Source organism: Xenopus tropicalis, chromosome 7 (genome assembly GCF_000004195.4).
Source record: "Xenopus tropicalis strain Nigerian chromosome 7, UCB_Xtro_10.0, whole genome shotgun sequence".
Lineage (NCBI taxonomy): Eukaryota > Metazoa > Chordata > Amphibia > Anura > Pipidae > Xenopus > Xenopus tropicalis.
The window spans coordinates 102,952,204-103,237,617 of record NC_030683.2 but is presented as its reverse complement, the minus strand read 5'-3'; the positions used below and the strand labels follow the sequence as shown (position 1 = coordinate 103,237,617).

Sequence of the window (285,414 nt, the reverse complement as noted above, 5' to 3'; positions counted from 1 at the left end):
GATTTTCTGCCAATAATGTCAATATAAAAAGTGTTTTAATACATAAGCAAAATGTAAAAAAAATGTTAATGATCATTGTGAAAAGAAGCAAAAATATTTGTCCATAAATGCAGCCTAGGACTTAAAATATGCCAACTACCTATACATGTTATTTGACTTAAATTGTTGATTTCTTGATAGAGACGCACCTAGGAGTACTTGTAGATAATAAGACATTAGGTTTAGGGGTATATTTATCAAAGTATGAATAATGAGCTGGCCACAGTCCTCTATAGGGAAGTTTAATGGAAATGTTCCATAACTGGCACAAGGCTTTGGAGTGTTTGTAACTTGAGATCATTCAAGATCTGTGCAATATGTCTGTAAGTCCTAGATGATACCTTAGAGTGTAAGCTTCACTGGGGCATGGAAATCTTTATGAATATGTACAGGTAAATGTGTTGATGATAAATAAATAACAGATAATAAAAACTCTAATAGTAAAAGGTACAGAAGTGACCTAGTGGAGAACTATATACATAAATAATTAGATCTAATGACTAAGAGTTGTAGTAACTGTATAAAGGGCTTATTCCACAATCCAACATGCAGTTTCCAATAGGTACTTGGACTGGATTACAGTTGCACTGGGACATAAGGGGCTCTAGCTACATCCCTGATTAGAGGTTTAACAAAAAGGAAAGCAGAACCTATGATGGGAGCCCAAAAGAGTCTTCTTCAAAAGATTTTGTTTGCAGCTCAGTAACTTTTATTTATGCCTGAACCTGATAAAGAACATATACTGGGTGATACTTGTTGGTTATTTTCAGTATATAAATCATAGGTGCCCTCTCTGTTGCCTTCCAACTGTTGTTGCCCTGCAATAGATGAATGCTGGAGGGCTGCAGGTTGGATATCTCTGATGTATGTATTGAATATCTCTGATTTATGGTAACGGGCAAGTTAAAAGATTTAGTCGGATCAGGGACCGCATCGGCTCGTTGATGCGGTTCCCGAACTGACTGCGCCCATTGCCGGCGTTATAATTTGATCGTTTGGCCCCAGGGCCAAATCATCGAATTAGCCTGCATTTGCCCGATATCGCCCACCCGTAGATGGGGATATCGGGAGAAGATCGCCAAGCGAGCGGATCTTAACGTGTATGGCCACCTTAACTCTGGCCCTGCTTTCACTGTCAAATGGCAAGAGCTTGTAATAAGTTATTATACCTACAAATGCCATCTGTAGCTTTATTCCACACTATATCCTGTAACAGGGGCCTTACTATCTCTTATGTGTGTTTTTTTTTACCAGTGAATGGCACTGCACTGGGAATGGCTGCTGATTTTCATCCTTATTGTCTTGACTACTAAGTGATTTCAGCTGCAAATTACGTTCAGAAAATCTGCAGGTTTATGAAAAAGATGGAGATATTGGGAGAATGCAAGTCAAAATTTAAAAAGCATACTGCCCAATAGTCCTCCTATTGTTTAGTAAAAACACCACACTTTTGGCTCACCTAATCATATATTTACTCAGTCACACTTACTTCACATTTTCTAGAACAGGCAGCCATCTCTAAAAAGGTATTCCCCCTTCCTTTCCCTCCTTGCTTCATACTGCACATATGTTTCATTACCTCCCCCCCTCCCCTCTGCCAGATCCGCTTCTGATTGGCTGGTGGGCATGTGTAGCTCAGAACAGGAGACAGGATCAAGTTACACATATGCTCAGAGAATAGGAAGGCTGCCACTGGCACCTACAGGAAGGGGAGAGAGATTTCAGTGATGTCACTGTAGGCTTCACACTGCTGTAGGCTGCCAGCACCATATCTCAGAGAAGCAAGCAGGGACCTTGGAATTTAGATATGCAGTAAGTACTTAAAAAGAATGCCTTTAGACTTACTTTTAATTTATATTAACCTTTCATTGTCCTTTAAGGCCACTGAGAGTAACATCCAAAGGGTTGGGGATCACTGCTCTAGATCATTAAAATATAATGTAGACAAGCAAAGTCTGAGTTCAATAATAAGAAAGAAATTTAAAGAGCATGCGATTCTGTAAACCCAGAGCAATCAATCAAATAGTCACTTTCATTGTTAAAATAGCTCTAAATAAAAAAAAATAGAAAACTGTGCCAAAATTTGTCCTTAACATATACTTAGTGCAAGGTATAATGGTAAAATCTGTAAAGCTAGATATTTAGCTATCTTTATCTTAGGAGAACTCCTCTTACTTGTAGATTATTCAGTGGGTGGCTCACACTTTGTATTTATTTTTTCAGATTCCACAAGTTGTATCAAATGCCCTGAAGATATGTGGGCAAATGAAATGCATGATGGCTGCAGGGATAAAACATTAGAGTTTCTCTCATTTGAAGGGGCCTTAGGTGGCATTTTGGCTGCTCTTTCAATAACGGGATCTCTCCTTCCCCTGAGCATCCTGTTTATATTTTTAAAGAATGCTGATACTCCAGTTGTGAAAGCGAATAACCGGAATCTCAGTTACACCCTTTTGGTTTCCCTGTGTTTCTGCTATCTCTGTGCTTTAATGTTCATTGGGCGTCCCATTACTATAACCTGTATTCTCAGGCAATTTATATTTGGGATCAGTTTTGTGATGTGCATTTCATGTGTGTTGGGAAAGACAATGATGGTGGTGATCGCCTTCAACCTCACCCAGCCAAGGAGCAGCAGGAGAATGTGGTTGAATTCTCGAGTAACGAACACCCTGGTGCTTGTGTGCACAGCTATACAAGTGATTATATGTGCTGGGTGGCTTGCACACTCTCCCCCTTTTCAATACACTGACAATAAATCCAAGGCAGGCACCATTATTGTGGAATGTAACAAGGGATCACCTGTAGCTTATTCATGCACAATGGGATATATGGGGTTTTTAGCTTCTTTGTGTTTTGCCATAGCTTATTTGTCAAGAAAGTTGCCGGGCAGTTTCAATGAGGCCAAACTGATCACCTTTAGTATGCTGATATTTGGAGCTGTTTGGATCTCCTTCATCCCAGCCTACCTCAGCACCACAGGGAAGTACATGGTGGCAGTGGAAGTGTTTGCCATTTTGTCTTCAAGCAGTGGATTAGTGGCATGTATATTTTTGCCAAAAGTCTACATCATTATTCTGAGACCTGAGATGAACAAGATTGGAAGAAAAATAATAAAAGAATAATGACCAAATTGTATAATTATATTATTTATCCAGTCATGTATGATCCATTATTCTTTATGGAATTACTTTTATGATATTGTGTGTAGAATTCATATGTTCAGTGACATAAATTTTATAAGGAACTTGCCATTTCTTCCTTGTTGGTGACCTGGGGAATAACGTCTGAAGGAAATACCTGATTCTGTCTGATCACTTACAGATGCTTCCTAAGCTTTGTGCAGTTTTGTTTCTCAAATATTCTTATTAGCTTGTCCAAAAGGATTAGAGGGATCATTTACGATGGTAAGGGTGAAAGTACTGGAGCGCTGAGGGCCACAAAATTGTGTCCTCGGAGCCCATACAAGAAGCACTTGTACATTGTTGAAAATCCAGTTCAAGATGCAGAATGCAGTATTCACAGCCACAGGGTGTAAAGGGGAACTATAGAGAAAATAACAAATTATAATAAGCTTTATCATACTAATATAAGAAACGTTCTTAATATAATCAGTTAAACATTCTCCATTATTTCTGAAACAATTAAGTTATTCGTCATTATCACCCCTCTTAGCAATCTGAACCAAAACCTGGAATGATGGCCTAGGTAGTTTATATAATTATATGAGGTGCAGTTGCCATAAGTTGCTGGATCACAAAGTAAAATCATTTTAGGGTCCAAGCTGTTATATTACTGTTTTAACAGCCCCTCCATCATTCAAGATTCATCTGCTGTGGCCACCACAAAGTAGAATTTATAGGCTACCACGGGATCCCCTAAAACATTTCTTGCAGTACTAACCTCATCCTAGAACATTTTCCTGGTTTCAATCATTGACCACTTCTCATAAATATGTATGATTAGTGGCTTTATCTCATTATTGTCTATCACAACCATTGCTGCCTTTGGTTGAAATGGCAAGTGGCGCTGGTTTCAAAAGATTTTGGGCTGTTGACATTCAGATAAATAGTAGGCAACACAGACAGTGCCAGGTATTTTTGTCACTGCCGGGCAATAAAGAGCACCTGATCTTTTATTGAGTGATACTTAAATTAAATGGGGGAGGGAGATTTAGAGCATTTTATCCTGTACACATAGAGCTACAAGACACTGTTGTGAGAAAACACAAGTCTAGAATCACATCACTGGAATAGAACATGATGGCTCATACAAAGTAGCACTTTATTTTTTGGTGGTACTAGAAGTATATGAAAAGTCATGTCAATGTCATCCCCAGGAACCAATAATATGAGGAGATGATAGACTTGTGAAAGATCTCTCCATGGTTGAAGGGTTGCAGAGGGTTGAAGAGATTGCAAAGGAGTAGCAGGGCAAGTAGGAATATGAGTGATCATAAATGAATATAGACAATATGTACTATGCTAATATGTATCTCAGACAAGTGCACTTGATGGATATGAACATTTTTAACCTCATGACCAAAGAAATTTTGGATGGACAGCTTTAAATAGGCCCATGTTTCTGGCCCAAGTTAACTGAAACACATTGTGGCTGAACCCAAGATGGAGCTTACCTATGATGTAGTCTGCAACCCCTCAAAAAGATGCAGAGCTTGGCAAATGTCAGTGTTCGGAACACCCTCTTGGCATTCTGCAATGACCCTTACAAACATGCAGTTTAAGAAAAGCAGCTTCGAGAGATAATGAAGAAATAACACAAAAGTAAACCAGGAGCCTAGGTAGACATACAGGAAATATGTAGAGAACAGGATGTGTAGTCAGTCTCAGGCTAAATGTCAAAGCATGTACTTTGGCTTTTTTCAGGGCAGGCAGCAAGTATCGAAATCTATTGGTCAAACATACGAAGACCTCTTGTCAGGGTACTCACCCGCAGCCCGGTCCGGTGTCGCGCTCCTGTGTGCGTGCGCGCGCACGTCCTGCTCTGCGTGGGCCGTTGCGCGCGTGCGCCCAGGTGCGCGCACAGCAGAGCACTCGCGCGCGTCATAACGCGCACGCACGTCAAAGCGTGCGCGCGCGACAGCGTGCACGCACGTCGGTGGCGCGCTGACGTCACAGGATTCGGCGCATGCGCGGTGGGTATTTAAAGACGCCAAACACCCCCCTCCTATGCTAAGTTGTCTGCGGCCTTGCCTGTTAGCCTGCTAAGCCTGTTTGCTATTTCCTGTGGATTCTCTGTTGCCGACCTTTCACCTGTTTGGATCCGTTTGCTCCTCGCTGCCTGCCCACGACCTCTCGCCTGTTCCTGACCACGTCTCCGCTCGCTGCCTGCCCACGACTTCTCGCCTGTTCCTGACCACGTCTCCGCTCGCTGCCTGCCCATGACCTCTCGCCTGTTTCCGACTACGAGCCTGCCTAAACATTTACGGCCTTCCTGCCTTTTCTCCTAACCCTCTCCTGTACCCATTTTCAGGAGTTCGGGTAGTGGAAGCTGTGGGAAAGAGTCATTTCTCCACAAGATATTCTCCGCTTCGGTTTCGTGACAGTACAACTTAGCCAACATGGAGAATGCCGGAGAAGAGTCTCCCCTTGACTTGATTTCTCAACAGCTCACAGCTTTAACTCAGGCCGTCCAAGAACTGCAGACAGGTTACCAGCAACTTCAAACCCAGATTCTAGCCAATCCGGTAGCCCCTCCTCCAGGAGATGCTCCTCCGGGTCAGGATGGGGCAACTGCCGCTGCTTCTTCAAACGTCCGTGCCTCGGGGGGCTCAAGTGTCGTGAGTGCCCCTGAACCTAAGGTTCCTATGCCTGATTTCTTCTCTGGGGACAGAAGCCAATATCGCTCCTTCATGAATGGTTGTCGTCTGTTATTTTCTCTCAAGCCCCAGACCTACTCAAATGAACAAGTTAAAGTGGGAGTTGTAATTTCCCTCCTTCGGGGTGAACCTCAAGCTTGGGCTCATCGCCACCTAGAACAACAAAGTGTTATTCTTAATGACTGTAACACCTTTTTCCATACCATGTCTACTCTTTATGATGACCCTAAACGCCAATCTACGGCTGAATCTGCCCTTCGTTCCCTGCGGCAGGGAAGACGTCCGGTGGAAGATTACATCGCAGAATTTAGGCGCTGGGCCATAGACACACAATGGAATGATGTAGCTTTGAAACATCAGCTACGTCTGGGCCTGTCGGAATCTTTGAAAGATGAGCTAGCCCGTGTTGGTATTCCGGACCCCTTAGATGACCTCATATCTTTGGTCATTCAAATTGATAGACGTTTGAGAGAGCGACGTCAAGAGAGGGCCGGACTTTCTCCTCCTGTCTGGGTGATGCCCAAAGCCCCTTCTCCTACGGCTGGTTTGGAGGAGGCTGAACCCATGCAAGTTGGTCTTCTGCGTTCCTCTCTGACTGCTGAGGAACGGATCAGGAGACGTCGCCTCAACCTCTGTCTCTATTGTGGTGAGGCCGGTCACCTTCTACGTTCGTGTCCTACTCGTCCTGAGGGTAAGAAATCTCTTTCTGCACTCCAGACATCCAGTCTCTTAAAGAAGGATATGTATTTAACCCTCTCCTTGTCTCTGCAGTTCCACGAAAAAAAGACTAATGTAACAGCTATCATTGACTCTGGAGCATGCAGCTGCTTCATTGATAAGGACTTTATTAAAGGTCTTCTGATACCTCTTCGATCCAAGTCCCAACCCTGGTCGATCAAACTGGCCGATGGATCCACTTCTACTTCTGGCCCTGTTACTTGTGAGACTGTTCCTTTAAAAGTTATTTCTGCCAGCGGTCATGCTGAATACATTGTTTTTGACGTTATTAGTTCTCCTTTGTTTCCTGTTATCCTGGGTCTTTCTTGGTTGTCAAAGCATAATCCAGAAATAAATTGGACTTCTGGAAAGATTTTGTGCAATTCCAGTTTTTGCTCTAATAACTGTTTTTCGTTTCCAAACGAGGCCAAGGCCATCCTTTCCTTGACTCCTCATCCATCCTGCAGTTCAACCGTTCTACCCTCTGCATATCAAGCTTTCCATGATGTCTTCGATGAAAAAGGAATTGACTTCTTACCTCCTCATCGGGTGTATGACTGCCCTGTAGACTTGCTTTCTGGGGCTTCTATTCCTTTTGGGAGGATTTATCCCTTATCTGAACCTGAACTAAGGGTGTTGAAGGACTACATTGAAGAGAACCTTAGAAAAGGCTTCATTAGACCTTCTACTTCTCCTGCAGGAGCTGGAATTTTCTTCGTTGAAAAAAAGGATGGCTCCCTCAGACCTTGCATTGACTACAGAGAACTAAACAAGGTTACAGTTAAGAACCGGTATCCTTTGCCTCTCATCCCGGAATTATTTCAAAATTTACGCACAGCTAAGGTCTTTTCCAAGCTCGACCTTAGAGGAGCCTATAATTTGGTGAGAATTAGAGAGGGAGACGAGTGGAAGACAGCTTTCCGTACACGATATGGACATTTTGAATATTTAGTTATGCCTTTTGGATTATGTAACGCCCCGGCGACGTTTCAACACTTCGTTAATGATATTTTCCGAGATTTTCTTGACATTTTTGTTATTGTTTATTTAGATGATATCCTGATCTTCTCTAATTCCTTGGATGAACATCGTTCACATATGCGTAAGGTTCTTTCCAGACTTCGTACTCACCAGCTTTTCGCTAAAATCGAAAAATGCGAGTTTGAAAGAGAGGAGATTGACTTCTTAGGATTTAAGATCTCAAATAAGGGTATCCTTATGGATCCGAAGAAAGTTGAGACTATCATCAATTGGCCAGTCCCTGATAACCGAAAGGCGGTTCAAAGATTTATTGGGTTTTCTAATTTTTACCGAAAGTTTATTAAGAATTTTTCACAAGTCATCCGGCCTCTTACAAATTTAACTAGCTCCAAGAGTAATTTTTTTTGGTCTCCTGAAGCCCAAGAATCTTTTGATGAACTTAAATTCCGTTTCACCTCTGCTCCTATTTTACTTCATCCAGATCCATCTCTGCCCTTCTTCCTGGAAGTAGATGCCTCTGATTCTGCAGTTGGAGCAATTCTGTCACAGAGAAAAGATCCTAAGAATCCCCTTCATCCAGTAGCCTTTTTTTCGAGAAAGTTGACCCCTGCTGAAATCAACTATGATGTGGGTGACAGGGAGCTGTTATCCATTAAACTAGCTTTGGAGGAGTGGAGACATTTTTTAGAAGGCGCCAATCATCCCTTTATTATATTTTCCGACCATAGGAACCTTGAATATCTCAGTTCTGCTAAAAGACTGAATCCCAGACAAGCACGTTGGGCTTTATTTTTTTCTAGATTTAATTTCCATATTACTTACCGCCCTGGGTCCAAGAATGGAAAGGCTGACGCTCTTTCAAGGATTTTCCCAAACAACAGTCCCAAGACCAAGCCGGAGGATACTATACTACAATCAAACAATTTTCTTCTCATTCAAAGCGATTTTATTTCTCAGTTGAAATCATGTTCCAACCTGGCTACGTCTGAATTTCCTTCTCAGTTTTCGGCCTCTGTAAAGGAGGGTTTGGTCTTCAAGGACAATCAAATTTTTGTTCCCACATCTCTTCGTTTTTTGGCTCTTAAATTGGTTCATGATCAACTTTTGGCTGGCCATAACGGGATTCATAAAACTGTTGACTTAGCTCAGAGACTTTTTTGGTGGCCAGGTATCGTTCGAGATTGTAAGCTTTTCGTCTCTTCTTGTGAAATCTGTGCACGCTCCAAGGTACCTCATACCCTTCCTGTTGGACTTCTACATCCTCTCCAAATCCCTGAGCGCCCATGGAGTTCAGTTTCTCTTGATTTTATCGGGGAGTTACCAAAGTCTTCTGGATATAATACAATTCTTGTTGTGGTGGACAGACTCACTAAGATGGCACACTTTATTCCTCTGGTAAAACTACCTTCCGCAGCACAAACGGCCGATATATTCTTAAAAGAAATTGTTAGATTACATGGGGTACCTCAAGAGATTGTTTCAGATCGAGGCCCCCAGTTTACCTCTAGGTTTTGGAAATCCCTCTGCTCTGCCCTAGGAATAAAGTTAGCTCTTTCTACGGCTTTTCATCCCCAAACTAATGGTCAAACTGAACGTACCAACCAAGCCTTGGAACAATATTTACGTTGCTTTTCCTCATTCCTCCAGGATAATTGGGCCTCTCTACTTCCTATGGCGGAATTTTCTTTTAATAACTCAAAGCATTCATCCACGAACCAGTCTCCATTTTTTGCAAATTTTGGTTTCCATCCTGCCTTGCTTCCGGATCTTCCTATTGATAACTCGTTTCCTGCACTTGAACAAAGACTGAAATTTCTGGCCAGCAACATTCCTATTCTCCAAGAATCCATTAAGAAAGCTCAACATAACTTTAAATTTTATGCAGATAAACGCCGTAGAAAGGACCCAGAATTCAAGATTGGGGATAAAGTATGGCTATCTACACTCCATCTCAATTTACCAGTACCTACTAAGAAATTAGGCATGAAATTTGTGGGACCTTTTTCTATTATACAAAGAATTAATGAAGTGACTTTTAAACTAGAACTTCCCTCTTCATACAAGATTCATCCTGTGTTTCATGCGGCTCTACTTAGACCAGTTGTGCCTAATCCTTTCCCGGGACGGGAGGTTAGGGCTCCATTACCTATTACAGTGGATGGGAATGAGGAATTCGAGGTTGAAGATATTTTGGACTCTCGCTATAGGAGAGGTTGTGTTCAGTACCTTATACGGTGGAAGGGGTTTGGACCTGAAGAGGATTCTTGGGAACCAGCTGGTAACATCCATGCCTCTAGATTGTTGCATAATTTTCACAGGCGTCATCCTGAAAAGCCTTTTTACGTCCGGAGGACGTTCCTTGGGAGGGGGCACTGTCAGGGTACTCACCCGCAGCCCGGTCCGGTGTCGCGCTCCTGTGTGCGTGCGCGCGCACGTCCTGCTCTGCGTGGGCCGTTGCGCGCGTGCGCCCAGGTGCGCGCACAGCAGAGCACTCGCGCGCGTCATAACGCGCACGCACGTCAAAGCGTGCGCGCGCGACAGCGTGCACGCACGTCGGTGGCGCGCTGACGTCACAGGATTCGGCGCATGCGCGGTGGGTATTTAAAGACGCCAAACACCCCCCTCCTATGCTAAGTTGTCTGCGGCCTTGCCTGTTAGCCTGCTAAGCCTGTTTGCTATTTCCTGTGGATTCTCTGTTGCCGACCTTTCACCTGTTTGGATCCGTTTGCTCCTCGCTGCCTGCCCACGACCTCTCGCCTGTTCCTGACCACGTCTCCGCTCGCTGCCTGCCCACGACTTCTCGCCTGTTCCTGACCACGTCTCCGCTCGCTGCCTGCCCATGACCTCTCGCCTGTTTCCGACTACGAGCCTGCCTAAACATTTACGGCCTTCCTGCCTTTTCTCCTAACCCTCTCCTGTACCCATTTTCAGGAGTTCGGGTAGTGGAAGCTGTGGGAAAGAGTCATTTCTCCACAAGATATTCTCCGCTTCGGTTTCGTGACACCTCTGTTCTAGAATAACAAATCACAAAGGCATAAAGGGCTCTAGAATGTTCTGGAACACAAAAGGCACCAGTGTGTCCCATGGTCAGGGAGGAGAGCAGGTTTTAAGGGGGTATTTGGTACCATATTGACTGACTGTATGCTAAGACCAGACGTACAGAGGCCCCACAGTTTGAACCTGTGGTAGAATGTGTCTGGATCCTGTAATGGCCTGGCTGAGACTCATGTCATTCCGTGGGCAGACATGAAAGGTGCCTAACTGGATTTGCCTCAGAGACAGCTAGTAATGATAGAATCATTGGACAGATAGATATAAATGTATGTATATTGGTTGTAGCTGCAGAAAATGCATAAAAAGCAACTCAAAGATCAAAAACAATAGAAACAAATGACTGTATATACTTCTTTAAAGCCTGACCTAACCATGGGGATAAAAAAGCAGAAGATTTACTTTTTGTGGATTGGTCACTGCAAGGGTGCTTATTAATATAAGTTTTAATATAAAAGCAATAAGTAGTTATTTAATTCATGGTACAAGGCGCTCAAAACTGTACGTACCATCCCTGCGGTATCAGATATATAAATTATTGTACACATATCAGAACATATATGATTTCAGTATGTTTGTTTGTAAGAATGTTAACATATTAAGAGCACCAACAGTCATTGAAAATCATATACATATACATATACCCAGCAAATTATATTACTCTTGGGGGGAAAGTTTATTTATCTGGTACAATTATCAGCTGATTTTCATTTTGTTACTATGACAGTATATTACAGTGATTCAAAGTATTAATATCACTTTCTCATTTTATTACTATTGTTATTACATGGGTTGAAACATTTTACCATGTAACATGGCATTTGTCTGGTGCGATAATTCTACTTTATTGAATGAAATCTGTTATTTGTCATTTAAAAATCATCAGTTCTAGTTAGGAAGCAGGACCAGAACTAGAGGTAGGGGTCGCTGGGCACATACAGTACCTCTTTGCCTACCCCTAGCTCAGCCTACTGAAATTGCCTCACTGCCTGTTGAGGTGCAATGGCTGTGATGTGCTCCTCACCATAGTGCATTGATTCCACTCATAACAACCAATTAACAGGTAGCAGGTTACTAGATGGTTTACTAGATGTGGGCGGACCTTGTGTCTTTTATTACATTACCCCATAAGACTTAATACCAATGTTAATCATCCTGTAACCTTTATCTTTTGGTAACCCCAGCCACCACAAAAGCCCTGCTTGCCTACTGTATATTCCTACCCTACACTGGGCCAGATTCTATTTAATGAGAAAAATGTATCTCATGGTTTATCACATGAAAATTCATGGATGAGATTCCATTCAAGGAAAAAACTTTTCTCCAAAATCAGTTCCAGTTTTTTTTTCCCATAAACTACACTAGAGTTTTCATGTGATAAACCATAATTTGCATTCCAAATTGAATTTCGCCCATAAGTTTTCACGTGATAAACCTTGTCCTCACCAAATTGAATCTGGTCCTATCTTGGGAAAAGGGAATTTGCACACTAGTAAGAACACAAAAGGGTTCTAACTGTCCTGTTTTTCCATACAGGTATTTGTCTAAATTTGAAGCTGATTCACTTCAATATTCAGGATGCAGGCAGAAATAAAATTCACCTAAGGTGCAGATTTGCTAATTAGTTCGGGTCATCATAAACATGGGTTTTTGCCAAATTTTACCACCCCCAGTCAATAGCAAATGTAAAGCTGACCTCACACAAACAGATAATATGTATGTGCATAGTAGCCACCAATGCCAATACAAATTTGATAAAACAGTTGGTGCTTCAGCAGAAGAGAAAGTAAAGAGGTGCCATAGCGCGCCATATGTGGCACCTTGTATGTTCTCCATTGGTTTAGGAATTTGGTCCATGTATAACTGACTTATAGCATAGGTCTCCCTCATCCCTCATTATGTTATACCCTGTACACAAAGGCAAAGTAAGTTTCTTGGAATCAGGCACTGGAAGTGATGGGGCACAATTGCTTTGTGTAGTGTTCTGTTGACTTATAGTAAATGAGGCTTCTTCTGTTCACTGAAAAAACTGTCATTTGTACATATGCAAAATAATGGCCTCTATCCAAACACTAGTATAGCACTTAGTATAGCACTTTTTTTCAAACTGCCTTATATTAAGGACTGAACTTTTAGGTCCAAATAGCTGGAGTTCTAGGGAAAATTCAGCATTTTCCACAAACATACTGTAAATACTCGAGTATAAACCTAGTTTTTCAGCACCCGAAATGTGCTGAAAAAGTCACCCTCGGCTTATACTCGAGTCGGGTGCCATGGGTCCCTCCAGACTAGCACCCTCTGTCCTTTGTGTGCAAATTAGGCCACCCGCAACCAGACCCTCCAGTGCCCTGGCACGCACCCAAATTCACCTTTATCTACCATCCTCACCTGCCCCATTCTGCACTAGGCATGGCACTTTATATTCTATATAAACTATATACAGTTTTGAAGGATTGAGCTAAGGGGTGTAGTACTCTTAAGTTATCATTGTTGATACCATATTGTTTTTGTTGACCCTCTTCTCCACTTACAGAGCTAGTTTACTGTTTTTCTTTGAAATAAATATTTAAAAACATATAGCCCACTGATGCCTCAATTAATGTAATTTTATTGGTATTTAATAGTAGCAGCTGCATTTTCCACCCTAGGCTTATACTCAAGTCAATACGTTTTTCCAGTTTTCTTAGGTAAAATTAGGTACCTCAGCTTATATTCGGATCGGCTTATACTCTGTAAATAGACTACACTTACATTTACTGTGTCAAGCCCAGGACTGAACATGCTTAGGATTGCACTTTTTTCAGTCTTCTGAACTCCTAGGTCCAAGTTACAAGGGAGCACACAGCAGCCAGATTTAGCAAAGCATGCTTTAGTAAGTGAGGTTAGGATTTCAGGCTGCTGCATTATATTTTAAAAACTACAGTATCCCTTTAAAAGTTTTAAGGTGTTACCCCATTTTCTGTATATTTGCAACAACCACCATTGCATTCATCCTGCTTCTTTCACTGTATGATCTGCAAGTGCATCCACTGATGAATAGGAACCTTTACGCTACAGCTACCCTGAACATGGCGGTTATTTCAGGGTTCCCACAGTGGCTGTATCAATAGGTACAACAGACTAGCGCTCAAAGTATCACATGAAAATATCACTGAGAGCTGGAAGGGACACCATCCTGACTCTAAAAAATGTTAGCCACAATTTCTGATTTTGAAGGTATAGAACTTAACCACCTGCTACAGAAAAATAAAGCAATAAAGCATGTGAGTTATTTAGCCAAGTTGACAATTATCTTGTATAAACTCTTATTATACCTTTTGTATATTTGGTACCAATGTATGTATGTATGTATGTATGTATGTATATCTTTATTTATATAGTTCTACTCATGCAGTGCTGTACAATAGAACAATAAATAAATACAACAAACAAGGGGTAAATACGAGGTATATTAATAAATACAAATAAATAAAAGAATGATTTGTGCCCTTATTTTGCACATTGCACTACACATTAACCTACATATTTGTCATGCACATATTCTGACTAAAGAATAAAATTAAGGTAGATATTACTTTGGGGAGTGTGGACAATCTGAACCTTACCATAAAGCACATTATTCTATTCTGTCAAGTGTGACAGTCTTTAACCTGCACCTCTAGGGAAAAGTCAAAATGCATCCAGTACAATTAGCAGTTTATTTTCATTGTGCTGCTATCAATACATTACAGTATAAATACCATTTTCTAATTCTTATAATCACTTAAGAAAAAAAAATCTTCCTTGTAACATAGTATTTGACTGGTAGGAATATTTTACTTGCTTTTATAAAAAAATAATTTTATAAAACTGCTTTGTCATCAAATATTCTCTTTTGGGGGGATGACATTTTTCATAAATACTGTAAATCCATTAATCCTGTAATCTGTTTTGATTGATTGAAATTATACAAAGAAGAGACCCCTTACAATGAATATATAGGGTGCCAGAAGTGTGGAGGGTATTAGATAAAGTAAATCAGGGGGTCAGTAAGCATTTCAGTTTTTACTACTGATGCCACAATGGCAAACTTATACCACAGACTATTTCACTGATGCCACAATGGCAATTTATACCACGGACTATGCAAAGCCAATAACTTGGGAATCTCACATAAATTATGGATGTTTTCAAAAGTTTCCAAAATCTTTTCCTGTTTTTTTTTATATCTGACCAAGGCTTTGAAATAGATCCCTCCACCCTATAGTGACCTCTGTCTCATTGCATTAATGCCATTCAATTTTTTTTTTAATTGCCAGCTGTTATAGAAAATACTTGCAAAGGAAGTGTTTGTTTGGCAATCATGAATGTGTAAGGGACATGTATACATTTATATATGTATATTTATTATTTATATTTATTTATTATTAAATACATTTATTTAACAAACTTAATCCATGATTCCCCAATGTGTGTTACCTTTTCTACATAGTAACATAGTGGGCATGGCACTTTGACACACTGACAGATACCCTGTGGCCACTACCTTTTCATGATATTTTGTAGCAATTTGCATTGCATGACAGGCAGTGTGTGCCCCCAGCATTTTATGAAAGGTACAGTGTCTGTGGCCCACAGCATTTCATGACAGGCACAGTGCATATATAAAAAGCAATATTTCCATTCTAGCTTTGAAGCATCCAGATCCCAATTTACCATTCTTTATTGAAGTAGATGCCTCTGATATAATTGTAGGAGCTATTCCCTCCCAAAAGCAGGTGGTGAATAGCATATTCCATCATTGTACCTACTTCTCCAAAATGTTTTCTCGCAGAGGCAGATTACCATCAGGGCAATCCTAGGGACTACAGTTTCCAGGGGATGGGGTGGAGTGAAGCTGGGGCTAGTGGTGTGGGGAGGGGATGGGGTGGAGTGAAGCTGGGGCTAGTGGTGTGGGGAGGGGATGGGGTGGAGTGAAGCTGAGGCTCGTGGTGTGGAGAGGTGATGGGGTGGAGTGAAGCTGAGGCTCGTGGTGTGGAGAGGTGATGGTGTGGAGTGAAGCTGAGGCTAGTGGTGTGGAGAGGTGATGGGATGGAGTGAAGCTGAGGCTCGTGGTGTGGAGAGGTGATGGGGTGGAGTGAAGCTGAGGCTAGTGGTGTGGAGAGGTGATGGGGTGGAGTGAAGCTGAGGCTAGTGGTGTGGAGAGGTGATGGGGTGGAGTGAAGCTGAGGCTAGTGGTGTGGAGAGGTGATGGGGTGGAGTGAAGCTGAGGCTAGTGGTGTGGAGAGGTGATGGGATGGAGTGAAGCTGAGGCTAGTGGTGTGGAGAGGTGATGGGGTGGAGTGAAGCTGAGGCTAGTGGTGTGGAGAGGTGATGGGGTGGAGTGAAGCTGAGGCTAGTGGTGTGGAGAGGTGATGGGGTGGAGTGAAGCTGAGGCTAGTGGTGTGGAGAGGTGATGGGGTGGAGTGAAGCTGAGGCTCGTGGTGTGGAGAGGTGATGGGGTGGAGTGAAGCTGAGGCTAGTGGTGTGGAGAGGTGATGGGGTGGAGTGAAGCTGAGGCTAGTGGTATGGAGAGGTGATGGGGTGGAGTGAAGCTGAGGCTAGTGGTGTGGAGAGGTGATGGGATGGGGTGGAGTGAAGCTGGGGCTAGTGGTGTGGGGAGGGGATGGGGTGGAGTGAAGCTGAGGCTAGTGGTGTGGAGAGGGGATGGGGTGGAGTGAAGCTGGGGCTAGTGGTGTGGAGAGGTGATGGGGTGGAGTGAAGCTGAGGCTCGTGGTGTGGAGAGGTGATGGGGTGGAGTGAAGCTGAGGCTAGTGGTGTGGAGAGGTGATGGGGTGGAGTGAAGCTGAGGCTAGTGGTATGGAGAGGTGATGGGGTGGAGTGAAGCTGAGGCTAGTGGTGTGGAGAGGTGATGGGGTGGAGTGAAGCTGGGGCTAGTGGTGTGGGGAGGGGATGGGGTAGAGTGAAGCTGAGGCTAGTGGTGTGGAGAGGGGATGGGGTGGAGTGAAGCTGGGGCTAGTGGTATGGAGAGGGGATGGGGTGGAGTGAAGCTGAGGCTAGTGGTATGGAGAGGTGATGGGGTGGAGTGAAGCTGAGGCTAGTGGTGTGGAGAGGGGATGGGGTGGAGTGAAGCTGGGGCTAGTGGTATGGAGAGGTGATGGGGTGGAGTGAAGCTGAGGCTAGTGGTGTGGAGAGGTGATGGGATGGGGTGGAGTGAAGCTGGGGCTAGTGGTGTGGAGAGGTGATGGGGTGGAGTGAAGCTGGGGCTAGTGGTGTGGAGAGGGGATGGGGTGGAGTGAAGCTGGGGTGGATGAAAAGACCTACTGTGCCCCAAATCGCAAGTGTACCTGCGAGTCCATGCAATTGCCAATCAAGTCAATAAGGAATTATTCCATGTGACACAAATGTCCAAAACTGCAGACTAAGTGGTGAGTAGAAGCAAATGCAATTCTACCTTTTCTTTATTCTGTGTCTATAACCATTTTCTGAGGCATTACTTTTCTTAGCGCTAGACTATGAAGAGCCAAGAGGTCATGGTAAAGAGGATGAAACAGTCAATAGATACCCACTGTGCAACAAACCTGGGAATGACTTGCGCACACTCACCCATTATCAGTGTAAACAGAACGGAGGTCCTCAAACATAAGAAATAAACTAGCATTAGCATGAGGACCTTTACTTGGTTTATAAATGTATAGAATACTATTATTCTTTGCGACATGTATTAAATGCAAAGGTGTTACAGAGACTGACACACTGCCCATCATGTCCGACCCTTCTGTTTTGCCTATTAATCCTACTGATTAATTTAACGCTTAAATGTATTGCTTTTAGAAATGTCTTTCCTGGGTTACCATACTTTGCTATGTGACCATGTGTAATCCAGGAAATGATCAGTATAGATACCATCTTTATACTGTTTACAGTTAGAACATTGAATCCACAGTAATCCTACCCCCATCCAGCCATATGGTAGCATTGCTGGTAGTTATAACCTATCTCTAGTTCTGCTGTATGAACATAAATAGTTATTTTCACGTTTGCACATTTATGCTAGTTTATAACTCATTGGGCCCGATTCACTAAAGTCCGAAATAAGGAGTGCTATTTATAGCATGCGTTAAAAATCTTATCACTTCTTATTTTTCGCTCGATTCACTAAAAGGACACTTGTCATAATTAAGAAGCGATGTTCTTGGCGTTATTTATCTTGCGACGACATATTTTCAAGCAATATATTACGCAGCGCACAACATATTACGCAGCACGTTGCTTGAAAATATGTCGTCGCAAGATAAATAACGCCAAGAACATCGCTTCTTAATTATGACAAGTGTCCTTTTAGTGAATCGAGCGAAAAATAAGAAGTGATAAGATTTTTAACGCATGCTATAAATAGCACTCCTTATTTCGGACTTTAGTGAATCAGGCCCATTATGTACTGCTATTATGTACTGGCAAAACAATCCTTTTGGGTTTAATTACTGTTTATATACCGTATTTTTCGCCGTACAAGATGCACTTTTTCTTCCCCAAAACTGGGGGGGAAAAGTTGGTGCGTCTTATACGACAAACTGCATCTTCCTCTTTGTGCTCTCTGCTGCATCCTTGCTTTTATAAGGTTGCGCCCGTACGTACTGACGTCACGACACGCACAGGGCACAACCTTATAAAAGCACAGAAGCAGCTGGGAGCCGCGGCACAGAGAGGAAGACATCACGGGAGCCGGAGGCCAGTGGGGGTAGGTTAGGGGGGAAACGGAAGGTGCTTGGGGGCCCTGGGGGAAGCTGAAGAATGCTGGGGGTGCCGTGGGGGAGCTGGAGGATGCTTGGAGGCCCTGGGGGACGCTGAAGGATACTTGGGCGGGGCCCTGGGGAAGCTGAAGGATACTTGGGGGGCCCTGGGGGAAGCTGAAGGATACTTGGGGGGGGCCTGGGGGAAGCTGAAGGATACTTGGGGGGGCCCTGGGGGAAGCTGAAGGATGCTTGGGGGGGGGGCTGGGGGAAGCCTCATTATGTGCGAGCCCAGAGACAATTAACTTTATACAGTTGATATAAAATATTTTACTACAGTATTTGGTTCAGAATCTTTTTTTTCTAGATTTTCCTCCTTTAAAATTGGGTGCGTCTTATATTCCGGAGCGTCTTATAGGGCGAAAAATACGGTTAGCAAACATAAGGTAGGAGATCCAAATTACAGAAAGATCCCTTATCTGGAAAGCCCCAGGTCCCAAGCAATCTGGATAACAGGTCCCATACCTGTATTTGCTATTCTAGTGTACGCTGTATAGTAAGCAATGTAATTTTTCTATTTCCCATTTCCCCTTCCCTTTGTTAATAAAACTCAAGCATACTATTCTAGTCTCTATTATTCTAGTCTCTACTATTCTAGTGAATTGATGAAGGAAGGAGTCAAGCCAAACACTACCCCAGGCTAATATATAATGAGGACAGAACACCTTCACTAACATAATTTTTATTCATTTTTATTCATCTAAAAGTCCTCCCATTAAAATAACTATTCCAAAAGCACTATCAAATGTTGTATGGTCTTCCACCACTGCAATATTTTTACCTTTAGGTCTCTTTAGACAGAGTTAACGTTAATAGTCCAAACCTATTATTATTTATGTGAAGTTAGTCATCTTATATGAAATGGGTCTGCAGAGAGTATCAAAAATAAGACATTTACAACAGAAACCAGATTATAAAAGCCCACACATTATTCCATTGCCTGTTTATGATGCAGCGCTGTACAACTGGCTATGCAGTCTGTAGTTTGCAAAATATGCTCATTCACATAATATTCAGGTCTAACCTGGGTAAACCTGAGGGCAAATGACTAGTATTTTTCTATCAATCATAAAAAGCGAACCGATAACAATAATATGATTGTCTTCCATGACATGAATTATTTTTTTATGTCTTGTTTGTTATGTTAATGCTTTAGCTTTAGGTTTGTTTGGTTCTTTTCATGTTTTATCTATGAACCTCAAAATGCTTGAATCGAATTACATGATGCCGTTCAGAACTGAGTAACACTGAGGTGAAACTACTACTACTATTTTATTGTTTTTCTGCTGACAACTTCATTGTATTTGGCTGGTGTCAAAGGGAACATAGAAATGTGCCTGCTGGAAGGCACAGAGCTGCAAAGCTCCTTCAGAGATGGTGATGTTATTTTGGGAGCAGTAATGTCGCTGTATAATTTTCCTAAAGCAAAAAATCATAACTTCAAAGAAAAACCTCTTCCGTGCATATGTACTGGGTAAGCAGCTTTATAATCATGTTAATAATCATGGTGAGAATTTTCCTGTTACTTAGTTTTTGAGTTATTTATATATATATATATATATATAAATTAGAATAGAGGTGAAAACTAATTTCTTATTTCTCAGTAAGAATTAGTAAATACAGTATGTATATGTATGTATATATATCTTTATTTATAAAGAGCTACTTATGTACGCAGCACTGTACAGTAGAATACATTAATACAAACAGGGGGTTAAAGATAATAATAGATAAATACAAAGTATAACAATAAACACAAATAAATACAAGATACACTTGCAATAAGTTAAGAGTCAAAGACACAAGAGGATGGAGGTCCCTGCCCCGTAGAGCTTACAATCTATATGGGAGGGTAACTTACAGACACAAATAGGCAAATATAACAGAATGCCAAGACAAATTACTGCAAAAATTTAATCAAGGTCCCATTGATACAATAAATCTGGAAACATTAGCTGGACCGAAAACACATGAGACCAGTATCACACAATATCAGACAAAAGCTCAGTATCATAAACTTAGATGTCAGATTTTCCGAAAGACTTGAGTCAAATAAACACTAGCAATTGCCCCTATTCAAAGTGATTGTGAATAACCACTATACGCCAGTTTAGGTTAAATAATAGAATCTACTTTTTCATAAAATAAACATAATTTAGTAAATTTCATTGAAATACCTTTATATTTAAGAAAGTAATTAATACATCTCTAATGGAATCCACAGGTGAAGAAATGTATAGGTGCTGAAATGTACTTTACATTATTGTTATTGGACGTATCATACAAAGTGATTTATAATGGTCACAGAACTGCAAGGTAGATATTAACACCCTTGTATTCTGATTTATAAAGTACAGGTATAGGATCCCTTATCCGGAAACCCATTATCCAGAAAGTTCCGAATTACAGAAAGTCCATCTGCCATAGACTCCATTATAAGCAAATAATTCTAATTTTTACTGTAAAAATGATTTCCTAAAGATTTCCTTTTTCTCTTTAATAATAAAACAGTACCTCTACTTGATCCCAACTAAGATATAATTACTCCTTATTAGCGGCAAAACAACCCTATTGGGTTTAAATGATGTTTAAATGATTTTTTAGTATACTTAAGGTATGAAGATCCAAATTACGGAAAGATCCCTTATCTGAAAAGCCCCAGGTCCCGAGCATTCTGGATAACAGGTCCTATACCTGAACACTGTCTTTTATAGTAGACACGGGCTTTTGCTACGGGGTGTGCTGTGTGAATGTGTGAGAGGAGGGGGTACACAGTGACGTACCGATTAATCAAAGGTGGAAAGAATCTTAACTCTGTCCATCAATGTATAGTCTTTATGATGGGCCCCAACCACTGCATGTGTTACTCATGCAGAACTATTTACCTGGAGAAATCCTGAATATCCTTATATTGTTTACTCTCTATATTCAAGGCGATGTCTCCATGTAGTACATATACAATATTTTGCCTATGTTTGAGGAAGTTTGCTCTAGGTTCTTGGGTCCCCTCTCACACTCCAAAAACAAGCAGGTTAATTGCCTCCTGAAGAAACTGACTCTATTGCTAGTAATGTGTGCATACAGCAGGGACTAATATGAATACATATTCTCTCAAAAACACTGCAGAGAAAAAAATATTTTCATCAACTTGTAACAGACATAAAATAATTGATGTGTGAGAACCTATTTATTCATTTTATTTTATTTTAGAGCATTTGTGAGATACTTCAGACACGTCCTTGTAATTATCTTTGCGGTAGAGGAAATTAACAGGAATCCTTTGCTTCTCCCTAATGTTACTTTGGGCTATGAGATCTATGACTCGTGTGACTATGTCTCTAAAGCAGTGGAAGCCACTTTGAAATTGTTCTCTGGGAGACAGGATCATGTTCCAGGCTACAGATGCACAACTAAAGGTCCCCTGGCTGCATTTATTGGGCTGCCATACAGCATGGCCGAACTTACACAGATCTATAGATACCCACATGTAAGTACAGACATAATATGACAATTGAGAATACAAACAGAATGTACTAATATCAATGTATGTACAGTGTACAGTAAAGAAACTTTGCTGTATGAATTTTCTAAAATTCAGTAGTGTAACTTATCAGATGCACAGCTAGTAGAGAACTGAGACTGCTGCTATTGACATCACTAGGAGTAGATTAAATGGAGTATTACATTTTTGCATGTATGTATTTAGTGGTTGTCAGGGAAGGTGCTTAAGGCCCAGTAGCTCCAGTCTGAAATTTTGTACAGGCCCACCCCTTTTCAGCATAGAATGTATATTTTCCTACTCATACCCATTGATCCACCCATATCTTTCTACACTGTCTATGGGATCTGAACTTCATGCAACAGTTTTTTTTATTTCTTATATGTTACCATATGAGCCCTAAAGTCGGATATTGTTGTGGAAGGATAGTCTTAGGAGGAGCTGAAAGAAAATCAAAGAGTGCTCCATCTGTACATTGTGCCATGAGCTAGGTAAAGCAAGGCTGTCCAGTGCTTAATGATTGTCCTCATCATAGATATGATTGCTCCATCGATCTTCTTCCTGGAACCATTCCCCCTAGAGGCCATACTTATCCATGTCTCCAGTTGAAACCCAAGCAATGAAAGAGTACATTCAAGATTCTACTTCTCCCGCCGGGGCATAGTTATTTTTCATGGAAAAGAAAAATGATGTTCTTCAGCCTCTCAACAAGAGACCGTTATCCTCTACCCTGCATCTCACAACTGTTTAATCAATTGAAAAGAGCTAATGTTTTTACAAAACTATATATTAGCAGGGCCTACAATCTGATTTGCATAAGTTAAGGGGATGAGCAGAAGACAGCCAGAGATGGATATTATGAATATCAATAAATGCCCTTTGTGTTCTGTAATGCTTCTGCTGTCTTTCCAAAATTTGCTGACAATATCTTTAGAGATCTTCTTGGAGTATCCATGGCCATCTACTTAAATGACATTCTAGTTTTCTCTAAAGATTTGATCAGCCAAAGAGTGCAGGCGTGAGAAGTAATTTCCCTTCTGAGGAAACATTCTCTTTATGCCAAACTGGAGAAATGTGTCTTTGAAGTTTCCAAGATTCCCTTCCTTGGCTATATTAGCTCTTAGGAAGGATTTGAAATGGATCCTGCAAAGGTCTCTGGGATCAGCACAAAGTCCATACAGAGAGTTATTGTCTCTGTGATCCATGATTGGCCTCTTCTGATCAGCACAAAGGCCATACAGAGAGTTATTGTCTCTGTGATCCATGATTGGCCTCTTCTGATCAGCACAAAGGCCATACAGAGAGTTATTGTCTCTGTGATCCATGACTGGCCTCTTCTGATCAGCACAAAGGCCATACTGAGAGTTATTGGCTTTGGCAATTATTACAGGCAATTTATTATGGGATTTTCTTTTCATATTGCTCCCATCCTTGCTCTCATCCTCAAGAGTGGAAGACCTAATGCTTGGCCCTTGCAGGCTTTTAGCTTCTGCTCCTGTTCATAGGCATCCTGATCCTCTTCAACCTTTCTTCCTTGAAGTGGACTCATCTATTATTGGTGCAGGATCTATTTTGTCTCAGAGGCAAATATATGATGGGAAGTTACATCATGTGCCTACTTTTCCAAGAATTTTCCCCTATAGAACAGAATTATGACAATGATAATCAGGAGTTACTTGCCAAGCTTGCATTAGAAGAATGGCAATATCTACTTGAAGTAGCTCCTCTTCTTATTACTATCTTCACTGACTATAAGATTTTGGATCCAGTCCACTTAAGTCACTCATGAGATTGAATCCTAGGCAGGCACATTGGCACTCTTCTTTTCTTTATTTTCTTTCTCTTCTTTTCTTCTTTGGTTCAATTTAAATGTTATTTGGATCAATTTTATTATTACCTATCATACTGGTCCATAGCTATTGCTAATCACAATAGCAATAAAACTAATTTTTCAGGCTAAAAACCTCACCTAAAAGCCCACAATCACTTTACTTCTCAAATTCAGTCTGCTCAATCTACCCACTCCTCTGAATACTCCTATTGGTTTTGCCTACATCTTTGCTGAACTTCGTCTTTCTATTTTTCAGCAAACTTGTTGTTCCAAACAAGCGGGCCACCCTGAAACTGAAAAATACTTTGGATCTGTTAAATCATCTAGTGTGGTGGCCATATATGCAGAAAGATGTCTTAATTGCTTCAAGTTCAACTTTTAAGCTTAGTCACTCCCTATTCACTCCCTACCATGTGGTCTTCTGCAACCCCCTCCTGTCCCCTCTTAGCCATGGACTTTATTGTGGAATTTCCACCTTTCAAAGGCAACACAGTCGTATGGGTGGTAATGACCACTTCAACAAAATGGCACATTTCATTTCTCTACGCAAACTTCCATGATCTGTGAAACTCTTTCATGTTTTTTACCTAGATCTTTTCCAGCAGAAATTGTGTCTGACTGTGGTTCTCAATTTAAAGCCAAATTTTGGTGATCTTGAAGATTCTGGACTCAAGATTCTCTACAGGCTCTATACAATGTATCATCTAATGGAAAGGTTTTGGGCCTAAGGGACATTTTTGAGGCAAAATGGTTTGTAACTACCCCACTTAATTACCAAGAGCACAAAAGGTTCATTTAAGAATGCAGAAGATTGTGCAAAAGTACAGTTTTGGAATGCTAATTGGCAGTTTTTTCCCTACAAAGCAGAATTTTTTCTCAGAATTCCAGAATTACAGTGAGTGATGCTTCAATACACAGCCTAATTCTTCCATGAAGTACATTCAGGTTGCGGCTATCATTTCCAGAGTGGGGATGATCATTAATAATGACATTACCAAGTGATTTTGAAATTAACCCTGGTGCCTGTCATGTCCAGGCTGGCAGTAATTTCAGGGTTCCCTAGTCTCAATGTATGCACTTGTACAAAATTTATCAGAGAAGGATGGGCTGGTGCATTGGTGATCCCCACTGGTAAGTGCTAGAAGTGTCTGTGGGCTTAAATACCTGTTATGATTGTCTTAAATGCATGCACAATTTTGTATCCATATTATCATGCCGAAATGTGTCTTTCTTTGTGTAATTTTCTACTGCTAAATAAAGTTTGTAGATGCGTCCAGGGAATAAAACATCAGCATTACTTTGCACAGGCCTTCTCTCAGTCTGCATATAGAGTGCTCCAAATAAAAGACAATGACTGACCAGTTGGTTATTGTTTATGGTAAGTTCCTGTCTTTATTGAAGGGCCATAAGTACAAATAACTTATATGACATTTCGGGTCAAGCTCAGCCCTTCCTCGTATGAGTACCACATAACTAATAACCAACTCCTGCAAGTGTCTTTTATTCAGAGCCTCATTTATAGCTAGAACACATGTGAATTTTAGCCTCTAACCATCTTTTGTGTCCCTAGATTAGTTATGGAGACCGAAATCCAGTTTTAGATGATAAAACATTATTCCCATCTTTCTTTCGGATTGTACCTAATGATCATTCTCAGTATGATGGCTTTGTACAGCTCCTCCATTACTTTGGCTGGACATGGGTCGGACTTGTTGCATCGGATGAGGAGCATCATTTGAGAACAAGTCAGGAGCTAAGGGCAGTGTTGCATAAAAGTGGAATATGTATTGCTTACTTTGAAGTAGTTTCAACTCAATATGTTTTCAGCTATTTACATGTCTTTAATGTCATAGAGAAATCCAGAGCCAATGTGGTTATACCATTTTGTAGCCATTTCATTTTTTTAAATTTGATTTACTCAGCTGCTCAAAATGCACAACATAGGAGAGTCTGGATTATACCAGCATCATTTTCACTTTTCACAGACACATTATTATTATCAGTTTTGAGTGTTCTTGATGGTTCCCTGCAGTTTTCAATGCACAGAGAGGAAATTCCTGGGTTCCAAGACTTTATTTACAGCATCAACCCAACTACATTTTCCAGTTTTCTTACCGCTGATTTTTGGAATGATTTATTTCTGTGTCTCCCCCCAAACAAAAATACACATAGGAGATTTGTTGATCCAAAAAATTGCACTGGAAATGAGTCATTAAAAAGCTTTGATACTATTTCTGAAATAAAGACTTTCAGAGTAACGTACGCCGTTTACAGAGCTGTGTATTCATTTGCTATTGCATTGCATAAAATGCTGTCATCCATGCAACTTTCTGGTCATCAGTTAAATCTAAGGAACGATTTTCAGCCTACAAAGGTAAATCAATAATTGATTACTGGTCGATGTATACATATACTGTACATCAGGTTCCTATTTTTTGGCACTTGGGATGGCACAGAAGAAGGCAGACGAAAAGACTTCTGTGGGTGTTAGGAAAATAAATTGCTGACTTCCCCATGATAATAATCCCTTTGTTTTATATTGTTGTCTATAAATTAAAACTCACTTACATGGTAAAATCTAATCAATGATGTTGAGAGGTAAAATTAAAATTCCTTCTAATATAGTTGCCCTAGGCCCAATGCAAGTTCATTGATTGTTAGTAGTGATGAGCAAATCTGTCCCATTTTGCTTTGGTGAAAAATGAGCAAAACAGTAGGAAAATTTGTGAAACGCATTTGTTGCGCAAAATTTTTGTGGCACGTGTCTTTTTTTTGTCACAGGCATCTTCTTTTGCCACGACTGCGCCTATTTTTTATGTGACCGCGCCCATTTTTACGCATCCTCACCTAATGTGACGCAACCACAACTTTTTTTGCCGCGCACTGATTTTTTGCCGGTGGATTTTCGCTGAAAGTTCTCAAAACAATTCACCAATGGCGAAATGCGGAAATTCGCTGCAAATCCATGCCTGGTGAAAAAATTGATCATCACTAATTGTTAGTTTGTTAGCAGAATGATTCTAAAAAAAAAACCATCAGAAAAAACAACTCAGATTTTCAGCATTTCACAGCTACTTCAGAGGGAATTCTGGATCACTCTTGAAATTTCCATTAGCATGGAATACCCTTGAGACTGAGCCTCACCCACTTGGTTTTAAGAAGGATCTTGGACTTTCATCCCCAAATTCCTTCTGCTTAGCATACAAATGAGGACTAAACTGCTTTCTAGTACAGCTACCTCAAGTAACAATAGACTGAATGTGGGAAATTATCACTTGGTGCCAGACCAATCAATTCTCTTTATCCCTCTTACCATTTGTGATGGTGCATGCTAGCAAGCAACAAAGGAGTCTCTCTATTATATGCCTAAAGACTCATCTGCTGAGGTCACTGAGACTCCACTCAGCTTTAAAGTGATAATTAATCTATGGGTAGTGGCTATATACTAGGCCCCCTGCTGTTAAGGGTCGTCTCCATGATCTACGTTCTATAACATACAGTATTAATGAAAATGAGGTGCATAATAAATGCTTAGATGCACCTCAAAAATAATTAGCAGGTTGTGACAATCATTCCCATCATGAATCTGGCTTAAAGTTAAGAACTGAATACAAGCAATCTGTATATATGTAAAGGTATGAGGAAGTTTTCACATGGAGAATTCCATCTTCAGCTGTTTTCAACAGCCATCACTGGATGTCATTCTACTACATTTCATTAGCCAGTATGCAACCTCACCTCCATAATTTAGGTAAGGGAATTATTACACTATAAGTGAACAGATAACAGCAGAAAATGCAAAGTAAACAACTGCAAGTTGAAATAATAACATGTAATAAAACACACAACGTTTGCCCAGGAGCAGACGCTCATGGCAACCAATAAGATGCTTGCTTATAAACAGGTGGCCAATAAATGCTATCTGCTGATAGGCTGCTGTATGTGATAAAAAGTGTAGCAAACTTTGTTCCTGGTAGTACACAATTCCTGCCATGAGCACGCCAGCCGGCAGCCCCATATCTTCTACATTTACAGATTTCTGATGTTTATGCTGAAGACAGTGTGCTGTATGTCAACAAGTAATCCTGCTGGCTTTTAATATGGGGGTATTTAAGAAAGGTGTAGACAATAATTAACACCTCTTACATCCCACTCTAAATCTCTAAAACAATTGTTTCCATGAAACAATTCCATGAAATTGTTTGCCCATGGTCCACACTTTAGTCACAATGAAAGCATTAATCCATTACATGAAAGTATTTGTACGTTAACCATATTTTATTCCCATTTTTAACTTTGTAGCTGAGTCAATATTTCAAAAATGTTCATCTGCAAACAAAACCCAGAAAAAAATTGTATTCTGCAAATGAAGGACCCATAGGACAATATGACATTATGAACTGGGTGACATCCAAAGGAACAATTTCCCTTAATCAAATTGGCAGCTTCTTCCCATTTGTTCCTCCAGGGCAACAACTGATAATCAACAAAAGTGATATCAAATGGAATCACAAATTTAAACAGGTAACATGTAATGAATAGAAGGGGAAGCTGAATAATGTCTCTTTAAAACCACAGTTGCTAAACAGTAGAGCACTGTGACACTGCAACCCTTTCTCTGAGCTAAACCTTTGCTGCAAGTGTGTGGAGAAAAATTCTTGATAAAGAATGGAAGAAATGGATGTGAGCTTTCCTTAACCATGGACTGAATGTTTCTTAAACAGACAAAAAGTAGTTTCTTTGTACAATAACAACTGATGCAAGAGAGGCTGTATAGGATGGAACACCACAGTGAAACTGATCCCCTTCAGTGGAAGCCTTAGTCCCCATTTCCAGCTGGGGTCCCTACCCTGAGACAGGCATCGCCTTGGGAAAACTAACACCACACTATTTCTTCTTTGCGGTGCATAGGGGCAGTGACACATGGTGTTATTGCCAGAAAACTCCCTGCCATAGACAATACTGAGAATTGTCGAAACACTCAGATCATGCAATCGCTCATAAATGCCTTTTTTGTGAAAAGTTAATTCTTAGTATTGTCTATGGCAGGTTTTTTTTTTGGCCTTTTGTAGCTGCAAAAAAACACAAGTGACAAATAGCACCGTGTATTGCCCTTTGATTGCTCCTACACACTATCCCTAACTAACATTCCCCCCCCCCCCCGGATGTACTATCCCAGATTGAGAGGCTTAAGCCTTGGTACTGTTATAAAGATACTTTCCTAAATCTGTAATTATTGCTACAGGGGGTTCAGTTTTTCTGCAGCTTTGTACCCTGCTGCCCCTTATTAAATGCCCCCAAGCAGTGTTAATATTTAGACACATACTCAACCTAAAATGCTCATGGCAAAAGTGTAATTCTTCACTGGAAGTTTTCTCATTTCGGGCTACAATTTGCCTGTACCAGTGGTGTTAGGCAGGTTTTCATTATAGTCAGTGGGGCTTTTTTATAAACCCTGTACAAAACTGCACTTCACAATAACTCATAGAAACAATCAGTGATTAACATTTTTCAGACACTTAGGGCAAATACAAATGGGGCGATTAGTCACCGTGGCTTTTAAAAAGCCAACTAATCTCGCACAGGTTTTTGATACACAGATTAGTTGCTGTTACTTTTTCAAAAGTCGCAGCTACTAATCACCGGGTGTGTCTTTGACCTTACAAGTAGAACAATAAAAGTAAACATTTCATTGGTTGCCATAGGTTACTGCCCAGGTACTGCCCCGATGACTAGTACAAGAGGGGTCTCTTCTCTGCTGGCAATGAAAAGTCATGTGTGCAATGAGCCTTACATCTATAAGCAAATAACAATAAAAAAGGCACAGGAAGAATGCCTTTTATTTTAATTATTGTTTGAGTACTGCTCTCTTGTTATACCATATATCCCCTAATACTAAAGCATTCTAATTATCTAGAAATTCTATGGATTTAATTATAAATGGTATAATATTGGAATTGGAAATAGTTCTATCAAAAGATTATATTTATTTTCTTTTAGGCACCAGAATCCATATGCAGTGAGAGCTGCCCCCCAGGATACAGAAAGGCCCCACAGAAGGGACAGCCTGCCTGCTGCTTTGACTGTATCTTGTGCTCAGAAGGGGAGTTTAGCAATGAAACAGGTAAGTACAATGGAACATACCTGCATTTGGTTTTCATAGTTTACTTTAACTCACTGACACATAAGGGGCCATTAGCCCCAAATGTAACGAAACTGGTGTTAATTTATTCCACTACCTATGGTCTTGTCCGAAGATTGGCAACTTCTGGAACATGGTGGAAAGATTCTTAAACCACAGGTTGAATTTAAATATAAAGTTATCTCCTAGTTTCGCTCTATTACACATTAAAAAAGAGGAGGTGTTATCAAGCATTTTACCAGTCTCCTTAGCACAAAAAATTGATAAATTATTATTTTTGTTTATGGCTGCCTCTAAAAAAGCATTATTTTATTATTGGTTAAAAGAGGAAACCCCTCCTATAACAGAAATGATTTCTTATCTTAATCAGCTGAGCCGGCAAGGGGCCATCAAAGCAAAAACAAGTGAACCTAAATCCAGGATTTCTTTTAAAAATACATGGTCATTTTTCTTTAATGCTATAGATATAAGTAATAAGGATCAGATTTATAAAATGCTGCATATATAGATTTATTTCAATAATTCACAAACTTATAAGCAAAATTATCCTTGATTTTGCTCTCTAGAAAACTTTTCTTTTCTTTTTATAGTTTATCCACTGGGCAAAGTTAGTTAATTTGTTTTTGTTTTGTTTTTCTCTATTTTAATTACTTATTTTGTTTCTCTGTAAGTATTCTATTTTCTTCATTTCTTATCTTTTTGAAGGACAAACTGTCGAATGTGACTATTGTTGTACAACCTATATTTAAATAATTTGTCATTTTTCATCCTACATGTTTATTGCAAAACTTCTATAAAATGTTTAAAAAAAAAAAAGGGGTCATTAATATCTGAAAGTGCAATCAGCATCAAAATTAATATCGCTGGCACTTTGCTCGAAATCAAACGCAATCACGCTAAAACTTTTCAAAATCCGAATAGTATAATTTCCAGTGATACTTTTGATGCAAGTGTGCTAAGCCTCTGTGGGTACTTAGGGAACCCTAGAACTACTGCCTCTGCATCAATAAGTACAACTGCACTCAGTTAGTAATAGGAGGCAGGAAAGACTGAGCGCAGTTGTACTAATCTTGCACCGTACTCTAATGGGATTGAGGTAAAAGGAGAAATGTGCATCCGAGTTATATCTGAGATAACACAATGATAAAAGAGTAGAGGCTCCAAAACAGAACTCAGTTCAATTGCACTATCACTCCAACTGTCAATTGAGATGACCCAGGATCAATCCCACTAGAATATGGTGCAAGATTTCCTATCTCTGTTATCTCTTTTAAAAGACTGAACGGCACTATGTGCAACTATACAAATAGCCCATTTTGGGGCAAGTACTTTTAATGAATAGGGTTTTATGTGCAACTGACTGAGGGGAAATTAGTGCAATCACAAGAGCTCTTGCTTATGTAAATGACCCCTATAATCTATTTTATACACAAACATACATGGCCTTGTAACCTCACATAATCACGATCAAGATCAGCTGTGCTTAAACCTTATTCGCTACAGGGTATAAAAAGGAAATTCAGAAAGCTGGATGATACTCAGTTACACTAAATATTATTGTTTACTGGCAACTTCCTTCTAATTGTAGATTGCATTGGGTTCAATAATTTGATCATACTCTGTTTCATTTTCTTAGATTCCACAAGTTGTATGAAATGCCCTGAAGATATGTGGGCAAAGGAAATGCATGATGGCTGCAGGAATAAAACACTGGAGTTTCTGTCATTTGAAGAGATCTTAGGTGGCACTTTGGCTGCTCTTTCAATTACAGGCTCTCTTCTTCCCCTGAGCATCCTGTTTATCTTCTTAAAGAATGCTAATACTCGAATTGTGAAAGCGAATAATCGGAATCTCAGTTACACCCTTTTGGTTTCCCTGTTCTTCTGTTTTCTCTGTGCTTTAATGTTCATTGGGCGTCCCATTACTATAACCTGTATCCTCAGGCAATTTATATTTGGGATCAGTTTTGTGATGTGCATTTCATGTGTGTTGGGAAAGACAATGATGGTGGTGATCGCCTTCAACCTCACCCAGCCAAGGAGCAGCAGGAGAATGTGGTTGAATTCTCGAGTAACGAACACCCTGGTGCTTGTGTGCACAGCTATACAAGTGATTATATGTGCTGGGTGGCTTGCACACTCTCCCCCTTTTCAATACACTGACAATAAATCTAAGATGGGCACCATTATTGTGGAATGTAACAAGGGATCGCCAATTGCTTATTCATGCACAATGGGATATATGGGGTTTTTAGCTTCTTTGTGCTTTGTAGTTGCTTATTTGGCAAGAAAGTTGCCGGGCAGTTTCAATGAGGCCAAACTGATCACCTTTAGTATGCTGATATTTGGAGCTGTTTGGATCTCCTTCATCCCAGCCTACCTCAGCACCACAGGGAAGTACATGGTGGCAGTGGAAGTGTTTGCCATCTTGTCTTCAAGCAGTGGATTAGTGGCATGTATATTTTTACCAAAGGCCTACATTATCATTCTGAGACCAGAGATGAATAATATAGAAATGAAAAGAACATAACGAGCAGTCTTAAATATTATACTGCATTCTACTGTTACTTATATTGTCTATTAGAAATCATTTTGTATGAATGATCCATTATTTCAAAATGTAATATCAAGCGTGCAATGTATTTGTTTGGTAATGTAAATTAAATAAGGCTTTCACTGTCTCTTCCTAGGTTGTGATTTGGGGCATCAAATTACTATAAAACTGGTTAGGGTGCTTTTCTAAGCACTTCTGCAATTTACCTTAATTATTAATTTTTTCAGTTTCAGAGCTATTTACGTTCTTATTAACTGCTAATATAATGCATTTTGTAACAACAGCTCCACCTACTCCACCTGCTGGTCACTTCTTGTCAAGGTACAGTCAGAGAGATAGAGATATAAGTTCAGATAGAAAAAAAGAGAACTGAAGAAGAATTCAGGCCTATAAAAGCCAGGACTAGATCATGATTTGTTTACAGCTCTGCAAGGCGAATGTACTGACATGTAAATTTATGCAGCAGCATTTTAAAAAGCTTCTATTTTTCTTCTCAAAGGAGACCATGTTATGATCACTAGTGCATAAATGCTCACCTATGAAAATGCTAGAGCTGAATTTGGTAGTAGTCATTACCTGATCCAAAAACAAGTCTTTCTTCATAGGTTCCTGAAATAAAAAGTTGATAGTAAGCATATTTACCACCTTTACATAAGCTGCTAGCTTTTTCTGCCTTGGCCACCCTATAAGTCCAGTCAACGTCTGGATAATTAAAGTTACAAGTTTTTAAATATAGAGAAGAGCAACATTTCAGTTCAAGTCAGTCTGTCTGTATAACTATAACAAATGCATTAGGAGAATTGTAGGGAACAACACTTCATTTACCATGGATATGGAGGAATTTAAAGGAACAGTAACACCAAAAAATGAAATTGTATAAAAGTAACTAAAATATAATGTGCTGCTGCCCTGCACTGGTAAAAGTTGTGTGTTTACTTCAGAAAGTCTAATATAATTTATATAAATAAGCTGCTATGTAGCCATGGAGGCAGCCATTCAAAGAAGAAAAGGCACAGGCACATAGCAGATAACAGATAAAACACTATTGTATTCTACAGAACTTATCTGTTATCTGCTATGTAACCTGTGCCTTTTCTCCTTTTTTCCAGCTTGAATGGCTGCCCCCATGGCTACACAGCAGCTTATTATATAAATTATAGTAGTGTTACTGTAGCAAACACACCAGTTTTACCAGTGCAGGGCAACAGTGCATTATATTTTTATTACTTTAAAGCTCTTTCATTTTTTTAGTGTTACTGTTCCTTTAAGGAACAACAAAAGACTGACTGAACCAATCTTACTGTGCAGAATGTGTAAGGTTGTATGTTATAGATTACAGTGTCCAAAAATATTTAAACTTTGGAATTAATCTGTAGAGACCTCATAACTGAAACAAATATATAATTTGAATTAAACTTCAGACTGTCTACATATGTGTACCTTGTGGAATGAATTAGCTGTAGCAGCAGCAGCAAAAGAAATGGTTATTCTACATTGGCTGCTCAGTGCAAAGGGGGCTATTTCATTTGTATTTTCTTCCCCTAGTAATTGTCTTTGAAATAATAAGGAACTAAAATATTCCTGCACGGAATCTTTCCAATATCTTGTTTCATAACTGTTTTTCATGATTTGTAAGCTTCACTCTTAGTTCTGCTAGACGACGGCTGGGATTGTCAAGTATCGTCTCTGGTATCTTTCCCTCTGAGTACCATGTTGCAAATAAATCAACAAATCAGTTTTAAAATGAGGAAGCCATTTGGGTGAAATGTCTTCAGGAAAAACACAGCAAGTCCAGCTGATTACTTGATTTGACTTATAAATACAGACATAACATGACCTGGATGAATCAGAACCTTTACAGACAAATCAATAATTACATTTTTGAAAAACTGCAAAATGATAACGGGGTGCACAATGCAAAGCCTAAATGTAATGTTACATGTTACATAAATACCCCACAACAAACATGTCTCAGAACAGATATTATTACAGTACCCTAATTAATTAAAATGTTAAAGGACAAGGAAAGTCATTTCGGCTTTTTACTGCCAATAGATTTGCGACATTAGTGCCACCTAGAACACTATATTTATTCAGCAGAAAGCATTACTATACCTAAGTAAAGTGCCGATAGCGGCTGCCATTTTAAGCTTGATCTTGGTAGCTTCCTGCTGCAGTTATAGCCGTTGGAAGCTCAGATCACAGATTCCTAAGGGTGGGGTAAGGGAGTTCTTATGCATTCTTATGGGAAGGGGAGAGAACTGAGCAGACTCAAACCTGAAGGAGCCCTAAAAGAGAGGAAGTCTGATACCGAAGAACATGTTCTCAAAAAAGGAGACAAGAAATCCTGTGTTTCTCTTGATAGAGGACTCGGTGCAGCTTTTCTGTGAGTGCTTATGGCTGTATTTACATAGACCTTTCTGATAAAGCTTACTTAGTTTTTACCTTTCCTTCTTCTTTAAAAACATGAAAAAATTATACACAAATATCCCAACATTGGATTTGCCCTAGAAGCCAATTAAGATGAACAAGTCATTAAAAACCATGCACTGCCAAACAATCTAGATATCACTTACCAAGGGAATAAATATTTATGGTGGACAAATACATTTTTATCATCTATTGAATTTGAAGGAGCTGTTTATTAGGAAAGGCCTTTTGAGCAATAGAAGAAATAGGGGCCAATTCACTTAAGGTCGAAAAAACAAGTGCTATTTATAGCAAGTGTTAAAAATATTATCACTTCTTATTTTTTGCAAGTTACTGATCGATTCACTATAAGGACAATTGTCTGAATTAAGAAGCGATGTAGCACGTAGCAGTTACTTTCTGAAAACTACTGTTCTGAAAATGACCATTTCCCTGAAAACTGGAAGATGCACCAATCTAGGGCCAACACATACTTGAAAAAATCCAACTGCAAACTCCATCTTGTCACCACAGCAAATCACCAGCTGCAATTTTGTTCAGTAACGCCTACTCCTGGGAGGCGTTAAGTTTCACAGTAATTATCGCCACATTTTACGCGTTCAACTCTTCATATGTGTTTGTGAATCATGTGTTAGTATTATTCCTATGCGATAATTACCGCAATGTGTTAGAAATAATGCATTGCGATAATTTTTTACGCATGCAATATGAGCGATAACGCATGTGAAATGACTTTGATGAATCGGTACTTATTTATCGTGTGCTTTTTAATGTTAAAAACTATGCAATAAGCGTTAACGACCTTTAGTGAATCGGCCCCTTAAAGTGATACTGACACGAAAAAAACTTTTTAAATTATGAATCTACCTTAAATGTTCCCTATAGGACATGTTGATCATTTTTCCCTGATAGAGCTGCTTTTGTAAGTAATTGTTAGTGGAACTTCCTAAACATGTTTTGCCAACCTGACTGTCCATTCTCAACCTGGCAGTTATAGCTTCTAATGCTATCAGACAATTATTCTAATTGCTTCTAATGCTATTGGCAATTATAAGTAACAATTATCAGACGCTAATGTCTACAAAAAGGTCAATACAGACCCTCTAACATCTATCCAACAATGGATAATGGTTAAGGTCTTTACAGCTTTTAAAGAAGGGGTTCTCATTAAGGGTAATATCCCACGGCGAATCAATGGTGGAAAGGCCTATGAAAGGCCCGGAGGAAACAGTTATTGTGGCAGGATAATGTGTGGGTTTTATCTGATTTCTGTTGCAAATGTCTTATTGATGAAACTCTCTGTAGACCCATTTTACCCACTTTTTCTCAATTTGTAAATTAAAACAACTTTGAAATAAATAATATTATTCTTCAGAAACCAAATTATAAAAACCCACATATTATTCCATTGCCTGTACAGTCTGTAGTTTACAAAATGTGCTCTTTATGAATATTTCTAGGTCTCATCTGGGCAAAATAGAAGGCCAATGACAAACTTTTATTTTCTGGTATTTTTATTCACAATGAAAAGCTGAAACTGATAATCGTTGGCTTCCGTGAGTACAATATCAGGCAAGGGGATCATATGGAAATATGTTCTGCAAACCTTATTGTAAAATCTTTAGCAAAAAGTCCAATGAAAATATATTTATGACACACGTATGTAAATGCTTTCAGCTTTGTCTGATACTTTTTATGACTTATCTGAACCTGACAACAAATTCTATGATGCGGGTTAGAATTCTGTCCATTACAGGTCAGTTTACTCTTCTTTTACTGGTGGCCATGTCAATACGTTTAATTTGCGCCAAAGGAGACAAAGAAATGGAATCAAAGGCCATGTGTTTGCTGGAAGGCACAGAGCTGCAAAGCTCCTTCAGAGACGGTGATGTTATTTTGGGAGCAGTAATGTCACTGTATAATTTTCCCACGCACACAAAATATACCTTCAAAGAGAAACCCCTTCCGCAACGATGTTCTGGGTAAGCAGCTTTCTACAGTAGACTGGGAGGGGCAGCATTTTCCTATAGATGAACAGTTTCCTGTTGCTTTGTTTTTAGAGTCCTTTAATGCTTTTAGTTTAAAAAAATGCGAGAAGCAGAGCAATGTCAGGTTAGAAAGCAAAGTTTCGTTTCTTATAATTGGTTGCTAGATTTCCTCAAAGACTTTACGTGTGTTTTCAGAATAAACATTTACCTCGTTCAGTCTGACCCAGCATTTATTTTGTGTATAGAGTCACTTTGACATTAAACAAAATCAGAAGTAAACCTTGGCCTAGGCAGGACAATAGGGGCTCTAATCTCACAAAAGGGGCTCTAACCTCTGGCAGTGCTAGCAACTATAACAATATGCAAAAGTGCAAACAGTGATTTTGCATCTAACGACAGCACAGACCTTTGAAATAATACTGCAAACATTTCACTGAAATATATCATACTGAGCAAATAATTTTAATTTTAAAAATAAAACATCAATTATATTTGAGTGAGTAATAAATGCATCTCTTATGCCAGAATCCTAAATATGCCCTTGTTGCCCCAGTTTATTCTGGCTTGAAATGCTGTGCTCTGTTTGATTCTCCTGCAACTTCAGAGACTGCACTGACTGACAAAGCAGTAAGAGCATTTGTAAGTTTGTAAGAGCATTTTAATAGTTGTACTGCATCGTATTGCTCATTGCATATGTCTTTTGGAATGTGGTTTGTGCATATATTATGTTATTATTGTATTGTATTTATATAGCACCACTTATGTGTTCTACAAGGCAACAGGGGTGCAGTTATAAATTAGGTTCTAGGTGTTTCAAAGAGCTTACAGTCCATTGTATGGAATCCAAATACAATTCAGGGCAAAGGAATTGTATATAAGTCATACTGTACGCCTTTATATAAGGGTATTACACATACAAGATTTATGAGACTACAGGTCAAGTGCCTTTATATTTTCACATAACTATAAGGTGACTTTTGACATTCTTATATAAAGCACATTATCTTTAATATTACATAAGGGTTTTTGGTATAGGGATGTGCAGGGGGACTGTGTGAGGAAGGAACACAGAGGACTAAAACTGTGAGAATTCAAAGGGCTGACTATGGAACATGGTGGTGCTACAAGCAATCAATGGTGAGTATAAAGTTGGTGCAAGCCATGCATATTTACTGGAATGATCAGGGCAGAGAAAAACTGTCCACCAGTTAATACCAGAGGGATATTTATACAGAGCTGGTATGTGGAGCAAATGGGTATCAGGTGGGTACATATGGCAGAACTACCTATAGAGAAAATAAATATTGTGATTTTTTTCAATATTTGTTGCATTCTGTCAGCATATCTTTAATTGTATGTTCAAAATGTATTTCCTTACAGAGTGTATCTGCGATATTACAAACATATCCTCGCCATTATGTTTGCTGTAGAGGAAATTAACAGGAATCCTTTGCTTCTCCCTAATGTTACTTTGGGCTATGAGATCTATGACTCGTGTGACTATGTCTCTAAAGCAGTGGAAGCCACTTTGAAATTGTTCTCTGGGAGACAGGATCATGTTCCAGGCTACAGATGCACAACTAAAGGTCCCCTGGCTGCATTTATTGGGCTGCCATACAGCATGGCCGAACTTACACAGATCTATAGATACCCACATGTAAGTACAGAACAGAATTTAAACCCCCCAATTTATATACAATAAATACAAAAAAATATATATTAGATTCAAATACCAGCTTGAGCTAATACTATTTATTGGGGGAGACAAAGGACTCCATTAAACATGCCCTAATTTTAATATTGTAACTAATCATGAGCAAAATTTTTTGCCAGGCATGGATTCGGTGTGAATTTCCGAGTTTTGCCATTGGCGGATTTTTTAGCAAACCTGGCATTTGGTATGAATATTTAATAGGCCACTTAATATGATTTCAGATATCTACTGGTTAAGTATTTAGTCTGGTGGTATAGGTTTTCTCTCTAACTGTGGGAGAATGCCTCCTTTTGGTTAAGCCAGATGGCCACAAGTAATTGGTTTTACTTGCACTCTGATCTTAATGTTTCTCAATGGAAAGTCTTTTTCGGGAGATTTGCCGCCCACGGTGGCAAAGATTTAACTACCTCTCCTTGTGTGCCTATGTGACTTTTCCTAAACTTGTATCTGAATGTCACCTTAATAAAATGTTTCCTGCCAACTTCCTTTAATTAAGGATGATGGGGTTTTTTTTGTTGTTTTTTGCACTAAGCAGGGCAAAATCTGAAAAAGGATGTTCAACACAAGCCCAATTCATTGAACCCATATTGAGAAAGAGCATATGAGCCTCTTTAAGATGAATGCAGCAAACTACTAGATTTTCAGGAGTCGTTTTTGATGCAGTTTGCTTAGATGAAAATAAAAACTTTTGAGAAATACAGCAACCCATTTGGACAGCTTAGTTTTATGTCCCTCTGTTTTATCCTTTCTGTGGTGGGTATGGTAAGAAAAGTATACTTTATTTATAACTGTGTGTTGGATTATTTTTGTTGTGTTTGATGAACTTTTGCAGCATTTGTACAATGCAACAATTTTTGGTCCACTTTAACTCTGCTGAAAAACTGAAAGGGCTAAACTCCACTGGAGATTTTGATCAGATTTGTGGGTCAGATTTTATCTGATCCTGTCATGCAACACCATGAGATTTTGTAGGACCCTACAAAATCTGATGAAAGCGCAGCATGCAGCGTTCCCTTCCCACAGGTGTCGGAGGGCAATCCTTTCATGTTGTATCAGTCCCATTATATTTTGACCAATGCTACTACATCTGACTTGTAGGATACGTTCTGTAGGATACACCGTCCTACAAAATCTCCCATGGAGTTTCGACCTAAAGGTTTGGGGTTTATTTTTATTGCCATTTAACTGTTACATAACATGAACAAATGCTTTAATTTCTGTAGAATATTACCCATGCCATCCCTTTTTATCTTACCTAGATACATTAAATTTAAAGTTTTTTTGCTATAACCCCGATTATTACATTGCTCCTTATTTTAGCCACTATCTTTTGTGTCCCCAGGTTACTTATGGAACCCAAGATCCAGTTTTAGATGATAAAATATTATTCCCATCTTTCTTCCGGATTGTACCTAATGACCGTTCCCTGTATGACGGCTATGTACAGCTCCTCCATTACTTCGGCTGGACATGGGTCGGACTTGTTGCATCTGACGAGGAGCATCATTTGAGAACAAGTCAGGAGCTACGGGCAGTGTTGATCAAAAGTGGAATATGTATTGCTTACTTTGCAGTTTTTCCAACCCAAAGTGTTTTTAAGTTTCGAAGTGTTTTTGAAGTCATAGAGAAGTCAAATGCCAATGTGGTTATTACTCTGTGTAGCCAGTTCAGCTTTATGGAAATTATTTACGCAGTTGCTATACGTGGAGAGCTTGGGAGAGTCTGGATTACTTCAACATCACTTTCATTTTTCACACACAACTTAATTGGTACTTATCTTAGTGTTGTCAGTGGCACCCTGCAGTTTTCAGTACACAGAGAGGAAATACATGGGTTCAAAGACTTTCTATACAGCACCAACCCAAGCACATTTCCCAATTTTTTTACTGTTGTTTTTTGGAATGAATTATTTCATTGTCTCCCCCCAAACAAAACCACATACAGGAAAATAATTAATCCGCTGCATAATTGCACAGGAGAGGAGTCATTAAAAAACATTCACGCTTATTTTGACATAAAAACTCTCAGAGTAACTTATGCAGTTTACAGAGCTGTGTATTCCATTGCTATCGCTTTGCATGAAATGCTGTCATCCATGCAAATTTGTGGTCAGAAATTAAATCCAATAAAGAATTTTCGGCCATTAATGGTAAAATAGTATTTTAATGTTAATGACTGATAGACATAGTTAGATTGTTGGCTTCAACAGATGTTGGTTATGGCATTTACAGACTTACTGACATAGCTTTCAAGTTTCTCTATGCAAAGGTATATAAGCAAAATAAACCTGGATAACTTTATCTCTTATTTCCAATTGGGTGCAGCTTCTTATTGGACATAGGTCATTATACGCCATTCCCTTATCCAGTAGGCCATGCATCCATTCCCTTATCCAGTAGGCCATGCACCCATTCCCTTATCCTGTAAGCCATGCACCCATTCCCTTATCCAGTAGGCCATGCACCCATTCCCTTATCCTGTAAGCCATGCACCCATTCCCTTATCCTGTAGGCCATGCACCCATTCCCTTATCCAGTAGGCCATGCACCCAATCCCTTATCCAGTAGGTCATGCACCCATTCCCTTATCCAGTAGGCCATGCACCCATTCCCTTATCCTGTAGGCCATGCACCCATTCTCTTATCCTGTACGCCATGCACCCATTCCCTTATCCAGTAGGCCATGCACCCATTTCCTTATCCTGTAGGCCATGCACCCATTCCCTTATCCTTTAGGCCATGCACCCATTCCCTTATCCAGTAGGTCATGCACCAATGTCCTTATCCAGTAGGTCATGCACCCATTCCCTTATCCAGTAGGCCATGCACCCATTCCCTTATCCAGTAGGCCATGCACCCATTCCCTTATCCAGTAGGTCATGCACCCATTCCCTTATCCAGTAGGTCATGCACCCATTCCCTTATCCAGTAGGACATGCACCCATTCCCTTATCCAGTAGGTCATGCACCCATTCCCTTATCCAGTAGGTCATGCACCCATTCCCTTATCCAGTAGGCCATGCACCCATTCCCTTATCCAGTAGGCCATGCTCCCATTCCCTTATCCAGTAGGCCTTGCACCCATTCCCTTATCCAGTAGGCCATGCACCCATTCCCTTATCCAGTAGGCCATACTCCCATTCCCTTATCCAGTAGGCCTTGCACCCATTCCCTTATCCAGTAGGCCATGCACCCATTCCCTTATCCAGTAGGCCTTGCACCCATTCCCTTATCCAGTAGGCCATACTCCCATTCCTTTATCCAGTAGGCCATTCACCCATTCCCTTATCCAGTAGGCCATGCACCCATTCCCTTATCCAGTAGGCCATGCACCCATTCCCTTATCCAGTAGGCCATGCACCCATTCCCTTATCTAGTAGGCCTTGCACCCATTCCCTTATCCAGTAGGCCTTGCACCCATTCCTTTATCCAGTAGGCCATACTCCCATTCCTTTATCCAGTAGGCCATGCACCCATTCCCTTATCCAGTAGGCCATGCACCCATTCCCTTATACAGTAGGCCATGCACCCATTCCCTTATGCAGTAGGCCATGCACCCATTCCCTTATCCAGAAGGCCATGCTCATATTCCCTTATCCAGTAGGCCATGCTCCCATTCCCTTATCCAGTAGGCCTTGCACCCATTCCCTTATCCAGTAGGCCTTGCACCCATTCCCTTATCCAGTAGGCCTTGCACGCATTCCCTTATCCAGTAGGCCATGCACCCATTCCCTTATGCAGTAGGCCATGCTCCCATTCCCTTATCCAGAAGGCCATGCTCATATTCCCTTATCCAGTAGGCCATGCACCCATTCCCTTATGCAGTAGGCCATGCTCCCATTCCCTTATCCAGAAGGCCATGCTCATATTCCCTTATCCAGAAGGCCATGCTCCCATTCCCTTATCCAGTAGGCCTTGCACCCATTCCCTTATCCAGTAGGCCTTGCACCCATTCCCTTATCCAGTAGGCCTTGCACCCATTCCCTTATCCAGTAGGCCTTGCACCCATTCCCCTATCCAGTAGACCTTGCACCCGTTTCCTTATACAGTAGGCCATGCTCCCATTCCCTTATCCAGTAGGCCATGCACCCATTCCCTTATCCAGAAGGCCATGCTCATATTCCCTTATCCAGTAGGTCATGCACCAATTCCCTTATCCTGTAGGCCATGCACCCATTCCCTTATCCAGTAGGCCTTGCGCCCATTCCCCTATCCAGTAGGCCATGCACCCATTCCCTTATCCAGTAGGCCATGCTCCCATTCCCTTATCCAGTAGGATAACAATGTACTTTCAACTTTGCAAAATATTAATATCTGTTTATATTTTCCTAGCTAAGCCAATACATAAAAACCCTTCATTTTCCAACAAAATCTGGAAAAGTATTTTATTCTGCAAATGAAGGACCCATAGGACAATATGACATTATGAACTGGGTGACATCCAAAGGAACTGTGACCTTTATTGAGATTGGCAGCTTCCTAACATTTGCTCCTCCAGGGCAACAACTGATAATCAACAAAAGTGATATCAAATGCAATCGTAAATTTAATGAGGTAACACTCATCCACAATGAGTCCAAATAGTCCAATGACACACTTTTCTAATTCTTGTAAATGTGAATATATATACCTTGTCTCAGGCGGCAGTGAAGGTAGTGGGGGTGGTAAAAGCCATTTCTGGTAACTATAAGAGCTGAATTTCTGTATTTTTTAAATGCGATGTTCCCCCCCTTGACTCGTTCTAACACTAAAGAGGTAAGCACGGAACGTTTGAGGGGGGACATAATTCAGATGTAATACAGATCTGTACAATCCTAAACATTCACAAGATGCGGCCAGTTATTGATCATTGTTCGCACCCAGTTTGATGCAACTGCGCCCATTTTTATGTGACATGCCCAATTTGACGTGACCGCAACTTTTTTTTGACGTACAACGAAGTTTCGCGAAACAATTCGCCAATGGCGAAATGCAGAAATTCTCTGCGAATCCATGCCTGCTGAAAAAATTCACTCATCCCTAGTCTTGAGGACAAACAATTTACAACAAGAGAACATACAATAAATTGCTGCAAGGCATTCTTTTCGTAATGAACACATGCTTTATTCACACAATTGCGTAATTGAATGGCAAAATCCTAATTCCATTATGGTAACCCAAGGCTTTGAATTTAATGGGGCATGCAATATTCAGAGACAGTTCCCCTGAAGTGTAAGTCTCAGGGCTGCTATCAGAAATCTTGGGGCCCCATACAACAAAATGGTCATAGCATGCCATGATCAGCACAGTTGGCCAAGTGTAAGTACTAATGGGGACAAGATATACCTTATGTGCCCAGAAGTGCTCATGAGATCCTTGCAGCTATTTGGCAGATGCTTAGCCAGAGCACAACCTGAGACCAGTGCCCTAATATTGCTACATGCCCCTAGGCAGCCTCATCTATGCTCTGTGACGAAACGTATGTTAGAAAAATATTCTGTAATGAATATGGAATAATTCATGACAGATTTTGATAGCAAGAATGTTTTTTTGTAAATATAAATCATTTATTCAATTAATCTTTTTATATCATCTCAGACACCACTTTCACTGTGCACCAATTACTGCCCAGCAGGATTCAGGAAAGCTGCCAGGAAGGCAGAGCCCATCTGTTGCTATGACTGCATTGTCTGTTCAGAAGGGGACATAACCAACAGCACTGGTGGGTCACACAACAGCCTCATTTTAACCATGATGATGTTCTTTAAGTTTTAATAGTTTTGTAGCCTAAAGAAAAGCCTTTCTTGTTTATATCTACAAGAAAAGAAGGCCTCTCCTAGGGTTTGCGGATTGATTAGCTAAAAGTGTAATAGCTGTGAATTCTTTTTCTTGATAATTTATCCAAACCGATCACTTTTTATTACTTTTCTACTGGTCTGCATTCTAGAACCTCTTCATTATTTGCCCCACATGTTGCCAGGTCACCACCTATTTAAGAGAGACATATATTTCCAATAGTTCTCTATTATTGTCTGTGTTGCTTCTTGGCGCATTATATATGTCACTAATTATTTAAACTACTTTCAACTTTTTTTTTAGCCTAATAAGAAGTTACGAATTATCATCCTTTGTTTATACAGAACCTAAAAAATGATGTGTTATCAAATAATAATCTATTATAATAAAAGATGTTTGATAAATGTTTTTGTTCCCTGGCACTTTTTTCATAGATGTGTAAATAACCAATTACAACCCTTTTTGGCACTTTTTCATGCTTGTGTTGCTCCCCGATCTTTTTACATTTTATAGAGGCTCACAGGAACCCCTGGTCTAACCCTTTTAAACCGACACCCCCAGTGTCCTTGCAGTTTGTTTCACTGAAATTACAAAAATATAGTCTTAGCTTTTCACCAAGCACCAGAGCTCAGAGAAGAATGACTTATAGTGTTGAGTGAAGAGTCAGGGTTGTATTTTTAGGCTGCTGAAACTTTGAATGTCTGAATTTGTTGATGTATGGAGAGATTGTAACTATTCTGACTCCAATTGCTGTGATAATGGCTGAGTTTCTCCTGAGACCCCTCTCCCTGGGCCTGTATGGAGCTGGGTACAACCACCGTGGGCAATCATTGCCAGATAGCAGAACTCACCAGACACTTGGAATCCACAAAGGTTGTATATTTGTTGTGGGTTAACTAACGTTAGGATGGATGGACAAATGCTGGAGGTCAAAAGAAATATGCTTTCCCAACCCCTGGAGTAGCTCCTCACACATAGAAAGCAGAAACATGAATGGCATGATGGGAGGAACTAACGTCACACATAAGGAAGGGGATGGGAGGGTATACAGACTTAGAAGTAAACAAGTTGTAATGCTACCTTGGTCACTAGGTGGCAGCGTAACAATGAAAATACATATAACCCATTAACTTTAAAACATAATATACAGTATTAACTGCTGGGGCAGCACAGTAACACTTATTTACTGACAGCATCGCAGGATACAGTGAGCAAAAAAAATGGCGCAAGCCTCCAAGTTTTACACACTTTGCATCCAACCTGGAATTAATACCCACAGGTGCAAGTGGACCTGGGCTTTCTCATGAATAAAGCACTGCCTTTGATCCACTGTGCTGTGCTCATGAAGAGTGACCTTGAGGAGCCACGTAGTTGTCTATGGTTTTTATAAGCAACTTAAAAAATGGCAGCTTAACTGAACTGATTGCTACTAAATGTGTCTCATTACAGTCATGTTATTTTATTTAGATATGGAAGACTGTATGGGCTGTGCTGAAGATCAGTGGTCAGACGAGAAGAGGACTATGTGTATCTCAAGAACTATCGATTTCCTCTCCTTTTCAGATGTACTGGGCATAACTTTAGCTTCTGTTGCCATTTTCCTTTGCCTTATCTCCTTAGGAGTTCTGGTAATCTTTCTAAAATATAGGAACACGCCCATAGTGAAAGCCAATAACAGGGAACTAAGTTATATTTCGCTTTTATCACTAATTATGTGTTTTCTGTGCTGCTTGTTATTTATTGGACGTCCAAGGGTCACAACATGCTTCTTCCGTCAAGCAGCCTTCGGAATCATTTTTGCAGTTGCTGTATCAGCAATTTTGACTAAAACCCTTATGGTTGTTATTGCATTCAATGCTACCAAACCTGGGAGCCAAGCACTAAAATGGGTAGGATCCAACATTTCTGCATATCTAGTGAGCCTGGGTGCATTTGGAGAAGCAGTGATTGGCCTTGTATGGTTTCTCTGCTCACCGCCATTTCCAGACTTTGATGCAACGGAAAAATCTACAAAGATGACTCTAAAGTGTAATGAGGGGTCAGAAATTGCTTTCTACTGTGTAGTGGGATATGTGGGACTTTTGGCAGACAGAAATGGTTCCAGTCTACAGTAAAGGCAGGCAGAAGTCGGGTCAGTGAGTAGGCAAGCGGAGAAGAGTTCAGACAAGGGTAACAATAGAAGGCAATTATATCAGGCTCACAAGAAAGAGAACTTGATAACCAAGCACCAAAGTTAGGTGCTGATGGCCTTAAATGCTGGGAGCAAAAGTACGCAGTATCAAGACACATGCAATGTAAATAAAGAAGTTACTATAAACAATACAGCTCTTGTGCAATTGGAAAGCCGATTCAGATTCATGGGCAAACTCACATGTCAGTTATAATAGAAATGACCAAAAAGCAAACGTACAAGAGCAATCAGATACTATGCCAGTAAGACACAGGTTATATTAGTACCACTTATAATTCTAATTATTATTATTCTTTATCCATATAGCATGGACATATTCAGCAGCACTTTCCAGAGATGATACTGTGTAAATCATTCAACTCGGGCCCGGCCCAGAATAACGTACACACAAAGATCCATACATCAGCACACAGTTCAATAATGACTCCCAGCAAAGACAGATATTCAGTTTGCACAAACAGCAGCCCTAGGCATAAATCAACTATGGGGAGTTTTTTGTAAGAGAAGTCAAAGTCATAATGGCGAGTGACTTGTGTGTATATATTTATATACATATATTAAATATATATGTATTTAAACCTTTAGGATAACCCTCCTCCCACCAAAAAAAACAAATTTACACTATTCAAACCAATAGAGAGCTGTGGAGTCCCCTTCAGATGAACGAAACAAACTTTATTTTTACCTTTTGATAAATACTCTCACTAATATAGTCTCTAATTTTCTTTGAAAGAATAATATTAATCAGCTTAGGTTTCTCAAATTTGAGCTTTTAGATTCTGCCAAAAAAGAAGTCACAGAAGCTCCCCATCTTGGATTTATTTAGGTGTGTCAGTGACACTGCACATGCTCAGTGGGCTCTGAGCAGCTGTTAAAGTGATACTGACGCCTAAAACTAAATCCTTTTTTAAATATATTATAATATTGTCTTTGCATGAGCTTTATAATTTTGCCATTTAACTATTTGCCTGATGCTTTTACATTACCTGTCTGATCCCCCATGTTCCCCTATAAGGGGGCTGCCATATTTGTGCAGCAGGAGGCCATTAGCATTAGAGGCTATAACTGACAGTCTGAGAAGGGACAGTCAGGTTGGCAAAACAGTCAGGTTTAGCGACTTCAGGTAGCAATTAGTTACAAAAGCAGCCCTATCAGCGAAAAATGATTAACATGACCTATAGGGAACTTTTTATGTACATTCATAATTTGAAAAGTATTTTTTGTGTCAGTATCACTTTAAGAAGCTAAACTTAGGGGGCCCAAATTATCAATTATTATTCAAGCAGAAAATCTTCCCTGGTAAAGGGCTGTGGTTGCCCAAAACATAATGTACAACATTTCTAGCCTACTTCTTTAGTTAGGCTTTAGTATTCCTTTAGGAAAAATCTTGATTGCCTTACTCTCAAACATGACAAAAAACACAATCATGATGGTTAGGAAAAAAATTGATCTTCAATACTGAAGATACAGTACACACCCTGTTAACTTTAATATCACTGTGTATTTTATAGTAAGTTAAACTGAAAAAAGACACATGCACATCAATTTAGCCTTTCCATCTATATGACACCTGACTAACTGCTAGTTGATCTAGGCAGCACCCCTACCTACCGAGGCCTTTATAATTTAGCTTAGAGGGGGAAAAATCCTTCCTTATTCCAAAATCGACCAGGCCCTGGATCAGTTTAGCACTAAGAGCTATTTTCAGTAACCCTATAGTTCCTCACTTGCTAAAAAAAACTCCAAACTCTAAAGGGAGCTATCTAATGTATCTGTCAGTACGATTGACAACTTTACAGCTCTCACTGTGCTCTACTTACTGGTAAATAAACCATTAGAGAAATGATTACAGTCTTTGAAATACCTGGGTGCAGTCCTATAAATCATCAATAAAAAATTTTTTGGCAGGAACAGCTTACACAGGACTTAGGTGTAGTGATGAGCGAATCTGTCCCGTTTCGCTTTGCCATTAAATTTGCGAAATGCATTTGTCGCGCAATTTTTTTTTTTGTCGGCAGAGTCTCTTTTGACGCTTGCGGCTATTTTTTTGTCGCCCGCGGCTATATATATTCCGCAGCGAATTTTCACGGAAGTTTTGTGAAACAATTCGCCAATGGCAAAATGCGAATTCACTGCGAATCCATGCCTGCTGAAAAAATTCGCTCATCGCTACTTAGGTGCAAATTTTAGATTGTTTTATTGTAGTCTAAAGAACTGACATTTTGGCTGGTATACCAGCTTTCTCAAAGTCAGCGCCGGATTTCAAGTCCGGGTGCCCCGAGGCTGCCCCTCATTCGAGCCCCCCCCAAGCGCATGCGAAGGCAATTAAACTCCCATACGGCCTAGTGGGGAGAGGTCCCCATTGCTCCGTATGGGAGTAGAATTTCAAATTTTCATAATTTTCGCTGCTCGAAAATTTGTGCTGCCCTAAGCCCAGGCCTTTGTGGCCTCACCACAAATCCGGGCCTGCTCAAAGTTACACAATAAAGTAAACCAACCCCTGATATAATGTGTTTGGTGGGAAACACAGGTAAGTGATGTAATGATGTGCATGACATAACAAAGGAAAGTGACATAGAGACCCCAACCACTTTATACCACACCCCAGAAAACGTAATACAATGAATGTGGAAAGAGAATAACAAAACATAAAATTAGAGCAACACAGTTGCCAATAAGTATGTTAAATTGAATGCCTAATGTATTGAAAAAGGCTGGGATACCAGCTAAAATGTCATTTCTTTAGCCTACAAAAAATAGAGTCTAAATTTTGCACCTTAGTCCTGTTTGAGAAGTTCTTCACAATGTATTTGTATATTTATATCATATCACTTGGTCACTCATTCCTCATAACTGAGACTTTCCATACCCTTTACCAGCTTAGTTGCCCTTCTTTGGACTCTGTCTAATTCAACAATATCCTATTTAAGCACTGCACACGGCATATTCTACCAGCACTCTGTAAAGGGAAAGAATCACCCCCTCCTCACATGGATCTATGTCCTTTTTAATACAAGAATTACTTCAAAATTATAACCATGTATATTAATAGATCTGCCCCTAAGTCTCCCAAATGCCTTGCATCACCTGGAGTCCCCTACCTTGATCATTCTAACAGTGGTTTAAGGAAAGCCCATGAGCCCACTTCCAGACCCTGTTTGCATCCTAAAAGTGCAAAGATGTATGTCTTGTGGTACAATCTGGAATGGGGAATGATGCAAAGTTAAAAAAAAAGTGTGCTTTTGTGCCCATTTTTTGCACTTTGATCCATTTTTGTAAATAAGGCCTGTTGGCTGAAATGTCTTTGTATAGCTGGCATGACATTTTGCTCTCTAGAGGATGTATTTTTATGATTGCTACCCTTATAATATGAATATATAATTATACATAACAGAAATACACAAAGTCGGAGCACCAGCTGTCAAAAGCTCTGACACTTCTGACCCTTGCTGACTAATGTGTTTATACTTATCTCTCAAGGTGACGGTGTGGATACAGCTAAACCATCATTATTTCTTACACACTAGTTATTCTATTCGGGGAGGGTCTACAGAGAATTTGAAAAATTATAGTAGTAGTTGAAAAAATTGTAGTAGTTGGCATTTATGAAATATATAAAAGCCCTTGGATTCTTTCATGCTTTTATTTATGGTGCTGTGTTGGATTAAGGGCCACGCAGTTTCCATCCAGAACTATGAACTAATTTGGAGACTTTTATCCACCTTTTTATTATTGTACATGTGTACAACTTTTAAAACAACAGTTGTTTATCAATTTTACAATTTTTTTGCATTAAACGTGTGACCATTTCGTACTTCATTGCAACACAAAATAAGCATTAGATCCAAAATGATTCTTATATATTTTTAGTGGAAGAAACCACATTTATTTTGATAATAGCTGGATTTTTTAAAGATTCAAGAACAGTTACGTTAAACTTCATATATATTTTATGATGCCAATGAGAACTCCAAACATTCAAGATGAAATCTCTATTTTTGTATCAATATTATTAATGACAGTTTTCCTCCCTGCTCCTGGTGTTCAAGGGAACAGCACTATGGAATCAAACAAGACTTGTGTACTGAACAGCACATTATTAGAAAACTCTGCCAGTGATGGTGACATTATTCTGGGTGCAGTTATGCCATTGTTTAACTCTCCCTTCCCAAATCGGATTACCTTTCGCCAAAAACCACTTCCAAACACCTGCTATGGGTAAGTATTGTGCCAGTATTTTGTCCTATTTTGGATCAGTCCTACAGTCAGAATACTGGTTTGTATTTGTGATTTTCAAAGCAATTCATAATACTTGATCATTTGTGAGGGACCAGCTTTTTTTTTGACAATGTATTTGTCTCTCAAAAAGGAGTAAATTAAAGTGCAAGAAATAAGTGCTTAAAACCTAGTGCTACACAGTACTACACAGGGCAAAAACATCAATCAAAGCAGGTTTATTTGCTATAGTGGGTAAATATATTAAACAGAAAAATTTTGGGTTATAGTTCAGCACAAATAATCAGAAGTATACGGCTGCAGATTCCAGGTGTCTGTGAGTCACCCCGACAGTATATCATATGATCAAAAGGCAAAAAGGAATCAAACAGCTCCAGGCAGCATTTAAAAACTGCATTCAGTGTCAGCACACTACATGTTTCCCTTTCTCACTTGAGTAACGTCACTGCCCGAAACATGTAGTGTGCTGACACTGAATGCAGTTTTTAAATGCTGCCTGGAGCTGTTTGATTCCTTTTTGCCTTTTGATCTTATGTAAATATATTAAACAATGACATTAATTTTTGTTAACAAACACAGTGGATTACTTTTGTAGCTAAATGAAATGTTTCTATTTTTTTATTTTATACATGAAATAAAATGAAAGTAAGAAGAGTATTATTTATTGTTTATAGAAATCAAATTTGTCTTTTATTTGACATCCTTTTTCATCCGTGCACCTGAATTTTCTCTGATATGCTTGGAATTTATTCTGGAGAAAATTAAACAAAAGAAATGGAGAGTGTAAATTATTTCTGCATCACTATTAAGTTAATACAGATCGACTTCATTCGAATTCAATAGATTGTACCCTTTAATGGCATCTGTTTCAGTGCATGATCAATGCTTATTATGTATGCCAATATCTGATATGTTCTATATTTATTTGTTACTGAAAATGCCACTCCTACAGTAGAGCCTGCAGTTTTGGAATGTTACTTTTTTAGATATAGTCTAAAAGCTTTCTCCTTGAAACATTCTCTGCATTATTTTGCAAAATGGTTTCAAGAGAACTGCTGGTGTCTAAAGTAAGTGACATACATGCACTTTGTTTTCTTATTTTTCTGAGATTTTTCAGCACATATGGAGGATGTGGTTATTGCAAGACGTCCTCTATGTAGGGATGGAACTGGTATAAGCCTGGTGGCTTTGTTTGGAGATTCTTGGTATTCCCCATTTGTGGTCTGTATCTTAGGATCCTGTTTTGAGAAAAGAATGCAGCGAGGAAGGACCAGTTTGTTTATTGACTAAATGCACTGGGCAAAGCAATGCAAAGTCACATTTATCACAGGCCAATTTCATAGAACTTTACTCCCAGTACTTGCTCAGCTCTAATTTCTAATGGCCTATTTACTAGCATAACCCTATCTTAGCTAACAAAGGCCAAATCCAGCTAGTTGACAGAGAACACAGGTTAGACCTTTGCTAGATGGAACAGTAATAGGAAAATAGTGTTGTAACTACACCTCTTCACTGCCAGATAATAGTAAATATAATGTAAGTAAAAATAAGGATGCCAGAGGGCCTTTTGCAAAACAAAACTAAATAGAATTTTTGTTTGTCCAAGACAAATCCACACAGCACTTGAGGTAGTGGCATGTAATAAGTACCAGATACATTCACAAACAGAGCACAGATCTGTGGCACCACTGTGAAGACAGGTTAGGGGGTTTAAGGTTTATTCCTAGGGTTTCGGGGCTGGATCCCATACAGCAGCAATGGATCAGGGATTTAATATGAAGCCTGATTCTTCAGTACTGCGGTCCCTTCACTTCAATCCTGCATCAATGAGAATCATGGTACCATTGTGACTGGATCATACCTTCTTACACCTGTCAGTTTTAGCCAACACCTAACTGAATAAGTTCAATGGAACCATTATCATTGCATGTCTGTGACTGTACTACCCTGAAGGGTTTAAATTCCAGGGTATTCCCTACCAGTCAAAAAAACAAAAAAAAATTCCAGTTGTTTTAGAAATAATTCTACTAGCTACTGAATATGATGACCTGGATGAATGCCAATCTTCATAGACAATATTATATATATATATTTGTTTATTAAGGTTTATTGCCCTTTGTATCCACCCATTTACTTTATGTACATGATACAGTATATGAATTTGTTGTACAGTAAAGGTATGGGACCCATTATCCAGAATACATGGGACCTGGATTTTTTGGATAAGGGATCTTTCTGTAATTTGGATCTCCATACCTTAGTTCTACTAAAAAATAATTTAAACATTAAATAAAGCCAATAGGATTGTTTTGCCTCAAATAAGGATTAATCATATCTTTGTTGGGATCAAGTACAAGGTACTGTTTTATTATTACAGAGAAAAAGGAAATTTTTAAAAATCTCTATGGAAGATGGCCTTCCTGTAATTCTGAGCTTTCTGAATAACTGATCCCAAGCCTGTACTGTGTTATTCCTCTTATAAAGAATAATGATAATATACAATCTGCCATGTTTTAGATAAAATACTATTGCTGTAGTCCTACTTTTCATATTAAATGGGACAAATCATTTTTATTTAAAGAATAATAATAATAATAATTTAAGAATTCTTATTTTTCAGATTGTCTCTTCGATACTATAGACACATCCTTGCTGTCTTCTTTGCTATTAATGAAATCAATGAAAATCCCAAACTTCTCCCCAACATTACCTTGGGGTATGAGATTTATGATTCTTGTTCTTATGAAACGAAAGCGTTGGAAGGAACATTTAAACTAATATCAAGGAGACAGGGTGCTATTCCAAGCTACCAATGTAGTGCCAAAGGCATCATCGCTGGGGTCATTGGGGATATTTCATCTTCTTCGACATACAACATGGCACAGCTTACTGGGATTTACATGTACCCCCAAGTGAGTGCTATTATTTTTACCTTTATTATACTTTACATTATATTTTTCAGTTACTAAATATGTTACATCATCAAAAGGACACTGACACATATGATTCATTAGGGTTTAGTGTATCCCCAGGACCTGTGCTCTTTTGAATGTAGCCTGTTTGTGTTCTAAAAATGCCTCTGTAGAATGGTATTGTTACTAGAGGTTTCAACCTTTGCCTGCCTTCATTCCTGACACTGGGAATGGCTGAGCTGAAGCAGGATGATGCCTGTAACAGCATCTTTATGGCTGTTTAGAGAATGGGGAGCAGGACACAGTTGCCTTTCAGTGCGGAGGTCAGTGGGGGAATTTATATGGTTTCTGTAGTCCTATTTATCATGGCCATTTGCTTATGACTGTGGCAGTGGATATTATTACACAAAACACTAGGGGGGAAAATTTACTAAATGTCATGATTTTTTTTCCGATATGGATTTTTAGCGCAAAAATTTCACGTGGACTTTTTCAGTTCAGACTATTTTAGTAAATGTAAGACATTTGTGGAACAGAGTTTATTCAAATTTTAAATTAAAAAAAATTAGAAATGTTAGCGTTTTGGTAAAGCTGCCCCTAGGTGACCAGTTGCCAAAGCCTTTTTAAGTATAGAAGCATCAATGCTTTGTAAATTTCTGAAGATTATTCACTAAGGGACTTAGCAACAAACATTTCTTTACTGAACAGAACTTTTGTTTCCATCTTTACCTTAAGCTTTTCATTTGCAAAGATGTTTGTGTCTCAATGGGAGAAAGCTGCCTGTGCGGGAGCAAGAGATACTGATCCTATGAGCAGCAGTCTTAGTAGGAACAGCATGAGTCTTGGATAGAGAAAATATGTATACCTTTTGCAGATTAGTGGGCACATTTAAGAACATTAAAAATATATACCATTATTATTATCCCTAATAAAAGGTTAGGTATTCTGACAAACATACTTTTTGCCTGTTGTTTAGATAATTAGCACAATGGACTTTTGATAAACAGTCACAACAATGGTCATAGTAGGAGGTTGTATGCTGGCAATCAAGTCACCTTGCAAGTACCAAACATACAGGAGCTTCAGTTCTCTTGTTTATCTCAAGAAATGACAAAAGCTGTTGATTTTTAAGGATTAAAACAATATGCAAAAAGTATATTCTGCACAAACCCCTATTTATGGAACTTATTTTGGAAAAAAGGTTTAGTGCCCCTTTGTAAACTGCTGGCAGGGTGGTTGTTAGTCTAGAAGGCTTGCTTGAATTAAATGAATAGGACTTTGTGTGTTTAATACACTAGGATGGTTTATGCATAACCCATAATAAGCAAGGGCTGTACTTATCATCATTGAAAAGCTTTCTTAATGTCTTGCTTAATGTGCAGACCATATAAAGAACTATTATTTCTCAGTACTATAACACTGACTTAAATAATAGCCCATTAAATTAATTATATATAACCTACTCATTACAGATTAGTTATGGAGCGCAAGATCCAGTTTTAGATGCAAAATCATTATTTCCATCCTTTTTCCGCATGCTGCCTAATGACAAAACTCAGTATGACGCTTTTGTACAACTGTGCCTTCAGTTCGGCTGGACTTGGGTTGGTCTTGTGGCAACGGACGATGAACGCAATGTGCAAAGCTGTGAGGAAATCAGAACGGAGCTTCTAAAAAATGGAATCTGCATTGCTTACTTTGAGATTATTACACTGACGCTTCTAGGCAGCTATAAAACAACTGTTAATAACATGATGCAGTCAACTGCCAATGTAGTTATTGTGTATTGTAGCTCTGTCAATTTCTTTGAGTTTATTTACTCTGCACAGATCTTAGGGATGTCTGGGAAAGTCTTTATTATTCCAACGGTACTTTCAGTTGCTGCTGACTCTATATTCAGTTCCTTCTTGAGTGTATTAAATGGCTCACTACTGTTTTCAATACATAAGGGAGAGATTCCTGGACTGAAAGACTTTCTTTACAGTGTCAGTCCATATACACTTCCCAATGAATACTTCACTGCAGCAACATGGAACTACGCACTGAATTGTTTGCCTGCAAATGCTACAGAATTTAGGATTAAATTTGGTCCAATGCATAACTGTACCGGGAAGGAGTCACTAAAAGTGTTTGACTTAGCATATGATGTCAACACCTTCAGAATAACCTACGCTGCCTACAGAGCTGTATATGCATTTGCGTCTGCACTACATGACATGATTTCCTCCATGCAAAATAAATATGAGTTTATTTTAAATATGAAAAAGACCTTCCATCCTTCAGTGGTAAACAAATATGAATAACGCTTCACTAAACACATACTGCATATACATATGTATGTTGGCTGTTCATAGGGCAATTACAGAAGAACCTATGTGTATGGTGGGCAGTGTGCAGGCAGAGGCTAGACTGTCTATCTATTCCAACCATGCCAGACAGAAAATCTTTCTTAGTTTCATATGTACAGAAATCACTAGCTCCTCTTCTCAGTCTCCCTTCTGACTGGCTCGTAACACAGTGGCAGCTACTGGAGCAGTTTGGATGGCCAATGATATTCATATTTATATGTGTAATTTGCCTCTATAGTTTCCTTTTTTAATATTGTGGTCAGCTTTATTTGATAAAATCCTTTTTCATTTGCCCTATAGTAAGCCACTAAAGGTGTTACATTTATGCCACTGTATTTAACAATTCTTTTTAATGTTTATTTGATACTTGCATCATTGAAATAATAGGCTTTATTTAAATTTAAAATAATTCAGACACTTTTATCTTTTTGACTTGCCAACTGGCTGCATCTTACCAAAAGTTAATATTTAAGAAGCCCTGATCAGAAATTGTTTCAGGAGGCTGACATAATGTGCTTGTACATGGCCAACAAGCTGCCAGTTTGGTCAGGGACAGCCAAGTCAGCATTCAATGTTGGTCTGCATAGCAACTTAGCAGTAAAGAAAACTCTCTAGAATTAAAGTACCTTGGAGCAGATTTCCTCTATAGACTTCCTAAAGGAAACTACAGTATAGCAGGAGCATGAAGATAAGAGAGATCAAGCTGCTGTGTTTCCATACACTTCCATAGGTTACAGTGTAGGCAAGGCCATTCCACTCTCAGGGCTGATGATAAATGAGATTCTTCTTATAATTTTCAAATGCATTTTCTGTTGACAGTTGAACAAATACCTGAGAAACATCCATTTTCAAACAAAATCTGGTGAGGAATTTTACTTTGTGGATGGAACCCCCGCAGGGCAATATGATATTATAAACTGGGTCATTGCTCCCAACAGTTCTGTTATCAATACTCAGGTTGGCAGCTTTCACTATTCTGCACCAAAGGGGCAACAATTTGTTATCAACAAAAATGAGATCATGTGGAATCCAACATTTAACCAGGTAACTATAATTGCTTTACATTTCACTTTAGATACAAATATACAAAAAGGGCAGTAAGGGGAAATGCTGTGAAATGCTATAAAACATAGAATGTTGTTTTTTTTGTTTTTCCTTGTTTCTGTATCCATAAATAGTATGACTTTATTATTGTGAAGTATCATAGGATGTGATGTACAACCCTGATGTACCTAATTCCTCCTCAGACTCCACGGTCAGTGTGCAGCGAGAGTTGTCCCCCCGGGTACAGGAAAGCTGCTCGGAAGTCAGAGCCCATTTGTTGCTATGACTGTGTTGCCTGCTCAGAAGGGGAGATATCCAATAGCACTGGTGGGTCCCCTCTACGGGTAATAATGTCAGTGCTGGTATTTTGTGTATGTTGAGCCCCATGTTTCCTCCTTTTTAGATTAAAAAGAAAAATGTTTTTGGACAGGCTGCAGCATATAGAAAGCAAAATCCACTTAAACAGTTAAAAGGTGTTAGTTTCTTAAAAGGAAAAGGTCTTTATTAAAGCATAATATTACAGTTTAAATTTTCCTAATTTGCAGTTTAGAACCCCATTCATACAGGGATGGGATCCCTTATCCGGAAACCCATTATCCAGACAGCTCCGAATTTTGGAAAGCTTGTCTCCCATAGATTCCATATTAATCAAATAATTCAGATTTTTAAAATTGATTTACTTTTTCTCTGTAAAAATAAAACAGTACCTTGTAATTGATCCCAACTAAGATATAAGTAATCCTTATTGGAGGAAAAACAATCCTATTGGGTTTAAGGAATGTTTTATTGTTTTTTTAGTAGACTTAAGGTATGAAGATCCAAATTACGGAAAGACCCCTTATCCGAAACACGCTTTGTCCCGAGCATTCTGGATAATGAGTCTTATACCTGTACTGGGGTTTCTTCTGCACCTGTGCTTATTTACACATAATATCCCTCCGGATTTTAGCAATATCACTGTAAAACTATCTATGCTGTGTGTTTTCATTATCCAAAATATTCTTATCCAACATTGTCTCTTGTTAGATATGGAAAACTGTATTACGTGCGCTGAAGATCAGTGGTCTAATGAAAACAGAACTATGTGCATCTCCAAAACCATAGATTTCCTTTCTTATGAGGATGCTCTGGGCATAGCCCTGTCAGTCACTGCTATTTTTCTTTCCATTGTCCCACTGGGGGTTTTGGGAATTTTCCTGAAACACAGTGAGACAGCCATAGTGAAAGCCAATAACAGGGAGCTAAGCTATATTTTGCTTCTTTCTCTGTCAATGTGCTCGCTGTGCTCCTTGTTATTCATTGGACGCCCTGTGGCCCTATCCTGCTTCTTCCGACAAGCAGCCTTCGGAATCATTTTTACAGTCGCCGTATCATCAATTCTGTCGAAAACCATTACGGTTGTTATTGCATTCAATGCTACCAAACCTGGGAGCCAAGCAAGAAAATGGGTAGGATCCCGAGTATCCACATATCTAGTAAGCCTGGGTGCATTTGGAGAAGCAGTGATTTGCCTTGTATGGTTTCTCTGCTCACCGCCATTTCCAGACTTTGATACAAGTGAGAATTCCGCAAAGATGACACTAAAGTGTAACGAGGGGTCAGAAATTGCTTTCTACTGTGTAACGGGATATGTGGGACTTTTGGCTGCTTTAAGCTTTGTTGTGGCATTTCTAGCAAGGAATTTGCCAGACAATTTCAATGAAGCAACATATATAACTTTCAGTATGTTGGTTTTTTTCAGTGTCTGGGTTTCTTTTATTCCAGCATATCTGAGCACCAAAGGGAAATACATGGTGGCTGTTGAAATATTTGCCATCCTGGCCTCTACCGCTGGGCTTGTAAGTTGCATTTTTGCCCCTAAATGCTACATTATAGTGATCAGGCCAGAGCTAAATACCAAAGAACACCTGATTGGTAAAAAGGTTAACCGATATATTGTAGAACCAGCCTGAACTAGATTTATAGGCTCACAACTTGTTCATCACTCTCTTCTGAAATCCCTGGGATCCAGTCACGATATTTTTATATAGTATATAGTATATTTCTTTTAACAGGTGTCAGTATTATTTCATCTCCTGAATAGTAGACAAATAATCATGTTTCTTTTTTCATACTTAATGATTTATTTCTCAACTTAACTTTTTTCTCTAGCTGCAACCAACACACACATGCAGGAATCACAACCAACAAAGAGGATTGTTGGGTTTCTTGCAGTAAAAAAACATATATTCGATTGAATGGGCGGTGGGGTGGCATGCCGTCCCCAGATTTGTGCCGCCCTAGGCCCAGGCCTTTGTGGCCTTTCCACAAATCCGGGCCTGGGAGTGTGCTATAGTAAACCACCTTTTTATGGCTATTAGATGTGGTTTTATATGGAGTGCTCTTTATGTTGAGGTATAGCAATAACCAGTCTTCAGGAAAGGAATGTTCTGTTTTCACAGTATGTTATGTACTGTAACTAATAAATGTTGAATATTTTCCATAGCTTCCAGAGCTTTAAAAGCTGTAAAATAAATCCCTTTTGTTTCTTATATACATACTCTTTCCTTTATGTTATAAATGTACTGTGGTATGAAAATGTATTAATAAAATCTTTTTAATTCAATATCTGAAAACAATTGTGAGGCTCTTCTAAATCACTTCTAAATACTAATTAGATATATACATTTTACATTCTACCCAAAACTTTATTTTTCTTACATTTTCTGACCAATTTGGGATTAAAGATGTAGTAACACATACAGTATTATTCCTGATTAGCTCCTTACCCGGTCCCTTACTTGGCTCCTTACCCAACTCCTTACCCAGCTCTTTACCCAGCTCCTTACCCGGCTTCTTACTTGGCTCCTTACCCAGCTCCTTACCCAGCTCCTCACACTGCCCCTTACACTGCTCCTTACCCGGCTCCTTACACTGCTCCTTTCCCGGCTCCTAACCCAGCTCCTTACTCGGCTCCTTACACTGCTCCTTACCCGGCTCCTTACTCGGCTCCTTACACTGCTCCTTACCTGGCTCCTTACCCGGCTCCTTACTTGGCTCCTTACACTGCTCCTTACCTGGCTCCTTACTCGGCTCCTTACACTGCTCCTTACCTGGCTCCTTACTCGGCTCCTTACCTGGCTCCTTACTCGGCTCCTTACCTGGCTCCTTTCCCGGCTCCTTACCCAGCTCCTTACACTGCTCCTTACCCGGCTCCTTACCCAGCTCCTTACATTGCTCCTTACCCGGCTCCTTACCCGGCTCCTTACACTGCTCCTTACACTGCTCCTTACCCGGCTCCTTACACTGCTCCTTACCTTGCTCCTTACCCGGCTCCTTACACTGCTCCTTACCTGGCTCCTTACCCGGCTCCTTACACTGCTCCTTACCCGGCTCCTTACACTGCTCCTTACACTGCTCCTTACCCGGCTCCTTACACTGCTCCTTACCTTGCTCCTTACCCGGCTCCTTACACTGCTCCTTACCTGGCTCCTTACCCAGCTCCTTACACTGCTCCTTACCCGGCTCCTTACTCGGCTCCTTACACAGCTCCTTACCCAGCTTCTTACCAGCTCTTTACCCTGCTCCTTAACCACCTTAACTAGCTTTTTCTCCTGAGTAGTACAACTTAATGTAGGGGCCGATAGGGTTAAATGGCCTCTATGGCTTTAAATCCTTACAGGTTCAGTTAGTTGCTGGGCAGAAGGGAATGTATCTAAGTGAGTTCATTAACATATGTGTGCTATTGGTTAGCAGCTAAAGTGACCACATCCTGCCTCACTGGTATAGTGCTGGGAAAGGAGTGGCATCTTCCTGTTTGCTTCCACCTGAGGAACAGGGTGGATGTGTGCTGAGAGCTCAGGGCATGGACCCAGGCCCAGTTAATGTCATACAAATAGGTTGTATGAGATTTTTTCCACCAGGACAGTTTGGTAGAACCAACACATCACAGGTTTTCACTGGCAGACATTATGCGGTTTATTGCATGAACATAGCAGATTATATAGGGAATGAAGTAGCCCCAATTGTAAAATATAAAGATATCATAAGACTCCATGCAGTTCCATGACCATATAAAAGCATGAGGCCAGGTCATTGTACTCCAAAATGACTTTTAATATCCTTATATTTTACAATTACTTATTATAATACACATATTTGAGTGAGTCATGTAACAGAAATTACATTATTAAGCACCAATTATAACAGATAAAATCACCAAGCACCATTAATAAGGATATAATTTACTCAATATTCATGTGTATTATGTATTATTTATATATTATCCTATCCCTTTACCCTACAAATGCCTCATTCTTCCCTTTTCTCACTGTAGGTTTCTTCTCTATCTTCCCTCGTGTTGCCTAACTTCATCAAATATTTCATTTTCCACTCTCTCTTTCTCCATTACTCCCCCATGTTATGGTTGGTCAATGACACTTACGTTGCAAAATATCCCAAAATATTACCTTAACCCTCAGTGTTTTTTTCTATTAATCAGCCTTCACTCTTTTGATACATGGATCACCCTAATAAAATGAAAGGATGCTCTCATGGCAAATCTTTTAACGTTTCAAAGAATCAATTGTCACAGTGCAACGAATCACCAGATAGCGTTGATCTGTGCACTGCCAATAAAAGAAAAAAAATGAACCTCTTATTGGTGGTTACGGGCTACTGCACTGTCACATAATTGCCCAATGTTTGTAAATTAGCAAAAATTATATAAACCTTACATTCAAGATCAGTTTTGGGGTAGGGCATCTTTTTGCAAAAATGTGTGTGGGGGGGGCGGATCCATGAGAGGTGGCTGTGACATAAATAGGAGGAGCCTTGATGTAGCAGGATTGAGTCAGGCCATCAGTGTTGAATTGGGAGGAAATTTGGTGACTATTTATTTAATACATATTTACTAGTAAGTACATTACCGGAAAATATGTAATATCGGTCTTGGGGTTGGTTGGTATTTAACTGGTTAGGTCAGTAAAATACCATCCATGTGGCAACCCTAGGTTGTATAAGTAGTAAATGAGAGTACCAGTGTGCATATAGGGAAGAACCAGAAATGTCTGCACTTTCGAAAAAAAAAATGTGGTGATTAGGGTAGACCTAACAGGGATCCTGTAGGGTGTTATCTCTGCAGCATAGTACCTTATGGTTCTTAGGGAGAAGTATGAATCATTTATTGTGGAGGGAGCAAGAGGTTTATTTGAGGGTAAAGGGAGGGGAAGGATGGGGCAGCCAGAGTGTGGGCCTGTCAGAGAAGAGCAAGGGGAGTTTGCAAAATTTAGACCTGGCCATGGTTGTGGAGATGCGATCAGCAGTACTAAATCAATGGAATCAGTGGGCTCTGGGCAAATTCTCCTATTGCCCATTTATTAAAGTGACCATGATAATTTGTATTTTTTTTTAGTGACAAAATTCAGACAAGAACCTCTTTCCTCTATAATAAATGAGCAGGGCAAAAGGGCCTATAAATAATAGAAGTATTCCAAAAGGAGCATCAAGCGTTGCATGTTCATCTCCACTGCAATATTTTTACCCTTAGGTCACTTTAGACAGAAAGAATGTGAATAAGCTAAACCTGCTATTATTTATTTGAAGTTAGTCATCTTATTTGAAATGGATCTACAGAGACTTTCCAAAATAACACATTTGTAATGGAAACCAGATTATAAAAACCCATGCATTGATTCATTGCCGGGACAAGCACTGTACAACGGCCTGTACGCTCCTAAACAGGCCGTTCCCAAAATATGCTGATTGCCACAATATTCAGGTCTCATCTGGGAAAAAGTGAAGGCAAATGAAAAACTACAATTTTGTGATTTTGCATTAATCATGAAAAGCAAACTGATAACAATATGATTGTCTTTCATGGCATGGAAATAGTTTCTACAAAACCTACAGTAAACTGTTTGTAAAAAGTACATTGAAAACATATTTAATGGTAGCATATTATGTTAATGCATTTAGCTGCTGATAAAAGGTTTGTTCAGTTCTTTATGTGCGTATGAACCTCAAAATGCTTGAATCAGTTTACATGATGCAGTTAAAAACTCAGTCCATTACAGGTGAAACTACTGTTATTTCATTGGTTTTACTGCTGGCAAGTTCATTGTATTTGGCTGGTGTCAAAGGGAACAAAGAAATGTGTTTGCTGGAAGGCACAGAGCTGCAAAGCTCCTTCAGAGACGGTGATGTCATTTTGGGAGCAGTAATGTCTCTGTATAATTTTCCCACCAACACAAGCTATACCTTCAAAGAAAAACCTCTTCCATCCATATGTTCTGGGTAAGCAGTTTTGTACAGCAGATTGGAAGGGTTTATAATTACAGTGAGATTTTTTCAATACAGGGGTAAACTATCTGAATGTGTAAATGGAACTTTTATCATGGAACACAAAGGTGCACCAGCCAATCAAATGTAATTTGGTGAAAGAATGTTATCCAATATATTTCCCTATATAGTTGTGATGATGGGCCCCAACCAATAAAAGTGAAGAATATGGGTGTCAGTAGGGTACACATGGCAAAATGTGTAGAGATGCAGAAACATCAGTGATATCCAGTATATCCATATATTTTGAACTGCTATGTGCAGGCCACTGTCTGCACTTAGTTTGTATGTGCTGCCCATGTTTTAATAGTTTCCTCTGGGTACTTGGGTTCCCTCTCACACTTCAAAAGTATAGAAGCACATTAAATGGCTCCTGATGGAAATGATTGTATGACTGTATTGTGTGAATATTCTCTCTCAAAAAAAAAAGTATGGGATCTAAAAAAATGTATTCATTTAAAATGGACTCTATGGGTAATGACCTTCATGTAATTGTGAGCTTCCTGAATAACAGAGCTCTGGATACAATAAAGGGTCTTGGAAGCTGCCATCCTATTCTCGAATTAGTTCTCAGTGATGAGCAGTTCCGTGTAACAGAAAAACATAGTTTTCAGCAAATTGTTATGGACACATTATATAAAATGATGTGTGGGAACCTATTTATATATTTTAATTTATTTTAGAGCATCTGTAAGATACTACAGACAAGTCCTTGTAATTATATTTGCCATAGAGGAAATTAACAGGAATCCTTTGCTTCTCCCTAATGTTACTTTGGGCTATGAGATCTATGACTCGTGTGACTATGTCTCTAAAGCAGTGGAAGCCACTTTAAAATTGTTCTCTGGGAGACAGGATCATGTTCCAGGCTACAGATGCACAACTAAAGGTCCCCTGGCTGCATTTATTGGGCTGCCATACAGCATGGCCGAACTTACACAGATCTATAGATACCCACATGTAAGTACAGAAAAGAATTTAAACAGAATTCAGAATTAAAGCAGAATGTAAAAACTATGATGTATTACTTTTCTAAAATTCAGTAGTATAATTCATCATATATGCATAGCTAGTTGATTAAAGAACTGAGACTGCTGCTATTGACATGACTAAGAATAGAGTCAATAGATTATTACATTTATCATGCATGTATACAGTGGTTGACAGGCTCCAGTCCAACATTTTGTACAGAATCACCCCTTTTCTGCTTAGAATGTCTATTTTCCTACTCATACCCTTTTATCTTTCAATGTTCTCCTACACCTGCCTATGGGATCTGAAATTATTTCCTTCATACACCAGTTTTTTTTAATCCTTCTATGTGACTATATGAGCCCTAAGGAGCCAGGACCCTGTTTTGACTGATCACCAGCAACCCCATCAATATTTACTCTATCACTTAGTTATTAAATTACAGCAAAGGACCCCATTAAACATAGTCTAAGGTTAATAGTTCTAGGCGACATAATACCTATGGAGCTTCACAGAGGAAGGCGCTCAATACCATAAGACTATTTAAAGAAGCCATTTTAAATAAGGATTTAAACACATTTTAGAATGTCTAGTATAAATAAATTTAAAGCAACTGGACTTGTTTGGTAATCATTGAAGACGTTTCACTACTCATCCGAGCAGCTTCTTCAGTTCAACTGACTGGTATGGGAAGTCCTCAGCATATATACTCTTCCACTAATCCAATCACAATGGCACTTTGTAGCTCTTCAGAAAGGTGACATCTGAAACTCACAGAGGTGTGAATGCTGTGGAGTTACTTTGAAAGGATTACCAAAGTATCATGCAACTCTTCAAAACAGGTGTTACTTGTTAGAGGTGCATTAATGGATGTGTGAAGAGTTCTGAAACTGCCGGGGTACAGATGTTAGAACAGCATTGTATGTAGCAGGCAGATGGTGTCGAAGTCCCCTGCCTCTGTTTAGGGATGGTTTCTCCACTTTTACATGAATGGCCTCTTTTACACCTCTTTCAAACCAGCGGTCTTCTTTGTCCAAAATTTGGATGTTGCTATTTTCAAAGGAGTGTCCCTTGTCTTTTAGGTGTAGAAATACAGCAGAGTCCTGGCCTGTAGTGTTCGCCCTCCTATGCTGAGCCATTCGCTTGGAGAGCAGTTGCTTTGTCTCACCAATGTACAGGTCTGTGCACTCCTCGCTACACTGGACTGCGTAAACAACATTGCTTTGTTTTTCCTTTGGTGTTGGATTCTTTGGGTGTACAAGTTTTTGTCTCAGTGTGTTGCTAGGTTTGAAAAACACAGGGATGTGGTGTTTGTTGAAAATTCTCCTGAGTTCTCCGACACTCCTGCTACATATGGGATGACTATATTGCACCTTCTCTCTGCCTCAGGACGGTTATTCCTTTTGGTGTTCCTGTTGGGCTTAGTTGCTCTTGTTTTGACAAAGACCCAGTCTGGGTAGCCACAAGCTTTCAGTGCTCCTCTGAGATGTTTACATTCCTTGTCCTTGGACTCAGTGTCCTTGTATCAGTTGTGACACTTTCCGCCCTGTGGTGTAGGGTTGTAATGACACCCAGTTTGTGTTCCAGCGGATGGTGGGAATCAAACAACAGATATTGATCCGTGTGAGTGGGTTTCCTGTATACTTCTGTTTTCAAGATACCCCCCTCTTGAATGGATATCAAACAGTCCAAAAAAGCAAGTCCAGTTGCTTTAAATTTATTTATACTAGATATACCATGACCTGGATGAATGGAAATCTTCATAGACACATTTTAGAATGGAAATAAAAGATATATTGTTGCAGATGTATGTAAGAAGAAAGTCAAATGTGTAAGGGGTATATAAAATATACCACACTACAAAAGTATCCTTGAGTATCCTTCAATATAGTAATTGTGATGTAAAAGCATAACTAGAAAATGTTAATGCAATGGACAACCACAGGTGTCACAGGGCATATTGAAATGTGTAAAGTCACCACTAGCCTGTTCTGCTTAGTTAAACAAAAAAGTCCCTGATTCACATTTCACATTTAGATTTTCACAATAAAGTTTATTGACAACTATTTTCGTTTTTCTCATTAAACTGAATCAGACCAAAAAAATGGTTTGTACCGTGCTCCATTCCCAAGAGCACATATTGTTGATTTAGGAATGCAGAAAATTGTGCAAAAGTGCATATCTCACTGAGCTCACTGATTCTACTTGTGCGATTGTGCGTGATGCTCCAATACACAACTTCATTTTTTCAGTATCTACAGGAAAGTTACAGCTAACATTTCTTGAGTGGGGATAATATCACCGTTAATAAGATCATTACCGTGTCATTTGCTTGGCTCAAGACAGCAGTGACTCATGACACTATGCTCTTGTGGAACCCTGGTCCAGCTTGGCAGTAATTCCATATTTCCCTAGCCTTGTGCACAATTCATCAGAGCAGGATGGGCTGGTGTACTGGTGCTCCCCACAAGCTAGCACACACAACAAATTCTGGTGCGCACAAAAATTTTGCACAAACTTTTTAATAATGTGTTTACAAGTTTAAAATGCGCACACAAAATTATTTTTGGCTCAGGTAGCCAAGAAGCGAAGGTAACATTATTATTATTATTGTTAGGAGTGTGTATAGGCTCACACACCATGATTGCCATCAATGGACACTTAATTTTGCATACATTTTAGCATGCCACTAATGTGATTTCTATGTAAATGAGTCCTTCGTATACATCTTTTGGTTCCCATTTTAGCCAGTAACTATCTTTTATGTCCCTAGATTAGTTATGGAACCCAAGATCCAGGTTTAGATGATAAAACATTATTTCCATCTTTTTTCCGGATTTTGCCTAATGACCGTTCCCAGTATAATGGCTATGTACAGCTCCTCCATTACTTCGGCTGGACATGGGTCGGACTTGTTGCATCGGATGAGGAGCACAATATGAGAACAAGTCAGGAGCTAAGGGCAGTCTTGTATGAAAGTGGAATATGTATTGCTTACTTTGCTGTTGTCTCTGCCCATTATGCTACAAGCTACGAACATGTCTTTAAAGTCATAGAGGAATCTAAAGCCAATGTGGTTATACCATTTTGTAGCAATTTCATTTTTTTACAGTTGATTTACTCAGCAAAACCTAGTAGAGTCTGGATTATACCAGCATCACTTTCATTTTTTGCAGACACATTTGTATTATCAGTTTTGAGTGCTCTCAGTGGTTCCCTGCACTTTTCAGTACACAGAGGGGAAATTCCTGGGTTCCAAGACTTTCTTTACAGCATCAACCCAATTGCATTTCCCAGTTTTTTTATGGATGGTTTTTGGAATGATTTATTTCTGTGCCTATCCCCAAACAATGCCACATATAAGAAATTTGATGATTCAGAGAATTGCACTGGAAATGAGTCACTAAAAAGATTTGATAATATTTTTGAAATAAAGACATTCAGACTAACGTATGCTATTTACAGAGCTGTGTATTCATTTGCTATGGCTTTGCATAAAATGCTGTCATCCATGCAACTTTCTGGTTATCAGTTAAATCTAATGAAAGATTTTCAGCCTACAATGGTAAATCTCTATTGATTACTGGTAGATGTAGATACATAGAAATAGATAAATAAACATCTATGAAGTTCAATTTCATTTAGTAACTTCATATCTAATGTAGGAGCACTATGCCAATTAAAGTAAATTTATGGTTGATTGTAATTTGTTACAGAACTGATAAAAAAGGGCACACTTTCCCACTAATGTAAAACAGGTGCCATGTGAAAGCAGAAATGTTGAGATAAAATGATTCTGCAACCATCAAAATTCTCTGAATTTCAGCATATCAAAGCTACTTTGAGTAATAGTAGTCTAGATCAGCGTTTTTCAACCACTGTTGCCTGGTGTGCCGTAGGCAGGGCACCAATGTACTAGGGGGGCACTGCTCTTGGCACCAATGTACTAGGGGGGCACTGCTGCTGGGCACCAATGTACTAGGGGGGCACTGCTCTTGGCACCAATGTACTAGGGGGGCACTGCTGCTGGGCACCAATGTACTAGGGGGGCACTGCTGCTGGGCACAGAGTTAAATTTTTTAACATTTTCTAATGGTGGTGTGCCTCATGATTTTTTTCATGAAACAAGTGTGCCTTTGCCCAAAAAAGGTTGAAAAACACTGGTCTAGATGTCTGTCTGGGAATCATCACTTGGTATCAGACTTCAATAGAGTCTCTTTACCCCTGTTACCATTTGTGATTGCATGCTAGCAGGTAACAGGGAGACTTGCAGTATCTAGTATAGAGCTTTGTTTTAATGGTTACACACAGGAATGTGAGGGTGAGATATTAAAGCCTCTAGATTGTCTTTATTGGGTCTCTTTATTATATCTAAGGAAGCCTATAGTGCTACATTTCTATTAACTGATTACTTGTAAATGGAAATATGTAAAAATAAATGGCAACAGAGAGACTTGTAGTCTGGAACAGAAAACTTTAATTTAATGGTTACACACAGGAGTGTGAGATCACCATACACATACAGGCCCCTAGACTTAGTGGGTCTCTATATTATATGCCCGATGACTTATCTCCTTAAATGCAAGTGGAGTTAGCCTGTATGTGTTTAATCAAACGTAGCATTTCTGGGACATGCCACTGGTTTTTATTTTTTAGCTTGAGTACATTCAGATTCCAAGGGACCAAAAATGGATGAAAAATTCACTCTGGAGAACAAGGTCAGTCATCCAGTCATATGTTTATTGTGTACTGCACACCATGTTTGGATCCAACTGTCCCTTCATCAGGTGTATAATCCTTCTGAAGGATCATTTGGATCTCCGGAGTTAATTTTTCATTGATTTGTCTGGAACATTTGACGTGCCTACACTCTGTTTGAAGAGCCCTAAAAAAAATTCACTATTGGGAAGACATCAACTTAATTTGTATGAATGACTAAAAATGGGCCCACCCTGCTATTTAGAATGGGTCTCCATGATCTACCTCCTACAACAGACAGTTGGAATTAAAATAAGGTGCATCGTTTATTTTAAACAAATCAGCAAGTTGTGACAATTTTTCCTGCATAATTCTGGGTCCCTTTTGAAAAAGCTTAAGAACCCCTGCTGGTTATGCCATACAATTACACATTTTTCTACAGAGCTGAATACAAGAAATCTACTGATATTTTATAGTATCTCTATGCAAGGGTATAAGGAAGCTTACCATGGAGAATTTCATCTCCAGCTATTTTCTATTGGACATGCCATCATTAGACAAAATACTCTTACATCATACTTTGAAACAATTTTTTCCATGAGAATACATTTCCCATGGTCAAATATTGAAAGTATTAATCCATCACAAGAAAGTATGAATGTCATATTAGTCCTTTCATTGTGCACATTCAGGTGTGTGTGCACTGTAACAATGTTTTATATATGTGTGTAATTTCCTAGCTGAACCAGTACCTTAAAAATGTTCATCTCCAAACAAAATCCAAAGAAGATTTTTATGCTGCAAATGGTGGACCTGTAGGACAATATGACATTATGAACTGGGTGACATCCAAAGGAACTGTGACCTTTACTGAGATTGGCAGCTTCTTCCCATTTGCTCCTCAAGGGCAACAACTAATAATAAAAAAAGATTATATCAAATGGAATCACAAATTTAAACAGGTAATGTTTATGGGTAGAAAAGGGTTTCAAATGATTTCCCTACAAAAACACAGCTGCTGATCAGATCACTGTGACATTGCGACCCTCTTTCTTAGCCGTCCCCTTGTTAGGTGGGTTCTGGAGAATAAGGGGCCCATTCATGAAAGCATGATTTTTTGTTTCAGAAAAAAATCGTATTTTTTCTAATTTTTACAACTTTTCGTAATGACCACGATAATATTGTTAAAATTACATGACTTTTTTGCGGTTTTCGTTAATTTGCACAAAAAAGTCATATTTTTCACAAACACTACAACCATTTCGGAATTCATTTGGTATCATGACTATCTTTTGGCCAGGTTGGAGCTGCACAGTGCCATTGAGTCCTATGGAAGGCTTCCAAAATCATGCATTGAAGTTTCAAAGCCAGAAAGGTTTTTGTGTCGTTTATGATCGTTCAGATCCGAAAATGTTGTGACTTTCGCATTGCAACCACAATATTTTCGTACGCCTAAGAAAAGAATTTTCGCAAAATTTTCAGAAATCAGAATTTTCAGAATCAGAAATTATCGTGGTTATTCCGAATTTTTTCCAATTGTGCTTTTTAGTAGCGAAAATTCGTGCTTTAATGAATGGGCCCCTAAGTGTTGTTACTAAACTGTAACTTTAGGGGCTATAACAGTATAAGTAAATAGGTGCCACTGAACTAAAGGTTTATTTAACAGACAAAAGTACTTGCTTTATACAAAATTTACTGAGAAAGTAGATCTGTGAGTGTAGAGACAGAATGTACTCATGGATTCAGCCAGGTTATGGATCAACCCCACTTCAGGGGAAGCCTGAGTCCTATTTGCAGTTGTAGTCTCAACACTAAGGCAGGTGTCGCCTAGGAAAAACTAACACCAAACTATTCCTCCTTAGTGGAACCTAAAACTGCTCTTGAACTCTCTAGCTATTTCACACCCCTGCAGTGTAATTTCACAGATAAAGATCCATATGTTACCTTGGTACTGCTATGAAGATAAAAGGGCTCATGTATGCCCATAAGTAGAGTTGTGGTCCAAACACTTTCCCTGCAGTCATTTGCACATAAAACCATATTCATTAAAGGTACTCACATCAAAATGTGTTCCATGCAGCTATTGTTGTTCTTGGCACCACTCAGTCCTTCCTGCCTTCCATTCCTAATTGAAGTGCTGTGCTTATTGGCCCTGGAGGTACCAACCAGACCAGGCAGTAGCTCCAGGGTTCTCACAGTACCCTGAATCAATCACTGTATTTCAGTTGCACCGAAAAACATGGGTGCACATGGTCAATCACATGCTGAACATCTGAAAGGCAGTCTATGAAAATATTCAGCATAACTGTACTTTATTTGCAATGATGCGCACAGTTGTTGCATAAATTTTGGTGAATCGGACACAATTGCAGTAGGTGCACTGCCTTTGCATCATGAGCATTACCTCTTTGCCACCTCAGGGAGACTGGATTTCTGGCAAAAAAATCCACATGATGATTGCGATAGAAGTTTCAATTTACACACTTCACTTGCAGATGTAAAGTATATGTGCGCTACTTTGTTTGACCATATTTCCCTGCATCTGTGCTTATTTTTAAAGGGGGTCTGTTTCCATTTTTTTATTAATAAATGAGGGGTGTTCTAATTATTTGGGAATTCTATGAATGTATGTAAAATTGGTATAATATTACAATTTATCTTAATCAAAAGATTCTATTAATTTTCTTCTAGGCACCAGAATCCATATGCAGTGAGAGCTGCCCCCCAGGATACAGAAAAGCCCCACAGAAGGGACAGCCTGCCTGCTGCTTCGACTGTATCTTGTGCTCAAAAGGGGAGTTTAGCAATGAAACCGGTGAGAACAATATAACATACCACTGTAACCCTTTCTTGGCTGTAACAAGCCAACAGCACGGCTAGATAGGCCTTGAGCATGGAGTACACGTGACTCAATCCTTCAGGATGGGCCTTCGCTATGTGGAAGTAACCAAACGGAGCTATGGTGTAGTGCAACTACAACCCACTGTAGCTGTGTGCAGTGCAGAATAACAAATGGGCGCCAGAAGGTTCTTGCAGTTTAACAGTAGAACTGGTTTATTTTCAGCAACAAGCAACTTGCAGGGTTTTGCAATATACTCACACATCAGTTAGCATAGCTTTCTCTGAGGACAGCACAGAGAGGGTGCTCACCCGCTCCTCCCAACTCCCCTTGAGCCCGGGCAGGATCAGTGCCACCGGTTCAGTTGCTCACTCTGTGGAACAGCTAGCTGGATACCACACTCCTCAGGCCCCACGGCAACTTTGGATCAGGGTTCAATCTACCTGCCTCCTAGGTCTAAACCGTGGCCCTACACTAAGGCACAGTGCCTGTCTGGAAGGGTACTCCCACAGCTACTTTCCTCTGAGCCAAACTGCTTGTGCTCTCTTCCCTCACTATCTCACTTTCCTAGAAAGTGCTCCACAAAACTTGCTGTCTAACTGGTCCTCATTCACGGGGTCCCTGTCCCCGACTTCACCAGAGTGGCTGACACACTCTGGGGCACATGGCTTTACTGGAGGCCTAGTTCCTTTGCCTCCAGCACAGTGCTCCTTCCCCTGTGAACACAGGCAGCCAAAGAGGCAGACCCACCCCCCTGCTAAACACTATATCAGAGTGCCAAGGGAGTGGTCTCCCTGTGAACCAATAATCACACATCTGAACTCAAAACTGATACAGGGGTCTTTGCCCAGTAACAGCACAAAACCAGGAAGCTGCAGGGTTTAAAGCCATAGGGACTAGTTAACCCTATGGATCCCTACATTCACCCGGGGGAAAACCCATTCCGTCCCGGCAATGGTTCAAACACACATTTCAATCATAATATACAGTGCAACACACAGTACCAAACATCCTCTTCAGGTATCCTCTCCTGAGGCATACCAGGTACAATGGTTCCTGTGGAAAAAAAACATGTTACCATTTCTCAACCACTTACAACCCCATCTTGTGCTTGGCTGTAAAGGAGAAAAAGTCAGTGGGTGCATGCAACTGTTAAAAACACACCCCACCCAACATCAACTTTATTTAGTCCACTTCTGTCCCACCTTTATGGGCAACAGACATGGTCATCCCCCCTAAGTGTCTCTGTCCTTGGGAGTCCATAGGGGTGACCAACCAGTGGGAAATCCGGACATAACCTCGCACCTTAGATTTCTCCCACCCTCCCAGTCTTTATCCGCCATCTCTTAGGACGATAAAGCAGGGTCTATGGGAAAGTCACTACAGTTGGGGTGTTCCGCCGCCGCAGTAACACCCGGGGGAAATGGCTTGCTTACCCCCCTTCTCACAGCAATCCAGTCCGCAGCCGCGGTCATCTGGAACTTATCCGGTTGCAGTCCTCAGTGGTAGCAGCCGCTTACAACTCCCAATCAGGCAGCATGTCTCGCTTGCATCTGGGTCTGAGGTCTGTCACAAAATGGCCGACGCTCCGCGAAGTCTCGTCAACAAGCATGACTTCCCGCGGGATCTCACAGAAGCGCGCCAAATCCCACAGCGATTGATTGACGGCTTCAACAGCCAATGGGTACTCTCGGGGGAACCTTCAAGCCCGAACCCACGGCCAAATACAACATAGAATTCACGATCAGCATCCACAGGTACCTTTTTCCTATCGAGTCCGGCAGCCTGTCAGCAAAATTTAAAGTTACATGCACACCAGCTCAGCACCCTCAGGATAATGCTCCACCCTGTTCAAGGATGGCTCCGCCCTACGTTGGGCGCCATAAATGTAACCCTTTCTTGGCTGTAACAAGCCAACAGCACGGCTAGATAGGCCTTGAGCATGGGGTACACGTGACTCAATCCTTCAGGATGGGCCTTCGCTATGTGGAAGTAACCAAACGGAGCTATGGTGTAGTGCAACTACAACCCACTGTAGCTGTGTGCAGTGCAGAATAACAAATGGGCGCCAGAAGGTTCTTGCAGTTTAACTGTAGAACTGGTTTATTTTCAGCAACAAGCAACTTGCAGGGTTTTGCAATATACTCACACATCAGTTAGCATAGCTTTCTCTGAGGACAGCACAGAGAGGGTGCTCACCCGCTCCTCCCAACTCCCCTTGAGCCCGGGCAGGATCAGTGCCACCGGTTCAGTTGCTCACTCTGTGGAACAGCTAGCTGGATACCACACTCCTCAGGCCCCACGGCAACTTTGGATCAGGGTTCAATCTACCTGCCTCCTAGGTCTAAACCGTGGCCCTACACTAAGGCACAGTGCCTGTCTGGAAGGGTACTCCCACAGCTACTTTCCTCTGAGCCAAACTGCTCGTGCTCTCTTCCCTCACTATCTCACTTTGCTAGAAAGTGCTCCACAAAACTTGCTATCTAACTGGTCCTCATTCACGGGGTCCCTGTCCCCGACTTCACCAGAGTGGCTGACACACTCTGGGGCACATGGCTTTACTGGAGGCCTAGTTCCTTTGCCTCCAGCACAGTGCTCCTTCCCCTGTAAACACAGGCAGCCAAAGAGGCAGACCCACCCCCCGGCTAAACACTATATCAGAGTGCCAAGGGAGTGGTCTCCCTGTGAACCAATAATCACACATCTGAACTCAAAACTGATACAGGGGTCTTTGCCCAGTAACAGCACAAAACCAGGAAGCTGCAGGGTTTAAAGCCATAGGGACTAGTTAACCCTATGGATCCCTACACCACATTTGGTTTTCATTATTTACTCATTGACATATACTGTAATCACAAACAAACATGGTCTTGTAATCCTAAGTAATCAAGACTTTTACTTTCATTATTAAAACCACGCTAGATCAGCTACACTTGAACCATAAGAAAATCAAAAAAGCTGACTGATAGTAACACCCAATATCATAATTTATTGGCAGCTTCCTTTTAATTGTAGATTACATTGAGAGAGATTTATCAACGACTTGAGTTTTTTAGTGCACAATTTGAGTTATGGTTCAAAAACCTGAATGTCTGGTATGTGCAAAAAAGCTTGTGAGTTTCTATAGAAGTCATTGGGAGTTGTCCTAGGCAAAATCAAGTCATATTTTCAATTTGAAGTGTTAGAGTTTTTGAGTTTTATTCGCATTCGATATACAAGTTTATTCGATTTAGAAAGACAAACTCAAATTCACAAACTCAAAAATTGATAAATAAGCCCGATTGTGTTCTATGAGTTGTTCATGCTTTGTTTTATTTTCTCAGATTCCACAAGCTGTACAGAATGCCCTGAAGATATGTGGGCAAATGAAATGCATGATGGCTGCAGGGATAAAACACTGGAGTTTTTGTCATTTGAAGAGATCTTAGGTGGCACTTTGGCTGCTTTTTCAATTGTGGGATCTCTCCTTCCCCTGAGCATCCTGTTTATCTTCTTAAAGAATGCTGATACTCCAGTTGTGAAAGCGAATAACCGGAATCTCAGTTACACCCTTTTGGTTTCCCTATTTTTCTGCTATCTCTGTGCTTTAATGTTCATTGGCCGTCCCATTACTATAACCTGTATCCTCAGGCAATTTATATTTGGGATCAGTTTTGTGATGTGCATTTCATGTGTGTTGGGAAAGACAATGATGGTGGTGATCGCCTTCAACCTCACCCAGCCAAGGAGCAGCAGGAGAATGTGGTTGAATTCTCGAGTAACGAACACCCTGGTGCTTGTGTGCACAGCTATACAAGTGATTATATGTGCTGGGTGGCTTGCACACTCTAGCCCTTTTCAATACACTGACAATAAATCTAAGTCAGGCACCATTATTGTGGAATGTAACAAGGGATCATCAATTGCTTATTCATGCACAATGGGATATATGGGATCTTTAGCTGCTTTGTGCTTTGTAGTTGCCTATTTGTCAAGAAAGTTGCCGGGCAGTTTCAATGAGGCCAAACTGATCACCTTTAGTATGCTGATATTTGGAGCTGTTTGGATCTCTTTCATCCCAGCCTACCTCAGCACCACAGGGAAGTACATGGTGGCAGTAGAAGTGTTTGCCATATTGTCTTCAAGCAGTGGATTATTGGCATGTATATTTTTGCCAAAGGTTTATATTATTATTCTGAGCCCAGAGATGAATAAGACAAAAATAAAAACAACAAATAAGTTATGACCAGTCTTAATTATTTTACTGTATTCTGCTATTAATTATATTGTCTATCAAAAATACTTCTGTATAAATAATCCATTATTTCAAAAATAAATATTAACATGTATAATTAATAATCTAAATGTATTTGCTTGGTCATATCAATATTATGAGACATTCACTGGCTCGTAACTGGGACATTACCTTTAAAAGGGACACATGATTCTGCCCCATAACATAAAAGTGTGGTGCAAGTTCAATTGTTGGGGAAAATGGGGATTTATGGCAATCTTTTGCACTTTGCACCTCCCAGAATTTAGTAATTGGGCCTAAATTTAACTTTCTACAAACCCATTTGTATATATAACAGTCTCTCTGAGACTACAAAAGTTTTTTTTTGTTTTTTTAAATAGGTGGCCCTGTATAAACTGGGCCAGTGAGACAGCTACTATTGTGTTTCCTTTTGTGTTTCCTTCCCCTCGGTTTTCATTAAAACTCACCATAAGAAATATTTCAATATTATACTCTGCTAGTTAATGTTAATACTTCCTAGCATTCACTTAAAAAAAGGACTAAATTCTACACTGCCAAGGTTTTTTATAAGACTCAAGGGCTCATTTACAAGGTAGTAACTGAACGCCACTATGGTGGTGCAAAAATGGACACAACCTTTATACACATTGACACCATCCATTAAATGTGCTTTAATCTAAACACACACATTACACTTGTGAATCTTTGTGCCAAGCAAAGTTGTGCCCAGCAGTCTGTATAATAAATCACACACACATTAGAGCTCTTGAGCTACCACCATTCATGAAGATTCCTGGGTTCCCACTGCAGAATGCATTGATATGTGTAGCACAATTGCAATTTTGCTAGAATTGTGGGATAAAGCCCTGCATAGTGAGCTTCTTCATAAGCCCTTTGATAAAGCACAAGCAAGTTGTGTCTAAAACAATGCAACTTTTTATTATGCATTTTTCCAGAACGAGTGTAATTAAAGGAAATAATTGCAAGTTGCAACATATTGAACAGCTACATTTCAGTTCAGTGCAGTCGGTCTATCTAATGGTAACAAACTTGGATATGGAGGAATGTATCAGACAACAACAGACTGACTGAACCAATATTACTGCCCAATATGGAGAAGGTTTTTTGTTATATATGACAGTGTCAAAAAATTTTGAACTCTGGAATGAGTTTGGATAAACTTTACAACTAAAACAAATACATGATCTGAATTATACTCCCAACTGACTATACATTTGTAAATTTGACCAAGTAAAATTAATTGGCTCTAGCAGCAAAAGAATTGGCCGGCTGCATCAAAGTTTGTCCTTAAAGAGTGGGCAGAAAGACTTGGTTATTGTCTGTGGGCTGGGCTGCCAAAAGGGGCTATTTAATTTGAATTTTTATTCCCTGGTAATATGCTTTGAGAAAAATAACCCTCCTCTGTATCTCTCCAATATCCTGTTACACAATAGATTTTTTTCATAGTTCCTCTGGGTTTATTTATCAATTTTCAAATTCGTGAATTCCAGAGTGTTTTTTTAAAAAAAAATTGAATGCTTGCTTGTTTATTAATATGGAAAATGCATTTGAATAAAGAAACTTGAATACCTTGAATCTGTGAGTTTACAAACTCAAAAAACCCCCTCAAACATCTGGCTGTTTTTTGCACTTAATAAATATCAGACATTTGAGTTATTGAACCATAGTTTGAATTTTGCGAGTTTTAGTGCAAAACAAACTTGAATCATGAACAAACATTCAAATTCGGACATTGATAAATTACCCCCATCTATTTACTCTGATTTGAGCTAAACATTTGCCGGAATACATTTGAGTAGGTTTCAAATCCTCTCTGGCATCTTTCACTCTAAATACAATGTTGCAAATGAATAAATAATTGCATTTTTTTACAATTCAAAGTATGATAAAGTGGCACACAATGCACAGTCGGGGAGGCTTATTTATTAGATTTGTCAATTTTAGAGGTTTTTTTTTCAATTCAAATAAACTCAAAACTTTAACAAACATGAATGTTTGCTTATTTATTAAAACATTTGAATGTAAAAAAACTTGAGCAAATGAAACCATGAAAAAACGTGAACACATTGAATTCACATTCTACTTATCATTTTCAATCGTTCTACAAACTCTCAAAAAAACTTGAAAAATTCAAAAAACTGGAAAACCTTGACTTGAAAACATTGTTACATGATCTTGCAAGCTTTAAGATGCCAAAGTTTTACATTTTTTCAAATAGTAAAAAATCAAATCATTACAGTTTTGGAAACCATAACTTGAATCTGGGACTGGGAGTTTCTGTGCAATTATTTCAATTGCGGAATGTAAGATTGCAGGGCACATAAATACCCCACAACAAACATGTCTCAGAACAGATATTATTACATTATTTTAGTGAATTAGAATTTCAAAACCATGAGAACAATAATACATAAATATGGCAGCACTGGATTTGCCCTAGTAACCTGTATTAAGAGAAGTAGCAGTCATCAAAAACCACATATGGGCAAGCAAATAATCTGCATATCAGATAATAAGGAAAAAGACAAATTTTATCACCTATTGAATATGAAAGAGCTGTTTATTGGGGAAGACTTTGTCCTTGGTAGCAAGCCAAATGGCTGACATTTGAGTAAGGTAATCATTAGCAATATCAACATATGAGATAAGAAAAGGTGGTGTAAACAACACTGGGTAATGGGGATTTTTACACAATTATCAGACACTGATGTCTACAAAATGCTCACTGCAGACCCTCGAACATATATCCATATAACATATATCCAACGGCAGATAATGGATTTACAGCTTTTGATAAAGGGGTTCTCATTAAAATGCACCCAATTACACAAGTATTTTAACGTCCCTGGATGGCCTATTGTAGCAGGCAGTGAATCTATCCTAAGCCATTTACTTATATTTCTGGAAAAGATTTTACAGCCTTTGACACAATCTACAAAATCCTTTAAAGGGGACCTGTCCCCCTAAGAAATAATTCCAATTTCTTTTTTACTGTGTTTGTTAAGCAAAATTAACTGCACATACTATATAAATTATATAAATCTTGTTTCCTTCAGTCTTGGGAATATACATTGACAGCCAGCAGGCAGTGCCAGAATGGGGGACATGATTGCCTTTGCTCACGCACTGGTTACACTATTAGATGGTGAGATGGTAGGGAGAATGTGAGTGCTGAATAGAAATTTTAAGTAGTTGTCTGCCCCGCCTCTATGACATCGAGGCGGGGCAGGCAGTATATGATGGACCGCTGGGATTTTTAAATGTTTTTATAATGGATTTGAATGTGTTAATATAAAAATTAATTGTGGCTTCATGTTTAATTTGAAAAGGACTTTTATTATACAGCTTTTCATGTCTGGGTGACAGGTCCACTTTAAGAAGGATCTTTGTCAGAATGGTTTGTTAAACTGATTGTGAGAACTACTTTCTAACAATACAAAGGCTTGACACATACTGTGAACTACAGAGACTTAAGCAGAGGTGTAAAGGAATAGACAGAAAAACAAGTCCAGGTTCAGGAACACAACCTAGGCATGAAGCAGGCACAAGGCCAGGGTGGGAGGCAGACATATAGAAATCCAATAACAGACCAGGGGTCAGAATCCAGGGAGTCAAGGGCATTAACTCAGATGACTTGGACAAGTAGGAGGGCTAATAATCCAGGAGATTGTTGGAAGAGGAAGGTTTAAATTGGCCCATAATTGGGTAATTGCCTAAAGCTGGATCATAGGTGCTTACTGGATCAGTTACAACTGTGTAAATTAGTCAGCACTCACCACTCTTCTGAAATTCATAAACTGGTGCCCATTACATGTTGTCCACATATCAACTGCATCAGAAACTGGTAGTAGACATCACAGCACCATCCAAAGTGAAACATTTAAAAAGCCTTAATTAGAAATTCATGGCTAAGATCTCCGAAAACAAGCAATATTTCAGGCCCTGACATGGCCCTTTTTCAAGCTATTAAGTTACAGGTAACCACTTAACTTACCTGCAACTCAGTAGTTTAAAAAAGGGCCATGTCAGGGCCTGAAATGTTGCTTGTTTTTGGAGATCTTAGCCATGAATTTCCAATTAAGGCTTATTAAATGTTTCACTTTGGATGGTGCTGTGATGTCTACTGCCACTTACTGGATCAGTTACCAGGGAACTCTGACTGGGGGAAAAGTCACTGAAATAACCTGGCTGGTTACAAACATAATTCCTCCTGTGGCTCAACCCAAATGAGCATCCAGTATGCACCATATCTCTGGTTTTAAACCATTGTGTTCCTGATAATACTGCACATTTTCTTAACAAAAGCCACAAAAAGTAACATTTCTTAAATAAGCTCCAGCACCCTTGAATCCACCATCTTGGTAATTCATTGCTTCCCAAGTCCCAAAGTTCTTAGTTCTTCCTGCAAGATACCTGAGACAGACGGGGCACTGGAAATGCAGTGACGTTGCTCTATTTCACAGCAACACAATAGATTGAGGAACACAGTGTGTCCTGCACAGTGAGTTATTATGGAACAATCAACAGAGACTAGAAATATTTTGGCTGCTTGTAATCTAGCTTTCCTTGTCTTTTACTGTCTGATTATAATGCCAGACCACGGAGGGGGGTTAGTAAGTTTTAAATGTAAAATACCTTTATATATCCATTATGCATAAATCTGGACTAAGGGACAACTTAACCCTCTTTTTAGCGTCAGTTTGTTCAGCTGGGTTTAGTAGAAAAGGGGCTAATGTGCTGTGTAACCACTTGTATGGGTCGTCCAAGGACAACCCATACAAGAGAACAGTAATTATTAAGGGAGTGCCACCATTAATCAACAAGCCAGGTGTGCATGGTCAAAAATATAGAAATCTATTCACCAACTGCAAAACAAAAAAGTATGCCTAATGTTTTGCACCTCCCCTTCCTGAACATCTGAGATCTAGTCCCTAAATTAAAATATAACTTTTATTTCAATATCAGAAAAACTAAAAAAGTGCTTATCAGAACAAAATAAAAATAATGAAAACTACCAGTAAAGGCAGGACTACCTCACTGATATTACCTATATCATGAGAGGGTGAATTAACATTATCTGAAAAAACCACAACTCCACCAGTTGGTCACTATTAACCAATTAATTAACTAAATCTGGTTAGAGTAAGGTGAGGTGGTGGGATGGTATGAATAATGGAAATGGGGAGGTCATTGAGGGTAATAGACCCATCAGGAATCGATATTTTGAAGGCAGAATAAATCCACCTAATTGTCACAAATTCCCCCGAAATCCACCCAATTTCGCCCAGTTCCACCTTACCTCAGCAATGTAACCCCTCTCTCAGGTGAGCATCAACCAGTCCTGCCTAACCACTCCTAAAATGTGCTTGGCGTGTGTTTTGTCAAAGGCAAGTGCGTTGCTCGTTTAACACCTTTTTTTATAGCCAATCAAATATATGAACATTCAAATGAACCAATAAGAAAGTACAGTAACACCTCAAAAAAGGGGCAGTCTCTGGACAAGAGAACATGCTCAGTATAACTTGCATAACTAGGAATAAATTGATAAACAGCCCATACAAGCACTGTTATGACAGCAATATTTACTGGAGGGAAACCAGCATATCCACATCAGCATACAAGCATTGTATCCACTCAAATGGTGACAGAAAACATTTTCAAAAATCATATTTGTCAAGGCCACCATTATTTCCTATTGTTTCAGATAGCCTGACTTTATAACCATCATGTAAAATGCTCACATAGTGTTCAAAGTATCTCATCTGGCACAGCCTTCATTATCTATGTAGATGCTCAACAGGAAACATTAAAAGTGATTCCCTCTTTCTCTAAAAGTATTTTTTACAATGTATAAGGTAAATTTGTGTGCATCCTGGGGGTTTGATTACCCCATGATGCTACATAACCTTTGCCTAAATGTCAACTCTGGCTGGGTGTTTGGGGGTCCTAGAAAGTTAAACATAAGCTTTTTAGAGCACACATGCAGTTATTGTGGCAGAACCTTTTCTTGATTTGTAAATAAAAACAACATTGTAACTAATACTATTATTCTTCAACTTATGAATTAAATAAAATGAGGGTATGGAGATGGGAAAAACAGTCTATCAAGTTCAATCCTTCACTCACATATATGTTTATAGCTGACCAGATCGAGGCAAGGACTAGTGACAATGATCTAATAAATGGACTGGACCAAGAGGCTTTTAATTAATAGAAAGGTTCACAGTTCACAAGTATTCTATTAGTAGCACCAAATGGCTCATCTGCTGCCACCATTGATTCCAGCTGTATTTTTGCCTTTCAGTCCCTTTAGACAGCACAAACATGAATCCATCAAACCCATTATTACTTGTTCCAAGTTAGTCACCTTATTTAAATTGGGTCTACAGAGAGTTTCAAAAATAAGACATTTGCAAAAGAAACCAGATTATAAAAACCTACGCTTTGTTCCATTGCCTGTTTATGACCTGGGCTGTACAACTGGTTCTACAGTCTGTCGTGGGCAACATATGCACTTTAAGAGAATTTCCAGGTCTCATCTGGGCAAACTGAAAGACAAATAACAAACTTTTATTTTCTGTACTTTGCATCCACAGTGAAAAACCGATAATAGTAAATAGTATTGTCTTCCGTGAGTACAATATCAGGCATGGGGATCATATGGAAATATTTTCTACAAACCCTATTGTAAAATCTTTTGGAAAAAGTACAATGAAAATGTATTAATTTCCTATTTACATTTTCTAGTGTAAATGTTTTCAGCAGCTGATAAAAGGTTTGCCTGAGACGTTTTATGACTTATCTGAACCTGACAACAAATTCTATGATGCGGGTTAGAATTCTGTCCATTGCAGGTCAGTTTACTCTTCTTTTACTGGTGGCCATGTCAATACATGTAACTGGCGTCAAAGGAGACAAAGAAATGAAATCAAAGGCCATGTGTTTGCTGGAAGGCACAGAGCTGCAAAGCTCCTTCAGAGACGGTGATGTTATTTTGGGAGCAGTAATGTCACTGTATAATTTTCCCACGCACACAAAATATACCTTCAAAGAGAAACCCCTTCCGCAACAATGTTCTGGGTAAGCAGCTTTATACACCAGACTGGGAGGGGGAAGCATTTCCCTGCTGGGTGAGCATTTACCTGTTTGCTTATAAGTTTAAAAAAATTTGCTTTTTTAATAAAGACAATTTTTGCTTATAAAAAAAGAAGAAAAAAAAAAACCAATACATAATACGAATTATGATGCGTGAAATATAGTTATTGTAAGGGTCAAAAATATATATAAGATATTTAATTAGGGCCTTATCAAAATAAACAAAGAGCAGAGCAATGTCAGGTAGGAAGTAAAGCTCAGTATCTTATAAATGGGATTTCTAAACTCTGGCAGTGCTAGCAACTACAGGTTTGGTACCTAATAACAAGAATGCTCAGTACCTGGGATAAGGGATCTTTCTTTAATTTGTATCTCCATGCTTTAAATCTTCTAAATAATCATTTAAACGTTGAATAAACCTAATAGGATTGTTTTGCCTTCAATAAGGGTTAATTATATCTGAGTTGGGATAAAGTACAAGGTCCTGTTTTATTATTACAGAGAAAAGAATCATTTAAAAAAAATTTAATTATTTGATTATAATGAAAAATATGGTTATTCTGAGGTTTCTGGATAACAGGTTTCCAAATAATGAACCATACCCTGCCTGTATAACTAATACTGAAAAAAGAAAACAGTGATTTTGCATGTAACTGCAGCAGAGACCACTGAAATAATACTGCATATAATAATACATACATTATATTTGGATATATATAGGAATAAATGCATCTCTTATGCCAGAATTCTAAATATGCCCTTGTTGCCCCAGTTTATTCTGGCTTGAAATGCTGTGCTCTGTTTAGTTCTTCTGCAGCTTCAGAGACTGCACTGACTGACAAAGCCCAATTCAGATGGAACTCACACAACTGTACCATTTACTGAGATCTGGCAATAAACCATATATTCTTACATAAGAGCATTTGCTGGGATCTTAGTGAATTTGTATAGTTTTTGTATATTGCTGGAGTCTTTTGTATTGTAATAATATAGCATGGCAAATGTACACTGTGTTCTGTAATGGAAACACAAAGAGGGGTGCAGTTATTATAAATTAGACAGTGAAAATAAATACTTAAGTTCTAATAAATAGTTGGAATGAGGTCCCTGCCAAAAAATGCTTACAATGAAACTTAGGAATCCAAATATTATTTCGATATAAGCCAAATGTACAGTATATAAGCCTTTATATAAGGATATTACATACAGGTTTTTAGAGACAGGTCAAATGGGAGGAGGGAACACAGAGCACTAAAACTGTGAGAATCCAGAGGGCTGACTATGGAACATGGTGGTGCTACAAGCAATCAATGCTGTGTATAAAGTTGGTGCAAGCCATGCATATACAGTATAGTAGAATGAGCAGGGCAGAGAGAAACTTAATAGTAGAGGGATATTTATACAGAGCTGGTATGTAGAGCATATCAGTTTATCAGTTGGGTAAACATAGCAGATCTGCCTGGGGAATGAATAAATATCATCATTTATTTTTTTTATATTTTTTATATTTAACTGTATATTCAAAATGTATTTCCTTATAGAATGTATCTGCGATATTACAAACATATCCTCGCCATTATGTTTGCCGTAGAGGAAATTAACAGGAATCCTTTGCTTCTCCCTAATGTTACTTTGGGCTATGAGATCTATGACTCGTGTGACTATGTCTCGAAAGCAGTGGAAGCCACTTTGAAATTGTTCTCTGGGAGACAGGATCATGTTCCAGGCTACAGATGCACAACTAAAGGTCCCCTGGCTGCATTTATTGGGCTGCCATACAGCATGGCCGAACTTACACAGATCTATAGATACCCACATGTAAGTACAGGCATAGTGTTCAAACCAACCAATTTATGTACTTATAATAATTACAAAAAAAATATTTTACATACATTTTAAATACATTGGTATCATTCTTCAGCTGCTATTGATATAACTAGTAGCAGATAAAGTTAAGGGTACTTTACATTGTTCATGCATGGATATAGTGGTTAGTAGGGGAGGAGCTGGAGGCCTTAATTTTGTGCACCTCAGTGACTGCCAGTTTTGTACATCTGCTTCTTGTAACTATCCATATACCCCTATACCCTTAACTATAGGACTGGAAATGTGCATCTTCATACAATAGATTTTTTTGCTTCTTTGGTGAAAACATTTTATGCCAAACACGCATAATGTATCAGGCTGCTTAAAACGCATCAGGCGGTTTTAATGTTTGATTTAGTAAAAAGGATTTTAACTATTGTCCAGTGTGCAAGCTATCTATGAATTAAATACGCAAACCTTGTATACCCTGTAGCTATATCAGTAACTACCTGATGATTATACTTAGGGTAACTGCCAGGATCTAAAGTATTAAAATTGATTTTTTTAAATTGTATTTTCATTGCCCTTAAAAATGGAAGGCAAAGTGATGTTGTAACAAAAGTAATTATCATAATTAGGGAAATTACATAAGGAGCTCTTTTGGATGCCTAAAGGGATTGTTCATCTTTGAGTTCAATTTTAGTATGATGTTGAACGTAATATTCTGAGACAATTTAAAATTGGTTTTATTTTTTTTATTACTGGTAGGTTTTCAATTATTTTAATTTTTGTCCAGCAGCTCTCCAGCTTGGAATTGCAGCAGCTATTTGGTTGCTAGGTTTCATATTACCTTAGCAACTAGAGAGAAGATTTGAATGAGAAATTTGAATGAGAAATTGATATATGAATAGGAGAGGGGCTGGAGCCACAGATTGAAAGCTGGAAAGGAGAAGTTCCAAAACTATAAAATATAAAAAAAATAAAGACCAAATGAAAAGTTGCTTAGAAATGGCCATTCTATAACATATTCAAAGTTAATTAAAGGTGAACTAGCCCTTTAAGTAGCCCAAAAACACAGTGCTGAAGCGCCCACAGTAGTACCTATAGACTTTAAATGCCTGGCATTTAAAAGCAACTGTTGCCTGCTAATTGATTGTCAGACAACTGCAATGTACGTCTGTCTGCCACTTTTTGGGGCTACCTAAAATATGGTGCTTAAAGAGCCCAAAGCAGCCCTACATACAATTATCCTAAGTGCTAAAACTAGACAAAAGGAAACTTTAGTAATACTGACAGGTAATTCAGATTGGGAATAGAGAACATGTACACACTGTCTAAAAATGCAGATTTAACTAGTAAGACACATTTATTCACTAGTATTGCAAATGATAAGACTGGTGCATCAATACGTAGCATCAAACAGAATTTTTAAATTAAATGGGCAGTCATGAGTGTTGCTTGAGCTATTCAGGACATATAGTATTATGTGACATTGCATCCAATACAATAATATGGCAATAATCACAATGTTAAATATGTAATGAACCAAACATGGGCCGTGCTAGAGATGCTACTAGTGACATTATTTTGGTGTGAATGCAGTCATGCTTTGGTAATAGGGATAATGGTGTTACTTTACATGACTAAGGAACCAGTTCTTACGCCTTGTTTCCTTTATACAGTATGCCCAAGCACCTTAATCCTTGGTCTCTAGTTTTATGGTGCTAACTATTTTCCCCATGCTGTTGCCACTGTGACATTGGTTTGAAGTATGACTGCAGGAATGGTGTGAGGCATAGTTGGAGTGCTGACAGGCATTTTTAAAAATTCACATGCAGAAACTAAAAAGGCAGCTAAAATTTGCCTAAGCAGCTTCTACTATTTGTAATAACCTACCCACAGAGGTCCTTTAGCTGCTGGTGACATCCAGCTCCCACCTGGAGAGACTCTGGTTGTCTCTAGCTCCTATGTAACCTACAGTTTGTCTATCAAATGGCAAATTAATGTATGACAAAATAAGAGTGGAGAACAAATGATTGTGCATGGTGCTTAATAAAGCCACTTGATATATGTTGTTTGCCAGTTAATTATTACATAATATGCACAAATGCATTGATTCCATTACCCAGTCCACATGAACAACAGCGCATTCGTAATGAAACCATAGAAAGCAGACCAACATATAACTGCCTATTAGTAATCTTGCACCAAAAATAAATGCATAAGGATCAATTTGTTTGAATGTGTTTGTAAAGTAAAAAAACCTCTATAATATCATTTTATATTAACAGAAATAAAGCTAGTGGGTATTCCCCTATAATCTTATCTAGATGCATTACATTTTCAATCTTTTATTTTTTTTTTTTTTGCTATAACACTGCATATTATTTTGTTTCTTAGTTTATCCACTATCTTTTATGTCTCCAGATTAGTTATGGAACCCAAGATCCCGTTTTAGAAGACAAAAGATTATTCCCATCTTTCTTTCGGATTGTACCTAATGACCGTGCTATGTATGATGGATTTGTACAGCTCCTCCATTACTTCGGCTGGACATGGGTCGGACTTGTTGCATCTGACGAGGAGCACCATTTGAAAATAAGTCAGGAGCTACGGGCAGTGTTGCTCAAAAGTGGAATATGTATTGCTTACTTTGCAGTTTTTCCAACCGAAGGTCTTTTTAACTTTATACCTGTCTTTGAAATCATAGAGAAGTCAAATGCCAATGTGGTTATTACTCTGTGTAGCCAGTTCAGTTTTCTGGATATTATTTACACAGTCGCTATACGTGGAGAGCTTGGGAGAGTCTGGATCACACCATCATCACTTACATTTTTCACACACAACTTAATTGGTACTTATCTTGGTGTTGTCAATGGTTCCCTACAGTTTTCAGTACACAAAGAGGAAATTCCTGAGTTTAAAAACTTTCTATACAGCACCAACCCAACCACATTTCACAATTTTTTTACTGCTGCTTTTTGGAATGAATTATTTCATTGTCTCCCCCCAAACAAAACCACATACTGGAAAATAGTTAATCCACTGCATAATTGCACTGGAGAGGAGTCATTAAATAATGTTGATGCTAATCTTGATGTAAAGACTCTCAGAGTAACGTACACTGTTTACAGAGCTGTATATTCATTTGCTAGCGCATTGCATGAAATGCTGTCATCCACGCAATATTCTGGTCAGAAATTAAATCTAATGAAAAATTTTCAGCCTTCACAGGTAAATAGCATTTTACTGTTAATGACTGATATACATAGATTGTTGGTTTTAACAGACAGATAGATAGATATAGATAGATAGATAGATAGATAGATAGATAGATAGATAGATAGATAGATAGATAAGTCAAATACCTTTAATGTGTATTGGTGTCCAGAAGTAAATCCCAGTTTCAAGTTGAGGCCTAACATGAAATTTACAAAGAAGCAAAATCATAGGGGCCGATTCACTAAAGGTCGATAACGCTTACCGCATGCTTTTTTTGCATTAAAAAGTATGCGATAATTAAGTAACGATTCATCAAAGTAATTTTGCATGCGTTAAGATGCATATCACATGCACAAAAAAACGCACTATCGCAATACGTTATTTACCTCGCATTGCGTTAATTAGCGAATAGAAATAGTACCAACACATGATTTACAAACACATATGAAGCGTTAAACACGCTAAATATCACATTAGTCTGTGCGTGTTAATACACCTACTTGGGGCAGGCGGTACTTAAAGAAAATTGTGGTTTGTGAGCTTTTGGCAACACAACATGGACTTTGCAGTGGGATTTTTTTCAAGTATGTGTTGGCCCAAGAGTAATGCATCCTCCAGTTTTCAGGGAAATGGTAATTTTCAGAACAGTAGTTTTCAGAAAGTAATGGTTATGTGCGTAATATCGTGCGCTAATATAGCACGCGGCGAAATATATCGCACGCAGCGCAAAATAACGCATGCAACGGGAAACAACGCAAGAAAAACGCTCATTGCAAGTTAAATAGTGCAAAGAACATCACTTCTTAATTATGACGCGTGTCCTTTTAGTGAATCGAGTGTTAAGTCGCAAAAAATAAGAAGTGATAAAAATGTTAACACGTGCTATAAATAGCGCTTGTTTTATCGCCCTTTAGTGAATTGGCCCCATAATCTCATCTCTTAACTAATCCCATTCCCTTATCCGGTACGCCACGCACCCTACTGTTTTGTTTTGTAAAGGGATTATAACAAAATCTGGTCACTATGGAAGGTTAATAAGGAAAGTTGTTAGCAGAATTATGAGACAATGAAAGTATAGGCAAAGCAAAAACTGTAACAAGAAGTAAGCCCTTTAAAGTAGGTTGAAGGGGGAATAATTATAGATTTAGCTCTTAATCTTTCATATTGGATATATACCAGTGATGAAGATATAATAACCAGTTACTTTCTTTACATCCTGCATTGAATCTCTTATTAATTATTTATGGTCCACACATTTTTAAGTGTATTGCTCAATGATTTTAAGGTATGAATGCCATGTAAGTACTTTTTCAACAATGCACTTTCTAAACTTTCTAAAATATCTATATCCGTTTATATATTCCTAGCTGAGCCAATACCTCAAAAACTTAGATTTTCAAACAAAAGATTTTCATTCCGCAAATCAAGGACAAATAGGACACTATGATATTATCAACTGGGTGACATCTAATAGAACTATTACCTTTAGTCAAGTTGGCAGCTTCCTCCCATTTGCTCCTCCAGGGCAACAACTGATAATCAACAAAAGTGATATCAAATGGAATCGTAAATTTAATGAGGTAACACTCATCCACAACAATATGCTATATGTAACCTATGCATAAACCTATATTAGAAATGTATTTTGTAAAGCATATGAAACTGAAGACAAATTTTGATAGCAAGAATGTCAATATAAATCATCTATTCAATAAATCTTTTCATATCATCTCAGACTCCACTTTCATTGTGCACCAATCACTGCCCACCAGGATTCAGGAAAGCTGCCAGGAAGGCAGAGCCCATCTGTTGCTATGACTGCATTGCCTGTTCAGAAGGGGACATAACCAACAGCACTGGTGGGTCACACAACAGCCTCATTTTAACCATGATGATGTTCTGTATGTGTTAATAGTGTTGGACCCTAAAAGAAACCTTATTGCATAAAACAGTTTATATCTAAAAGGAAACAAGGTCTCTAGTGTTGGTTAGCTTAAAGTGTAATAGCTGTCAGTTATTTTTCTTGATAATTTAACCAAACCAGTCACTTTGTATTGTTTAATTGTTCATGCAAGCGCCTTGTCCCCCATGTTGCCACATTACCACCTATTTAATAAGGATTGTAAAATATGTTTTCACAGTTGTTCTTTATTATTGTTTGCATTGCTTTTTTAGACTTTAGAAACCAGCTGATTTTTTTTTTTTGATCTACTGATTTTTTTTCTTGTTAGAAAATGACCTGTACGGGGTTGGGGTTCATTCAGTTTTTATCTAACATAGACCTCTATACTCTTGGAGAGGTACATTAAGGGGCTGATTTACTAAGACACGAATTCGAATCCGAATTGGAAAAATTCAGATTGGAAAATGAACATTTTGCGACTTTTTCGTATTTTTTGCGATTTTTTCGGCGTCTTTACGATTTTTGCGAAAAAACGCGAGTTTTTCGTAGCCATTACGAAAGTTGCGCAAAGTCGCGATTTTTTCGTAGCGTTAACACTTGCGCGAAAAGTCGCGCCTTTTTCGTAGCGTTAAAACTTAAAAGGCGCGACGTTTCGCGCAAGTTTTAACGCTACGGAAAAATCGCGACTTTGCGCAACTTTCGGAATGGCAAAAATCGTATTGGTAACGAAAAAGTCGCGATAATTTCCGAAAAAATCGCAAAATACCGATCATTACGAAAAAAATGCAATCGGACGCATTCGGCCCGTTCGTGGGTTAGTAAATGTGCCCCTAAATGTCACTACTTATCTAAATATATCTTATCTCAACTTCACATTTTTAGCCTTTAATTTTTATCCTAATATATTGTTATGAATTATTATCCTTTGTGTATACAAAGAAAAAAAATATATTATAATATATTATAATAAAGATGTTTAATAAATGTTTTTGTTTTCCTGGCACTTTCTTTTATCCATAGATTTAGATCTGTATTACTATTGTAGATCTTTTAAATCCCTCACTGGGTCAGATTCCCTGCTCTCACATAGTGCAAATATTCTGCTTCCCAAACAGTCCTGTTGACCCAGGTGCTTCTGCCCCGAGTCCGTAGCCAGGGGGAGACACATCTGTCAGAAAGCCACAATTTAAATCATTTTCGTACTGAATTGAATCTCATCCCTTATTTGTCAGCTTGTCATATTATATTTAATGGATCCTAAAATGGTTTAAAGAATCACTTGTTATGTCTCATTACTTTTATGTTATATTTATTTAGATATGGAAGAATGTATGGCCTGTTCTGAAGATCACTGGTCAGATGAGAAGAGGACTATGTGTATCTCAAGAACTATCGATTTCCTGTCCTTTTCAGATGTACTGGGCATAACTTTAGCTTTTGTTGCTATTTTCCTTTGCCTTATCTCCTTGGGAGTTCTGTCAATCTTCCTAAAATATAGGAATACAGCCATAGTGAAAGCCAATAACAGGGAGCTAAGTTATATTTTGCTTTTATCACTAATTATGTGCTTTCTGTGCTGCTTTTTATTTATTGGACGTCCAGAGGCCTCAACATGCTTCTTCCGTCAAGCAGCCTTCGGAATCATTTTTGCAGTCGCTGTATCAGCAATTTTAGCTAAAACCATTACGGTTGTTATTGCATTCAATGCTACCAAACCTGGGAGCCGAGCAAGAAAATGGGTAGGATCCAATATTTCTGCATATCTAGTGAGCCTGGGTGCATTTGGAGAAGCAGTGATTTGCCTTGTATGGTTTCTCTGCTCACCGCCATTTCCAGACTTTGATACAACAGAAAAATCTGCAAAGATGACTCTTAAGTGTAATGAGGGGTCAGAAGTTGCTTTCTACTGTGTAGTGGGATATGTGGGACTTTTGGCTGCTTTAAGCTTTGTTGTAGCATTTTTAGCAAGGAAATTGCCTGACACTTTTAATGAGGCGACACATATAACTTTCAGCATGTTGGTTTTCTGCATTGTCTGGGTTTCATTTATTCCTGCTCATGTGAGCGCCAAAGGGAAATACACAGTGGCTGTTGAAATATTTGCCATCCTTGCTTCCACTGCTGGACTTTTAGGTTGTATATTTATCCCTAAATGCCACATTATTGTGATCAGACCTGACCTAAATACCAAGGAACATCTAATTGGAAGAAAGGTAAAAAGATGTATAGTAGTAAATTAATACTGGCAAATACATGTTCTATTACAATGTTACAGTAGAGGTATGGATCCATGGTACATAATGCTCTTAAATAACTGATGCTATTTCCCATAGTGTCTTATTAAACTAATGGCCACAGTTCAGTCCTGCAGAGAGCATCTGCTATCTGGGTAGTTTACCTATAAGTTACCCTTTAGTATGACATAGACATTAATATTCTGAGACAATTTGCAATTGGTTTTCATTTTTTAATTTTTGGTGTTTTTTCAGTTATTTTCTTTTTGTTTTGCAGCTGGCCAGTCTGAAATTTTAGCAGCTGTCTGGTTGCTAGGGTCCTATTTACTTCAGCAACCATGCAGTGGTTTGAATGAGAGACTGAGGGATACAAGAGGGACTGAATATAAAGATAAGAAATAAAATGTAACAATAAAAGTAAAATTGTAAGCTCACAGGGCAAAAGTTTTTTGGTTGCCGGGGTCAGCAACCCCCATTTGAAAACTGGAAAGATGTAGAAGGGGCGGTAGTAGTCAAGTAATTGAAAAAATACAAAAAAAAATTTTAGAAGACCAATTGCAAAGCTGAGCAAAGAATAGGACATTCTATAACATACTAAAGGTTAACTTAAAGGTGACCCACTTAATTGATTACAGGACTCCTCTGCTTTGTGGCCTCTGGTGCTCTGTAGCTTGGGCTTTTGAATGACGCATAAGCTAAGGGGTGTTCTAGGGTATGCCCATCAGGCCTGTATGAATATAGCTTTGCTGAATAAAGGCAGTTCTGTTCTGTACAAGGCACAACACGTTAAACTCCTTTGTAAGAGTACACAGATCTGTGTTTCTAGGAATAACTTTAAAGGTGAGGTGAAAAGTGCACAAAAACACGGTTGCCCCTGTTTTCTAAAACTTTTCACCTTGCCCAAACTTTTCTAAATTTTCCATGTCATCAAGAATTGTTGCACAGACTGACTAGTTTTGTAATGGCTTTATTACTGTCTATATTATCCTTATGTGCAGCAATTTGAGCTCTGGTTATCTACAGGCTGATTAAGTAATGCTCCACAATAAAAGAGGAGTAATGAGTATATATCACACAGTGTTCATTGTCAATAAAGTATATTTATAACTCGAGAGAGATGTCCTTACTGTGTTCCCCAACGCTGTTATAATACAGGTATGGGACCCATTATCCAGAATGCTCGGCACCTGGGGATTTCCGGATAAGGGTTCTTTCCGTAATTCGGATCTGCTACCTTAAGTCTGCTAAAAAAATTATCTAAAAGTAATTAAGCCCAATAGGATTGTTTTGGCTCCAGTAAGGGTATATCTTGGTTGGAATCAAGTACAAGATACTGCTTTATTATTACAGAGAAAAAGGAAACCATTATTAAAAATGTGAATTATTTAATTAAAATGGAGTCTATGGGAGATGGCCTTTCCGTAATTCATAACTTTCTGGATAATGGGTTTCCGGATAAGGGGTCCAATACCTGTAGTAATATAGCTAGTACACTAAATATTTACAGGTATAGGTTACATGAAAGCCTAAGATCTCACATTCAGTAAGCCTTCTACGGTTTTCTACGTTGTCAGTTGTGCAGTGTGCTTATGTGTCATCTCATGGGGATATTTGCACTCTTGAGCAGCAGAATGTACACCGAGAATCTAATTTTACATTCAAATATATGAAAAGATTTACAATTATCCTTTTCTGAGAGCTGACAATAGCCTAGTGTGCACTAAGAGGAGAGGGGAACTCCACAATGCTCTGCTTGTATGTATACAGGTATAAATAATAATGCATACAATGCAGCCCATACATGGAGTGCAAGGCACAGAACACAAGTTACTAAGATGCAAGGGAGCCCTGCAGACATTAAGGGGATTGATTTATCAAAATGTGAGTTTAGAGTTTAATACATAAAAACTCACCCATGTTCTATTTATCCCTATGGATTTTAAGATGTGTATTTATTTAATGGTTGAAAAATTAGAAATCACCCATTGATAAATACACTTCTTAAAATCCCACAGGAATTAAAAGAATGTAGGTGAGTTTTTCTGTAATAAGCACTAAACTCAGATTTTTAAAAATCTGTTCCTTAGGGCAGATTTATTCATTTTTGCACTATAGTGAGAAAATTATGCATAATCATGGCTAAATATGACTACTTTTTATCATGTTTTTTCCAATACAATATTCATATTTAAGAAAAATCTTGATTGCTTTACTCTCAAAAATGACCAAAAACAACAATTAGTTGGAATATTGAAGATTCAGCACACTTTCTATTAACTTCAATGTTAGTTTTAGGTGGTGAGACTCTTAACTAGCTGCTTATTAACACCTTATAGCTAAAATCATGCTGATACACACCTTACCTTCAAGAGATCCCTGATCCCATTCTGGTTATGATAAACAGATTATGCTAATTGGAGCAACATTCCAGGGTATTTATTCCAGGTAGATCTTTGTACAAGTCATTCTGAATTGAGAAGCCAGTCGGATGACTAGCGACATGTATTAAAGAAAAACACAGCAAGTCCAGTTGATTTGACTTATTAATACAGATATACCATGACTTGGATGAAGGAGAACCTTCAAAGAAAATGACTTACTAGTCTTATTTTATAACTGCTTGTATTTAACACAGCAGACTTATTTAACTTTTGTTGCTAAATGAAATGTGTTTTTATTTCTATTTTATACATGGAATAAAATGAAGGAAAGAACTGTTTGTTATTTATTATTTATAGAATTCCAATTATTCCTTTACATCCTGACATCCTTTTTCATCTGTTCACCTATTTTTATTCAAATAAAATAGATATTTAATCTTGTGGAAACTGGACAAAAGTAAATTATGTGTGCATTATTAAGGGGCAGATTTATCAAAATGTGAATTAAGAGCTTAATACAAAACTTACCCACGTTCTGTTCATTCCTATGGGATTTGTAAGAAGTGTATCTATCAAATGGCGAGTTCTAACTTTCACCCATTGATAAATATGCTTCTAAAAAAGCTATCAAATGTTACTAAGCCAAGTTGTGAAGTATTGCTTGCAATGTACATTGTTCAGCAAAATGGTTTTGAATGCACCCCTGGTTACCAAAGCAAGTTACATACAGTACGTGCACTGGGAACATCTTTCTCTTCCTCATTTTATAGCAGTTTTTTCTGAGATTTTCCTGCTCAGATGGAAAATGTGGCTGTCGCAAGGTGTCTCTGTAATACAGGGATTTTCCCTATATGGGGAATGAACTGGTAAAAGCCTGGTGGCTTTGTTTGAACATGGTATTCCCCATTTGTGGTCTGTATCCTAGGTTCCTGTTTTGAGAAAAGAATGCAGCGAGGAAGGACCAATGTGTTCTTTGACTAAATGCACTGGGTAAAGCAATGCAAAGTCACACTTATTACAGGCCAGTTTCAGAGAACATTTGTGTTCTAACCTACATACTTCTGCACAGTACTTGCAAAGATGCTTAGTTCTAATTTCTAACAGCCTATTTACTAGTTACCGCCAATTTTCCCTGTTCCATGTTGAACCAAGTAATTATTTACTGGGACACATAGGGGATGATTTACTAAAATTCATTTGTTTCTGGCCTTGAAAGTCTTATAAACTCGACATGGTATAAATTCAAATTAAACTCGATCTTTGCTGTAATTATCTTTGCTTTAATCATTTGTACAAAAACTTCAAGTTGACATTTCAGAATTCACTAATTTTTCAAGCTGAAAGTATCAAAAAAAGTTTTTCTAAGCAAATAAATTGTGAACTTTTTCTCAAAATTGCTTAGTATATGTGCCCCATAGTCCAACAATTTTAGTTTTTAGTTATACTCATATTTCCTTTATTTTACTCAAATCAGTAAGTTTGCCAGGCAAATTTTTAATTATTGGACAGCCTGTTTACAGTCAGATTTACACTGATGTACGCTTTTGGCTCATAGGAGCAAATATTTTAGGATAAGTACAGTGATATAATCTATATATAGCAATAGTCTAATTTTGTCACATTGATAGATTAGGAAGCAATCAGACTGATTCTAAAACCCCTTTCTCAATAACACTTTGATTTTCACTGCATAAAAACATGGTGACCAAATAGCTCTGTAACCACCTTGGGTTACAGCATGGGGTACATTTGACCCTCTTTCAAAGGGCCTTAGCTAAGTGGAAAAGTTTATATGGATGGTGTTGTTCAAATATACCTTCCACTGCCAAATGGAAAACTGAAAAGAAGGACACCAGGAGTTCTTTTGCAGCAAACTGGAAATAATACCTTTTATTGTCCAAGACAATAGCAATTCAGGGTTATCAATACTCACAAGTGCAGACAGAATGGCCCCTACAGCTCCAAAAAGGAGTTATTTTACACTAGTGCTACCAGAGTTTCTTTATCCCACTCACCCATCACTGTCATTCTCTGCCTGCCCTATGCTGCCTGTGTGTGCCCTACTCTGCTTGCCCTTAACTGCCTGTGTGTGCCATACTCTGCCTGCCCTATGCTGCCTGTGTGTGCCCTACTCTGCTTGCCCTTAACTGCCTGTGTGTGCCATACTCTGCCTGCCCTATGCTGCCTGTGTGTGCTTTAATCTACCTGCCCTACCCTGCCTGTGTGTGCCATACTCTGCCTGCCCTACCCTGCCTGTGTGTGCCATACTCTGCCTGCCCTATGCTACCTGTGTGTGCCATACTCTGCCTGCCCTATGCTGTCTGTGTGTGCCATACTCTGTCTGCCCTATGCTGCCTGTGTCTGTGTCATACACACAGGCAGCGTAGGTCAGGCAGTAGATACAGTGGCACAATGCTGGCACTGCTCCTACAGTCTTCTGAGGTGTGAACAGGTGAACAATACAGGGGGATTACAGCCTGAATCTGAGGTGTGAGCAATGCAGGGGCCAGTTAATCTACATAGTAACATAGTAACATAGTAAGTTGGGTTGAAAAAAGACATACGTCCATCAAATTCAACCATAATGCCTATATATAACCTGCCTAACTACTAGTTGATCCAGAGGAAGGCAAAAAACCCCATCTGAAGCCTCTCTAATTTGCTGCAGAGGGGAAAAAATTCCTTCCTGACTCCAAGATGATACCATTTAAAGTTTACACAAAGGTAAGCCGCTAGACAGGTGGGGGCCACACAATGGGGGGTCCGCCAGTTGGACAGCACTGCTCTAAGTCATAATAGGCGATTGGTAGCTATCCAGCCACTGCAAAATTCCATTCATTAAAGTTTTTGCTCAAGTAACCTACAAATGTTCTTTTGTCAGCTTCAAGTCTCAAAATAAAATGACCACTGTTTTAGGCATGAAACAGCAGCTGTATCTGGTATTTTGCAAGCCTGGGGAAGTGCTACATCAGACAAATAATGTTCTGCAGGAACTGTACAGTGGTAAGGAAAATGGCATTACTTATCAAGTTCACAAAGTAGCCCTCTTCTCCTCATTATGTTGAAGTATATCAGTAAAATAAATGGTAACTAATTGAAACACCCCAAGCTTGTGTTATCATTGGAACCATTGTGTATCAGAATCATAGGAACTCCCTAGGTCTGCAAATTATGAAACTAAAGTAGATCAGCAAATACAATACTAAAACAACTTGCGATTCTGTTGTGATTTTAGGAGCTGGCACCTGCGTGCTATATAAGGCAGACAATGTTATACAGACTTGTAAGCACATGAAGGTTAAACCCAACACAACTTGATACCCTTTACAATTGTTTGGGAATGTGAAGAATTTGTGACAAGAGAAGGCCACTAATAAAATGGTCTTCTTATTTAAGGAGGTATAGTACCTTCTCATATTCTCCATAGGTTACTATAACCGGTGGAAAATCAGCGCATTGTACTACATTACTATTTTCTGTTTATGCTTGATATGCTCTGAAGAATGTAAAAGAGGGCATAAGAAAAACTTAGTCTGTCAAGTGTTTCCTTATCAAGTTTCATGGATTCTCTTAACAGCTCTTAAAGCAGTTTTTATTGATGTTTCTATCCATCCATGAGGATAAGCCACATGTTCTCCTGCAAAATAAATCCTTCCCTCATTATAAGAAAGCTCTGCTGCATAATCTGACATTTGATAAGGAGTGAAAGCTGCAAAGGCCCCAAGACTGTATGGGTCAGTGCTCCATTTCTTCACAATCCCAGATCCATCCCAGTGTTGAAAAACGTGATCACCATGGATCCTAGCAAGACCATTTAAAGCTGCCTTCATGCACTCTTCATCACTTAAACCAACAAATAGCATGGCTTCATCTGACCAAGTGTAAGAAGCCAAGATCACTCCACCAGTCATATTTTCAAACTCATGGCTGAGGTAGTAGATGAATCGAGAGGGGTTATCTGTTATTGACTTGCCTCCAAAAATTCCTTCTTGCTCCCAAAAACGAACACGGAAACTTAAATATATCTTTGTAGAACCAGAATAATGAATGTTCTTGATAGCTTCAAACTTATTTGTTGATAGTGGTGGTTGGAACTCAACCATCTGGAGAGCTTTGGCAGTTGGAGTGAGGAGTGTGTAGTCAGCACTGATATTACGCTGTTTATGTTGATGCCAAAAAAATACAGACACCCCATCTTCACTTTGTGACACTTTCTCCACCCTTGAATCCAAATAAAGAGGGCTAAAAAGCTGTTGGGAGAATGCTCTTGGGAGATGGTCAAACCCTCCAACAATCTCGTTGTACCTATATAAAAGTTTACATTAGTATTGTAAATATATGTATGCATTAATACTGTATGTATGTGTGTATGAAGTTTAAAAATATTTTAATAAAGTCCAGGACAATTTGGCAGTGGCAAACACATCCCAGGTTTTCACTGGCAGACATTAGGCAGTTAATTGCATTAACTTTCACCTATATCCCTCACTTTTCCCTTTTCTCACTGTAAGTTTCTCCCCACCTTCTCTACAAACAATTTAAAGACTTTGCTTAACCTCACCATATTTTTCATCATCTATTCTCTTTTTAACCACTACTTCCCCCGCCCCCTTTATTATGGTGGTTGATGACACACAGTTAAATATCCCAAAAGATTAGTTTAACCCTCATTGTTTTTTAACATTTAGCAACATCAGCCTTCACTCTTTTAATAAACAGAACACCTTAAACCAAATAAAAGGAGGCTATCATGACCATAGTCATTGAATACACCTCTATGATATGCAATATATGTAAAATGCACAAAAGAACATTAGAAAGTAGGTCATTTGTATGTATTGCTATTTAACATTTCTGAGAATCAACTGTCACAGTGCAACAAATCGGCAAATAACTTTGATCTGTGTACTGAAATGATAAAATGAAGAAAATAAATCTTGTATTGGTGGTTTATGGACTACTGTCCCAAAATTAATCAATGTTGGTAAATTAGTCTGAGTAATTTTCATTATATATACATATATTTTTATATATAAATGTAACCTTACAGTAGTAAAAAGGACAGATTAAACAGAGTAGACATTGTTGAACATATTTTAGATTGCAAGCTATTATGGGAAGGGCCACTTCACCACTTGTATTGGTTGTATTTTTGCATGTAAACTGTATGTTTAGGGTATACACCCATTTATTTCCAGCATTGCAAAATATGTTGGCACTTTATAAACACATGTTAATAATATTAATTAAATCTATGAGAGATCTCCAACCTGTAGCCCTCCAGCTTTTGTTGAGATTATTGTAATGCCAGGGGGCCCTGATAACTATTTCATTTTTAATTTTCTTTACTTTATATGAGCAGGTATAAGTTGATTAGCCATTACTTACAATTAGCTTTACCTAAAGCATGTGTTTATGCAGGTTACTAAATTTTGGCCCACCCTATGGAAGGCGGTATATCAGTTAACAAGGTAAAATTTTTGCTGCTTACTTGACAATGTCACTGATGTCATATTGAATTTGCAGCATTTCAGGGAATGACAGAAACATAAAGCTGTGCATGTTCAGCAAATCTCCAATCATTCTGACAGCTTCACTGCTCAGATTAGATTTCTTAAGGAAGTATTCCTGTGTGATAAGAACAAGTTAATTATGGAGGCCCATAAACAAAAACTACAAATGAGTTAAAGAGATATATGAAAATATACTTTTATAACATTTTATTAATTGCTGTAAAATGTAGCATTATATTAATATACATGTGTAAAGTGTTCTTGAAAGCATTTTGAAATGTCTTCAATGAGCAACGTTTTCATGCAGCTTAATATTGAATATTCCACACACCACAGTCCACACAAAACAATTTGATGATTAGGGTAGTCCTAAGAGGGATCCTGTAGGGTGTCATTAGTTTCAACAAAATGTGCCATAACACGATTTAATACCTTAAGGCAGTGCTGTCCAACTTTTGTGGTACCGAGAGGGTGGAGGGATGATAATGGAAGCCAGTTTTGACCACTCCCTTTTTTTCAAACCACACCCATGTTATCACAAGAGCTTTTAAGACTATATCCACCTTAATGGTAGTAGCACACAAAAAAAATACGAATAACTGGTGCTCGCTACAGGGATATCACCCTTCACTCACAGCTAAAAGAAGTTTATTATGTCATATTAAGATATATCCATAAATCCATATGGCTCCTCCTCCACTGTGGATAGCACAGCAACCCTCAACATATAATTAAACACGTTAGAGACCCCCAAACAACTATTTCCAAATGCTAATAAACTCCCAGAACAAACCTATGTCACATTCACCTCCAACAGGTAGCATAGGACAGGCAGAGTATGGCACACACAGGCAGCATAGGGCAGGCAGAGTATGACACACACAGGCAGCATAGGGCAGGCAGAGTATGGCACACACAGGCAGTATAGAGCAGGCAGAGTATGGAACACACATATTGCATAGGGCAGGCAGAGTATGGCACATGCAGGCAGTATAGGGCAGGCAGAGTATGGCACACACAGGTAGCATACAGCAGGTAGAGTATGGCACACACAGGCAGCATAGGACAGGCAGAGTATGGCACACACAGGTAGCATAGGGCAGGCAGAGTATGGCACACACAGGCAGCATAGGGCAGGCAGAGTATGGCACACACAGGCAGCATAGGGCAGGCAGAGTATGGCACACACAGGAAGCATAGGACAGGTAGAGTATGGCACACGCAGGCAGTATAGGGCAGGCAGAGCATGGCACACACAGGTAGCATAGGGCAGGCAGAGTATGGCACACACAGGCAGCATAAAAATAAAAGCACTTTTTTTGCAGAAATTTTGCATTTTGTCTCGTGCTCCCCCCTAAATATATTTTTTCAATTGGACATTGGCTGAGAGTGCGGCTCTATTGCTGGGGGTTTTGATGCATGAGGTCTGGAAGGCTGGGCGCACAGGACCTATCTAGTCTAGTACACTCAGGCAGCATAGGGAAGGCAGAGTATGGCACACACAGGCAGCATAGGTCAGGCAGTAGGAAAAGAGACAGGGAAACCATATCATAACTATGTAAGTAACTGATTATGATCACTCCAACATGAACAGTTTGTTCTGTACTGTGTACTATGCGGAGTGACACAATGCCGGCACTGCTCCTACAGTCTGTCTGTGGTGTCAACAGATGAACAATGCAGGTGCCTTCAGTATGAGATCTTACAGGTGTGAAACAATGCAGGGTCTTACAGCCTGGATCTAATGTGTGAATAATGCAAGGGCCAGTTAATCCCACTACTGATACCATTTAAAGCTTAGACAAAGGTAAGCAGTCACAGCAGACAGACAGATGGTGGGGCACACAAGGGGGACTGGATGCGGCCCGTGGGCTATCAATTGGACAGCACTGCCTTAAGGTATCAACCCTGAATTACCAAAATGTAATTCAAACTTGCTGATATTAATTCACTATTAATTCCATTTTCCAAACTGCCTACTCGGGCCTTCAAGACAGCTCCTCTTTGGATCTCATGCTCTTCCCCACCTCACTGCCCACTCACATATGTGTATTCATAGTAGGGTTGCTAGGGAATCATGAGAGTGAAAAGGAGCAGGCTCACAGGCAAAGATAAGCAATTTAAGCACACTGAATAAAATGTGAAGGTGTTTATTTATGCCAAAGACCAGGCAATGTTTCAGTCATCAGCCCTTACTCAAGTCTGTTCTGGCACAAATAAACACCTTCACATTTAGTCTGAATGCTGCAGCATGATTACTTTGGATCATAAAATGGTTACCTTGGTAGTAGGGGTAACCAGCTTGTATTCAACACTACAAAAAGCAGTTGGTATAGTTGAGCAGTTTATCCTTCATTTTTGCAAAGTGCAATTTTGAGCACAAGCACCATATATTAAAACACAATGCAGCATTTTTTGCCATGATTTCAGAGTACGGGATGTATTTATTAACAATGGAGACAAACATCACAAGTAATGTTGCTCATAGCAATGTTAATAAATAAGCCTCTAATTTGGGTAACCTAGGAGAAGGTACGGCTGATGCAACTGTAACTGATGCATCAAAATTAACAAAGTTGCGCTTGCACAATGGAACTGAAAGTGCTTGGTATAATTTCCAGCATTATATGTAAAGAGTGATGTATGTGCCCTATTCTTTTGAACAACTGTGTTGTGAACATTATCTCAGGTTGCTGTTGGAACCCTGGTGCTACCACCTGGTTTGGAGGTTGCAGTAGCTCAACCGTGCAAAATTTGGAACAAGCAGAGGGAGGATTGTCATCAAGCACAACTGTACAGAAGTTTAAGGAGCACATGCTGATGCAAGAACCTTTAATAAATGGCATTTTTTATGCAAATGACCCCCTAGATCTTTGTACAGTGCCAACCACAAGGTTACTTTGGAATACTTTGGTTGGATTGTTCTGTTGAATGTGATCGAGAGCCCAAAGGGATAGTCCTGTCTGTGAAGTTAAAGGACACAGCACTAGGTTGTTAATGATGTGCACTTTTGAAACATTTTTATGTTATGAAACCTGATGATATCTATATGTGTATACTGGTGACTAATGGTGTGTAATGGTGACACCTATAAACTTTGATCTGCACACCAAAAAAATGCACTTGAAATGAGCAAAGAGCAGGGTTAATACAGGTATTTTACTTCTTCTGGACAATAGTGACATTTTACATAAACAGAGTTAAAGATTTTAGGAGTCCCAAACCACATGATAAATGCAAGATAACAATACAGTGGAATGACTGACTGCAAGAAACTAGGAGCAAGAGTGAGAAATAATACACAATGTAAATTACCTTGACAGTGTAGGAATCATACATGTTCATTACTTTCTTGCAGCTGTAGTTGCTAGCCTTGAAGTCATCTAAAACCTATAAGACATTCAGTCACAAAGTGAAAGAGACTTAACATTTGCAGCTTTGAAAAGGAATAAATAGCTACAGTATTGTGTTTGGCTCATCTCCTGTACATAGTTAAGCCCATAGGAATTACTGTACCTATATCCCATCCAAAAGTTATAGGAAAATAAAAGCATGCACATCCTGGCTTTAAGTAGATTTTTTTTTATTTATTAACAAGTTTCTACAACTGTAAAGGCTGCATTATTTATTTGCAATACTGGTTTGACTGTGTGCTTCCAGAGCTGGCTTATTTATAGTGTGTATCAGTGCCTACAAAAGAGACTTGATCCATCTCTTTTTGGGCCAATTTTCTAATGCAGGGTTCTAATGCAAGGTTCTGAATTGCACCAAAAAAAAAATTTCAGCAATTCGATTTTAATAAGTTAACTTCAAGTTTGAAACTGGAAGCTTGTTAGTAGATCATCCCCAGTAACCCTCTACCAACTTCTCATAAGGCTTGGTAGATTGGTAGCTGCTGCTTTTTATGCGCCTATATGGAACAATAAAAAATATCAAGTTATATGTAGCAGCTACCTGTTTCACTGTGTGACATTAGCTTTAGGAGAAGGACTGTCTATTTGAGTGTTTGCTAAATTTATAAATCATCTGAGAAAGTGATTGCTAAAAGCAAATGTAATAAAACACTGGCCAAAACATAAATGGGTTCAGGTGGATAAACTCAAGCTCATCAATTTTCTAGTCATAAAAACCAGGGCCTGCTTCTATTTTACTTGATATGGTAGTCTGAACTTTATAAGCTTTTGACAGCCAGTGTAGCCACAAGCAGGATGCATAAACAGGCAGCAAGAAAGATATAAAGAAAGATATAAATATATATAGATATACTGTATATACAATGTACCTCCTGTTATAAAATATAAGGATATAAAGGAGCGAAGCTGAAGTGTGCTTTTATACAGGTCGTTGAACTCCAAGGTGCCTTCTGATATCGTATTTTACAACAGTGGGTACATTATTTATATTACACAGTTATTTGACAGGCATCACTAAGCTCCATTTATACAGATATAATATATTATATATTAAGATATTCATAGGTCTTGTGTGTACATATTTTTTCCCATTCGGATTTTTATCGCTAAAAGTTGAGGGGGAAAAACAAGTTGCAACTTTTTCGAGATATAGAATATATCTTCGAGTATAGAATTGAATGGCAGATGTCCCTTCCCTTTTTCTGGAAGAAGACAAGTTGAAAAACATGGAGTCTTGTGGACTTTTCTTGCACAGACTTTTTCATTTCAGACTTTTTAGTAAATGTAAGACATTCATAGAAACAAGTATTTGAATTTTTAAAAATAAAAAAATGAGAAATGTTAGACTTTTAGTAAATGTGCCCTATGTGTGTCATCCAGAAAAAAAAGAGGAGTTCTGGTGTAATGGGAACTAAAAGGGAAAAAAGAAACAAGGCTGATCATATTTATGGGAAGATGATTACCTGAGCCAAACTTTCTTGAAAAAGCTCATCAGGGGATTTTCCTTTTTCAGAGTCTTTCACCTTGTAAGCCAACAGGTCAGGATTGTCTCTTACAGCGTAGGTTCTCTTTACAATGTTATTTACAGCAAACCATGTATTTGCATTGTACTCAACAAACTCAGAGACGGAAAGGTTGAACTTCTTTATGTATGTCATGACAATCCTAGGAAATATTTAGTAATTTTGATTGTTTTATAAATGTATTATAAAGGCTAACATAAATACGTTATGACCAGAGATCTTTCAATATATCTAAATGAAATCAATGAATATGGCTCAAACAACTATAGTCATTCAATATACATAACATAATAGTGCAAAACTACTGCAGCAGTCAAAAACACTACACCAGCTTGCTTTCCTTCCATTTTAATGCCTATGGCAAACACTAGCACTAGCATTCACTCCAGTCCAGTGCTCCCAAGAGCAATTACCTGGCTAGTTGTACCTACCTGGATTAAATGTTTTAATACCTTATAACTCTAGGAATATGCCACAGCTCCATACCTAACACCACTGCCTCTATTTTTAAATAATTATATTACAAATCTAAAGACTTTCCTGCTCTGCTGCTACCACTACACACTTTCACTTGAATGAGACTTACTGATGATAAGTAGGAATCCTCATTGCTCCTAATTCTGCATACCATCCAGCTTCTTTATTCCTATAAGTAAGTATTCGTCCTCCTATACGGCTACTGGCTTCCAGTAATATGACCTGTTCCGCAAAACATAAGAGAAAAGATATTTTTGTTCAGACTGTATTGTTCTGCTTTACTTGCTGCCTGCCTGAAATGTACTATAAAGCATTATTTTTTAGGATGTTCCTAAGTAAAAAAAGATTGTGTCCTAAGCAAGACTTTGCTATAAATGGCCATTATATAAAGTTATTTAGGTAAATAAACTCTCAAGGAAAATTGTAAAATGCTTGTAGTAAATTGCAGTACTCACACTTTCTAAGCTATAATGACACTTTAAAAAAAATACATATTTTATTGTAAGACAATTTGCAATCAGTCATTTTATTTTATTCAAACTTTGAGTTAACATTTTGTGCTGCAACATTTTAGTTTGGTACTTCAACTGTTATTTGGTTGTTATGGTCCCAACTGCCTTTCATACTAGACAGGAAATACTAATAATGATAACAATAATAATAATATGTCAGCCTCACAGTGAATCTGCTTTCATTTTGTCAATTGCTGGTCACCCTAGAACCATGCAGAGAGATGCAGCATACAAAGGCAATTCAACCAATTTAAAGTTGAATGCATAGTATGCTGGTGGCTTGTACATTTACAGGAATAAAGTGGAAGGAAAAACAAAGGCATTTTAACACAGTGTTTTCTCCGCTATTAACACATTTGCTTTAATGATTCTTGTCCACTTTTAAAATAGAGTACACAATGGTGTTGCTGCCTGGTATATATTCATTAACGATTTGGTTTTTTTTCCATTAATAAAAAATAGTTGTATATTCAAACATATATTTATTACAATTTATTAATTAAATGAAATAAACTGTGTTTTGGAAAATGGGCTAGGATAGTCTAGATCAACTCTACACCATTAGTTACAATCTTACCTTGTGCCCTGCATCTTCTAAAACCTTTGCTGCAGTTAACCCAGCAATTCCGGCTCCAACAATCACTACACGTTTAGGGTTTGAAGTCTTCTTGAGACCTCGCTTTGCTATTTTTAGCAAACTGTTGTAGTCTTTATCTTGGAAACATTTTGCCAGGGGATTATCTCTTGGAAATGCAGTCACCCAAAGAAAGTAAGTTGCAATCAGTACTAGAAAAATGAAAAGATATCTTTAGTTTATGTTTTTAAATTAAAGGACACCTATCAACCAAAATTTGTTTCTTTTACCAGCGCTGCAGGTTATTACAGCCTACACTCCAGTTAGGGGAAAATTGTTCTTTTTCAAAAGAAATACACATACATTTTATACCATGAGAAGTAGTGCTACCAGAGATACCTTAGTTTTCCACAAATTGCATATTTTAAAAATGTTGAGGAAATGTATCTTAGTTATTCTGCTAAATAGTCTTCCTAAGCACATGAAATCAAACATTTTAACAATCATTTTAACAATAAAATAGTAGGGGTTATTTACTTTTCTCCGGGCACAAGTGCTGGCACTCTATGGAAAGCAAAATGACATAAAGAATATTTATTATAGTGTTTAAGCCAACCCGACATCACCGGTGATGTTGTCCATAGCAACCAATTAGCATATAAATTTGTATGCATGTGGCTATAAGGCATCGGTCACAATTCAGTGAGGTGCTATTACAATTCTGAGTCACTTGACACAGGTCACAGTTGGAACCTTCCATGGGGACCAACAAAGTGAACATGTGAAAAAATAGTTTCTATAAATGAAGCCATATAGAAGCTAGTAGTCATGGTACTTTATTGTCAACAACCTCCCACAAACCAGAAAGTAAAAAGTGAGTGTGAGATTGGGACTTTTTGTCTGCTTACAAACAACCTTGTAGATGTGAGTTGCCCATTACACTGGGTTCAATATCCTTTAGTGGAGTGGTCATCATTATTGTTTTTACTTTACTCTCTGCCTTACCCCTCAATATGTGTCCTGTTTCCACATGGTGTCATAATTCTAGTTACAATGGATTGGTGCTATATATGGTTGTGTAATGCCAATACAGGTTGCCTAAACTATAGGGCTAGTCCCCTCTTGACTACACAGTCTACGAACCACCATAATTCTGTGGTCTCAGCAGGCACTCTATTGTGCTACTTTGTACTTTTATTGCTATGTACATATCATTCTGTTTGTTCGTGCAGCATACTCGTGAGTAGCGACTAGCACGTTTGCAAGCGTAGTCCCTTTTGCATACAGCACTTATTTATATAACACTGATCTAATTTCCTAAATATTTAAATATACAGTTTAGCCATTTTAATGTCTTTAGCAGAGTTGGACTGGGTACCCGGGGACCCCCAGGTACCTGACTCAAGGTCCCACCACCGCTCCCCGCTCGGCCCCCTCCATTGGCGCTCCTGTGCTGCTTACTGTTAAAAAAACGGTGCTTGTTCATTCCACTTTCGAACACACATCCATCTTTATTTTTTTACAGCAAGTAAGCAGTGAAGTGGGGTGCAGACAGTTGGCAGGTCCCACCAGGTTTTTTCTCTGTAGCCCGGTGGGCCAGTCCAACCCTGGTCTTTAGGGTTTATGGTAAATATTATGTCTTATTACTTTCATAGTTACATAGTTACATAGGGTTGAAAAAAGACCAGAGTCCATCAAGTTCAACCCATCCAAGTAAACCCAGCACACACAACCCACACCTACCAATCTATACACTCACATACATACACTATATATACAACCACTAATACTAACTGTAGATATTAGTATCACAATAGCCTTGGATATTCTGATTGTTCAAGAACTCATCCAGGCCCCTCTTATAGGCATTAACAGAATCTGCCATTACCACATCACTAGGAAGGGCATTCCCCAACCTCACTGCCCTCACCATGAAAAACCACCTACGCTGCTTCAAATGGAAGCTCCGTTCCTCTAATCTAAAGGGGTGGCCTCTGGTGCATTCAGCAATTGAGTCACGCTGTTTTTCAAACACATGCAGTCTTATACCTTTGTACAGTCATGTTTTACTTCCTGGGTCATGTGAGGTTGTTAACACTGGTTAACATGAATACAAGCCTCTGTCTGGCACTTTTTTTGTACTTTGTGTAATTAAGGATAAGGTCACTTGCAGCTTTTTCAAACAAAAAGGCCACTTCAGATTTAAATCGTGACTAACAGTAAAGAGAAAAATACTTATTAATGGACTCTTACATAGTGTTTTCATCTTCAGATGTTCTTCTGCTCTTTTTTGGAATACAGGTTGAATTTAAACTGCCACCTTTAAAAGACAAGAAAATAAGATATCAGTAAGCGAAGATTGTACTTTGAATGAAGAATGTACTTTGATTCTAAAAAAATGTTCTTATGTCTTTTCCATAGGTGTGGGGGGTTCTTAACTCCTCTCTGAAGCCTGCCACTCAAACAGGGCAACAGTAAGTGCCCAAAGTCCCCATAATTGTATAATTGTGTTTAAAACACCACTATCTGCAAATTCTGTGTCCCTGCCCTTATAGCACTGCACACTTCTCTGCCTGGCTGTAGCCTGAAACTTGTTACATGTATCTTTTCTGAGCCTCAGTCAGTCACATGATGTGTGTATATGTGTATGAGTAAGAAGAGCTGTTTTAGAAAATGGCTTCTTCAGATTGAGGGGTGGCTAAATGTGCTTGTTTCTATGTATAATTGTGTTTGTGTTAGTGAGAAAGACTGAGTGTGAGTCTGCTTGCATTCCTGTGTGTGCATTACTGTGTAGTAGTAGGGGGCCAGGGGCGGAATGGCTACCTGTGGCTGCTGCACCAAGGAAACCCATCATATCCCAGTCTGAGCCCCTCTGTATTTATCCTGTTAGGAGAAGGTATGTTTTATTGTTTGTATATCACTCTTCATAATGTCTCTATCAATTCTGCTCTGAAGAAATCCCAGTACTCCTCCCATTATAAATCATTTAATAATTATATATATATATTTATATATTTAATTATAAAAGAGTAGCAGTATAAAATAGTAGCAGTGACTGTTTGCTTTTGGGCAAATGTTTTTAAAATAGATTTATTTAAGGCGCTGACATTTTAAAAAACAAAATTTACCTCGCTATTATGTGTTATTTTAAAAAGTGATTGTTGTAGTTTAACTGCAGCCAGGGCACAGTGTATTGGATGATTTGAGGGCCATCTCTCTGTGTAACTGAATCAAGCTGTTCAGTACAGTTAAGTTTATATTTCGATTTTACCCTAAAGCTGGTGCTTTGTGAGAACAGCTGAGGCATGGGTGCAGGCAATGTAATGTGAACATAATGTGCCCACATACTATCACATATTATTTTGTTATGTATAGTGCAACACATTCTCATGATTTAAACCCCCTATTAAACAGCCCCCCTAATTACACAGATATTTAAATGAGAACTATACCTCCGGGCTATAAAAGCCCCTTAAATAGCACTGCCTTGACCCCCCTCACCTCTCCCTTATCGCATAGTTTCTAACTTTTAAAACTGTCCCTATCGCTAACCCCAAGCTAAAAGAGCAAAGTAGCGCAGCTGAGTACCTGGCCGACATATATTTCCTGCAAGTGAACAGTCTTTGGGTCTCTCCGCCGATACGGACCCTGCTTGCGCAGTTGGAGGTAGCGGGAAATCTGCTTAAACTGCTCATGCGCAAGCAGGGTCCGTATCAGCTGTGAGACCCAAAAACTGTTCAGTTGCAAAGAAGATGTCGGCCAGGTACACAGCTGCGCTACGCTGCTCTTTTAGCTTGGGGTTAGCAATAGTTAGACAAGTTAGAAACTATGCGATAAGGGAGAGGTGAGAGGGGTCAAGGCAGTGCTAGTTACGGGGGCTTTTATACCCGGGGGGTATAGTTCTCTTTTAAGCTGTGAGCAACTTTCTGGGCTTTGCAAGTAGATTAATTTCCTACAAACCTGCCATTCCCTTAGCACTGTAAAAAAGAGATTGCTTTTGGTTAATGATTTTGGCCCCCTCCCTAAATGCATGTGCTCCTTTTCCCCTTTTCTCAGCCCCCCCCCCCCCCTTTTTTTTAGTCGTTACTGTGCTTTTGTCCTTTTTTTCTTACACTGCTCTATTTTTACCACTTTTTTTTCAGGAAATTGTGAAAAGGAACAGAAGGGCTAATGCTTAAATGACATTTCCTCTATTGCCCTAGTGTTGATACCACTAAGTAAAATATTACCTATACTTTCCTATATTAATTTTATTTACTGTAATGATTTGTTCCACAATGTTATATATAGTTTTATCATTACAACAAAATGCCCAGTCTGTAAACTATTACTATACTATATTATGTGTGAAAATGGATGCACCAGAGTTTAGGCACTCTCTAAAGGGTAAGTTCACCTTCAAATTAACTCTAAGTATTTGATAGACTGAGACGATTCTTTGCAACTTTTCAATTTTTTTTTTGTTTTTGGATTATTTTCCTTTATCTTCTGACTTTTTCCAGCTTTCAAATTGTGGTCACTGACCCCAGAAGGCAAAAATCTATTGCTCTGAGAGGCTACAATTGTATTGTTATTGTTACTTTTTATTATTTATTTATGTATTCAGGCCCACTCCTACTAATATACCAGTCTCTCTTTCAAACTACTGTCTCGTTGCTAGGTTAAATTGCACCCTACCAATCAGATAGCTGTTGACATTCCAAAATAGTAAGCTGCTGAGCAAAAAGCTAAATAGGTAAAAAAAAAAACATAAATAATAAGACATGGAGATCAGTTGCAACTTGTCTCAGAATATCACTCTCTACTTCATAATAAAAGTTAATTTAAAGATGAACCGTCTTTTTAAGGGTGAAGACAGATAGAGTTACTAGTAGCAGCTACTTGTTATGGCTACTAAAATAGACAATGCTGATCATTTACTGATAATTGTCCCAATATGCGTTTTAGCAGAGGCAATAGCTGTGACAAGTAGCTGCTACTAAGTAGCTCTGTGTGTCTTCACCCTAAGGGCTCTGGCACACGGGGGAGATTAGTCGCCCGCGATTAACTCCCTGTTCGCGGGCGACTAATCTCCCCGAGTTGCCTACCCCTGCCATCCCACCGGCGAACATGTAAGTCGCCGGCGGGATGGCAGACGCGACGGCGCGATTTCGCGCAAATCGCCGAAAAAGACTCGCGAGTCTTACTTACATGTTCGCCGGTGGGATGGCAGAGGTAGGCAACTCGGGGAGATTAGTCGCCCGCGAACAGGGAGTTTTATCGCGGGCGACTAATCTCCCCCGTGTGCCAGAGCCCTTAGGGTGAAGACACACAGAGCTACTTAACCTAAATCTAGTTTCTTCACCAAGTATTAATTGTTAAAAAAAAACAAACACAAAATTCTGTATAAGCTAATGACTTTAAAACATGTAATATAACTTACCACCTTCTCTCAGTCTTGGGACAAAATGACTGAGTGGTGTTCTCTAAAAGATCTCAGACTTCTCTGCTCTAGGCTCAAAGGAGTGCAAGAGATTTTATACCTTAGGTTTTGGTGATTTTCAGACTTTCGTTTCCTTCTAAAAGTGAAACTGGGCTTTCTTCTAACTGATATATTTGGTTTGATAATTCATTATTGTTAAAGGGATCCTAGCACATTTTTATGGTTTGCATGATCATATAATTCTGCCCTGCTTCTAGATGCACTGTGTGTGTGTGTGTGTGTGGCAATGGACGTGACACCAATAATAAAATCAGTCAAAGAAAATGTTACTAGCACCAATTAAAGGAAATGGTACACAGCATTTTGAATGGATGCCAGAAGTTCTTGCAAACCAATATTTAACTGTTTATTGTCCAAGACAAGTAGTAGTAGTGCATGGAAATAGCAATAACACATCTGAGGATAGAAGAGGGAGTCTGGGCAGGGTAAGACACCTGTCAGCTCGTCACCACTATGGAGGGCAGCCTGGATAGATACCTGTTAGCTCACAGGTAGTGCTCTAAAATGTGCCCAAGATTGTAATGGTTTGTAACCCCTATTTGGCTGATAAAGGCAAATATGTCCAGCTAGTGAATAGAGCATGGGGTACATGCGACTCACAGGATGGGCCTTTGCTAGATGGAAGGTGCTTATGGAGGATGGTGTATAACTATACCTCCCACTGCCACTGTGTAGTGCAAAGCTTAAATAAATGATGGAATGGATGCCAGAAGTTCTTGCAAACCAATATTTAACTGTTTATTGTCCAAGACAAGTAGTAGTGCAGGGAAATCAATACTCACACAGAGGATATAGCAATAACACATCTGAGGATAGATGAGGAGTCTGGGCAAGGTAAGACACCTGTCAGCTCATCACCACTATGGAGGGCAGCCTGGATAGATACCTTAATCCTCAGGCTGAATACCTTTAGCTTTAAAGAGTCCTACAGCCGACTGTGGATCAGGGTTAGGTACTGGCCTATATCCTGCGTCTTAACCGTGGCATTATGCTAAGGCAACAGTGCCTGTATGGAAGGGTACTTCCAGCTAACCTCCTGGTTGGAGCCATAAACTGCTCTTACTATCCGTAGCTAACTATCTCACTCTCCTAGAGGGTGCTTAATTAAAGTGTTCTTCTATGCTTGCTATTCCTCATTCAGGGGGTCCCTATCCCCGACTTCTCTAGAGATAAGATGGATTCTCTAGGGTAGGCTGGCTTTACTGGGGCCCTGTTGATCCCAGGCTCAGAGGAACTTCCACCTGGGTCAACAGATTCAGCCAAAGAGGAAGACCCACCCCTTTGCTAAACACTATATTGGATTGCAAAGGGTGGAGTCAACCTGTAAATCAATAAGGCAAATATGCAAAACTATAAACTGGATACATGGATCTTTGCCCAGTAACAGCATAAACTAGGAATTTGCAGGGTTTAAAGCTATAGGGGCATATTAACCCTATGGGTCCCTACAGGTTTTTGCCTCCTTGGAGCTGCAAGAGGAAATATATCCAATAATAGCTGCTTCTTTGCAGTTTATATCTACTGACTTCACAGGGGTATTTATGCCCCGGGAGGCGCTAGTAAGGCTTGCCCCTTAGTGCTCATTTGCTAAGCACTTGTGGCCCTCCACCTGCTGCCTATTGTAGGCAGCACTTGGTCCAAGGCACAGTCTGCAGGTCACCCAAAGGCCTGGGGCTTTTTTCCTAATGCTAAACGCAATGTGTAGTTATAAAGATGTCTCATTCTAAAGTAGAACTCTTGCAAACTTTTTTGTTAAACTGCAATGCATGAAACCCCTGTATTTGTGCCTATAAACTTGACACATGGCTTTCAATATTTCATTTGTGCATACCATGTGTACATTTGCTCCATTTTTCTCTGTAAAATCATGCAAAATGACAAATATGCTAGTTTGGCCAGCGACATATAATCAGACAACTAAAAATTCTACATCTCTGCATTATATGGTATTCTGTAGTTATCAATGGAAGTTAAACGGTTAAGCCTAGCTATTAACTGAGTTGTGATTTGCTGGGGTTTTGCCCTAAAATGGGTGTTCAAAGGTAATTCTAACTACATCCAAAGGCACTTCAGAAATACCCAGGCCTGGACTGGGATTCCAAATAGGCTTGGCATTTCAAGTACATAGATGTCCAAACAGCTTCCCATCAGTATAATAAATAATAAATATTAATTTTAATAAATAATAATAAATTGTCAGTCTTGGCCTGGAAATACCCAACACTGGGTTATCTAGCCACGTGTGCTGAAAAGGGTTAAAATTATATTTAGTTATGGTGACAGTTCCTCCACCCCTCATTAAGTCCATCTTGATCAAGCAATAATTTATTTTGTGGTTTTTGGAGCCACATTCCTTTCTGCTGAAGTTATATCCCTTATTTTAAAAGAAATGAAACTAAAAATAAGGGAACTCCAAATTCAATTCTGTGTAATTCATGCTAATGGAAAACACACAATTTAGCAAGACATCAGTCATCAGCCATAATATTTTTAAAGGTTATATGATGTCACTGATTGTGACTACTAATTATATCAGAGAGGAAGCTCTGAAGACTAGAAAATAAAACATAAGGTTATTTCCCCGTTTATGGAACTTTCATGGTTGAGATATAAATGTCTAAAAATCACATGAAAGTGAACATGTGCCTATTACGTGAAGTAAAATTCTATCAAAAAGTTTTTGATTACACGTCATGCACGTTTACATAAAGTTTATCTACATCTGCATGAGCAGATATTATGTATAGTCATTTATTTTTCTGCTTTCACCAGTAACGTCCTAATTAAAAACCTTTATTTTAATGAACAAGTAGTTGGTAAGCATCCATCGTTTTGCATCTGGGTCAGAATACATTTATACAACAATATAGATCAATGGAGGGCACACTGATAAGCAAAAAATAGAAAATAAAAAATAAAGTAAGGTGCAAAAAAGCCCAAATATGCCCCCATATAGGTACATAAAGCTACAATTAAATAAAAAATAAGGGTTTGCAATCAATTCATACATGTGGTATTATCAAAAAGAAATATCTTTAAAATATCTTTATAAAGCTTATTTTCCCCTTGATAAAGGCTTTTTGCCACACCCTTACTGTTTTATTCGTGTTACACTCATCTAGTGGTATGTATTATATGCGAGTAATTGTATCGTAATGTAGTTGCAATATTGCGCTGTGTTGTGATACCTTTAAAAATACGCTTTATAAAGATATTTCTTTTTTTGATACTACCACCTGTGTCAATTGCTTTATTTGAGCAATGAATTAAGGACTAGAAGGAACAGTGCATAGATCACTCACAACTCATGTCTATGAGTTAAGGCATGTAGATGTATACCTGAATTGGAATAACGGTGGTGTCTGACATTATATAATGTCAGACACCACTGAAATAATGGTATGATATGGCAATTTAAAATTGTTTTTTTTTTTTTTGTCTGTCTTTTAAATGACTTTTGGCTTATTATAAAACACTTTTACCAGCATAAGTGTGCCTTGAGGGATTAATTTATACAAGTGTGCAGTGTCAGTACTGAGCTTTATATAGGTTCATGTTTAGCAAAGTATAAAAGTGGAGTTATCAGTGATTACAGATTTATGAACAAGAGGCTAACATCATCATTTAAAAATATGCCACTGATATCAGCCCATTTTGGATTATGTGTCTCTCCCACCGGCCCTGGAGCATTTGCATTCCTATAAGCTTACTTCTTGCATATTCCTCATCCTTTTTAGATGCCAGATAGATCTCCAGTCCCGGCCATGAACTAATCTCACATGCGTGGGGGGTCAGCAGTGGGAATAAAGGGGTAGTTCACTTTTAAACTAACTTTTAGAATGATTTAGACAGTGATATTCTCAGACATTTTGCAATTGGTCTCTAGTTTTTAAATTAATTAGCTTTTTATTTAGTATCTCTATAGTTTGGCACTTCACCAGCAGCGGCCTGTTTACTAGGGTCCAATTTACCCTAGCAACTAGGGATGCACCAAATCCAGGATTTGCTTCAGGATTCAGCCAACGTTTGGCCTTTTTCAGCAGGATTTTTGTCACATAAACATGGAAGTTGAAAATGTTTTGCTTCTTAACCCTTCCATATCCTAATTTACATATGCAAATCCAGGAAGTGGTGTGAATGAGAGGCTGGAAAATGAACAGACGAGGTTATCAATGGAAAGTAAAGCAGTAAAAAGAAAAAATAACAATAAACATTGTAGCCTAACCAAGCAATAGTGACCCCTATTGAAAAATGGAATGAGGCAGAAGAAGGCGGCAAATAATTAAAAACAATATAAGAAATAGCAAATGAAGACCACTTGAAAAGTTGCTAAGAATAGGGTATTATATCACATACTACTAGTCAACTACCCCTTTAAAGTGATACTGACATGAAAAAAAAGTCTTTTTTTAAAATAAAAAAGTTGTACTTCAAAAGTTAGCTATAGCTCATGCTGATTGTTTTTTGTTTAAACTTTTGCGTGTAATTGTTACCTTAGAATTACCAAGCCGACTGTTTTGCAACCCCACAGCCACTTCTCATCCTCTCTGTCGCATATCACTTGACATGGGCGGATCTATTCTATATAGTTCTTCCCTTACTTCTAGATAACTCCAGTCTCTGCATCTCCTTACCACGTGGACATGTATTTCTCCTCACATCTAGAAATCTGCACTAGGAGGGCTGCGTGAGTTTGCTGTCTGTTAATCTTATTTATGCTGCCTAATATGTTTGGTATTAGTCAGCTGTAACAAAATTATCCGTTTGTGCTTGTGTGATAAATGAACAGCATAAATGTGTCCTGCTATTTTTCTGTTTAGAAGATCTCCCCCGCTCTTGATGCCAGATACAGATGAAAATGGCTCTTTCCTGCGCTCTACTTGAATAGACTCCAGCCTCCAACCCTTTGCTGTTAGTCAGAGTTTACATTTGTGATCTGCTGTAGACATCTGCCTGCATAAATATTGCTTCCTCGCAAAATCCGAAATGGAATATTTCTAGCTGACGCTCCTATGAAAAGTTATAGTTCAGCAGAGAAGTAATAGTATCAGAATCATGTGTGGTAAATAGATCTGTAAAGAAATCCTGTTTGGCTACATTTTAATACAGATTTATTTACCACAAGTAGGACACTTGTCAATGCTCTTATGCAAATAACATTATATTGATACTCTTACTACACAGTTATCTATTCACAGCATTGTTAGGATACTCCACGTTGATACAGGTATGGGACCTATTATCCAGAATGCTCAGGACCTGGGGTTTTCCAGATAAGGGATCTTTCCGTAATTTGGATCTCCATACCTTAAGTCTGCTAAAAATCATTTAAATATTGAATAACCCCAATGGGCTTGTTTTGCCTCCAATAAGGATTAATTATATCTTAGTTGTGATCAAGTATAATGTACTGTTTTATTATTACAGGGAAAAAGGAAATCATTTTAAAAAATTAGAATTATTTTCTTATAATGGAGTCTATAGGAGATGGCCTTTCCGTAATTCAGAACTTTCTGGATAATGGGTTTCCGGATAATGGATCCCATACCTGTACTGTGAATTAGATGTCATCGCCTTAGGCTAATGCCACACTTAAGTGGAGATTCACTAAGACTCGAACGCTTGGAGTGTTCATACGAACGCTCCGAGCGTATTCTTGCTGATTTTTTCCCACGAAAAATCCGGAATGGCTCTGCCGCTGTTTCCAATGGTCAGTACAAAAATTTCGTGACTTTCGGATCACCAATACGATATTATCGTGAGTAATACGATTTTTTCGTAAGCATTTTTGGGATATTTGCGATCTTCAGAAATTTTTCGTTTCCAATCCGAATTTTTCCCATTCGTGATTCGTATTTGTGGATTAGTAAATCTGCCCCTTAGTGTATGGCGTATATTTTAGGCAAGCCGAAAAACGCTTGCCGATAAGAGCTCCATATCCTCCTACCTGTGCCTACACCCGAATTAATGAAATATGCTCGGGTGCAGGCACATGTAGCAGATATCCACCGAAAATATGAAGTCTTGTGTTTTTTGGCGGATATCGGCTACATGTTCCTGCACCCGAGAGTATTTTATTAATTCGGGTGCAGGCACAAGGTAGGCTAAATTTACAGTAGCGGGGCGTATTCTCGGCAAGTGTTTTTCGGCTTGGCGAGAATATGCCCATGTGGCATCAGCCTTAGGTTGAAGCTAGAAAGGGCACTAGAGCAGGAAAAGCAGCATGGTTGTGATTGGCTGCATATATATATATATATATATTATGGTTCATTTTATTGTAGCAGTTCACTGGAAAACACTGAGGTCTTTCTTAGGAGAATAAGATAGGTGGGGTAGTTCACTTTTTTTGTATGGTTTATATAGTTAATGGTTAATATAAAGGTAAACACAAGGTTATCACAAGGAAAGGATCACAGTCATGGTTATTTAGGATGGTGCCAAAGACCAACAATGTGTAAACTGTAATTATAACATAGTTGTAACATAGCAAATTAGGTTGAAAAAAGACATAAGTCCATCAAGTTCAATCATAATGACTATATATATAACCTGCCTAACTGCTAGTTGAGCCAGAGGAAGGCAAAAAACCCCATCTGAAGCCTCTTTAATTTGTGCAGAGGGGAAAAATTCCTTCCTGACTTCAAGATGGCCTTAAATCGGACTGGCCTGTTCATCTATTAACTTTACTTAAAGGGGTAGTTCACTTTTGAATTAACTTTTAGTAAAAGCAACCAGGGACTTGCTAGGGTAGGGTTGCAAAGAGAGATTGGAATATGAATAGGAGAGGGTCTGAATAGAAAGATAAGTAATACAAAGTAACAATAACATTTTAGCCTCACAGAACAAAAGTTTTTTGGTGAAGAAGAAGGCAAATAAATAATAATAAAGACCAATTGAAAAGTTGCTTAGAATTGGCCATTCTAAAACTTACTAAAAGTTAACTTAAAGGTGAAGCACCCCTTTAAAGACCAGTAGTGTATTTTGAATCATAGTACTTGAATGGCCATTTTTATACATGAAACTGGGAGAGATCTTATAATAGAAGCCAAGTGAAGATGGTCGCTGTAACCAAAAAGCTAAGGCAGCTATATTAGTGTACGTCATGATGCTTTTACCCTTAAAACTTGCTCTTTCAAAACTAATCTTTCTTAAGTGGCAAATTCAAAATGAAAATGAGAATAATAATCTGTAATAGTAATTAATTGCATCAGTTATTTAAAACATTGAATAATCTTTGTCCACAATCTTTGCCCCAGATTCCCATGATCTCATCATCCCATTTATCCAACACGCACTTTACAGAACCTGGGTAACGTGATAACCACATTTGATGAGGATATTTATGTATGGAATATTCCCGACATTCCTCTATGCCTGGGTTGATACTTGTGATGAAGGCATTGAAGATGCATAGTGAGATTTTTTCAGAGTATAAAAGAAAAGAGTCCTTATCAGGGTATTACAGCATAGTCTGTCCTGGCCCTTGTTACCAGCATCAAAATTTACTGTTATACCCAGGGCCGCCATTAGGGGGGTACAGGGGGTACAACTGTACCGGGCCCCATAAAAAAATCTTCTTTCATAGGGGGCCCCAGTCTCGCCCCAGTCTCGTCAGGAAGGTTACGCAATTTGCATAAGTTACGCCGGAACTTACGCAAAAACTGCTTAGAAATCTACGTAACATGCATAGGACTTAAGTAACTTGCATATGAAGCAAAAGACAATGCAGAGAGGCTTTACAGGGACAAACTCCACTGACCAACAATGAATTATTGAACTTAAGGTAAATCCCACAGCCCTCAATGAACTAACTGAATTATTAGCACTATATTATTCATTTTAACTATTTATATGAACTGCTTATTATAGTAAAACATCAACTGTTTGTATTGGGATCTATTTACTGAATTTTATAAGTGTCTCCTACATGAACTATCCAGCAGGGGAATGACTGGTTATTGGGCCCCACAGCAATAGCATTGGGCCCCTACGCTTACACAATTTACTTAACTTATGCAAAAACTTACGTTACTTTCAAAGAAACTTACGTTTCTTACTTATAAACTCCACTGACCCTCCCCATATAAAATACTGACTTATTAGCACATTAATTGTTTTTACTATTTTCATTAACTACTACTGACTAGTTATTGGGCCCCACAGCAAGATCATTGGGCCCTTAAACTTATGCAGTTTACGTAACTTATTCAAAAACTTACGTAACTTCCATATCAAGCAATGACAGCACAGAGCAGGGGCAGGTTTGTTACCACTTATACACTGACTGAATTATTAGCAGACTAATCAGTGGAACTCTTTATATGAACTGCTTATTATAGAGCAACATCAGCTGTGTATATTGCACACATAAGGGGCATGGTCACTATTTTGGTACTGTGGCTTGTGTTCATGGGGGGCCCCATATAAATGACTTGTGCAGTGACCTAAAGTTTCTGATGGTGGCCCTGGTTATACCTGTATAGTGAAGACACATGTAGGAGTCATTTATAAACACTGGGCAAAATTGCCCCTGGGCAGTAACTCATAGCAAATCAGATGATTGCTTTCAGTGTTCAACCTGCAGCTGGATAAAAAATCTAACCACTGATTTTTTGCTATGGATTACTGCCGAGGTGTAAATTTGCCCAGTGTTTATAAATAAGCCCTACAGACTTATAGCACTAGAAAGGGTACATTTTCATGCCTGTCAGTGTAATTTGTCAAATATAACCCATCCATTAGTGGTGTAACTACCTTACAGTGGGGGGGGGGGGCGGAGAGGGGGACCCAGGTGGTCACTGGATCTACTGTATAGTTCATGCTCTGCTGGGCGCTGACACTGTTCTTATTCCACCTGCCACTGCCACCCTCCCATTACGTGGTTGGGGTGGTTGGGAAGGGGGACACGAAAATTGATTTTAGTTGTGGGGTTGGTTCCCTATAGTAACACTACTGCCAGTCGCAATACTCTTTATGGCATGAGAGCAAGTTCAGAAAACACGTGCAAACTTGTATCAAATGGTGCTTGAAACTGTATATCTTCAAAAGACGCGGGAAGATTTGTGTGTTGCAAGGTGTATAGCATTTCAGCACATTCACATACAGGATTTCCTGCTTTTCTCCTTTTGCACGTGTATCTATTGTAGATATATATTTCCCAGCACCATTTGATACCGGGTGCAGCTATTGCTGATATATATTTCCCAGCACCATTTGATACCGGGTGCAGCTATTGTTGATATATATTTCCCAGCAATATTTGATACCGGGTAGAGCTATTTTTGATATATATTTCCCAGCACCATTTGATACCGGGTGCAGCTATTGCTGATATATATTTCCCAGCACCATTTGATACCGGGTGCAGCTGATATATATATATAAACAATATAATGTTCCATGATGTCACTTGCACCACATTGTTTCCACCAACGCACTGGTAAGTGTTTGTGACTGTCTCTAAACAAAGGATTTGCACCCACAATCATACTCTCATTTTTCACCACAATTAATTAACATTTTGGGGTGCCCTCCGTATATGTCTTTTACTAATTATAAAACAATTTAGTCAGGTTAAATAGGCAAAACTGAAATTTTTGTATAAGGCTTGTTGTATGGTAATTGAGTGTGGAGTCTAGGAAAGCAATATGAAACATTAGTTACTTTGTTAAAGAGAAGAATGGAGGGGCGCTAAGAAGAAGCGGAAGAATAAGCTGAAGTGGAAGAACAGTGGGTTGGGGTTTTCAACCAAACATAATTATCACAAGAAAAACCACTGTGCAAAGTTTGGGGACCTTGGTTTTAATAGTGTCTAAATGGCAGCAATATAAATTTCCCCACTGAAAGTCAATAAGTGACATCTGATTGGCAGTTGCTGGCTCCGCCCACTTTTTCTAACCTGAAACTGCAGTTACCCAGTGACTAACAGCAAAGTTTAGAGACCCTAGGATTAATAGTTAAAGAATGGCAGCAGTTTACATTTAAATCAATAAAAGTCAATAGGTCAGTATTGAAATTATTTTTAAAAAAGGGCTGGTATACTTATACTAGTATAAGGTTGTTTTTCTGTTTATGGTTCCAAGTATTACAATCAGGGGTGGGCCGATTACAGTGATTGAAAACATTTTTTGTCTTGAATGATTGAAAACCTTTTGTTTTTTAGTTTTTTTAATTTGTTTTTTAAAAAGATTTTTTTTTTTCTAGCATCTAACTATTTTTGTATTCATGATACACATTTGTCCTGCCTATGTCTAGGCTTGCTGGCAAGTTAACCACAGCCATTATGGCACCATAAATATATGTGCATATAACAGCATATAAAGCATGGCTTTAGGAATTAGCCACATTGGTTTAGTAGCACAGTTAAACTTTCTCCCGCTAACAATGTGGCTATTACAGTTACTTGCAGCAACTAATGATTATATGGTAGAGTTTATAAAGCATAACAAACATGTCAGTATTTTGCACCCTCAGCTGTCTATGACAATGTGCTGTTAAAAGGCTGTTTAGTAAAAAACATAAATGCCTTGAAAAGTTTTTATATAGAATTATAACTGCTAGCAAAATGTTTCTATATGGCACTAATTTAACATGCAGTTTTTTCTAAAGTAAACTCCCTCTTAAAAAGCCATAGCAGCTGTAAAGCAGTGCAGAGCAATTGGCATACAGTATGACATCACAATGCATCCCAGTGAGGTCTCGCACAGAGTGTGCTGCTTCAACTCATTATGACATCACAGTGAGGTCTTGCACAGTGTGTGTGTTACTTCATGTCAGCTGATCATTTTGCTTGCTGCTTATCTAGTAGTACAAGCAAAATGCTTCTCTTTCATATAACCATGTTTTTTATTCTATTATTATTTTTTATTCCAATTATATATACTGCCACCCCTTTATCTTGCCTTGATTGCAACAAGGGATCTGAGATTACGGCAAATTTTTTAAAATATTTGAAAACAAACTACTGGTACAACAAGCGTGAATATAAGACATTAAAAGGAATTTTCTTTGATGGATACAATGATGTTATGTCTAAATATGAGACAAGCAGACTAGGTAATTATTAGCAGTGTGTAAGAATTAAGTTGGTACAGTTTTAGCTTATATCTATTTTTACATATTTCAATTAATGAATCATGATCACTATATACTAATTATAGTCAGTTGTATAATTACACGTGACCAGGCCCCTCAGAAAAAAATATTCGGTGGTGGCCCAAAGCTTAGTCACAGCATGCTTACATAGGATAGCAGGCAAACTGTATTGCATCAGTGAGGGGGACAACAATAATGCAGACACATTCCTAACCCCTGGGTTACTGGGTCTACTGTATTGTTATGCCATGGATTATAGATATGTTATTTTCTTTTTGATATTATAAATATTAATTAGCAAGTAAGTCAGCTGATTTGATGGCACCAAAAACACAAGGGCATTTTGAAAATTGTGCAATTCATTTATATCGCTAAAATAAATATGTAGATAGAAAATATAGGGCTTATATATGAACATAAGTGCTAAATTGAAGTACAGTTGCCTATTAAAATCTATCAGCAATTAACACTGAACTGTTGGCCACAAATCAGAAAATCAGAGCAAACGTCTGAATGGTTGCTATGTGTGACTGCACTGATGCAATATAGCTGCTATGGTCATAAGTATCCCTATACCGTTAGTAATAATTAAGATAAGCTATTATGATAATAATTATAACAGCTTTCTGTGTCTTATAAAAGAGAAAGATTTTCCTGGTGAAAGATAAACATTTAACTGACCATTGATTAAAATAAAATAAATTCAATCTCATGCTCCAAACCTAAAAAATAACCAGTTATTTCTATTACAGATCGTGCTGGAATGTCTGATTTGGTTGAGACATATAGAAACACAATGAAATCCATAGAGGATTCTGGATTCAAAGGTAACCTAAACTTTAGTAGGACTGACCTGACCAAATGGCAGGAACAGTTGGTTAAATTCAGGTCTTCTTTGAGACACAAGGCCAGTTTTCTTTAGTTAAAAAAAGAGGGGGAAGTAATACAAATTTTACCCCAGATCCCGAGCATTCTGGATAATGGGTCTCATACCTGTATATTATAGTAAGTATACTGCATACTGAAAATCGGCTTCTCTTTTATGTCATTGTAGCAGAAAATCTATACAGCTTAATGGAAATAAAATTAAAAGAGCTAAAGGTGAAGGTTGACGACATCTTTAATAGCTTTGAAAATGAACGTAAGTCATGTAACTGTATACAAATATATATATTGCATAGTCTGTAAATAATATCCTTATAAACAGTACTCATTTGAGTCATGGGACTCACCAAAACTTTCATACATTATAAATAAGTTTACCCTGTTATAACAGATTGAATATTAGACGTCACCTTGAAGTCCCATAACCTGTATAAAAGTGCTTGGTCTTTAGCCTTTATATGGTTATTTATCACCCCGGTGACTTATAATATCCTTAATTATTATTTTGCTTAACTGTATTTAAATATCTTATTTTTATGTTGGGTTGAAACCCCGCCCTACTGTTCTTCCACTTTGGCTTATTCTTCCGCTTCTTCTTAGCGCCCCCCATTTTCTAAACGCTACTCCTCCTACAGTTTTAGGGGTACAACACCCAAACTCCCCACACTTCTTCGCCTTATAGCGGAGCAGGTTGCTTGTGCTTTTCTAAGCGATCCCGCCCCCCGTCTTTTTGTGGCGCCGCTCCGATTACCCCAATTTTCCCATTGACTTTGACAGGGAAGATTTTCAAACTGCTGCCACTCTTACAGCTTTGAAGCTACACCCCCAACCTTGAATAACATAATCATGGGGTCACCCCGAATGAAGCAGCAACATTTGTTGGATGACCCCAAAGTGGGAGGGGCCAACAACAGCCAATCAAATTTTAATCATTGACTTTAATGGGGAAATTGAAACTGCTGCCAATTTTACAGCTTTGAGGCGACACTCCCCAAACTTGAATCACATAGTCATGGGATCAGCCTGAATGAAAATATGATTATTTTGGATGATTATTGGATGCCCAAAAGTGGGCGGAGCTGTGAACCGCCAATCAGAATTTACCTATTGATTTGGCGGAAATTCAACCTGCTGCTATTCTCACAGTAATAACACCGGGGTCCCCAAACTTTGCAGAGTTAAGCACCAGGTAACTGTGGTGCAAGGTAAGAAAAAGTGGGCGGAGCCACCAACAGCCAATCAGAGTTTACCTATTGACTTTCAATGGGGAAATCCAACCTGCTGCCATTCTCACAGAATTAACACCAGGGTCCCCAAACTTTTCACAGTTGGTCACTAGGGGACTGCAATTTTAGTTTTGAAAAGTGGGCAGAGCCACCAACAACCAATCAGATTTCACCTATTGATTTTTATTGGTTTGTTGCCAGGGTTCCCAAACTTTGCATAGTCAGTCACTGGGTGACTACGCATTTAAGGTTTTTTGTATTTTTGTAAGTGGGTGGAGCCACCAACAGTTAATCAGATTTTACCTATTGACTCTAAGTGGGGAAATCCAACCTGCTGCCATTCTCACAGTATTAACACCCGGGTCCCCAAACTTTTCACAGTTGGTCACTAGAGGACTACAGTTTTAGTTTTGAAAAAGTGGGCGGGGCCACCAACAGCCAATCAGATTTCACCTATTGAATTTTATTGGTTTGATGCCAGAGTTTGCAAACTTTGCACATTCAGTCATTGCGTGACTTTGTACTCAAGGTTGAAAAAGTAGGCGGGGCCGCCAAAAGCCAATCACATTTCTTTCATTGTTTTCAGTGGGAAAATTTTAACTGCTGCCATTCTCACATGTTTAATGTCAGGGTCCCCACAATTTGTCACTAGGTGACTAAGTTCCAAGTTTAGAAAAGTGGGTGGGGCCAACAACAACCAATTAGATTTCACCTATAGACTTCATATGTTTAAATTTAAACTGCTGCCATTCTTTAAATATTAATACTAAGGTCTCCAAACTTTGCAGAGCTAGTCACCAGGTAACTGCAGTTCAGAGTTAGAAAAAGTGGGTGGAGCCAACAACAGCCAATCAGATTTTACCTATTGATTTTCAATGGGAAATTCAACCTGCTGCCATTCTCACAGTATTAACACCAGGGTCACTAGGGGACTGCAATTTTAGGTTTTAAAAAGTGAGTGGAGCCGCCAATCAGACTTCATCTATTGAATTTTTTTGGTTTATATTTAAAATGTTGCTTTGCTCACACAATTTATGTCAGGGTTCCCAAACAAGTGGGAGGAGCCACCAACAGCCAATCCATTTCCACCCATTAGATTTCATTGGTTTATATTTAAACTGATGCCATTATTTAAATATTAATCCCAGGGTTGTTAAAGTTTCCAGAATTAGTCACTTTGTATTTGCCATTCAAAGTTAGAAAAAAGTGGGCGGAGCCACCAACAGCCAATAACACTTCACCTATTTACTTTCAATGGTGAAGTGGAAAATGCTGTCAGCCTCACAATTTTTATGCCTGAGTCCCCAAACTTTGCAAAGTTGGTCACTGGGGGACTGCAGTTCAAAAATAGGAAAAGTAGGTCGGGCCACTAACAGCCAATCAGATTTCATCCATTGAATTTGTTTTGTTTAAATTTAAAATGCTGTCATTCTCAAACTATTTATGCCAGGGTGTCCACTGTTTGTCACTGGGTGACTTCGACTCAAGGTTAGAAAAAGTGGGCGGAGCCACCAACCACCAATCACAATTCACCTATTGACTTTTATTGGTTTAAATTTAAACTGCTGCCGTTCCTTAACTATTAATCCTAGGGTCCCTAAACTTCGCAGAGTTAGTCACTGGGTAACTGCAGTTCCAGGTTAGAAAAAGGGGGTGGAGCCACCAACCGCCAATCAGATGTCGTTGACTTTCAGCGGGGAAATTTAAGTTGCTGCCATTCTGACACTATTAAGCCCATTCAGTGACTTCATGTTTTTCAACCCAACATGAAGTTTGTGCTCAAACTTCCCTTTCTAGTTTATTATATTATTAATATTTGAGTCCTTTTGAAAACACTATTTAAAAGCCACATTTGTATATCTGTGATCTCCATGAACTAGAAACAGTTCTAAATATTTTTTCTTTTGTTTTCCTGTTTAGGATTGTGTCCAAATCTGAAAAGTAAGTTAGTGCTGCTATTATTATTATTATTATTATTATTACTATTATGCACAGCATATTACATTTTAATCTCTAAAGGAGGAAAAAAGTAATGCAATTAATCCATAGTTCCCCTATGCATTTCATGTTCTGTTCTAGGCTTTTTGTTAGATTGAACAATGTACTCACTTATCCACCAAAAGAGATATTGTAATTATAGACCCCCTTCCCAGGAAAGCAATCATTCATATGGCTGTGTTGTACACGCCAGTTTTCCAGTATTGTACATGCCAGTATTTATAAAGGCCTAGCCAAATGCAACCCAGTATCTTTAGCTGAAAGGACTTTACTAACACTGTCAATAAAATGGTCACAGAGGTATTATATTTACAAAGCCCTGCCTGTATTCACAACAGTAAGGTGCAGTAGGAGATGAAACCTACAATATTTTGTTGAACCCATTATTTACAAATAAATAGAGATCCCAGATTTACTCCAACTTTATTCTAAGTAGCTTTCCCTTGACTGACATGCCGTCTCACCAAACACCTATTATTGTTTAGGCTTTGGTTGCCTTTAAATGTAGAAATGGTTATATCTGCTGTTCATCCGGCATGTAGTAACACTTATCTTGTCTTCTTTTCTCTTTATAGATGACACAAACTGTGGTAAGTAAAACTGAATACTTTACGCATGTAACATTTAAAAGTCTTTGAAAGGGTTGCTGTTTGCATAATCATTTTTTTGCAGTTTCTAATTAAAACAAGCATAATTTAAATAAAATATGTTTATGTTTCTGCATGCTGAGCTCTGGTATGTATTGCTCTGTCTTGTATGTATCTAGGACATCTATTGCATGTAGCAGGTATAGAGTGGAAGCAAATTGCCCTGTTTTTCTGTCCCCAGTTCTTTGTAAAGATAATTATTCTGACATGTCTTAGTAAGTTAATATGTCTGTATGGCGCTAGTGATGAGCGAATCTTTCCCATTTGCTGGAAAATTAGCGAAACGTCTGAAAAATTTGTGAAAAGCGACTTTTTTACAGCGCACTTTTTTTTTTTATGTTGCCATGATACCACCTTTTTTAAGTGACCATGCCCATTTTCCCACACCTGCACCCAAACTGACGCCTGTTTTACATAACTTCTTTTTCCGCAACTGCAAATTTTCAGCAGCAAAATTTTGTGCCCGCTTTGCTTAAAAATTTGTTGATGACAAAATGCAAAATTTCCAGTTATCACTATATGGCGCATATATGGAGCAGTACTTGACCCATAATAAAGATGAGTCTGTAAAATTTACTGTGATTTATATTCTGTTTTTTTTCTGCTACAAGGCGTTATGGAGCAAGACGTTATCGAGTGTAACACGTGCCAACGCCAGAGTTTACTGTGTGTTGGAGGCACAAATACAAATAAGTGTGACGGTAAGTTTTTACTGTGTTTTAGTGTTGCTTTCCTGAAATGGTTAACAAACCCATATACTGTATTTATATCAATGAGGGATTTTTGGTTTCTTAATAAACAGTAAGTCCTTAGATTAGCAGCTATCATACAGTCCTCAGCAGTGTATAGTACAGTCCATCCTCAATGGATTGAATAATTATATATTCTGCAATGACTTACAACTAATGTGATTTTGGCCACTTTTTCCCCAAAACTATTGCAGTTCTCTTGCTGTAATGTAAAACCCATAATATTTCTTCACATCAAAGAGTGATCTCATATTATTACACGTGGCGATCTGACGATGTTTCGTGCAACCATCAGTCGCACGAAACATCGTCAGATCCGCCACACACCGTCAGGGCTGAAACAGCAGATAAGGAGGTAGAAACAATAGGATTTCTACCTCCTTCTGCCGATTCAGCCCTGACGGCAGATTTTGGTCAGGCGCCTTCTATGGCGCCCGATCAAAATTTTCTAATCTGGCCCATCGGCGAGTCGTCCGATATCAGCAACTTCCTGCAATATCGGTCGACTCGCCGACATGCCATACACGCACCGAATATCGTACGAAACAAGGTTTCATACGGTAGTATCGGTGCGTGTATGGCCAGCTTTAGGAATCATTAGAAAAGCTTAGTTATTGTCCACTAATTGTTCTCTATTCTCTTTTAGAAATGGTAGCTAAATGTCCCATGTGTGTGTGCTATGAAGGATCCTGCTACCGTAAGTTATCTGAAATATTTCTAACTGGCATAAACATATTTATCATTGTATAAAAATATAGATCTGATCATGCACAGCAGTGTTTGGCCTGTCCTGTTTATACTTTGGACATATCCTCTGTTGACACCACTAGCACCATATTGTCCCAGTGCCTGAAAATAAAATACTAATTATATCAATGTCTCTGCAGATAAGGATACTAAGGAACCATGCCATGCGTGCCCAGGATACTATAAGTGCCTAAATGAAGTTTTGCTCTGTAAAAGTAAGTAATCTTGTCTTTTAGATTTGAAACCAAATAACCCAGTAAATTCCACAAATTACTAAAAAGGAAAGCGCCGTATAATTCTTAGTAGGTTTTATTTTACCACAAACTGTCAAAATGTAAGGAATGTGAAGTATCAGGAGTGCTACTAGATAACACGTAGACGTTTTTCATAATTAGTAATTTTCTCATTCTTATTACAATCCTATTTTCTAGCTGAGCACATAGAAATTCATGAAGGTGAAGACCTGGCTTTTAACTGCAACATCCAGTTTCTTGCCAGCATAGAGGAAGAAATTGAATATGTTTTTGATAAGGTATTGTGGCATGTTTCCAGAGGGTAAATGGAATGATTTATATTTTTTTAGCATGGGAAGATATAGTAGCATAAGAAGATATAGTATAAAAATGCAAATTTGCCTATGCACATTTATAGAATATAGTTTTACACCCAATACATAGACTCATGCATACTTTTGAAAATAGTGGACACTGAATTATTACGTTGTATTTCATAAATGTCACTTTTTATATATTTTTCCTTTCTAGAGATTTGAATTTCAGATTCATCTACTACAAACTGGCAGCGAGCCTAACTTTAGCAAACCTCATGCTGCCAGGCAAGATTTAGGACATTATACCTGCACCGTGAGGTCTAAAGAATCAAAGTTTCCTTTTGCCAAGAAAGACTTTATAGTAAAAGGTAGGTATATATCATTTATTTATTTGGAAAATTATGTTGCACTAAGGTTAATATTTGTTTCTATTTTCTAACCATTAATGTAAATCTAAACCTTTTATATAATATATTACATGTAACAAATATCCTTATTGTCATTTGGGTATATATTACCTATTATCTAACCGCCATTCTGTTTTGTGCTCACTTATGTAGTTGTGGAATCAGGATCAAGCGCTAGGCATTTGCACCACCCAAAAGTTGAGGATGTTCCCACTGTTCCTGCTGGTGATATCGAACCAGAGGACAAGGACGATATAATAATTCTGGTTGCTGCTATCGCTGCCACTGTAATATTTGTTATCATAATTGTAAGGTAAGTGTGTGATTTAATTAACATCTAAGTAAAGGTGGCCACACACGTGGCGATCTGGCGATGTCAGATCCGCCACACACCGTCAGGGCTGAAACAGCAGATAAGGAGGTAGAAACAATAGGATTTCTACCTCCTTCTGCCGATTCAGCCCTGACAGCAGATTTTGCTCAGGCGCCCTCTATGGCGCCCGATCAAAGTCGACCGATATCAGCAGCCTCCTGCGATACCGGTCAACTCACCGACTTGCCATACACGCACCGAATATCGTACGAAACGAGGTTTCGTACGATATTATCGGTGCATGTATGGCCAGCTTAAGAGTATAATTGTATAAAAATGTGTACAAATTATGCAATTTTAGTGTTTAAGCAGAGGCAATTCTCAGCACTGAAGGATTATATTAGATTAGATAACTGCTTGTTAAAGATAGAAAAGCACAGTAGAATATGAACTAATGTGTGTAATATGGTCCAAAAATAAATGACCAATAGCATTGTTCAGGCAAAAAAATTACCAATAGCATTGAACCAGGTAAAGAGCCAAGAGGCAACCTAGTCAACTGAAACTCTTATATACAAGATACATGCGTAGGGATAAGCCATAATATTTAACAATACAGATTCGATTAGAGGAATGGAACTTTCATTAGAAGCAGCTTAGGTGTTTTTTTTTACAGTGAGGTTGTGATGGCAGATTTTATTAATGCCTTTAAGAGGGGCTTGGATGATTTCTTGAACAATGTGATTTTAAAATCTATGATGTTGGTATATATAGTTTGTGTATGTGAGTGTATAGATAGGTCAGTATAAGTCTATATATATTTGTGCACTGGAGTTCACTTGGAAGGGTTGAACTTGATGGACTTTGGTCTTTCAACCCAACTTAACTATGTAACTATGTAATATTAATAAGGATTATTTTATTAATAGTTTAATGTTGTTGGAACCTAAAATGCAATACTAATGATGCGCAACATGTCAAATAGATCTTACAAAGCACATTTCTTGTTCTTTCAGTATATGTGCCGTATATATTCAAAGAAACCGTGCGGCTAGAGCTCAAGAAAGGAAGTTTGAAAGTCATGGGGATCCTTAATGATAGTGACGGCAAAGCTGATATGTGATTCCTATAGACAGCATTCTCAGATCATATTTGAAGTACATGAAGAAATGAGAGTCTGTCACTGAAGTTATTGTCTGCTTGCTACGTAAAGCGGGACCCTAGCATTCATTATTTGTAACAATAAAATATGATGGTTGATGGTAACTAAGCTGCAAAAATCCATATTGGGTTTATTTCATGTTTAAATGATTTTTAGTAGCTCTAAAAAGACCCTTTATCTGGAAAATGATGTATCCAAAGCTTTACCAATAATAGATCCCATTAGCAACCAATCGGCAGATAGCCTTTACTAGTCACCTGTTTAAAAATACCTTTGAAATACTCATGAGTGTCTGCTGATGCACCAAAAAGAAGGCAATGGCAGCAGAGTCTTTCCAGCAATCCAACTGCAATACAATCCTAAAATGGCAATGGTGGGTTGCAAATATGTTGCTGTGGCCTTAAAGGAAAATCATACTCCAAAACAATGTAGGTCTCTATAAAATATATTGTAAAACCCTGCTTCATCCAAATAAACCATTTTCATAAAAATATACTTTTTTAGTAGGATGTGCTATTGGGTAATCCTAAATAGGGAGCACCCAGCCCATCACTAAATGGTGGATCAAGGGAAAGGAGTTAAAAGAGCTATATTTACTGTGATATATATATTCCAGTTTGATAAGACTCTTTAAGAGGCCAATTAATATGATATAAACTATCAGTTGGTTAAGTATTCGTCCTGGGGATATAGTTTTCCAAAAGCCTTGCCTGTTTTTAGAGCCCCATTGCTATATGGATGCGCAAGTGCTGGGTTTTCAAAGAATGCTAAGTTGTGGCCCTTAGAGCACTATACATCACAATACCCTAGTGCAATGCAATGTGCACTTTGCACCTTGCATCAGAATGAAAAATGCAGCACAAGATGCAGACCACAGAGCTGAGTATTTGTAAATGTCATTATATGTATTTCATGTTACAAACAGAATAAAAACAGAATGACTGAAATAGGTACTCCTCCCGTGAATCTATGCCCCTTTTAATACAGCTCAAAACCTTGTTTGCCCTTGCAGCTGCTGCCTGGCATTGCTTGCTACAGCCAAGTTTATTATCTACAAGGACTCCAAGGTCCTTCTCCATTATGGATTTGCCTAGTGCAGTCCCATTAAGGGTATAAGTGGCCGCATATTTTTACATCCCAGGTGCATGACCTCACATTTATCCACATTAAATCTCACCTGCCACTTAGCCGCCCAGACTGCCAGTTGGTCAAGATCCTGCTACAAGGATGCCACATCCTGGATAGAATTGACTGGTCTGCAGAGTTTTGTGTCATCAGCAAACACTGATACATTGCTAATAATACCCTCACCTAAGTCATTTATAAACAAGTTAAACAAAAGTGGACCCAGTACAGAACCCTAAGGGACCCCACTGAGAACCTTACTCCAAGTAGAGAATGTGCCATTAACAACTGCGCTCTGTACCCGATTCTGTAGCCCATTTTCTATCCATGTGAAAACTACTTCACCAATAGACCTTAGTTTAGAAAGCAGTCGTTTCTGGGGAACGGTATCAAATGCTTTGGCAAAATCCAAATAGATTATATCTACTGCACCCCCACTGTCCAGCTTCTTACTTACCTCATCATAAAAGCAATTAAATTGGTCTGACATGACCTGTCCTTCATAAAGCCATGCTGATTACTGCTCATAATGCCATTCTCCAGTACATAATTTTGTATGTGATCCCTTAACAAGCCTTCAAATAACTTCCCCAACCATGTACCGACCATGTAGAGAACACACTGTATTGGCTGGCTTCTGTCCCATGTGGGCAGTAACTAACTTGATTGAGAAGCCTAACAACACTAATAATAAATATATATCCCCGATGTATTAACAATACATATGCATGCATTATACAGGCAAGTACAAATGCAATGCAGGGAAATCCAAATCCAAATGCACTAATAATTTCTATGCTAGAAATATATAGTGAATTACAAAGCCAATGTACTTTATATCCCCTTAGTATGCAACTACACCTGCAATACATTCATTGTAAATATAAATGCAATATTCAAGGAAATAAAAACCCAATATTAATAGAAGTAATTAATATGAATTCATTGCTTACAGCTGCTTAAATTTCCTGCAGCTCTGGACTGTTGTGGCAGTGTTTAGGGGTGGGTGCTCTATTCTTTTAGCAATTTTCCAAAATAAATGAACATAGTTTAAAGAGCTGGTTGTGCACAGCATAGGAAGCCATAACTGCTCAATGGGCACAGGAACTGTGAAAGCCTACCAAGGAGATTTTTGCCCAAACTTCAGAAGCCCAGAGGCAGAGGGAAGGCTGCTGGGTACATAAGTGCAAGTGACTGATTCTTACAGGAGACACACGAGGGTGATTTGATCACATGTGTTTGAGCTACCAAAGTTAAAGGCAAAATTATCAAAATGTTATTTATTTTCTAATTAAAAAGCTTCAAAAATCAATAGCAAGAATGTAAGAATGTAACCTCTTGTATTTGGTTGTATGTTTATTGCATACACCCATTTATTGTTATCTAAAGAGGATCTTATAAAGCACTACTAACAAACAAAAACAGGTAAAATTTAGTGAAATTAGTTTCATTTGATTTATTAAAAGAAAAATACTGATCACTTGTTGCCACTTACATTATATATTACTAATTCAGTACAATAAGCATATAACATAAAATTAAATCTTTTTCAGTAAAAGTCCTTTCATGTTATCAGGGAGATTTCAGTCCATCTGTTGCTCCCCATCTGCATTGCTGTTCTGGGCATCGGGTGGGATTTCCTGTGCATCTCTGGGGGCCGGATCCATGCTGATAGGAATGGGTCTCTCTGAGGCAGGTGGCAGCGCCAGCCGAGGAGCCTGAATATGTAGGTGCCCGTCCTTGGATAAGGAGCACACAACTTGCTCAGGATTCACACCTTCTGGCAGTTCAGCTTCTCTCTTCCACTCTCTGTATTCATGGACGTAGCTCCCATCCTCACTGTCACTTTTCCTCTCATGTTTTCCTGTCACAATCACTCTCCTTCCCTGCGTTTTCACTGTTAGTTCATGAGGAGAAAAGTCCCTCACATCCAGCGTCAGCTCAAAGTGATCCTTCCCATCTTTGCCTGAGCTGGGAGAGGTCCCCTCAGTTTCTGTGGCTCTGGGCTGTCGGCTCTGGTCTGTTATTCTTCTCATATCCATGTCCTGAGAGAGGAGCCGATAAGCCTCATTCACACACTGCATTCTCCTCTCCATGTCATTCCTCATGCTCAGAATGCCATCTCCCAGCTGGCCAAGGATGAGGCGAGTGGCTGGCCAGAGTGTGAGTGCAGGCTGGCTGCAGGGACACAGAGGGGAGTGTGAGGGCTGTAGGAGGCTGACAGGAAACATCTTCTGCTGATTTCCTGGAGCTTCTTGTCAGAGAAGAGCTGGAGAGATTGTGCTTGTTTGTGCGCTGCTGCTTTCTTGCTTCTCAGTACTGCAGCCAGTCACAGCCCCGGCACTTTTATATTCCTAACTTAGTGTTCTGGGCCCTTCCTGACACTTCCATGTGCTCTCTTTTTATGGGCAGAAGGGGAGGAGCCTGTGTGTACATAATGAATTATGTCAGCTACTTGAGAGGAGACTGTGCTAGCAACTTCTGGCATTCACTGGGGCAGTGACATCACAAGTGGGAGGGGCAGTATGTGTGCGGGTGTGTTTGCTTACTGAAAGCAGCCAGAGAGTTCAGTTCAATTAAATTTGACTCATGAAACAAAATACATCACTTGCAATTCATATAATGTTCTTTCCCACACACACATAGGGGCACATTTACTTACTCACGATCGGGCCGAATGCGTCCGATTGCGTTTTTTTCGTAATGATCGGTATTTGGCGATTTTTCGGAAAATTATCGCGACTTTTTCGTTGCCATTCCGAATGTTGTGCAAAATCTGGCGATTTTTTCGTAGCGTTAAAACTTGCACGAAAAGTCGCGCCTTTTTCGTAGCCATTCCGAAAGTTGCGCAAAATGTTGCAATTTTTTCGTAGCGTTCAGATTCATTCAAGCTTCAGTATGGTGACTTTTCTTGGGCCAGGTTGGAGCTGCAGAGTGCCATTGAGCCCTATGGGAGACTTTCCTTGGGCCGGGTTGGAGCTGCAGAGTGCCATTGAGCCCTATGGGAGACTTTCCTTGGGCCAGGTTGGAGCTGCAGAGTGCCATTGAGCCCTATGGGAGGCTTTACTTGGGCCAGGCTGGAGCTGCAGAGTGCCATTGAGCCCTATGGGAGACTTTCCTTGGGCCAGGTTGGGGCTGCAGAGTGCCATTGAGCCCTATGGGAGACTTTCCTTGGGCCGGGTTGGAGCTGCAGAGTGCCATTGAGCCCTATGGGAGACTTTCCTTGGGTCAGGTTGGAGCTGCAGAGTGCCATTGAGCCCTATGGGAGACTTTCCTTGGGCCAGGTTGGAGCTGCAGAGTGCCATTGAGCCCTATGGGAGACTTTCCTTGGGCCAGGTTGGAGCTGCAGAGTGCCATTGAGTCCTATGGGAGGCTTCCAAAATCATGCTAAGTCTGAAAGTTTCACCCGCTGCTTACGAGCGCTCAATATGAAAAAGTCGCGACAAGATACGAGCGAATCGTAATGGCTACGAAAACTCGCGTTTTTTCGCGCAAATCGTATTGGTAACGAAAAAGTCACGACAATTTCCGAAAAGTCGTAAAGGCGCCGAAAAAATACGAAAAAGTCGCAAAATGTTCGTTTTCCAATTGGAATTTTTCCAATTCGGATTCGAATTCGTGTCTTAGTAAATCAGCCCCATAGAGTACAACTGCTGGCATGTGCATTTCTTATAGTAAATATTGCTGAGTAATATATCATATAAATGTAAACATAGAGATGGAGCTGGTATAAAGTGGGTTCAAAGCATCAGGTTCTTAAGGCAGAGAACAGACCTACTTTCTACCCTTTGCTTTTAGCACTTCATTTACTTTAAAAGTGCAATGAGCACATTTGGTGCAAGAAATCTAAAGTGCAACTGCTTAGTGTACAGCGTTTAAACATGTAAAAACTTGCTTGCCTTTTTGCACCTAACGGTTAAGACTAAAATAGTAAAGGGCCTGTTGTATTTCATCTATATTATCATTTTTGTTTCAAAGTGGAAAATTATACAGCATTTAATAATGTTTCCAAAAAATGTTGTTCATTTTATGAACTTGTTTTGCAATACTGTAAATGGTGCTTATTTAAACAGAGTAGTGGAAGCTCATGGTTACATAAGCCAAACTGTTCATGCTCCATACTCTCATGTAAATCCCCCAACCTGACAATAAATCTATAGCTATAAACATCTGGGTCAGGTCCCAACTTTTAGAAACACACTGAGACATACAGACACGTCTCTCCTAAAAACTACATCCATGATGTTTTACTTTTGTTAAGACTGTACCCATATTAGGTGAAATGAACTAGTTATCCACTTATTAGATACTCAAATGTATACTAATGTCCACCGCAGTAAAAAAATGGTATCTTTACAAGGGCTCCCATGGACATATGGCTGTGGTTTTAGTACTGACTTTTTAAACATTCAGGTTTTTCTAAACACATGAGACCCAAAAAAATTGATGTGTTGGAGCATTAGGCTGGAGGACAACAAATTTCTTTGAGATTGGGGCCTATAAAAATATAAAAGGAGGACAATGCAGGCTGTGTGCTTGTGAACAATACCTGAAATGAAAAACTACATTAGCATATTTAAATTGGCAATAAATCATATTGCATCATCTATAAATAAAAAAACCATCATGTTCAATTGACCAGATCTGGTCACATGAATTCAAGGTTCCATATATTGCAAAGTGCTCTGTACAGGTTGGGTGTAGGCCAGACTGGGGAAGTTCACTCCTTATCTGCTCCAGAACATTCCCTCTCTTAGAAACGTGTGCATAGAAGTAGCGTACGGAGCAGAAAGACATGGGTATGGGTTGTGTGTGGGTCCTACAATGGCAGCATTTTGAACATTTTGTGGACTGTTTTTTCTGACCCACATATCACTAGTGCACATAATTTGTATTGCTAAAATTGGGTGGGTGACATAGTCAGCACCATCGCTAAAGAAGCTGCTCCCTAATGAAGATTAATAATATTTTATATAATTGTACTTTTACAACGTAGGGAATCTATGTCCCTAAGCTATCAAACATTATGTACTGTGTATTCCAACCAGCTTCTATGCTCCCATTTACTTTCTCAGTTTATCAGCATATTTCTACTACTCACATTGCCCCACTTTGGGTATGGCCCCTTTATTTATCTTCCACAATCTAAAATATTATATAGAGAATTAACTTGAAAATGCATTATTATTTCTCTGCCAGTCTCAGTAACGCACACATACTGCCCCTCCCACTAGTGATGTCACTGCCCCAGTGAATGCCAGAAGTTGCTAGCACAGCCTCCGTCTCAAGTAGCTGACATAATTCATTATGTACACACAGGCTCCTCCCCTTCTGCCCATATACAGAGAGCACATGGAAGTGTCAGGAAGGGCCCAGAACACTAAGTTAGGAATATAAAAGTGCCGGGGCTGTGACTGGCTGCAGTACTGAGAAGCAAGAAAGCAGCAGCGCACAAACAAGCACAATCTCTCCAGCTCTTCTCTGACAAGAAGCTCCAGGAAATCAGCAGAAGATGTTTCCTGTCAGCCTCCTACAGCCCTCACACTCCCCTCTGTGTCCCTGCAGCCAGCCTGCACTCACACTCTGGCCAGCCACTCGCCTCATCCTTGGCCAGCTGGGAGATGACATTCTGAGCATGAGGAATGACATGGAGAGGAGAATGCAGTGTGTGAATGAGGCTTATCGGCTCCTCTCTCAGGACATGGATATGAGAAGAATAACAGACCAGAGCCGACAGCCCAGAGCCACAGAAACTGAGGGGACCTCTCCCAGCTCAGGCAAAGATGGGAAGGATCACTTTGAGCTGACACTGGATGTGAGGGACTTTTCTCCTCATGAACTAACAGTGAAAATGCAGGGAAGGAGAGTGATTGTGATAGGAAAACAAGAGAGGAAAAGTGACAGTGAGAATGGGAGCTACGTCCATGAATACAGAGAGTGGAAGAGAGAAGCTGAACTGCCAGAAGGTGTGAATCCTGAGCAAGTTGTGTGCTCCTTTTCCAAGGACGGGCACCTACATATTCAGGCTCCTCGGCTGGCACTGCCACCTGCCCCAGAGAGACCCATTCCTATCAGCATGGATCCGGCCCCCAGAGATGCACAGGAAATCCCACCCGATGCCCAGAACAGCAATGCAGATGGGGAGCAACAGATGGACTGAACTGCCAGACTTTTATTCTTCGAAATTTTTTTTTACAGTATATTGTGTATTTTTATATCAATGTTATGTATAAATTTACTAGTAATCTAAATGTAACAATCTTATAGTTGTGCTTTGTCAAACTTTTTTCTTAATCAGTAAAATTTAAATAATTTTTCCTTATCAGCCTATTCATTTTTTATATAATACATAAGAATGAGCAGATAACAGTATGAATTCTTAAAAAGTGAAACAATAACGATTTTGCTACATGATAGATCATGGTATAACATTTGCACATACAAGTATAGAAATTTCACTCTATAGAACTTTTACTGGAGGGAAAGAATTTTTATTTTTCAGTTCCTGGGATTTAGTAGGTGTAAACGTAGGTGTAAATGAAGTAAGATAATCATGTCATTGGTATAGCACATTTAGAATGAATAAAGATAAAAAATCTGATTGGTTGCCATAATTTATTCACTTTATCACTGCAATACTGCATTTTTAAATATTTTATAAACATAAACACAGTGCTATAGTGCCTAGCTAAAGAGCTATAAATCAGCAGAGGCACAGCATAAGTAAGGGAATTTTGAATTAATTGGGTGGGCATGTTGGCTACAGCATACGGTCATGGCCTGCTATGGAGTTATAAATAAACCCCTCTACCCATATTACTGGACTGGCAGCTGAAAGCCATGCACTGTTTTTACCAGGGCCAGTTCTTAAGCAAATAATTTTATTGAATGATACAGATATCCTGCATGGAGGGAGTTATGTTTACTGTAGTTAATAATACAGTAATGTAAGTGATTGTGATATATGAATCCATACAGCTATACCACAGAAGCAATATCCATCAATATCCCTGTGGGGTGGGTGCAAGACCTCGGGGTAATTACAATGGTTTGAGCCACTGCCATTAACAGTCCTACCGAAGCCAAAGAAACCACTAGAATAGTATATAAAAACAGGAAATTGCCCTGATACACATGCCAGGTATTGATCCTTAATTCTGTCAATGAAAGCAGAACGAGAGATTAACCTTTCCTACAGCTTGATAAAGTAGCTGCACTTGCGCATGCACAGTAGAAGTTTAAGCCAAACTTTAACAAAACTGCACCCCCTGTGATTTTACCTTTCCTTCTCCTTTAAAGGTATATAGGGGACCCAAGGGGTTAACTTTCCTTACCTTTCAGAAAGTCCTTGTATATCCCTATACCCTCTAGAAAAGAGGTATTTCTCACTGACCCAGGGATAGTGTGACAAGCTATATCTTTGGTCACCACCTATTACCAGGGTGGATGTGCTTGTAAGTGCAAAATGATAGTATGTACTATACATATAGTATGTATGTATATTAACATAAAGGACTTATGATTTTACTTCAACTTTGAGCTTCTACTCTACCTTTATGGACATCCGGAGTGCCTGCCTTTCCTATTGATTGGTTTTCTATATGGCTCCCCTATGCTGAGGGTCTGGGGCATGAGCCCCCAGACCAAACCTTTAATCGGGTAAGCTGGATCTCTACTAGTACATCTTAGATTTATATATTTTTTTTGAGTTTAAGTGTAAAATGGCCCTAGTGTCAAACTTTGAACCGTAATGTGACTAACAACCTTAGTGAAGTTGTGGAGCAGGGACCCCATATGAACAAAGGCAGTGGTTTGTTCATGACAATCCTTGTCGTAGCACCTTCATGATGAGATAAATAGGACAAGATATTCAGAGCAGCTTATGCACCACAGAGAAGAAGTGCTGTGCAGGCCCTGACTGGCAATCTGTGGATTCTGGCATATGCTAGATGGGCTTCTGTAAGATACCATAGACAGTCACTATTTATTGGACTAGTTTAAAATAAGACCTCCCCAAACTACACCGGCCTAGTGTAGGGGACACTGAATTGAAGGGGACTTGGAATAGCAGTGGTTTTCACTGAATGAGATCCATTTCAATGAAGTGTGCCTGTACAATGAAACTGTTTGTCCACATTGCTTGGTCTCCTGCAATGATTGCTGGTCTGATATTAAATGAAACTGCTTGTTTTGTATTGCAATTTGAGCTTTAAGATGAAACAGCATGGTGTTTTTTTAAATCTAAAATGTATTTAGCATAATTTTTCAGATAGCTAGCCCCCAAAATGGTGCACAGTTTTGAATGCTGTGTTTTTACGTAGCCCAAAATAACAGTATGAAAGACTCCTCTATAGACTAACATTGCAGTGCCCTAACAAAAGCCTGCTTCAATGTTTGTCAAGTGACTGCAGGGAGGCTGTCCTTTGTGATTTAATGTTGTTTTTGAGGCAAATTAAAAACATAATTCTTACTGTGATACTGACACATTAAAAGTTACCTACAGATTAACTGAAGTTCCTAAGCCTGAATGTTGTGCCAGCTGGCTGTCCCTTCTCAACGTGTCAGTTATAGCTTCTAATTCTAACGGCCTCCTGCTGCACAAATATGGCCGCCCCCTCATACAGAAACATGGGGGATCAGATAGGGAATGTAAAAGCATTCGGCAAATACTTTTAAGGCACAATTATAAATAGCATGCAAAGACAATGTTATGATAGATGTAAAAAAAAAAGTTTAATTCCTGGTGTCAGTATCTCTTTAAAGCACCCAATATAGCCTTGTGTGTCATGAACCATAGCAGCAGCCAGCTATGTCAGAGGATGAGGCAGGTAACAAGCACTATTCAATAGCACCTAAAAATTCTGCTTTTCCTTTCTAATAACTGCAGAAGTTGGCAAAACTACAGTTTGAAGGTAACTAGAGCAGTTGTATGGGTTAATCTCTAACTGGTACATGCCAGCAGACCTCAGCAGCCTTGGCTGGTGAGTGTAATACAGAGCCTGATTGGAATGCTATTAGTGTAGTTTCATACTGCAAGTAATATGATCCCGTGTAATAGCCAAGGCTAAGACAGAGTATATATTATAGTGGTCTATATGACTTTTGAGCAAAATTCCATAAAAACAGAAAGTATGTACACTTTTAGTTAAAATTTTAAAGAAAATATAACTGAAAGTTGCCTGACAAAGCAAGAAAAGAATCATATGAAGAAGAACCACATGCTATCACTTTACGGCTGATATCTGACACTTAAAAGGATACAGGATATTGTGTCACTGTGTAGGAAAAGTAATTGAAAAGACTAAAATAGATTTAAATGTTATTAAGGAAAAATTAGTAATCACGTTCTGCCACCAAAACCTTATACATTTTACACAAACTATGAAATTAAATATTTGAAAATGTAAGCAAATTTGTTTTATATTATCAGTAAAGAATTTAGTTCATTTGTTGGTCCCCTTCTGCATTGCTGTTCTAGGCATCGGCTGTGCAACACTTGGTGCCATATTCATGCTGATAGGAATGGGTCTCTCCGGGGCAGGTGGCAGTGCCAGCCAAGGAGCTTTAATATGTAGGTGCCCATCCTTGGATAAGGAGCACACAACTTGCTCAAGATTCACACCTTCTGGCAGTTCAGCTCTTCTATTCCACTCTCTGTATTCATGGACGTAGCTCCCATCCTCACTGTCACTTTTCCTCTCATGTTTTCCTGTCACAATCACTCTCCTTCCCTGTGTTTTCACTGTTATTTCATGAGGAGAAAAGTCCCCCACATCCAGCATCAGCTCAAAGTGATCCTTCCCATCTTTGTCTGAGCTGGGAGAGGTCCCCTCAGTTTCTGTGGCTCTGGGCTGTCGGCTCTGGTCTGTTATTCTTCTCATATCCATGTCCTGAAAGAGGAGCTCACAAGCTTCATTAACATGCTGCCTTCTCCTCACCATGTCTTTCCTCATGCTCAGAATGTCATCTCCCAGCTGGCCAAAGAGTGTGAGTGCAGGCTGGCTGCAGGGACACAGATAGGCTTTTGAGGGCTGCAGGAGGTTGGAAGTTGGAAGCATGTTCTGCTGAATTCCTGGAGCTTCTTGTCAGAGAAGGGCTGGAGAGATTGTGCTTGTTTGTGCTTTCTTGCTTCTCAGTAATGCAGCCAGTCACAGTCCCAGCACTTTTATATTCATTAGGGCCATTCTGGGCTGTTCCTGAGATTTCTCTGTAAATGAGGAGAAGGGGAGGAGCCTGTGTTTACATAATGAATTATGTCAGCTACTTGAGACAAAGGGTGAGACAGTTTGGAGAATAAGCCTAAATTCAAATGTTTTTAATGGCTCAACCTATATATTTCTGCCAACTTTGGTATGTTTTACTTCACAGAGAGCCTTTTATTTCTACCACTTAATATACTTATGTACCTACAGACTTACCTACAGGCTGGGGTTGATACTCACTGTATAACCCAGTGGTGGGCAAACTTATTAGTCAACTGAGCCAAATATCAACAAAATAGTGATTGAAATTTCTTTTGAGAGCCAAATTTTTTGCAGACTGTCACTGGCTCACTCGTGCATGTAACGAGTGAGCCTCCACTGCAGTGTATCCCACCCCCCCACCTGGGCAACGAAAATGTGATCGCACTTTATGTGCGAGCCCGCACCTGGAAGAGCCAAATTTAAGGGACTAAAGAGCCACAGTTTGTTCACCACTGGTATAACCCAATAAGTCATCAAACTCTGAAATATCACCTTTCTCTTAGTATAACGTATATTAATTTTCAATATAGTAATAAGTAATAAAGGTTCTTTAGAAGAAATTTAATTTTCAACAAACAAAAAACTTTTATAGGTTCTCCCAAGCCACAAGTTTGCCCAGCTGTTTAAACATCATAATCTTTACCACCTTGGACCCCATAGTGTTAGTTGGTAGCCTATAATGAATACCACTGATACAAACTGGTATATTAATAATTTAATAAGTACTTATTTTATAAAGTATATCTTTTTTGTGTAATTGTTTTCTGCTTTATGCTCTTAAATTGTACTAATCCCTGTATAATAACCTTTGGCTTTGAACCTATCAGGCATCCAATCCCCATTGCCAATCCCCATTTGCTGTTTGTATACTGCTTCTTCTGAGCAAGTTTTCTTAATCCTACAGAACTGATCAAAAGGAATATTGTGTAACCAATGAGGGTGGATGAATACAATTACGTGCTGGCTTCTAGTAAACATCATTCACAATGGTTGTGCAATATTCCTTATGGTCAATTTTGTAGGATTTAGAAAAACTGTTCAAAGGAAACTCAAGTGGGCATTATTTCTTGTTCAAAGCCAGGGATTATTCAACAGTGATAATTACAACTTCAGAAGAAAAGGCAGAGGAATTTAAAAGGAAAGATCTAGTATACGTGCATATATAGATATCACTTTAGAAAATGTTAATGTACCCTTTACAACCACCTATACTCCACTAGCAAGCATAAAGATCTCTGACAAATATTGGGGAGTTCTAAAAGTGTATGAAGTTTTTGGTCCAATATTACCAGAGAGACAACAAATTATAGGTTTATGAAGACCCAGAATTTAAAAACTATACATTAACAGAAAAAAAATAAATAAAAAGGGCTGAAGTAACTCTGTAAATTTGCTACAATAAGAAAAGTTTTATATCACAAATAGTGATGAGTGAAACTGGCCCATTTAGGTTTGGTGAAATAATCACAAAACCATGGAAAAGTTGCAAAAGAATAAAATTTTACAAAAATGCATTGGAGACAATGGGAAAATTACACTGCACTTAAGGCATTTTTAGCTGTGCAATAGCATATATATTGCCCCACTTGCACAGATTTGCAAACATTTTCACCACCGCAGAAACTGAATTTTGCTTGAAGGAATTTGTATATTCTTAATTGCAAGAATCATGGAACAACTATATTCAGCAGTGTGTTAAATGTACGCATCGAAAATATTAATTTTTTTTTAATTGAATGTGAATGTGAGTTTAAATAGATTGTAAGACAGACAACTGTGTAAACAGATAAGGAACATAGGGAATATTAAAAAGCTCAGAGAATCATTGCATCTCCAGACATTTAAACATAATAAGGATCCGAAGGCATGGCATTTTGCAAAATAGAGAAAGTTACTATGGGACTAAGAGTGGGACATATTATCAAAGCTTTAAATCACATTTTCTCAAGGTCTTAACATAGATGTGAATTTATTAGCTTTTTTAAATAAAGGTACAGTTCATTGTGTACATAATGTACAATCAAGTTTAATGTCATAACATGAACCTACCATTTGTAATTTGTTAGGTCCCATGATATATATACTTTTTCTGAACATAGCATGTTGTCTAGTTATACCAGGGATGAGTTCTGATGCAGTTTGTTTTAATGGTGTTCATTAAAGTCTACCAAATCACCCTACAGGGTTCATAGTATTAGAGATTGAGGTTAAGACTCTCATTATGAGTATCCTCTGAGCAATTTTTCTAAATCCTACAAAATTGACCATAAGGAATATTGTCTAACTATTGTGGGTAATGGTTACAAGAGCCAGCCTGTAATTCTACACACCCACACCCAATGGCCACACAATATATTACTTTTGGTCAGTTTTAGGTCAGCTCCATATTCTTGCAGATGCTTTGGTGCCATTGCAAAAGACAACACTAATGAGTTGTTTATAAGAACTATCAGTTAATGAATTATTAATGCATCATCAGCTTAATATTAAATTGTAATAACGACCAATATGTGTAATCAGCTATTTTCATTTATGTTATTTCAATGAATTCACTAATAACACAAAATAAAGGTATTATTTTTCCCCAATAGACTTAGTAATGATTTCTGGTCACAATATAGCTACCATCTGTACAATTTGTGATCTTATTTCCAGGCTGATTTAAGGTGCCAGTGGGCCCAGGACAATTTTTTTATTGTTGGGGACCTGTGACCATCCCACTAAGTTTGTAATAATACTAGCTCTAAGCAGGTAAACTACGATATTATTAAATTAAGTGGTATCCAGGTGCACTGGACAAAAGGACATCGGAGTAGATTAACCATAAAAAAAATACAATATAAAATGACAAAAAAAATAAAAAGTAAAAAAATGTCTTTTATAAACAACTTATCAATGCTATGCTCGCTGTGTGGATTTAATAGAGGGGAACGCTTTAGTAAAATGTTAAAAGCAGATGAATGGTCTGATGATGGGCCCATGTATTAAAACAGCCCTATTTATTTTATATAATGCCACTCTACAAGATAAATTGGCTGTGATTTTGGCACAATTTGGTGATAATTCTGGTGCTATATTTTACTAAACTGTGAGAAATAACACATGCAGCGTGGATGTTATAATGGGCAATAACATATACTGTATTTGTGGCAAAAATCCGCAGTGACAGAAGTGATATCAGTTTAGTAACTCAGTTCTGCCATTATTTCTGAATCAATTCATTAACACCCTAATTCACTTTTTTTCTATTTTTCAGTCATGGTGCTGAATAACCCTATAAGAGTTGCCGTGGAGGTGCTAGTATGACAGAACAGTAGATACTACTTTCTTTCAGTAATATCAGACACAGCTGGCACTAAAAGGTTATACCCCCTCCCTCCTTGCGAGCCACTACTATGACCTCATTCAGACTACAGGTATGGGACCCGTTACCTGGAAACCCGTTATCCAGAAAGTTCCAAATTATGGAAAGGCCATCTCCCATAGACTCCATTCTAAGGAAATAATTCACATTTTTAAAAAATATTTCCTTTTCTCTGTAGTAATAATAAAACAATGCCTTGTACTTGATCCCAACTAAGATATCATTGATCCTTATTGGAGGCAAAACAATCCTATTGGGTTTATGTAACGTTTAAGTGCTTTTTTTAGCAGACTTAAGGTATAGAAATCCAAATTACAGTAAGATCCCTTATCCGGAAAACCCCAGGTCCCCGAGCATTCTGGATAACAGGTCCCATACCTGTACAATGTGAGGTTCTCACAAGTTTGCATCACTGGAAGCTAGAAAAGCTACAGTGATATCCTGCATCTCAGAATTCTGTATATCCTAGATATATATTGCCCTTAGTCACAATTACTGTTTTCCATAAACACCAATTACAAGTGATGATACCACTGTGCACTATTTATACTGATAAATGTAGCAGGTTATTTATTGCTTATTATTTTTATTGCCTAAAGGAAATAACGTAACCCCCTATCTTGTGGTCAGGATTGGAAGGGAAACATGGGAAGGATTGTCTCCGCAATTGCATAACATGTAAAATGTATTTGGGGTATGCAATTATAGGGATATATATAGTATAATAAAAATATCAGTTAATGTCCCACCTAGTAATGTTTATATAAATGTTAGAATTTTAATTACTGTTTATTTAGGCAGTATACCTCCACTTTTCTTTCAGCCTGTTCTGCTACTTTATTTTTAAAGAACTCCTCTGGATATTTTAGTATAATATATTATGCCTACGCATGTAGTCTTTTGATGTCCATATAAGTGTAATGAAAACTTTTCCATCCAAAGTTATTATTATGCTAGTACCTTTAGCTGGCTGTGATATTATTTGGTACCACAGTGCATATGTGCATCACATCTTTATAGGCTACTTTATCATTCTGTCATGAACATGAAAGTCTGAAGATTCTGCCCCTAAATTTACTATAATTATGTAATATTAGCCCTTTTGCAAAAATGTAGTTTTATAAGTGCTTATATATAGAAGAGTCAGCATTTAATTATACTTAGTACATACATTTGGGTTAAAAGATACAGCGCAATATTATAGTTTAATTTTGCTTTATTAAGAAAATACTCATACTGCCTTAAGAAAACTGCAATTTTATAAAATTAATACAGAAAAGTATATAACTAAATATTATAAGAATATATAAGTCCTTTCATGTTATCAGGGAGATTTCAGTCCATCTGTTGCTCCCCATCTGCATTGCTGTTCTGGGCATCGGGTGGGATTTCCTGTGCATCTCTGGGGGCCGGATCCATGCTGATAGGAATGGGTCTCTCTGGGGCAGGTGGCAGTGCCAGCCGAGGAGCCTGAATATGTAGGTGCCCGTCCTTGGAAAAGGAGCACACAACTTGCTCAGGATTCACACCTTCTGGCAGTTCAGCTTCTCTCTTCCACTCTCTGTATTCATGGAAGTAGCTCCCATCCTCACTGTCACTTTTCCTCTCTTGTTTTCCTGTCACAATCACTCTCCTTCCCTGCATTTTCACTGTTAGTTCATGAGGAGAAAAGTCCCTCACATCCAGCGTCAGCTCAAAGTGATCCTTCCCATCTTTGCCTGAGCTGGGAGAGGTCCCCTCAGTTTCTGCGGCTCTGGGCTGTCGGCTCTGGTCTGTTATTCTTCTCATATCCATGTCCTGAGAGAGGAGCCGATAAGCCTCATTCACACACTGCATTCTCCTCTCCATGTCATTCCTCATGCTCAGAATGTCGTCTCCCAGCTGGCCAAGGATGAGGCGAGTGGCTGGCCAGAGTGTGAGTGCAGGCTGGCTGCAGGGACACAGAGGGGAGTGTGAGGGCTGTAGGAGGCTGACAGGAAACATCTTCTGCTGATTTCCTGGAGCTTCTTGTCAGAGAAGAGCTGGAGAGATTGTGCTTGTTTGTGCTCTGCTGCTTTCTTGCTTCTCAGTACTGCAGCCAGTCACAGCCCCGGCACTTTTATATTCCTAACTTAGTGTTCTGGGCCCTTCCTGACACTTCCATGTGCTCTCTGTATATGGGCAGAAGGGGAGGAGCCTGTGAGTACATAATGAATTATGTCAGCTACTTGAGACGGAGGCTATGCTAGCAACTTCTGGAATTCACTGGGGCAGTGACATCACTAGTGGGAGTGACTGTGTGTGCGGGGAAAACTGACAAGGAATTCAGAATACAATTGTTCTAAATGCAAACAATATATTTCCTATTCCCTGTTTTGCAAATCTATTGTTAAAATAGATGAAATTAAACCAAATATTGTTAACTGTGGGAACCTGCACTACGTTAGGTATGCATCTCTCAAGTAAATCTGTCCCTGAATGTTTATGTCCAAAGGCAGTCTACAGTAATCACACACACTGCCCCTCCCACTAGTGATGTCACTGCCCCAGTGAATGCCAGAAGTTGCTAGCACAGTCTCCTCTCAAGTAGCTGACATAATTCATTATGTACACACAGGCTCCTCCCCTTCTGCCCATATACAGAGAGCACATGGAAGTGTCAGGAAGGGCCCAGAACACTAAGTTAGGAATATAAAAGTGCCGGGGCTGTGACTGGCTGCAGTACTGAGAAGCAAGAAAGCAGCAGCGCACAAACAAGCACAATCTCTCCAGCTCTTCTCTGACAAGAAGCTCCAGGAAATCAGCAGAAGATGTTTCCTGTCAGCCTCCTACAGCCCTCACACTCCCCTCTGTGTCCCTGCAGCCAGCCTGCACTCACACTCTGGCCAGCCACTCGCCTCATCCTTGGCCAGCTGGGAGATGACATTCTGAGCATGAGGAATGACATGGAGAGGAGAATGCAGTGTGTGAATGAGGCTTATCGGCTCCTCTCTCAGGACATGGATATGAGAAGAATAACAGACCAGAGCCGACAGCCCAGAGCCGCAGAAACTGAGGGGACCTCTCCCAGCTCAGGCAAAGATGGGAAGGATCACTTTGAGCTGACGCTGGATGTGAGGGACTTTTCTCCTCATGAACTAACAGTGAAAATGCAGGGAAGGAGAGTGATTGTGACAGGAAAACATGAGAGGAAAAGTGACAGTGAGGATGGGAGCTACGTCCATGAATACAGACAGTGGAAGAGAGAAGCTGAACTGCCAGAAGGTGTGAATCCTGAGCAAGTTGTGTGCTCCTTATCCAAGGACGGGCACCTACATATTCAGGCTCCTCGGCTGGCACTGCCACCTGCCCCAGAGAGACCCATTCCTATCAGCATGGATCCGGCCCCCAGAGATGCACAGGAAATCCCACCCGATGCCCAGAACAGCAATGCAGATGGCGAGCAACAGATGGACTGAAATCTCCCTGATAACATAAACCTTTATATGTCTAAATATTGATATTATTATTATATTTTAATATGATTTTTAGCAAATCAAAATGCATATATTTTATAGTGACAAAATATAGTCTTTTTTTTTTAATAAAGCAAATTAAAATATGTGTTTGGCCTTTTTATGTAATTTTTCCAAAGAATAAATTGGTTTGTCAGAGTACTAGGGTTTTTTTGTCAGTTTATAACTATGACTTAACATAGAACAGATTACCTTAAAAATAGTCATGGATAACTAGTGATAATGGTTGCTATAGAAGTATAAAACTGTTTCAGTATTTTCAGGGAGAATGGCAGCTGTCCCACTGACCTACTGGCTCTGTTATAGCAGATTGCAGCCTCATGCCTAAAATCTATACAATGGGCCTGATTCACTAAAGTCCGAAATAATGGGCCCGATTCACTAAAGTCCGAAATAAGGGGCCCGATTCACTAAAGTCCGAAATAAGGAGTGCTATTTATAGCATGCGTTAAAAATCTTATCACTTCTTATTTTTCGCTCGATTCACTAAAAGGACACTTGTCATAATTAAGAAGCGATGTTCTTGGCGTTATTTATCTTACGATGACATATTTTAATGAAAAAAACTATGCGATAAGCGTTATAGGGGCCGATTCACTAAAGGTCAATAACGCTTATCGCATAGTTTTTTTCATTAAAAAGCATGCGATAATTAAGTACCGATCAAAGTCATTTCGCATGTGTTAATCCGCATATCGCATGCACAAAAAAAACGCATTGCGTTAATTAGCGAATAGAAATAGTACTAACGCATGATTCACAAACACATATGAAGCGTTAAACGTGCAAAATATCGTGTTAATCTGTGTGAATATTAACCCTACTTGGGGCAGGCGGTACTTAAAGAAAATTGCGGTTCGTGAGCTTTTGGCAACACAACATGGAGTTTGCAGTCGTATTTTTTCAAGTATATGTTGGCCCTAGAGTGATGCATCCTCCAGTTTTCAGGGAAATGGTGGTTTTCAGAAAGTAATGGTTACGTGCGTAATATATTGCGCTCTGCAAGTGTCCTTTTAGTGAATCGAGTGAAAAATAAGAAGTGATAAGATTTTTAACGCATGCTATAAATAGCACTCCTTGGGCCTGATTCACTAAAGGGCGATAAAACGTGCGCTATTTTTATTGTGCGCTAAAATTTTTACTGCGTCTTAATTTTGGCGATTTTTCGCACGATTCACTATAAGCATACTCGCGATTTTTTACGCGCGATATTGCATGCGTTATTTAACTCGCAAAGGCTATTTCAATGCGGTATTTGCTGGTACATGTGCTAAATTACGCCCGCGAATAGTCGCCGCATATGAATGGTAGCTTAGAAATAGTGTATAACAATTGTCGCCGCATATAAATGGTGTATATAAATATTAGCCACATATAAATGGTAGCATATAAATGGTATATAAATAGTAGATGCTTATAAATAGTAGCCGCTAGTGATGAGCAAATGTGTTCTGGTTATCTTTAGTGAAAAATTAGCAAATCTTTCGAAAGATCCACAAAACGGCAAAAATGTTGTGCAGGCAAAAAAATTGTTGCTGTGACTATTATTTTTTGACGCTTGTATAAATTTTTGTATGTGCGGTGAATTTTTGCGTGGCGAATTTTTTCATGCGTTTTGCCATTGGCGGATTGTTTTGCGAAACGCATGAAAAAATCCGCCGCGAAAAATTCAACGCACGTCCAAAAATTTGCTGCAAATCCATGCCTGGCAAACCATTTCATCACTTGTAGCCAAATATAAATAGTCGCGCAAATGAACGCACGCCATGTTAGCCATACACGCCAATACTTGCAGAAAATTACTGTATTAAAAATGAACATTTCGCTGCAAACTGGCGGCTGCGTCACTCTAGGGGAAACACAGACTTGAATAAATAACACTGTAAGTCCATATTTTATTGCAAAAAATCATTTACTGTACTTTTGTATAATTTTTCGCCTGTGTGTAGTAGGTGTTAATTTTCGCATAGCCGAATGCGATATTTAGCGCGCAAAAGTTATAGTGAATCATGCGATCGTATTCTTTTCAGCGCGGAAATTAACGCATGCGGTAAAACTAGTGCGAGAAATAACCCATGCGAAAATGGCGATTTTTCGCACGCGATAATACTATGGTGAATCGTGCGCAAATTATTTTGCGTTTTTTAACGCAAAAAAGCGTGCGATAATTTTTATCGATCTTTAGTGAATCAGGCCCCTTATTTCGGACTTTAGTGAATCGGGCCCAATATATGGTAAATTAAACCAATTCACAGATTCTGTTAGAAGCAAAAGGTACGTTTTATTTTGGAAAAAATTAAATTTGCAAGGATACAGTGTAGGTTCTGCTACAGAGGAGTGACACCTATTCACTGATACCATTTAAATAGTATTATTTAGTCTGATTATTGTGTACCACTGTCCAGGTGCTCTTTCTAAGGTAAAATTGCTACGTGTGACTTTTCTTCTCAGATGGGCCTGCATAAATAGGAATGAATATCCAAGCTGAACTATAACTCTCACACTTTCACAAAAATTCTTGGGCACCAGTGGTTCTTAAAGAGGAACAGTAAAAATGGAACCCAAAATGGAAACTTCATTTGGTATCACCCACTTGAGTCTATATAGTCTGTTGAGTGTTGACTGGCGAACCACTCTAGAATCTCCTTGTTGGAGCCAGGGCCAGAACCATGGGTAAGAAAATGAGACATGTGCCTAGGGAACAATGCTGGGGAGGGGGGGCACTTACACATACCTCCTAATCACTCAGCTGATCACACTGTTATGTATGTGTACACGCATGCACATTCTCAAGTGCACAGGGCAGTGGGTCCGATTGGCAGCTTGCCTTATTGGTGCCCAGATCTGCTCTTACTAGCTCATATGTCTCATATCCCTGGAGCGTGCTATAACATGAGCTACCTGCCACACTCTAGAAGCCATTATTCAAAGGGTCCATTTCCCCAAATTCCACTTAAAGGCCATAGCATCCTGGTTTATCTTACTAAGGCCTACCTGCGTCAGGCCCTCCAACAAATCCATCCCCTCCCTACTAGGGATCTTCCACAATCTCTTGGGTCAGTAAGATTACCCCCTCCCACAGGGTGTAGATTACACATTACACAGTAGGGGAATATGCAGTCCCTTGCATCCCTTACATTTGATTAAAGGTAACAAATTTTTCTTTAAACCAATTAATAATGTTTAAATGTAAATCAGTTTAATGATATATAGTTTGCTTTTTTTTTTTTTTCAATTCTTTATTTTCCAGTTTTTGTATATGGGAAAGGGTACAGAAAGAAAAGGGGAGGGTATGGGGAGGGAACATTGTCATTGTACAACTTTTTCGTTTCTAACAATTGAGTTTCTAGCAATAGCATTCAACAAGTCATATCTAAACTTTCACTTGTACAGTAGAAAACCTATACGCAATTTTCTGTATATTGTTTGCTTTTAAATATGGTTAAACATAGAAAGTGCATATTAGAGCCAAAAATATTAACAGTATAATATTGCTAATATCTCGAAAATGACTAAAATATAGTATATTGCAAAATTGCACAAAACCACACTCAGCTAATTTCATATAATTTTATGTTTGACTTTAGATACCATTTAATATTTGTGTTATTACGTTGCAATTAGTGCATGTTTTAGAGCAGGGGTACCCAGACTTTTTCCCCCAGCGATCTACCTCTGACTCTTCCCCGCATAGTAACGCGACGCAGCATCCTATGCGTACCCAATAAATGCGCCGCACTTCCGCATTCAAAGGTTTAGACGCGGCTCACCAGAAATCGACGGGGGATCGTCTGGTGGACTGCGATCGACGTCTTGGCCACCCCTGATTTAGAGTGTCTTTGCTTATGCACCCCACCCCTCCACTTTGGCAATTAAACTGCATTTTGGTTGCTTGCAACCAGCCAGTAGTTTTAATGATGGATGGCATTCACTAAAGCTGGCCGTACACATTCAGATTTTAGTTTTCTTCCAACAAACTTTCGGACATCGATCGCACATTTAAATGCAACAATCTAAAACTAACATTCAGACTGAAATTGTAGGATAAAGCTTTAAAAATAACAAATTGGAGGATTTCAAAACTGAGCATTATATTTGATCATTTTATCATTATTTTATTTTTGGATTAAAGACCCTTTTAGGTAAGACCCATAATGACTATGATATCTGTATCTGGATGCAGGGTCAGAAGGTGCATTACTCTCATTTTCTCTCCTGGAATTAAAAGAAAAATGTTGACTGTGTTATTGTACTATTCTACTGCTTATTATAATGCATCCAGTGTACAGTGGAGGGCGCTTTACTCCCTTTAATCCACCTTCACTATTCCTTTATTATTATGTAGCTATATTAGCCTTTACTTCCCCATTATGCTGCCATCTGCTGGGCTTTGTGTATATTTTCTTACATGGAAAAGAGGAATTAGCTTAAACTACTTTTCTTTGAAATTTTTGTGATGTATTGTTCTTGATTCCAAATCAACGAAGAGCTTCATGCCAGGGGCTCTTATAACTGATTACTGAGGCAACTGTGTAAGTTGCTAATCTATTTGTACTACCAGTAGCTTTTGATATGGCCCTCAGTTTTCCAGATATCCTGACCACCATATACAAGAGCCCTAGCCCTAAGGCAAAAAAATAAAACAATTTCTAGATGCATATTGCGCATCTTCTTGAGGGATCATACTCTTTGTGCTATAACTCATGCTGTAGTGGGCTCATGGTTTGGGACATTATGGAAAGGGTTCTAAATATAAGACATTAAACACAGGCAGGTATAAAGTTATTAAACAGAGATACATAGAGCCAATGTATAATCACTGGCAACATTTGTTCCTGCAGATAATCAGCAGTTATGGTCTAATGCTGCTGTAATGCACAAAGCACAGGCATCTTAGTTGTTGCTTTGCGTTATCAAATTCTATCTTGGTGAGTGCCATTAAGTCAATGCAAAGCAACACATACTGTACAGACATATTAGTAACTACTCCCCTTACACAGAACTAAAGTCAGTGCCTGTTAAGGATCTTACTGCCAGTGCCATCGATTTGACATATCCAGGTTGCTCTGTTATCTGTGCCATGCTGGGTGTAGCCAGGCAAGGCATGGTTAAATGCCCCTAAGGAAAGGGTGAAAGCCCATGTTATCTTACATATGTATTGATAAAAGTCTGAGTGTAGGTGTGAAGTTTCTCTTATTGTAACATATGTTTACCTTTCAGACTCACAGGAGCAAGTAGTCACCTAGATGGGGCCTAAGGCAATCTAGGACAAAAGGGTTTGGGTATAGCCTTTTGCTTAAAGGGGGTGTGCACCTTAAAATTAACATTTTAGTGTGACGTAGCTTGATATTTTGAGACTATTTGCAATTGGTCTTCACTTTTTTTTTGGTTTTTAAATTATTTAGCTTTTTTTGAACAGCTCTCCAGTTTAAAATTACAGCAGTATCTGGTTGCTAGGGTTCAAATTACCCTATCAACTGGGCAGTGGTTTGAATGAGAAATTGGAAGAGGGCCTGAATAGAAAGATACATAAGAAAAAGTAACAATAACAATAAAAATTGTAGCCTCACAGAGCAAAAGCTTTTTTGGCTGCAGGGGTCAGTGACAAACTTTTGAAAGCTGGAAGGAGTTAGAAGGAATAGACAAATAAACCAAACACTATAAGAAATAAAAAATGACTACCAATTGCTAAGAACTGGCTATTCTATAACATACTAAAAGTTTACTTAAGGGTGAAACCCCCCATTTATCAGAGTAACTGGCCAACTGGGGAAGCATATACACACGATTATCTGAAGCCGCTGAATGCTTCTGCAACGTCATGGACATGGTGAAAAATGTGCAGTTCCCCCCTGGATTGCCAAAGAATTATATTTGTTATATTATAACTATGGACCATTTGACTAATTTTGCCAAAAAATATTCTTCAGCCTCCCACAGTAAATAATGGGAGTCACAAACTAAAATTATCCATACAAATGTAGGGCTTTTATAAAAAGTAGAAAACCAGTGGATTTAGGAAACACAACTTTTTTTTATTTATTTAATGTTCCTTTCATTTCATGATTTTCATCTGTTGTTTTTGTTGCAATGGTTGCACCTAGGTTGCCATGGCATTCTGGGTATTATAGAATAGCGAAGAACAAAGGGGTGGTCATGCCTGTTCTACTAGTTACCTCAAGAACGACTCAAGGTTAGGTATGTACCGGACTAAAGGCAGGGGAGGGGGATGATATTTTTGTTTTGTGTTGTTTTGTGAACCTTTCCATTGGAGAACTGTATAATTGTAAATGTGTATACACAGCAGATGATCTCCCCCTAATTATTCTTTATTCTCCATCTGGGTTTAAAGGGAATATTGGCCTAAAAATCAAGTTTTTCTGTACATGTACAAGGATAGGCAGAGCCAACTCTGTACTGTACTTGTATTGTACAAACTGTTATATAAAACGGCAGGTACAAGTTTGCATGGCATTGTGTTACTCATTAATTCTCCCAGCCACATGCTATGATCAAAAGATCATTTCTGTCAGCAAAAGGTTTTTGGCCTCAGTTTGTGAATTAAGCGTAGTGGGGAAAGCAGATAGCACTCGCCCTCCCCCTCCCACCTTCCCTCCCAATAAATAGGCAGAGCTCCCAGTACCTCCAGTGAGAGTGACACATACCCTCCCCAGGCAGTGCAGGCAAGGCACAGATAGGGATCAGAGAGGGGAAAGTAGGGCAGTCACTACTCAGGGAACAGGGCTCCAGTAACACAGCTTTGGCACAGGCATTCCCGGTTATCACTACCAATATTCATTATGTCTGACAGTGCAAAAGAAGTACCAGTGGAAACTGTGGCAGAGGTTGAGGCAAAACCTAAAGAGAACCCATGCTCTGAACTCAAGATTGCCATGGAGAAATGGTGAGTGACCCAAATCGCTCGTGCATGGGGCTGGATGTGTGTGAATTATTTCGCCAACAGGTACTGAGTGCCAATAACATTCCTGTATATAGAGCAACAGGAGGTGGCAGATACAGCAGCTGCTGGGGGGTCCTGTGGGATTCTGACTGATGCACATTTTCGATATATCTTCTTCAGGGTTGATGTGTGCCCTATTACGATTTTGCTATGGGGCCCAGAAATGTACAGTTACTCCATTGCTTGGATGTGTTTGGTAATAACAGGAAAAAAAGTATTCTGTGCGGTGTTTGATCTGGGCCCCCCATTAGCTCACAGAAAGTACAAAAGACATACATTGTATAATATTTATAGATTCAGTATAGATTAGAGATTTCCAACTCCCAGCATCCCACTGACTGTCTGTCTTTTCATTAGCTGCTGGGAATTCGTCTAATGACCTTGCGTATAGAGGTCACTGCCTTTATCCACAGTTACCTACCAATAGTACCTACCGACACTTTAAGAATAAAACAATAATCACATAGGATATGACAAGGCATAAAGTTTAGTTATATTATTCTGTATATAGAAATTAAAGATCTGCACAAAGGAAGGGGGGGAGTTTAGGAAAAAAATGTATGAAAAATACAACTTTACAAATTTACAAAACTACATTCTAATTTACAACTTTTTTACTAATTCAAGAACAATGACAGATCTTAGCATTTTTAAAGGTTTGATATAATGCTTGGTACAGCTATTTAGTGGTAGATCCCTTGTCAACAAGCATTTGCAAAGTCGTCTTTACCCAATTAACTAGTGAAACATAAAATTCTTGCTGCAGGGCCCTTATGCCTCATTAAACAAGACATGGCTGACCTCCCATGATTCAGCAATTGCCGGAGCTGACATAGGGGATGCTGGAAGTTGTAGTTCTATTACAGGTTTCTATGTCTGTTCTCTTTCTTCCCCTGGCATCTTTTAAATGAATGCGTGTAAATATATACGTGTATGTTGTGTATGGGATTGTATTTATTTAGACACAAGAACATCCTTGTGACGCAGTGCATAACACTTGTGCTTAGTAATGCAGTTCATTCTGATTCTGCTTGTGCTTAAAAAGGATGGGGTTCATTCTATGAATTCATTTCCATTTGCCTATGAACAAGTAGGAGAACAGGCGCTGCTTGTTGTTTAAACCATGACCATGTCTCTGTTGTGTGCTCAGACCCCGTGTCCCATTTTGTTTGGCCTGAGTCATTAGACAGTAAGAATTTTCACAATGTCACTGGCTTTTAGCATGATTCCTGGCAGTAAATATTCCCCTAGGGCCAAGAACTAATGGCATTTTATGACATTGTAAAATAGGTGGTGCAATTTATGGCTACTGTATGCAGAATAAAGAAAAATAAAAGGTATTTTGCCCCACAATGTATAGATATTTTTAGTTAGGGTGTTGGGAGTACAGCAAGAAATTTACGTTTTTTAACGGGTTGGTTGTTATCTGAAGGCTGATGGCACACAGGGTTCCTATACCACAGGCATTTTTCAACCAGTCCCCAAGAGGACCCAAGTCCGCCATTGAACATTCACAGATATTTCAGTTGGAGATGCATCATTCATCTTTTCAGGATAGAAATCAACAGCAGAGAATATGCTCCATGGCATTAAATCAGTGAAGTCCATGCCTTATACAGATTTTAAGGGTAATCCAATGATATAATCTGACAGCATCTGTCAGGGGCATAACTATATAGAAGCAGACCCTGTGACTGCTGGGGGGGCCTAGTGGGGCACTGACTGATAAGCAGTTTTATGAAAAATGTCTAACTCTAAAGTGATTTTGCTTTGGGGCCCAGTCACTACTGAGTGAGCAGGTAACTTTCCTTCCCCGTAAGGGGCACAGTGACAAGGACTGACAGTATTTAAAAAGGCAAAGACATTACTGCACAACAGCCAGTGTGGGATTTAGGGGAAGCACAGGGTCCTTGTCACTATTGGTACCTTTGATAACAGTACAAGAATTTCATTTTATTATATAATAGGTGTTAAACAGGCCATCAGTTGGGCTGATTTGATCACTTGGCCCCTGACCAATTATATGATCAGATAGCAGAGTTAAAACCGCTGATGTAATTAAAGGAATGTTATACCCCAAACAATGTAGGTCTCTATAAAAATATATGACATAAAACAGCTCATATGTCATAGGTGGTTAAGTATTCATTCTGAAGGTATAGCTTTTTAAGAATTTTGTCCTTGGGCTTATACTTTATCCTCTGACCCTAAAGCTGAAATAGATGGTATTTGGAAAGGTCACTAAATGCAGCCCTCACATATATCATGCCCATTGACTCTGCACATTTTTCAGATGGTCATGTAGCTGCATGAAGATAAAGTGACCGTGCAGTCAGCTCTCATCCTTACAATTATCATCTTGGGGTTACTAGGCCAGAATATCTAATCTGAGCATATTCCTGTGAGCACTTCACTCTGTAACTTTGCTTATCTTTATATAGATGATATGATAGATAAGAACAGCCAGAAACATGGATTATGCTCATAAAGCGGCACAGTCCAATAGCAGCACAGATTGTACTCTAGGGCAAATGCTCTTATCTATCCCCAAAACACCTATGTAACAAAATACTAAGCCTAACACTAAGCTGAATTCTTTTAAAGGGCAACTATCAGTTTACACCAATGTGCACACCACTGGTATAGCTGGTGATTCACTTGAAAGCAGGAATTCATACTGACAGCTATAATGTCTGACCTCCCAAAGAGGTCTTTAGTGAGCATCAAGTGACAATATATTATCTGGAACATTAGGTCGGGTAATTTAGCAATATATTGTATATGGAGGGAATGGCTTGAAGAAAAGAGAAAGAAAGGAATACAGTTTTAACATATATGGCATTGTTAAGAAGGGGAGAATGTTTCAGAAGAAACTCAAAAGCAGTAGGATGTTAGGGGTACAATTTAAATAAGAGATTAGTAGATGATTGGAAATACCTTGCTAACCAATTGGGTACATCTCATCATGCCAAAGCACATGCAACATCAATAGTGCATATACCCAGGCTAACATGAGAATGCATTTTTTGTCTTTTAGTTCAAGTGTAGCAAGATATAGCCTTTTAGGGCCTCAACAATGTTGAGGCCCCTTGCAGCTATATCAGTTCAGTCCCTGGCTGAATTTGGATATTAGTGGATGCTGGGGATTCTTGTTTAGATGATACTGACCCTTTTCTGATTGGTATTAAGCCAGAGGGAGATACTAGAGAATCACTGAGACCACAGAATCATTTGCTCATTATAATCCATCACCAAAGCAGATTAGCAGTGAGGTTGGACAGAAGGCATTAAACACAGTGAGGTTATTGCTATGGGGGGAAATTCACAAGGGATTATTAGAAAAGGCATAATAAAATTAGACTTCATGCACATTTCCTGACTGCATTTTAGGGCAATATAAAAATTACATAAAAAATTTAAAAAAAAATATATTTGAAAGCAATATCAAGGGCAGAGCAGCCCTACATTAAAGGACAACTACACTTTCAGAATGAATAATCAGCAACAGATAGTTTATATTATATTAAGTGGCCTAGTAAAGAGTCTTACCAAACTGGAATATATAAATAAGAAAATATTGCCTTTTTTTGCACCCTTGAGCCAACATTTTGTGGTTGTCTGTGTGCTCCCTCAGAGATCACCGAACGGAAATTAAGCAGCTTTAACTGTAATAGGAAGTAGTGTGGGAGTAAAAGACAGAACTCTGCCCATTAATTGGCTGATGTGACCTAACATATATGTGCCTTGGCGTGTTTGTGCGCACTGTGTATCAGATGATCCCAGGGGGCGGCCCTTAGTACATAACATTTTCTATTTAGGATTACCCAATAGCACATACTACTAGTAAAGTATCTTTTTATGAAAATGGTTTATTTAGATGAAGCAGGGTTTTACTTATGAGCTGTTTTATGCAATATATTTTTTATAGAGACCTACTGTAAATACTCGAGTATAAGCCGATCTGAATATAAGCCGAGTTACCTAATTTTACCTAAGAAAACTGGAAAAACTTATTGACTTCAGTATAAGCCTAGGGTGGGAAATGCAGCAGCTACTGCTAAGCGTCAATAATCAAAATAAATACCAATAAAATTACATTAAATGAGGCATCAGTGGGGTATATGTTTTTAAATATTTATTTCAAAGAAAAACAGTAAACTAGCTCTGTAAGCGGAGAAGAGGGTCAACAAAAACAATATGGTATCAACAATGATACCTTAAGAGTACTACCCCCTTAGCTCAATCAGCAACCCAGCTAAAGCACAAAAAGTTACAATCCTTCAAAACTATATATAGTTTATATCGAATATAAAGTGCAATGTCTAGTGCAGAATGGGACAGGCGAGGATGGTAGATAAAGATGAATTTGGGAGCTGGCCAGGGCACTGGAGGGACAGAGAGTGCTAGTCTGGAGGGACCCGTGGCACCCGACTCAAGTATGAGCCGAGGGTGACTTTTTTAGCACATTTTGGGTGCTGAAAAACTAGGCTTATACTCGATTATATACAGTAACTTGCTGAGGGGTATAGTTTTTATAAGTGCTGCATAACTGTAAAATATAAGGTAATTTGATAGCAGATACAGGTATGGGATCCTATATCCATAAACCTGTCATCCAGAAAGCTCTAAATTACGGAATTGCCATCTCCCAAAAGACTTCATTTTAATAAAAAAAAATTCAATTTAAAAAAAAAAAAAATAATGATTTCCTTTTCCTCTGAAATAAAACAGTGCCTTATACTTAATGGTAACTAAACTAAATAAATCCAGATTAGGGGAAAAAAACAATTTTGTTGTTATTGTTAATTTCTAATTACTTATCCTTCCACTCTTATTCATCTTCCAGTCTCCCATCGAATCCACAACCTGGTTGCTAGGGAAAATTGAGCCCTAGCACTTAGCCACCTGCACCAGGAGGGAGCCATGTTGCCATACACGCACTGATATTATCGTACAATACAAAGGTCGTAGGACCAATGGTTACGGTAACTATTGTAATAGTAGCATGTAACTGTTATGTGCCCTTGTATCACTGATACAGAAGCTGCAACAGAAGCTCCTGCCCAGTGCGGGTGGCTAAGTGCTCGCTGGGGACAAATGCTACCAGTGCCAGTTTTAGGATAGAATAAACATGTAGCCTGGGCCTCAGCACTAGAGGAGTTCCTTTTGGGGAAACAAATGTTGCTGAAAGAATAGATGTATGGGTATGGGATATGTTTTCTGGAAACTCATATATATTCCTCAGCATTGTCCGATGGCAACTTACATTGTGTAGTCATAGCAACACAACTAAAGGCCCACAGGTTGGAAATTCCTGATCTATATATTTTACCCCTCAAATCAGGGTCCTAAACCTCCTGCATTGACTGGGACCCCCTTTTTTCTAAGTGCTTGCCTAGATCCATTGGTGAATGAACGATCCATGTGTACAGACAGCAAAGGTAACCCAAGTACCAGGGAAACACAGATGCAGCAGATATATTTAGGGAACTGGCTGTGCAAGAGCTATTTTTGAAATCCACACAAGCCGCACAGGGCACAGAGGAGAAGCTTCTCATAACCTAGGCACCTATACCCAGCGGAAACTATAAACCTGCTCTGATTTACAGCTCTGAAAGCACAGTATGTGGCAGTTTCAGAGTAGCACTTTTATCTTTGATAAAATGTTGGCCAATTAGTAAAAGCTAAAGATTTTAAGACCTTAGGGTAAATTGTAAGCAAGATCTGCTGACGAATAACATTTTTTTTTAGAGAATTCTGAATTGAAATCTAAAGCAAATACATAAAAAAGGTAAAATATAAAACCCTTATAAGGAATTTAGACATATGAAATATACATTTTCTAATATTTTATATATTAATATAGTTAATAATGTTGGTGTTACTAGCTCTTTACAGGGGGGGGGGGGTTGAATGTAACATATTCAAACCTATAGAACTGCAATACTATCTGTTAATATTTGCACATGACCAAAACAGCTAATCACTAATTGGTTGGTATGAGTTTCATGTTGTTGCTCCTGAATTAAGGTGGCCATACACTTATAAATCCCATCCTCCATGATGCTTGGCTTTCATATTTATAGTTGTGCAGTCTCTCTTTTATATGGGGCTGGTAAGCCTTAGGCTATGGGCACACCGCATTTTTTCAAGAAAAACCCAATGCCCTGTGCCCCTTTGTAGCCCTGTGCCCCTATGTAGTGTTGTATGGCTTTAGAATCCACTGACTGATTCTGACTAACTGTTGTTAATCATTGCACATTTCCAATTTAGGATAATTATTGTTGTACATTGATAGCACTGTTAGGTTTTATTTATTGGATGAGATCATTACGGAAGCTCTGTCTCCCAAAGTGACCACCAACACTGATGATGGTGCTGACCCACATTTCTCTGGGCATGTAGCCATGGTAACAGCAAATCTGCTGATCTACAGGGAAGACCTTTGCATCACAGCGAGTAGCTCAGGGCACATAGGAGAAAAAAAATGAGAAATTCTAATTGAACTGAGCTCAGGTCATCTTTGCTATACACAGCTTCCTTTGCAACAGGATCTAAGATACAGAAATAAGATTGTTTAAGAATAAAAAGATTATAAGTGGGCAATTTCCATGTTTTAGTTTATTAGCAGTAGGTGGGCTGTCTTTCCCAGCTGTCTTTCGGGGTGGGCTAAGCTGTGGGATAGCAGGCATAGTAGGGTGAGGTGGGGCCTATAGTAGCAGTGGGATAATAGCCTCTGGGAAGGGACTGTGGCTGTGGGATAGCAGGTATAGTAGGGAGAGATGGTGCCTATAGTAGCAGTGGGGGGATAATAGCCTCTGGGAAGGGACTGTGGCTGTGGGATAGCAGGTATAGTAGGGAGAGATGATGCCTATAGTAGCAGTGGGGGGATAATAGCCTCTGGGAAGGGACTGTGGCTGTGGGATAGCAGGTATAGTAGGGAGAGATGGTGCCTATAGTAGCAGTGGGATAATAGCCTCTGGGAAGGGACTGTGGCTGTGGGATAGCAGGTATAGTAGGGAGAGATGGTGCCTATAGTAGCAGTGGGGGGATAATAGCCTCTGGGAAGGGACTGTGGCTGTGGGATAGCAGGTATAGTAGGGAGAGATGGTGCCTATAGTAGCAGTGGGATAATAGCCTCTGGGAAGGGACTGTGGCTGTGGGATGGCAGGTATAGTAGGGAGAGACGGTGCCTATAGTAGCAGTGGGATAATAGCCTCTGGGAAGGGACTGTGGCTGTGGGATAGCAGGTATAGTAGGGAGAGATGGTATCTATAGTAGCAGTGGGATAATAGCCTCTGGGAAGGGACTGTGGCTGTGGGATAGCAGGTATAGTAGGGAGAGATGGTGCCTATAGTAGCAGTGGGATAATAGCCTCTGGGAAGGGACTGTGGCTGTGGGATAGCAGGTATAGTAGGGAGAGATGGTGCCTATAGTAGCAGTGGGGATAATAGCCTCTGGGAAGGGACTGTAGCTGTGGGATAGCAGGTATAGTAGGGAGAGATGGTGCCTATAGTAGCAGTGGGATAATAGCCTCTGGGAGGGGACTGTGGCTGTGGGATAGCAGGTATAGTAGGGAGAGATGGTGCCTAGAGTATCAGTGGGGGGATAATAGCCTCTGTAATGGAATGTGGGACAATAGCCTCTGGAATGGCTGTGGGCCAGAAGATATGGACAAGACAGCAGCAGTATGTCTTTACATGGGTGCTGGCAATGCTGCCGCCCTTCAATTGTTGAAATACAACTAAAAAGGTCTGACCAACAGCTTAATGTACTGAACATTGTAGTTCAACCACAGCTGAAGGGCAATAAGTTGGACAGTCCCACAACAAGTCTATATGGGACATAGACAGAATAGTACTGTACCCACAAAGTGTGCATTGCCCCAGCACTAGTAGCAGTTGCCAGTACTAGCTTTTATCTTCCAGTGCAGCCATTACACAGTACTACACAGGGCCCTGGTACATGCAGCACTTTGCACATATGTTTCATGCATGTGAGATATACGCTATATACACATTCCTTCATTACCAGGGTGTCTGCACCTTTCTCACGCCTGGCTGCCTAACATACCCTGACAGGGAACTGCCTCTTTATCTGAGAGGAGCAGCCTTTGCCCAGACACTCCCTGCCCAGCGCCTGGGGGGAGTATGAATAAAAGGTGCTGTGCTGGGGTGGTGGGGGGGGGGGGTTGCTGAGTCAGGCTGGGCCTCATTAGCTGCAGATAAAAAGGGTGGGATAGTCTGAGTGCAGTTATGCATGGCTAACATGTGCTGCTACATTTCATATTTCAGCCTCCAGGCCCACTTCTTTAACCCTTTTGCATCCATGGGCTTGTGCTGTGTTTAGCTATAGCTATATCTTACAAATGTGATTAAAGCGAGTGGCAGGCAGGGGCATTAGCTGAGCTTACCCAGTCTTCCCAGAAGGGGGAAGGTTGAAATATTCTTCTGTCAACCCCCAAAATAGACAGATCCTTTGCACTTAATGCAACACACTCGCAGTTACCATAACTCAAAAATTCCAAATGATCTGGTGACCTTATCTTGGCAGCTACCTGGTTGCTATGGTCCAATTTACCCTAGTAACCAGACAGAATCCATGCTGTGCAGCCTCCATTGTCAATTAGGGGATGTGTAGTAAAGACATTAGGTACAAATGCTGTGAATGGTATACATACATAGGAACCCCACCAACAGCACATAAACTGCAAGCATGAAATCTACCATTTACATGGGAATCCCACGTAAAAATGTTCTTTGCATCATGAAAGAAAATGTAACTTTAAGAAACTTTCCCCATTTATATCCCCTGAATGGGAAAGCTTTTTAGTAACTGTTACTGCAATAAAAAGCAATATCTGGCTCTGCACTTCTGGTTCAGACACCTGGAACATTGTAGCAGCTGCATCTGATTAACAGAGCTGGAGGGCAAAGTGACTTCCGCTACATTGTTTCAAGAGTCATGTCAGAAGAAAAATATTTTTTTAATGAATAGCAGTTATGAAAATTTAAATTTTTTTTAAAACCAAGGCAAATATTTAATTAATGTATAAAGGACACTTGCTTAATTTTTTTTTTTAATTATATTTTTCATTGGACAATACCCTGTTTTTGGGTGGAGATCCTCATTACGTTTTCAGGCTGAGGAATGGTGCCTTGCTTTCTTTTCATTTATATTTGGTATGTGCGCTGCTTAGCTAAGCCGGGGATGGACTCAGTCCCAGCAGCTCTGAGCCGCACGGAAATGAAGAGGGTGCAGGGCAGAGTACAGACAGCGCTCCTGAGACACACGAGTAGTCCAGATGCCAGCACAATATCAGTATAAAATCTGTATATTTATATTCAATAACATAGTGCCAACAGTTACCTATATACCTACCTACTCACTGAGGGCACTATAAACAGACATTTATACTGATTTACTTGGCACAGACAACAACAAGTGCACCGAAGGGGCCCCAGTGCACTAACACTATTAGTTACACTGGCATGTCAGCAAACATGGTGAATCGGGACTTCTACATACAGGTACTAGGTACAACCATGGGCCTATATGACTTTTATTACATTTAGGCCTATATAACTCCTATTACATGGAGTACACATGCATACATGGTCAAACAGGACTTCTACATAGAGATACTATGTACAACCATAGGCCTTTATGACTTCTATTAAATGTAGTACATAGGCATATATATATCTTCTATTACATTTAGTACATAGGCCTATGTAACTCCTTTTACATTTAGTACATAGGCCTATATAACTCCTGTTACATTTAGTACATAGGCCTATATAACTCCTATTACATTTAGTACATAGGCCTATATAACTCCTATTTCATTTAGTATACTGGCCTATATAACTACTGTTAAATTTAGTACATTGGTGTATATATCTCCGATTACATTTAGCATATATGCCTATATAACACTATTATATTTAGTACTCAGGCCTATACAACTACTGTTACGTTAGTTACAGTTAGTACTCTCTATTTATTTTTGTGAGTGTGATCCCTGGATGTCAGGTTTTCTGGTTGGCCATAAAAGTTTCAATCTGAGAATGACTATATGACTACTATGGCCTGCTCAGGCATGCTGCTGTCCCTTAGTCCCTTGGCTGGACAGCCTTGCACTAGATTTTACTAGCTATTCTTTTCAAACATCAAACAGTACAACTGTGCACCCATGCCACTGGCAAATATCATCAGTCTATGTTCTGGAGGAACAAAACTACTTTCTGGACACTTACTTTTAAAGGAATAGCATATCTAGGTTTTATTCCAGTCAGGGCACTGTCAGCAAGGAGTTTGTATGTGTTTCCTCTCTCACTCCCAAAACATACAGACAGGTTTACTAGCATTGCCAAAAGTGTATGAATGTGATTGGAACCTTAGATTGTAAGCTCCACAGGGGCAGGGACTGATATGAATGATAGATAATCACTGTAAAGCACCATGGAAATGTGTTCTCTATAAATACAGAATTATTATAAATATCCTATAAGTTATGTACATTTACATTAAATTATACTTGTCAGTCCACTAGATGGCAGTACAGAGGACACATATTTCAATGCAATGACAATTATCATGTACAAATGTGCAAATGTTTGTTAATTTCATCCCCAGTGCAGAACTGTCTTTCTGTCTGTCTCATCCATCTATCTGCTCACTTATTCATTTGCCATACAAACAGATAACAGTGTATTTCCCCCCATGCAGTGTGGCTGAGAAAGGAGAAGACAGCTGCCATGAACTAATTCAAGCCTATAAAGAATGTTTGAAATCTCTTGGGTCACAAAACTAACGTCTGGCCAGGTACATCTCTACTTATGTTATGTGTCATTGTGTGTGCAAGGGCACTTGGGAAGTTCTTAGCTAATCAGCATTGTTGAGAATCATGAAAGCAAGCAGGTATACAATAGATTACTGCCCAGGTACAAATGTACCCACTGTTAGTCCATGCACCCACTCAGTAGGGCTACAAGCCAGGCCCTCTTAGTGTTTCGAGCTAAAGAAATATTTAAAATAGTAAATCCCAGTTGGCCAAAGATGTTGGTACCAAATACCCTTTGACTTCCTTCCCAAGTGTCCGGCGGATTGGAGGCACAGACTTTTGGTATCACATAGTATTAATAGGCTTCACGTGCCGGCCACACAAACAACAGGAAACATCTTCAGTAGTGGTTTTTAGACTATTGGAATTCAAATCCCACTCCCCAATGTGGCTGTACGTTCCTGAAGGGATCCCATTGCTCAGAACAAGTTTACGGGTATATGACATACCATGTCTATTTAAAAAAAATACTGCTACTCTGCAATGATTCACTGAAAACTCATTAAGAGTTAATTGCAGAGCCGTAGAGAGAATTTTCAGGCACAGGAGTTTGCAATCTAAATTTGATAGGTTGTCTAAGCTACACCAGATCTGCTAAGCATCAAGCTACTAATGGGAGTCAGATGAAGCACCTAACAAATATGTGGCCCTTTCCCATGCCAGGGGGAGTGTGTTTGTTATTCCCATTATTTGAACACTGAACTCTCCAGCACAGGGTTCTCCTCAGTGTAGCTCTGTGTCCAGCTCTGTCAGGCTGTGCCATTATTGGTGGGCAAAGGCTTCCTTACTATAGATTTGGCCAGTGTAGACCACCATATGGGCAAAGGGGACTTTTGCCTCAGGTAACATGGTAGAAGGGCCCCTGTGTATCTCATTCTTTCAGGGAATTCTGACAGGCCAGTCTCCACACATTATATTGGGGCAATAGGATCATCACATCACTCATCTGTTCATATCGCCCATAGCCAGGGCTGGGAACGGCAGAGCATGGGACAAACCAAATCACAAACAATTTTATTATTATTATTAATTATTTTCTTGTTTTTAAAATACTTTTCTTTTGTTCCTGTAGGTGAGCGACTGCTGTGAGGGGCACGTGTTGTGTGTCCTTATGCCCCCCATCATTCTCTCCTCTCCAAATCCGACCATTCCACTGGGACGAACAGATGGGGTAGTCTTACTGTACATGATAAATGCTGTTGGATGTGTTTCCGCTGCCTATCACGTCAGGATCTACATTGTACCAACTCTGTGCCCTCCTGGCACAGGAGAAAATATTGTTCAGAAGATGCTAAGCAGAGTGGAATAAAACTTTCTATATTTTACCTTGGCTTTTTCCCATGCTATATCACAAGATACATTTCTGCCATGGCAAAATCATCATCTATAAACCCCCGAGCTGTGGGAAATGTAGTCAACAGAAAGTAGCGCTCACTCTGAATAGATAAAAGGTAGATCCTGGGTATTATGGCTGAACTCTCTCCACTGGGGCTCACCATTGGCAGAATAGTGTATGCTCCATCTTTCTCCATCTTCCCTTTGTGCAAGAGCTCTTAGTATACTTTGTTCTCCTGCCTCCATCACTATGAAGAATGTAGCTCATTTTGAGGGATTAAATGTAGTGTACTGCAAGACTGCAAAATGGCAGAATGAATCTATATAGCAGCAGGGCCATATCATCTATATAGGAACCTGAGGGCCCATGCCTAGGGCAGTAGCATATATAGTAGAAAATGATACTTGCTGCAAAATCCCGCAGTGGCACCGAGTGGGTAGGGTTATTTTAGCTGAAGCTCAATTACTGGTTAAAAAAAAGTAACATTTGTCTCTTAAAGTGACCAGGGATGTATTTTTGCTGCCCCTGGTAAAGTGCTGTCTGGGCCAAGTTGCTCAGCTTGCCTCATGGCTAAAATGGCACTGATTGTGCAGAAATTTATTTTAGCTAAAGCTCAATTACTGGTTAAAAAAGGTAACATTTGTCTCTTAAAGTGACCAGGGATGGATTTTTGCTGCCCCTGGTAAAGTGCTGTCTGGCCCAAGTTGCTCAGCTTGCCTCGTGGCTAAAATGGCACTGGTTGTGCAGAAATTTATAAAGATTTCTATAATGGGCCACTGGGAACTGAAGGAATTGCTGCAAGCAAAATGTATGAACTGTAAAATCACACAAAATTTCAGAATCACATTATTATCATTATGAACTCATATGTTTTAACTGCAGGAATCCCCGCGGCTCCCATTGGCAAGCCATTTCTGGCACTTTGTCGCCTGCATGGGTTGGCAGTTTCTAGCAGGTGAAACCATCAACTTAGCAAGTAAAAGGTTATTACATAACAAATATACCCACTGCCCAGTGTGCTGCTGATACATTCTGCTGACAAAGCCATGAGCGAGCACTTGTGCACTGTCCCTCAGTTCAGACACCCAAGCAATAAATCGTTGAGGAGTGAGATGGATCAAAGCGCTCCTATTACACAAAGGCTGGAATGTGAAATGTCAACCCAGTCACATTAAAAGGGTCAGAGCTGATCCCTTCTGCCCCCTGTTGAACAGGGTCAGTGCACTAGGAGCACAGGGATGCCTTCTGTCAGATGTATGACACAGCACTAGGTGCCCTGCTCTAAATCTGCAAGGATTTATTTCTTTCAGAGATGAGGGTGGTTATATACAATACTACTAAAACTGCACTGATGGGCAGGCAAAGCAGTTACAGAGGAGCTCAGTTCCTACAAATGATTGTAAATCACTCTCTTAGCTTTACCACTTTACCATTTCACATGGGAATTCTGCCAGTGAAGGTCACTAGTAGACAGAAACACAAATACGCAAGTAAGGCTTCCTGGGGCAGATGAACCTTTGCCATGGAATCCTATGAACATTTACAGCCAGCTTCTATACATTATATCTTATCACATTCGATACACAGCGCAGCTCTGAAGAACAGGAGTACCTGAATTAATACATGGACACTTCCAGGGAAGTATTAAAGAGAAGTAAACCCTAAGAATGAATATGGTTAGAAATACCATATTTTATATACTGAACTTACTGCACCAAGCCTAAAGTTTCGGCTTCTCTAAAACAGTAATGATACAAGCCTTTACAGCTGTCACAGGAGCTCCCCATCTTGGGTTCTGTAAGGAACATCTGTGACACTACACATGCTCAGTGGGCTCTGGGCAGCTGTTCAGAGGCTTAGGGGTTGTCACAAATCATCAAGCAGAAAATGAGGTTGGCCTATCATATAAGCTGATGCTACAGGGCTGATAATTAAATTGAGGTGCTAATTGTACTGGTTTCTGAGCTGCCATGTAGTTTTTAACTGTATTAATTACTAATCAGTCTTATATTGTGACATTTATATTATATATACAGTATACTGGGAGTGATCCGCTCTGTTGTGTGTGCCAACAAGTGAGCGGTTGCTGGGCAGATCAATGGAGCAGCCTGCTGTAGCCTTCCTTTATATTGAATATCAGAGAGTTACTGTGTGTGTGTGATTGGAGTTCTACATAAATGTATCTAGTAGAGAAGGGGCATAGTTTTGCCTCAGACAACCTGACAACATTAAAAACAGAGGCAGAGGTGAAAAGTGGTGCTTTCCAGTTCAGGGTGCAGCCCCAGGTAACTAGTGTGTAACACTGTAAAGCCTGATAAGTGCACACATACATTTGGTATCTTTATTACTCCATGCCACAGAAATGGCCATTTTATCAGCAGAGGTCGAACTGGAAAATCAGGCTCCACAAGTCTTAGCTAAAGTGATGCAATCGATACACAGTGCAAGCATGAGATGGATGCTAGCAGGCCCGGACTGGCAACCTGTGAATTCTGGCAAATGCCAGAGGGGCTGCTGTAAGATGCCACAGGCACTATTTATTGGGTTGGTGGGGGCTGTTTGAGTCTCTGGGTATTTGAAATCCCAGGGCCTTTTGTGAATCCCAGTCCAGGCCTGGATGCTAGATCCTTGCTAGAGCAAGCAAGCTGGGCTGCTGGCACTTTTATACCAACCAATTATTGCTAAGAGACCAATCAAAATCAGCAATGGCTTCACTTGAATGTGTAAAATAGTTCCAGATATAGGGCAGATCAGTTACTGTCTAATCTGGAAATAATGACACAAGTTCTCAGTTATATTTATCTTGAAATGCTAATGATTTATTCTCACACATAGATGGATCAGTCGGTATAGAACACATTTTTCTTATGATAAATCCAGTGCTGCTGTCACATATCTAATAATCTGTGGCACTGCTATCAGAACCACATGTACAAGTAGCAGGCACAGAAATGTTAAGGTAATTGCACATGGGGGTCTTGTCCACTACTGCCATCCAGAGGAAAATAGCGGCGGACAATTTTGTTTTGCCCTTGCCGTAGAAACCACCCTGTCGCTCCTCCATAGTACTTGCCATTAAATAAGATTAGTAGTGGTGAGAGTGGCTTTTTTAACTGCTGCAGTTTTCCCACAGGATGACAGCAATGGTCAAAACTGCGGGTGTGCCACTGGCATAGAACAGGGTTTCAAGACCTTATCCAAAAAAAAACCAGGTCCTGAATAATTTGGATAACAGGTCCCATACATGTACTAGGGAAGTCCAAATAGTGTGTTTCCTCATCCAACAGTATTGCTTCCAGTTTAAGGGAACACATATATATGCTCCCCTGCACATCCTGAGAATTCAGCCAGCAGGAAGTGGAACAAATGGGCTAGTGGGGTTTTGGTGGAATTTCTCAATAAATCAGTCTGAAACTTTTTTTTTTTAAACACAATCCTATATTTAGAGGAGTATAATTCACTGGTACATTCTTACATTTTTTTACACAATCTGTCTCCTTTAAAGGTTTTCCAACCCAGTATATACATGTGGGGGATTTGCAATTTAGAGATTTAGCTGAGCAACACACCAGTTGTGTAACAGTTTGGGAACAGAATGTGAGATTAGTGTTACTGTATCTATCATCTGTCTATCTATCTATCTATCTATCTATCTATCTATCTATCTATCATCTGTCTATCTATCTATCTATCTATCTATCTATCTATCTATCATCTGTCTATCTATCTATCTATCAATCTATCTATCTATCTATCTATCTATCTATCTATCTATCTATCTATCATCTATCTATCTATCTATCTATCTATCTATCTATCATCTGTCTATCTATCTATCTATCTATTTATCATCTATCTTTCTATCTATCTATCTATCTATCTATCTATCTATCATCTGTCTATCTATCTATCTATCTATCTATCTATCTATCTATCATCTGTCTGTCTATCTATCTATCTATCTATCTATCTATCTATCATCTATCTATCTATCATCTATCTATCTATCTATCTATCTATCAATCTATCTATCATCTATCTATCTATCTATCTATCTATCATCTGTCTATCTATCTATCTATCTATCTATCATCTGTCTATCTATCTATCTATCTATCTATCTATCTATCAATCTATCTATCTATCTATCTATCTATCTATCATCTATCTATCTATCTATCTATCTATCTATCTATCTATCATCTGTCTATCTATCTATCTATCTATCTATTTATCATCTATCTTTCTATCTATCTATCTATCATCTGTCTATCTATCTATCTATCTATCTATCAATCTATCTATCTATCTATCTATCTATCTATCTATCTATCATCTATCTATCTATCTATCTATCATCTGTCTATCTATCTATCTATCTATCTATTTATCATCTATCTATCTATCTATCTATCTATCATCTGTCTATCTATCTATCTATCTATCTATCTATCATCTATCTATCTATCTATCTATCTATCTATCATCTATCTATCTATCTATCTATCTATCTATCTATCTATCAATCTATCTATCTATCTATCTATCATCTATCTATCTATCTATCTATCTATCATCTGTCCCACTAATATATAACACATAATAAACTTCCCTGATTTTGCACCATTTTTTTTTGGTCCCCTGAAAAACATAAAATGGGGGTTCTACTGTAATGGGAAGTAAGTCCCTTTTTTCCTGGGTCATAGCATGACCCTTCTCAGTTCACAGTTTGGCCATAAGGTGATATAGTGTATATATATATATAGCCACTGTGATATAGTATAAAAGGCTAAGCAGCCATGTGGCAGGAGCTCTTCACCTGAGCAAGCAGGTGGGGAGATATTGTGGAACCTGGGTGTAAGATAGGCCCAGGCAACTCTTGTCATAAGTTACACTAGGGGGCACATTCATGAAAACGCGAATTTGAATCCCGAATGGGATAAATTCGGATTGGATACGAAAATTTCTGAAGATCACAAATATCACGAATATGCTTATGAAAAATCGTATTAGTCACGAAAATATTGTATTGGCGATCCGAAAATCACAAAATTTTTGTATTGAACGATCGTAAAATGCAGGAAAACCTTTCCGACTTTGATCCTTCTGTGCATGATTTTGGAAGCCTCCCATAAGAATCAATGGCACTCTGCAGCTCCAACCTGGCCCAAGGAAAGTCTCCCATAGGGCTCAATGGCACTCTGCATCTCCAACCTGGCCCAAGGAAAGTCTCCCATAGGGCTCAATGGCACTCTGCAGCTCCAACCTGGCCCAAGGAAAGTCTCCCATAGGGCTCAATGGCACTCTGCAGCTCCAACCCAGCCCAAGGAAAGTCTCCCATAGGGCTCAATGGCACCCTGCAGCTCCAACCTGGCCCAAGGAAAGTCTCCCATAGGGCTCAATGGCACTCTGCAGCTCCAACCTGGCCCAAGGAAAGTCTCCCATAGGGCTCAATGGCACTCTGCATCTCCAACCTGGCCCAAGGAAAGTCTCCCATAGGAATCAATGGCACTCTGCATCTCCAACCTGGCCCAAGGAAAGTCTCCCATAGGGCTCAATGGCACTCTGCAGCTCCAACCCAGCCCAAGGAAAGTCTCCCATAGGGCTCAATGGCACCCTGCAGCTCCAACCTGGCCCAAGGAAAGTCTCCCATAGGGCTCAATGGCACTCTGCAGCTCCAACCTGGCCCAAGGAAAGTCTCCCATAGGGCTCAATGGCACTCTGCAGCTCCAACCCGGCCCAAGGAAAGTCTCCCATAGGGCTCAATGGCACTCTGCAGCTCCAACCCGGCCCAAGGAAAGTCTCCCATAGGGCTCAATGGCACTCTGCAGCTCCAACCCGGCCCAAGGAAAGTCTCCCATAGGGCTCAATGGCACTCTGCAGCTCCAACCTGGCCCAAGGAAAGTCTCCCATAGGGCTCAATGGCACTCTGCAGCTCCAACCTGGCCCAAGGAAAGTCTCCCATAGGGCTCAATGGCACTCTGCAGCTCCAACCTGGCCCAAGGAAAGTCTCCCATAGGGCTCAATGGCACTCTGCAGCTCCAACCTGGCCCAAGGAAAGTCTCCCATAGGGCTCAATGGCACTCTGCAGCTCCAACCCGGCCCAAGGAAAGTCTCCCATAGGGCTCAATGGCACTCTGCAGCTCCAACCTGGCCCAAGGAAAGTCTCCCATAGGGCTCAATGGCACTCTGCAGCTCCAACCCGGCCCAAGGAAAGTCTCCCATAGGGCTCAATGGCACTCTGCAGCTCCAACCTGGCCCAAGGAAAGTCTCCCATAGGGCTCAATGGCACTCTGCAGCTCCAACCCGGCCCAAGGAAAGTCTCCCATAGGGCTCAATGGCACTCTGCAGCTCCAACCCGGCCCAAGGAAAGTCTCCCATAGGAATCAATGGCACTTTGCAGCTCCAACCTGGCCCAAGGAAAGTCTCCCATAGGGCTCAATGGCACTCTGCAGCTCCAACCCGGCCCAAGGAAAGTCATGATAACGAAGCTTGAATGAATCAGAAACTTTCGTATTCGGCGCGACAATACGATTTTGTCGCAAAGTACGAAAAAGTCACACAAGGTACGAAATTGTCGCAAAAAATACGCTCATTCAGAAAAAATGCATTTGGACGCATTCGGAGCGTTCATGGATTAGTAAATGTGCCCCTAGGTGTGACAGACAGTTAGGGCTAGCTAGGGAGCAGCTTCTGTCTCCGACAAGGATTGTAGAGGGATTATTATCCCAGGTGTACTGCTGCCCAGAGTAGGGTTACCAGTGTACAGACCTAGGGCTAGATAGTTGATCTCCAAAGTTCCACTGGAAGAGTATAACCTGTAAACTGGGGGTAACCCATTGTGCCCTGCAGGGAGAGATTCATTGTGACCAATTGTCGTGAGTATTGCCTGACCTGTGAGATACTAAGTACCTATACGTTGTACCTGTTATTACTCCAATGTGGCTATGTAAATAAACCATTCTTGCTCAACTTTAAAGGAGACATATCCTATAAAAATTATGAATGTACCAGGGAATTATACTCCTCTAGATATAGAAGGATTGTGCTTAAAAAAGTTGTGTTTCTGACTGATTTATTGAGAAATTCCACCAAAACCCCACTAGCCCCGCCCACCTGTTCCACTTCCTGCTGGCTGAATTCTCTGGATGAGCTGGGGAGCCGGCAGCCCTCCGTACCCTGCACTGTAGGATAGGAACCAATCAGCAGCTAGGCTGACCTGATAGGGAACTGAAGCCTGTCTGTGCTGGTGTGACTGCAGGGCTGTGATTGGCTCTCCCCCTCCTACTGTGCTTCTGGCAAGGACCGTTAGGACACACCCACTCTTCATTTCAAACTCGGACAGAGAAGTGATAGGATCTATAGGGAGCTCCAATAAAGGGGCCATTGTTACAGATAGGATTAATGTTTAGCCCAAAGGGAAACCAGCACCGTATATTATTCATAATTGCCTACAGGGTTAGGGGTTTCCCATTTATCCAATATGTCTCCTTTAAGAACCACTGGCGCCCATTTTTTAGAGAGTTATAGTCACAAACAACCTGGTCTCCAATTCAAACGAGGGCTCACACAGTCTCATACTGGCAGGCCCGGATTTGCGGAGAGGCCGCAAAGGCCCGGGCCTAGGGCGGCACAAATTTAGGGGCGGCATGCCGCCCCTCCGCAACGAAATTTTGACATTTTGCTCCGATACGGAGCAGTGGGGGACGGCCTAGGGGCGGCTGCTTTTGAAATCCGGCGCTGCATACTAGGTGATATATGGTGTGGTTTATGGTAAAAATGGGAGTTAAATGCTTGCATCGACGCGGCGCGGCATGGGGGGCTTGTTCGCGCATGCGCAGGGGGCGCAAATGGGGGACGGCCTAGGGGCGGCTGCTTTTGAAATCCGGCGCTGCATACTAGGTGATATATGGTGTGGTTTATGGTAAAAAGCAGGATCTAATTTACACTAAAGCTTACACAAATATAAGGATATATTTTCTCTACAAACAGATAAATATATTCATTTATAATGTTATGCTTTATAGCTTACAGAGAATGATTTTTTGTGTAGATTTTAAAGAAAATCACTGGCACAACAGGTCTTGGTACAAGCAGGATTACCTTGTGTGTATATTCTAAGTGTGGCATTTTGGGCACACACCCCTTCATCAGACATAGATTTTAAGGATATCATATATATAATTCATTTTCATATGCTTTCCACTTCTACATCAGTCTAATATTTGATGGTAGACTCTATTCTTCTTTTACCCAACATTAATGCTTTTAGGAGTCTGAATAACTTATTGGACAAGAATAAAATCCAGGTTTAGGGTTGTATTTTTTTTTAAAGCCTTAAAAAAGTGAACTACAAGCACCCACTTTATATTCTAACTCGACCTGACCTCTGTTTTGGCTGTCTTCAGCAGTGGTCTACCCTCAGGATACCACTTTGTAGCTGTGTTTTTTCAGCCATATTGCACAACATTGCAATACATGCCAATATTTGATAAATTGATTATTAAGGTAATAAGCCTTATGAACTGATGCTTTTGGTTGTTTTATTCATGGTTGTGGACTTTTATCACATAGAACAACATATTAAATCACTGTTGGCTGTTGCCTATACAGTATAATATTGAAATTACAGAATATATGATATAATTGGCAGGGGATTCTGGGAACTGTAATTCATTAGCAGCAAATGAGTCGTTGCATGTTATACATGGTACGATACAATCACTTCAAGGTCTGATAGGAGTCGGATGACTTTTAGTTGTTCTCTATAATGTCCTGCACCCAGCCTAGATAATTACAGACTTTAGCGTACACTCCTGGAGCATTGCGTTCGGCACAGCCCTGTCCCCATGAGACCACTCCATAGAGTTCTCCATTACAAACCAATGGTCCACCAGAATCAACCTAATGAAAAGAGAGAAAATATATACAATAATTATTTAACAATTAAAGAGATATTACATTGTATGACACAAGAATCATTTTAACTAGGACATATAGCCTTTAAATTGCCACGTTAAAAAACATCTGTGTTTAACAACTTTCAAAATTGGTGCTATTGGCTCTCGTTGTCATTACTTCCTGTCCCTGGAAAAGTTTGGTGGTGTTCTGGTTTAGAGATGTAGCGAACTGTTCGCCGGCGAACTAATTAGCGCGAACATCGGGTGTTCGCAAGTTCGCGAACTTTTCGCGTATGTTCGCAATTTGGGTTCGCATGGCGTTTTTCCGCTGCGTTTTTTCTCGGCCTAAAAACGCTGCACAAGCCACACATGGTGTTTTTCAGCAAATCCCGTTTCCATGGTGCTAATAGTTCGCGAACGGGTTCGCAAACTTTTTTTTTGAGGTTCGCTACATCCCTATTCTGGTTACATGAACAGCAGAGAATAGCTCCAGTACTTGCACAAATGAATAAAGTGGCATTTTCTGTGCCAGCAGCCTGGGGATTAATATCATGTTGAGGTGGTTTCTTCTGTAGGGGCCCATGAGGTTAATTCTCCTAGTTGCTCAGGAAGTCCCTGGCTGTAACCTATGCCTCCATGAATACTGTTTGTGTGCTACTGTAACTATAATATTCTATGTATTGAAAATGACCCACTGCTGATGGGCCCTATATTATACATGTTTCCCTTTGTATTTGTCTGATATCAATTGAAAGGACACCTACAGTGGAGGAAATAATTATTTGACCCCTCACTGATTTTGTAAGTTTGTCCAATGACAAAGAAATGAAAAGTCTCAGAACAGTATAATTTCAATGGTCGGTTTATTTTAACAGTGGCAGATAGCACATCAAAAGGAAAATCGAAAAAATTACTTTAAATAAAAGATAGCAACTGATTTGCATTTCATTGAGTGAAATAAGTTTTTGAACCCCTACCAACCATTACGAGTTCTGGCTCCCACAGAGTGGTTAGACACTTCTACTCAATTAGTCAACCTCATTAAGGACACCTGTCTTAACTAGTCACCTGTATAAAAGACACCTGTCCACAGAATCAATCAATCAAGCAGACTCCAAACTCTCCAACATGGGAAAGACCAAAGAGCTGTCCAAGGATGTCAGAGACAAAATTGTAGACCTGCACAAGGCTGGAATGGGCTACAAAACCATTAGCAAGAAGCTGGGAGAGAAGGTGACAACTGTTGGTGCGATTGTTCGAAAATGGAAGGAGCACAAAATGACCATCAATCGACCTCGCTCTGGGGCTCCGCGCAAGATCTCACCTCGTGGGGTGTCAATGATTCTGAGAAAGGTGAAAAAGCATCCTAGAACTACACGGGAGGAGTTAGTTAATGACCTCAAATTAGCAGGGACCACAGTCACCAAGAAAACCATTGGAAACACATTACACCGCAATGGATTAAAATCCTGCAGAGCTCGCAAGGTCCCCCTGCTCAAGAAGGCACATGTGCAGGCCCGTCTGAAGTTTGCCAATGAACACCTGAATGATTCTGTGAGTGACTGGGAGAAGGTGCTGTGGTCTGATGAGACCAAAATAGAGCTCTTTGGCATTAACTCAACTCGCTGTGTTTGGAGGAAGAAAAATGCTGCCTATGACCCCCAAAACACCGTCCCCACCGTCAAGCATGGGGGTGGAAACATTTTGCTTTGGGGGTGTTTTTCTGCTAAGGGCACAGGACAACTTATTCACATTAACGGGAAAATGGACGGAGCCATGTATTGTGAAATCCTGAACGACAACCTCCTTCCCTCTGCCAGGAAACTGAAAATGGGTCGTGGATGGGTGTTCCAGCACGACAATGACCCAAAACATACAGCAAAGGCAACAAAGGAGTGGCTCAAGAAGAAGCACATTAAGGTCATGGAGTGGCCTAGTCAGTCTCCGGACCTTAATCCAATAGAAAACCTATGGAGGGAGCTCAAGCTCAGAGTTGCACAGAGACACCCTCGAAACCTTAGGTATATAGAGATGATCTGCAAAGAGGAGTGGACCAACATTCCTCCTAAAATGTGCGCAAACTTGGTCATCAATTACAAGAAACGTTTGACCTCTGTGCTTGCAAACAAGGGTTTTTCCACTAAGTATTAAGTCTTTTTTTGTTAGAGGGTTCAAAAACTTATTTCACTCAATGAAAGGCAAATCAGTTGCTATCTTTTATTTAAAGTAATTTTTTCGATTTTCCTTTTGATGTGCTATCTGCCACTGTTAAAATAAACCGACCATTGAAATTATACTGTTCTGAGACTTTTCATTTCTTTGTCATTGGACAAACTTACAAAATCAGTGAGGGGTCAAATAATTATTTCCTCCACTGTATCACCCCTATATTGTTTCCCCCACCAGAGGTGCGGGTTATTAGAGCACCACTCCAGTTGGGGAAAGCAATAGTTTTTTTAGAAAGAGTGATGAATGTAAATCACCCTCCTACGTCACACACATGCGCATAGCGGCACTCGCTCATTATGTGCATATCTGCCCCAACATGGCTGCCCTCACTGGGGCCTCCCTTCCGGTGTGGGTAGCCCAGCTCTGGCAGTTTAAAAAAAAAAAAAAATGTATGGCAGTGATAGGTGCCCTTTAGGGCTGTGGCACACGGAGAGATTAGTCACCCGCAATAAATCTCCCTTGTCCCTTGCCTCCCTCAAGGCAACTTCTGCGATTTTGGGAAATTGCGGCACCGCATATGCCATCCTACCGGTGATCTGATGGGATGGTATATTGGGGAGATTAGTCGCCCGCAACAAGGGAGATTTGTCGCGGGCGACTAATCTCCCCGTCTACCATAGCCCTTAAAGGAACAGTAACCCCAAAAAATTTATATATTTCAAAGAAATTAAACTATAATGTACTGCTGCCCTGCATTGGTAAAAGTTTTGTGTTTGCTTCAGAAACATTACTAGAGTTTATATAAACCCTGGTGTGTAGCCATGGGGGCAGCCATTCAAAAGAAGAAAAGGCACAGGTTATATAGCAGCTAACAGATAAACCCTGTAGAATACAATGGTGTCTTATCTGTTTCCAGCTTGAATGGCTGCCCCCACGGCTACACAGCAGCTTATTTATATAAACTATAGTAGTGTTCCTGAAGCAAACACCCCAGTTTTACCAGTGCAGGGCAACAGTACATTATATTTCAATTACTTTAAAACACTTTCATTTTTTGGTGTTACTGTTCCTTTAAGTGTAAGTAATCGTCTGTGTTTTTCCGTAGTTTCTATGCAAATCTAGCTGATTTGTTTGCAGTTTTAATCTTGCCAAAGCTTCCATTGTCTTTGATACACTCACCACATCCTTACTTATAATGTTTTAAGCCACCTATTAGTCTACCTACCAATATTTATCTATTCAACCATATTTGTTTCTGCCTCTTTTTCTTCATCATAATTTTCTTACCTGGCATGAATCCTTGCCACCTTCCAAGAAGCCGGCACAGAACATATTCTCAGTAAAGAGTCCGCGATATGAAGCCTTACAGCTGGAGTCAGACAGGACTGGCACATCCACACATTGCAGTCTGTCAGGGAATTCTCCTATAAGAAACAATAAACAAAATAGTAAATATACAAAACAGATCAACTGAACCAATTTAAATATGTCGACTGTTTTGTAACAATGGACACAAATCTAATAAGTGCTTATAATGTTATTCTACATATACTGCACACTGCTGCATGTGTAACATATCTAACCCTAATACAGAGAAAAAAGAAATTATTTTTAAAAATTAGAATTATTTGCTTATAATAGAGTTTTAGGGAGATGGCCTTTCTGTAATTTCGAACTTTCTGGGTAATGGATCTCCTGATACTGGATCCCATACCTATATTATCTGAACGCATATTCCCATAGCCAGACACAAGGCACTCAGTTCCTTCTCTTGGGCAGCTTCTTGCCACTGGGATGGGCTGAACATACTGATTATACTGAGCAGGTTTTGCTAGTTTAACCAACATGATATCGTGGTCGACGTCATTGTCTTTATAGCTGAAGTGCTTATAGATGTTCTCCACTTGGATGTGCTGCTCAGTTCCTTCCTCCTTTGTAAGATCATGGTCTCCAAGGTGAGCAACCAAGGTCTTGGGTCTGGATGAAAGTCAGAAACAGTCAGTGCAGAATATAGGATCCGTAGAGAGGGTTTAAGAGAAGGAAAGATTTGCCGATCCCTAATAAGGTTGGAAAGTTGTGCCGTATGAGTATGCTTTCATGGCTTAATGATTAGTAAGATTCATGGCCATGCTGGTCAAAAACCAGAGAAAATGGAATTAAGGGCCATTAAGGCAATCCTTCATTCTGGGATTATATACCCAGTTCATAAATGAGACCCTATGTAAATGATTAAACCAACTTTTTTTTCTTATTTATTTCCATCTATTGCTAATGTGGTCTGGTTTCTTCTGTGCCCGACCATTGCTCATTGATCATTATGTAATGGGCTAAGGGAATAATAGTAATACAAAAAGAACACATTAATGTAGAGAGCAGAATTAAGTAATTCGTCGGCTTAAAGAATTTTCACTATTCTTACGATTGACAGTCTTTCGGCACATACAGAGATCTTTGTGGTATACTTACGTCCGGTAGCAATGAGCAGCAGAAATAATCCACCTTGGTGTGACTAGGGATCCGCCACAAAAGACTTGGTTTTCCTGTGTGAAATAAACTTGCCAGGGCTGGGAGTGAGGGGTGCACTCATATCCCCCAACAATCTTATCATCATCCAGAGGAGCAGCAGCTGCAAATAAGAGTAATAACAGTGTTGTTGGACTGTATTAGCAGGCCTGAACTGCGAATCTGAGGGTACTTGTCAATTGCAGAGGCAGATATATGTATAAAATAATATGTCATTCTGTAGCAACATGAGTAGAAAGCAAATTCCACAGATCCTTAATAATCCTTCCTTTGCCTGGCAGTTCCACCCTCTGTGTTGATGAATTACTACTACAAGCCCCGCAGGCCAACCTGGTCCAGAGCCTAGTGTCAGTATGCAGGTCAGCAAGCCCCAGAAAGGTGATATTACTCAAGCTATTCAAGCACTGTTCCTGTATTGATACTGTAATAGACTCTAGGTGTCCATGACTCTAACACGCCTGTTGCAAGTGTCCCCCAAAGTGTCACATATGTGTTTATGTTCATTAGGGATTCAGTTCAGGTTTTGGCCTTTTTCGGCAGGTCCCTAGAATATGCTAAACAGTATTCGGATTTGATTCAGTATTTGGCTGAATCCTTTACAAGTGGGTTCGGGGGTTCAGCCGAATCAAACAAAAAATGGATTTGGTGCATCCGTAATCTGTATTGTCATCAAATTGTTAATCAACCCAAATGTTATTCTCATCATTGTTTAGATATATGCTAGTTATTATTAAAAGATGACCACCCATATCTTCTGCTTCGGACACCTCCAAATGAGCCCGTATATATATTAAAACCTTTGCAGGGGTAGGCAGCAGGGGCCCACCGGGACTCAAGGGCCCTCACTCAACTCAAACTCATAAAAATACTGTTTAATGTATGGTAAATTTAATTTAGCTTCTTGACATTGTGTTCCAGGAGACCCATACTAACTGTGTCCCCTCCTGAAACTTTGCTCTAACTCTTCTAAAGACAACACTACTCCATTACTAATATAGGCATAAAATAGACTTTATTAAATACAGTATATATCAGTTAAACATATACATATATAACCTATAAAATGAGAAAAGGGATGCAGAATAATGCTATATGTAGCCCTCACATGATTTCAGCATGTTTGCTTTTTCATGGATAGACCAATGATACTCTGATACTACTAATTATAATCAGTTATCACAACGATGTTAAAAACATAGGAAAATATCAATGTATTACTGACCTTCAAGCTGGTGTGTTAAGAAAGTCAAACTTACAATATCATGAGCCCCCTTGCCACTCTTCCAAGCCCCCCCAGGAAAGCTTCCCCCTCCGGTTTGGCGACCAATGTCCCATCCATGCATTGATTTCTACAGCTTCTTACCTGCAACTGCCAGGAACAGTAGTATCCAGAGAGGCATCATGGTGAGTTTTCTTGGGTTGTCAGTCTGTAGCTGGACTGAACTGAAGGGACATTTGTCCAGTGAGAAGAAATCCTTTATAAGTTGGTTATCAGCAAATAAAGAGCAGATTTTGTTCTTCTCATGGACATTCTCCAGACACCTGTGAGTTCTCAGGTCATGAACGTGGGTCTAATTAGTCACAGTAGGGAGTGTTTTTTCCAGGCAACATATCAATACTATTTGTGCCACTAGTTCTTTTAATAGCTAATAGCATTAATCCATTAACAAGGGTAACAAAAGTCAGATGTTGTGATGAGCGAATCTGTCCCATTTCACTTTGCCAAAACTGCTGAAAAACCTTTATAACTGCTGAAAAATTCCCAAAATGCAGCTACTGAATGGCTTTTTTGATGCGCATGACTGCAGCTCTGTGACAGCCATTATGTGGCCCTTTAACTTCTAATAATGTTAATATTCTAAAATAATATAAGATTCTACAATAATATTGTATAGACCATAATATGTTATACAATAGGGAATAAATGATTCCCTTTATAGGTACATAAGGCATTAATAAGCACCTGCTTATTGTCAGTGGCAAGTACAGGGCTTCCTTGCACCCAGTGGTGCAGTTCAGGAGGGGGATGGGAGGACTCTGTAGGGGGGCTCAGTTATTGCCCAGGCTTTAGTTCACCTTTAAACCTAACAACACAATGGAAGCAAAAGTATCTTTAACTTTCTATTTGTTCTAAAAAGCTGTTTCACAGTTATAAATGTACAATGGTACTAAAGGCTAAACTATTTTGAGTACACACAAAAAAGAAGGGGATCACTAAATTCACTGGCAGCCCCCTCCATTATTTGTGCACTTACCCCACTGAAGGGATGCTGCAATGGGAATAAAATTGTTAGTGGTGGAAAGATGACTGACACTGGAACTGTGATATTATCTTTAGACAACTGCTATTTAACTCTATCCAAGGAACTGGGTCGATTTTTGGCTTTTTTTCCTGCGCCACACTTTGTGTGCCATTGGCCTTGACATCTTCCTGTAGTAAAATGAACTCATAACATGGCTCCAATAATATTCCTCTCCGACATGATGAGAGGCTCTGGTGAAATAAGGAATGAGGAGCTTTGTGTGGTACTTTAAAGCGGTGGTATATCTAGATGTCCCTACAGCACAATCGTATGGACCCTAATGAGGCCTCTTTTAATTGTGGACCCTCCAGCAGCCACTCTATGTGCAGGGCCTAATGTTATATTCCTGCTTAAAAGATAAAGATAAGCCTACCTTTTATATTCTACTAGCGCTTCAGCTTCCACTTCTACTAGCGCAACAGGAGGCGTCCTTATTGCTAAGTAAATCAAACCATGGGACTATTGTGACATTTGGATATATATCTAGTAAATTCTCCCTCTCTAACAGGAAAGGGAAGTCTGATTTAGTTTTGTATATGCTGCATTTTAACCTCCTCAGTTTCCTTTGGTTCTATTAGAACCGGTGGGAGGGTATTATTTAAACTATACTCCAGGGTGCACCGAAAGGAAATGCGCAGAACTACAAAGAATATGTAAGATCATACTGAAGGCTGATTTACATCAGTGATATAGAAATAGGAGAAGCTGATCCTGCAACTCCTAGGGGCCTGTGAGCACAGAGGGCTGAGTTGGACCCAGACAAATGAGCACTATTTTTATGGTCATTTGTGGTCATTTTCCTAAAGTCTAGTCAGTTATCTTGTTCTGAGGGCTAGTGATGAGCAAAATTTTTCACCAGGTACAGATGTGTACCTGTAAAATTCACATTTTGCCATTGACGAATTTGTTTGAGAATTAGCGTAAAAAAAAAGTCATATTACAGAATGATGCAATGAGCAAAGCACATTTGATTAAAGGCAGCTTAGTTACATTGTAACGCTTCAGCAGATTCTCTCTCTCAACTTCTCACTCACTGTTCCTCCCCTGAAGCCTGTAGGACCCCAGTCATGTAGGAACGCACAGACAGAGTGCTATTAGCCGTACAGGGGCCCCCTCTCCACCTTTCCCCCTAATTCTTAGCGGTGCCCTCACATACCGTGCCCTTGCTTCACCCGTAGATTCTCCGTTACCCACACCTAACTCTCTCAAGTCCCTGCCTGCCACACAGTCGCCTCTACCCTGAAATACTCACTTCATGTCAGGATAACAGACTGTCTATCTTTCAATCCTAGAGGTATATTTATCAAAAAGTGAAGTTCGAACTCGTCACAGTCTGCTTAAGTCAAATTCCGCCACTCTCCATTCATTTCTATGGTATTTTTAAATGCATATTTATCAAAGGTTGAACTTTCACTTTAACTTATTATGTTGGGTTGCAAAACCCGCCCTTCTGTCCTTCCCCTTCAGCTTATTCTTCCACTTTTTCCTCTTCTTCTTCATAGCGCCCCCCATTTTCTAAACTCTACTCCTCCTACAGTTTTAGGGGTACAACACCCAAACTCCACATTTTTTCACCCTATAGTGGAGCGTTGCTTGTGCTTTTCTAAGCGATCCGGACCCCCGTCTTTTTGTGGCGCCGCTCCGAACCCCCGAATTTTTCCATTCACTTTGACAGGGAAGGTTTTCAAACTGCTGCCACACTTACAGCTTTGAAGCTACAGCCCCCAAACTTGAATAACATAATCAGGGGGTCACCCCCAAATGAAGCCAATAACAGCCAATCAAATTTTACCAATTGACTTTAATGGGGAAATTGAAACTGCTGCCAATCTTACAGCTTTGAGGCTACACTCACTACACTTGAATCACATAGTCATGGGGTCAGCCTGAATGAAAATATGATATTTTTTGGATGCCCACAAGTGGGTGGAGCTGCAAACAGCCAATGAAATTTTACCTTTTGACTTTCAGTGGAGGAAATCCAACCTGCTACCATTCTCACAGTAATAACACCGGGGTCCCCAAACTTTGTAGAGTTAGGCACCAGGTAATTGTGGTTCAAGGTTAGAAAAAGTGGGCGGAGCTACCAACAATGCAACCAATTGTTTATCCATTTACCATATTAAGTAAACAAATACAGTAGGAAAAGGTGGAAAGAGAAGACAGAGGAACCTTAATAGTACAGGTAGAGGAAGCTAGGAACACCAAGCTAAGATGGCAGCTGCAAACAGCGAAGGCTTCTAGGGCTCTTTACTCAGTAATGGTAAAGTTTTCTGCAGAATAAATATAGTGTTATAGGTGGTACCAATGTGGCGAATATATTGACAGTAAAATACCAAAAAACTTTCCTTCTCCTTTCATTTCTACATATGCATGAGAAATCAAACAGAAATGCATGATGTGCCAAGAGGTAGGTTACATTAGCTTTGGTAGTAGTAACAAACAAGAAAGCCTCTGCCCTCATTCATTATCAATATAATAAGGGATTTAAGACATAGGTAGTAGAGACTGCACAGAGGATGAAATAAAGGCAATAAAAATATTGAGGTGTGTTGCGCACAATGTGTGTTGGGGGGAATCCATTACAGGTTGGAAATGGGTCTGCAAAAATAGACTTGCACAGTTCTCTATTGGTCGGTTCATGTAAAAACATGCATGAAAAATGTATGTGCCGATTCTACATGTCCCCCTGTGCATGGAGCATAATTATCTGAGGAAGAGAATTATCTCTACTGTATGTTTTGCCATGTGATCTTGTACATGGGGGTCATGAAACCCTGTGGGCATGTCTAATCAGTGGTGGGTTCAGAGAGGGGCCCAGTAGCAACCTTTGTACATCTACCCACCCCCAGCAAATACATTGAGAACTTATGTGGGCAGGTTGGCCCATGGGTGTGGGTGCCATGGAATCCAATTGCACACAATGGCATATAATATCATGAAACACAAGCTACATCACTAACCACTGTTTAGAACTGAAGACATCACTAAGCAAAGTTGATTAGGAATGCTTTGCAAGTTCATGGGTATTGTTTTTTCTTAGGATATCAGTAGTAACCAAGGACTTCTATGACTAATATTATTGTTGTTATTGTTAGCCTTTATATAGTACCCATACATATATATTCATATACACATAAATTATTCACATTATTCCCTGCCCCAGGGCAGCTTCTTAGCTAAGGCCCCTATCACATTGTTTATGCACCAACATAGTAGGGCCCTTGTCATTTAGAGTCCATGCAGTCTATGGAGCAAAGCAATATCCTTCAACAATTAATGTTGAGTATTTAAAATAATATAGTATGTGGGATATCCTCCCTGTATGTATTAGTCTCATTGTGTAAATTTTAACCAATTTAGTTCCACAGCACAATTCTAGCAACCCCCTGCAGAGATATTAACCCATTCAGTTCTTCAACTAAACCTCTCTACCAGCAATATCACTTACTTTTACCCCACCCTGCCCAGCCCATTTTGAGCAGCCCCCACAGGTATTACTTACTCCAACACACAATTGGTCAGTCACCTTAGTAGAATCAGGCATAGGAGCCACTTCCCTCTCCTCAATATTTACCATAGTGATTCACAAAGACACAGAGACATGTTTATGGGAAAATCTGTTGGGTAACAGGATTTATTAATAAGTCAAAAGGTGGTTGGGCTTTCCCTGAAACAAGCTTTGGCTCCTAAAACACCTTGCAGGCTCAAAAGCAGGGCAATTGGGAAGCACCCAAGCGTAACGAACCAGCTCCCTCTCCTTGCCCTTCTTTGTGCAAAAATGGACCTAGCCCTGCCCTAGGGGTGTGATGTTACCTTCTGGCTAGGTCTGCACGGAGCCAAAGTGATCCCAGGGGCCACAGCTGGTTTCATGGATGCAGATGATGATCCAAAGAAAGGCAAAAAAAACCCCAATGCTCAGGCCAATCTGCACTGAGGGTAAAAATTCCTTCCTGACTCCTAGAAACGGCAGTCGGTTTTTACACCCTGGATCATGTACTCTGCTTACGACTGGGGTAACGGGTGATTTTGTAGGGTCGGGCAGGTGATTTTGCAGGGGCGGGGGGGCGGGTGATTTTATGGGGGTGGGGGGCGGGTGATTTTATGGGGGCGGGTGATTTTATGGGGGCGGGCGATGTTATGGGGGCGGGGGGGCGGGCGATGTTATGGGGGCGGGGGGGCGGGCGATGTTATGGGGGCGGGGGGGCGGGCGATGTTATGGGGGCGGGGGGGCGGGCGATTTTATGGGGGAGGGGGGGCGGGCGATTTTATGGGGGCGGGCGATTTTATGGGGGCGGGGGGGCGGGCGATTTTATGGGGGCGGGGGGCGGGCGATTTTATGGGGGCGGGGGATTTTATGGGGGCGGGGGATTTTATGGGGGCGGGCGATTTTATGGGGGCGGGGGGGCGGGCGATTTTATGGGGGCGGGGGGGCGGGCGATTTTATGGGGGCGGGGGGGCGGGCGATTTTATGGGGGCGGGGGGCGGGCGATTTTATGGGGGCGGGGGGCGGGCGATTTTATGGGGGCGGGCGATTTTATGGGGGCGGGGGGCGGGCGATTTTATGGGGGCGGGGGGGCGGGCGATTTTATGGGGGCGGGCGATTTTATGGGGGCGGGGGGGCGGGCGATTTTATGGGGGCGGGGGGGCGGGCGATTTTATGGGGGCGGGGGGGTGGTTGGGCGATTTGTAGAAGCGGGCGGGCGATTTTGTAGGGGCAGGTGGGCGATTTTGTAGGGGCAGGTGGGTGATTTTGTAGGGGCTGGTGGGCGATTTTGTAGGGGCAGGTGGGCAGTTGGGCGATTTTGTAGGGGCGGGTGGGCGATTTTGTAGGGGCGATTTTGTAGGGGCGGGTGGATGATTTTGTAGGGGCGGGTGGGCGATTTTGTAGGGGCGGGTGGGCGATTTTTAGGGGCGGGTGGGCGATTTTTAGGGGTGGGTGGGTACTTTTGTAGGGGCGGGTGCTTTTGAAGGGAATCAGGGAGCTGGGGGAGGATGGAGACAGCAAGCCTGCCTCATGAATCTTCTGGTGGAAATCTGAAAAAAGAAGAAAAGGGATTATTGAACTAAAAATAATAATGTAATAATATTACAGATAAATGCTTGCTTTTAGGATATAAGAGGCTTAGTCTATGCCTACCACATATCAGCTAACTGAAATAGCACCTTTAATTCTTATATTGATGACCAGCGCCAGTCTAGTTGCCAGTGGAAAAAACATTTTCAAAGGGGATATCTAAGTCCCTAGTGCAACCTAAAGGGGCCATAGACCCGCCAAGCAATTTTGGCCTCTGGCTTATTAGCCTACAGGCTGAAGGGGCATAGAGTGTATGAGGTTTATACTCACTATGGCTGCCTTTCTATTGCTCCAATTGCTTGGAAACACAGTCTAAATAACTGGAACATAAATATAATAATATAAATATATTACCCATATTCTCTGGAACCGTCTTCTCAGGGTGAGATTTTCTTCGGCAGGCGGCACTTCCTCCTCCTCCCTTGAAACAGGAGGCTCCTGCCCTTTGTTCTTCTCTGGGGCAAGAGGCTCTTCTTGAAGTTTACTGGTCCTGAACATAAAAAAAAATATTAAAATCAGTTAGTATTGTTATTCATTTCCCAAGCATTTAAACTACAGTTATTATAACTGGGGGAATGATATACCCCAATTGCCTTTACCTAAGTATTAGGACAAAGGAACACGGTGCATATATCTGCTTCTCTCAGCCCTGCATTTTGCGGCCAGGCTGAGAGAAGCAGATCCACTTGCCTACACTCCTCCGTGTGCCCGCATTAAAAACATACAACAACCACCAGAGTGTGGGCACACAGAGCGGAACAAATCAGAGGTTGGCCTGGAAAATGTCCGCTACTGCGTATTTCAGGCCAACATCCGATCCGCTCTGCGTGCCATAGTTTTTAATGCAGGCACATGGAGGCATATTTTGTGATCAGGGCAATAAGTGAGATATATGTGATGGTTATGTTCCTGTACTTCCCCAAACCATTAACCTTCTAGATCTCTTGAGGGGCCTGTAACCAAGTCCTGTTTATTGTGTTAAAGAGTGTTTAGGCGCATACTCTCCACTTAAGACATCATTTTTTTTAAAAAACATTGCTCATGTGTGTCAGTAACTGGAATGAAAAGTGCCATTTGCTGAAAACATACCCAGCAACTTCTTCTAACTCCTTTTCCTTCTCCAAGATCTTCTTCCGGATGCCCCTCAGATTTCTTCTTACAGTCTGTGAGTGCAGGGGAAGAAACAAGGATAGGAGCAAAGGGAAGAGAGAAAAATAGTTATGAGCAACATCACCAGTAATTTTTGCACTCCACTTTTTACACAGCATGATAAATATAGCCCTTAGTCTTAGTTTAGTATATAGGGGTCCTAGCCACCTTGAGGTGGCCAAGCTGATGCCACCCCCTCGCTCCCCCTGCATTTAGTTTTTCGCATCAGAGGGGGCGAGGGGGGGGCTATAACAATAGCACTCTCTACACTAGAAGAGCCGAAATTCTGATTTGAAAATTGGAATTTCGGCTCTTTAAGTTACCGGGTTTCAAGTGAAACTTAAACACATTATTGTTTTCCAAGAATGAGTGCCAATGCTCCAAAAAAATTCCTGTTTAGAAAAAATAAAGAGGATTCATGGAAACAAACGTCCTTTTAAATTCGAATTTGTTGAGTTTTTTTCGATTCTTGTAAGAACGATTCTAGCATTATAGTGACATTTAAGAAATAAATCAGCCCCTTAGTTTATCCTATAGAAATTTGGCAATAAATATTCAAAAAAGCATGAGGGACAGTGAGCAATGATCAACTTACTCTACGGAGTGCTTTGTACTCGAAGTACTGTCTCATAATGGTTGTTCTTCCTTCATGGACATTCTGTGGGAGAAGAGACACAATATGAAGCAATACTTTGTACCATTGTTACTACTGCACCCATGGGGTCCCTTGTAACACAAGCCTATGCAGTGTCAGTTAATAACCCCATACTGCATTGTACCATTTTTAAGAGTTTTGTTGGTGGTGAAAATGGCACTTAGTGGGTGACCTTACAAGCCCACCCCCCAAAAATGATAGATGCACCCAGTGAATAATACATTTCTCTGTGATAACAATAATAATACTTACAGGAGACAGATATAGGACTTTATAGAGGCGGAAATACGCCCTCTCCAGCACTTTCAGATGTTCCTGTAAAATAAAAAAAAGTAGCAGTGTGAGAATGGAATCTATGAATCGGTGCTATTCCTCTTGTGATCAGACCTATAAGGGAAAGGCTGGATCCCACAGTAAGTTCTGCAAGTAGTTTTTCTATATCCTCATTATATTTATGACTCCCTGGCTGACTCCTAGGGGCTCGTGTACACAGGACCGGAATTGTGGTGATACCACAAAGGCCCGTGCCTAGGGTGGCATTCTGCCCAGCTGCAAGTAAAATTTGCTCACATACATCCTGTCCCCAGTGCTCCGGATGTGATCGAAAAGGATGCGCATGTGCGTTGGACTGGACCATGGGACACTTGGAAAAAACCCAGCAGGCCCCGCAGAACTAGCCCCTGCCTGACCCAGTTACAATGCTCCACCCCTAATGTCAAATAAAATGTGATGCAGTGCTGTACTGGGGGGGGCAGGGGCAAGCCTAGCGGACTTTACAATCTGGGTGGAGGCCCCTGGGATGGTATTCCTGGTGGGCCCCAGACACACCAGTCCAATATGGATTGCCTTAGCCTTGTGCCATCTCACCATGTGGAGTCCAGATCCAGCTATGAAACATGCAAGGACAAGGGTTTGTGATCTATTTAATGTCATTTATTCACTATTTATTTAAACATATATTTTTGGATTTCTTTCTTACCCGATACTGGATCATCGTCAAGTAGTTGGCGATGTTCTCCTTATGAATGGTTTTGTGGCTGGCGGCATAAGATCTAAGAAAATGTTCTCTAAAAAAGAAATCCCAACGAGAATTAATAAAAGGAAAAATAAGTTTATCCATTCTAAAGGTAGAAACATAAGGGTACACATTTACCATGCATGGGGCAAGAGGATTTGCACCTGGTTTTTGCACTGCGCACATGGCACCATTTTGTGCAAAGGACTGCACCTGTCTCTGAATGTGACACTGGCTGCATGTGACAGTGCTACATTTAGAGAGGGCAAGTGGTTGGGGGTATGTGACTGTCCCCTGGAACACCCCCAGCTTTCACAAAGATACACAAAGTAGAGAACTTCAGGTGCCACAAGGTGCAGGAGAGCCCTTTACTTACTTTGCAGCAGATTCTAAATCTGGCACAAGGCACAGAGCATAGCCTGCAGACCAATCACAAAGGGCATGGGCCTCAAGGTATGCCATTTTCTACCCTTATTGGCCTTGGACTTTCCCTGGGGCAATGGCAAACAATACTGAACACGTAAAAAGAGCATTTTTGTTTTACTTACAGGTCTTCCATCTTTCCAAACTGCTGCCTGTAAAAAAGTTCTGCAGAGAAAAATACATTTTTATTAAGCACTGAGCTAAAGGAGGGAAATTAATTTACATATAATCACCTAATGCTGCAACCATGGCCAGTGTTGTCACTTTTCCGATCTTTTATATTTTGGACTAAAATGTCATATTTTCTAGACTACTTCCCATTTAATAGCATGTACTGGACCTTTCAGAAGACTTACCCCCATATGTAATAAAAGCCGCTAAGTTTGCCCAAGTGCAGCAACCCATTAGCCAACAATGAAATGTTTGCTTTTAAGCAGGTGACCAGTAAATATTAAATATTACATAACCCCAATAAAGTCTAGAGCACTGGTGATAGTTTTGTAGCCATACACTAGAGACCAAAATCATTTTCTTCCATCTGGAGGACTAACTAGCAAAGCCCAGGGTACTTCCCTACAGAGTGCTACAACCCCATTTTTCCCCTATTCCCAGGTATCACTTCAATTGATCCAAGCTGGGTACAAGGGCAGTCAGATACCATAAAGCAGAAACAAATTGCTGCAGAAAAAAAGGCAGTACTATATCTATTTGCCCCTGGCAAGGGCTTTTTGGACTGCATATGCACCCATCTCAAAGGATTCAGCACAGTCATTGATGCATACCCAGTTTGTACAGGTACCAAGATAGTAGCTTGGGTGAATCAAGTTTAAGCAAAATAAAGCTGCTGATGTACATGGGAATGCTGGGAGTGACACTTTCTAATCCCAGGGAAAAGCTGTTGGCCTACTGACAAGCACAATGACTTAAAGAATTTATGACTAATATAGGATTTTACCGTAATAGGAAAGAATTTCTTCAAAGTTTGTATTTTCTGCCCTGAAATCCTCCAGGGCACGGAGTAGCATCTGTAAATGAAAGAAAGAGCTTTAGTGACACAATTTGAAACGCATCTGGCTTTAAGGAGAATAGTGACGGCATGTCAGGCATAAGGGTTATGGCATTTTGTTTGTAATTAGCCCCCCCACTCCACCTGTCACCTCTATTAATATTAGTGAGAGCTGCCATACTGCTTGCTTTAGGTGCCTGTTGTTTTTTCAGACTTTTAAGGAAAAAAGCCAGGCTCACTGGGGGGGGGGGGGTACAAATTTGTTAGGAGAACTGGCCACAGTGGAAAACATTGAGCACTAAGTGAATTAGCCTTTCTTTGTTCTTTAATGGATTGCTGCACAAAGGCAAACTGTATGGCAGCCCCCACCTATTTGTGGAACAGGCACAGAAGTAGGAGTTGTGCAAACAGACAGCGAGATGCTTAAGAGGAGGCTATATTTTCCATTACATGTGTAAAAAGGAGAGTGTGTTTCTCTTTTTTTGGAACTAGAAAAGAAACAGATACATTACCCGAAGCGCCGGCATCTTCCTTGCGCTACAGCAACCTAAAGGCAAAAGAGGTGTACAAATGAGCATTATGTTAACAGCAATAGGGAAGGATTCACTACTGTGACATGGCTGCCTGCAGTACATTCCCCTGGTCAGGGTACTTATTGAAGAAAGGAGCGCAGGCCCAGGAAAGAGATCTAACAAAGTGGCACCCCCCGTTTATTTAGGGCAGACTGCTCTAAGGGCAATAGCACATGAAGAGATTTGTCAACCCCCAAAGAAGACAATTCTCCTAAAAATGGGCAACAGGTTTCTGTAACAACTGGATTTGCAAGATTACCAGATGATATCTGCTGTCCCGATGAAGTCTGATGTCCAGATGATCAGAACCAGAAGCCTAAGATGACTCTGGCTTCTGGCTGAAGTCGAGGGGCCCGGCACAAGGCCGGGGTACCCCGAGGGGGTCTCTCCCTCAGTCGAAGCTGGCTATTCAATACACTAGTTCAGAAAAGAATGGAAAAAACTGAACTGTGGAATAGCCAGAAAAATCCTGTGGTAGAAAGATCGCACTGAAGCACTGACGAAAAAATAGCTCTGAAGGTCGCACAACACTGTATGGGATAAAAGAATAAAAAGGATAAAAAGTCAGCATTTGTCACAAAACTTTTCCTATAAAATACAGAGGAAGGCCATAGGCGGAGGGTGACTTTTTTGTTTGGGGAGGCTAAAGATGGGCCATACAGAGACTGACCTAAAGCTAATGTGAGACTTAGTGGATTCGCTGCTGGTGTAAAAAATGAACCTCCCAACTACCTCTTGTGGTTCCCACTGACTCCCAGGGATACTGGGCAAAAGTGTGGATGGGAGAGCTTTTTTACCCTAAAATGCTTAGGATGTAAAAGTATTCATACGTGTACTTCTGTGAGGGGTTTTCCATCCATTTGTGCTTGGGATCAGTTAGCTTAAAGGGGTAGGTCACCTTTAAATTAACTTTTAATATAATGTAGACATTGATATTGAGACAATTTGCAATTGGTCCTCTTTTAGTTTTAATAGTTTTTCAGTTATTTAGCTTTTTGTTCAGCAGCTCTCCATTTGGTATTTCAGCAGCTATCTGGTTGCTAGGGTCTTATTTATCCTAGCAACCACATAGTATGTATACATTATATACAGTGAGATGCAGTCTGTATATTCAAAACCAGCACATTATATGCAGTGAGATGCAGTCTGTATTAACAAAACCAGCACATTATATAGAGTGAGACGCAGTCTGTATTTATAAAACCAGCACATTATATGCAGTGAGATGCAGTCTGTATATTCAAAACCAGCACATTTTATACAGTGAGATGTAGTCTGTATTTACAAAACCAGCACATTATATACAGTGAGACGTAGTCTGTATTTACAAAACCAGCACATTATATACATTGAGACGTAGTCTGTATTTATAAAACCAGCACATTATATACAGTGAGACACAGTCTGTATTTACAAAACCAGCACATTATATACAGTGAGATGCAGTCTGTATTTACAAAACCAGCACATTATATACATTGAGACGTAGTCTGTATTTACAAAACCAGCACATTATATACAGTGAGACACAGTCTGTATTTACAAAACCAGCACATTATATACAGTGAGACACAGTCTGTATTTATAAAACCAGCACATTATATACAGTTAGAAGCAGTGGGTACAGATATTCAGGCCCTGGCACTATAACACTGGCACTGATACACAACATTGGCCCCACTGTAACTAACTAGAAATGAACAAAACAATGACAAAAGTAAAAGACAAAATAGTAAGTGCAAAAAAACAACAAATATATAAAAGCACAATGAGCTTTTTTAGAGGGAAAGAGTTAACTTACCATCCATCATTCAGGGTAGGGGATAGGGATTTTATAAATGTCAGGTCAGGCAAAAAACAATTTAATTTCAACTAGTGATTCAGCCTTTAGAACTGTATTGTACCTGTGTATAATACCTGTGTATAGTACCTGTGTATAGTACCTGTGTATAGTACCTGTGTATAGTACCTGTGTATATTACCTGTGTATAGTACCTGTGTATTGTACCCGAGTATAGTACCTGTGTATAGTACCTGTGTATAGTACCTGTGTATATTACCTGTGTATAATACCTGTGTATAGTACCTGTGTATAGTACCTGTGTATATTACCTGTGTATAGTACCTGTGTATATTACCTGTGTATAGTACCTGTGTATTGTACCTGTGTATATTACCTGTGTATATTACCTGTGTATAGTACCTGTGTATATTACCTGTGTATAGTACCTGTGTATATTACCTGTGTATAGTACCTGTGTATAGTACCTGTGTATATTACCTGTGTATAGTACCCGTGGGAGTGGGATAAAATCTGCAGCAAAAGTTGAGAGTTGGTTATGGAATATGAAGTCAGCCAGTGACTGACTGTGCAAAGTTTGGGAACCCTGACAAAAAAAAAATTCAATAGGTAAAATATGATTGGCTGTTGGCAGCTCCACCCACATTTTAAAACCTAAAATTGCAGTCCCTTAGTGACTCTGTAAACCCTTGTTTGTTATATTATTGTAAGATCCCTGTTATTAATGCAAAGTGCCGGCTCTGTATAAATACAGTAAATGATTTAGATTTATCCCACACAAACAGTAAATCAGGCCCTGTGACTAAACTAAGCGAAACGTTTCTGTTGGACTCATTTATCAACAGAACCAAAAAACGCAAGCATTCGAATGGCTGCCATGGATTACTGCCCCAGTGGCGCTTTACCCAGTGTTCAGAAATGCCCCCTGCCATAAACATCATTTAAAGCAGGGCAGGGAGGTAAATAAGCAGCCCAAACCCAAAGTGAGATTAATTAGGGGGTTGGCAGCACAAACAATGTGGCAGTAAGTGCTCAAGGCCCAACATGGCCAAAGTACCATATATTAATGGGTAACTAAGGAGCGGTAATTAAATATTATTTTATTCAATAATGACCCTGCCATTTCTCCCTGTTGCCCCACAGCCAGGGAATTTTAAGGTAAAGTGCAGGCAACTTGCTAATAAATGTTATTCTGTACAATGAAAAAGTATTGGTATTTATTCAGTTAAACATAAGAGCAGGGCAGATACCCAGGGGCAAAGGGGCAAAACTCTAATTAATCTGACAATACTGGAACAAAAATAAAATATTTTATCATGTGGCACGGGGTCCCCAAATGTTTTATTTTTATGGGGGCATGAGTGAAAAAAGTGTATATTTGCTGGCAGCCCTGCATAACGTCATCTTGGGTCTGTGTCTCCCAACCAGTGCTAAGATTAAAGGCATGTCCAAAGCCAACTTTAGGGGAAAAGTCTCCAAATTCACTAAAATCAGTGACACAAGCGACATCCGCTAGTCTGGGGGGGGGGTCACCCAACCATTTCCCCTCTTTTTTTAACAAAAATAAAGGTTCTTTAGCAAAACAAATCTATCAGAGGAGATGGGTTCTTACCTCTCACCACAATGCAAACCAACGGACTAAAACCAACTGCCAAATCCCTGGGTGTGAAGCCAACTTTAGGGGGAAATTCTCCAAATTCACTAAAATCAGTGACACAAGCGACATCCGCTAGTCTGGGGGGGTCACCCAACCATTTCCCCTCTTTTTTTTAACAAAAATAAAGGTTCTTTAGCAAAACAAATCTATCAGAGGAGATTGATCCTTACCTCTCATCACAATGCAAACCAACGGACTAAACCAACTGCCAAATCCCTGGATGTGAAGTCAGCTCTCATCACATGACAATAAATGTTAATAATAATAATGACAAGTGCTACACTTTAAGGGTAAGTTTAACCTGTTGATGAGTAGCATATGGCATTTATCTGACCTTAGATGGGCAGTACATACATAGCCTATTATGTACACAGAGCATTGCTGTGTATGAGTGGATTATTGAGTCAGTGCAGTTACTGTGCTGCCATATGTGTTGGAAAGATTCCCTCATTCATCAGCCATGGTTTTAGTCACTGCTGTTGCTAAGGGTGTATAACCAGGGGGCCTTAAATTATAGGGTGTCCCTTTCTTAGCGTGAATAGTGGGTAAAGATGGGAGTCTCAAGTATAAGAAGGTTTTATCCTTAGTAGGGGAAACAAAAGTAAAATATTTTATCATGTGGCACAGGGGTCCCCAAATGTTTTATTTTTATGGGGGCCCGAGTGAAAATAGTGTTTATTTGCTGGCAGCCCTGCATAATGTCCAATCTTGGGTCTGTGTCTCCCAACCAGTGCTAAGATTAAAGGCATCTCCAAAGCCAACTTTAGGGGAAAAGTCTCCAAATTCACTAAAATCAGTGAGACAAGCGACATCCACTAGTCTGGGGGTGGCACCCAACCATTTCCCCTCTTTTTTAACAAAAATAAAACAAATCTATCAGAGGAGATTGATCCTTACCTCTCACCACTATGCCAACCAACGGACTGAACCAACTGCCACATCCCTGGGTGTGAAGTCACCTCTCATCATATGACAAGTGCTGCACTTAAGTTTACTCTGTTTTTGAGCAAGGTGTATATTAATATTATATTTATTTATAAAGCGCCAACATATTCCGCAGCACTGTACAATAAGTGGGTTTTATACATTGTATTTGGCATTTATTTCCCCTTTGATGGGCAGTTCATACATAGCCTATTATGTACAAGGAGCATTGCTTTGTATGTGTGGCCTATTGAATTAGTGCAGTTACTGTGCTGCCATATGTGTTGGAAAGATTCCCTCATTCATCAGCCATGGTTTAATTCGTTGCTGTTGCTAGGGCTGTGTAACCAGGGGGCCTTAACTTATAGGGTGTCCTTTCCTTAGCCTGAATAGTGGGTAGAGATGGGAGCCTCAACAATAAGAAGGCTTTATCCTTAGTAGGTGAAATGGTATATACAAATTAGGTATTGGGGGCAGATGGTTGGGGGCATCAACAGGAATTATTCATTACTCTGGCAGTGATAAAGCAGCTTGGCTGTTGGCCTTAAACTATTCTCTAAGTAGAAACTATTGCATCTTGGGAATCAGGAAGTGACCCTCATGTCAGTACCACAATTATTATTATTATTATTAACATTTATTTATAAAGCGCCAACATATTCCGCAGCACTGTACAATAAGTGGGTTTCATACATTGGACATACAGAGTAACATATAAAGCAATCGATACAAGAGGGGAAGAGAGCCCTGCCCAAAAGAGCTTACAATCTACAAATATGCCAGACATGCTACAGAAACCTTCATAACACAGGGAACCCTTATTTGGCGACTCCCTCTGTCCCCATAAATATATGTTTCTTGCTATAAATCTTTACTCAAATATATTTAGTGGATTAGTTGCACCCTGAGATAACAATAACAATTATATCTACATCACATAGAAACTCTCTCAGTGCCAGGGATTGGGAGTAGCCAGCAGCCTCTGTGAGCCTCTTCCTCAGTGAATTGCATATGCACATCTTCACATCAAGCTGTTTGTGTCACTGGTACAGAAAGCAATACCAGTCTATCCCTTGCTATACACTGCCTGCTGGCATCATTCATTCAAAATGACAATTTGTAAATAATGTATTGAACTTTCATCAAAAATAAAATTTTTGTTTGGGTTTACATCCCCTTTAATAAGAAACACAGCTTTCAAGTTCAGATCCACAGATGCATTGGGGAATATAACTAATAAGTTGAATAGCACTGTTCTAGCCTGCTTGGCCTGCTTGTCAGCACATGTAACGCCACAGTAAGGCCTAGGGAACATGGGGTGATTGGCCCCAAAGGCAAACGCTGGTGGTCAAAAGATCCGTGTCCATGTCACCTCAACTATTGTTATTGAACAAACCGACTGTGTGCCAAGCATATAGAATTGGTAACAGATGGATGTCTTTTTAAAATCACAGAATATCTGTTCCCCCCACATGTGTGAGCTAATAAAGCCTGCACTACAGCAGCGCGTGCACATATGGAGTGACCCAAGGCTCAGTGTGCACATGTATGTGTCCCAGCATGGCCACCCCCAGCGGGACCTGCTAAAGTAGAGGGCCCAGCATACAGTGGCGCCTAGTTCTCTATAAACAATATTGTTCTTTTGCAGTTATTTTTAATTATGTTGTTTCAACCCAACCTACTGTTCGTCCACTTCAGCTTATTATTCCGCTTCTTCTTCATAGCACCCCCCATTTTCTAAACACTACTTCTCCTACAGTTTTAGGGGTACAACACCCAGACTCTCCACACTTCTTCACCCTATAGCGGAGCAGGTTGCTTGTGCTTTTCTAAGCGATGCCGCCCTCCCTTTTTTTGTGTGCGCCACACCGAACACCCCAATTTTCCCATTGACTTTGACAGGGAAGATTTTCAAACAGCTGCCACTCTTACAGCTGCACCTCTTACAGCTGCACTCCCTAAATTGATGACCCAAAGTGGGAGGAGCCAACAACAGACAATTTATATTTTTATTAATTGACTTTAATAGGGAAATCTAAATTGCTTCCACTCTTACATAGGGAGTGATATTCAATTGGTCTTCATTTTTTATTATTTGTGGTTTTTGAGTTATTTAGCTTTTTATTCAAAGGCTTTCCAATTTGCAATTTCAACAATCTGGTTTCTAGGGTCCAAATTACCCTAGCAACTATGCATTGATTTGTATGATACACTGTAATATAAATAGGAGGGCACCTGAATAGAAAGATGATTAAAGAAAATTTGTAGTTTTACAGAGCATTTGTTTTTTTAAATGGGGCCAGTTTGAAAGCTGGAAAGAGGGGAAAAAAAAGAATGCAAATCATTTAAAAACTAAAAAAAAAAGGGAATAAAAGAAGGCCAACTGAGAAATTGCTTACAATTAGACATTATATAACAAACCAAAAGTTAACTCAAAAGTGAACCTCCCCTTTAATAGGGGAAATAGAAAAGGTCAATAGAAATTTTTCTGAACCCTTTGGTTTATACCAGTGGTGGGCAAACTGCGGCTCTTTAGGCCCTTGAATTTGGCTCTTCCAGGTGTGGGTCGCACGTATAGTGCGATCGCATTTTCATTGCCTGTAGCAAAAATCAGCAGGAGGGGGTGGTCTTTGGGCTACGGGAGACGCGGTACAGGTGGGGGGTGGGATACGCAGTGCAGGGGAGGCTCACTCGTTTCTTGAACAAGTGAGCCAGAGACAGTCTGCAACAAATTTGGCTCTCAAAAGAAATTTCAATCACTGTTTTGTGGATATTTGGCTCAGTTTGGCTCATAAGTTTGCCCACCACTGGTTTATACAATCTTATTTTAGTGTGTCCTGTACATCAGTTCGTCAGGACCAAAGACAAAGAGATGTTAGTCTGAATTATGTGCTGACTTTTCCGTTGCAAACAGGTTCTGCAAGAAATAGAGAGATAGAAAGAAACTGCCATTAGTGGTCCCTTGACAGGGCATTTGAATAATCAGTGGAAAGGTGCATAGAGAGTTACATTTTAAGACATTTTGCAGTTGGTCTTAATTTTTATTATTATTTTTTTTGTTCAGAAGCTCCTGGAGTATGGAAAATCAACAGTTTCTGGTTGCTAGGGTCCAAATTACCGTAACAACCAGGCAGTGGTGTAAATGAGAGACTGGGAGATGAATAGGAGAGGCCTGAATAGAAAGCTTACAGATAAAAGCAATATTCAGACCAATTGAAAAGTTGCAAAGATTCTATAACATCCTAAAAGTTAACTTAATGGTGAATCACCCCTTTAAACTAAGGATGCTTTGAATTTATTATTTTTGAAATTGCCTGAATAAAGGTGCCCATACGCGGGCCGATTCTAGCCGCTGATATCGGTCCCTTAGACCAATTCGGCAGCTAATCGGCCCATGTATGGGCACTACCGACTAATATCTGGCCTGAAATCGACCAGATCTCGATCGTGCAGGTTAGAAAATCTACGGGTGGGTGATATCGGGAGAATCCAGGATAATTTGATCGTTAAAATGATGGGCTTGGTCTGGGGACCGCATCAACGAGCCGATGGGGTCCCCGGACCGATTTTTCCTTTGCCCGTCGTTATAATTCACAACAGACCTGTCTGAATCCTAAATCAAATTAAAATAATTGTATTAAGTGCAAACAAAACATTGTCATGTTCAGTTGCCCGGCACTTTAAAATCAAATGAATGTAGTAGGCTGACACTCTTTATGTAAAGCAGCGGTTGTTGAACTTTTCTAGTTTAAGCTCCAGCTTTTCCAGAGCCTTATTTAGTCCATAACCAGGTTACATATATATATATATATATATATATATATATATATATATAAATCCTTGCCCATTCTTCTTTGCAAAACAGCTCCAGCTCAGTCAGATTAGATGGACAGCTTTTGTGAACAGCAGTTTTCAGATCTTGCCACAGATTCTCCATTGGATTTAGATCTGGACTTTGACTGGGCCATTCTAACACATGGATATGTTTTGTTTTAAACCATTCCATTGTTGCCCTGGCTTTATGTTTACGGTCCTTGTCCTACTGGAAGGTGAACCTCCACCCCAGTCTCAAAAGTCTTTTGCAGACTCCAAGAGGTTTTCTTCCAAGATTGCCCTTTATTTGGCTCCATCCATCTTCCCATCAACTCTGACCAGCTTCCCTGTCCCTGCTGAAGAGAAGCCCCCCCCAGAGCATGATGCTGCCACCACCATATTTGACAGTGGGGATGGTGGGTTCAGAGTGATGTGCAGTGTTAGTTTTCCGCCGCACATAGCATTTTGCATTTTGGCCAAAAAGTTTCATTTTGGTCTCATCTGACCAGAGCACCTTCTTCCACATGTTTGCTGTGTCCCCCACATGGCTTGTGGCAAACTGCAAATGGGACTTCTTATGGTTTTCTGTTAACAATGGCTTTCTTCTTGCCACTCTTCCATAAAGGCCAACTTTGTGCAGTGGACGACTAATAGTTGTCCTATGGACAGATTCCCCCACCTGAGCTGTAGATCTCTGCAGCTCGTCCAGAGTCACCATGGGCCTCTTGGCTGCATTTCTGATCAGCGCTCTCCTTGTTCGGCCTGTGAGTTTAGGTGGACGGCCTTGTCTTGGTAGGTTTACAGTTGTGCCATATTCCTTCCATTTCTGAATGATCGCTTGAACAGTGCTCCGTGGGATGTTCAAGGCTTTGAAAATCTTTTTGTAGCCTAAGCCTGCTTTAAATTTCTCAATAACTTTATCCCTGACCTGTCTGGTGTGTTCTTTGGACTTCATGGTGTTGTTGCTCCCAATATTCTCTTAGACAACCTCTGAGGCCGTCACAGAGCAGCTGTATTTGTACTGACATTAGATTACATACAGGTGCACTCTATTTAGTCATTAGCACTCATCAGGCAATGTCTATGGGCAACTGACTGCACTCTGACCAAAGGGGGCTGAATAATTACGCACACCCCACTTTGCAGTTATTTATTTGTAAAAAATGTTTGGAATCATGTATGATTTTCCTTCCACTTCTCACGTGTACACCACTTTGTATTGGTCTTTCACGTGGAATTCCAATAAAATTGATTCATGTTTGTGGCTGTAATGTGACAAAATGTGGAAAAGTTCAAGGGAGCCGAATAATTTTGCAAGCCACTGTATATTTTACTATAACCCTAGCTTTCATCTCAATAAAATAACTGTATGAAAGACTCCAAAGGTATGATATGCTTTATTAGAATAAAATGAACTTTATACATTCATTCAAATAATATACACCCCATACATATATCTAACTGGGAAAGAGAAAATTGTGCAACCTTTTTTAAAGGAGAACTGAACCTTAAAAATTAACATATCTTTTATATGCTGAACTTATTGAACCAGCATCTCTGTAGTAGTAAAGACTGAGACCTTCAAAGGTGTCACAGGAGGGCACCATACTGGAATTTGTTAGGAGTATTGTCATAGAGGGTGATGCTACAGGACTGATTATTACATTTCAGAGCTGCCACTGCACTAATAATCTGTATTATTTACAAATTAGTCTTATATTTAAATTATGCATATACAGTATATTGTGAGTCGGTCCCTAAGCTCACGTAAGTGACAGCAGCACAGAGCATGTGAAGTGAATCAGCAGAAAAGAAGATGGGGGCTTCGGGGGGCACAGATCTTCCCTGCTAAAGGGCTGTGGTTGCCTTGGGCTGGTACAGAAGAATAAAACATAATGTACAACATTCCTGCCCTGCTTATATAGTTCTCCTTTAAAGAAGATCAAGGGATTTGTATTACTAAAAACAACTGTTTCTTCCCCTGTAACTCCTTATCATTTTGTAACACAACAGGGAATTACATCCTTTGGTTTTTTTTCGGCAAGGGAAAGACCCTCAGCATTTCCCTATGTGCAAGTTAAGTCTGGGAACACAAGAAACGATTCAAAACAGTCTGCTCACATAACAGATACTTGAACATAACTTGAAAAAAGTTGCCACAGTGAGCAATTTATTGGGTTTGATTCTCACCTGCAGGGAAAATGGCAATTTGCTTGCCATTTAACCTATATCCTCACGCAAACACAGAAGAAAGATAAAAATAAGAAACTCAAGAGTCCGTGAGTCACAGGCTTCCAGTCATTAGTCCCGTCGCAGGTTGTTCAGCCGCTCTTCTAAATCTGCATCTGCATCGGCCAAGGCCGCTGAGGGTTCGCCTTTCTTTGCTCCAGCCACACTGAGGGAGCCCCCTGTTGATGGGAGGTCTGCGAAAGAACAGAGAAGCACAATATGAGAGCCACAGTCATCTATGCGAGTAATTCATATTTTATGGAATTTAAAAAAAATGTACAAAATATTTCTAACAGCATCTATTTGCAATATATGAAATGAATATATGAAACATACAAAAACAGTTACTATAAGGGCTCAAACCTCTCAATTTTCTTTCAGCTCTTACTGATGACTTTTATTTATGTAGTGTAGGGTATGCAGGGCAGTATCTTTAAACCTTATAATTTCTTAAACTCTGTGATTTGGGCTAGAGGCCAAGAGATCAATTTGAGACATTTTAAAACACCGGCTTAGGATATAATTGAAGTTCAGTTCTGATTCTGATCTGATTTCTGTCAATGTAATGCAATAAAGTTAAAACTGAGAAACTGTAACACTTGTATAGCACACAAAGATTTGCTAATATTCTACAAAGGAAACCTCACACCAAGCTAAACCGCAAATGCTAAAACAGTGATCCCCAACCAGTGGTTTGTGAGCAACATGTTGCTCACCAACCCCTTTGATGTTGCTCCCAGTGGCCTCAAAGCAGGTGGCCATTTTTAAATCTCTTGAAGACAGGTTTTGGAAGCATAAAGACACAGTTTTACTCCAAGCAGAGCCTAATGAAGGCTCTGAAACTTTTTGTGTGCTTGTGTGGTTTACAAACACTTTTTACATATGAGTGTGGCTCACGAGGTTGGGGATCCCTGTATTAAACCTGGAAACAAGGCACAAATATAGGGCGAAACGATTTCAACACAAATGCTGAAATACAAAGGCCTTGCTAAATATAACATACAAACGTTCTCCAATAAGAGCTCTATTAAAGCAGTCTTACAATATAATTTTTCCCTTAGCAAATACTTACTAGACAGCTCATCGGTCAGAGTTAAGCCCAGCTCATCCAGGACCTGAGATACAACAGCATCGCTAAGCAGTAGAGAAAAAGAAAATAAGGTCAGTATCAAACTGTAATGAGCCAGAACAAATGAATAAAAAAGAATAACAAAAAATGCCTTCCCTAAACCTTAAAAAACTCAATACTGCAGGTGCTTTAATACTGCAAATGCACAATAGGAAACCAAGGCAGCTGAAAAGCAAAAAAAAGTAAAAAAACTAAAACAAGGTCTGTTTTGGAAATATCACCAGAGACAGATAGGCATCAGTTATCGCTGCTGTGAGCTTAGGGGGCTATGAGCCTTATTAGTAGCATTTAAAGTTAAAAAGTTACCAAGGTCAGCAGTAAGAAAGCTATGAATATGGATCACCACGATATATCCTTATGATTTGGGCTTACAAACTTCCTCTACTCAATAACTGTTTTTGCATAATGAAGGGAAATGTAATTCTTAGCAAGTTTCCAACAGACACCCATTATATATTTCCTTTCTATTCCCTGGGTCTGACTTTTAAAGCAAAGTAACATGAGTTGGGTCTCCTCTGAACTACAACTGCTCAATTTCATCCTTAATTTCTTTCTTCTTATTCAAAGGAATATAGGGCTCATTTATTCACTTTAGGCAAGTGTTAGCCTGGGCAATACTTCATTGCAGTCACATTTTTTCTTTTGGGTTACTGCTCAGGTGAAGATTTACCCAGTGTTAATAAATATGCCTCACTAATCCAAAATGTGCATGCGTTTCATGTGAACCCCTTTGAATACAGAAGTGTCTTCACCTTTCCTCCTCATCATCTTCATCACCCATGGCATCATCAATGGCATCATTCATCATTTCTTCTTTCATGTCCATAATTTCTGATTGCTTTTCAAACTCCATCATTATTTTCTGTATCTGGGGAAGCTTTAGCTGTAGGGAAAAAAAAGCCCATCAGCTTGATTTTTGGATCTAAATGTAAAGTAAAATACATAAAAGGACACAGATCAGCTGGGCGGTGACATGGTAACTAATGACATTTATGGTAAAGGATTAGGAACCAAAGAGTAATCTGCACCTGCCAGCTTTTCATACAGCAGATTCTAGAAGCAGCTACTCTGTAAGAATAGCTTTAATCACTGCCTTAGTGCCACTCCACCCACTAGGAAAAGGCATACAAAAAGTAGGCAGGAAAGGAAAAAAAGTGCCATTGTGATATCTGCAAGACCCGAGGGTTCCCTTGCCAATCTCTAAGACTGTCTCACACCCACCTCAATTATTTTAAAATTTTTGAAAATAAGGCTGACCCAAACTCTCTATGTTATGTGCATTTATTATACCTCTCCGCTATCATAGTGAACTGCGCTGCGTCATTTCCCTCTGCCCATCAGATAAATCTGCACATTGGCTAATGTTGCTCCTCCTGCTAAACCCAAGTAAGTCACAGTGACTGTGAACATTAGGCTAATGCCAGAGATGGTGGATTTTCATACCGGGGAAAAACAACGACCAAGAATCTGCCCCTACCCTTTGAAGTGCTTCTTGATGTGCCTGCACCCAGAGCCATTCTGTAGTTCTGCACCAAAATCTGCTCTGTGTGCCTGCACCCAGGCCGAAGCAATTGCTCTGGGTGCAGGCATATCAAGAAGCTTTCCGGTGCACAGGGGCAGATTCTCAGCTTGAGTTTATCAGCAGACTGAGAATCTGACACTTCTGGCAGTGGCCTTACAGCACACAGTGAGAACACCCACAAGCTGTGGGGGCCATATGTGTAGGCCTATTTAGAGTTCATTGACTACAAATGCTTTTATTTATGTGTATTTTAGTTACATGTGTGTAATGTGCAGTGTGTAATATTTGTATGTATGTGTATTTATGTCAGCATTGCAAGTGCAGGTATCCAACGTGACTTGTGCTACATCGCTTAACCAGAGGAATCCCAGTGGGGAAGGGAAATACCTAGACCATGGCTTAAAGCTATCCAATATACACTGTTCTTTCATATTTAGATATGTTGTATTATACCTGTACTTGTTCTTTAACCAGGTGACTGTCCACACAAAGAATATAAACTCAATATACAGAATGATGTTCTTAGTGATTACCTGTCTGTTCATTGTGGCCATGGCTTTCGTTACTCCTTTCATAGCTTGAGCCATAGAATTGTTGGACTTTAGTGTTTGAATTTTAAGTGAAACCGCCTGGATGTTTGCCCGCATCATGATAAATTTCTTTACATAACGACGAGTGCGTACGAGATCTTTTGCCATGATTTTCACTGCATCCTTGAACAGGAAAGAGAAATGACTGTTACTAGAGTCCTATATTATTATAAATAAGAGCACATGCAATAAAAGCTATACAGCACTGTGAGAAAGAAGCTTTGGACCCTGTAGAATGTTAGTTACACAATAGCTATCCACTTATCTAATATTGCTAGCAAATACCCACCATTTGTCCTTGTTTTGCCATTTTTTTAATATCCGCAATTATTTTCTTCTCTTGTTGCTCTAGTTTCTGTCTCTCCCGATCCATTTCTCTCATAGCCTTGTTGAGAGCTCGCTGATTTTGCCTCAGCATCTCTTCTGGGGTCTTGCGTCGTCCAAACAGGAACTCCATATTTGCTTGCTAAGGTCTGAAAAGACAAGACTATGAATATAAAAGAATACTGCGTTCTAGATAACCTAGATATCAGCAATTAGTGTGGCATTTCCAGAGAATTTGGAGGCAGCATTCATAAATCTGTATTAACCAGAGAACCAGCCTGGTTCATTGTTCCCAGCGTACGTTGTACATAATTATCGATCCATGTTTACAGATAGATAGATACATATATACATATATATTTCTTCAGCTGAAAAGTCCCTGAAAAAGGAAAACAGCCAACACCTCTGTGCCCCACCTTACTTGCCAGTGTATCTCTGTGCCCCAGTATCCCACCTTACTTGCCAGTGTCCCTCTGTGCCCCAGTATCCCACCTTACTTGCCAGTGTCCCTCTGTGCCCCAGTATCCCACCTTACTTGCCAGTGTCCCTCTGTGCCCCAGTATCCCACCTTACTTGCCAGTGTCCCTCTGTGCCCCAGTATCCCACCTTACTTGCCAGTGTATCTCTGTGCCCCAGTATCCCACCTTACTTGCCAGTGTATCTCTGTGCCCCAGTATCCCACCTTACTTGCCAGTGTATCTCTGTGCCCCAGTATCCCACCTTACTTGCCAGTGTATCTCTGTGCCCCAGTATCCCACCTTACTTGCCAGTGTATCTCTGTGCCCCAGTATCCCACCTTACTTGCCAGTGTATCTCTGTGCCCCAGTATCCCACCTTACTTGCCAGTGTATCTCTGTGCCCCAGTATCCCACCTTACTTGCCAGTGTATCTCTGTGCCCCAGTATCCCACCTTACTTGCCAGTGTATCTCTGTGCCCCAGTATCCCACCTTACTTGCCAGTGTATCTCTGTGCCCCAGTATCCCACCTTACTTGCCAGTGTATCTCTGTGCCCCAGTATCCCACCTTACTTGCCAGTGTATCTCTGTGCCCCAGTATCCCACCTTACTTGCCAGTGTCCCTCTGTGCCCCAGTATCCCACCTTACTTGCCAGTGTATCTCTGTGCCCCAGTATCCCACCTTACTTGCCAGTGTCCCTCTGTGCCCCAGTATCCCACCTTACTTGCCAGTGTATCTCTGTGCCCCAGTATCCCACCTTACTTGCCAGTGTCCCTCTGTGCCCCAGTATCCCACCTTACTTGCCAGTGTATCTCTGTGCCCCAGTATCCCACCTTACTTGCCAGTGTCCCTCTGTGCCCCAGTATCCCACCTTACTTGCCAGTGTCCCTCTGTGCCCCAGTATCCCACCTTACTTGCCAGTGTATCTCTGTGCCCCAGTATCCCACCTTACTTGCCAGTGTCCCTCTGTGCCCCGGTATCCCACCTTACTTGCCAGTGTATCTCTGTGCCCCAGTATCCCACCTTACTTGCCAGTGTCCCTCTGTGCCCCAGTATCCCACCTTACTTGCCAGTGTCCCTCTGTGCCCCAGTATCCCACCTTACTTGCCAGTGTATCTCTGTGCCCCAGTATCCCACCTTACTTGCCAGTGTATCTCTGTGCCCCAGTATCCCACCTTACTTGCCAGTGTATCTCTGTGCCCCAGTATCCCACCTTACTTGCCAGTGTCCCTCTGTGCCCCAGTATCCCACCTTACTTGCCAGTGTCCCTCTGTGCCCCAGTATCCCACCTTACTTGCCAACTTACTTAGTCACCGCTGTACCTCCCCTACCCCTATCCGTCCTTAGCAAGGAGCTCTGGGCCCCGCTTACCTGCTCTCGTTAGTAACTAGCAGTCTCTGTTTCTCTCTCACTTCCTGTTTGTCCAGTCCGTGACGTCAGCATCACAAGGTACGGGCGCGCCGCACGTCATCAGGGTGGAATGGGCGAGTCACATGACGAAGGAATCACCGGGTCTCAGTGCTGCCATCTTTAATGATGGAAGAGAATTGCGAGGCAAAGCAAATGTCATTAGCACTGGGACCCAGCAATTCAGGAGCACCCTTGTCGGGAAAGGGCTTTAGTACTAAGTGTAGATTGTAAACTGTAGGAATGGTAGGTGGGATGTGGAAGAAAAGAGAGCATGTTGTGGGGTCGGCTTGTCTTCTAGTTTGTTGTCTGGGCCGCCAGCTTATATAAGGTATACTTTATCCTAAAGCCTTCTAATGTGCCTCAGTTTGTCAGAGTCAGTCCAAAGCCAAATGAGATATTGATTGGGCAGGACCGAGGGCCTAGTCATTAATCTGCCACCTTAGACCAGATGTGGGAGTCAGTGGCATCCCTAAAGAGAGGGGGCGGGGAGAGGGTGACCCACAAGGGTGTGGGGGGAGGGGCAGGAGACACTGTAACACTTGCTTATAATAATGGCTGTCCCATAAAGCCTGAGCAAATTCAATACTGAATACAAACACAGCATGCCCCAACTTTGGTCTTTACTGACATGCCAGGCAGTCACATTACAGCTCATCTAAACAGATATAGGCAAACTGGAGTCAGTTTAAATGTCACTTATCCTACATTAGATCTGAGTGGTGTCCCAACTAGTATTTTGCTGCTGAATTGGACAGAGACATGTCTAAAAAGCCAGTGCCATGTATAAGAACTTTATGATGTAATACAATGCCTACCCATGGCATCACCGGTAGCCAAGGAACGGTCAGGCTCCGATGCCCAAGTTTCAGCCCTAGCCTGGCAGCCTTAATAGCACATATACTACTACATGGTGCTGGTGAAAGCTAGAGTGGATTTGTCTGTGCAGGCAGTTACTAGGTGCTCTTAAGACATTTTAGAATCTTTTTATTTCAGTAATTTTCTTTGGGTGGGGGGGTGGGATTTGTTTCTTCAATTATTGCAACTGCTGTCTCGCTGCGTATCCGCTGCATAGCCTTTAGGCACAGGTACCGGGGCGAATATGGGGTGTGACTGCATCAGGGCATGCGATGTTACAGTATGATGTAAACCACATTCATGTAAGGTGCAAAGGAACCTATACAGATGCAAGTGTGGGGTGGCACCAGTGCCCATGGAACTTCCATTACGTCTTTTTAGGATTGCACTTTGTCTTGTCAGATATGATGGCTGAACACCCTGCCAGAAAAATTACTGTCACTTTTGAATAATTTCCTGATGCTATTTTCCTCAAAAATTAAAGACGTAAACCTTGCCCATGAGAACCTTTCCATTGTTCCCACATTCAAATATTTTTCAGATATTAATGCCATGCATAAATGTAATTGCTATGCACTGTTATATATATATATATATATTTCTTATCACTGTTATTGTACAATCAACATTGCTAAAATTCAATAAAAATGTTACAAAAAAAAATGTAATTGCTATTGGAAACATTCATTCAGCATTGCTAGATAATTAATAGACTGTACTAAAGAGACGATTCCGTTACATCGTTTCAAGGGAGATATGACTGGTTTATGCTCATACAATCAGCTTGTCAAGACCTAAGAACAGTGATCTGTGCAGTGATCCTTACAAGATACAGGCATTTTTAATGCACTCGGGTTTGTCCCTTATAAAAAGATACAAAACCTTTAATCAACATAGCATGTTTCTTGGCACAGATACAGGCTTCAGTGTAAAGCCAGTGTCACTTAAACTTGAAGAAGGTATCTCTTCACCCCTTTTAAGACTGGCGAGTACCTATACGTGCTATGCTGGAAGCCTCCTTACATAAAGTGCTGCATAAAGCTTTTGGTGCACATATAAGAACATAAAATAAACAATAAAGGTACTGTATCACAAAGGTCATCACTGTACAGAGACAAAAATAGTTAATTGAACTCATGTAAAGAAATGGCACTATCATTTCTGGATTGTTTTTTTTTTCTGTAAATATGTGCATAAGTGGGATATTACTTTTTAAAGCAGAAGTAATGCCTAAAAAATGACTTATATAGTGATGATACTGCACCAGCAAAGAGGTTCAGCAGCTTTATGATCTAGGCTTTCATATTTCTGGAGTCCACCATCTTGGAGTGTCTTATAACTTATCTACAGTATAATATTGTGAGTGGGTCCCTAAGCTCAGTAAGTGACAGCAGCACAGAGAATGTGCAGTGAATCAGCAGAAAAGAAGATGGGGGGCTACTGGGGGCACAGATCTTCCCTGCTAAAGTGGCCTTAGTACTGAAGACCAAAGCATGTATAGCCTTAACTCATCTATTCAATCTCTCGCTCTCTACTGGAATCTTTCCCTCCCAACTGAAACATGCACTTGTAACCCCTATTCTGAAAAAACCCTCCCTTGATCCTTCCAATCCTACTAACCTTCGACCTATCTCTCTGTTCCCATTCATTTCCAAACTGCTTGAGCGCCTAGTATACAACCGACTGACGCTATTCCTCTCTGACAATAACCTCCTGGATCCCCTACAATCTGGTTTTAGACAACAACACTCCACCGAAACTGCTCTAACCCGACTAACAAATGACCTCCTTTCGGCTAAAGCCAAAAAACACTACTCGCTACTGATACTTCTCGATCTCTCTGCTGCTTTTGACACTGTGGATCACCCTCTTCTCCTCCAGACTCTCCGCTCTCTTGGCCTTCGTGACACTGCCTTATCCTGGTTTTCATCTTATCTCTCAGATCGATCCTTCAGTGTCTCTTACAATGGGGAATCATCTTCTCCCTTGCCTCTTTCTGTCGGGGTTCCTCAAGGCTCTGTCCTGGGCCCCTTACTATTTTCTCTCTATACCTCCTCACTTGGCAAATTAATCAGTTCTTTTGGCTTTCAGTACCACCTCTATGCTGACGATACTCAGATCTATCTTTCCTCTCCTGATCTCAACCCAGAGCTTCTAACTCGCGTCTCTTCCTGCCTGTCCGCTATCTCCACTTGGATGTCCCAACGTTACCTGAAATTAAACCTCTCTAAAACTGAACTGGTTCTCTTTCCCCCATCCAACGCCCACATTGTTCCCGAGGTATCTATAACGGTTAACAATTCTACCATCACCCCATCTTCCCAGGCCCGGTGCCTTGGGGTTATCCTTGATTCTGCCCTGTCCTTCACCCCTCATATCCAATCACTTATCAAATCATGTCACTTTCACCTAAGAAATATCTCCAAAATCCGATCATTTATCACCCAAGATGCTGCCAAAATTCTTATTCACTCTCTTATAATATCTCGCCTGGACTACTGTAACTCCCTATTAATTGGCCTTCCCCTCCAAAGACTGTCCCCTCTCCAGTCCATAATGAATACTGCTGCCAGGCTCATACACCTCTCCAACCGCTCCTCCTCTGCCGTGCCACTCTGCCAATCCCTGCACTGGTTTCCCCTACCATCCAGGATAAAATTCAAGCTATTGACCCTCACATTTAAAGCAGTCCATAACTCTGCCCCACCCTACATCTCTGAACTCATCTCTAGGTACCATCCAACCCGCTTGTTACGCTCCTCTACTGACCTGCTCCTCAACTCCTCTCTCATTCCCTCCTCACACACTCGCATTCAAGACTTTGCAAGGGCTGCCCCCCTTCTCTGGAATTCGCTCCCACAAACTGTCAGACTTTCTCCCAATCTCTCTGCCTTCAAGAAATCTCTAAAAACACATTTATTTAGAGAGGCTTACCCTAATCTAGTTTAGCAATACCCTGTGCCCCACCTCTCACAACTCTGGTCATGCCCATTCCCACACCTTGTGTCTCAACCCTTTCTCCTTGTAGATTGTAAGCTCTTTTGGGCAGGGCTCTCTTCACCTCTTGTATCGGTTATTGATTGCTTTATATGTTACTCTGTATGTCCAATGTATGTAACCCACTTATTGTACAGCGCTGCGGAATATGTTGGCGCTTTATAAATAAATGTTAATGTAATGTAATATAGCTCTTTTTATGCTGTAATTTTACAGAATATGTTAAAGTAATTTTGTGTACCTTGTGTCGCAGGTCTTAAACTACATGAGCCGCTTGATTTCTATAAAGTAATTTGTTACATTACCTTTAACAAATAACCATCGGGCTTTCCCTCACTCCAGCGCGTGCCAGCGATGTCTATGTTGCCTACCTTTCTGATGCAGCGTATTACACTCTATGGATCACACGCCATTACTTTACGGATCACCTTATATGCTAGTATTTGGTATTGGACCCCTAACGGCTGTCAGTGCAGGGAGAGTGTAAATTAAAACAAAATCCGTCAATCTTGGTTTACGTTTTATTTTATTTTTTGTCTTTTTGTTTTATTATTTAAAACCATACATGTCAGTAAGTGGACTCTATGGGTCTCATTCGCAAGGCAGAATTCATTCGAGAATGAGGCTCTAAAACTGAGAGTGATTTTGCCCTCCTGGTACGCTGGGATGCACGACCGAGAAAGGGCATGGCTGTCACAATGAAGACCAGCATGATTCAGGTCTTGGAAACGGTTTAAACGGATAGGGCTGAATTTACCCTTATTGAGTACAGAGCCCATTACCAACCTGGGCCACCAAACTGCACCCTCACAGGGACTGTGTTTGCAGAGCCAGTTTTCCAGTACAGAGCTCCTTGCAGCTCATGCACAGAACCAGACTGAAGCCATTCATTAATAAATACGTGCGCCTGGAGAAGCTTTGACCCCACACAAAGAGAAGAGAGGGTGGTGGAACTGGGTTCTTGTGTGAGACAGGAGGAATGCGAGGTAAAGACACAAGGGATAGAAGACAAAATCTCACTCATACGTCACTCCTCAACACCTTTAACAAAAACTTATCTTCTGGGATTGGCCACTTGAACCCTTATGAAGGCCTCAGATCAGAAGTATTGGGGTCTGTTTGTAATTTTATGCATGGCTAATATCCAAGGAATGAAGAAGTCTATAAATGGGCTCTAATGAGTCTTCTGGAGCACACACTAAAGGTGGACATACATCATTCAAGTCACAGATGGTGGATAAACTAGTAAAATCGTTAACCACCTTTTAATATAGTCAGGAAGAACATGTTATGTAGAACAGTGGGCTTATAGTGGAACGTGGCCAGTTTATTTCCTCTCTGTACTAAAGAGAATAAAGGGAAGGGGAGATCTATGGTGGAAATAACTCCCTGATTAACAAAAGCTTAAGGCATAAGGCCATTAAAGGAAACATGAGGCCCCACCAACCTTGGTTATGGTTCAGGCAGACAGGAGGAAATGCATGATACATTACTTTGCTGCTGTTAGAAAATATATATATATGACTCCTCTCAGTTGATGACTATCTGAGTCATCAAGGGCCTTCAGACAGCAACAAAGAAAATAAGGGAAGGCAGAGGAAATATATTTATTAACCTAAAGATAAACAGATGCTCTGCATGAGAAAAGAAGAGCAAGGTGAGGTAATGAGAATTCAAACAATGGCATTACAAAGGTACGGTAAAAGTCAATCTGCACTCAGTGTTCCCCCTTCTATAAAAAGGGCTAGCAGCAGGACCAGGAGACACATGACCACCTTGCATATTTCCTTCTACATCAGGAGCTCAGGCTGGGTTTGTGTTTTTTTTTCTCTTTTGGGAGGGTAGGGCAGGGAATGAAGGCAAGATAAATGAGCGATGGGAGACATAACTGGGTGAGGGCAGAAAAGCTGGTCAGATGGATGGCGGGTTTTGCACTCAGAGCTGCTCAAGTTCTATTTCAAGCAGCGCTCAAAGTAGGTGGATCCTATGTAACCACCCCGCATAGATCGCTGCACATTCTGTTCAAACAGGCGTCTGTTGTTCTGAAGAACCTCAGCAGCTTCTTTATTTAATGGGTCTTCAGGGTTTGGCTCCTAGCACGCAAAACAAATGGTCAATGGAAGCAAATTGTGGCATGCACAGGATATCGATACAGACAGACATGTTTAAGAAACACTAGGGCTGCGGTTTCATATGCTTAGCTCTTTAGAAGCTGCAACAAAAATGCCTGATTTCTGCCTTATGTTCCTTATTGCTTATAGTCACCCAGTTTGTTTTTCTGATACTGTGCTCATAAGGAGGCCCCATTATACAGCATGTAGCAAGTAAAACAGTAAATGGATCTGTATGAAGCCATGGGAACTCGGAGCTGAATGCTTCCGAGCACTGACAGCAACACACGCCATGAGTTTTAAGAAGGGTGCGCAGTATATCAAGATGGCCACTACTACAGCATGTAGCAAGTAAAACAGTAAATGGATCTTGTATGAAGCCATGGGAACTTGGAGCTGAATGCTTCCGAGCACTGACAGCAACACACGCCATGGGTTTAAGAAGGGTGCGCAGTATATCAAGATGGCCTCTACCTTTAGTTAAGTTACTGCACCAGGATCTACTAGCTCTATTGAAAATGCATTATTACACATACAAAATATATAGGGGGCCTGATGGATTCCAAGCAGATCTAAATTTCTAACTGCCAACTTTCCTGACTGTGTTGCTTTAAGCAGTCAAACACACTCAATTTTAAAAGGCATCCCTGCTCATCAGCAAGGTTAAAGCATGACTGAATCCTTGCTTCCCGATATAAATTGTCTGACTACTAACTGTAACTCACTGTAAGGGCAATGACAGTCAGGGCATCTTGTTATGGTGACAAAAACACCTCAAAAGCCATTCTATTGCTGGGAGGGTGAATGGCTGCAAGCAATGTAATCACATGAAATGCTTTACTTGCAGCGATTCCTGTTAAATGCAGCAATAATATTATATATGTATATACACACACACATATGCATATAATGTGGTTTTAAATGTATCAAACTTACCAAGAAAAGATACTGCAGGCCATAAATTATTGAATTTATTGTGAGTACAGGCTTCCAGTCCTCTCTGTATGGAAAAAGAGAACAGAAATTCACACGTGCAAGAGAGCTAATATGGCAGAGGAACTGAATCATGAATGCAAAGCAACAGTTTACATATGTATGCATATAGTGTGCCAACAAAATAACTACTTGCTGCAGTTGGATGATCTATGGCTGGATCCTACAAGATGGATGCACTCAGGGGGGAAGGTTGGGCACATGGTGCAATTTCATTCATATGATTCACATAGAAACGAATGGCTCCCTTTTAAACTTGTACATCCAGCTATGCAGGCATCAAGGAGCAGCTGATTCTACCATATACCGAAACGACCAGCGCACAAGACTATGGCAATCTGAAGTTGTTTCACACCATGCATTCTATGCTGCCGTACCAGGAAGATACCAAAAGCCAGGAGGAAGTATAAATTGTCCATGACCATAACACATCCTGGTGGCATCAGAGAACACAATCCAGCCCAGTGAAAGCAGAGATTGTAAGGAACCCAAAGCTTTTATTCAGTGACTATAAATCAACTAGAAACTATCATGTGTTTCATCCAAAATGAGAAGAAATTACCAAATTTAAAGGCAACAGAGGGTGGCAGACCTGTTGGCACAGAACACGCACTGGCACTTACCATAAAATGCAATTTTGCAGATTCTTGTTTTTAAACAAATATATTTTATCAAATGAAATCTGTTGCAGACAGGTTTCCCCAGCAGAGGGCGTGCTATAGCTACATAAAGGATGAGCAGCAAGCTGATGAGTAAATAATAAAATGTGCATACCTTAGAATATTTAAGCAGACATTGCCCTCTAGGTCTATATTTGGATGATATACCATGGTTTCACATTTCACCTTTGGAGGGTCATGTGGGTAGCCCTGTCCGACCTGCAAGCAACAAAAATTAGGCAATGGATAACAATAAAATGCTCATTTGTCCCTGAAAGTATTACTTCACAAAGCAGCAGAGTGCATTTATATAAATAAGCAAAATATATCACAGGTCTAAGCATCAACACAAATTTGTTCAAGTAACTGAAATGTTGGCGAATTTTCAGTAAAAACACTTTTGTTTTGATGCTAAGACCTGTAAGTAAACTATATTTTGCTCATAAGTAAAGTATATTTTGCTCATTTTTAACCAGCACCCAGGCAATGGACCAGTATATGTGTACATAATATAGACCATATGGCACCCCCAGCTTTATACAGATTAGCCCCTTAAAGCAGAGCTTTACTTACTGTGGCTCTGTGCTGCAAATCCTGCCCTCTTCCCAATGAAGCCCAAAACAGTGCATGGGGTCCAATTGGGGTTATGTTTCGTATATTTCAGTGCCACTGTATAAGCTAACAGATCTAACTAATAGATCTAACAGTTCACCTTGTTTCCCATTTCCTCTACATTCTTTGCCTGAAACACTTGTCAGACTATGGCCTCATCACTGAGTCAGTACAGAGAAAGCATGATCTCCAGCCCGCCAAAATGACCGAATGCAGCAGCAACAGCACCCAAAGCAATATGGGAGCAAATACGAACAGAAATACAACCCAAAGAAATATAACGCATAGGGAGGTTTTATAGTTGTGTTTCTCTCAGGAGAAAAAGAATCAAAATGCTCAATTTGCACCAGTGTTTATGGCCTTTCCAGGTCTGTGCCAAAGGCAGCTGCTTGGATAGAGAGATGATGGGACCTATGCTACTGAGCAAACACACAAATCAAACACAGAGCTCCCGCTGATGCATGGAGTCGGTGCATCCATCTGTCCCTTACAGACTTAAAGGCAAGCATTTATACATCTATATATCATGTACAATATACACAGGTGCCCATGGCCAGTACACAGACAATTTATAGATTTCATTATGGTTCCTTCCCTCTTATTGTAGAGATGGCAGATTAATAAAAGCAAATGATAACACACCCCATTCCATTTCTCAACGAGAAAATATTGTGAAAATATTAATTTCACAGCCTTGTGGTTAGCCCGAAAATGTTGTATTTTAAAGGGGTGGATCCCCTTTTAATAAACTTTTACTATTTTATAGACCGGGCTATTCTCAGCAAGTATTCAATCTGTTGTAAAAAGTTACATGGTTACATGGTTTGCTACTATTAAAAATCAGCAGGGTTTGTCCCGCTTAAACAAGTCCTGTTGTGCCGGTATTTTTGTGCTATTTGGAACGTGGTGGAGAATGCCGGTCTCTCCAAATTCTGGGCACCAGGCGGAACAGAGTGGAAAGGCCAGGGTGTGCTGGTGAGTGTGGATTGTCATCCAAACAACTATTTCCCAGTGAGTTTACCATTTTATTGTTCTAATTATTACTTATCTTTCTATTCAGTCCTCTCCAGTCTTAATAATTCAAAAATGACAAAAAAAATAAATAACAAAGACCAATTACATCCCCTGCATGATAAGTTTGTTTGAGCTACTTTATTTCAGCCCTGGCACCTACTGGCAAGCTACTGTGTATATGTGACTTGCTAACCGAGATGCTGGATAGCACAACACTCACGCTGATCACTATGTTAAACCAGTTCAGCTAAAACATATCTTTAATTCTTCTTGCCATGTGTACACCTATACTGGGGCAGGGTCCACTGGTAAGGGTAACTGCACATTAAATGCACTCTATAATGCTATACATAATTGTACCTGGTATGGGAAAACACATATGAAAGTGGCTGTAACACTTGAAGGGATAAGGATTGCCTTCCAGTCTGAACAAACAAGAAAACCTCTTGTAGGACACACTAACCAGGCCCATGGAAAATGTTGGACTGCCGTGCACTATGAGTGTTCTTCTAGAACAGGGGTGGGCAAACTTTTTGGCTCACGGGCCACATTTACTCACCCCCGGGCCGGACCGGGCCAGGGCGGGCCCCCTTCTCTCTTTAATTCCGGCGCGCCAATGACACCAAGTCTCGCGTGATGAGACTTGGCGTCGTCGGCGGGCCGGATTAAAAAGGCAAAGGGGCCGGATGTGGCCCGCGGGCCCCTGTTCTAGAACCTTTTTTAGGAGTGTTCACTGCCAGTGCTGGTTCCCTTAATGGCAAAAAAAAACAAACAAACCACTGTATATTGTCTCTTACCTTAAAACTGAACACAAATTTTCCACCCTTGTAGAAACCCTTAGATAATAAAGAGAAAACATAGAGGTTAGGGTTCCATTATCAGCCTGTAAATGGGCACATGTAAATCAGTAGGAGGAGCAGGCACAGGTTAGTAACTAATATTTCTATATATGACTTTTTAACAGAAAAAGAACAAATTAAAGCACTACTAAAATGCAATTCATTAAGCAGATCTGACATACATGCAAACTGTACATAAATACCAAAAACTCTGCTCCACTCAACTCTGTCACTTCTACCCCATGACGAACCTTGGGCTATGTATAGGAAAATTCTTCACATGTATATACTATGTACCCTTTATCTGCCTGGTCCCCCTTAGTTACCCCAGGAAGCGGCAGGCTTATCCCAAGGCATTGTAGAGAAGGAAAATGGAAGCAAAGCAAGTATTTTAGCCCATATGGCTGTTGTAAACAGTTTGAGAATACATATTCATACACTAACTGCCCTTCAAAAATAATTCACAAAACAACTATCAGTATAACTGGTTTTATAAATGTATTAACTATGGCAAATATAAGAAAGATTTAGCATATGTTATACAGGATGTGACCATTGCACATCTGGAACAAATGGCACACCTAATCCCAGAACAAAGGGGACAAAAGCCTTCTATTTCAGTGTTGTTCTACCCATTAGTTGCAGAATACATATATATACACATAATATACATTTGTTGACATTTAGTATTCCCCTGAAAGCACTATAAAATGCAATATACATACCTGACCCCTGAAATATCAATCTGCTAAATACGCCAGTTTATCAAAGTCCCCTAAAGAATTATTAAAGGAGCCAAATGGTGTGGAGGCAGAAGGGAAGGGCTGACTGGGGCCCAACAACAGTGGGTGCCCACAGTCTCAGTATATGCCTCCTGTATATTATATGGTGTGCATATTATATGGTGTATGTGGCACTATTGAATACAACGGAGATACTGCATATTTATTATGTTATACAGAAGACATTAAATGCCTTGGACCCAACATAGTTGCCTTAGTTGCTCTTCAGATAAGAGGGTATCCCATCTAAAGACTTATTTACAATGGTTTCTCTAAAGTTGGGAATATATGGCCCTGTTTGCCACAGTAACCTCCATTTTGTCATTGGTGCCATCACTGTGAGTACTGTATTAACTGGTTGCTCTGCAAAGTACAGTGGTGCTCCCAAAACTCAAGGCCCAGTGTTTCCCTAAATGATTAGTAAGCCCATAGGTGCTGCTGATGCTAGAGAATGTAGCAAAGCTCTTTCATGCGGTGCTTATACAGAAACTTATGGCTATGGCCACATGGACTGATTCTCAGCCTGCAGTCCCTATAATCCTAACAGCCTTTCCATGTACCTGCCCCAGAACCACTGTCAGCCTGGGTAAAGGTCATACATCATGGAGCGGATTTTGGCACCAAAATGTGTAATGGCCACATGGGGCAGATTTCTGGCATATAGATAAATGCAGCCTGAACATCTAGCCCCTGTAACCTGTAGTCTAAAACCTCTAATCCAGCCCCAGCTTTAGTGGTAAAAGCTACAACTTACTCAAACCGTTGCAAGAGCAAAACAATGGCACATATACTAACCTCATCAGGGCAGATGACTAATTTGAAATTTAAGAGATCATCGTGGTCTGAGAACTCTATTTCACATGTCTTCGGCAAATTCAGTTCGTTAATATCTGGAACACAGGCACAGAAACGGACATTAGTAACTACGTCACATTTGGCTTTGCTACATACAATGCAGGTTCTAAAATAGAAACAGATTTGATCAAAGGGCAAGGAATGATCTCATCAGTTTTGTCCCCATTTATGAATTACCCTTTTTTATATAGCACTGATTGATTGGGCAGCACTTTCCAGAGACTGTCTCTGAGCAATCAATTGGTCCCAAACAAGTCAATCTTTGGCCACAAGCAAGAGCTGTTCAACATTTACGCATGTACGCTGGGCACCTTCAGCACTGTGTGGAGGCGAGTAGTGGTTTGTGTCTGTTATATTAACTGCATATGGCTCTGTACAGAGAGCTTCATAAAGCAGCTTATAGCAGGAATTTTGAAAAAAAAAAATTAAAATATAAAAATGTTGGGTTCAGATGCTCTCTCCTTTCTTTGTCCTCCCTTTAACCAATTGTTACAAAACAAGGAAAGTCTAAGCTAGCAGTAAGGGCAGTATTTTCTCATTCCACAAATATGTAAATCCCACGCCTCTTTATAATGTAACCATGAAGGCAGGGCTCAGAGCTGCACTATACCGAGGGTGCTCTTAGGCCTCAGCATTACTGCAATTCTCTACTGACAGTATGTACTGGAACCTTCCTCTGCCCCTATATACCCTGTACGCCTAATAGCTAAACACGTATAATAAGAAAAAATGGTACAATTTAAATGAAAAAAACTAGCAGCAACACAAAGCTGAACTTAAAGGGATCCTTCACCCAAAGAGTTTTTTTAATTAATGAAAGAAATTGAATTCTAAGCAACTTTCCATTATAAATTCATTACACACTCTCAGTCATTTTAATTGCGTATGTGAATGTAATTGCTGAAAGCAGTATCTTTTTGGCTGTTAACATTCTCTGCACTGCTGATTCTGACTCCTGAATCAATGGTGATGAAGCCAGCTGACTAACAGAGCTGGTAGAGAACTGACTTCTGCTACATTCTTTCAAGAGTCAGAAGCAGAGGACAAATAGGGAGAAACAATCGCTAGTTTCTATGGCATTAACTAAGCAACCAGCGAGACTGTGTTATGAATGTACATTGGAAAGCTGCTTAGAGTTATAGTTTCTTTTATTATGCAATAAACAGTTTTTTTGGGTGGAGAAAAGTAAAAAAAAGTCAAAGCCCTAAGTTCCAGAAGAAAAAAAATAAATCTTGTAAATTAGGGCAGTGTGTTATGAGGGAAGGGTTGGGAATTATGGAATGCATGGGGCCCATTGCAAGGTAACTCACATACTGTAGGTGCATGAAGTGGCTGGCTATAAGAAGTGCTTATTTACTAACAGCTGGATAAGATCTTAGGGGTGGCACAAAGCTGCAGCTTGCCAATATGCTGTGCCGACCAAACAATGTAAATGATAGATTTCAGAGGTTTCATCTTGAGGTACAAGGGGTTCGGGCAGTGTCAGGTTTGGGCTAATGCAAACATATGCATGCCCTGTTACACATGTAAATCAATACATACACGTTTGCCTTTCCCCATGGGCAGAGGCCACAAAAAGTCACATTTTTGTTTGGATAATAGTTCCCCTATACTGACATAGACACAAGGATCCTCAGAACCAACTCCTTCACCAGAGTGGGGAACAACTGGTCTTGTTAGTTTATGGGATGCCTCCCTACTGAGCACACAGCAATGCATGGCATGGAGGTTATCACCTCTGAAAGGCAGACTGCCCATGGATCAACTATGGATCAGAGCACCCCACTTCTGATCACCACAAATACTGAGGCTGAAAATGCCAATGATTAAGGTGAATCACTGCACACTGTGACAAACAAAAGAGCTGACCCATGGGTGAAGCCCAAACAAAGGGTGACTGGCACAGCCATAGTTACTCGGAGCCCTACCTCCTGCTAGCATTAGGACTCAATAACCCTTAAGCCCTAGGTCTGTGATTAGTCGCCGCGCAACAAATCTCCCTTGTCAGGGGCAACTAATCTCCCCGAAATGCCATCCCACCGGCTAGAATGTAAATTGCCGGTGGGATGGCATACGTGCACCGTGATTTGCCGAAGTCGTGGAAGTTTCCTCTCAAGGCAACTTCCGCGACTTCTGCAAATTTCGGTGCTGTGTATGCCATCCCACAGGAGATTTACATTCTAGCCGGCAGGATGGCATTTTGGGGAGATTAGTCGTTCGGCAACTAATCTCCCCGTGTGTCACAGCCCTTACTGTTCGGCTTGCCACTACTTATAGCACGAATCAAAATGCCATAGCCCTAAACCTGTATGGGGTCAAGAGGAAAAAGACCTTGCATGTCTGCGTTGGTATCATTCCCCCTTCTGTGGAAAAAAGAAAGAAAAGGGATTGATCAATGCACATACACAGGTCCCATAGGTTATGACAGTAAGGTTATGATCCTTACAAAGCCACCCCCCCCTATATCTATATAAGCCCCATGTGGTGGCGCTATCTATTTACCTCTGTTTTTCATAGGTTTGCACCTCCCTAATTGGTAGCATGTCATGAGATGCCAGTCAATTGTCCTCTAAACCCCCATTATTTGTATTAGCTGGATTATTTAGCAAGAAGGAAAGCCAGACTTCCATGTGGCTGTAACACATATACACCATTCCCTTTAATGGTGGCCTTATGCCTTAAAAATGGCTGTTGAAGATCTCTCCTCTTTAATAGCCCATAGAGGGGGCAGGATCAGTCTGCGAGACCATTGCTTTGGGCAGGAGGCACTATTCCTAGGAAACAAGCCAGCAGGGAGGTGCCAGCCTAGGAGAAATATGATTAGATTTACATCATTTGCATTGATCAATCCCATATTTAGTAGTTTTACTTTGATTCACCATGAGGTGTAGCCCCAACCCTCTTGTTTCACGCCTTATAAACAAGTACATGGCCTTGCCCCAGAGCAAACCAGGAAAAGTTCCATTGATGAGGAAAGCCACACAAGGTTGCGTTCTAGCCCTGGATTCTGCGCAATGTTCCCTCTAAACTGTGTGCTCACACAAATGTCGAGGCCAACAAATTGAGCATTTTGTATTTATTATGACCTCAGCACACAGTTCATAAAAATGTGCGCACAAATTGTAAGTGTGCACACAAAAAAAAATTTTTTTGCGCTCAAAGCCAAGAAGTAAAGAGAGGGACCATTGATTCCGTGGCTGACTTTAGCGAGTTTGTTGCAAAGAGAAAAGCAGAGAAAAATCTGTTGCAATTACACCAATAATTAAACTGAATTTGAACCAAACTAGCAGTTAGTATGTACGTGTTCCCCTTTGATATAAATGGAATGACAAAATTGTGGGGCTGAAAGCAGAATAGTGCAGGCATTGTACCAGAGTTCTGCCCTGCTGGACAGAGAGAGAGAGAAAATAAAGACATAAATAAGTGGCCAACACGGGCTTTATACTGAGAAAGCAAAGAACAGAGCGCCCCTTGAGCAGGGGCAGGATACCCCAGGGCTCCCCCTAGCGGCGGGGTGATACAAGGCTCCAGGTTACCTTTCTGAATGCGAAGTTGAGCGGCTGAGGCCTTTTTACTGCTGCCTTTAGTTCCCCCTGCAGATTCCTCCTCCTTCTTCTGCTGCTTGAGGGAGAAGAGTTTGATCATCTTGCTGGATGTCCCCCCTGCGGGCCCGCACCTCCCTCAACCCCCTCCTGCTCTCCCTATGTCCCGCACTGGGGGAAGCTCCCAGCCTCCCTCCCCTCCGTCCCTTTTCTCTCTCTCGCCACACACAGGCCGGGGGGAGACAGGCCGCAGCACTGGGGTCTAATCGTCTCTCGGGGCCCGCACACCTGACGGACAGAGCTACTAGTCGGGAGCTTAGATCCGGGTGAGCAGCTCCTTGGTGCCGGTTCTCACGGCCGCTACCAGCTAAGGCTTCTCGCCTTTATCAGTGCTGCCTCTTCCGTGAGCTGCCCGGCAGGTATCGGAAACACTCAGCTCTGCGGCCGCTCTGCTTCTAGGCAGAAGATGCAGCTACTGCGCAGCTTCGGAAGCGCTTGCGCTGGGGAATCCGGAGCTTTCGGAAGTACTCGGCTAGTTCCGCCAACACTCGGGCTTGGGACATCGGGAGGTTCCGGAAGCAATCGTGGCACCGAAATTGTGAGGGGACTTGGAAACGTTCGGGGAGCAGTTGATTGAGAACGCTTAGAGCTTCCACTTTGGAAACAATACCTAAACGTTCTATCGAGTATTCTGTGGAGACCTTTATACGGCCGCCGTCAAAATCTTATAAGATATATCTTATATCTGCATATTTCCTCACACATACACAGGTTTTAGTTTAGTTGCTAAGTATTGGGAAACAATACAATGTTGGGCCCGCTAGCCCATGCTACACTACATTGCTTCCATTTGTCAGGCCCCCAGATACATGTCTTTAGCAATATAGCTTATTCTGACCGAGGCCATTACAGGAAATGCCTCTAGCTTTTGGTTCCCCAGCCCTTTCAGCTTCAATGTTCCCTATTCTAGCCCTGCCTCAATAGAAACCCTAAGATTAGAAGAAGGTGGTAGCTTTAAGGTCCCCGTACGCCTTCAGATCTGCTCCCTTGGCGATGATGCCAAGCGAGCGGATCTTCTCCCGATATCCCCACCTACGGGGGACCCTGGGGCGAAATGATCGAATTACAATGACGGGTATAGACAAAGTTGGTCCAGGGACCGCATCAACGAGCCGATGCAGTCCCCGATCTGACTAGATTTTTTAACCTGCACGATATCTGTCCGATTTCAGGTCAGATATCGGTCGGCCAGGCCCGTCGGTAGTGCCCATACACGGGCCGATTAGCTGCTGACCTTAATGCCCATGCAGAACAGCGTGAGTCATTTGCTCTTCATGGAATAAAACAGAACCAACATGGCACAAAATATTTGCCTTCCTGGGAAGTGTGACCCTAGATCAGTGTTCCCCAACCAGTGGCTCATAAGCAACATGTCCCTCACCACACCCTTTGATGTAACTCCCAGAGGCCTCAAAGTAGGTAGCCATTTTTGCATTTCTGTCTTGAAGGCAAGTTTTGGAATCACAGAGTTTTACTCCATGCAGAGCTTCCTGCAGGCTAGCAGTCCACATGGGGCTACCAAATAGCCAATCACAGCCCTTATTTGGCATCCCCAAAGAACTTTTTTATGTTAGTGTGGCTCACCAACACTTTTGGTGGGGGGAGCTTAGGAATGTAGAGGCCCAGTACAGCCCTAATTATTGAGCAATTTCAATATATCTTGGTAGAATAGAACTTCTATTGCCTAAATTGCGGTGGTGCCCAGTAACATCTATTTATGCCACTGCCTCAAAGTTCTGTGCCAGCCAACCAGCTGCCCATTCTGCACCTGAGCCCTGTACCCTACATGTTTTATTTCATGTTCATATGCTGTAACTATGACAAAGGGAAACTATTTTGTAACACAATGTGTTACGTATAATATAATGCATGATGTAACAATAAGTCCATACATATTCATATCAGCCCATCCCATTAGTGTCCTCATTAAAATCCATATAGCAAATACCTATACAACATAAGTTGCTGTATTTGAGGTAATGCCTCCTTATGGGCCTACTATCACTAGGATAAGATACACATGAGCTAAATACAGGAAGAAAGACAGCAAATCTGCCCAATACTCTTACCATTAGTTGCTTTAAGTCAGGTTGGGTGCTCAAGGATGACTTGTAGATACTGTTTCAGTTCATCCCTCAGAAATTCAGTTGGACCGAAGTTCAGATTTAAGTTAACTTTTTAGTATGCTGTAGAATAGCAATGTCAATTGGTCTTAATTTTTTTTTTTTCTATAGTTTCTGAATTATTTGCCTTTTTCTTCAGGTTTCAAAAGGGGGTCACTGACTCCAGCAGCCAAAACCTATTGCTCTGTAAGGCTTTTTATGACTTATCTTTTCTATTCAGCCTGTCTCCTATTTATAGCCCAGTTTCTCATTCAAACCACTGTCTGGTTGCTAGAGGACTCTGAACCCCAGCAACCAGATATATGCTGAAATTCTAAACTGGAGAGCTGCTGAACAAAAAGCTAAATAATTAAACAAAGAAAAAAATAAAAATAAGGATGAATGGTCTTAAAATATCAAGCCCTACATCAAAGCAAACAACCCCTTTAAGTCCCAATAGTCTCAGACCATTATTCCTTTAGGCCAATGCTGTCCAACTTCTGCGGTGCTGAGGGCTGGAATTTCTCTCGCGTACATGGTGAAGGGCCGCTAATGGAAGCCAGTTTTGGCCACTCCCTAATTTTAAACCACACCCACTTTATCACAATGGTCGCTGCAGGGATATCAACCATCATTCGTATGTTAAAGAATTATATTATGTCATATTAAGACACACCCTTAAATCCATATGCCGCCGCCTCCCCTGTGGATAGCACAGCAACCCCCAGCAACATAATTACACACCTTAGGGACCATTAAATGGCTATTTCCAACTGCTAACAAACTCCTAGAACAAACCCCTGCCAGGTTCACCTCCCACAGGCAGCTTAGGGTAGGCGGAGTATGGCACACACAGGCAGCACTCTGTCTGTCCTATGCTGCCTGTGTGTGCCATACGCTGCCTGCCCTATGCTGCCTGTGGGTGCCATACCCTCCCTGCCCTATGCTGCCTGTGGGTGCCATACCCTCCCTGCCCTATGCTGCCTATACACAGGCAGCATAGGCCAGGCAGTACATACAATGTCTGAGGTGTGAAGAGGTGAACAATGTGGGTGATTATAGCCTGAGGTGTGAACACTGCAGGGGGGGGGGGGGGTGAACAATGCAGATATTAAAAGGTGTGAAAAACACAGGGGATTACATTTTTAAACAATACAGAGGGATTACAGCCTGAATCTGAGGTGAGAACCATGCAGGGGGGCCAGTTAATCTCAGTACTGATACCATTTAAAGTTTACACAAAGTTAAGCCATCAAAGCAGCCAGACAAGTGGGGGGGCTACCAGTTGGACAGCACTGCTTTAGGCCATTCCAGCCACCAACACTTGGCATCATGTATGGCTGAATACTCAATCAACTCAACATACCACCAACAAAAATGCCAGTAAATGCTTCCTGCTGATTGGTTGTTATGGGTTACTGTTCCTGGGCAAATATAGTGCTTTTTGTATTTTTAATATAACCCCATTGTTGTACATATTGTAGATGGAGGCAGAAAGCCTACTTGAGAATCACTGGCAATGCTCAGTACTACAGAAATCCCTACCCAACCCTTTCTATGCATTTGCCATTCAGAAATAAATGTTGATATCAGGGCTATCCAGAAGATGCATCTAGAAGCCTGTATGTGCTGCTGTTTCATGAAGGCTACATAGCATGCACTATTATTCCAAAGCACCCCATTTCTTTGCAAAGAGATAACAACACCGTGTTACAACTGTTTATTCAACATGAAAGCATTCTAAAATATACAAGCATTATAGGAATGGCAAATTGTAGGTAAACAAAACTAAAACAAAAAGCACTTTTGTGAAACAAAAATAATTGAAACAAATTTATTTTAACCAATGATATAAGAAATTGATAGGGTTGCTTTATTACCAAAAAAAAAAAAGTTCATATTCTCCAGACTGTTTACTGCTCTTACAAAATTTTATAACCAGATAAAGTTGACAGCTGGGCAAAAGCCAGTGCATTGATAATTAGTAGATACATTTAAAAGGCTGTGACAGTAGTAGGGAAAGTCCTGCCTTACACAGTATAATGACAACAGTCAAATGTAACTTAAAGCTGTACAGAAACTTGCAGTTTGTAGTAACAGGGGATTCAGAAACACCCATATTCAGTACTGGCATGGAGTCTTATCCTGCTTTGTGCCAGATATCCCCCCCCCCCCCTGCCCACTAAATAGTGACTATCTATGGCATCTTACAGCAGCCCATTTGGAATTTGCCAGAATGCAGATTGTCAGTCCGGACTGGATTCTGCTTTTCAGAATCTGTGCCCCATTCCAAGTAAAAGCAGAGGGAATTCAAGTCCCAGAATTCGTCACTTCACAGTGGAACAAGGTTCAATTTATGCTCATTGTAGTATTCCAGGGCAGAAGAGAAGGGTATTGCAGTGTGTATTACAACTATTCTTGTAGTCAGAAAGCAATTTCACTTACCCCTAATGTCCCAAATAAATAGTAAATGCTGTAATAAATCAAAAACAAACCGAACCGAAACAAAAACAGTTGATAAAGTGTAAATATGCACAGGAGGCCTGTGAGCCACTCACAAAGAGCCCGTATTCTATATTCCTCTATGAGGATCACTGATGTCTATGATAATTGGATATTGGAGGCAAAACCATCCTATTGGGTTATTTAATGTTTAAATGTTTTTTTAAGTAGACTTAAGATAGAGATCCAAGTTACACAAAGACCGCCTTATCTGGAAAACCTCAGGTCCCAAGCATTCTGGATAACAGGTCCAATACCTGTCCCAGATCACATCAAAGCAGTCTATGCAACGTGACCAGAGCTTGCAGACATTAGTGCACCCTACTGGTCTATCAGCTGATAAATAGAGACGGAACACAAAACATGACACAGAAGCAGAAACAAAAGCCAGCATTAACGTTACAGGGTTATTGGGGGGGGAAGGAGTAGACTTATGTGCAGGATATATTCTAAGGGGATGCAAATTGCTAGTGTTTTTTTCACTAACTGGAAATAAAAAAAGTCTTGGGTGTGGTCACAACCATTAGGGTTACGAGAAAGGACTAGTGTTAAACCTGTCCAACTATACCAACAGTAATCCCAATGCTTGGTCAGATTCCCCTGCTGCCAGTATGCTCACTGGATAGGGAGTTTGTTTGCTTTTTTGAACATTAAGAGTATTATTTAGTAGTTAAATAAATGCTCCTCTGCATCTGAAACACACATTACTGATTGTTCTGCTTCATTTCCTTTCATATTAGGAAGTCTCTCTCTTTGATAATACCCAACTTAGATTATGACCTGCAAACAAAAATATATATATATATCCAAGGCAATCTCAGAGAATAAAGCGGAGCACATCTAAAATATCATGGCTATCACTGACAAAATGCTAAATCAGAAGCAAAAGAACAAAAAAGATTTGGTCCTGGATTGGTCTGCCAGTATTAATATGGGAATCTTTAACTAAAAAAAAAAAAAAATTGTTTTATAGAGAAGAACAGAAAGGTAGAATCACATGGCCCTCTAGCAATTCTAGTAGTTTACCCTGTACCAGCTGGAGCTCCTCTTCCAAAAATGCACCAGGACAGGGTGTGTTACCTGAGCACCGTGCAACCATATTGGTCCAGTTTCCCAGACACTTCCTGTTCCTATTCAAAATGAGCACATGTACAGCTTAAGAAGTAAATTGAATCCTTGGGGGGGGGGGGGGGGGGTGTAACAGCTTGGCACCGCCCCTCCATGATGCACCTTGTAGTTCTCCCATAAAGTCAGGGAGCTTTTTATACAGATAATGATATCATTGCCATACTCTTTTCTTGGTCCAACATTAAAGGGAAAATATACCCCCACATACTTTTTTTTTTTTTTTTGCACAGACATAACTGATTCCACAAATTCAAATGAAACCATTTCCCAACTTCTCGTAGTTACACAGTGGGATTACAAATAGGCATTTGAAATACAGAGCAGTGCAAACAGCACCCCACCCCCAACGTGCCCACTAAATACCATTCAGAAACATCCATATTCAGTACTGGCATGGAATCTTACCCTGCTTCATGCCAGATACGCGCCCCCCCACCCCACACTCAACTGCCCACTAAATAGTGACTATGGCATCTTACAGCAGCCCATTTGGAATTTGCCAGTCCCAGAATTCATCACTTCACAGAGGAACAAGGTTCAATTCATGCATTTTAAAGAATGAACAAGCTTATGTAAAAAGAGGGAGGGTATATTTCCCCTATAATATCAGTCACAGAAAAAAAGAAATTAAAAAAAAAAAAAAAAAAGGGGACCTTCTCCACCAATTTAAAAAATACTCCCACATCTTATGCATTTACTAAATGTAATACTGTATTTGTGACAATGTTTTTAAAATTACAAGGAGACTTCTCTGTTCAAACTGATGAATGTCCAAAAAGGACCCACAATAAAAGCAATATGATGGCCTTACTGAAAGATATAACCACTGTATAAACCTTGCTGTAAGAGAGGCTTCATAATTCATTAGCAGGGATGCACCAAATCCAGGATTCGGTTCGGTATTCAGCCTTTTTCGGCAGGGTTCTCGGCTGAACCCGAAAAACTGGGTTCGGTGCATCCCTATTCATTAGTAGGCTTTTGTGGCAAAAGATGCATTACAACAAGTAACCAAAAAATGAAATGGCATAGTGAAATAATCCACAAAATTGAAAATGGGAAAAAACATTTAAGGTGACAGAAATTCGACCTAGTTTTAACCTAAATATTGTGTAGCCCAGGTGACGCTTAATGTCAATATCATGGATCCTCCCATTCCTTAGGATTCAAATTTACTATCCAAACAGAACCAAGGACTCAAAAAGAGGAGTGAGGGACATATTTACTGGAATTTGCCAGTCATGTGCACAGACCAAACAATAAGAAATAAATCATACACATCCTCTTGACTTCATCTATTAGAAGAGATAGTTTTAATCCTGCTCAGTGGTGTTTTTGACAGATGATACACTCTCGCTGGTTGTGCTCATCGGGGAACTTCTTTGTGTAACGCTTTGCTGCTCCTCCTCACTTAAAAACTCCCCCAGGAGACAGGAGAACTTGCGGTCACCAAAAAGGTGGTTAAGTCTTGTTTCGAAGAAAGACTGCAGCTCAATGATCGACTGCACCACAGCTTTGTCCTGAAGAAAAAAATATTTCAACACTAAATAAAATGGATAAAAGAATTATGTGGCTATTCTTGCTCAAGTATCCCCAAAACAAGACCATCGCAGGATTTAAATTATATAGAAAAAATATTTTAGTAATAAATGCATCTAACCAGTCATTCTAAGCAATAAGCATTCATTAAAATACATCAGGAGTCAAACTCCTGTTCTCAGGTTTTGAAAAACAATGTAGCAGAGGTCAGTAATCCACCAGCTGGTTTTCTGTAGTAATCACAGTACCAGTAGTTTAGAGAATACCATTATCAATTACATTTACCCTAAAGGTATTCTTAAAAATATTATTGCTTTAAAGTGATAAAAATATGTTTTGTTGTAGTGCTGGGCGGTATACCGGTAAAAACCGATCACCGGTTTTTTTTTTTGAAACCGATATAAATTTTTGACATACCCCCATACCGGTGTGCTGAATACTTCCGGGTGCGCACGTGACGTCAGCGCGCACGTGACGTCAGCGCGCACACTCTACAAAAGCGCCATCGCTAGGACGCATTCAGAGTCGGATACCAATGTGAGCTGTCGGGGGGTGCCTGGCCAGTAATTATATTTTATGTGAAGGGGATGGGTGGGGGTGGGTGGGTTATACTTATGTGAAGGGGATTGGTGGGGGTGGGTTATACTTATGTGAAGGGGATGGGGTTGTGTTTGGGGTGGGGGTGGGTGGGGGTTATATTTATGTGAAGGGGATGGGGGGGTGTTTGGGGTGGGGTGGGGGGGTGCGTGGGGGTGGGGGGGCTGCGTGCGGATGGGGGGGTGTTTGGGGTGGCGGGGGGTGTGTGGGTGGCGGGTGTTTGGGGTGGTCACCTAATCATGCATGGGGAAAAAAAAAATACCGTCAAATACCGTGATACCGATATAATTTTGAAAAATACCGTGATATAAATTTTTGGTCATACCGCCCAGCACTATTTTGTTGCCCTACACTTGTAAAACTGGTGTTTTTGCATCAATATACTTTATATATATGTATAAAAAAAAAAAAGGTTCTGTAGCCATTTAAGCAGGAAAAAATGAGAAGCGGCACAGGTTACACAGCAGATAAGAGATAAGCTCTGCAGAAAACAATGGAGTTTTACAGAGCTTACAAGTTATACTATGTGACCTGTGCCATTTAGCCATATTTGAATTTGAATAGCTGCCCCAGTGGCTACAAATCAGCTTTGTTGCTATAGCAAACAACTTTTTCCAGTGCAGGGCAGCAGTACATAATACTCCAATTATCTTGATAAATTTTAATTTTTTTGGTCTTACCATTTCTTTGAAAATATTACAATTGTTTACATAATGTATGTATATAAAAAGTTGCTTAAAATTATATTTTATTTGCCTCTGTACCCAGATCTAACTAGGCAGAGAAATGATGCATGAGAAGATGAAATGCTATGTTTCATATAATGTAACCCAGTTATCCCCAACCAGTGGCTCAGAAGCAACATGTTGTTTTACCATGGATGTTGCTCCCAGTGGCCTCAAATTAGGGGCTCACTTTTGAATTTCTGGCTTGGAGGCAAGTGTTGATTGCATAAAACCCAGTTTAAACAGGCTGCCAGTCCATATAGGGGCTACCAAATAGCCAATTATAGCTCTTATTTGCGCCCCCAGGAATTTTTTTCCATTTTTGTGTTGCCCCCCAAGACTTTTTCCATTTGAATGTGGCTCACAGTTATAAAAGGCTGGGGATCCCTGATGTAAGGGATAACCATTTACACACATGGAATATATATTGAAGGAAAAAGGCTCCCTGACCTCTGCAAGTTTGCTCACGCTTCTGAACATCATCCACACGTCTCTAACAAAGTCTTCAGGTGTACTATATGAAGGGGAGCGTTTCTGCTGCAGTCTGGCACGAATAAATGTAAGGTCAATCATAGGATCATTTTCCTGGTAAAGAAAAAAAACAAAGTGCAGTTTGATTACATGAAACACATAGAAATGAATAACCCCTAAAATAGATAAACCCATTATATATGGCAATTAGTTGCAGACATTTTTCTGTTCTCAAGACTGAAAAGGATACACCATCTTTGGGTGTATTTGCATATAAGTAGTGGCCACCTCTATCTTGTTACTTCACCCTGTGTGTGTGTGTGTGTGTTTGTGTATGTGATCTAAGTAGAGCGCACCAGGAGATCACATTAATGATTATCTAAAGCCTCCACATGTTTTATAGGCAATCCCACATATTTCTGCCTCTGTTCATGTTTTAAGCAGACTACACTTTATACAAAAATAACATTCTTATAAAGCAAAAAAAAAAATTGAACTTACTGAACTGGAGGATAACCTGTGGAAGGGCCGGCACGGCTCATGACAAAGCATTTCCAACAACAGACGTTCACATTTCTGCAAAAATAACACACAATACATTCCAAAACACAAGTTCTGTGAGGGGTGGAATTTTCACTTCACTTATTTTATAGGCCAACAGGACCATCTGAATTGTATTCAGTGGTAAAACAGTGACCGGCATTAAGCAACAGCTACAAACCTTCTGATCAGACGGAGACAGACGGCTGGAATCTACAGCTGGTGACTGAATCATGTCGACGCCTTGATCGTTTTTGGGCACGAGATCCTGGCACAACATGCACTTCCATGCACCACTGTAAAGAACACATAGAAATGCTTAAATGTGTATAACAAAAGATTTAGAATGCAAATAACATTTAAAAAGTAATCTAGCTGTGTCCCACCTGTGGCACAATGTGCCAAAAAGTTGAGTGGCTTTAAATCCCCTTTTCCTGAGCTGCTGCCCCACCCCTGTGCCAAGAACGATCTAGCTGGGGTTTACAATTTGGTGGATTGTATAGTAAACATAAACCAGCACTAATGACCACTTGCTTGAACCAGAAGCTGAGGGCTGAAGTAAATGAAGCAAAATACATATATGCCCAAATTTTAGGGTCTATTGTTGTTTATAGTGTTTATTCTTATAGTGCCTCTGACCTCAAATCACACACTGGAGAAATATTTATGTCCCCTGCTGCTTTAACCATTTAATATAAAAGACATTACTTTTGCAAAAGTTATTCTACCTTGTCATTTCCATGACTGATGGTAGGTGGCAGTCTCTGTGGAAAAGGCTTCTACATTGGCTACATGTCAGTAGGGCTCCTTCCTTCTGGCACACTTTACAACGGGCACCACTGAGCCCATCAGAAAATCCCCCGCTGCTTGCTCCTTGGAAATCAGAGGAAGTGGCATTACCAGCTGCAGTAGGCTGGCGGATTACAGGTGGCACAGTTTCTGTCGAGCCATCTGGTCGAATAACTAAGGATTTTTCAGAGCGGTCAGATGTTGGGATAGGGATGCCTGTTTCCATGGCTTCTTCCTAAAGGAAAACAAAATTAAAAAATTGTTTCTAGAGTTTTTGGGCAAATCAATTCGTAAATGGGATATTTAAAGGATGAAAAAAAGACATTTAGGCTTATTGTTTATTGTTAATAATTTTGAAGGTCTTCCAATCCAGGCTAATTCTCAACATTATGGTAAACAATCTTTTACATCTTTTCTTTATGCCCCTGTAGTGTATTAACTTGGGATAAATCTGGCATTATAAGTGTTGAGTTTAGTTGAAATGACCTATAGGAACTCTTATTTTGCTTATCAAACTCTAAATTTCTGACTATGTCTTGCCTAGATGATCAAAGGAATATTGTTGCCAAAATAAACTGTTTAAAATGGTCTGACCTCTTGTATAAATTAAATGAGACCTAAACCCAAAAATGTAATCTATGTAAACATACGCAGACTTCATCCTAATTTTCTGATTAGTGGTTTCTGAGATATTAGCAGTTTTAAACAATACCAATACCAGGCTTTCAGCTTAAAGGGGTGCTTTACCTTTGAGTTAACTATTAATATGTTATAGAATGTCATATTCCTAGCAACTGGTCTTCATTATTTTTTTCATCATTTTTGTATTGTTTGCCTTCCCCTTTTACATCTTTCCAGCTTTCAAATGGGGGTCGGTGACCCCACCAGCCCATGAACTATTGTTCTGCGAGGCAGCATTTTTATTGTTACTTTTTATTCCTTTAGCTTTCTTCTATTCAGCCCCTCTCATTTAAACCTGGTTGGCAAGGTAAACAAGACTCTCACAACCAGATAGCTGCTGAAATTCCAAACTGGAGGGCATCTGAACCAAAAGCTAAATATCTGGAAAACGACAAAAAATAAAAAAATGGAAACCAATTGCAAAATGTCTCAGAATATCAAGATCTATGTAAACTAAAACATAATTTAAAGATGAACAACCCCTTTAACTGCTCTCTTTGAGTCAGTTTGAGAGCTAGTCAGTTAACCGTAGTTTTTTTCAGAGGCAATTGTTAAGCAAAGAATCGGATAGTAGCAATATAAAACTGCTAATATATCAGAAACTAATTTAAAAATAGAAAATGTACTTTTTTAATTTGCAAATGTTAGATTTCACTATATTTGCAGTTTAAATGCTAATGGCATAATTGGCCCTTGCAAAAGCTTACCAAAGCCTCTTCCTGCTTAGTTCTATGCTAATGTAACACTGAACAAGAGCACTGAGCAGGAAAGCATCAGGACAAGTTTATGCTCCAGTAAATTAAGATTCTGACATTTTGCCAGGCCCTAACAGCAGGGGGCACTCTGGCAACACTTTCATGATACGATTCATTATTTTTTATAAGTAAATCTATTGTTGGTTTAAAGGAGACATATCCTATAAAAATTAACAATGTACCAGTGAATAATACTCTTCTAGATATAGACGGATTGTGCTTAAAAAAGTTGTGTTTCTGACTGATTTATTGAGAAATTCCACCAAAACTCCACTAGCCCCACCCATCTGTTCCACTTCCTGCTAGCTGAATCTCTGGATGAGCTGGGGAGCCGGCGGCTCTCAGTACACTGCACTGTAGGATAGGAACCAGTCAGCAGCTAGGCTGACCTGATAGGGAACTGAAGCCTGTCTGTGCTAGTGTGAGTGCAGGGCTGTGATTGGCTATCCCCCTCCTGGTGTGCTTCTGGCAGGGACCGTTAGGACACGCCCACCCTTCATTTCAAACTCAGACAGAGAAGGATCTATAGGGTGCTCCAATAAAAGGGCCATTTTTACAGATAGGATAAATTTTTAGCCCAAAGGGAAACCAGCACCATATATTATTCATAATTGCCTACAGGGTTAGGGGTTTTTCCCAGTTATCCAATATGTCTCCTTTAAAAATATACCACCACATTTTGTTGTACTTTACTGCTCAATTCTACCATAAAAAAAATATATATTTGCTTAATTTAACACAATATTTACAATTTTTACCTTCACAACAGCTTCCCCTGGAAGATTCCCTCTCTCAATTACAATTAAATTATAATCTTCATTTGTGTTTCCGGGGAAAACTTTGAAGACTGGTGGTTGAGTGTCGGGGTTAAGGTCTACATCCAAGCGCTCTAAACTGACACGTGGAACTTTTTTTAAAAGCTCATTTACATCACCTTCAGAACTGCGCCCTCTGTAAACAGGAATGAATTTCATTAAAATGGTAGGGTTGTTTTGTAAAGTTTTTTGCTACTTAAAATTACAGCAAAATTTGACTTGCATGCATACCTTTTCTGGCCAGGGAAAGTATCAAATCCAGAAGATTCTCCCTCTAAAATAAATTGGGAAAAAATATAAAAAAATATTTGAGAAAAATGGACAGTTGTATGATAGATACGTAGGCAAGTGTCAGCTTAAAACTCTGAACACACTACAATCCTGCTGAATTGTGGTTAATACATGGAATATGGTGTTGTGATCTCTCTATACACGGCTATAGCCCAAAAAACGCAGTTTACCATTTCCATGTTCCATTGTCTGTCCCTCCCACCAATGCTGCAAGGCTATACCCTACTATCTTCTTATGGTATTATAGAACTGCGGGAGGACTACTGGATGACATAAGTAGGGCTAAGGCAACAGTTACTGAATAATGGAGTCTTACAGAAGCCTAAAAAATAGCTGAACGAATTACACCTTCATACATGTTAGGGAAAACAACTGTACTCACTTGCTATTTGCCTAGTGGAATATTTTTTATTTCTGTAGGGTGGAATATATACATGATTGGAAGAATTCCAAAATGTGTGGGTTATCTGTGGCACATGAACTTGCTCTTGAAAAGCTTCCTTACTGCAGCAATGTTATACATTACCAGCGTACTTCTATGTTATATGTACGTACCTGCAGAAGACCCATCAAAGTCATCCATCATCTGCAAGTGGGAAAAAAATAACAGACATTAAAAAAGGTGAATGTTGTACATTCCCAGATGAAAAGACATAATGAAAATATCAGTGCACTGGTAACATGAGCTTACGTGCCCTATAGGTACTTTAGACTGTCATAGTTTCAACTACTTTTTAGATCCGTACAATCATTATTTACAAGGAGATTAAATAAAGTTTCATGTTCAGTGATTACACAAAAAGTAACAGTGAAAACAAAATAAAAAAAACAAAACATCTACAACACCGTTATTCAATATGATCAAGGCAACATTATAAGATAAAAGAGGCAAATTACCATCGGCAGTACTGACACTATAGCAGTGTTTTGTACGCACTGTTCTTTGCTGGGATACAGGGGCAGGCAAAATGCCCTGTGTGCCATAAACCTTAAGGGCTCTGGCACACGGGGAGATTAGTCACCCGCGACAAATCGCCCAGTTCACGGGCGACTAATCTGCCCGAAATGCCATCCCACCGGCGAAAATGTAAATCCAAGTGGGATGGCATACGCGGCGGCGTGATTTTAGTGAAATTGCGCAAGTTGCCTTGAGAGGAAACTTCCACAATTTCAGTGAAAATCTCCCCGTGTGCCAGAGGCCAAAAGGATACAAACAGGTAAACCTTTGGGATTAAAAGCTCCATTTACAAAGGGAAAGTCTTAACTTATCTGGCTACTTAATACCTCAGAATGCCAGTACCAGAATTAGGGAGTGGGTTAGCTTACTTACAAGTGTGGCTTGCTTCTGCATTACATGCTACTCTGTAGGCAGCCACGGGGGAAATGAAGGCACTTCATCTGTGTATCTCAATGCACATGGAGCTCTGATTTCTTGCCGACATAGGGCGGGTTGCAGTTACAGGGAACTAGGCATAGTGCCATGTCAACATTGCACACTATACCATCTTTGTAAACCACTAGTATTGTCTTCTACTGTGTACCTATATATTATATTTAGCACGAAGGCACATGGGATATTTGTGCCATCAGAGAATGGCCTAAATCCACACAACTGCCTCCTAACGGCTGTAATGCAAACTTAATACATGTTTAAGGGACAGAACCGCCAGTCTGGTGCTTCCAGTTTGCATAAAGTCAATGAGAGGAGGAAGGAGCAGAAGCTTCAAAAGTTAAAACTTCCTTCATAACTGAATCATGTGCACACCTTCCAATCAAGGCTGAAATATCAAGTCATACACCAAAGGCACAAAATCCATACACTTGGACCTGTGAAAGTGATCTGTAATTAGGGGGTTTTCAAGGCCACTACAGAACATTCCTATATCAGTTACATTAGTTGAACATATCTATTTACATTAAATAAAGTCCAAGGGGGGGGGTCTCTAATGGGATGAACGTGATATGTTTTTTTTCAATTTGTTTTTGTTAAATATCCCCATCTTGTAATCCAAACCTGCATGGGCTGGATGAAGTTACCAGCTGTACCAGCTCTGGCTGGAGATGCTTGAATCTGGGAAGCACCAAGCCTTGGTCGATTCTGTACCATTGGATTAAAGTTAGTAAGAGAAGCCAGCACCTGAGATGACGCAGAATTTATAGACTGGGCTGCCAACGATCCAGAAGATGACTGAGGAACACCTGTTTTGTCGCATACAATTTTGCCTGTAAAATGGAAATAAGACTGCGGTTATAAATATAAAATAAAGATAATGCGCCCACTGACGCCAATTTTATGGTGAAGCAAAACAGGATAGATTCATCACTAAAGGCTACATGTATACTGTTGCCATCAATGGTCCAATATTATTTAGTTGATGACAGAATCTGGTTGTTATAATTTCCACGTTAATCTTAAATTCAAACACTGAAACCCACAATCTCTGTTTTCAGTCACCGGGTTCAGTGATCATGAAGAAACATAGCTCAGATTTATACAGGCGTTACTGATTAAACAAAATGGCAGCCTCCAGTCAGTGGGGCCCTTCTGGCCAAGCCTGAAGAACAGTTCTTGTTCTTTTCACAGACAATTAGTTTTGGTAAGGAGATAGGGCTCTATGAAAAGCAAGCAAGATGAAGCCATGCTGATCGCTCAGCCAGATACTGCTGGCAACTGTGTGGGATGTTCTTAGACAGAAGCTGTTTGGATCACACAAGCAGGCATTTATTATTTGAAACTTTGCCACAAGACATCAGTTATCTCTTCACTGAACATTATGAATAAGAAAAAGGGAAATGTTTCATTTCTTACCAAAAAACTCTGCATGCTTTGTCCAGGTATCAGAGTCCCACTGGAACTTTAAATCACCTAAAGGCTCAACTGGATCTACAATAACTTTTAGAGCACGATGCAACTGAAAATGTATCTATTGATCAGACAAAAAAAATGCAACAATTTAGGATGCATACTTAAGTAAAATCAGAAAGACAAAGCTAAACGCTATATGTTATATTACCAGTTTCTTTGAAAGCAATAAGGCTATGTTGTTGTCACTTTCCAGTGCCCACGTGGCAAACCTAAGGATGTGCTCTTGATGCTTTTGCAATTTGTTCATAGCCCAGTGCTGCTTTTCCAGTTTATCCTGATGACCTTCTGTTACTTTCTAAAGAAAAAAAAAATATATATATATATATCATAGGATGGGTAGCTTCAGCACTGTGATTTAAAGTTATCCAGAATGTATCCAGAAGCCTATGATCAGGTCAGGCACAGTGGTAGGTGAACTGGACCAGCAACATTACTTACAATTGCATCGAAAAATACAGACATTCAGGAGTTGTTGCATTCCTACAAAGGCTGATAATTTAGAGCTGGATCATCAGCATTTAAGATTTTGTTCTAAGAATGGAACTTATTTTTGTACCCTTTTGTACCTGTTATTAATTGTATTTTTTTTATGGAACCTGTATGTTCAATTACTGTACAGCACTGCAGAATTTATACAAAGGATAATAATAATAATAATCAGCAGAATTGTTAAAGGAGAACTAAACCCTAAAAATGCCATAACTTAAATACTAAATTGACTACACTAGCCAAAAGTTTCAGCATCTCTGTAGTAGTAATGGTACTGGTCTTTACAGTAGTCACAGGAGATCCCCATCTTGGATTCTGTTAGAACTGTCCGGGACAGGGCACATGGTCCGTGTGATCCGAGCAGCTGTTGAAAAGCTAAGTCTTTGCAAATTATCAAACAGAAAATGAGGTTGGCCTGTAATATAAGCTCATGCTACAGGGATAATTATTCTATTCTGATGCAATTGCCCTGATTTCAGAGCTGCCATGTAAAGTGAATCTAAATGAATTACTAAGCTCTAACTGACAGAAGCACAGAACATGTGCAGTGAATCAGCAGAAAAGATGATAGGGGGCTACTGGGGGCACAGATCTTACCTGCTAAAGGGCTGTGGTTGCCTTGGATTGGTGCAGAAGCCCAAAACAATGTTCAAAAGTTCTATCCTATTCCTTTAGTTAAGCTTTGGTTCTTTAAATTAGTTTCACTTATCTTTCCCATATGTCTTTGATTTAGGTTATTTTCTTGATACATTGAGGATGCACTAAAAGTTAATTTGATATATCTAGATCAGTATTCCAAGACACAGCTTATACTATATGATTTCTAGTTACTCTAAGAACTACAAATTTTGATTTAATACAAATTTTGTAAACCTCAAGAATTGACAGCACACCAGATAAGCAAATTACTTGCTCTTGCCCTGCTAAAACCTGCTAGCAATGACTCTGTATCTTAGACGACAACAGTAAAAAGAGTATTCAAGTTTGTATTTAAAGGAACAAAAGACAGCAGCTCAAACAGAAAACAAAATGTATTTATATAATTTGCCCATATCTCTTTCCTCCCAACAGCAAACTGTGCCTAATGCCAATCCTGCGTTGCACTGTACACTTACAAGAAAATCACTTATTGGAAGAGCAAATAAAAATGTAAATCAATGCTACTGCATACTTCATCTATCCCAAATATTCTTCATCAAAACTCACCTGCATATCATTCACTAGTAGTTTTCCACGTTTATTAAGTTCCTTCATTATGTGCAAGATTGCCATCTTTACATCCACTTGCAATCTCTTCTGTAAATCACTCACCTGTCGAATCCTACCAAAAATAAACAAAAAATCCTAAATTATCTGTTCCGATTTAACACTAGCGTATGTATTTGGTTTCCCAGGATCACCCACTGTTTTCAAAAGAAACTGATGCAAAGTCATTTAAGGCAGAAAGGAAGCAGTGTGTGACTTTGGAAAACACGTCCCTTCCCATTGGCAATAAAATGGATCACTGGTGGGTTTATTTTCTTTATACTACTGCAGGCATTGCGGGGAGATTAGTTGCCTGCAGTAGTATCAAGAAAATAAAGAATGAACAAGAACGCCAATGCACAAAATAAAAGAAAAACCAAAACAACCCACACTTAAACAGGATTGTAAGTAAACTTGCTGACTCTTCCACATGACTTTTGAGAAAGCGAATGCCCTGAAATTTAACTGGAGTTCTGTAATGTCCTTTAAAGTACAGTGGTCTGAACAATCACAAGTAAAGGTACAATTACTGCAGGGTTACAAACTGTTAGCCATTCCTCCCAGTGATGTAAGATGCTTTCTTCAGATCCCAGATCAGTGCTCCTTCGTAAAATGCCTTGGCCCAGAAAAACCTTGCCTGGCATCTCGCCATCATAGCCTTCTGGTTCCCAAGCATTCTCTGAGCTTGCCCAGAACAAATTGTCAAAGAAATTATGTACTGCATATATGATGGGGAACTAGGAGACTATGGGCTTGCGGCGCTGAATTATACAGGCAGGTGTGGTTTTGAAGAGATGAGGAGCACCAGGCTAGGTTCTGAATTAAGCAACTCTACTTTGTCCTTTAAACACAACTAGAATGAGAGTACCAACACTAATTAAGAAAACCTAAATATCTTAAACAGATCCCTACTAATATATTAATAAAAAATAATGCACCCTCCCTCCCCAAAATATCTTCGGTTCCAAAACACTAAGGGCAAAGGTATAACAAAAATTAACATTTTTATTTTATAAAAAAAAAAAAAAATATAGCACTTACGAAGTTCGAACATCTTTAGTAGATTTCTGTAAAGCCGTATGCTTATCTCCAAGCCGCTTGACCAGAGCAGAAAGTACCTTCCTTTGATTTTTAACAGCATCCTCTAAAAACTGGTACCTGAAAAGGTAGAGGAGGATTGGACTTATCCAGGGAACAAACAATAACTAGCCTGTATTTTATCACTGGATTAAGGAGAAGGAAAGGCTAGTAAAGAGTTAATCTCAAACTGCAGGCATACCTTCAGTTGTCTCAATAGTGCCCTTAAGTCTCCCCATATTTCAATCATTCAGATGATCAGAAGCCAAACAGAAAAAAAAGCTGAGCTGGGTAGAGAAGATTCCCATAATGCATCGCTCCTGCACACACTGTATGACTACGACCTTAGTACGCACATGCAAAGTAGCAGGAGTGCCCCCCATAGCATCTGGTAGCCATGGTGACCCTGCATAAGAAGTGTATGCAGGGTGAGCTGAGGCCACAAGAAGAAGACGCTAGCTGGTGCAGGTGGGGAGCGGATCGTCCGCCGCCTGTGCTGGGGAGGGAAGTGGATCGACGGGGGGGGGGGGGGGGGAAGGGCGAAACCATGTAATGTGGAGAGACGCCGCAGGTGCGGGGGGTGGGGGAGCGGAGCAGTGGCGGTTGGTTGCGATACCATGTCAATTGAAGGGACACCGCCGGTGCTGGGAGGAGCGCTGGGGGGGGCAACACCATGTCACTTGAAGAGGCACCGCAAGTGCTGGAGGGGAGCAAAGCGGAGCGGCGGGGGTGGTGTGTTATTGATTGGGTGCTGCACCTTGTCACTGCATGTGCAATACAGCAAATCTCCTTGCTCTTGCTCGGGGTGCTTTCAACAGCAGCTGCTGAAGGAAGCATAGCTGCTGCTGCTGGAAACTTTAAGAAGCTCATAGTAAGCTCCATGTGCCCTCTCTCCATCTCCCTCTTTCCCTGACTCTCTCTGTCTCTGGGGGGGAGGATGTTGGAGCATATGCAGTTGAGTGTAGTGAGGGAAAGGAAGTGGGCATCCCAATTAAAGATGGCAGCTCGGTTCACTGAAACGAGTAGGTAGTATGTGTATCTCAGTAAATCTTTCACTAGGCAAGCCAGAAATACAGCGTTTTTACATAGCAATAGTAGTACTATTTAATAGTGTGCGTAATAGATTTTGACTTTCCTTGTCCTTTAAGGGCTTTCGTAAATAATGCACCTACTGGTGATCTTTGTGTCCCTGTAGTTGGCAGTCCCGGCAAGTTAAGGTATCACAGGATTCACAATAAAGCATGAGAGGTTCATTTTTATGCAAAGGACAGTAAACTGCTCGCTCTGTTTCCTTTTTGGAAGAACCTAGAATTTGAAAAGAAATGAATTATTTGCTGAAGGTGCAAATGCAGGAAGGCGCCAGGGATACTGAGTGCTGTCTGCCTTTATGCACGGACATTTAACAAGCATCTTGAATCCTATACTAACATTTGTGCATAGAATTATGTATTATTGAGCAATTGTATGAGTGTATAGATTTAGTAGGCCGACAACACCAGATATTTCTAACTGAAACTGCCCCTGCACTTCAGGGAGCCATATTGCAAGCAAGGCTTTAAAGGGGTAGCTCACTTTTAGATTTTTTTTTTCTAGGACATTTTGCAAAAGCAACACCAAGTAAAAATATGCTAAAAATAGGACATCCTAATAGATACTAAAAGTTAACCTATGGGCACCTATTGCACAAAAAAAGTTTTCCCTGCTGGATGTGCATGCTAATAGAGCCCCCACTCCAGAAGGGGCATACAATTTTTAATTATTTTTTTTTGCAAAAAAACCTAAAGCCAGAATAAGGCCTTCTGCACCTGGTGGGAGCTTGTGGCGCAGGTGTAGGGACACAGACATGTGCATAATGAGTGAGCATTTATTGGACAAAATGTGACCTTTAAAGCAGATCTAACCCTTTAGCTGACCTTTAAAACACAAAACAGAATGGGAGTTCAGTGTTTCTTTTACAAATATGTGGGCTGTAACTTTGAGTTAAAATGTTTGTAAACACAGACATTTACCCATCCACGCAACATACAGGGGACTAGGGTTTAAAGATGAAAACATACCAGGACCTGTAGCATTAAAAGGTCCATTTAATACTGTGCAGCTGAATTCTCATCAAAAGCTAATAACTATGCTTTCAATGTTATAATACTGTTCTACAATTTAAGTAGGTTGTACCAAATGTAGCAAGGTAATTAAAAGAAATTACTTTTAACTTTGATGGTGTGATCCTTTGTGTATTTCACTCGCTGATGCGCCTCCACACAGGTCTCACATAGCCACTCTGTGCACTCGACGCAGTAACTATTTGCTACAGTATTGTCATCACAGCTGGTACATCTCTGTATTTCAAAGAGAATATTGTAAAATGTAAATAAATTACAGAAAAAAAAAAGACATGCACATTAAGTAAACTACTGGAGCTAAGGCTTGTGTTTATTACTTCACCTTACCATAACTTCTGCAGTCTCCACTCTGCTTCTTTAAACACTTGCAACTGCAAGTGATCCTTTTTGGAAGACCCTCACACTGATCCCTTCCAACATTAACGTTAAGAGTGACTCACAAGTCAAAGAGCATGTGCAGTTGACTTTGTCATGGCAGACATGACTCAAGGCCAAACACTGCTCAAGCATGAGGTGCACATGCACTTTATCCTGGGCCTTGGAGGATGGTAAGTCCTTGGAGGGGATCAACGTTCTTCCAAGCAGGACAACTTGCAGTTGCAAGAGTTCTGAAAAACAATGGGGACAAAAGGAGTTAGGATAACTTTCTAAAATGCAGCAACCCTGCAAATATATGCTGGATAAGCTGCAGTTGTCCTTTAAATGGTACATATGATCTCCACAGGATACAAATGACTAGGCTACTTCTGATGAAGATGCAACTATCTGCGTAGAATCACACAGTTCCAAGATATAAGCATCAGAATATTAGTGATCAAGTACAAGCCCTCCAAAGGGATGCTAATAATCACCACCACGATTATCATCACAACCACCATCCTCATCACCACAATCACAACCATCATCATCACCACAATCACAACCACCATCACCACCAATAAAGTTTACATTTAGATTTTATAAGCAAAGTTAAAAATATTGCACAAATTCAAATTCACCTGAATTGTTTCAGTTACGGGTTCGGAAGTGGGTTCCACTTTTAGAAAGTAGTTCTCAACAATATCCTTCTGGAAGCACTGGTGCTTGCATATGGGGCAATTAACTACAGCTGTAAATATATCCAAAACAGTTTTAGCAACAGGACACAAAACACCTGTTTAAACATGGCCAGAAGTTAAAAAAAAAATATGCCCTAATTAACCATCATCTATATAACTTTCACAATATCTCTTTTTAAAGCTGTTCTTACATAAAATTAAAGTGATATTGTTACTAAAAAACATCTCCACAAAATATTAATGTACATTAAAGTCCATCAGTCAGAATTTCCAATGCTAACAGACTACTGCAACTTAAATAAGGAAGCCCCCTCCTAGAGAAACGATGAGAGACAATGTTAAGATAAATGTAAAATAGTTTAATTTATGGTATCAGTATCTCTTTAATATTAAATATGCATATATAATATAACATAACATTTTCAATATTGCAAGTTTTGGTGCCAAAATTAAAAAGGCTGCAGCATAGGGGGCCAATACTCCACCTGCATTTATACACAGGCCAAAAAACAAACTTGTGTGGATTTAGCCATAAGCTGGCCATACACATGGCGATTTTCGATCTTTTGTCTGTTCAGGACTGAATCGTCAGATATGGAGGTAGAAACAATAGGATTTCTACCTCCTTCTACAGATTCAGCCCTGAAGGCAGATTTTGCTCAGGCGCCTGATCAAAATCTTCTAAAGCGCACGATCAGCGAATCGACCGATAGCAGCAGCCTCCTGCGATATCGGTCGCCTCGTCGAGTTGCCATACACGCACCGAATATTGTACGAAACAAGGATTATATGTCATTGCAGTCAATCACTTTGAGCCTTACTGCACAGCAGAGACATCAAAACGCTGTGACTCAACTGACAGCTACCAAAATGGTGCTAGTGTATATATTACGAATGCTACAGCAGCCCAGGAATACCACTGCCCAGTGGTACCCAGACATTACTAACAAGGGATCTTATAAAGGGATACTGGAAAAACCTGCAAAAGAACAAAACAGGATAGTAGTCTAACAGAGCTCTTTGTAGCCAGGGTTCCACTGGTAGGATGCAGTTTACCTATTTGGAAACCCCTGCCATAGTCCTGCTTAGCCAGAATGCATTGTGGAGCATGTTTACCATTGCAGGATATACTTGTATTAGTGTTATCCCCATCAAGATCTAACACTGCTATAGCACTGTAATGGATCGGTTTTAGCTTCATAACATTTGTTTATTAAATATAGCAATTGATATCTTCACAAACAAATAAGATCAATTTCTCAAGTGCTTGGGAAATCTGCATAAGAACAGAATGGTAGCCTGATGGGTTTGTTTGTAAACATTGCTGTACTAGCAGCCAGTTTTGGATTTACTAGTAGATCTCAATCTACATTTTGAACACCCCTGCTGCAAAGCATTTGAGTTTGCCACATTGCACCTGTATAACTAGAGCTAGCAAATATTATAGAAATAAAAAGCTGCCAATTTTGCCAGACACAAAAAAACAACAAGAAACAGAAGCTAACAGAGAGGTACAATGGGTAGGATGTTGTGCACCTGGTTACTATACCTTTAAAGGAACAGTAACACCAAAAAATTAAAGTGTATAAAAATAATTAATATACTATGTACTATTGCCCTGCACTGGTAAAAGTTGTGTGTTTGCTTCATAAACACTACTACAGTTTATATAAATACCCTGTTGTGTAGCCATGGGGGCAGCCATTTAAATTGAAAAAAGGAGAAAAGGCACAGGTTACTAAGCAGATAACAGATAAGTAGCAGATTCCCATTGTATTCTACACAGTTATCTGTTATCTTCTTATGTAACCTGTGCCTTTTCTCCTTTTTTCAATTTAAATGGCTGCCCCCATGGCTACACAACAGCTATTTCTATTAACTACAGTAGTCTTTCTGAAGCAAACACACAACTTTTACCAGTGCAGGGCAACAGTACATTATATTTTAATTATTTTAAAACATTTTTATTTTTTAGTGTTACTGTTCCTTTAATGTTAAATATAAAACTTGTATATAAATAGAAGGACATGTAAAGTGTATTTCAGGGAGGGGTGCAAAAAGATTAGGAACCCCCAGTGAAATAGATTTTCCTGAGAAAACTGCACCGGCCTGTGGAAAAAATTATTATCAGCGCAGTACAGCAAAATCTACTGCACATATGAGGAACACCAAAGGGATAAAGATCTCAGGTAAGGATATGCCAGCGTATTGCTTAGGTAGCTTTTCCATGGTCTGATGCATTTTTCTCCTAACAGGAGCCCTGGTCCAAGGAAAAGTGTAGCAATCTATTTAACTGCGGGCGCTTACATTTTGGCATCTCCCAGTAAAATAGACTTTACATGTCCTAAAAATTTGCCATTCTGTCCTTTCCTGCACAGCTGTTTCTGCCTCTTGAAAAAAATGGAACAGAAGTAAGCCTTGAATGATTCTTCATGGGTCTGTTAATCAGCTGACTTAAAGGGGTAGTTCACCTTTAAATTAACTTTTAGTCTGATGTAGAGCGTTATATTCTGAGACAATTTGCAATTGGTTTTCAATTTTTTTTATTTGTGTATTTTTAATTATTTAACTTTTTGTTTAGAAACTCTCTATTTGGAATTTCAGCTCCAATCTGGCTGCTATGGTCTAAATTACCCTAGCAATCAGGCAGTCGTTTGAGCGCAAATTGGAATGTTATTAAGAATTGGCCATTCTATAACATACTAAAAGTTAACTTAAAGGGGAACCACCCCTTTAAGCTACAATGATTCAGACCCAGAGAGTATAAAGGGACAGACATTTATTTACAAAATGTATTTACAAATAACTATTTTTAAGATTGGTAATGAAAGTTTAGCAAAAACTGAGGGATATTTTCTGCAAGTCACCCTTTAACTTAAAATCAGGAAAAAGACAGTTTGACATTTCTGTCAGAATTGCAATGGTCTATGGACTTCTTGCATGCTGCGTCTCACCCATATATGATCAAGCCTCTTGTGACTGCTACACAACGAGGAGTATTAAAACCCAAAAAACTTTTTTTTGCAAACTGGAAAAAAAAAAAATCTAAATAACTAGAAATATATATTACACATTTTTTAACGATGGTTTTAATGTTATTTGTAAATGTAATTGTAGTTTAAAGAATCAACTGTGGTTATTAAATTGCCCAAAGTTTCCTAGCAAGGAAACCCTTTCGTTAAACCAAAGCAACACGTATGCACGGGATGGCAAGTCGGGGAGACTTATCTCCCACAGTGCCATCCCACAGGCTAGAATGTAAATCGCCGGTGGGATGGCATACGTGTCACTGCAATGTCCCAAAGTCGCATGAAGTTTCCTGTCATGACAACTTCAGGACATCTCAGTGACTCGTATGCCATCCCACCGGTGATTTATATTCTAGCCAGTGGGATGGCATTGCGGGGGAGATTAGTTGCCTGCGACAACGAAGATTTGACACGGGGCGACTAATCTCCCCGTCGGTCACTGCCCTAAGGGTGAAGACACACTGAGCTACTAGTAGCAGCTACTTGTCACAGCTACTAAACTTCAAAAAAACCCCTGCCATAGAAAAAAATGAGAATTGCCTTTACTAAGGGCAGTGGCAAACTGGGACATTAGTCGCTTGCGACAAATCTTCGTGCGACTAATCTTCCAGCAATGCCATCCCACTGACTAGAACGTAAATCGCTGGTGGGATGGCATACGAGTCGCTATGATTTGCCGAAGTCACCCAAAGTTTCCTCTCAAGGACTAATCTCTCCATCTGTCACTGCCCTTAAACACACGTAAAGACGATTATCAGTAAATTATCAGCATTGTCTATTTCAGTAGCCACGACAAGTAGCTGCTACTAGTAGCTCTGTGTGTAGTAGCTAGCAGCTGTGTGTTCACCCTAAGGGCTCTGGCACACAGGGAGATTAGTCGCCCGCGACAAAACTCCCTGTTCGTGGGCGACTAATCTCCCCGAGTTGCCTTCCCCTGCCCACATGCGGTGGCGCGTTTTCACACAAATCGCCGAAAAACCCTCGCGAGGCAACTTCGTCGATTTGCGCAAAATCGCGCTGCCGCGTGTGCCATCCCACCAGTGACTTACATTTTCGTTGGTGGGATGGCAGGGGAAGGCAACTCGGGGGGATTAGTTGCCCGCGAACAAGGAGTTTTGTCGCGGGCGACTAATCTCCCCGTGTGCCAGAGCCCTAAGGGCTGTGACACATGGGGAGATTGGTCGCCTGCGACATCCCACCGGCTAGAATGTTAATCGCCAGTGGGGTGGCATATGCGGCACCGCGATTTGCCGAAGTTTCCTCTCATGCCGGGAGCAGACAGGGCGCCATGCCGGGAGCAGACAGGGCGCCATGCCGGGAGCAGACAGGGCGCCATGCCGGGAGCAGACAGGGCGCCATGCCGGGAGCAGACAGGGCGCCATGCCGGGAGCAGACAGGGCGCCATGCCGGGAGCAGACAGGGCGCCATGCCGGGAGCAGACAGGGCGCCATGCCGGGAGCAGACAGGGCGCCATGCCGGGAGCAGACAGGGCGCCATGCCGGGAGCAGACAGGGCGCCATGCCGGGAGCAGACAGGGCGCCATGCCGGGAGCAGACAGGGCGCCATGCCGGGAGCACTCAGGGCGCCATGCCGGGAGCACTCAGGGCGCCATGCCGGGAGCACTCAGGGCGCCATGCCGGGAGCAGACAGGGCGCCATGCCGGGAGCAGACAGGGCGCCATGCCGGGAACAGACAGGGTGCCATGTTGGGAGCAGACAGGGTGCCATGTTGGGAGCAGACAGGGTGCCATGTTGGGAGCAGACAGGGTGCCATGTTGGGAGCAGACAGGGTGCCATGTTGAGAGCAGACAGGGTGCCATGCCGGGAGCAGACAGGGTGCCATGCCGGGAGCAGACAGGGTGCCATGCCGGGAGCAGACAGGGTGCCATGCCGGGAGCAGACAGGGTGCACACAGTAAGCTGGCACCGTGCATGGCCTGGCATTCCCCTGGGCACCAAGGCAGCTCTTTGTTCAGATATTGAGCATGGTGGGCCGGAAACTGAGGCTTAGAACCCGGGTCCCCTTCCCACACTGACACCACACGGAAGGTGGGCGGCAACATGAGCCGCACATTCAGAGCAGGAGAGCTGCAGGCCTCCCGCCTCTTTCTTTCATACCTGAAGCCAAGTCTCCGCTGTTAGTGGCCACCTCAGGCGCAGGGGTCTCTGGCGGAAGGCAGGCCCGGCACACGGAGTGCAGGCACGGTAAGAGCTGGGGCTCCGTGTCCGCCCGTAACTGCTTCTTGCACACCCCGCAGCTCTCCAGTAGCTCCTGCCCGTCGGGCTCCCCGCTGCCTCCGTTGCCATTGTCGGTGCTCAGGACACTCCGCTTGTCACGCGTTGCAGCTACCGACATGTTGGGGGTGTTTTTCTTTCCCTTTGTGAGGAGCCTGCGCAAGAGAAGACTTTCCCGCCTCTTCCGAGAGACTCTATTGTTCTGCTGGCTCCCGCGGCCTGCCTGCCTGCTGTACCGAACTATCGCGCAAACAGCGGATGGATACGCACGCACGGACGGGACGTCCCCAACAGCAAAGCGCCGAAATCCTAGCGGAGCGATCGATTCAAAAAGTGCATGCCCACTAAGTGTGATGTCAGGAATGGGCGGGGCATGGACTTGCTGAGTGTCTTAGTAAAGTGCAGTTAAATAAGAATTACATTTTATTTGTTTTGTGTGATCTACTCCAGTGTTTTGTTTTTTTTTACTAAGGGGGATTATTTCTTATATGTCTGTGCTGATTTGGGCCATTAGCAAAGCTTTATTAGCCGGTAGAGCAGTGGTTGTCAAACTTTTTGTTCAGGCCCCCCTGATTCCTGAGACAGAAATAGGAAAATATTGGTGGATCAGTCATTCAGGCATAGATCAAAGAATATCTTGCCCTCAACCCTGGGCAATAGTTTCCACACATTTAGATAATTACTTGACTTACCAATCAAATGATTATTTTGTATGCAATATGAATAAGTGCTTGACTTTCCCTAGATTCCTCAGGCTGCAGGGTTCTAAAGCAATAATTAGAGATTTAGAGAAGAAACATTGGTCATGCCTCATTCTCTCATATAAAGATAGCTAATATACTTGTAACCCTATTTTGGCTACTATGGTACTTTTAACACGCAAATCACCTGCGTGTGGCGCTACAGGAGCCCTGAGCCCCCGCTTATCTATGGGGGAGAGGTATGATCTAAATAAATGGCGTGCCTTCACCCAGGGTAGGTATAGGTAGAACTATATATCTCCTCCCTGGGAAAACTCTATGATGTCCTCCTTGGACCAGGATTCCCAGCAACTCCCGGTACCTTGCCCCTCCCTTGGGGTAGCTGCTTACCAGACAGTTGAGGATCCTCAGTATATGAACAGCCAAGACACTGGTTAAAATGATGAACCAGATGAACTTGCTTTATTGTTGATGCAGGCAGAACACTTCAGAGGATGTCACACAGATGGCTCAAGTCACACACTCTCTCTTTTGGCTACCCCCGGTACTCCCACCAGGTGATCCCACCTAGGAACTCACCCCGGTCCACGCGTAGGGCCCCTTCACTGGGAACACTCCCAGGTGCTGACTTGGCTCCTCTTACTAAACACTACAGGACCTGGACTCCAGCCATGAATGCTGGGGGGTCTTAACCCTTCTCTCTCCTTTTGGGGCTATCTCTGCCCATTCTCTCTAGCCTGCCTGTCACTCTTAGAGTGACCTATTACAGTACCTCCTGTACTAGAACACTATCCTGTTGTACACCTCCTAACAGAGGCAGTCCCAGGACTAAGACCTAACAGAACATGTCTGCATGCCCTTTTATATTGCAGCACACTGCCACTTAGTGGTTGCTGCTGAATAACAAGGAAACTCCCTTTTAGCACATAAACACACAGGACCACCTTTAGGGCTCTGGCACACGGGGAGATTAGTCGCCCGCAACAAATCTCCCCTGTCACGGGCGACTAATTGCCCCGAACTACCATCCCACTGGTGAAAATGTAAGTCGCCGGTGGGATGACACGCTGCGCAGGTGATTTCGGCAAATCGCCGAAAATACCTCGCAAGGCAACTTTGGTGATTTGCCGAAATCACCTGCGCAGCGTGTGCCACCCCACCGGCGACTTACATTTTTGCCGGTGGGATGGTAGTTCAGGGAGATTAGTCGCCCGTGACAGGGGAGATTTGTCGTGGGTGACTAATCTCCCCGTGTGCCAGAGCCCTTAGGTGTCCAAATCTCCTAAAGCCACCCTCATGGTGCCTGTATAAAGGGGAACTCATCCTGAAGGGGCCCAATTCTTTGGGATCCCTACATACTATAACTAGAAATTATGTGTGCAAATAGATTGACATATATAGGGCTGCCATGTATTGCCAGTTGTACAACAAGCAGCAAACATGGTATGGCCATCCCGCCCACCAAGAAGCGGGAAAAATCCTTGCTCCTATATAAATAAAATCAGAGCTACACATTTGGCTGCAAATTTGAAAATAAGAACTAAGAAACTTTTCTTGAAACCTTTTAATTGCCCAAGATGGCTCTATTTTACTACAGTTCCTGCCTCAGCTGTTGTTTCTGTTTTAATCTCCTGATTAGTGTGCTTGTTTCTTAACTGATTGCTCGCTGCCTGCCCTGACTCCTTGCCTGCCTTGACTACAAATCTATTTAACCCTTGTCTGTACCATTGTGTTCAGGTTCTCTCTGTTTTCTACTGCAGAAATTTCAATAAAGAGTACAATCTTTCAAGCAGCCCCCAGGGTTTGTACTACAACGATTGTGACAGAAATATCACCTGTGTCATCCATTTCCTTAGGCAGTTGTTCCTATAATATAGTAGCCAGACCTAGTTGACCCGTCCTTGCTCAAGCAGGAATTGTTTAGTGTTCTAAACCAGCATTTTAGCTTACACTTACCACTCAAAGCACACTAACACCACCTTTCTATTTCTGCCATAGGGGATTCCAACATCAGGGGTGCAAGGTCAAACAAGCACTTCAGGTAGAAAGAGGAAATGTACAGACTCCTAGGAATGTAATGTATATCATATTTCACTGAAGAAACATACATTTTTTCCTTTTGTTAGACAGTTACTATTTAGAGGGGAGGAGGGCTGTGTGTGCCTCTGTGTACTTACTAGTGCCTATTTTGAATCCTAGTTTGGGCCTGACAAGGTGGCATACACATGATGGCCTTCCCAAATGAAAACTCGCGTGCCTTCTACAAATATTACGCAGTGGGCCCACATAACTTTGCTGCTAAGAGCGCCTTATAGAGCGAGCTGACCCCTTGGTCCGCTCCCCCTCCCAGGAATCTTCTCAGGAAAATAAGGGAATATAAAGTAAAAAAGAAAATTAAACAGGGTCATCACTAATAGCAGCTCAGTAAACGACTCTCTAAATTGTTAAAATTTGCTACATTAGTTGATACAGGTCTTAGCAGCATCTGAGAAATAACAGCAACTGATGTTCAACAGTAGGGCTAAAGCTAAAATATGTATCAACCAACGTAGCAAATTATAAATGTGATCTAAACACAAACAGTTAAGAGAGCAATTGAAAACAATCATGATTTCTGGAACTGAAAATTGATAGGACAGCCAGAGCGAGCAGCAGGTTGTGCTCCTGTTACAAATTCATAGTACAGGCAGGGCCGCCATCAGAAATTACGGGGCCCCTCACAAAAAAAATTTTTTGGCCCCCAGGGCACCGCCAGCATCCTTCAGCTTCCCCCAGGGCCTCCCCCAAGCATCTTTCAGCTTCTCCCAGGGCATCCTTCAGCTTTCCCCAGAGCCCCCCCAAGTATCCTTCAGCTTCCCCCAGGGCCCCCCCCCCCAAGCATCCTTCAGCTTCCCCCAGGGCCCCCCAAGTATCCTTCAGTTCCCCCAGGGCCCCCCCAAGTATCCTTCAGCTTACCCCAGGGCCCCCAAGCACCTTCCATTTCCTCCCAGCGGCTTCCAGCTCCCGTGATGTCCTCCTCTTGGGACTTGTTGTTTTCCAGATAAGGAGTCTTTCCATAATTCGCATCTCCATACCTTAAGTCTACTAAAAATTATTTAAACATGAAATAAACCCAATAGGATTGGTTTGCCTCCAAAAGGATTAAGTGCTACAAAGAAAAAGGAATTACATTTTAAAAATAAAAATGTTATTATAATGGAGTCTATGGGAGATGCTTTCCCCTAATTCGGAGTCTTCTGAATAATGAGTTTCTGGATAATGGATCCCTTATTTGTACTAGCAGTTTAAACTGCTAATGTCATGAAACCAGGTAGTTTAGGAGAGTATCTGTCCTTTTTAACCAGTGTGGGCCACACATACTTGTACTTGGTTTCTCCCTAGGCCATAACAAAAGTAGCTCAACAGAAAACCCATGCTCAAGGAACACATATAAGAAAAAAGAAATATATAAATTAGACAATTTAAAAGTTTTTTTTATATAAAGTTCAGCAAAACTTTATTATGGAGCTCTACAAGCTTTGTCAATCCCAGTTTGTTTTTTGGAGCATTTACATTGTATCTGCAGTTCATATAAGAGATATGAAAATATATTCTCCAAGTACTTTTAGATACTCATATCTTTTGCACATCTTGACATTCTCATAATTTAGCAACAGCAAGCAAAGTGTGAAAGCACAAATAGGGACAAATTTCAATGAAAACACATAGTTATCTAAAAACACTATATTTATCCCAAACATCCTTAAAATATGGTTAACCATCAGGTTAACTTTTAGTATGTTATAGAATGGCCTATTTGTAGCAAGTTTTCAATTGGGTTTCATTTTTTATTACTTATCGTTTTTGAATCATTTCCTGTCCTGTTCTATTTCCAGCTTCTACTGTCTGGTTGCTAGGTTAAATTGGGACCCTAGCAACCAAATAGCTGCTGAAATTCTAAACTCAAGTGCTGCTGAACAAAAAGCTAAATAATTAAAAAAAAACTGCAAATAATAAAAAATGAAGACCAATTGCATTTAGTCTAAGAATAGCACTTTCTACATCATACTAAAAGTTAATTTAAAGGTGAACAACCCCCTTTAGAGTGAAACATCTGTTCTTAGTGGGTCATGCATCAGAGAAAAGTCTACCTTTAAGTTTATCTTTGAGTTTTATTTTCCCTTTAGTTGGCAGTAATGTATACTGGTGCCGTGCCTGGTGCTTGCAGAGCATTCCTCCTCTGCATATATGCAGAGCTCCCAATACTGTCCATTTTGCCAGGGGCATTCTCCACAGAGAGGCCCAGCACCTATTTCAGAGCATTTGGTATTCAGCTGCTATCTCAAAGTGCATTAGTTAAATGAAAATGGTATTCTCTGGGTTGGTACAAATTTGTTAGGTACCTCCTAGCGAACACCCCGGGATGGTGCTTCATTTCTGTAAATAAAACACCAGTCCTGGGTTCTGCTCTAATGAGTGTCACTCTATCATCTTCAGTCATTTACCAACGATCCATTGTGGCTTGTTCTGGAGTGTGCACATTATCATACCTCTGGAAACTGCCATATGCACAGTATAATGAAACCAGACATGTTACTATACTGTGAATATGCACAATCTGGTACAGCCACAGGGGATATCTGGGAAGTGAATGAAGATGGCTGGAAAATCTACTCATGCCACAGCATATCTTACATAAGTAAACAATTGTATTCACTGTAAGCCCCCCCCATACTACTTTCCATGCCCTTCAAGAGGCAGTTCACCTTTTAGTTAACTGTTACTATGTTAAAGAAATGATCTGTCTTCCTCTTTTGACTCTGTCCAGCTTTATATAAGAGTGACCCCTAGCAGCAAGGAAACTATTGTTCTTTGACGCTACCATTTTAGAGTTGTTACTTTTTACTATTTCTCTTTCTATCTAGGCTCTCGTTCAAACCTCTGCCTGGCTGCTAGGGTAAATTAGACCCTAGCAACCAAAGTCATGAAAATTCTAACCTGGGGAATAGCCCAACAAAAAAGGCAACTAAAAAAACAATGGTAAACTGTCTCAAAATATCACCGTAAATATCAGAGTTAATTTAAAGGTGAAATACCCCATTTCACACATACACACACCACATTTATTTAATGTATATAAAACAAATCAAATGAAGTGCCATTTTAGCAAGGTGCCTCAGTTCTCCATGGAGCCTTTAAATGACCCAGAATGCTTTATTGTCACATATGATTTCATTGCTTGATTTAAGTGTGGAACTAACTGCTTAGTTGTATACTTAACTACATTCTGGAACTTTAGCAAGTGCTGATATTTATTCAACTTGTGTAAAGAAAAAATAGTGGCTTACACTGCTAGGTATGTATGTCTATACACAACAGATTGTGTGTCACAATGGGCCAAGGCTGGCCAAAATATGAGGTAATTTAAGGCAACAGTTTTACAATTTCTCCTATCATGCTGTAATATTTGTATGCCTTAATTCCCATCTCCCATTGCTCATATGGTTATAGATTTCCTTCCCTTACAATAATCATGCCCCTCTTCATATACATTAGATAAATATGCAAAGAAGGTTGGAAATCAGCCAGACAATAAACCATATTTACAAAAATGGCACATTTCTTCTTAAAACAATACATAAGATTTTTCAGAAGGATATTTAACGGCGTGAAATTGGTTTGAAGTGGAAACATTTACTGGATAGTTAATCCGTTAATATTATGCTTTCCAAGCACAAAAAAGTTTTGAACTTATTTTAATCTGAAGGATATAGTCATATGTCTGCACAAACAATGAATGGAGTCCGGATACTTGTTGATATAACTTGCACATAGAATAACTTAAGAAGCCAATGACATGAGTATAATGAAAATTAAAAGGGATATAGACACAACTGACTTGCTGAGAGAACATATTTATGATACAGCTGTACATTAATTACACAATAATATGTCCCATAGTTGCAACTCCGTGAGACTTATACAAAATCATTGATAAGCTGCAGCTCAAACACCTGCAAATGTTCTTTAAGCTTCTCTCTAACATCAGACTGTGCCCGTCTTTCTCGCAAATGTTCCTGTTGCAGAGCAGAGATGCGAAGTCGCAGTCGCTGCTCTCTACGCCTGCATGCTTCCAGCTGCCTCTGTACTTTACCTAGAGCCTCCAATGCAGATTCAGCCCGTCTCTTCCAAAGAAGGGCATTGCCCACATGATAGCTGTGCTCATTTTGGATGTAGGCACCAGGAGGCTGAGGTAGGCGCATCATGTAAGCTGATGGAGAGACAGGACAGGAAGGTTCGTCATCCCTTTCTCTGGAACTTTCCACTGAGTGCATTGACATATCTGAAGCCATTTTATCTCTTGCACTAGATAACTCCATGCTACAGTCTGAGATAGGCCCATTAATAACAGCAGAAACTTCCATATCTTCTAAAGTGCCCTCTGGGTGCATTTGGTCAACTGTGGTGGCCACAGCTCCTTCTGCCGGAGCTGTATCAGTTGGAAGATCTATATTTTCAGGGCAGAGTCCATGGAAGTTAACCAAGTCTTGAGCAGGGACTCCATCATACCTTTTATGATCAAAACATTCTGCAGTAGATTCATCAGGGTTACCTGACAGACTTGGATCAATATGTAAAGGAAGATTCCTGCAAAAAAAAGTCAGAAACCCATATAAATGAAAAAAATACTGTATTAGAAAAGGTAATAAGAGATAAAAGCTTTATCTACATAGGAGCTGAAGCAGTGAATAAGAATTTTTAGAAACTCCCCTCTTTTCCTAGAGATTCTGTTTCTGATACTAAATCCACTGTCTATACTGTATGTGGGTTCCCTCTCATCACCCTGTAACTGTTATTCATGTGTCTGTGTTGAGAGACTCATGAAAGCCATGACAGCACTGAGAAACTTACTCCTTGATTTACTGACCTTGAATTATTTAAAAGATGGAACTATTGTGAAAAGGAAAACTTAAGTTAAGCCTAATCTTATAGAAATAAGGCTTTTGTGATATATAAAATCAGCTTAAAGTTCTTGTCTCAAAATCACATTTCTATTCATTATTCCCCTCGTAGCAATCTGTTTCATGCAAGTCAAAATACATTGGTGTCTGTTGCCTTTGCCTAGACAACGTATTACAAATGTCTTTTTCTGTTTCTATTAGATGAAGCTTATATTAAATTTCATTTTCAAAATAGTTCCCCTTTAAATATTTGCTTTGCCAGAGTCCAGGTCCAATGTTAAACTGTTATTTGAATGCTGTAGCCCCCACTTACACTAGAAACCAGCCAGTGGTGCAGAAGTCAAAATAGAAGATGAACAGGAAAAAAAATAAATTAAATCTAGCCTCTTATACCATGTTTTCGCCACTAATCTTGGCAACAAGACATCTTTTTGCTGTGCAAGTTGGGGAGAGGAAATCTGGAAAGCAAATAATTTAAAAACAAAATGTGGTAAAACGAAAAAGAAGACCAACTGAAAAGTGTGAATTCAGAACAAAGAATAAGTAAGCCTTTTATCATAAAAGCCCCTAAAAAGATTTCATACAGCCTACAGAATAACATACATTACTCCCTGCACTCCATTTCATGGAGATTCTGTATCACAAGCAGTTCAACTTCAGCTCTCACTGCTACTTCCTAGTGTAGCGTTAAGCACTGTCCCCTTTGCTGAGCTCTCCTCTCTATGACTGTGAAGACTATCAAATAGGTGTCTATAGCACATGCCTAAGTCAGCAAGCAAGAGGAGTAGAAACCTCTTCGACCATCTACACAGTCAGAGAGTGAAGGAGAGCTTCATGCTAGACTAGGAAGTAGCTGAAGAGTCAAAGTTTATCTGCTTGTGGAACAGAATTTACATGTGACTGCAGGAAGAAAAGGTATGATATTCTGGGCACTATTTAGAGTCATTTTAGAGACAGAAAAAGGGTTTACTAGTTCTTTAATAAATGTTACTCTCCAGGCAAATTTCTTCTTTAATCCAGTAGATGGCCGCCAGTAAGAAAAAACAAACACACACCCCTTAGCCGTATATTTCATTACCTTTTCCGTTTCCCTTTTGTGTTCTTTGCATTTTTCCTTTTTTGTGTTTTAAGCTTTGATGCTCTCCGAAGCTTGGCCGAGGACATGAATAATGTTGGGACAGCGTCTTCTTTGAGACGATGGTAACCACTAGGAGACAAATGAAAATCAATGCTACAATACCTTTAACGCAAACATATTTACTCAGTGCAGTCAAAATAACGTTCTTAATAGTCCTTTAAAAGAATACCTGAAACCTTTTTTGGCACAATAAGGTAATTCAATGCAGGGAGATTCCCTTGCAGTTATGATGAACTGATAACATACAATGCTTTGGTGGTGAGCCCCTATGTTAAGTACCTGCAATGAACTTTACCCACAAATCACTGTATGATAACAATACTTGCAGGGAAATCTCCCTGCACTGAATTGCCTGCTGTGCCAGTTGGCTATGTCATTAATACAGTAAAATCTTTGACAATGTATTAGTCTGCAGAGAAACATTTATGTGGTGTCCCGAATGTATTGGAACTTGAACATTTGACCTGCTGCTGAGCAAAAAACTATCCACAAGTCACAAAAAGACCAAGCCGCAATGCAGAATGCCAAGCAAAAAGCTTTTTTTAAAGGAGAAGGAAAGGTAAAATCACTGAGGGTGTCAAATGTTAGGCACCCCCCAGTGATTATAATCACTTACCTGATACAGGTATAGGATCTCTTATCCGGAAACCCGTTATCCAGAAAGTTTTGAATTACGGAAAGGCTATCTCCCATTGACTCCATTATAAGCAAATAATTCTAATTTTTAAAAAGGATTCCTTTTTTCTCTGTAATAATGAAAAAAGTACCTTGTACTTGATCCCATCTAAGATATAATGAAACAATCCTACTGGGTTTATTCAATATTTAAATTATTTTTAGCAGACTTATAGTATGGAGATCCAAATTACAGAAAAACCCCATCCGGAAAACCCCAGGTCCCGAATATTCTGGATAACAGGTCCCATACCTGTACTACAGGCCTGTGCCCCTTTCAGCAGAAAACTGTGTGTGAGTGATGCTTTTCCTCCTGTCTTTTTTCTTCGCAATCTTGGGGCCTACGTATGCACAGTACAGTGAAAAGACGGGTTTGTTTGTTAAAGTTCAGCTTTTCACTCTACAGCACAAAGACAGAAGTGGATAACTCATTTGCAGGTACCCCCAACTTATGCAGGTTTCTGCTAACAGGAGAACCGACCTAGGGAAAGTGATTACAATCACAGGGGGGGGGGGGTGCCTAACATTTTGGTGCTGGGGTGTTGGACGTACTTTTAAAATCATATGTCTGAAAGGAAATTTAAGTCTCACTTACCTTGTTCCAACAACTTCAAAACAGCTTTTCTCAAAGTGTTTAGAACAGAAGTATACATAGTCAGAAGAAGGATCCCAAAGACCTTTGCCACTAGGATCAGTCCGCTGGCAGTTTGCTATCCAAAGATTTCTGCGGGGATCATCTTTTCTTGGAAGCCTTGAAAAGACATATAAAAGAAATCCAATTCATAATTTGACCTTGCAAAGCAAGAAACCATGATAACTTCAAAAGCAGCAAGCAATATTTTGTAAAGTTATCTGATGATCTCAGAATGGGGAAACCATTAATGGAATGTAAATTGTTTAATTTTCATGGATTTGTGTCAATTCCCTAAAGGACACATGACCCACTAACAGCGATGCCACCCATTAATAAAGTAAACTAAACAATGGACAAATTAACGCTATACTGACCTGTGGAAGGAGATGTTGTTGTTTCTTGTCTGCCTTGAGTCTCGAGTGGTGCAGCCAAGAGCAGAGCAGTGTCTAGGCATCTAGATTAGGACCAAGGGCAGCAACAACATCACTAAGCCCCTTCATAGTAAATAATATTACAGTATATAAAATATTGCATACGAGCAAGGGTCAGTTATTAAAACCCACCAAAAATTGGTATTTTCAAAATATCCACATCATATTTCTTCCATTTCTGAATGTTTATAAATATATGTAATACACAATCTGATAAAACCACAACACAATTAAAACCAAAACAAGGCAAAGACATGTGAGAAAACTACAGGGAACCTGTAACAATGACAACATAGCAATAAAAGAGATGATTTGCATAAAAAGCGATTTAAGAGTGTAAATCAGTAATTACATGGACTGAAGGCGAGTCATAATATTGCAAACATACCTGAGGAATGTTGGAGGAAGAGAAGTTTATAAAATCTCTACTTAGATGGAGTGACACCATCATTTTTATTTTCTCTACTGTTTATTTGTGATATAAAAATATTAATTTTCATTTCTTGCTCCCTGAAGTTTTTAGTGGCTCATCCTGCAGTTTTACCTTTGTCTAAGCAGCTACTCTCAGCCTGGGTGACAGAAAGCAAGCTTCTCTATTAACTACAGACCTACTTGTGTGTTTTAAAGGAGACGGGAAGGTTTAATCACTGGGGGGTGCCTCTTAATGCAATGGAAATAAAACCATACATAGTAAAAAAAGCATGTTCAGCACAAGCCCTATTTATTGCAATAATGTTGGACAAGAAGGCATACTGTCCCTTTGAAGGTAAACTATACCCCCAGTATGAATACTTAAAGGGGATAAAGAGCCAATTAGGCTTGAAACGTTGCTGCTGCCCATATTGTGCCAATAAAGGCATTTTAATTAATTATGAGTGCTGCCTATAGTCGTTATAATGTACTTAAAGGGGAACTCCAGCTTACAAACCAAAATATGTTTAACAAAAAAAAAAAAAAAAACCCCACACAACACAGAAACCCCTAATATAGCCATCACTGTAATCTGTTCCTTCAAAATGTATTAATAAATACATTTTTTATATGCTGAAATCCAGCTGCAAAACAATTCTTCTCTTGCTGCATTATTTGAAATCCTGGCAGGGGTGAAGGGACTAAAAACACTGGAGTCATTTATCAACACTGGTCAAATTTGTCCTTGAGCAGTAACAAATGGCAACCAATGAAATTGTTCCATTCATTGTTTTACATGCAGCTGGCTAAAAAAAAAAAAAAGAAAACCACTGATTGGTTGCTATAGGTTACTGCCCATGGGCAAATTTGTCCAGTGTTAATAAATGAGCCCCAGTTAAGTTACAAATTGTAACAACTTTTCCACAGCTTACAGACAGCATACAGGAACTACATAACCCACAATGAATTACACTGTAATTTTCATTTCCTTATTGACATCATGTGTGCAAGTGATTGTGGGATTGGGAGGATGCAGGCTGAAGGTAGGCTGAGGACAGTCGACTATTGTTACATTTTATTTGAGTCTCAAAGTAGTCAGCCAGATCAGCAGGAGAACAGGGGGTCAGGGTTACTCAAAAGAAAACTATATCCCCAAACAAGGTAGGTCTCTACAAAAAATATATTGCATAAACAAGCTCATGTGTAAAACCCCGATTCATCTAAATCAGGGGTAGCCAATACGTGGATCACAGTCCACAAGTCGATCACACGAGGATTTCTGGTGAACCACAACGAAGCCGGGGATGCGGAAGTGCTGCGTGAATGCGTATGTACACATTCACGCCGCACTTCCACATTCTCCGGCTATTGGGTAATCCTAAATAAAAAATTGCCATTTTAAGAACTACGGGCCACCTCCTGGGATCATAGGATTCACAGTGCACACAAACGAGCCAAGGCACACATACATGCTAGGCCCCATCAGCCAATTAATGGGCAGAGTTCTGCCTTTTGCTCCCACACTACTTCCTGATACAGTTAGAGCTGCATTATTTGTGGTCATGTGATGTCTGAGGGAGTGCACAGCCCATCGCTAAATGGTGGATCAAGTTCCCCATTAACCAACAGTTTATATCTGTAAAGGTACAGTATTACATGTTAGTAAAATGACCTTTGAGTAGTTGAGTGTTGAAAATATTGTTGGCACCGCAGTGTCCCACAGCCGCACAGTCTGTCCGGTTCGGTCAAACTGCTTATCGTGAAAGTGCTGGGAACAGAGAGAGCTGTGAATGGAAGGAGTCCACTCCGTGCCCACAGCAGCATGAGAATGGCTCACGGCAGTAATCCACAGTTGCCTGCGAGCTTGTTCTTTTGGAAACCTACAGAGAAGATTAAAAAGAAGTCACTTCATATATTAAGCTTGCGGTTTCCAAAAAAAAAAAAAAAAAGACATTATAGGTACTGTTTGCTATAGTACAATGTGTGCCATTCATCATTGCTAAACAAGGTAATTCCTCTGCTGCAGTTTTCAGGAATCACGTCGCTGCTTGTCAGCAAAGCAAAAGGGAGCCGATACTAAAGGTCAGCAATGTCCAGACAACCAGCTGTTTCAGAATGTCCGCTCCCATTGGCTTTACCCAGTACTAGTTATAGTTCCAAAGCAATAGTTATGATACCTACAGGAAATAATTCACAGTAAGCTTTATTTGCAGTGACAGTCAGCCTTAATGTGTTTCCAGATCAGCAGCAGCTGCTGCCAGATTTCAAGGAACCCATAAACACCATGGCTTAGAAGTGCACTAGTTCACCACCTAAAAGATTATAAAAGGCATAAAGACTAGACCGAATCAACTTCAGGGTAACAGAAATTTTACTGTGCCAAAATGGAGCATGGTGGCTCATTTTAGAAAAAAAAACAAAAAAACATAACACCAAAAAAGTGTTTTAATTTCAGAAACGCTACTATAGTTTATATAGATAAGCTGCTGTGTAACCATAGGGGTAGCCATTCAAGATGAAATAGGGCTAACGGCTCTGGTACACGGGCAGTTGCAGGCAACTAATCTCCCCGGCGAGAATGTAAATCGCCGTTTGGATGGCATACGCGGTTGCATGATTTGCGGAAATCACTGAAGTTGCCTCTCGCATCGCTGCGTATGCCATCCCACCAGCGATTTACATTCCCGCCGGTGGGATGTCATATCAGGGAGATTAGTCGCGGGATTAGTGACTAATCTCCCCATGTACCAGAGTCCTAAAGGACCTGACACACAAGGAGATTAGTCACCCACGACAAATCTTGCATTTTCCCACTTGAAAATAATGTAAATTGCCAGTGGAAAAAAAAAAAAGTGTCGCAACGGATTTCCAAAGCTGCCTCCCAAGGAGACTTTGCCCAACTTTGGAAAGCTGAAGAGATTTACATTAACACAGGTGGCAAGGCATTTGAAGGATATGTGATGGCTTCTAAATCACTACATGTGCGAGTGGACATGATTACTCTGTACAAGTACATTAGAGGGGATTATAGGCAGATGGGGGATGTTCTTTTTTCCCATAAAAACAATCAGCGCACCAGAGGCCACCCCTTTAGATTAGAGGAACGGAGCTTCCATTTGAAGCAGCGTAGGTGGTTTCTCACGGTGAGGGCAGTGAGGTTGTTACATACATACCGATGGAAAGTTATACCCTTGCGCTTGCTTAGTGCCGTCTGACGGTTGACGCAGTCAGCAGCAGAACATGATCGCACCATTTCGTAGTTTTCAAATAAGAATCTTATCTAAAACAAAAAATAAGGCAAATAAATCTAAACAAAATCACCATAGTTAGATTTTGCTTGCAGTTGAAAATTCCACTCAAGAAGCGACTATTAAAGGAGAAGGAAAGGTAAGCATTAGCAGAAAGGTAAAGTAAATACAGCCATAAGCACTCACAGAAACGCTGCACTGAGTCATCTATTAAAAGAAACACAGGATTTGTTGTCTCCTTTTTTGTAAACATGTTCTCAGGGTATTTGACTCCCTTCTTTAAGAAAAATCCTTCATTCCTGGGGCCAGAGTCTGTGCAGCTCTCTCCTCTCTCCCTTAAGAATTCAAAAAACTCACTCCCCCCACCCTTAAGCTTCTAGGGTTCTTTACTCAGGTATGATAAAGCTGTCTACAGAATAAATATAGCATTCTAGGTGGCACTTTTGTGGCAAATCTATTGGCAGTAAAATGCCAAAATAACTTTCCTTCTCCTTTAAAAAACATCAGAGTAGTTCAGCAAACAGGACAGCATGGATATGAATTCTGCCTTGCAGTACTAAGCTGGATCCAAGCCAGGGCACTATCTGCAAAGACTCTATATTCTTCCTGTGTTAGTGTGGGTTTCCTCCCAGCATTCCAAAAACATACATGGTTCTTGATTAAATGGACCCTTGTGTGCACAAATGTGATAGGGACCTTGGATTATACATTTCACTGGGGCAGGGTCTGAAGTGATTGATGTATAATCTCTATAACACACTGCAGGAATGTGTCAGTGCTATGTAATTACAATTATAGTAAAGAAATAACAAACCTCAATGACTAATACACAGGAGTGCTATTATGAGATAATGCAAAAGGTCTCATTACACAATTTCAATTTATTTTCTTATTCCACTTTTTGTGTTTCTAGTCCAGCAGAAAATGTCAAACCAAAAAGTGAATTCATCTTTTAGTCACTCAGTCAGTGTGAACAGATAATAGTTTAAATACTGGTGAGCTGTATAGCAAAATATTAAATCAATAAGAAATAATGAATGTTAAGTAAGGCAGTCCAACTGCAAATTCTCTCATAACAGCTCTCGTTAGCAGGGCCCTCTAACCCTGCTGTTTATGCTGTTACCCATCCATGTTTACTGTAAGGGCTCTGGCACACGGGGAGATTAGTCGCCCGCGAACAGGGAGTTTTGCCGCGGGCGACTAATCTCCCCGTGTTCCAGAGCCCTAAGACTCCTGATGCTGATTTTATAGAAATAAGTTAGGACATGGATGTAGTGGAACAAGAACACAGCAAAATGATAAATCAATCCAGCCCTTTCCTGGGAGTGCCCCGTACAGTATGCAGCCTTCAGCTGGACAGCCACCTTATATTTTCATCATCCTGAACTTACTAAACATTACTTTTAATGTGAAAATGCATTTTCATGAATGCAACAAATGAAATGCCACCGGAAATATGAAGCTGCACCTAGCTCCGTAGTGAAACTCAGAATAGGCTCGGGCACATCAAGTACAGGTATGGGACCTGTTTTCCAGAATGCTCGAGACCTGGGGTTTTCTGGATAAGGGATCTTTCCGTAATTCTCCATAACTTAAGTCTGTTAAAAATCTTTTAAATATTGTTCTGCCCCCAATAAGGAGTAATTATGTCTTAGTTGGGATCAAGTACAAGCTACTGTTTTATTATTACAGAGAACAAGGAAATCTTTTTTAAAAATTAGAATTATAGGCTTATAATGGAGTCTATGGGAGATGGCCATTCCATAATTCAGAACTTTCTGGATAAGGGGTTTGCAGATAAGGGATCCCATACCTGTACACAGAGGCCCAAAATGACCCCTCCACCACCAGCCCAATAAATAGTGAGTGTCTATGGCATCTTACAGCAGCCTCTCTGGCATTTGCCAGAACCCACAGATTGCCAGTCCGGGCCTGCCTGCTCCCCCCTTCCAACAAGAATGGGTCAAGCTGCTGGCACAGGGTGGCATTGGCACAAACAGCTGGTAGGGTGGGAGCAACCAAAACAACAGGGTGACTGTAATGCTTCCCTTGCATTTTCATATGTTTTTTTGTTTTCGGGTCATCCACTGCTTATATCCCATTCTGCTTTACAAACTACTCCCTGGTTGCTAGGCTAATAATTCTAATAAGACATATACCAGCTGCGATTTGCTTGGAATTCGATACAATGCTACAAAGTTGCTTTTTAGGGAGAGCGGATTTATCTTTGCACATGAAACAGCAGACTTTTTAGCAAGGGATTATCTCACATGACTTCTGCCCACATCACTTCATCCAACTCAAATCACATTTACCTTGGAGTTTCTAACGTTATATAAAGGGTAGAGACAGCAAAGAATATAAGGTGTAAGACTCAACCTCTAACTAAACTGCATCTACCTCCCAACTGTCCCGCTTTTGGCGAGACAGCCCCGACTTTCATAACACAGCCCGCAGTCCCGGATCGCTTCTTAAATGTCCCCCATCGCCGTTTAAATATCCCGCATCGCCGTTTCGATGCCTAGCTCCTGGGCTCCTGTCGGCCTACTTTCCGAGACTTCCGTCACGCTCTCGCGAGATGAGACTGTGACGTCACGGCCAGACACTATATAAACGCAAGGTAGGGCTGCTGCCACTAGGTGGAGTAGCGAGTAGAACGTTGTTTGAGCAGCAGTGCATATAGTTATTACACTGAAACACGCTGATAGTAACACATGGTTTCCCACCATTTATTTTGTTCTGTGCTCACTGTTCTTGCTTGTGTCAATAGCTGCCAGCATTACCAAGTTGTTGAAAAAAAGTATGCCTTCCCCCCCCCTTCTTAGAACTCCCATTTGTGCTATGGAGCAATAATGTTTTCTTGTAAACTAAGAGTACTTGCTGCCACTATAACCTCTGCTTCCAATATTTGACCTACAACAAATTTTCTAAATGAGTTTTTTCACCTTGAATTAACTCTTAGGGGGAGATTTAAAAAGACACGAACGATCGCTCCGAGCGCATTTTCGCCGATTTTTTCGCGCTTACGTGACTTTTTTGTACACTTGCGCGAAAAATTCGGAAAGGTTCTGCCGCTGTTTACAATCGTTCGGTAAGAAAATTTCGTGACTTTCGGATCACCAATACGATATTATCGTGACTAATACGATTTTTTCGCAAGCATTTTCGTGATATTTGCAATCTTCAGAAATTATCGTATCCAATCCGAATTTTTCCCATTCGGGATTTGAACTTGTGTTTTAATGAATCGGCCCCCTAGTATGATGTAGAGAGTAATATTCTGAGACAATTTGCAGTTGGTCTTCATTTTTTTGTTTGTAGTTTTTTTAATAATTTCAATGATTTTTCAGCAACTCTCGGGTTTGGAGTTATAACAGCTATCTGGTTGCTAGGGTCCAAATTACCTTAGCAATCAGGGAGTGGTTTAAATGAGAGCCTGATATATGAGTAGGAGAGGGATTAAATAGAAAAAAAAAGGTTATAAAAAGTAATAATAAGATTGTAGCATCACAGACCAACAGAAGACCAAGTGAAAAGTTGCTTATGTTATGGCTGAGCCAGCACAGCAGGGGTTAACCTGCGGAGTGCAGCAGGTTAACCCCTAGTGGCTAGTACGGTTTCAAGTTGTCCATGACATACTTCATGGGCAGTTTTAAAGACATACTGACACCAGAAATTAAGCTTTTTTTATGTCTATCATAAAATTGTCTTTGAATGCTATTTATAATTTTGCTATAAAAGTATTGGCTTGATGCTCTACCTATCTGATCCCCCATGTTCCTCTGAGGGGGCTGCCATATTAGTGAGGCAGGAGTCTGTTAGCTAGCAATGAGCGAATTTGTCCTGTTTTGCTTCGCTGGAAAATTTGTGAAGCCACAGCTAAATTTGCAAAACGTGTTTGTCGTGAGATTTTTTTGTCGCCCATGCCCATTTTGGCATGGCTGCGCCCTTTTTTGACGCAACAGTAATTTTTTTTAACGGCAGCAAATTTAAAAACCCTCCTTTTGTGTCTTATTCTGACTATGTTCTGTTCAAAATCCACGTGCCGTGTCAAAAAACTCCAATTCTTCGATTTCACAAAACGTAGAAATTAAAGGTGAGCAACCCCTTTAGGCTGATGCCACACGTGGCGTTTTTACGCCGCGTTTTTTCTCAGCCTCAAAACGCCGCACAAGCCACACAGCCCCTGACTATGGCGTTTTTCAGCCTAGTACTGGTGACGTAGCAAGTCCCGTTTCCATGGTGCTAATAGTGCAAAATAGTAAAAAACACTGTGTATTTCAGCTAGGTCTGGCAGCTGCCTTTGTGTATACATAGGAATAGCTTGCTTTGCAAATACTGGCGTATTTCAGCCAACGCTTGAAAAATCTGTGCTAAGGTGTTTTCTAGCGTATTTCCGCCTTGTGTGGTTTGCTTCGAGTCTTTTCAAGTTATTTCTATGGATGATGATATCAGGCGTTTTTCAGCCGCTGAGAGAATTAGAAAATACGCAGCGTAAAAACGCCACGTGTGGCATCAGCCTTAAGGCTGATGCCACACGTGGTGTAGGGCTGATTTTTTCGGCAGGCACATGTAGCCGATATACGCATGAAAAAGCGAGACTTTGCATTCTCACGCGTTTTCATGTGTATATCGGCTACTTGTGCCTGCACCCGAGCGTATTCCATTCATTCGGGTGCAGGCACAAGTAGCAGGCGTAGGGCTGAATTTTCGGCAAGCGTTTTTCCGCTTGCCGAAAAAATCAGCCCTACGCCACGTGTGGCATCAGCCTAACTCCAAGCTCCGACTTGTGCAGGGGAACCAAAACAAAAAAAAACACCCCTAGCAAAACAACCACCCCAGACAAAACAATGGCTAAATTACTAATAACTTTTCCACTGCAGTTTCAACAAGGGGTTGCACTGAAGTAATGTACATTTTCTAAATAAAACCAGTTACTGTTCTGTTTCTGAAATAACTCAAATATAAGTTTCTTTTCATACTGTCTTCATGCAGGTGTAGAAAGTCAGATTTTGATTGACAGGTGTAATCAAAAATCAGTATCTCTGTGTGGGCTCCCTTTCCTAGCAGATGTATAAGAGCTAATGCAAACAACTGATTCCACACAAAAATAATCCAACAAAATAACTGACTTTAGCACAAATCTCCCACAAAGAAATTTCTGGTGACTTTAAAAGAGTAAGCTCTAATACATCTTCTAAGCAAAATGAGCACCCCCACCCAAAAGGCTATATTCAGGCCCGGACTGCTATCTGTGGATTTTGGCAAATGCCAGAGGGGCTGCTGTAATATGCCACAGACAGTCACTATTTAGTGGGCCTGTGGGGGGGCTGTTTGGGCCTCTGTGTATTTGAAATTCCAGGGCCTGTTTTGAAAACCCCAGTCCAGACCTCGCTATATTAAAGCTAACTGTAAATCAAAATCAGACTCCCAGAAGGAGAGAACAAAGAGAGATGCAGGATGCATACAATAACTAGTGATATAGGCTTTTGGCACCTATGATAGATCATATCAGGGCACAGGTTATATAGTGAATAACTGACATGTTCTGTAGAACACCATCATATTCTACATAGCTTAACTATAAATGGCTGCCCCATGGCTACACAGCAGCTTATTGATATAAACTACAGTAATGTTTCTGAAGCAAACACACCAGTTTTAGCCATGCAGGGTGTTACTGTTCCATTAAGTATGTACTTGGAGAGGACCTCGCACTACAGCTCTACTGTAGGGTGCTCAGATGTGTAATGAAAGTTATAATAAATTGAAAAGACACATATATAGGTCTGGCACACCTATAGCTAATAAAATTTAACCTTTATTGAAAAGATACTAAAAAATATTGGTTTAAAAAGATAGAAAAGCAAGAAGAAAATTTAAAATAACTACCCTATGCCTCTTTTATACTGACGTAGCTGTGACAGTCGTCATACTACTGCTCAATCGAGGTTTCTGAAGAAATTCCTCAGATCAATATGGCAATTGTAACAAATGTATTCAGTGTAAGCAGTTCTGCTGATGATCTAAAATAGAACCTCTACTTGTAGAGGTTCTATTTTAGATCATCAGCAGAACTGCTTACACTGAATACATTTGTTACAATTGCCATATTGATCTGAGGAATTTCTTCAGAAACCTCGATTGAGCAGTAGTATGACGACTGTCACAGCTACGTCAGTATAAAAGAGGCATAGGGTAGTTATTTTAAATTTTCTTCTTGCTTTTCTATCTTTTTAAACCAATATGTTTTAGTATCTTTTCAATAAAGGTTAAATTTTATTAGCTATAGGTGTGCCAGACCTATATATGTGTCTTTTCAATTTATTATAACTGTTCCATTAAGCACATTTTACATAGACACTGAAAAATATAATCTGCTGACCATGTTCTGTCTCAGATTTTACCAGTCTAGAGATTGGTTAGCAGATGTATGAAGCATAAAACCTGTATTTATATAAAGACAAAAAGTCTCCAAATTAAATGTAATGTATAATGTAATGTATATGTAATGTATAATGTACACTATATATATATTTAATATTTAATTTTGGAAAAATGGATCATTCATACAGAATTGTTTGTGATATACAATATAATTAACAGCAGAACACAGTTTAATATTTCAGACTGGTTTTAATTTATTTGTTGTTTTAATTTTTATTTTATTTATCTCTGGGGTCAAAATAATAATATAAACCTTCGGCAAAAATATACATGCCAATAATCCACTGCTTGAAGACAATATGGCAAACACTTCCACTGCCACCATGTACTTCCCTGTGGTGCTGAGGTAGGCTGGGATGAACGAGATCCAAACAGCTCCAAATATCAGCATACTAAAGGTGATCAGTTTGGCCTCATTGAAACTGCCCGGCAACTTTCTTGCCAAATAAGCAACTACAAAGCACAAAGAAGCTAAAAACCCCATATATCCCATTGTGCATGAATAAGCAATTGGTGATCCCTTGTTACATTCCACAATAATGGTGCCTGCCTTAGATTTATTGTCAGTGTATTGAAAAGGGGGAGAGTGTGCAAGCCACCCAGCACATATAATCACTTGTATAGCTGTGCACACAAGCACCAGGGTGTTCGTTACTCGAGAATTCAACCACATTCTCCTGCTGCTCCTTGGCTGGGTGAGGTTGAAGGCGATCACCACCATCATTGTCTTTCCCAACACACATGAAATGCACATCACAAAACTGATCCCAAATATAAATTGCCTGAGGATACAGGTTATAGTAATGGGACGGCCAATGAACGTTAAAGCACAAAAATAACAGAAAAATAGGGAAACCAAAAGGATGTAACTGAGATTTCGGTTATTTGCTTTCACAACTGGAGTATCAGCATTCCTTAAGAAGATAAACAGGATGCTCAGGGGAAAGAGAGATCCCACAACTGAAAAAGCAGCCAAAGTGCCACCTAAAGCCTCTTCAAATGACAAAAACTCCAGTGTTTTATCCCTGCAGCCATCATGCATTTCATTTGCCCACATATCTTCAGGGCATTTCGTACAGCTTGTGGAATCTAAGAAAATTAAATAAAGGATGAGCAACCCATAGAACACAATGTAACCTACAATTAATGGAGGATACCAGTAAATAACAATATCTAGTATCATCAAGCTTTTTAGATTTCCTCTTTAGACCCTGCACTGAATATGGTTTAAGTGCAGCTGATCTAACACAGTTTTAATAATGAAATTAAAAATCTTGATTACTTTGGGTTACACACCATTATATGTCATTGAGTAAATTATGAAAACCAAATGCAGTATGTTCCACTGAGCTTACCACTTTCATTGCTAAATTCATCTTCTGAGCATAAGATACAGTCAAAGCAGCAGACTGGCTGTCCCTTCTGTGTGGCCTTTCTGTATCCTGAAAGACAACTTGTACTGCATGTGGATATTGGAACCTAGAAGAAAATAAATATCTTTAAGAATCTTTAATTAGAACTGTTAGTTAAATTCTAATTTCATATCAAATTTACATACATCCATAGAATTTCTAGAAATGTAAAACATAATTGATTTATTAATAAAGAAATAACATAACTTGAAACAGTGTACAGCAGAGAATGAGGGGATAGAATGATACTTTTGCTATACATTTTGGTTTGCAATTTCTAGCACAGTCGTCATGGTTTTTTCCCACAATGCAGAACAGTTGTGCCAAATATTTACAAAGACTGGCTCGCTGGTTATTTCTGGTGTTTGGCCAAATCGCTAATCACAGCACATCACAACATTTTTCCTGCTTGTGTTGCTCTCCAACTTACATTTGAATGGGGCTCACCGGTAAAAAAAAGTTGAGGATTCCTGGTTAAAGGGGTAGTTCCCTTTAAAATAAACTTTTACTATGTAAACAGTGACATTTTGTGACTATTTGCAACTGGTCTTTTCAGTTATTTAGTGTTTTGTTCAGCAAGTCTCCATTTTGGAATTTTAGCAGGTTTTTGGTTGATAGGGTCTTATTTACCCTAATAACCAGGCAGTTGTTTGAATAAGAGACTAGAATATGAGAAGGTATGGGTCTAAATATGAAGATAAGTAATGAAAATTAACAATAACATTGTAGTCTTATAAAGCAATAGTTATTGGACTTCCAGGGTCAGTGACCCCATTTGAAAGCTGGAAAGAGGCACAAAAGGAATGCAAATAATTAAAAATCTCTAAAAAGTAAATAATGATATCCAGTTAAAAAGTTGCTAGGAATAGGACATTTTATAACATACTAAAAGTTAATGTAAAGGTGAACCACACCTTTAAGAACCACTGTTCTTTTTATTTTATTCTTTATACTGTTGCAGCTCCTAAAGTTACAGTTCAGTTCAGACCCACTTCATGTGGGGTAAGCTAAGAAAGAGGGTTGGAGTGTCACAGTGCTCTGTTCAGCAGCTGTGGGTTGACACCCCCTTCTACCCATAACATTACCTGTTTAAATTTGTGATTCCATTTGATATCACTGTTGTTGATTATTAGTTGTTGCCCTTGAGGAGCAAATGGGAAGAAGCTGCCAATCTCAGTAAGGGTCACAGTTCCTTTGGATGTCACCCAGTTCATAATGTCATATTGTCCTATGAGTCCTTCATTTGTAGTATAAACATTTTCTTTGGATTTTGTTTGGAGATGAAGATTTTTGAGGTATTGGGTCAGCTAGGAAATCACAAAAAATAATAAAATATTGTTACAATGCACAAACACAGCTTAATGTACATTGACGAGGGATAATCTTAACAACCTGCTAATCTGTTTAAAACTAATTATGCACCTCATTTTTAGTACAACTGTGTTGTAGAAGGTAGATCATGGAGACCCATTCTAAACAGTAGGGTGGGCCCTTTTTTTGTCACTACCCATAGGTAAATTATTTATTCAAATCTGAGGATATTCCTAGTTACATATTTACAGCCATTTTTCAAGATACTCTCTAGAACAGGGATCCCCAACCTTTTATCCCCGTGAGCCACATTTAAAGGGAAAAAGTGTTGGAGAGCAACACAAGTATGAAAAAGGTTCCTGGGGGTGCCAATATGAGCTATAATTGGCTACTTAATAGCCCCTATGGGGACTGGCAGCCTACAGAAAGCTCTGTTTGGCATTATACTTGGTTTTTATACAACCAAAACTTGCCACCTTACCAGAAATTCAAAAATGAGCACCTGCTTTGAGGCCACTGGGAGCAACATCCAAGGGGTTGGTGAGCAACATGTTGCTCACGAGCCACTGGTTGGGGACCACTGCTCTAGAACAAGGTCACTTTGGAGAATAGGGAAATTTCTATTGAATATCTTTTTTATATGAAAACACCTAAGGGTATGTCTTTTATTGGTCAAGAATAAAGTTGCAAATATCCGTGGTATTCATGAGTGCCTGCTGTTTCACTTGTGGTATAATCCTCCTCCTGCACCTACTGTAATCCTGCACCTGGACCCCAAGTATACTTTGGTGAGGTATACTTGAACATGTATGGGATTATACACTAAAATTCTTATAATGGAATGAATATAATAGAGATACCTAATAAAGACAGTTGAGGGGCCCTGTCTACACATGTGTACCTTACCCTCTTCCTGGCACTCCTATGTGTAACCATTAAAATAAAACTTCTTATTCGAGGCTACAAGTCTCTGTTACCATCTATTTCTATGGATATACATTTATTAATCACTTAACAGAAAAGTACAGTTGTAGGCTGAACATTTTTCCTTAGATATAATAGAAAGACCCAGTAAAAACAGCATAGCGCTCTCTGTTACCTGCTAGCATGCAATCACAAATGGTACCAGGGATGATTCTCCACATTCAGATTATTGTTAGCCATACAATACTGAAATTCAGAGAATTTTAATGGTTGCAGAACCATTTAGATAATATCAAAATACAAAAGAACTTTTGATTTCATTTTGCAACTGTTCTCTCACACAGTCAATTACATTTAGAGCTGTGTTGTGAGGAGATCAGTTTTCTCTAGCGGTGGCAACTAATCTCCTCAAATGCTTTTCTACAGTCATTACTATGAAAGGTGCTTTTACCATCAAGAGACAGATGTGCCCTTTTTTACCAGTCCTGAAACCAACAGCAATCAACCGTCAATGAACTTATATTGGCATAGGGCCCCTATACTAGATAAGAAGTAACAATATTATTCTACCTCTTTGAATATCATTAGATTTCACCATGAAAGTATTGCACCATGAATAAATATAAGGCATGATTACCATGATGAAGCCAGTACACAATTTTTTTGCCTTCCCATTTTCCCAAAAATACGAGTAATCAATAGAAATTTACCATTGTAGGCTGAAAACTGTTCCTTAGATTTAACTGATAACCAGAAAGTTGCATGGATGACAGCATTTTATGCAATGCAATAGCAAATGAATACACAGCTCTGTAAATAGCATACGTTACTCTGAATGTCTTTATTTCAAAAATATTATCAAAGCTTTTTAGTGACTCATTTCCAGTGCAATTATTTTGTGGATCATCTAATGCTCTATATGCTGCTTTGTTTGGGGGTAGACATAGAAATATATCGTTCCAAAAACCAGCAGCAACAAAATTGGGAAATGTAGTTGGGTTGATGCTATAAAGAAAGTCTTGGAACCCAGGAATTTCCTCTCTGTGTGTGGAAAATTGCAAGGAACCACTGAGAACACTCAAAATTGATAATAATAATTTGTCTGTGAAAAATGAAAGTGATGCTGGTATAATCCAGACTCTCCCATGTTGTGCATTTTGAGCAGCTGAGTAAATCAAATGTAGAAAAACTATGTGGTTACAGAATGGTATAACCACATTGGCCTTGGATTCCTTTATGACATTAACGACATGTACATAGCTTATAGCATAATGGGAAGAGACAACAGCAAAGTAAGCAATACATATTCCACTTTCATACAACACTGCCCGTAGCTCCTGACTTGTTCTCATATTGTGCTCCTCATCCGATGCAACAAGTCCGACCCATGTCCAGCCGAAGTAATGGAGGAGCTGTACATAGCCATTATACATAGCACGGTCATTAGGTACAATCCGGAAGAAAGATGGGAATAATGTTTTATCATCTAAAATTGGATCTTGGGTTCCATAACTAATCTAGGGAGACAAAGGATATTTAGTGGCTAAAATGGAAACCAATGGATTTATACATTTTATAGCAATAAAAGATGCTCTAAATGAAACACACTGGCAAGCAGTGGGTTATGTGGTACTTGATGGTTGTGCTTGACCTGAAATTTACTTAAACCTTTAATGGTGATAGAGTTCTCAGAAAAGTGCACTTTTGCACCATTTTCTGCATTCATAAATGAACAATATGCATTTTTTAGAATGGATTGTGGTAATTACAAACCACTTTGCCTCCGAGAAAACTAGTTGTCATAAAACTCCATAAAACTCTCAAAGTGAATATACTGTATAATATAATGTAATTATAATTTAACTAATTGATCTTTGCATTCACTTATTTGTGGGATAATACATTAATATTAGGCAAGTTCAGTCTTCGTTCTGTGGCTTGATTACCAATCAGTCTGTCATTTCTTGGAGGAATGATGGTAATGATTAGCTAGAGTTTAATGAAAATGAATTCCAAGTCTTCAGAACACTTTAGCTCAAAAATTATTCAAATAGATTTACAATGCTTCAAAACTACTACCATTACTACTAGATGCTGTAATTTATACTTTTTAAGTGATTTTACTAATTACACCTGGCCCAGGAAGGTGAAAACAACATACACAATTTACAAGGACGTGCTCTGTTTATACACAATTTACAAGGACGTGCTCTGTTTATTGCACTTTAGTCCTGTTTTTATACCATGGTGCAACTGTTTTCTCTTAGGGGCTGATTTACTAACCCACGAATCCGACCCGAATTGGAAAAGTTCCGACTTGAAAACGAATATTTTGCGACTTTTTCGTATGTTTTGCGATTTTTTCGGATTCTGTACGAATTTTTCGGATCCAATACGATTTTTGCGTAAAAACGCGAGTTTTTCGTATCCATTACGAAAGTTGCGTAAAAAGTTGCGCATTTTGCGTAGCGTTAAAACTTACGCGAAAAGTTGCGCATTTTTCGTAGCGTTAAAACTTAACTGTTCGCAAAACATACGAAAAAATCGCAAAGTACCGATCATTACGAAAAAAACGCAATCGGACTCCATTCGACCCGTTCGTGGGTAAGTAAATCAGCCCCTTAGAATGGACAGTAGGGAGGGGAACAATCGGTGAGATTGTTAGAAGTCCCTTTCAACAACTTAGCTTCAGAAAGCGACTTGAAGTGTAGCAGGGGTATATTTTGCATCCCTAAATGTCCCAGTGCTCTCTGCCTTAGCTGTCTGTACTGCCCTCTATATTTCACAAAAATTCTACTTACATAAAAATATTCTGAATAAATATTACAAATAAAACAAACCACAAAAAACAGCTGTAACACAATTATTAAACATCAGGCAGCCATACTTTACCTAGCTTGCTGTGCATTATACATATTGAGCACTCTTTTTCTTATATGTGAGGGATGCTGCCCAAAAAGCTTGATATGCCACATTACACTATGTCAAATGGGATCCTTTGCTTTCATTTAATAAATAAATTCTAGAGTGAAGAATGATGAGGTTGCTGGTGAGAATTTATAACTGGGTACTGGTTCCTTAGGGCTCATATAATCACATAAAAAAACAAAAAACTGCTGTATGAAGAGAAATTCAGATTCCATAGGCAGGTGTGGGAAGACCCAGGTATGAGTAGGAAAATAAATAGACATTCTAAGCAGTAACTAGGTGGTCCTATAGAAAATTTAGAACTGGAGCTAATAGGCCTTGAGCACATTTCCTGACAACCACTGTACAAGCATGAAAAATATAATATACGTTTGACTCTACACCTAGTCATATCAATAGCAGCAGTCTGAGTTTGATAATAGACTAGCTGTGCATCTGATAAATTATACTACTGAATTTTAGGAAATTAATAAATAAAACATTGTCTTCACTGTACACTGTATTAACATTACTATTTGTACATTCTGTTTGAACTCTGTTCTGTACTTACATGTGGGTATCTATAGATCTGTGTAAGTTCGGCCATGCTGTATGGCAGCCCAATAAATGCAGCCAGGGGACCTTTGGTTGTGCATCTGTAGCCTGGAACATGATCCTGTCTCCCAGAGAACAATTTCAAAGTGGCTTCCACTGCTTTAGAGACATAGTCACACGAGTCATAGATCTCATAGCCCAAAGTAACATTAGGGAGAAGCAAAGGATTCCTGTTAATTTCCTCTATGGCAAATATAATTACAAGGACGTGCCTGTAGTATCGAACAAATGCTCTACAATAAAATAAAATATATAAATTGGTGCCCAACACATCATTTTTTATATGGGGTCCGTTGCAATTTGCTGACATTTTTTTTTTTTACACGGAACCTGCTCATCACTAAGAAATTATTCAAGAATAGGATGGCAGCTTTTAATACGCTTTATTTATGAGTAGGTCATCTGTCATAGAGTCCATTTTAAGCAAATAATTATTTTTTTTTAAGATCCCATACTTGTATACAAATAGCACCAACATATTTTGCAGTGTTATTAAGAGAATATTCATTCGTATGAGTCCCTGGCAGCCAGTGTACATGCTTGTATACTTTTGGAGTGTCAGTGGAAACACAAGAATGTAGAGAAAATCATTAAAACATAGGCAACACATACAAACTACATGCAGGCTAATGTCAGTTCAAAATAAAAGAATATACTGGATTTCACTGATGATTCTATGTCTCGTCAGATAAAATGTTCTGCCATGTGTACCTCACTGACACCAATATTCTACACATGCAATAATTGGGGCCCATCATCACTACTACTGTATATATTGCTAGATAAATTGGCTAAGATTCTTTCCACTAAATTACCTTTGATTTGTTTAGGAACTAACGTGTTTCATGGTAAGAGTTTTATGTACCCTCTCCCCATACACATTCTCACAGCTCATTCCTGTATCAAAAACACTCATGTATTAAAGACATTAACCCTTCTAGTCTTCTGTATAAAACTGCTTACCCACAACATATGGATGGAAGAGGTTTTTCTTTGAAGGTGTATTTTGTGATGGTGGGAAAATTATACAGAGACATTACGGCTCCCAAAATAACATCACCGTCTCTGAAGGAGCTTTGCAGCGTTGTGCCTTCCAGCAGGCACATTTCCTTGTTCCCTTTGACAACAGCAAAATATAGTGAAGTTGTCACCAGTAAAACCAATGAAATAATAGTAGAGATCTGAAATAAATGCAGACATCTGAGCTGCATCGTGAAAACTGATTTAAGCATTTTGAGGTTCATAGATACGACACGAAAAGAGCTGAACACACCTTTTATCAGTAGCTAATAATGCAATAGATAAATATGTTTTCATTGTACTTTTTGCAAACAGTTTCAGAAGGTTTTGTAAAAACTATTACATTCCATAAAAGATAAATCAATAAATTCTAGTTTGTCAATTGCCCTCAGTTTTACCCATATGAGCCGTGAATATTATGTGAATGAGCATATTTTGACTACAGACTGTATAGCCAGTTGTACAGTACCTCACCATAAACAGGCAATGGAATAATGTGTGGGTTTTATAATCTGGTTTCTGTTGCAAATGTCTACTTTTTGATACTCTCTGCAGACCCAACTCTCTGCAGATTAACTTTAAACTAAATAATAATAGGTTTGGCTTATTCATGTTCCTTCTGTCTAAAGAGACCTAAAGGTAAAAATATTGTAGTGGAAGATGAACATGCAACACTTGATGCTTCTTTTGGATTACTTCTATTAATTACAGGCTTTTTTGAGCAAGAGAATGGTTCTTGTGAATCTTATTGTAGCCCCTCTCTGTTATAAATGTAGATTCCCTTTTCTGTTAATGTTGAATGATCTGCTGCCATAGCCTGGGTCATAACAGCACTCCCTCTATCTGGCTGACCCCAGTCCGTTTCCTATTCTTCTGTCTAGCTTCTTCTGTCACCTACCTTGTAGCTCTTAATTTGAAAGAATTGGATCTGGAAACTAAATTTCCAAGTTCTATTCAATCCTTGTTATGCAGTTTTTGCTTGCTTTTTTGCAAGGTTCTTATTAAAAAACTAGTTTCCGTATAAATACAATATACTCCTGTCCAAGAATAAAGATCTTGATTTTTTTCCTATGGTACTGGGACCGGTTCTTTAAAAGTGGAGAGGAATTTGTATATTATTGTATATCCAAGCAAAGAAAATGTATCTATTTAAATTTTACACTAGGAAAACATGACAATCCTTTTTCTCCCACAGACCTAAAAAAACAACCCTTGCATAAAAGTAGGAGGTCAACTAATCAAGATGGATGGTTGACATAGGTGAACTTGAGAACTATGGTGCAGAATGGTGGCTCAGTGTTTAGCACTTCTGCAGCACAAGGGATTTGTATATTTTCCTTGTGTCCATGTGTGTGGGTTTTTTCTCCAGGTACTTTGATTTCCTTCAACACTCCAATACATTCAGGCAGGTTACTGGCCCTTTGATGACGCCAGTGTATGCACACTATGACTGATATTGAATATTACTCTTTTTTTATTTGATTTGTTCCTTCTACCATTCTTTTGATTAGTGAACTTGGCTTCATCTAACTCTTCTTTTGATTGCTGCCTACCTAGACCACTACTATTTGCCTTTCTATGCTGTGCAGGCATGGGTGGGTAGATAACCAGTTAAAGGTTAAGCCTCACCTGCTGCCTTATTGGTCTGCACTCGATGAGGGAACAGGTAGTGAGGGGATTTTTGCAGAGTTTTGGGGGATTAGTCTCAGGTGGTAGGGCTCAGGAGGTATAAATACCTTGGCAAATTGATAGGTTGGATATTCAGCAGAAATCCATCTACTCATGGAGGACTGTGCTGGAGGTGCCCTCAATGTCCAGGAGGAAGCAGCACTGTCAGAGAAAGCAGCCAGCATGACTGAGCAGAAGGTAGAGCCTACACAGCACACAGGTTTGTGGAAGTGGATTCTTTGTGGCAAGAAGAGGATAGTAGTGGCGAGGAAAGCGCCACAGTGAAGATGAACGCCACTGATCAGCCTGCTGCCAGTGGATTGTGCCCATTATTATCTACTCGCTGCCAAGGAACTAGCACAGCATTCGGCTCAGCATTCAGCACAATGGTGGGGAAAACAGTGGCTTCTGGAGGAGCTAGTTGGGTCATTATTGCAAGTGGGTCTAACTGCTCAATAGCTGTAACACCTCCTCCGGTGCCACTGGCCAATTTATTAATCCCACATTATGCCCAATTAAGACCTTTCTGTAATTTGTTACTATTTAGCCTAGGTCTAATGGTAAATTTGGTTCTAGATATCAGTTTGCCTGCATACTACGTATGGGCTTCAAAAGCCCATACATACAAAACACATCCCTTTGTATAGGTGCATCCTATATATCCTTGGACTCAATGAGAAAAAACAATAGGCCAGTGGGAATCTGCTAGGTACAAATCGTATGTTCATCCAGCCCTTGTGTAAATTGCTTATATTTCTGTTTATAGGTCCTACTGTCAAGATCTGGATTGTGGGGCATTTGTATATTTTTTGGGCAAAAAGGAGAGCAGAAGTCAGAATGTACATATCCAATTTGGGCTTGGACAGGCAGAAATTCAAGATTATCTGGATGGGTATCAGGGGATTAAGGTGGGATGTTTTGGTATCAGTTCTGATGTAAATCGTTACTAAGGGGGTTTTCCCTGATGTAACACTTATTCACCTCGGAAGTAATGATATAGGTAAGAAGAGTACAACTGATCTAATAAGACAAATAAAAATAGCTTTTTTTTGTTGTGCAATGATGGAGGATATGGTCATTATTTATTCTGAAATTGTGACAACATTATTTCGGTTACCAGCTAAAAATAAATCTCTTGAGAAATGCCCAAAAAAAAATCAACCATAGTTTTTGCAAATATGCGAAACCTCTCAATATTATTGTAACCCTATCCACACCATTTCTGGCACTTTTGCAGTGTTACACTTCAGTGGCACTTACCTGATGGCACGGGACAAACCTGAATCACTCCGTAGTGGTATAGGGAGAGACTGGGTACCTGGCAGTGCCTCCACCTAGTGGGATCCAGGAGTGCACCTACGAGTGGACCTACCATGAACAATAATAATGCACACACAGTATAAACTAAATAACTTTTTATCTGAAATAAAGGGGAAACTAATACACTTAACACTCCTAACAAAGTGGCAATAAGGGCCTCACTAACTACCTT

At 40.0% G+C, this 285,414-nt stretch overlaps 17 protein-coding genes and 2 long non-coding RNA genes across 22 annotated transcripts; 9 read left to right on the top strand and 10 right to left on the bottom strand.

Annotated features, from left to right (window-relative positions):
• The first annotated feature begins 2,294 nt into the window (after window positions 1-2,294).
• LOC116412370 (vomeronasal type-2 receptor 26-like) lies at window positions 2,295-3,161 on the top strand. Its single transcript, XM_031906525.1, has one exon. It carries the CDS (start codon window positions 2,295-2,297, stop codon window positions 3,159-3,161), a length of 867 nt encoding a protein of 288 aa, XP_031762385.1.
• A 21,015-nt stretch (window positions 3,162-24,176) lies between these two features.
• LOC100493230 (vomeronasal type-2 receptor 26-like) lies at window positions 24,177-32,497 on the top strand. The gene is made up of 4 exons (XM_018095473.2): window positions 24,177-24,230; window positions 25,297-25,527; window positions 29,727-29,850; window positions 31,505-32,497. The coding sequence occupies exons 1-4, from the start codon at window positions 24,177-24,179 to the stop codon at window positions 32,395-32,397; spliced, it is 1,302 nt and encodes a 433-aa protein (XP_017950962.2). The 3' UTR covers window positions 32,398-32,497.
• Window positions 32,498-56,536: 24,039 nt separating this feature from the next.
• LOC116412369 (vomeronasal type-2 receptor 26-like) lies at window positions 56,537-59,037 on the top strand. Its single transcript, XM_031906524.1, has 4 exons — window positions 56,537-56,587; window positions 56,834-57,058; window positions 57,262-57,385; window positions 58,085-59,037. Exons 1-4 carry the CDS (start codon window positions 56,537-56,539, stop codon window positions 59,008-59,010), a joined length of 1,326 nt encoding a protein of 441 aa, XP_031762384.1. The 3' UTR covers window positions 59,011-59,037.
• A 9,999-nt stretch (window positions 59,038-69,036) lies between these two features.
• On the top strand, window positions 69,037-76,110 carry LOC100493554 (vomeronasal type-2 receptor 26). The gene is made up of 4 exons (XM_031906523.1): window positions 69,037-69,066; window positions 69,787-70,008; window positions 71,738-71,861; window positions 75,209-76,110. The coding sequence occupies exons 1-4, from the start codon at window positions 69,037-69,039 to the stop codon at window positions 76,108-76,110; spliced, it is 1,278 nt and encodes a 425-aa protein (XP_031762383.1).
• Window positions 76,111-84,777: 8,667 nt separating this feature from the next.
• LOC100493717 (vomeronasal type-2 receptor 26) lies at window positions 84,778-92,698 on the top strand. Its single transcript, XM_031906522.1, has 6 exons — window positions 84,778-85,053; window positions 87,469-88,275; window positions 89,631-89,825; window positions 89,978-90,122; window positions 91,484-92,379; window positions 92,678-92,698. The coding sequence occupies exons 1-6, from the start codon at window positions 84,778-84,780 to the stop codon at window positions 92,696-92,698; spliced, it is 2,340 nt and encodes a 779-aa protein (XP_031762382.1).
• Window positions 92,699-97,495: 4,797 nt separating this feature from the next.
• Window positions 97,496-112,348, bottom strand: il4i1 (interleukin 4 induced 1). The gene is made up of 8 exons (XM_031906631.1): window positions 112,216-112,348; window positions 109,047-109,113; window positions 106,797-107,005; window positions 105,817-105,929; window positions 105,171-105,372; window positions 103,610-103,684; window positions 100,273-100,409; window positions 97,496-99,086 (listed from the first exon to the last, which is right to left on the bottom strand). The coding sequence occupies exons 2-8, from the start codon at window positions 109,057-109,059 to the stop codon at window positions 98,333-98,335; spliced, it is 1,503 nt and encodes a 500-aa protein (XP_031762491.1). The 5' UTR covers window positions 109,060-109,113; window positions 112,216-112,348; the 3' UTR covers window positions 97,496-98,332.
• An 11,766-nt stretch (window positions 112,349-124,114) lies between these two features.
• On the top strand, window positions 124,115-132,157 carry LOC105947920. Its single transcript, XM_018095784.2, has 11 exons — window positions 124,115-124,196; window positions 124,424-124,510; window positions 127,401-127,421; window positions 128,054-128,068; window positions 128,737-128,826; window positions 129,521-129,571; window positions 129,762-129,836; window positions 130,053-130,153; window positions 130,386-130,539; window positions 130,732-130,891; window positions 131,908-132,157. Exons 1-11 carry the CDS (start codon window positions 124,133-124,135, stop codon window positions 131,984-131,986), a joined length of 897 nt encoding a protein of 298 aa, XP_017951273.1. The 5' UTR covers window positions 124,115-124,132; the 3' UTR covers window positions 131,987-132,157.
• A 2,452-nt stretch (window positions 132,158-134,609) lies between these two features.
• On the bottom strand, window positions 134,610-135,585 carry hsp30e (heat shock protein 30E). The gene has a single exon (XM_002944229.5). It carries the CDS (start codon window positions 135,407-135,409, stop codon window positions 134,762-134,764), a length of 648 nt encoding a protein of 215 aa, XP_002944275.2. The 5' UTR covers window positions 135,410-135,585; the 3' UTR covers window positions 134,610-134,761.
• Window positions 135,586-138,509: 2,924 nt separating this feature from the next.
• LOC100489058 (heat shock protein 30C) lies at window positions 138,510-139,779 on the top strand. Its single transcript, XM_018095472.2, has one exon. It carries the CDS (start codon window positions 138,691-138,693, stop codon window positions 139,336-139,338), a length of 648 nt encoding a protein of 215 aa, XP_017950961.1. The 5' UTR covers window positions 138,510-138,690; the 3' UTR covers window positions 139,339-139,779.
• A 2,113-nt stretch (window positions 139,780-141,892) lies between these two features.
• Window positions 141,893-143,353, bottom strand: LOC100489207 (heat shock protein 30D). Its single transcript, XM_012967412.2, is given in 2 exon segments — window positions 141,893-142,654; window positions 142,657-143,353. Coding segments are annotated over 2 exon segments (618 nt in total). The 5' UTR covers window positions 143,237-143,353; the 3' UTR covers window positions 141,893-142,616.
• A 4,631-nt stretch (window positions 143,354-147,984) lies between these two features.
• hsp30d (heat shock protein 30d) lies at window positions 147,985-148,944 on the bottom strand. The gene has a single exon (XM_002937600.5). The coding sequence runs from the start codon at window positions 148,767-148,769 to the stop codon at window positions 148,122-148,124; it is 648 nt and encodes a 215-aa protein (XP_002937646.1). The 5' UTR covers window positions 148,770-148,944; the 3' UTR covers window positions 147,985-148,121.
• Window positions 148,945-149,391: 447 nt separating this feature from the next.
• Window positions 149,392-150,369, top strand: hsp30c (heat shock protein 30C). Its single transcript, XM_002944228.4, has one exon. The coding sequence runs from the start codon at window positions 149,576-149,578 to the stop codon at window positions 150,221-150,223; it is 648 nt and encodes a 215-aa protein (XP_002944274.2). The 5' UTR covers window positions 149,392-149,575; the 3' UTR covers window positions 150,224-150,369.
• Window positions 150,370-156,917: 6,548 nt separating this feature from the next.
• LOC100489525 lies at window positions 156,918-169,412 on the top strand. Its single transcript, XR_208836.4, has 3 exons — window positions 156,918-157,184; window positions 167,973-168,068; window positions 169,160-169,412. It is a non-coding gene; the product is annotated as an Uncharaterized LOC100489525 (long non-coding RNA).
• Window positions 169,413-177,952: 8,540 nt separating this feature from the next.
• On the bottom strand, window positions 177,953-184,448 carry LOC496633 (pancreatic trypsin 1-like). The gene is given in 5 exon segments (NM_001011204.1): window positions 177,953-178,327; window positions 181,780-181,916; window positions 182,207-182,469; window positions 182,959-183,118; window positions 184,379-184,448. Coding segments are annotated over 5 exon segments (750 nt in total). The 5' UTR covers window positions 184,419-184,448; the 3' UTR covers window positions 177,953-178,177.
• Window positions 184,449-194,629: 10,181 nt separating this feature from the next.
• Window positions 194,630-195,698, bottom strand: LOC116412439. Its single transcript, XR_004223699.1, has 3 exons — window positions 195,475-195,698; window positions 195,156-195,190; window positions 194,630-194,662 (listed from the first exon to the last, which is right to left on the bottom strand). It is a non-coding gene; the product is annotated as an uncharacterized LOC116412439 (long non-coding RNA).
• A 9,094-nt stretch (window positions 195,699-204,792) lies between these two features.
• On the bottom strand, window positions 204,793-211,101 carry chmp2a (charged multivesicular body protein 2A). 2 transcript variants are annotated; one of them, NM_001005008.1, is made up of 6 exons: window positions 211,033-211,101; window positions 209,170-209,353; window positions 208,824-209,003; window positions 207,521-207,651; window positions 206,712-206,773; window positions 204,793-205,833 (listed from the first exon to the last, which is right to left on the bottom strand). In NM_001005008.1, exons 2-6 carry the CDS (start codon window positions 209,335-209,337, stop codon window positions 205,712-205,714), a joined length of 663 nt encoding a protein of 220 aa, NP_001005008.1. In that variant the 5' UTR covers window positions 209,338-209,353; window positions 211,033-211,101; the 3' UTR covers window positions 204,793-205,711. The 2 variants fall into 2 exon arrangements, with proteins under 2 accessions (NP_001005008.1, XP_012821866.1); XM_012966412.3 differs by lacking the exon at window positions 211,033-211,101 and adding an exon at window positions 210,968-211,013 and having other exon boundaries at window positions 205,457-205,833.
• Window positions 211,102-216,511: 5,410 nt separating this feature from the next.
• Window positions 216,512-226,578, bottom strand: ube2m (ubiquitin conjugating enzyme E2M). The gene is given in 6 exon segments (NM_203625.1): window positions 216,512-217,016; window positions 217,971-218,034; window positions 218,802-218,905; window positions 221,110-221,148; window positions 222,729-222,823; window positions 226,325-226,578. Coding segments are annotated over 6 exon segments (552 nt in total). The 5' UTR covers window positions 226,434-226,578; the 3' UTR covers window positions 216,512-216,875.
• A 3,619-nt stretch (window positions 226,579-230,197) lies between these two features.
• trim28 (tripartite motif containing 28) lies at window positions 230,198-253,801 on the bottom strand. 2 transcript variants are annotated; one of them, XM_002937602.5, is made up of 17 exons: window positions 253,323-253,801; window positions 248,118-248,227; window positions 247,203-247,335; window positions 246,172-246,304; window positions 244,964-245,080; window positions 243,884-243,998; window positions 242,337-242,483; window positions 242,132-242,246; window positions 241,460-241,545; window positions 239,878-239,908; window positions 239,263-239,305; window positions 238,975-239,167; window positions 236,720-237,015; window positions 236,173-236,287; window positions 235,953-236,027; window positions 235,431-235,565; window positions 230,198-233,639 (listed from the first exon to the last, which is right to left on the bottom strand). In XM_002937602.5, the coding sequence occupies exons 1-17, from the start codon at window positions 253,558-253,560 to the stop codon at window positions 233,433-233,435; spliced, it is 2,289 nt and encodes a 762-aa protein (XP_002937648.1). In that variant the 5' UTR covers window positions 253,561-253,801; the 3' UTR covers window positions 230,198-233,432. The 2 variants fall into 2 exon arrangements, with proteins under 2 accessions (XP_002937648.1, XP_031761563.1); XM_031905703.1 differs by lacking the exons at window positions 248,118-248,227; window positions 253,323-253,801 and adding an exon at window positions 247,447-247,732.
• A 3,818-nt stretch (window positions 253,802-257,619) lies between these two features.
• thap7 (THAP domain containing 7) lies at window positions 257,620-270,180 on the bottom strand. 2 transcript variants are annotated; one of them, XM_031905135.1, is made up of 7 exons: window positions 269,934-269,958; window positions 267,544-267,650; window positions 266,043-266,250; window positions 263,903-263,982; window positions 263,490-263,645; window positions 262,160-262,288; window positions 257,620-260,767 (listed from the first exon to the last, which is right to left on the bottom strand). In XM_031905135.1, exons 2-7 carry the CDS (start codon window positions 267,621-267,623, stop codon window positions 260,098-260,100), a joined length of 1,323 nt encoding a protein of 440 aa, XP_031760995.1. In that variant the 5' UTR covers window positions 267,624-267,650; window positions 269,934-269,958; the 3' UTR covers window positions 257,620-260,097.
• Window positions 270,181-285,414: the final 15,234 nt, after the last annotated feature.

Excerpts from the sequence above, each read along its gene's own strand:
- LOC116412370 (XM_031906525.1), top strand. The coding sequence starts at position 2,295 with ATGTGGGCAAATGAAATGCATGATGGCTGCAGGGATAAAACATTAGAG.
- LOC100493230 (XM_018095473.2), top strand. The coding sequence starts at position 24,177 with ATGGACTTTATTGTGGAATTTCCACCTTTCAAAGGCAACACAGTCGTA. Across the intron at positions 24,231-25,296 it reads GCAACACAGTCGTATGGGTG|ATTAGTTATGGAGACCGAAA; the intron begins GTAATGACCACT and ends TTGTGTCCCTAG. Across the intron at positions 25,528-29,726 it reads TATGTATTGCTTACTTTGAA|GCACCAGAATCCATATGCAG; the intron begins GTAGTTTCAACT and ends ATTTTCTTTTAG.
- LOC116412369 (XM_031906524.1), top strand. The coding sequence starts at position 56,537 with ATGGCCAACAAGCTGCCAGTTTGGTCAGGGACAGCCAAGTCAGCATTC. Across the intron at positions 56,588-56,833 it reads CAGCCAAGTCAGCATTCAAT|TTGAACAAATACCTGAGAAA; the intron begins GTTGGTCTGCAT and ends TTCTGTTGACAG. Across the intron at positions 57,386-58,084 it reads GGAGATATCCAATAGCACTG|ATATGGAAAACTGTATTACG; the intron begins GTGGGTCCCCTC and ends GTCTCTTGTTAG.
- LOC100493554 (XM_031906523.1), top strand. The coding sequence starts at position 69,037 with ATGGATGAAAAATTCACTCTGGAGAACAAG. Across the intron at positions 69,067-69,786 it reads AATTCACTCTGGAGAACAAG|CTGAACCAGTACCTTAAAAA; the intron begins GTCAGTCATCCA and ends GTAATTTCCTAG. Across the intron at positions 71,862-75,208 it reads GGAGTTTAGCAATGAAACCG|ATTCCACAAGCTGTACAGAA; the intron begins GTGAGAACAATA and ends TTATTTTCTCAG.
- LOC100493717 (XM_031906522.1), top strand. The coding sequence starts at position 84,778 with ATGTATCTGCGATATTACAAACATATCCTCGCCATTATGTTTGCCGTA. Across the intron at positions 88,276-89,630 it reads AAAATTTTCAGCCTTCACAG|CTGAGCCAATACCTCAAAAA; the intron begins GTAAATAGCATT and ends ATATATTCCTAG. Across the intron at positions 92,380-92,677 it reads AACATCTAATTGGAAGAAAG|CTGGCCAGTCTGAAATTTTA; the intron begins GTAAAAAGATGT and ends TTTGTTTTGCAG.
- il4i1 (XM_031906631.1), bottom strand. Across the intron at positions 105,373-105,816 it reads AGGATTCCTACTTATCATCA|GATTGTCATGACATACATAA; the intron begins GTAAGTCTCATT and ends AATATTTCCTAG. Across the intron at positions 103,685-105,170 it reads TTCAAGAAAGTTTGGCTCAG|GTTTTAGATGACTTCAAGGC; the intron begins GTAATCATCTTC and ends AATGTCTTATAG.
- LOC105947920 (XM_018095784.2), top strand. The coding sequence starts at position 124,133 with ATGTCTGATTTGGTTGAGACATATAGAAACACAATGAAATCCATAGAG. Across the intron at positions 124,511-127,400 it reads TAATAGCTTTGAAAATGAAC|GATTGTGTCCAAATCTGAAA; the intron begins GTAAGTCATGTA and ends TTTCCTGTTTAG. Across the intron at positions 129,572-129,761 it reads CTATGAAGGATCCTGCTACC|ATAAGGATACTAAGGAACCA; the intron begins GTAAGTTATCTG and ends ATGTCTCTGCAG.
- hsp30e (XM_002944229.5), bottom strand. The coding sequence starts at position 135,409 with ATGTTTCCTGTCAGCCTCCTACAGCCCTCACACTCCCCTCTGTGTCCC.
- LOC100489058 (XM_018095472.2), top strand. The coding sequence starts at position 138,691 with ATGTTTCCTGTCAGCCTCCTACAGCCCTCACACTCCCCTCTGTGTCCC.
- hsp30d (XM_002937600.5), bottom strand. The coding sequence starts at position 148,769 with ATGTTTCCTGTCAGCCTCCTACAGCCCTCACACTCCCCTCTGTGTCCC.
- hsp30c (XM_002944228.4), top strand. The coding sequence starts at position 149,576 with ATGTTTCCTGTCAGCCTCCTACAGCCCTCACACTCCCCTCTGTGTCCC.
- chmp2a (NM_001005008.1), bottom strand. The coding sequence starts at position 209,337 with ATGGAGTTCCTGTTTGGACGACGCAAGACCCCAGAAGAGATGCTGAGG. Across the intron at positions 209,004-209,169 it reads TGGCAAAACAAGGACAAATG|GATGCAGTGAAAATCATGGC; the intron begins GTGGGTATTTGC and ends TTCCTGTTCAAG. Across the intron at positions 205,834-206,711 it reads TCTGACCGATGAGCTGTCTA|ACCTCCCATCAACAGGGGGC; the intron begins GTAAGTATTTGC and ends GTTCTTTCGCAG.
- trim28 (XM_002937602.5), bottom strand. The coding sequence starts at position 253,560 with ATGTCGGTAGCTGCAACGCGTGACAAGCGGAGTGTCCTGAGCACCGAC. Across the intron at positions 236,288-236,719 it reads TCAGTCATGGAAATGACAAG|TGGTGCATGGAAGTGCATGT; the intron begins GTAGAATAACTT and ends TGTTCTTTACAG. Across the intron at positions 235,566-235,952 it reads ACAGGTTATCCTCCAGTTCA|GAAAATGATCCTATGATTGA; the intron begins GTAAGTTCAATT and ends TTTCTTTACCAG.
- thap7 (XM_031905135.1), bottom strand. The coding sequence starts at position 267,623 with ATGGTGCGATCATGTTCTGCTGCTGACTGCGTCAACCGTCAGACGGCA. Across the intron at positions 266,251-267,543 it reads AAGGGTATAACTTTCCATCG|GTTTCCAAAAGAACAAGCTC; the intron begins GTATGTATGTAA and ends TCTTCTCTGTAG. Across the intron at positions 260,768-262,159 it reads ACAAAAGGGAAACGGAAAAG|GAATCTTCCTTTACATATTG; the intron begins GTAATGAAATAT and ends TTTTTTTTGCAG.